We start from the raw sequence: 288358 nt of genomic DNA, 5'->3' as shown, positions 1-288358 counted from the left end.
TTCCTCTTGCTCAGAATAATCACCTGAGAGGGCATAAATTCAAATTGAGAAAAGATAGATGTAGGATAGACATGAGGAAATTGGCCTTTAGCCAGCGGGTGGTTGGTTGGTGGAATAGATTTCCATCCCTTGTCGTGGAAGTTGATAGCCTAAATAAGTTTAAGGCTCAGCTGGATGGGTATTTCGAATGAACAGAGGGGTGAAGTGGAAGTGGTTATTTTTTATTTATTTATTTATTATTATTATTTTTTTTGGCTGATGCTGCATAAGCTTGCTTTCTTGCATCAAATGCCTCTACTAATGCTAATGCTAAGTGTTTATTTCAGAAGTACACTGATGATATTTTTAGACTAAACTGAGGACAGAAAAAAACTTTCTCAGTGAGAAAAAAGCAGATGATTAGGCAAAACTTAAATTTAAAAATTATAAAATCTAAATGACAAACACAGTCCAATTTTAACATTAATTTCCAAAATTTCAGCTCAAATTTGACAAAAAAAAAAAAAAAAAAAAAAAATTCCAAACAACAAACAGGCCAAACCTAAAAATTAGGAAAATAAATCCTGGTGCCTTTTGTGCACATATATATACAAAGGGTACTAGGAAAGTTTTGCAATATGACGCAACAATGAATCACAGGAAGCTACTTGTTGCTGCATGTTGAGACATGTTCATACGTGCATAGTAGCCGCCGCGCCAAGTCGATGGGCTCAGTTATTCATTAGTAGTGAGAGTGTAAAGTGCTTGCGATGGCATCGTGGTCACGAAATGAGATAAGGACAGTTTTGTGGTATAATTTCGTGCGTGGTTTAACCACAGACCAATGCTTAGAAGAAATGACTCTTGCACTAGATGATGATTGTCCACATCGTACAACGATATTCAGGTGGTATAGAGAATTCCAAAGGGGAAATTTCACTCTGGAGGATTCTGAGAGGCCGGGAAGGCCACGAACGTCAGTTACGGAGGAAAACGTTACTGCTGTGAGAAAAATGCTTGACGAAAATAGGCGAGTGACCTACCAACAGATAGAGGATACTTTGGGCCTAAATGCACCAGCAATTCGTTCGATTCTGCAAGATCATTTGCACGTGAAGAAACTTTGTTCTCTCTGGGTGCCGCATCAACTGACTGAAGAGCAGATGACACGACGTGTGACTTGGTGCCGGGAGATGTTAAAAAAGTTTGATAAGGGACAATCTCGGTATGTGAACAACATCGTGACAGGTGACGAGACTTGGCTGTACTATTACGATCTGCCGACCAAGGCTCAAAACAAAGTTTGGGTCTTTGATGATGACGACACACCCGTAATTGTCAGAAAATCCCGATCTGTAAAGAAGAAAATGATAGCTGTATTTTTCAAATCGAGTGGAATTGTGGAACGTGTCGTTTTGGACACGCAGAAGACAGTCACAGCTAAGTGGTATACTGAACAATGCCTGCCTAAAGTCATTGGATCTATGAAGAACCTGCGGCCAAAGTCAAGAATGGACACCTGGTACCTCCATCACGATAATGCTGCAGCTCACCGCGCCAAAGCCTGCACCGAATATTTGACCACGACAGGACTGAAACTTCTCGAGCACCCTCCCTACAGTCCAGACCTTGCTCCCTGCGACTTTGCACTGTTCCCGCATGTGAAAATGAAGCTAAAAGGGAGGCGGTTTTCCAGTGATGAGGACCTTCTACGGGCTTGGGACAACGAGTGTGCTTTACTCCCTAGTGAAACTTGGCAGAACTGGTTTAAAGATTGGTTTCGGAGGATGGAGAGGTGTATTGAATGTAGAGGAAATTACTTTGAAAAAATTAAATAAACAAAGCTGTATTGCAAAACTTTCCTAGTACCCTTTGTATATATATATGTGCACAAAGTTTTTGCTAACCTTAAGTTTGTAATTGGCCAATCACAGACAAGAGCATGACAAACCAGGAAGTTTGCAAACAAGCACAGACAGACAGTAAGTGCAAAGTACTCAGACTTCACACAAAAGGAGTTGTTAAATTATTATAGCCAGGTATGAAAAATAATATCTGATAATTTTTTTCTCTTCGGATTAATGCTTGATGTGTAAAATTCATAATGAAGAATTGGACAACCAGACAGCATTCTTTAATTTGATTTAATAGCTTTAGACACAGAAATCCATTGCAGACAGACTTCAGTAGCACACAGAAGACTATCCACAATGTGTTGTGTGGAGTAATGGTAAGCAGCACAATTGATTCATGTTTTCTAGTGCTCAAAGCAACAGTAACAAGAGAAACCCGCAACAGTGAAAGATAGCAATACATGTTCCGAAATTTTCTCATACCACAATTATATGAAATTAATACCAGAGCTGAGGTTTCAATAAGATGAAGCCAACTTTTGGATAGCAAAAGCCACAACAGGCATGTTATGTCAGGTGTTCTCACAGATTTAGTGGTAACAAATTTCTTTCTGTGGAATTACTTGAAAGAGAGAGTACATATTTCTAAGGGAGAGAATAATAATGTTATAATAAATTTAAGACTTCAATACTGAATTTTTATTGATATTTAAAAAAAAATATTGCAAAATAAAATTCCTCTTTTTTGTTGAATCTGAGAGAGAGAGAGAGAGAGAGAGAGAGAGAGAGAGAGAGAGAGAGAGAGAGAGAGAGAGAGAGAGAGAGAGAGAGAGAGATCATAGCACTGTGGTTGCAGATTAATACTTAAGATAACATTTTAACTTTGTTGTATTCAGAAATCTGACATCCATCCCTAATTACACAAGATTAAAATTTGCATTATCTTCAAAATACATACACATCAATGGATCTGCATTTTATACCTTGTAATTTACATTATAACATTCAATTAGATTATATTACCTTTTTAGACCATTCTAGTATAACTTCTTCTTCTAAAATATCAGCATCATAGAAAGCTTTTAAGATGTGTGGTACTCTGGACATCAGCGCATCAGAGTGAATCTTTATGACCAGTTCAAATCCGCCCATAAGATATTTCTGGGCTTTTGGATTTTCATGTGTGAACTGCCAATGCACAAAATAAATAGGGGAGAAATATCTCAGATAACCATTCAGAATTAATTTAATTTCAAGAAATTGCAATAAATATCTAAAGTTACAAACATTTTGTCCGTTTAAATATGTTCTTTACTACTATTCTTCAAAACTGTGCTCTGTATGTGTGTAAAATTGATAAACAAAAGCTGAGGTGGCTGAAAAGTTGAGAAAAATAAAATAATGAAATTATAAAAGATGATAAAAAAATGAGGGAGTCAAGGAATGCTATTTGCCTATCTTGCATGAAACAACAAAGAAAGTGCAAAAGAAAAGATAAGCAACTTTTCTTGATATTTAAAAAATTAAAAAACTTGAAAAGCTACATACATAAATGTTTTAAATATTAATTTTTTCAAATATTCACTTTCTAGCCAAGTATTAGGGTGGGATTATTGTCAAAAATAAAATTAAAACAAAAATTTCATATAAAAAAAATCATTATAAATAAGTATTTGTTATTACTTAACTCCTATCTTTATACACTGCCCTACCATTAATATGCTACCACATACTGCCATACAATTAATATCTGGACATCTCTGCAGTGATAATTCACATCCTACCTAAGCACCACATATAAGATAACTATAAATATGCTAGCAGCCCTTAAAGGAAACAGTAAGACTGTGAATGCAAGATGCCACAACTGATACAGTCAAGACTTCCAGCAAAGAATGATAATAAGGTATCATATAAACATTAGGTCTGTACGTTACAATTCAACAGGCATTTACCAAAAACTGGTGGAAAGTGTTCCATGGAAATTAATGCTACAAGTTTCACGTCACTAGTTTATCTCTAAAATAAAGGTTACTTGTAGATATGCTGGTGTCTGGATATTAATCTCTAGGTCAATGATTGGTGATGTGCAAATGGAAGTAGCCTGGTGCTGAAACAATCAGGATATGACCCAGAAAACCTGCTACAGTGAGAGAATGTGATAGGAGAGCCCTACCAAAAATCATCCACTTAGAACACAGGTTGATATTATTGGAGAACACATGTATCCCAATTGTCTCACTGGGAGCCCATGTCAGCATCGGTACAGTGTGCTGTGCAGGACACAATGATATGGGTTACCACGGTCATGCAGCCATCTACAAGCCACTGATCATCCTAACTAATGCCACATACCATCCAGCTTGTTATAAGGCCTACTAGTCTGACCATCATTCCTGGGTGTGGTGGGTGCCCAGAGAAAGCTACCTACTGGACTTTATCTACACAACAAGGAAGTTTGGCAGCACTGCTTAATGCTCTTGTGCTGTTTTTAGTAGTTTGGCCTGGAATTGTTGTTTGTTTTAGACAAAATCATGAATGCTAAGGTCTCTCTAGCCATTCTGAGCAGTAATGCATTAATTACAGTGTGGCAGCATATGGGGGAAGGCTCATATCTTTATCAACAGAACAATGCTCCATTTCATACTACTCATGTTGTGACTGACTTGTTTCAAGACAAACACTGAAAAGTTGGATGGCTAGCCCTGACCTCAATCGTACAGAGAACCTCTGCATTGAAATGGACTGTTGGGTGCATGTGAGGAGAAACTGTCCAAAAAACAGAGCTTCTTTAAAGGCTTAGTAACAGAATTATTGGGGGTATTTACCAAAAACTGGTGGGAAAAAACCCATGGAAATTAATGCTACAAGTTTCACATCACTAGTTTATCTCTAAAATAAAGGTTACTTGTAGATATGCTGGTGTCTGGATATTAATGGTAATGCACTGAATATGTTGTTATTTGATTCAATTTCAACAACTTCTGTAATGAAAATACAAGGAAGTTTTCAATTCGGCTGGTGTAAGGCCCTACATTGTCTCATAGCTCATATTTCCTATCATAAATATAAACAGCTACTATAACTAGTAAACACACAGTTGAGAGATGACAGCATGCCTCTATACCAGCGGTTCTCAACCTTTCTGAGCCCACACCTCTCCTGAACTGTAAAATTTTCCCAGTGCTTCCCTTGAAGTAAAACATCTATAATTGTGCAATTTCTTAAATTGCACAATTATAGATGTTTTAATATGTTAATACATTAATTATTAATACATAAAATAATAATTGGGATATTATTTTATTCTTAAAAAACATTAACATGTTTGTTGCATAATTCATCAGACACAGGCATCATTTTCAAAATGGTGACATGTATTTCTTTTTCAACATTTAATTTTGATCTGTACTTATATTTAATGACTGCCAATGTCGAAAATCCAACTTCACAAAGGTAAGAACTTGAAAATGGCACTAGTATTTGCAAAGCTTTATTGCTACATTCTGGGTATTTATGTTTTGCTAAACACCAAAATTCATATAAATATAATGACAAAAACTTTGCTTTTGGTGTGAGGTTAATAAATTGTTCTTCTTCAACAGTAGATAAATTTGATGGGGACTTTATATTGAAGGGATCTCTAATCCATATGTATGCTTCAAAATTTTCTGTAAAATATTTCTTGAAGTGTGTATGGAGTTAAATGCTCAACAATTACTGATTTTAAATTCTTCATTAAAATGAACTTTATTTTGTTGTAAAAACTGATGTAGAAGTGGAAAGCAATCATTTTTCCATTCTTCTTTTATTTTTCATTCCAAAGTTCTAGTTTCCTTTTAAAGGCTAAAACTTTGTCTGACAGCTGTAGAATATTGGTGTCATTTCCTTGAAGAGATAAATTAAGTGAATTTAATTTATCAAAATATCGCAAAGATAAGCTAGCTTAGAAACAAAATCATTGTTTACAGTCTTCAGCACTGCAGTGAGAAGATATGAATGGAGCTCCATTCTCAATTCATATATGCATGATAAGACATTGCCACGAGAAAGCCAGCGAGAGTTACCAAAAACATAGTAAAGAAGTATACTCAGCCCCCATGTCAATACACATATTTTTAAAACAATGAGTCTTCTGTGGATGTTTTAATAAAGTTCACTATTTTGATTACTGTTTGTAGAACTTTGTTTAGAGTGGGGCTCAGATATTGAGATGCAAGTACTTTTCTGTGAATAATACGGTGTCCACATTGGATTAGGTGCTTTCTTACGTATAAGTGCTTGGAGTTCACTCTGATAACCTGACATGGAATGCCCACCACCTGTACAAACGCCAACACATTTGGTCCAGTCAATTTTGTTTTCAGCCATGAAAGTATCTAGGATTTCACACAAATCCTGAGCTTTCGTAACGTGATTAATATTTTTGCAGAACAATAGGTCTTCAACAAATTTATCTCCATCTATAAACTGTACCTAATATATTAGATGGGCTTCATTGTGGCTATCAGTTGCTTTATCCAGCTGAATGCTGAATTCATTGCCTTTTAATTTTTCAATTAATTGTTCATTTATATCTTGTATTCGGCGACTGATAATGTCATCTGACAATGGCACATTTAAGGTGTTTAGCTTCAGATTCTCCAAACACTATAGAAACCACATCGATTGCTGCCGGTAAAATAAGCTCTTCTGCAATCGTATGATGCTAGAAGAGCTTTTTTGGAGACGCTAAATTGCTTCAAAAATATTTTTTTTGTGCATTCATTCCTTGCAATATGAGAGGTTTATCTATCAAATTGCTGTGAACACTTTCTAAGTGTCGTCTCAATCTGTTGGGAAGCATGCTTTCTGCAGCCAACACCTTGAAGCAGATAACATGTTGAGGATGTTCTTCATTGTCCACTATTGTGCATTTGAATTCAAAGTTTAAATAACTGTCATATTTTCTGTTTCTGCTTTTGCTTGTCTTTTGACTGTTTCATTTAAATAGCGCTTTTTATTCACATTAAAAAATTTTTCTGCCATGGTCAACTATAAAAAAAATTATATGGGAATGAATTAATATTCTCACCACAATTTTAATTTAATATTGTTTAGAGTTGAATGCAAAATCACCCTGTACTTAATATCTAGTATTTTTACATGCAGAACAGTAAGAGGTAACAATACAGGAGTAGAAGCTGACTGAGATTTTTGTGCAAGGTCTAAGTCTACTCAATCTTTTATCACAGTACAGTTCACAACAACACAAAATTATCCTTCAAAGTTTAAACAGTTCTCCCTGAAAGCTAAGTATACAATAAAAGTTGTTCAAAAGAATTTCTTCTAAAAATAACTCTTATATAACTGATAGTCATAATTACGAATCATTAATTATAATTTGACTATTTACTTAGTTTACTACTTACTCGAAGGAAAAGTAAACGAAAAGTTTTGATTTGCTGAATAATGCTGTCATCAAAGAGAAGTTCACACAACAACAATGGTGCTTTATCTTTAACATCTAAGCGTTCTGCTTCACTAACTATGTCTTTATGAGATGACTCCAAGATTTTGCCTTCTTTGCGTTTCTAATATGACAAAAAATAAATATATATGTAGATTTAAGATATCTAACTGCTAAATGATTTCTTCCTTTTTCCTCTTTAATTAACATCCTGTGACAAAATGATGTTTGTTAATTGCAACCCAGAGACTGATTTTATGTCAGTCTGAAACAAGTCATTAATACTTAATTTATTCATAGTTTCTTTTAAATGCAACCAATAATTCATCGAGTATATAAAAAAATTCCAAAATCAGTTGTGCACGCGCGTGCACACACAAAGAGGGGAGGGGGGAGAGAGAGAGGTATTTATGTGGTATGCATACCACATGAATAGTAATATGAGGGCTTTTGTAAAACTAAAAGCTGTTTTGTTATTTTACAGATTTGATATTTATTTATACATTACACAAAATCCAGCAACGTTATTTGAAACAGCTGCTTTTTTTTAATTATTTTTTTTTATTACAAAAGGTCAACACAATGGGATATAGCTTTATATCACTGTCTCCTGTATTAATCAAAAATGGGTCATTTTTGAGAGCCATCACTTCCTGTTCTGTCCCTGTTCATGAAGTTTCACTAATGATGACTGTTGTTTTTGTTCTTCCACAATTGTTTTTTTTTTCCCTTCTTTTTTTGCTTTTTCTCTATCGGAGAACACATTCCTGTGTGATCAGCACAATCTCAGAGGATGATAATTTCTATGACAAAATATGCAAATAAACATTTGGCACATATGATACCATAGTTATCATAAAATGCAACTGTCATAATAGAGTAACCCAAGAATTACCCTTTTTTGTTTTTTCTTTTACAAAAGCACCAAACACGAATGGTATTAGAACCTATAGTACTTAGTACCGTGCAAGGGTTGAAGGTTAAGAAGTTGATAGAAGATATTTCGTCTATGGAAGTAGCTATAGAAAAGGCAGAAACAGAATGTCTGAGATAGACATTAGAGATGAGTCATTAATTAATGTAACTGCCCTTTTTTGAATGGAATCTAGAAGCTTGAGAGAGGTTTTGGGGGCACTGCTGCAGATATGGGAGGCGCCTCATAGCCAGGTGGGTAGGAGCAGCAGTGCATAGCACACGCTTCTTGATTAGACCGGGGTTCAAGCCCACGACCACCAAATATGGAAAGGTCAGAGAATGACCCCCGCACAAACATTAAAGGAATCTGCATTAATGGTAAATCTAAGGGTCTGTGTTTAGCAGACTGTCTGAAGAGAAGCCATCGCCATTAGGGAAGGGCAACTGCTATGACTATAGTAACAAGAGATCAGGGTGGCAGTGGGGACTTACCACAAGATATCCCTACTTCTAATTGCCCTACTGGTTCTAATATGGTAAGAATTATTTTATTATTCTGTACCATTGTTGCAATGAATTGTGCACATATTTTAGTGAAAACATGAACAATTCAAACATGTTAAGAAGTTATATTTAAAGAGTTGCAATCAGATGTGTGAACCCCCAGGGGCTCACATCTAGTGAGTATGGGCATGGCACACCCAGGGTCCTGAGCTGGATATCATCATTCTTCTCCTTCTTGGTGATTCCCTTCTACTTCTCTCTCTCTCACTCAGGGTAACTTGGGAAATTTTTTTTTTTTTGGCTGGTGCAGCATAAGCCTCAGGCTTCCTTCCACTATATGGCTAGTAGTAATAATAATAATAATCCCCGGAGCAATATGGCCTTAGTTGCTAATGCTCCTAAAAACCAAATAACAACAAGCAGATATGGGAACAATATTCCACAGTAGGGCGGATTTGAGATTTGTACAGAGTGAACAACTGTTTGGAAGAAAAGTAATGTATGAAATTATGGATAGGATTTCCGGTCGTCAATAGAAGAGAGACATTAATATACAAGAGCAAAATTCAGACAATAGAGAGCCATGTACTTGAAGTGAGCAGTCAGAGAGAAAACTGGATACCCAATGACAAAAAACAGTTGGCAAACCATAAGATGGAAGCTTATTTAAGACACCTTTATGCCAAACATGATCAAAAGCATTTGAAATTTGACTGCTTGACCTGCTGTAATTTATATAATGAACTCTCATTAGAAACTGTATCAGAAAGCTTTACTAAAATCCATAAATAAAACAAAAGCTTTTTCTTAAATCCAAGTGCTTTTTAACATAATCATAGTAATTTACATGAATTTGTCAGGCAAGCTCTCCCCTCTACAAGTGTTCTGAAACCCATTTAGAATACCATTCTCATTGAGATGGTCCTGTATTGTGAATTTAACCAAAGATTCCATAATCTTCCCAACAACAAAAGTCAACCTCACTGGTCTATAACTGCTCACCCCCTTCTCCAGTCCATGATCTCAAATTATCTCACTAATGCTATTAAAAGTTGGACGCAGTCACTTGCTGCCTTTTTTGGTAAAACTGGATATACACCATCCACTCCTGGGGCTTATGCATTCTCGGTCTGGCAGCTTTTCAGATGGGGCACTTCTCTGGTTAGTTACACCTCTGTATAACTTATTATAGAGCCATTCAACTCAGTTTCACTATACCTCACAGTACCAATAGTTTCAATGGTAAAAAACATTTGCAAAATACCTGTTCAACTCTGCAGTAATTTTAGATAAATAGTTAATTATAAAAAAGTGGTGATCAATAAATAAAATAAAATATATAAAGAAAAACATTAAAGGTATATCAGATAGTAAAAATCTACACAATTTAAAATAACAGAAAACAATCAATTTCTTAATTCAGCATAATTTTTATAATGAGATCAATAACTTGGTGTATCGAAGACAAGGAATATGTAATTTTTTAAATGTTTACCTTCACAAAAGAATAAAAGATATCCAGTCGTTCCTGCTGACTTTTTTCAAGGTCATCATTCAACATAAGACTTTTGACTCCAGTAGTGAGTGACTCCATTCTTTTAGCTACAGCATCTGCATCGGTATCAACTGACCAGTCACCATCATCCCCTTCCACTTCATTCACCCCATTTGTCTGCTAAGATACAAAAGCCAAAAATGTTACTGAAATTCAAAGACTAAAACATAATACTTACAGCTTGCTTCCTTTACATATTTTTTATGTATTTATAAGATGAGTTATATACCACTATACAGAAATATGAATAAGTTAACAACAGCCTTTATTTTCATACATTTTATGCACTTTGGAATAAGTTTATCTGGCTTATTAATTTTGGAAATTTAACTGGTTTATTGCTACTTTTAGTTTTTACACATACTGACTTTTAAATATGATTGTACTGAATTATAATGAACCAGCATATACTAAATAAATTTAATTTATTATCAACAAAGTATTTTGTAGCTTGTTTTCTAAATATTATTTTTGAATGCACTGAATTAACAATAATTAGTAATACAAATCAGTAATGCAGAATGTTGTGAAAAAGATTAAAGAATAGGGGGCTTTAATAACCTTTGAAATAAAGGATACATTTTTTTTGACTGATTAGTACTGAATAGCTTCAAATTCGGGACAAAAAAAAAAGGGGGGGGGGGATTTACAACTAACATGATTCAGCTTTCTTTATGATATTGTAAATTAAGTCACATGAAGAGGTATTCTGTTTTCATTAAAAAAACACATCTAATGAGTGGTAGCGTAAGCTTGTAACAAGTTTGGTTGCTATTTTTGCTATTATGTAAAATATGATTCCAATTAATCAATTTGAAAAAGCAATAAAGAAGTTGCTGTAAATGGTATTTCAAATCAACAACGATCCTGCTGATAATTTGTGTTTATGACTCTTACTGTTATCAGAAATGGTCTACCAGTTATAAAAAAAAAAAAAAAAAAAAAAAAAAATTAAAGTTTTTAACCATATATATAGTTTGGGAAGGACGTTATGCAGTTGTTATTCATTACGAATTATTAATATATATCACAAACCATTCTTATACCACGTGGAGTTACTAATATATTTTATTTAAGCATTAGCCTAAATTAATATACACTGGGTAATGTTTCACAAGGTCTGAAAACTCTTGAATCCAGCAGAATCTTCCCTCCCACCAGGAACCAGAACTGTTACGTATGAAGCAAATCGGTCGCACCCATTTGCTTCAGGTCTGTGAACCTGAAAAGAGGATTTGGGTTCATCATCAGACCGTGCTGGTCTGATGATGGGTATCGGCAAGATACCTGAACCGTTACCCAATGTATATTAATTTAGGCTAATGCTTAAATAAAATATATTAGTAACTCCACATGGTATAAGAGTGGTTTATTATATATAGTAATAATTCCTAATGAGTTTTTAACAATGTTTTTTATCACCATCATAATGCAATAATAAGACAGGACATGATTAAACAGATTAACCGATTATTCAAGGTATAAAAAAAAAAAACAAAAAAAAAAAAAAAAAAACACTATTCTAATGTAGTATACAATTGGAGACTGTTGATCAAGCCACTCATTTAACAGAAAGCTTACTGACGATGATTTAGTTGATTCGCATTAGTTTTAAAATTAATATGCAAGAAATAAAATAGATTATGACTGATACAGGAAAAATGGACATTTTTATACCTCCTCAAAATAAGGAATGTGATCAAGCCACCCGAGGCTATGACATCAAATGAATCAAGAATGAAAAACAGATTTGAAAAAAAAATTGCCTTGCTTTTTGAATACTTGGCCTTCTTCATGCAATGCAAACTGCAGCCAATATATAAGACATTTTAATGCACAAGGTAAGGGTGTCCTCAGACACTGCAGAAAACATTGCAAAAAAAATCATAGCAACAAATATTGATTTATCTTTAGTGTAGAAAACATTTTTGACATCAACAGGCATCATTATGAGTGATAAAGGTGGCAGCAGAATGGACTGCAATGCAAAATCAAAAGACCAATATTGAAGTCAAGGCTTCTATACCTTAAAATCTGAAAATTCAAATTCACACCATATGGAGGGGTGGGGGAAGAGTACCAAAACTAAAAACCCAATATACCCATCTTTTTTATAAGCTTAAATGCTGTTTATGATGAAACACTAAGTTGTACTAGTTTGTTTTAATGATATAAGTGGTTTTTCATGAACATGAGGATGTTCACATGACTTTAGAAGTGGGAAGAAACAGCACTGGCACCTGAGGCAAAACCTTGTCATGGCACCTAATTCATATCATATCTTAACACGCATATATATGTAGTAGTGCATCTAGCAACACCCATGGCAAGTGTCTCACTTGTGCATCCTGGAAATGGATGTCCATCAACCTGTTGAAATGAGGACAGAGTTGCAAAAGTTCTGGAAATAGTGGTATGAAATTATCATTTGGTCCTCAGATTGAATTGATGGCTGATGAGCTGGATATGAAATAAGGAAATTAATTGCTGGTTCTTGTTGCACAATTCCCTCTCACCCATTCTGCACTTGACTTTTCTGACCAAACATGGCATTGTATAATCTATACAATGTCATGGCAAACCTTTTTAAGGGTGTGTGCCAAAATTGGTGAAATCTTTTAAAAAAAAACTATCCTTGTGTACCTAGAACACAAAATTAGCTAAATCACATGCCACAATTTTGACTTTAAACAAATCACTGCATGTACTTTGAAATTTTTTTTTGAAATGCGCTGATGATTTCTGCGTGGCCAAAAAATTTGTATTTGTGCCATGGGTTAGCCACACCTGGTATATATCAACCATTCACCCTACTCCCTGATCTAGTACCAGCAAATTTCTTCCTCTTTCCCAAGATAAAGTGCTCTCAAAGGAAAGAGATTTCAATTTGTTGAGGACATAAAGAAAAGCCAACAAACCAAACTGAACATAATCTCTTTTGATGCTTTTGAATAAAAATAAAACCATTTTGAGCTCTATCACTTTGCATCCTTTTAAACTCACTCACTCACTCACTCACGCATGTACACTAGCAAACATCACCAAAATTTTAATAGCTAGTTATTCAACTGATTAGGCACGAAGCTTCACAATTCTTCAAATGCCCATTTCAAAGAAAGAACAGACATCCCCTTTTGGAATCATGGTTCACTACAACAGAATAATTCAAATGTGCAGCTAATAAAGAAATACAGAGCTACCCATTTTCAAAAAACCAGATTAGATATCTGTAGGCAAGAGGAAAATAGATTTTTTGGAAAAAACACAGGCAGTTTTTTAAAGCCTGTACTGCACTGGAAATTAAATTTCACTGACAAAATGCACATTTTATATTAAAATATAGTCATAGGTTTCCACCAGTACAGTATGCTTTTAAAAATCTAACATATTTCTGTCATAGATTTTAGTTTGGATTGTCTGTTAGACATAAGTTGATTATGATTGCTTTCAAGAAAGATACTGTACCAGACTTTGCAATTCTGCAGATGCTCAATCAAAGTTTTGTTTATATCAATAGCACTGCTATTCAGACTTGGCTGTCAAGAGCATTTCCAAGACTGCACCACAAAGAGATCTAAATTCAGTATTTTCTTCATTCAGTTGAATATTATTCTCTGACAAGATTTGGGATAAATTGTTATATTTGTTACTCCTTTGTGCTCTTGTCAGTTCCCAACCAATGACCACTATGAATAAATTTTTGCTTCTTTCATAATAGCATCTTATAGGTTCTCACACTGAAATTGGCAAGAACTCTACAAAATATTATTTCTTTATCCTCAGTTATATTGAGAGGTGCTGGAAACTATTTTTTTCATACAAAATGGTAGAATAAATAAACGGACATCACTTTTCAGCAGTTCACATTAAGAGAAGGGGAAACACTTGTGGTAGTGTTGAAGCACAAATAACAGGATACGTCTTTCCATGGAATCATGCCATCAGGTCAAAGGGTAAGAGGACTAAACAAATCAAATAATTATACTAGTCATGGTAATCAACATATTAATAACATTAACTCTGGAATTCCACTAGCTTGTCTGATGTAAATGTAGGAACTATAATTTAATCACTAAAAGCTTTAAGTATATTCATTGGTTTACATTTAATTTATGATCACACATCCACTATTAATAGTTTTATACAGAATTTAGTACTCCTAGCCAGTGGGATTTTGGCTTTACAATCCTATCATTAATAGTGTAATCTGGTTGTATTTAGTTTGTTCCCCTCCCACCCCATTGGTCTGATAACAGGATTCCACAGATGATCCAAAAATGTTTAGAGGGTTAGTGAGTGTAATGGGTAGATGGGGATATTGTAACCATCTGTAAGTACTAGACTATCTCCTTAAATTTAATTCTTCAAGATTAACTATCCAATCATCAGTATGTGAATATTTAAAAATTTATCCAGCCATAGATACTGTACGGTAAAAGTCAGATGATTCCATGTAATATCCTTTCCTCAATATATTAAAAGCAAGACAACTCAAGATTATACCGAAAACACCATGCATACAGGGAATATCTCACTTTGCAAGAAATGAGATAACTGGAAAACACAAGACATCCTAATGATCTGTCTTGTCAAAGGAATCAGAAATCAATAAAACACAAACAAGACTCATAAGCAATGGGTATGCACTGCTCAAAAGAAATGGAGGACACTACACATATTGGGTACATAAAATTTTAGATTGATAGTTTGCATAAATAAAAAAAACAAAAATACATTGATAGTTTTCAGAACCATCTCATCAATTTGACACAAATTTTATTAGCAATCCAAGGTTTTAAAATACTAAGGGCTCTACCAACTGCACTTTGCTATACAATCTATAATTCTTTAAAGCAATTTCTGCCCTATGAAATTCCATTTACACAGTGGGTAACCAGAAAAGCAGGGTGACACATCAATCTAAAGCTGTTTTCTTAGATGACAAGAAAAATACCACTTGTTTGGAAAAGTTCATTCATTTTAAACTTTCTTTAAATGTGGAAAAAGTTCTAAAGATGATGTAATGATGAGGCTTTATTATTATGAAAACATGAGGTAGCAGGTAGAGCACATTATCACAGCTTAGTGAAAACCAGAAATAGGAAATAACTTTCAAGTGGAAACATAAGAATTTAAAAGTCAGACTTTTTAAAAATATTGTGAGTACTCTGACCTTTGGATTCTTTTTTTTGAGGGTGTTTGGTGTATCAACCACTCTAATCACAGTGTTCCAGTTCATGTGGTTTTTATTGTGAATTATGCCTATATATGCATATTCAGGGATTTATTTACATTTTGCACAAGCTGAAAAATCTGGAATAATGGGGGGGGGGTTAGTCTACCTGCTTGAGATGGCTAATCGCAAACTCATCTGAAAAGACCTTTAAGAATTTTTTCAGACTCCAATGGCATTTCTATCTAGACCTGCCCAAATAAGTAACAAACGTTGAGTCAACTACATTGTCAGGGGAGATACACAGTAAATAGAACACGAAGAGAGAAAGAAAAGAAAGCTCTTAAGAACTAGTCATGATGGCATTACTCTGGGCATAAAAAGTGATAAAATAATCTTTGTACTTTTAGTAATGAGTAGTAATTGTAATGCAGTTTAAATGACTAGATAAAAACTTTTAATTTTTTTTCTCTAAGCAAGATAAACCAGCAAGCTATTTATTGTTTACTGTTCATTTTTCAGTTAATAAAAACAACACAATATTTAACATAGCTGGGGATTGTCATAACACACACATCAAGAATTTGATATACAGATATCACTTGGGAACTTTCCTCCTGAAAGCAGACAGGTAAATATAAAGAAGGGGCAAGGGAACACGTTTTTAAACTTGTTCTGTTCCATGCAGTCAAAACACATCTCTAACATTTGCAGTGTGTGAAAATTATAATTTTGTCAGAGAAGATGGATAATACAAAGTTCAGATAATACATATCAGAACTTTTAGAAATTAAAATAATTCCCATCAGTTAATGATTTTATGGCCATTAAACACCCTATACATTAAAATACACAAAAATCACTATAATAATCAATAAGCAAGTAAAAATAATTAAAATTGTGTGTATTAAAATAACTTATTTAAATTACTCCAATGAAAGATTTACCTTTTCAGGAATTGCACATTCTTGATCTGACTCTTGCTGTGGACTATGTTGTCCATCATCGCCATTCTGCCTTTTCTGGCTTTTATCTTCACGTGATTTTCGCTTACCCTTTTTACGATGTACAGAAGCACCACTGGCAGCAGGATCCTACAAAATAGTTTAATAAGATACTTCAAAGAATGTGATAAGCTTTATTTGAATTTGCTTTCAAATTAACATTCAAGGACCTTCCCCTACTTAAAATGAGGTAGAATTTTCATATTCTTGGGGTAAAATTTTTCTCAGCATGGTCTGTGCTTGTTAACAGGAGACTGTTCTTACAGGGATGGGAAACACTAAAATAGAAAGGCTACAAGAATATTTGTTAATGCCACTGAGGCAGTTTTAAATAGCTTGGAAAACTGCTAGCTTGATGGGATACAGAGATTAAGAATAGCTGGTGAAAGTGATTCACCTCAGTTGGAATAAACAGCAGCCTAGAAAGAAAGGTGCCAGGGATTTCAAGGACTGCTGAAAGCCACCATGAAACAAGTAAATACATGGGATATGTTCGGGTAACTAGGAGTAAGAACAGGTGCATATACTGGGTGATTCAGTAGGAATAGTAAATATTTTGGGAGATTATAGTATTGATTATTCAGAGTAAAAAGTTCATATAAACATGTGTCCAATTCTCTATGGATACAGATACAGCTCCCTGAATCAGATTGCCTTCTGCAAGACGTAGGACATTCTCCTCATTGTCTGGCGTCCTCGTTGTTCGCTCTCGATTCATGGTACCGCTCGTGAAACAACCAGTCTCACGTAACCTTCTGTGCACACATGCGAAAATCGTATGATGAGGGGCATGCCTGTGCGGGAAATGTTCCTGGTACAAGCGCAGAGCGATGTGCCACTACAGTCCGCAGCTCCATACATGAGGTGCATGTCAGCCAGTTCAACGTTTGAATACTTGTCCATCCTACTGCCTCGGGAACGGGTTCACAAATGCTGACTTCCAGCGGCATCACTGTTCACGCGACCACCCGTTCAACGTCCTCTACCGCATGACGAAGGCATTTCGAATCCTGCAATGCTATGTGATTCCGATTTGTCTTTGTGCCCCCTACACCTCCTGCAAGTTTGTCGCACTGGTAGTGAATCACCCTGTATATATAAAGTAAGGGGGGAAAAAAAGAGAGAGGTAGAGAGTGATAGAAGGTAACAAAAAAAAAAAATATATATATATATATATATATTTTTTTTTTATTTTTTTTATATATATATATATATATATATATATATATATATATATATATATATATATATATATATAATAAGAGATAAATAATTACAAAATTGACCAAATGAGAATACTGCCACATACAAAACCGGCCTCTCATTAGGACTCGTACATTAAATTCCACTGCATGCTTCTCTTAAGAATTTATTGTCACCTTGTTCATCCTACATAGTATTTTATTTCTTGGATCTACCAATATTTTTACTGATTTGAATATGTCATCTAATAGTCTCCAGCACATCACTATGAGTCATATACTACCCTTCCCTTTGAATATCAGTTAGCTCTTTCGAACATTTTGATGTTCGAAAGGATTTCATGGTGATAATATGACGACATGTTATCATCTTATTTCTCTACTATTCTTTTCCTCAGTCACCATTGGATTTATTCATTGTTACAACTGGAATTGTCTACAGTTATCATATAGCCATCTATAATTGTCCACTTCCAATTTTGTAAACATTCTATCTTGGATTTTTAAAAAAAAAATTTATATAGTGTAGTAAGGCTTTCCTTATACAGTCTCCAAAGCTTCTGATACATAACCCTACCATTTGAACTTCAGTCAATTAATCTTGGCCTGCATTCAGCCTACATGATCTTATTTAAATACCTTTAATAGCAATTTTATTGCTTTGGGATCTACTAGACTTGTCACTCCTATACTCAATTACTTATATGAAATATGTATCATTATTCCATTTTTGGACTATCCTATTCTATTCTAATTTTCCAAATATTTTCAACTTTTTCGTCTACAGAATCTAGCCATACTGAGTATATCTTTCAGCTATCTATTTGCACTATATGTTACTTTCTCCTTTCCTTCATTTCACTTGTGTATCTTTACACAAATATTATACCAAAAGTGACTATAGAGGTCACTAATTCTATCCTCTTTTTATAGTTTTCTTTTAAGTCCGCATTTCACTACATATTATTGCGAGTTACAAGCATTCTTTCTAATGTTTTTCCACTTTAGCATCAGTTAGTTATTAGGTTTTTAGGAGCATTAGCAACTAAGGCCATACTGCTCCGGGATATGCGGTGGTCATTCCCTGACCTTTCCGCATCCTCCGTATTTGGTGGTGACAGGCTCGAACCCGGTCTAATCAAGAAGCGTGTGCTACGCACTGCTGCTCCTTCCCACATGGCTACAGAGGCGCCCAGTTAGTATTAGTATCAGTAATACTAATACTAGTATTAGTAATCGCCACTTGGTGCGAGGAAGTCTATGGCTTACGCTACACCAGAAAAAATAAAAAAATAATAAGAAGAAGAAATTTAAAAACACAAATAATTAATAAAATAAAAGGAAATAGACAATCTATGCATTTCCCACTTCCACTACATGGGACTAGCCAGCTGACCTTCGAATTTCCCCAAACTGTCAGCCTCTACCACCCATGTAGGTAACTTATTCCAGTAATTTATAACTCACTGGATAAAATAAAACTTCCTGCAACCCAGTCTAAACATCTCCCCACCCCTCTGTAACTTGAATTTATGACCCCTAGTTCTAGAATCATTTATAACCTTGAAAATTTCATCCCCATTCATTTTACTTATGCCTCTCAGAGCCTTAAACACCCCAAGTCTCCTCTAAGGTGCCGAGTATCCAAGCTCTGCAACCCACATATTTGAAGTCTCTTGTATGGATGCCCTTCTGCTGAGATCTAACTAAAGAAAGACATCGAGCTTTCAAGAAGCTCGATGTCTTTCTTTAGGTACGGTCTGCATACTTTAGCATGGGTTTGTTAAGGGAAAGTCTTGTCTGACAAATTTGATAGGATATTATGATGTGGTTACAAAGGAACTCGATGCAAAAAATAATTTTGATATTATATATTTGGATTTCAGGAAAGCTTTTGACACTGTTTCGCATGGAAGACTATTGTACAAATTGGAGAAGAATGGTATTAAGGGTAAGTTGCTACAATGAATAAAAGGATGGTTGGGTGGGAGAAGAAAGAGGGTGGTAATCAATGGGTGCTGCTCTTCGTGGACTAATGTTATTAGTGGAGTCCCACAGGGCTTGGTGTTGGGTCCAGTGTTGTTTTGTATATTTATCAATGATATTGATGAAGGTATATCAGGCTTAGTGTCGAAGTTTGCAGATGATACAAAGGTTGGCACGGTTGTTAATGACAATAATGGCAGTGTGCTATGGGCTAAGTGGCAACTGAAGCTTACCCTTGACAAATGCAAAGTACTGCATACGGGTAGAAGTAACCCCAGAGAAACGTACCAACTGTGGTACTACACTTAAGGTGGTAGAAAATGAAAGACCTGGGAGTAATTGTGCAGTCAGATATGAAGTTTTCTGAGCAATGCAGACAGGCTGCCAGGGCAGGTCATGGGGTTTTGTCAATGATATATAGGAATTTTGCTAGGAGGGAAAAGGAGGTGATTGTCCCTCTGTATAAGGCAGTGGTCAGGCCACGCCTTGAGTACTGCATACATGTCTGGAGGCCTCATTTTAGGAAGGATGTAGATTTGCTTGAGCGTGTACAGAGAAGGGCAACAAGATTGGTGAGGGGAATGAAGGGATCCTCTTACCAAGAGAGATTGTAGTGGCTGGAGACTAGGCACCTGCGCAGTGATCTGATTGAGGTGTATAAGGCCTTGAATGGGTTGAGCATGCTGAATTCTGATGGGATCCTTCCACTTGTTCAGATTACGAACCTAAGGGGGTATAAATTCAAATTAAGAAAAGACAGATGTAGAATAGATGTGCGGAAATTTGCCTTTAGCCAGCAGGTGGTTAATTGCTGGAACAAACTTCCATCTGTCGTTGTGGAAGTTAATAGGTTAAATAAATTTAAGGAGGAACTGGACAGGCATTTGGAGGGAATGGTGTGATTTTTTTTTTTTTTTGGCTGATGCTGCATAAGCTCATACATTTGCTTTCTTGCATCACATGCCACTACTACTACTTGAACACAGTATTCCAAGTGTGGTCTCACAATGGCCTTGTACAATGAGATTATGACATCCTTATCCCTACTATCAAATGTTTGATAAATAATCGATAGTTATACGGACAATCCAACTATAGTTTTATATCCCAACTGGATATTTTCCTGCTGTTTTTACCTGCCTTAACTATTTACTGCACATTACTTGGAAATTCCATGTATCTATTTTGTACACTATTTTCAAGTAACTACTTCGTAATTATTTTTGTTTATATATTTTCAGCTTTTTACAAAATTCTTGCATCAAAAGTATCTGATATTAGCCTCTCTCTCTGTCAGGGCCCTTTCTAAAAGGACTAGACTTTACGATCCCAGCTCGCCCAAGTATCCTATGATATCTTTTCCTCTGCCTTTTTTCTTGTTCGTAAAACTATTAGTGTAATATGAGGGCGATATGAACGTTTCTACTGTCCTTTACCCCTCTCTCTCTCTCTCTCTCTCTCTCTCTCTCTCTCTCTCTGTCTTAGCCCTTTTTATCTACACTTTCAACCCTTCCCTTTCCTCGTTTCATTCCCTTGCCTTATACCATTTGCTTGCATTCTATTTAATATAATGCCGACCGGGCTAGCCGGGTGGGCAAAGTGCCTGCCTGGCAACCGGGTCGCGGGTTCGAATCCCGCCTCGGGCTTGGATCAGAGTAGAAAATGCAAAAACCTTAGGAGGTGCAATATGGCCACAGAAGCCGATGCGCCAACAACAAAAAAAAAAAAAAAAAAATAAGAATGTAAAATAATACTTTTACACTCTTATATTAAACCCATGTTTAGTCTGTAGAGCAAAGTTTCCGGCTTCTCCCCCCTATACTTCTCCTTCAACCCATGCACAGTATTAAGTACAGGTTTTGATACCTTTCGTGTTTGGGGTTTTCATAAAAAAAAAAAAAAAAAAAAAAAAAAAACAAATTCTTCAAATTTTACTAAATTGTGCCATTTGCTAATTCTCACTTTTAACCACCTAGCATTGCATCAAATCCTAAAACTTAAACATAATAAAAATAGTTCTCAGGCTCACCCTGGCTGGAATAAACTGTCTACCAGCTCCCCCTGCTTTAGTAACATAATAACCTAAGCGGACTATTTCCTAGCATATTTTACTGGATAATTATATAATTGTCATCAAAACTATATCGCGTTTACACAATAAGATCCATCCCCCCGCCCCACCAGTTAATAGTCAAAATAAATTCCAATGCACCGTAAGGATAAAAATTACTACTATGGGAGGATGTAAATATGTATATAGTTATCCTGCTGGGCATAAGTTGGCTGTTATGCTGTAGAAAGGTTATATCAGTCCTTGTCCAGTGGATAACAGTACAAATCAGAATTAATATAGTAAAATTTAGTTTAAAGTTGTATTAAAATAATTTATTCCATATGTATTTACCCCTTATCATAATGAACTATTACAAATTTTAATACCCACAAATCAGGAACAATCAGACCTAAATAAATATATTAATTAATTTATTATAATTACCACCAGACATCTAAAATAGACCAGATGGTGCCCCAGCCATCTATAAATCAGCACTTGGACTGTTTCACAGTCTTTCTTATACTGACCACCATCTATAATAATGACTGCAGGTAAATACCTAAGTACTTTATACTGATGCATACCTGTTGGGCTTTGGGTTCCAATCCCAGTTTGCTGATAATACCAACCTAAAATTAAATTAATGTAATTTTCAGTAATATTATAATTAGGATACCTAAAACTAAACATGATAGAGAATCCAGTAAAAGGGACTACAGAAACAGGTATGCATGATACATTCATTTAATATGGCTATCTGTCTGCTCAAAGCCCCTGAGGAAATGGCGGAGGGTTGTCCATGTCAACAACTGTAATTTTTCCCCCTCCTCCTTCACTAATGTTTATTCTTTAATAAGTTCCCATTTCCTCTAACCTTTTATATTCATTTCAAACTCATTTAAAAATACTTTTAATATTTCTTTAACAATTTCATTTAAATTTTTTTAACAAAAATCTATAGGCAAACCAACATCTGCTAGCACACTAAATTGCCAGACAGTACAGTTAGGCCTTAATGCCTCCCACCCAAACATAAATAAATAAATAAATATATATACAGAAAACCCCTGCTATTCGCGGTATCTGTGTTCGCGGTTTCGCGTATTCACAATCGCTGATTTAATATAAAATGAAACCTAAAAAAAAAAAATGTGAATTTTAAAGCGCCGTGAATATTTTCCACCATAAAAAAAAAAAATGGGCGTGGCTAAAATTATCTTTCCCGGTCAAAACAGCGCTCAGTGGGTGAGGGGTGACAAAATCGCGGGCGTGGATGTTTCTCGCTAATCCTTGTTCATTCAGTATGTGTTATGCGCTTGTCATGGGAGGTTTCTTCATTTGCTTTTAATTTATATGCTTACAAATTGAATAAATTTATAAATTGATATGCATACAAAAGTGATAAATCTATCGTTTTGCAGTGTAAAACAGACTTTTTCGAGTGTGTTAACGGAAGAAAGTGACTTTATTGTGGACAAGTTCTTTCTAACCCGTACAAAAATATGGCTATGAATAACAAGGGAAATGTGAAAAGATCAAAGAAGGTGATGACATTAGCGAATAAAATTGAGTTAGACAATTTCTAATGGTGAAAGTGTCTCCTCAGTGGCAATACATTATAAAATCAATGAGTCAACAGTACAGTCAATCAAAAAATCGGAAGAAAAAATCCACCGTAGTGTCCGTGAAAACTCGCTAATTGCTTCAAAAATTTGCTCTGTAACTCTGATATTAAATTAGAAAAAATGGAAAAGCTTTAAATTTGTGGATAGAAGACCGAACTCAAAATAAAATTCCGTTAAGTTCACTCATCATTCGTGAAAAAGCAAAACTCCTTTATCAACACTGGTGATAGCACTGGCGGGATAAGTTTTTTAGGCAAAGGCGCTGGTTTGAAAGATTTGTTTGAAATTTCTAATAAATATTACATTTAATATTAAATTGTTTCTTATTTTCATTTCGATGCCATATGCTTGCATTTCACTATGTACTCTATGTACATAGTCATATTACGAAGGTACATATAATACATACATAGACAAAATTTTAGACTAGTTTTTCTTATATATTTCATACTTTGGAACGGAACCCCTTTATTACTATGGGAGCCATAACTCAGTATTCGCGACATTTCTCAGGAATGTAACCCCTGCGAATAGCGGGGGTTTACTGCCTCCGTAGCCAAGTGGGCAGGAGCGGGAGTGCGGTAGCACACACCCTTTGAGTAGACCGGGGTTCAGGCCCCTGACTGCTGAATACAGTCGATCTGCCAACCCGCACTGGACCAGCGTGGCAGATTATGGTCCATTTCCCTCAACATGAATTGTTGAGGAGGCTTCCATCCTGCAGTGGGTTGATAATGGCTGCACTTTACTTTTTACTGTATATATATATATTTTCCCCTTCTATCACTCTCTATCTCCCTCATTCCCAGCCCCAACTTTATTGTCCTTGCTCTGCATAGGTTCAGTATTTTTTTTTTTTTTTTTGGTAGTTGTTGCCGCATAGGCTTCTGGGGCCATAATGCACCTCCCAAGGTTTTTGCAGTACTTTGATCCAAGCCCGAGGTGGGAATCGAACCCGCAACCTTTGGGTTACCAGGCAGGCACTTTACCCACCTGGCTAGCCCGGTCGGCCATAGGTTCGGCATTTGCTGCCTTTGACTGCACTAGACTACTTCCTCCTTTTCCATTTTTCTGCTTTTGCTTCCACTTCCTTGTTATGCTATTCAACATTTTATATACAGTCACTTCCTGACTTATGGAAATTCGGCTTTACGTAAGTTTTTGCCGGCCGATGAAAACTTAAAAAAAAATCGTAGAAACATATTTTGCATCCCATAGGAATAAATGAAGGTATTGTGAAAATATTGTAATGTTATCGACCCAATAACACATTGTTTTTTTTTGGTTATTCATTCCAAGACCTCGGAAGTTGAAATTTTCACTATATAGCTAAGCTATTTATCTCTATAAAAGGTCATTTTTATAATGGAAATTGCACTACACTTTCATCACTATCATATGTTCCATTATAAGAATCAATTTTGAACACCTTTTGTGATATTTTTCTAAAACATACTACCATAAAACAATAAAATAAACTTGCACTTTCCGGTTTATTGGGCTTTTCTGTTAACGCAATCTATTATAAACGGTAACTCGATCTTATTACATTCACAATAATACCAATAACTGGAATTCTGTGGGATTTTATGTTACGGTATTATGGTGAAATGAGTTGCCCTTCACACTAAAATCTTCAATCATATAAAAAACAAATATATTTTCAGAAACTTCCCTTCATTCCTATTTACTTTATTATTATTAAATTACAGTTGCTCAGAGTGAAAAGGATACAAAAATATAGATTGTGACAAGTTTAATAATAGGAAATATACATATATTAGATTAGATACATACAAATAAAAGCTTTCAGTTGTTTAGTCAAGCTTCTTCAGTTAAACTGACAGTTAGAATGGAGCATGAGGGCGTGTACTGCCAATCTTGTACGTGAAGTGCGTGATTAATTGTTGGATGTTGAAGCCTGTGGCTGTGATGTATGTGGACTTGACAATCACTGTTCCTGTTCACTGAGGTATTGGAGCATTTGATGTTTAATGACTCCAACCAGGCGTGTCGCCGATAATGGCGGGACTTATCCACATTCACGACATCGTGGTGTGGGTCAATGTCATGGTGGGTGGCCCAAATGTGTTTGGCAATAGCTGAGTGCTCCACATCCGCTAAGCAGTGTTCGGAAAGGCGTTTTTACAAGCAGTCTCCCAGTTTCCCCGATGTAGCAGCTAGTGCAGTCACGGCAAGAGATGTGGTAGACCAATCCGCTTTGTAGTAGGGTGGGAGACAGGTGTTTTTACCTTAGAGATGAGGGATCGTAATTTTCTGCCTGGGAGTTGTACGCATTTTATCCCATGTGATTTTAAAATTCTACAAACCTGTTGTGATAGGTTTGGGTAGTATGGGATAAAGGCGCTCATGGCTGAGTCATCACCTTGAATGTTTCTGTTGGTCGCATGTCTGTAAGTCACACCTGTCAAGGGCATTGATGGGATAGCCACACCTTGTAAGATCCGCCTTGACTTTAGCGTTGTCTTCAAGCACATGCCCTCGCGCCGGACAAGAGTGTCTAAGTGTGGTATGGTGTTGTCCGATTCTAGCTCGATCGTGAATTTTATGAAAAGTGACAGAGAATTGAGGTGATCCAAGATTCGGTCACCTGAATTTCTGGGAATAACTACGAACACATCGTCCACATAGCGACACCAAAAGGCAATAGGATCTGGTATGTTTGTAAATGCACGACCCTCTAATTGTTCCATTGCGATGTTTGCTGTGACCGAACTAACTGGGGAACCCATGGCTGTGCCGTGGACTTGTTGGTAAATGGAGTCATTAGACATGATTACACCGCCTGTTAAGCAGTCTGAGGGCGGTGGAGATATCGTCTGGTGTTAGTTTGATTCTGCTGCCAAGGGTTTCGTCATTATCTAAGAGTTGTTTTGCATGGGTTGCACATAAATTATCAAGCGACTCAGAAGCCTATGGCAGATATAAGCTAGTCTGTAATCAGGTCGTAAAGGAGGTTAGGCAGGCGAAGGCAGATTATGAGAAATCCTTGGCAAAAGATGCTAAGAAAAACAGCAAGGATTTCTTTACTTATATAAACTCTAAAAGGAAGGGGATGAATCTGATTGGTCCACATCGATGGTTCGACTGTTGATGATCCTGCTCAGACAGCAAACAAACTGAATGAGTATTTTGCATCTACATTCACACATGAGGAATTATTAAGGTTTTAAAATGGCAGAAGGTTATCAAATTGTAGCAGGATACTTAATGATTTTGTAATAACTGAAAGCAAAGTGGAGGAGAAATTGTTGAAGTTAAACATAAGAAAAGCACCTGGGGTGGATGGGATCTATCCAGTTATATTAAAGGAGGCGGAAAAGCAACTAAGCAAACCCTTAGCCATAATTATGAGAGCATCCTTGGATTCAGGGGAGGTCCCCACGGACTGGAGATGTGCAAATGTATCCCCAATTCACAAAGGGGGATCGAAGGGTGACAAGAGTAATTACAGACCAGTTAGTTTAACTTCTGTTCCAGGTAAAATAATGGAGTCACTGGTTAAAGATGCATTGCAGGATCATCTAGACAAGACTGCAGCAATAATTCAGACACAGCATGGGTTTGTTAAGGGAAAGTCTTGTCTGATAAATTTGATAGGATATTATGTGGTTACAAAGGAACTGGATGCAAAAAATAATTTTGATATCATATATTTGGATTTCAGGAAAGCTTTTGACACTGTTGCGCACGGAAGACTATTGTACAAATTGGAGCAGAATGGTATTAAGGGTCAGTTGCTACAATGGATAAAAGGATGGTTAAGTGGGAGAAGACAGAGCGTGGTAATCAATGGGTGCTGCTCTTCATGGACTAATGTTATTAGTGGAGTCCCACAGGGTTCGGTGTTAGGTCCACTGTTGTTTTGTATATTTATCAATGATATTGATGAAGGTATATCAGGCTTAGTGTCGAAGATTGCAGATGATACAAAGGTTGGCAGAGTTGTTAATGACAATAATGGCAGTGTGCTACTGCAATAGGACCTAGAAAATTTGGACAGATAGGCTAAGAAGTGGCAACTGAAGTTTAACCTTGACAAATGCAAAGTACTGCATATGGGTAGAAGTAACTCCAGAGAAACGTACCAACTGTGTGGTACTACACTTAAGGTGGTAGAAAATGAAAAAGACCTGGGAGTAATTGTGCAGTCAGATATGAAGTTTTCTGAGCAAAGCAGACAGGCTGCCAGGGCAGGTCATGAGGTTTTGTCAATGATATATAGGAATCTTGCTAGCAGGGAGAAGGAGGTGATTGTCCCTCTGTATAAGGCAATGGTCAGGCCATGCCTTGAGTACTGCATACAGGTCTGGAGGCCTCATTTTAGGAAGGATGTAGATTTACTTGAGCGTGTACAGAGAAGGGCAACAAGATTGGTGAGGGGAATGAAGGGATCCTCTTACCAAGAGAGGCTTGAGTTCTGCAAATTGCAGTGGCTGGAGACTAGGCACCTGCGCGGTGATCTGATTGGGGTTGAGCACGCTGAATTCTGAGGGGATCTTTCCACTTGTTCAGATTACGAAACTAAGGGGGCTTAAATTCAAATTAAGAAAAGACAGAGGTAGAATAGATGTGTGGAAATTTGCCTTTAGCCAGCGGGTGGTTAATTGGTGGAACAAACTTCCATCTGTCGTGGAAGTTGACAGGTTAAATAAATTTAAGGAGGAACTGGACAGGCATTTGGAGGGAATGGTGTGATTTTTTTTTTTTTTTTTTTTTTTTGGCTGATGCTGCATAAGCTCATACACTTGTTTTCTTGCATCACATGCCACTACTACTACATGTGATGGCAAGTTCTACTGGGATGGAGGTAAAAAGTGAAACTACATCAAATGATGCCATAACTTGATCTGGTGAGATGGATATGGTACGGATCCTTTTTATGAACTCACTACTGTTGGAGATGGTGTTGGTGGTCTTGCCTACTAGGGGAGAAAGGAGCCTCGAGACAAGCTTAGTTAATTCTTAACTCGTTGAGCCACAACAGGATACAATGGGTCTTAGTGGTGTGCCTTCTTTGTGAACTTTCAGTAGTCCATAGAATTGTGGAATCTGGCAGCCGGAGGCGATTACGTGTTGATTCTGTTATTTTCTTCTGTTTGAGCCAACTGTTGACGAGGATGTTGACTTTCGACTCCCATCGTTCCAAGGCTTTGATAGGAGGAACGGTTAAGGGCTTGTAAACAGAAGTGTCCTGCAAGAGCAGCAAGGCTTTTGTCTCGTAATCTGCGTGGTTCATTACGACTGTTCGACGTCCTTTGTCTGCCGGTAGGATGATGATGGATTTGTCTCGCTTCAGTGTCTGAAGGGCAGAAATTTGTTTGTGGCTGAGACTGGAAGAAGCGGGGCGAGCATGGTGTAACATTGCTGCAGTTGTTAGGCGAATTGTGTTTTCCACATCTTCAGGGAAACGTGTTAAACACTCTTCTAAGCTACTGGCAATATCAGTGATCGGTGGGTTTCTTGGGAGAACAGCAAATTTCATACCCAGAGTCAATAGGTCTACTTGTTCTGTAGATAACTGTTTGTTGCTCGGGTTCAATACAAAATCTGTGCAACTTGTGGAAGGGGTATTATGCTGATGACGAAATTGACTGGATTCACTAATTAAAGCATTGAACTTACGTTTTTGACGTGTACAATAGCATTCAGATTCTCTGATGGCTTGGTAGCACAAGGTATGGATTATATTGGTGTAAACAGGATCGGGAATTAAACTCCTAAGTTCGATCAGCAGGGCTGCTTTATTCGGTGAAGCATATTTTAAGTCTCGACGAAGGCAGCCAATCCATATGCTCAGGGTCTTGTAGCTGAAGTTTTGACAGGCACGTTGCATACATTCATTAGGAAACGGTGGTTTGTAGAGAAATCCTTTCGGGATAACTTTGTTTGATTTGCACCTGTGAGCAAATCTGAGATGTTGCTTGCCACAGGGTATAAAGATGAAATTCTTTTGCAGTTTCACGACTATATCACATGTTGGTTGGCCAAGAACAGTTCGAATATGATTAAAGAGGCCTCTGCGCTCTGGATTCATTATTATATTAAATTACAGTTGCTCAGAGCGAAATGGATACAAAAATATAGATCGTGACAAGTTTAATAATAGGAAATATACATATATTAGATTAGATACATACAAATAAAAGTTTTCGGTTGTTTAGTCAACCTTCTTCAGTTAAACTGACAGTTAGAATGGAGCATGAGGGCGTGATTAATTGTTGGATGTTGAAGCATGTGGCTGTGATGTATGTGGACGTGGCCAGCGTTTGTCAATGGACAGGATTGCTGTTTCGGTGATAGGGTGGACTTGACAACCACTGTTCCTGTTCACTGAGGTATTGGAGCATTTGATGTTTAACGACTCCAACCAGGCGCGTCACCGATAATGGGGGGACTTATCCACAATCACGACACCGCAGTGTGGGTCAATTTCATGGTGGGTTGCCCAAACGTGTTCGGCAATAGCTGAGTCTTCCACATCCGCTAAGCGGATTGCTCTTTTGTGTTCGTAAAGGCGTTTTTCGAGCCGCCTCCCAGTTTCCCCAATGTAGCAGCTAGTGCAGTCACGGCAAGAGATGCGGTAGACCAATTCGCTTTGTAGTTGGGTGGGGACAGGTGTTTTTACCTTAGAGATGAGGGATCGTAATTTTCTGCCTGGGAGTTGTATGCATTTTATCCCATGTCTTATGGGATAAAGGCACTCGTGGCTGAGTCATCACCTTGGATGTTTCTGTTGGTCACACAAGAAGATGGCTATGTGGACGATGTGTTTGTAGTTATCCCAGAAATTCAGGTGACCGAATCTTAGACCACCTCAATTCTCTGTCACCTTTCATAAAATTCACGGTCAAGCTAGAGTCGGACAACCCCATACCATACTTAGACACCCTTGTCTGGCGCGAGGGCATGTGCTTGAAGACAACTGTCCATCGTAAACCTATGTGTGCTGGCTAAACTACCATACTACCCAAACCGATCACGACAGGTTTGTAGAATCTTAAAATCACATGGGATAAAATGCGTACAACTCCCAGGCAGAAAATTACGAACCTTTTCGAACACAAAAGAGCAATCCGCTTAGCAGATGTGGAGCACTCAGCTATTGCCGAACATGTTTGGGCAACCCACCATGACATAGACCCACACTGCGATGTTGTGATTGTGGATAAGTCCCGCCATTATCGGTGACACGGCTGGTTGGAGTCGTTAAACATCAAATGCTCCAATACCTCAGTGAACAGGAACAGTGGTTGTCAAGTCCACCCTATCACCGAAACAGCAATCCTGTCCATTGACAAACGCTGGCCACGTCCACATACATCACAGCCACAGGCTTCAACATCCAACAATTAATCACGCACTTCACGTACAAGATTGGCAGTACACGCCCTCATGCTCCATTCTAACTGTCAGTTTAACTGAAGAAGGTTGACTAAACAACCGAAAACTTTTATTTGTATGTATCTAATCTAATATATGTATATTTCCTATTATTAAACTTGTCACAATCTATATTTTTGTATCCGTTTCTTTCTGAGCAACTGTAATTTAATAATAATAATAATGAATCCAGAGCGCACAGGCCTCTTTAATCATATCCTATTTACTTATTACAACGGTGAAGGGAAAGCGACCAATGGAAAGTGCAAGTGCCGGCAGTGCTAGGAAATCAAACAAAATAAAATTGATTTAGAACTGAAGATGATTAATTAAGAAGTACGAAGCAGAAAAAATTTTTCATCTATTGCACGGAAATAGGTCTCGCTGCTTCAACAGTGAATACTATTTTAAGGGACAGTGCACGTAAAAAAAAAGAACATGTTAAAGGATCAACGTATTTTACACTGGGGCCAGTTTGCCCCAACAGTGATCAACAAAGCAGCATTCAGGTGCTATATCGAAGATGGAAAAGCTATTAATAATATGGATGGAAAATCAGATTCAGAAGCAAGTGCCCCTGAATCTAACGGCCATTCAAGCAAAAAGTATTTATGATATGAAGATATTAAGGATAAGTACGACAAACCCCAAGCCAAGTTCATGGCAAGCAACAGGTGGTTTAATAGGTTCAAGAATCATGCTGGTTTCCAAAACATTAAAGTATGCAGTGAAGTCGCCAGTGGCGATTTTGCAGTTGCATAGAAATTGTATGATGTGTTGGGAAAAACCCCTTCTAAATTTCAATAGCCCTCAACTTCCGCAGTGGTGTGCTTATCAGCTGGAGAGCTAATTCTGGCAATGATGCGCGAAAGGCAAAACTTGCTGACTTTATGCCTGTCTCCTCTTTTTGTAATTTTATAATTTTGAAATTTTTGTAATTTTGTACACTTTTGTAATTTTTGCTGCGCATTTTGTAATTTTTGCTACGACAAACCCCAAGCCAAGTTCATGGCAAGCAACAGGTGGTTTAATAGGTTCAAGAATCATGCTGGTTTCCAAAACATTAAAGTATGCAGTGAAGTCGCCAGTGGCGATTTTGCAGTTGCATAGAAATTGTATGATGTGTTGGGAAAAACCCCTTCTAAATTTCAATAGCCCTCAACTTCCGCAGTGGTGTGCTTATCAGCTGGAGAGCTAATTCTGGCAATGATGCACGAAAGGCAAAACTTGCTGACTTTATGCCTGTCTCCTCTTTTTGTAATTTTTGCTGCGCATGAGATAAAAAAAATTTAATAAATAATTCTATTTACATGTTCATTGACCATTTCTTTTTTGCCTCAATCAAATTCAGCATGCATAGTTGGGAGTGCAGAATTTCCCTAAATGCTTATTTAGGGAAATTCTGACTTATGTAATATTTGATTTAATAGTGTTCCGTGGAACGCAACGCTTATGTTAAATTGGGGAGTGGCTGTATATATGTTTTTTTAACAGATGTAATCTTATTTTATCAAAGATTTTATTTTTCATTTATAGCTTTATTCATTTTACCTAGATAGTTATGAAACATACTACTTAGCATAAACAAAAACAGTAAAGTCTAACACCATGAAATAATTATAATGTGCTGGTCAGTATCTTCTCTGAATCACACTTCTCAGAATGGCACATATGAATATAAATATGGATGCAATTACATATGAGTTTTTGCACTGAAAACATTTAATGCACTACAATTTAATTTTTGCAAACACACACACAATGGAAAATGATAACAGCTATAAATTATCCAAAGTTCAAAGGATCTTAAATATTTCTTAATTATTCTGACAAACAGACAAATATAAAAATAATGTAATACTCACTTAACATAAATAAGAAAAATCACTGAATAAAATACCATAAATTATGAAAATGAAAAATACAACAGAGAAGCATGCCTAAAGAAAAAAATATATCTGAAAGCCTTATTAGAATAATGAAATAAATTTATATGAAAAATCAAACAGCAATTAAAATATACATATACAGAAGAACCCTGATAAGAAGTTTTTCAAAGGACTGGAAGTTTAGAACCTCTTACGTTGGAAAACTTCTTAGAAGGGAAAATAACCTAAGGGTATGAAATATTAACTACACAAATAAAAATGAAAAGATACACATACATAAGTTAAAGATGATTTTTAAGTACTATTTCAGAATTTATAAATATTTTACTCTGCTATGGGAAACATTTTTAAACTAGGAATTTCTAATTGCTTAACATTCTGTTCATTAAACTCATTACCAAGTTAGAGAGAGAGCAACAATCCACTAAGTAATTCAGAACTGTTCACAACCATCAGAACTTAATGCTGTCTGCATATCAAATTATAGATATCAATGAAAACAATTGCAATATGTCACTTCCATTATATCAAAATGTTTCCACTAAAAATGTTTAATCGCTGAAAGCCTCAGACTACAGAAAATTCACTAATCGAACAAGTTAGTGCCAAGCATCAGTTTAATTCGTAGGGTACACCGAAGTAGGTGAAATGGCATTGTTTTTGTTATATCTCATATTGTGGGTGCCTTCACAACGAGTTGCCCTGATACTGAACTACCTTGAATAAGCAATGCTTCGCCAATGGATTTTCGGCGGATACCATCGCCCCACAACCCAGGGGTTGTGGGGCGATGGTATCCACTGAGAATAAGTAAAATGTATCTTCTTCATTGGCGAAGCTTTGCTTATTGTAGGTAGTGCAATTAGCATTAGTAGAGGCATATGATGCAAGAAAGCAAGCTTATGCAGCATTAGCCAAAAAAAAAAAAAAAAAAAACTTCCACTTCACCCCTCCGTTTGTTCGAAATACCTGTCCAGCTGAGCCTTAAATTTATTTAGGCTATCAACTTCCACAACAAGGGATGGAAGTCTGTTCTACCAACCAACCAGCTACCCCCACTGGCTAAAGGCAAATTTCTGCACATCTATCCTACATCTGTCTTTCCTCAATTTGAATTTATGCCCTCTCAGGTGATTATTCTGAGCAAGAGCCAGTATCCCATCAGCATTGAGCATGCTCAAGCCATTCAAGGCTTTGTACACCTCTATCAGATCACCTCGCCGGTGCCTAGTCTCCAGACACTGTAATTTGCAAAACCTTTCTTCGTAAGAGTAACCCTTTATTCCATTCACTAATCTTGTTGCCCTTCTCTGTACTAGTTCCAGCAGCTCTACATCCTTCTTGAAATGAGGCATCCAGACCTGTATACAGTACTCAAGGTGTGGCCTGACCATTGCCTTATACAAAGGAATAATCACCTCCTTATCCCTGCTAGAAAAATTCCTGTATATCATTGATAAGACACCATGAGCTACTCCTGCAGCCTGCCTGGACTGCTCAGAGAACTTCCTATCTGCCTGCACAACCACCCCCAGGTCCCTTTCATTCTCTACCACTGTCAGTGTAGTACCACAGAGTTGATACGTTACTCTGGGGTTGCTGTTTCCCATATGTAGTACTTTACATTTTGTCAATGTTAAACTTCATTTGCCACCTCTCAGCCCATCTGCTCAACCTTTCCAGATCCTGCTGCAGTAGCATAGCGTCAGTAGTGTCCTTAACAACCCTGCCAACCTTTGTATTGTCTGCAAACTTGGACATTAAACTTGATATACCACCATCAATATTATTTATAAATACAGAGAACAACAATGGACCCAACATTGAACTCTGAGGGACTCCACTAATAACATTAGTCCACGATGAGCAGTGTCCATTGATTACCACTCTCTGTCATCTCCCCCTCAACCACCCCTTTATCCATAGCAGCAATTTGTCTCCAATGTCACACTGCTCCAATTTGTGCAGCAGTCTTCCATGTGCAACAGTATCAAGCCTTTCTAAGATCCAAGTATATAATATCAAAGTTATTCCCTGAATCCAGTTCTTTTGTGACTGCATCATAGTATCCAATCAAATTGGTCAAGCAAGACTTCCCCTTAACAAAACCATGCTGTGTCATGGTTTTGTTATATCATCTAGACAAGACTTCAGTTGGTTTTGTCAACAAAACCAATTGAAGTCTTGTCTAGATGATACTGCAGTGCTTCTTTAACCAGTGGCTCCATTAATTTTCCTGGAACAGAAATTAAACTCACAGGTCTATAATTACTTGTGTCAGCCTTTGATCCCCCTTTGTGAATTGGGGGGAAACAATTGCACATCTCTGGTCCCTGGGGACATCCCCGGAGTTCAAGAATGCCCTGAATCATGGCTAAAGGCCTGCGCACTTCCTTTTTCTGCCTCCCTTAATATAACTGGATAGATCCCATCCACCCCAGGTGTCTTTCTTGTGTTTATCTTGAACAATTTCTCCTCCACTTTACTCTCAGTTATTACAAGATTATCTAGCTTACTGCCAGAGTTCAATACACCTCTGGCATTCCCCTCGCTGAATAACTCCTCATGTGTGAATGTCGATGCAAAATATTCATTTAGTTTGTTAGCTACCTCAGCAGGATCATCAACAGTTGAACCATCGATATCAAGTGGACCAATCTGATTCATCCCCTTTCTTGTAGAGTTTACATAAGTAAAGAACTCTTTGCTGTTTTTCTTTGCATCCCTTGCCAAAGATTTCTCATAATCTGCCTTCGCCTGCCTAACCTCCTTTGTAACTTGGTTACAGATCAACTTATATCATAGGCTTCTGTGTCACGTGTTAATTTATATGTATCCCATGCATTTTTCTTCTATACCATATGTCTCATTAGTTCATCTGACATCTATTTAGGCCTAAACCTTGAACAATATTTCTTAGTTAGTATGTAAAGCCTAGTAGCTTCCAAGATAGGTTCTTTGAATGCTTCCCATTTTGAATTTGCTGTTGGTAACATCATTAGTTGGTCCCACTGTATAGAATTTAAATACAGTCTCAGACCATCGTAGTCGCCTTTAATATTTATACTTATAGATGGGCATAGTGGTGAATGATTAAAGCAACTACGTAATCACAGTGCAGTAGTATAGCATTATTACATTAATCATGGTAAGATCAAGTATCAACCAATGCTCCTACAGATTAAGTGCAGACTGCACATAAATAAACAGCATAATGCAAGAAAACAAACATGGAGAATATCTAAATTTAATTGACAGTTTTTTATTCCTACTAAGGAAGCTAAAAGTATTGTGACAGCTGTTTGAACTTTTGACTAATGTATAGTTGTTACCATTTTCCATCACATTTCACCAAAGTGAAGGTGTAGTACATTAACTGTTTTTAACAGATATTACACGGGACTATTCAAATTTATTTAACATCTCATGAAGAGAGTCTGCTGATCTAATTATGTGAATACTAACTGAATTTTGTACCTGGAATTTCCTGAAAGAGTAATACTGTGAAACACTGGTTATTTAAATCAAATGTGTCATGATAATTTAAAGAAAAAAAAAAAAAAAACTAAATAAAGAATTCAAAATATATATACAAAGAAAGTGACTAAATAAAGATTCAAACCTGATCAGGAGGATTTTTCAAGATAAACGTTGTAAGCTTATGGGTGCTGTCCAACTGACCACTATGACCACAAGCTTTACATTTAGATGTTATTACTCCCTTTTTAGGCAATACTCCCTAAGAAATAAAATAAAATAAAAAGAATATGACAGTAATATTGTTTTTCAATATGTATAAAGAAAATTTTATAGCATTTTCACAAATATGAAGTGAAACTTGAGGTGAAAAATGGCAAAAAGCTTCAGCAGTGTTCAATGTTGGGTACCCCTCATTGCTGATCTCAATGACACTGATGAGAGTAGAAAAGAAAAGCTATTAAAGTTTGCTGATAATTTAAAAGAAGATCAGATAGACCAAGCAATGTTACTCTTAGTCAGATCTCATAATTAAATAAATCAATAATAAAATTTTTTTTTATTGATATGCCAGAAACACAATGTAAAATTCTGAATGAAATCCTATTAGTTTCCCAAAATACCCAATTGCAAAAAATTCTATAAACTACTTGTGAAAGATACATGCTTATGCTGTAAAAGTATAGCATAAACAGTTGACTCTGGAACAAAAAAATAATGAATGAATTATTGAAAAAAATGTCACTGCAGTTAAAATTAAATTATTCTCGGTCTTATTTCATACAGGTTCAATCCAAATGTCTAATTTCAGAGATTACTAGATAAGGCAACACTTCTGTTGACACATAAAGGAGTTTCCCCCTTCTCATTTTACAATGCCTCCATTTCAGAATAAATGCGAAACGTGGAACCAGTTCCTAATGAACTGAGTACTGAAGATGAAGCCTCTTCTATATCTGTTCAATAATATACTGACACAATATTACTCTGAAAAGAATATTTAACTTAGTGAATCAATGGTTTTGTGGACAGAATGACTGGATTTCAGACAGCATATAAGAGAAATAGCAGAAGTACTGTATAATAAGCACAAGGTGCAGAAACTTTTACTATTACATGTGGTATGTAATATTATTTTACTATTACATGTAGAAACTTTTACTATTACATGTGGTATGGCACACTGCTGCCATACCACATGTAGTACAGCAGCAGTGTGCCATCAGATACCACTGAACTAATTCACCATGAGTTTCATTACAACATGACATTGTGCTTTTGTGCAATGGGCGTTTAAGCGTGCCTTACAATTTTTGAAGATGGGAAACAAGGAACAGCACTGCTTCAAATTTTATCATAAACTTGGGAAAACAGTTTTGGAGACACAAAATGCTCAATTAAGCATTTGTTGAAATGCTATGGGTAGAACACAAACTTTTCAATGGTATTTGTATTTCCAAAGTGACCAAACTTCAGGCAAGAATTTTAAGCACCCAAGTTGTACATCAAGTTAGACTGATGAAAATGTTGAAGAAGAGCATTAAGCCATTAATGAGGACAGCCGGTGTACAATTAACAATATCTGTAATATTCTAGGCCTACTATATGGCATATACTGACAATTTTAACTGAAAATTTAAACATTATGCAGATTGCCACAAAATTTGTGCCCAGTCTGCTGAGTGACAAACAAAAAACTTGCAAATGAAGGCCAGAACAGAAACTTCCTTTTCAAGGTTGTAACAGGGAATGAAAGCCTGAGTTTATGGTTATGACCCAGAAACAAAGTGGAAGTCCTACCAGTGAAAAAGTCCATCACAGCAGATGGAAAAAACAGGAAAAGCAGGTCAGATAAAATGTCAGGTGAATGCTCACTGTTATCTTCAACAATGAGGGACTTGTTCGTCAAGAGTTCCTTCCACCTGGCCAAGCTGTAAATCACCAATTCTATGTCACGGTCCTAAGGCATTTGAAGGAGAATTTCAGAAGAAAATGCCCAGACAAGTGGCACACTCAGAATTGGCTTCTGCACGATGGCAATGCACAATATACACAGTTTTTTGGGTTCAGCAGCTTTAGCCAAAAACAAAATGGCAAGTCCCACTATCCATTCTATTCTCTTGATTTGGCACTGTGACTTTTTTCTGTTCCCCAAAAATGAAAATCTGATTAAAAGGACCAAGATTCAAAGACATCGCAGATTTAGGCTGAATCACAGAAAGTGGTGATCTGCATCATGAAACAAACAGGACTTTCAGCAAAACTTCAACCAGAGGGGGTAGATGGTGGGATTGATATATAAATTCTGGAAGGGACTACTTTGAAGGGGACAATGCTAACATTGTGGGTCATCCCTGCGGGTCATTGTGGAACACATGAATATATGTGCTGTGTAAGGGTAACTAAGAGTAAGAACAGGTGCATGTATGCACACTAATGCCAGGAGCATTGTAAATAAACTTGATGAATGTGAAGTACTGATTAAGTCATCAAATGCACACATTGTATGGACAGTGGACACATTGTGTCACTCAGACATAAGCAATGCCAAATTTGAATATAAGGAGTACAATGTATACAGTAAGGACTGACAGAACAGGAGGGGTTAGCTTTTAGTTAAGAAGCATATTAAATGTAAGGGCAGTGCATCCAGTCAACATGGATGACCATGTGCAATGTTGAGTCAGTTTAGTGAGATATAAGCACTGAGAAAACAAAATTGGGAGTAGGAATGTGTTATAGGTCTGTAATGGAGATTTTAACTTTTCAGATATTGACAGGAATTTGTGAATTGGTCACACACTCACGACTTTTGTAGATTTCTTGGTTCTTGGATGACTATTTTCTACAGCAGTTAGAGAAGAAGCAATACTCTTGATTTGGTTATCAGCACGATTCTTTTTTTTTTTTTTTTTTTTGTTAGTTGTTGGCGCATTGGCTTCTGGGGCCATATTGCACCTCCCAAGGTTTTTGTATTTTCTACTCTGATCCAAGCCCAAGGCGGGATTCGAACCCGCAACCTTTGGGTTGCCAGGCAGGCACTTCACCCACCCGGCTAGCCCGGTTGGCTCAGCAGGATTCCTACATGCATTAAAAATCTACAGGTAAAATACCCGCTGAGTGGCATTGATCACAGTGTACTACTGTAGGATTTAATTAAAAACATAACTATAGTAGAATCTCATTAATAAAAAGTTCAAGGGACCTAAATTTTCACATTTTGTAGTAACGAGGTCCCACAAGAGTGTCAAAATTATACCATTTTTTTTTTTTTTTTTGGTACATACTGTATATCTAAGAATAATAATAAATAATAAGAATATCAAAAACAAATTAATAAAATAAAATAAAAACAAGTCTTGTATAACAATACAGTAATATGAATAACATTTTTTAAAAATTTTATTTCTAAGATAAACTAAGAAAAAAGAAATATTAACGGAAATGAAAATATTGTACAGTATATATTTTGATATATACAATATTTTAGAACCAAAGTAAAAAGAATTGCAAATCTTAATATAAAAGGAGACATACAAACCATTAACTTTTTAATAAATTAATCTAATTTAAAGAAAGAATCCAATGTTGTTTGCACAGTTTTTGTCCTACGTGCATTTTTAACTACAGAAGGGCCTCGATTAATGCGATTAATTTGTCCCGTGAGCACATCGCACAAAACGGAAACACGTTAATCGAATATAATAACCAATAGGAAAAATTATAATTGGTCCTTGACCTTCTGGAATGTCCATAAAGAATTTTAAAAATACCTTTTAAATAACTTTTTAACTGTACACAATGTAAAAGATAATGAAAATAATTATGGAATTAAATGTTTATTACATAAAACAGCGGTTCCCAAACTGCGCGCCACGAAATATTTTAAATTTTCGAGGGAAACACAGCGATACTCGACATCTGTCGGACACCGCGCAAACTACTAGCTCGAGGTAGTTCACAGTTTCAACGTTTCTTATTAAGTTGTTTGGACCTAATACTAAACAGATCTGTTAGGTATTTCTTTTGGTCTGGGTGTGCCTTGAAAAAATTACTGAGACACTAAAGGCGCCGTGAACCGAGAAAGTTTGGGAATCTCTGACATAAAATACACAATGAAGAAATGACTGTTGCGGAAATAGTTGAACAGTGTTGACTTTCTCTTTTCATCATTCAATTTCTGATAGCAGACAACAATCTTCTCTGGGCCCTGGCGAAATAAATATCACAGAGAACCTCAAACCTTTTGATACGAAAGATTTCATCTAATCATCTAATTCTTTTACTGTTATCTCCTTTGCGGTAACATTTTCATCTAGCTCATTTAAAAATTTTAATTTTTATGGAAGTGTGCATTAACTTTTGTTACTGCTGAGGAAGGAAGCCGATGCTTCCGAAAGCTCCAGAGATTTTATCGTTTTCAATCTGGTTTATTGTAGTGTATTTTATCGCAAGGATTTTAATCACAGTTTTAATGTGTTTTTCACATATACATAATTTAATTTAATATATTAGCAGTTTTTGTAAATATTTATTTTATTTTATTTTAATTTGTAAATATTTTAGTTACAGTAAAATACTTATTCTTATGGTTGGTGTATGTGCTGATTTATTGCCAAAATATTGACATATGGAGTGGCGAATTGCTGGCACCCCATATGACTTGCATTACTTCTTACAGCTACAGGATTTAGTCCATTAAAAACAGTATGAGCACAACTGTGGAATGTTTCCTCGTGGTGTTGATGAGTATTGGGGAAGCAATTTTCCTTATGAAAAGCTTCCCGGCAGAAACAACTAAGCAATGCACACACATATTGCACAACCATGGCACTGTACTCATTTCTGGCCATTTAACAGTTTAGTATCATTGCAGTGTACCATGACAGAGTTGAACTTAAACATTCAGGAGCCAACCTACACAACAGATGTTCACATACACTCTCTGCATTATTTATTCTATTGTTTATTTCCGTATCCAATCCTCAATAAAGACTGTTCCTAGATGCACAAAATATCTCATTCCAATTGTTGGATACTTGGTCTACACTCTAAATTTTAATTGCCAATCCAAACATTCATAGTTATTTGTTTCTTTGTAACTAATATTTATGCCAAATTCCCAAAAATCTGTATTTATTTTATTTAGAATTTCTTGAGGATCTTGCACGTTACTGTTAACAGCACAATATCAAAAGATGCAAGTGTTTTGTATCTACCACACTAAACTTTGTCATTAACTTAATTACTTGCCATTTTAATACCAGATCTTAGATTTTTTTTTTTTTTAAACAAACTTGCAGATTTCACATTTTCATACAAAGATTTTATTCCCCTTAAAAAATTATCCTTGATATTATATTGTTCTACATTTGAAAGATCAAATTTCTAGTTAAATTTGTTGTACGCTTTTTTTTTTTTCAAGGTCAGCAAATCCTAAATACAGGTTCTTAAGTTCCTGTGATTTTTCTATCATTTATCTTCATATAAGTATTTGACTTTGTCATTCCCTGTTTGGCATAAAACTTGCATCATTCACCAATACTCGGCCTCTTCTCTAAGATACTTGTACTGACTTTACAAGGAGCGAGATACTGAAATTTCCACATTTGATTTTATTTCCCTCTTTATATATTGGTATGATTAATGCCTTGCTTCCATCTTTTGGAATTTGTTTTCTTTTGTAAAACCACCTGTGGATAATATGACATGGCCTCTATGTTCCCTCCAGCTTTTGGCATTTCATCTATCCTTGCAGCTTTTCAAAATATGGACTTTGTCCATATTTTCTGCCTCAATAACAAGACAGTATCCAAAATTCTCCATTCAATCTTTTCCTCTTCTTCAGTGACATCTGCAGCTCCTTCATTAAGCATTCAAAGTTTTTACCTGAAACCTCTAAAATATCCTTCTAATCTGTTTTAACTTCACTAACATCATTTTCAGTTACTTTGGTTATGGATGGTCCCCGTTCTGAAGTTTTTAACTGAATAGGAAAATATTTTTCCACTTTCATAATGTTTGTTTTCCATATATTTCCCAAAATCTGTCAATGCTTTTATTTGGCTTCTCACCCTCACGTGTTAGTCCTCTTGCATGTCTCTACATTCCAATAAAGATTTATAAGTTATATTTTTTTTTATAACTTATAATTGCCTTTAACTTATTGGGTCTGCCATGACATTCTAAATTTCCTGTCTTTAGATACCTCACCATACAGTTCTTTGGCAGCTTCTCTTAAATTTTTGCCATGGATGTTACTTTTCTCTCCAAATTGCCCTTAAATATTTCTGTAAAGGTAATTGTCATTTCTTACCCTTCTGTTTAAATCTACCAATATTATATGTAAACATAAGCTCATAATTTTAAAAGGGCAAACTAGGTAAATATATATTAAAATTTCAAAGTTTTGGATGTACTGAACCACTATAGCCTATCATGTAACTGTGTTGGAACTACGCCTGGCATATATCATGACAATGTCATATACAAAAAAAAAAAAAAAAAAAAAAAAAAATGCAAAATTGTAGGTACCTATTGATTTCCTCTCTGGAATGTAATGTTCTTTACTTATGGAAACATGCTATTCGTCCTACTATTAGACAGCCATTCTCAACAAATCTTGAACTGAAGAAATGTCACAATCTGACAAATGGAGAATAACATTGCCCTCTTGACCAGAAATTTCAGTAGTCTCCATAACAGAGGAATCAGCTGATTTCTTCCTAAGAGAACCCATGCTGAATCTTACAGGAGTTGCATGAAAAGCAGGATTTTGGTACAAACGAGAACAATTAATGTGGCCATTCAAAAACCGAGACATTTGGTGGAATGATTTCCTTCAGTTTGAGCTAATACTGATTGAAATCACTGGGAGGCTTCAACGCATATGTTTTTGGCATATGCTTTTCTACTGCCTTGCTTCTGGGTATGAGGTTTTCCATGTCCATGCTCAAAAGTTTTAGAAAAGGTTGGATGGTTGTCTTTGCAGCTGGGAAAACATAAACACCAGTCATTATAGTCAGAATGAGCTCTTTTGGCCTACACTTTCAACATACCGAGTCTTCTTAGCAAACAGTTTGAGGAACATCCAAACTATCTTTCTTCAGCATAATTCTTTTTTGCATATATGATTTTCTGTTCATGTAATTTGTGGACAATGCTCCTCTGAGACAATCATCAGATCCCACTATAAAATGACACCTTTGGAAGTAATGACAGCAGTGTGAGGGGACACCTTGGTTGGAGCTCCACCAAAAAAGGTGAGTTTGAAAAAAATACTCAGTGTTTGTGAAAGGTGGCCTAATTTAAGCTTTCGCACCATTCATTAGGAAACAAACTACACTTTCTGGACATTTCTGTATGTAATATCATGAAAGACCATGGGCTGTTTTATTAATGAAAATGCAACTTCCATGCATTTGCATTTTTAATAAAGTACAAATGAGAGAAACGAGAATTTTTAATAAAATGCAAACACATGGAAGTTAGATTTGCAGTCTAGTCTGGGGAAAGCGTCCATAATCCATGGTTTTGCTTCTTGTAGCTGTGGGATTAGCTTTACCACACAGGTTTCTGGCTCTGCCACATGTGACCAAGCAGCTGAGATTAGCTGGGTTACTACATTAGGGGAAAAAAAAACAGAAATGTAACTTTCATTTGTGGGCATCTTCCTATTTCTTGTAGTGAAAATAAGCTATTCTAAATTATGAAATAAGGGAAACTACTTAAAATTTAAAATCAAAAGGAATCTATTCAGCTGCAACAGCTCTATAAAAACAATGCACTGAGGAGTCTACTGAAATTGCTAGACAGAATGCTTGGCATCAAGAACCAAGCATTCATTTAAAATGTAGGAGGAGTAAGAGGAAACTATAAAACTGTAAGAATTAAGAGTTTAGTACTGCAGATAAGATAACGTTGATAAAGGAAGAATAATATAAATTTCTAGTACAAATAAATATTATGAGAGTACAAACCATAGTAAAATGTTTGGATAAAGTCTGGTGCTATATTTAAATAAAGTTTTTCTTTTAGAGTTTTCAGATATGAAGTGAATGTGTGCATAAGGTAGAGGGAAGAACAGATTAGAAATGTTTGCCCTGTACATTTCTGATCTGTTTAATTCCATAATGGAATGTAAATGCACAAGACAACACTTTCTCATTTAAAGATCCATTATAATGCAGAAATACAAGTAATAAATAGTTTGTGTTAGAAGAGTTTGGGACTTAGGATGACATCACAAAAACAACATGAACATTATCAATTTATATGATGTATAAGCAATAAGTATAAACTAAATTAATATAAAAAATCATTTCTACAAATTAGATTGCTTGATTAATTTTTGAGAGAAACAGAGAGACCATAAAAGTTGGTAGGCATGAACTTAGAAAACTGAAGTTAATTTCCTAGAGATATGCTAGCAATCTTCTTTTACCATTATACAAAGTTATTTCTGGATGTTTGGCATCCAGAAACAACTTTGTACCCACCTACACCAAATCAAATTAGGCACTTAAATTTATCCAGTAAAAAGTCTTTTGGTTTGTTTTAATGTTTATAAACATTTTTTTATTTTTCATTTTTTGGGCCAAGTGTTTCCGCTCCAATTATTTTTATAAAGACTACAGTAAATATATAGCATTCCCTCTGTATAAATTAAGATAACCATTACCACTTACCAAAACAGTTTCAGGATTTTCGCAAGACAAGCATAAAACAAAGCGTTTAATAAAACCATCCAGAAGATCTTGTAATTTGGAAGCTTCATGAGATCCATTAACAATGTAACGTTCATTTTTCAAGTCAAACTGTGTCTGAGCACCTAATTCACATCCAAAATATTTTGTGGGATCTAGATCAAGAAAATTAAATTATTTGTATGAAGTGAAGAGAAAAAATTCAAATGCACACACACAAAAAACAAATTTTTTTACAGTATATACATATAATTTATATCTATATATATATATATATATATATATATATATATATATATATACATATGAAATATGAAAACAAAGATGTGGAAAAACAGGAAAAACAGTACGTGTACCTGAATGCGCAAAGCAGCAAAACAGGATACATGTATATAAATAAGATAAAATAAAAATATATAAAAATAAAATAAAAAAATAAAAAATAAAAATATAGATGGAGAAGTTATTAAACACAAAATGCCGAGCCTAGTTGAAGAAGAAAAAGAATGTTAAGATCCTATTAAAAAAAAAAAATAAATAAAATAAAAAAAAAAAAATAAATAAAAAAAAAAAATAATAATAATAATTATTAAGTAGAATTAAATCCGAATTAATGCCGAATTAACAGGCCAATTATATGTACAAAAGCTGAAAGAAAAAGAGGGGAGGGTGATGGAGATAAAAATTATAAAATAAAAATTAAAATTATAAAATAAAAATTAAAAATTGGTACATAGATCAGGTATTTCATCAGGGGGCAATTTTAAATGTAAAAATATTCAACTTAAACATATTATTTTAGACATCTCTCTCTTTAGACTAGGTCGCATTACTACATACAGTAATGAATACTGTACTATTAAATTTACTCATAGTTGGTTCGATAAAATTCCTTGGCATTATTTACTTAATAATCGTAATAATTTTCTCCCATTTTATAATCATTTCAAGTTCAATATCCATCACTGCTTCAACTATGAATCTCCTATTGGACTTAAAATCTGTAATTATAAAACTCTAGCTACTAATTTAGGCAGATCTTGCAAGATCTAAAGCTTGCAAGAAAACTTGCAAGCTTTAGATCTTCCATGTCACTGTGATGATCCCATATATGCTCCTTACGTTGATCAACATCATAAACATATTATTACTGGTAACCTGGACATTATTAACAACATTCCACTAAAGTCCGCTATGGAAAAAGGTTTTAAATTCAGACCAGTCCATAAGGCCAACCTCAATAATATATATAAAGATATTTATCTGAATATCTTGAATTTTTGCAACAAGTTAGCATATAAATATACAATACCCCACGAAGCTTTCTATAATTGGATAAATGTCACATTTCAAGACATTAAAAAAATTATTTCTAAAACTTACTACCTTTACAATAATTCGCATACCAAGTATTTTAACCTGAAAAAAGCCATCTCAGATTTACAACAAAAATTTATCATCACTCCGGTAGATAAGGCTTCTAATAACTTTGCTATCTTCTGCAAGCAATTTTATTACACCACCCTCAAAAAGGAAGTAGAAAGTAGTTCCACCTTTTTACGCTGTAATCTCGGTATTAATACCATCATCAAAAAAATCATAGCTTTGCATAAAAAATTGCATACCAAAATTCGCAATTCTACTTTGCCTTTCTTGTATATGATAGCCAAATTCCATAAACATCCAGTTGGCTTCAGATTCATCACTAGTGCCAAAAAAAGTGGCTGTTATCATCCAGGTAAACAATTTTTCAAATTGTTAAATACTATACTTATTAATATCCCTACCACTTGGATCATTAACAACAACCACAGTATCATTAAAATTTTTAATTCCAATACATATTCCAGCATATTTAGTATTGAAACATATGACTTCACCAACTTATTTACCTCCTTACCGCATCACCTGATTGTTAATGTACTTCATCAATTGTTCCTCAAATACAAAAACGTTATATCAACAGATGAGGTTACTTGGAATAACTACATCAACCTCTGTATCCTAAACAATTATATCTATGATGGTAGATATGCTTATAAACAATCCATAGGAGTTCCCATGGGTTCACAAATTTCTAGCATAGTATCTAATCTATTTCTCCATTATTACGAACATCTATTTATTGATAACAACCCGAACCTTAATTTTTATGCATTCCGCTATGTTGATGACATTCTTATTCTCAACATTCATTTTGAAAATATTGCTAAATCCATATATCCAACTGAACTCACTCTCAATAAAGAAAACTTTGGCAACCAACATGCAAATTTTTTGGATTTAAGTATTACTTTAAATAGTCCTCCTCTTCGTCATAATTTGGAACTATTTGACAAAAGAAGCGAATTTAATTTTAATATTATCTATTTAACAAATTGGAACTTGAACATTTCGATTAAGGTTCATAAAAATATTATCTGCACACAAATTATCCGTTTAGCTAATATTAGTAGCAATCAATCACTTTTCGCTGGTGCTTTAAATGATCTTTATACCAAACTTCGCAATAATGACATTCCTATTAATTTCTTAAATTTTATTATAAAAATTCTCTCTGATTACATTAAAGAAAAATTCGGTTTCACCATGTTCCACCTTGATTAGGGTTAATTCGATACTTGTATAGTTGTACATTTGAATGGTGGTATTTCCACCACTTGGAAAGTGATCACACATAATGACTTCTATTATAACTTCTATTAGAACGATGTTCGTGTTCTTTCACTTCCTAAGTTTTCTTTTCATTTTCGTAATTTAATATCAATAATTATTTATGTCCAATCTTATTTTCTCTATTTTATTTTGACCACAGAGGGCTCCCATAGTTCTTCTCTTCTGAGCAACTCCACCATCGTTGTCATAGTTTTCCCTCTGTTTGCATTCCATTCTTATTAATCATATTCGCATAATTGTACCTTATTAATCATGATCGCATATTTTATTGTCATTTCTTAATTATATTTCACTCAACTTGTTTCTGCCAATTATCATAGGTATTTAATTTTCCTCCTTTTCATATTTTTATTTTATTTTATTTCGTAAAATATACAATACAAGCTAGCGGTATTAATTTCCACTTCTACTAACACTCTCACAGCCAAGGCCCTCTCTATGAGGTTGGGTACTTACACCCCCAGCTTGCCTAGTATCCTTTAAACTCTTTTCCTTCTCTTTACATCTTTCTACTTTCTACTCTTCGTTTTTCCGTCCGTTGAACTATTAGTGTAATACGAGGGTGATTCGGACATTCTCACTTTCCTCTTTCTCACTATCTTCGCCTCTGTATTTTTAACTTCTTTTCCCTCCCCTACCTTGCATTGCTTCCTTTTTCTATACCGCTACCTTGTTATTTATTTATTTATTACATACTTTCGATTTAAACTGGCGTTCTTACATACTATCGACTCAATTTATTTCCAAATACACTGCGTTACTCAATTTTCTAAATACACTGCGGTTGCGTTATTCAATTTATTTCCAAATACACTACGTTACTTAATTTATTAATCTAAATACACTGCGTTGGGGCTACCTCACTCATGTTTCTGGATATAAAAAAAAAAAAAAAAAAAAAAAAAATTTTTTTAAATTTTTATTTTTTATTTTATTTTTTTCCTTTTCCTTTACATTTCTTCAGCTTCTCCATCAGCATGAGTTTGCATAGAAACACAGTGTTTGGTACATGATCAGGTGTAGCCCCCTGATGAAATACCTGATCTATGTACCAATTTTTAATTTTTAATTTTTATTTTATAATTTTTATCTCCATCACCCTCCCCTCTTTTTCTTTCAGCTTTTGTACATATAATTGGCCTGTTAATTCGGCATTAATTCGGATTTAATTCTACTTAATAATTATTATTATTATTTTTTTTATTTTATTATTTTTTTTTTTAATAGGATCTTAACATTCTTTTTCTTTTTTTTCTTCAACTAGGCTCGGCATTTTGTGTTTAATAACTTCTCCATCTATATTTTTATTTTTTATTTTTTTATTTTATTTTTATATATTTTTATTTTATCTTATATATATATATATATATATATATATACACTACCATTAAATATTGACAAAAGTTAAATTATAATAAAATAGATAAATAAATAATTAAGCATTCATTAGAGGCAGCGACTCGCAATTCCTCCATATGAAGCCGAAATATATTTTAAATTAAATGAAATAAAACATAAGCCAGTAGTATGGCAAAAACTGTAGAGCGAAAATTAACATAAAAATAACCAAATAAACAAACAAACGGAAAAGAAGAATAAAACTTAGACATAAATAATAGCCCAGAAACCCCTATATAATTTCGAAATTTTATATACGTCATTTTAATTGGATTTAAAGTTCGAAATTATACAGGGGTTTCTGGGCTATTATTTATGTCTAACTTTTATTCTTCTTTTCAGTTTGTTCGTTTATTTTTATGTTAATTTTCGTTCTACAGTTTTTGATATACTACTGGCTTATGTTTTATTTTATTTAATTTAAAAAAATATATATATATATATACATATATTTTTTTTTTTTTTTTTTTTTTACATAAATGAAAATACTAAAGGCAAAGGTCCAGAAAATGAAATAAGACTGAAAGAGCTAGATTTCGAAGCAAAGATACTGAAAAGACTGACTATATATTTGAAAACACTGAAGGTTCAGAAGGCTCAATGATAAACACTATACCTGGCTTTGTACAGGAATCTGTAACTCTGGAAATTTATATTGCGAAAAGACAGAAAATTTCCTTTGCCATATCAAGAGACACCTTTGATGAAATAACTTAAAATAATTAAATAAAGGCCTAATAAGACTACATAAATACCAACATAAACACAATTTTAGTAGGCTACAATGATGTCGGGATTGAAACATTGAAGCACACCAAAGCCTAAATGGTGAAATACTACAAATTATCGAATGGTTAAAAAAAAAAAAAAAAAAAGGAAGAGTTCTACCAACATAGCTTGCTTACTTTACAGCATTCATTTCAGGTTTCATAACATTTTATTTCACTTATTTTGAGTGTGATATCCTTCCACCATTTATATATATTTGCACCCTTTTCAAACTAATGTAGTGGAGGGTTCTTAGTTTGGTCTCTGATGATAGTGATTTTTGTGTTTTGCAGTATGAAAACTGTTACCATTCAGATATGTCACTCAGGTTCTTGGCCATCTCATATATGTCATTTGTGGAACTCACAGTTTTCTAAAGAATATAAAGCAACCTCAGTATACTTCCAATGTTTCAGTCCCTGTATCAATGCAGCTAATTAAAATTGTTTATTTTGACATTTATACAGCCTAATAATATTAGGCATTTACTTATTAAATAACTGCAACACACAATGTTCTATCATAACATTGTGTGTTGCAGTTATTTAAGTTTTCTAATTTATTTTATCTACGATATCTCTTGATATGGCAAAAGCAAATTTCTATAGTTAGATTCCCATGCAACATCAAGTACAATGTTCAACTTATGATATTTCACTATTTTCGAATATACAGCCAATCTCTTAAGTAACTTCTAAAATTTATTTATTTAGGTCATTTGTTTTCTTTGGCATTTAAATTTTATGGTTTCACAGTCACTATACTTCTGTTCATTTGCCTCATGTTTCAGTTATAAGATCTGTTTTCTCTTGGTATCTTATATTATGGCTATATTGATCTCTGGTGATTTGTGAGGTTACACAGACATCTTTCTTTTCTGTGAAAAATTGTGAAAACTGTGTTTCTGTGACAACTTCTCCTAGCATTTTATTTCCTTTTTATGTCTAATAATATTATACACGACAGCAGTATATGATCAAGCTGCTTTTGCGCTTTTTTTGCTACTGGTTAACACGACTTGTTCTTGATCTCTGATATTGGTGTCTATCGTAACATTGTGTGAATGGCAGCAGTATATATATATATATATATATATATATATATACACACACACACACACACACACACACACACACACTGCTGCCATTCAAACAAGTGACATAATTGCTTTGCTGTTTGGTTTATGAAATACAGCGTGTTAAATAATTTAGGAAAATTAATTACTTAATTTTTCTAAATTATTTCTCCACAGTCTTTAATTCTATTTGCCATATCAATTTCCATTAGAGCCAGCCAATCCTCTCCAATGGCTTCTCTAAATTTTTTTTTACCTTTGCATTTAAGTATTTCAATTTAAATTTTACAGTTTCATGGTCACGTAGCCGAGTGGTCAGGAGTGGGGGTTCAAGACCGTGACTGATAAATACGATTATTGTTTGTACTGATGATTTTTTGTAAACTCTACTGACCAAGTGGTCGTGCTGGAGTATAAAGTATAAACAAGAACTATATTTCTGTTCATTTGGCTTGTATGTTTCTGTTATCAGATCTATTTTTTAGCTAATATTTAATATACAGTCGGACCTCTCTTTAATGAACTTCCATATAGCGAAATTTTCTATGTAGCAAAATTTTTTGATTTCCTCTTGGTCATTACATTGAAAATAGTTTCCGTATAACCAGATATGCATCGTTCGCACCTCTGGTTTGCACCTTTGGGCAATAAAGCTGATGCTGTAGAAAGCACGAATTAAGAGATAAAAGGATTAAGCATTAATCCATTTAGCTTTTAATACCTAAAGGCTTTAATTCCATGAACTAAGAGCTAAAATATTTTACAATTTAATGTAAAACCCTGCAGGAGGAAACTGGCCAACCACAGCACGGGATAGAAAAAGATGGGAGTTTGGGAGAGGCCTTTGCCTAGCAGTAGGTCAGCAATGGCTAAAAAGAAGTAAAACCTATACAATCGGAGATAATACTCAATACTAAAAAAAAAATACACACACACACACACACACACACAGTCAAGCTTCCTTATAACAAATTCGATAAATCCAGCGAAAAAATTCGTTATAGAGAAATTTCGTTATACAGAGAATCTTTATTAGAAATTGTTATCTAATTAGAAAATGAAAACGAATCTACATTTATTTTTAATGTATTTTATTTCAAAAACATACTTATTTAAATTACGTTTACACAATTTTTGCCAGTAAGTATCACAAATTAAAAAAATCTGTAATTTTCGTTTGCACAGTACAATTAAAAAATTGTCCGATTCTCAAAGAAAACCTCACATTTGTTCAGAGCATTAAAAACATTATCAGGAACACTTAACAAAACTGTAGACCCATACGAACCGTTTTAAAAGCGTTAACCATTTCTTCACGAGTTGGTTTTTCTACGGGTTGTTCTGATGCGTCTTCAGCGTCATCGTTAATTTCTTCGTGATCATGGTCGCGTCTAACACTGTTCAGCAGTATTTCATCTTCATTTGGATGTTCTGTTGTGATCTACGTAAACATAACTGTCCAGTATTATTTCATTTTCGATGTTTCCAGACGATTCTAATAATGTCCAAAAGTTTTTCAGTTGTGAAAGGGGCAGTTCATCTTGTTCGTCCAGTCGTTGTTCAACTTCTGTATTCAATGCAAATCCCACTTTCGAAAAACAATTTTGAATAGTGTATTCAGTGACATCGTTTGTCCAAACTTTTGGCAGTCAGAGATGCAATCTCTAAGGTTAATTGTAACCTCCACGTTTCTATTTTCTGATAACGCATTGACAATCTTCATTATTATTCTCTTTCGATAATAAAATTTAAAATTTTTAATAATGCCTTGGTCCATTGGCTGGAGTTCTGACGTTACGTTTGGTGGTAAAAACAACTTCGCACTTTTAAGTTTGGCAGGATGTGCCGGACAGTTGTCAGTTACCAACACAATTTTCCTTTTTTCTTTTGTTATACGCTTGTCTAGTTTTAATATCCATTCTTCAAAAATATCACTTGTCATCCATGCTTTTCTATTAATTTTATTAACGTAGTCAACTTCCAAAGATTTTGTGCCTCTAAAACATCTTGGGTTTTTTGATATTCTGATGACTAAAAGTCTTAATTTTTCACTTCCTGTCATATTTGCTCCATATAGCACAGTGATTCTTTCTTTGCTTTGTTTTCTGCCAAAACATTTATCATCCTTAAAAGCAAGTGTTCTATTCGGTAAACATTTAAAGAATAAATCCATTTTGTCAGCATTAAGAACATCCTTATGCTCATTTTCTTGCAAAATCTTCTTTAAGGTATTGTTCCTCCAACTGCTGCAATCTTCTTCGCTTGCATTAACACTTTCTCCACAAATAATCTTTTACACAATTCTGTGGCACTTCTTAAATTTATCTAGCCACCCAGTGCTCACATTAAATTCTGTATGTCCAAGGGACTGCAAATTTCAGAGTTTGTTGCTTAATTATTAGGCTCGGTATTGGGATATTATTTTCACGTATCATTTGCACCCATTTTAGAACAGCTTTATCAACATCTTCGTATATACACAACTTAATTCACTTCTTGTCTGCTCCTCCTTCAATTGCATTTAAAATTGATTCTCGATTTTTTTAAAATCGTAGATAAACTGCTTGCAGATATGCCATATTTCTCCGCAACATCTTTTTTCTTAAAACCCTGGTCAATATCATAATCTTTGCTTTCTCATTAATACTTAAACACTTTCTCTTCGACATTGTTTCCGCAATTGTAAAAATTACTCTACTGCAACTCTTGCCGATACACACACCGCAAACTTCGCTGCGCTGGCCATATAGTGAATTGTTAGTACAGGTACTGCCTACTTAATGACGTTCCCTTGCCAATTCAACAGTATTATCACTCACTTTGAAGAAATATATCACTTTGTGAATTCCTTTTATTCTGCTTTCATTCATATATACACGAAAGAAATTTTATGATTAATGTATGCTGTATGTTACTTTTCAGAAAAAAAACAAAAAAAAAAAAACAAGAGCATATAGCCTATGTGACTGATGAGACGAACGAAATAAAAAAAAAAAAAAAATTCATGAAAACCATCTATTGGAAGTCCAGTTAGACGAGAACGGACATATCATATAATGACTGACATGAAGGTCACACGGTACAGTTGAGGTGAGAAACGAATGTCACTCAGTAGGCATTACTAAAAATCGACTATGGTAGCATTCTATGTATTGCTGCCGTAGCATGCTAAAGGTTTATCGCAGCGAATTTCGTTTTCCTGTGAGCCAACATCAATTTACAAATCTACCCTATTTATTTTAAAGTTTACGACCACTTTTAAAAAAAACCCATTTGGTTTAATAACTGTAACAAAAATGAAACAAAGACCCTCCTACGGGTGTCAATGGCCACAAGTGTTCACTAAAAGGATTATTATTTAATTCCAGATGCTAATGCGCAATTTCAGAAGGAAGGAGGCAGTATATTTGAGTGGCTGTTTAGCAGTAAAATGCTTGAAAATCTTCAAACCCTTTCTGTGCTTCAACTTGCAACTGTTATAGGTCTTGTTACTTTTCATTGCTGTTGTAACCTCCCATACAATATTTTTCTGGGGACTCCTTATTCATACATCTTGGCATCCTTCATGTTATATTCCTTTAACCCTGTAGGTGCTGTGCTTGATTATACTCTGGTACTTTATTCATCGGTAACAGTCTGCATTTAATTATACATAAGCCATAAATTCAATGGACTGCACTACATTTGCTGCCAACCGGGCTAGCCAGGTGGGTAAAGTGCTTGCCTGGCAACCCAAAGGTCGTGGGTTCGAATCCCGCCTCGGGCTTGGATCAGAGTAAAAAATGCAAAAACCTTTGGGAGGTGCATTATGGCCACAGAAGCCAATGTGCCAACAACTAACAAAAAAAAAAAAAAAGAAAAAAAAAAAAAAATCTACATTTGCCAGTAATTAATGGTAACTACAGCAATTTCAAAGAAGTCAACTTTTTTATGGAAAATGTTTACAGAAATCACAAAGTTAGTAATAGAAGAGAGAGATACTTATGCTATTAGCATAACTGAAAATGCTACCAAAATTTCAAGTCAGGAAAATGGAAAGAAGCATTTCTTTCAGAAATTAGTTTTATTGCTATACATACACTGGTGTGCAAACCTTAAAGACCAGTCAGGTTTTCACCTGTAGCTTCTCACAGGAGTGGCCTCGATATGGGAAAAGCATACCAAAGGAACCTCGTGAGGTACAAAAACGATGAAGGAAACAACAACACAACAACAGAAACAAAACGGTACAGGGGGACTTGATTCAAAAATGGCAACATAATACTGGCTGCCATGATACAGATGTATCACTGTCAAAGACAGAACAAAGGGAAGAGGTGGTCCTCAGTAGGAGACATGGCCACCCCTAATGTCAATGCAAGTTTTGCACTGCCTGTCCATAATTAGAACAATGTTGTTGATAAGTTCTTGCAGTAACTCTGTCAGCACCATCTTCAGCTGGTAAACATTTTCTGGTAGGTGTGGATGTGCAGCTAGGTGTCTCCCCAGAGTGTCCCATAAGTGTTCGATGAGATTTAGATCGGAGGAACGAGCAGGCAATCCATACGAACAATGTCCTCACTTTCCAAAAGCATATCAACAGCTGCAGTGCAATGGGGTGTGGCGTTATCATCCATAAACACGAACTCGGGGCCAACTGCACCTCGGAACAGACACACATGGGGAAGGATTACCTCAGTACAGTAGCGTGCACGAGTTACAGTACCGCCTTCCAGTATCTAGAGTTGTGTACGTCCATCCAAGATAACGCCTCCTCAGACGAGAACACCTCAATCGCTGCCATATCGATCCCTTTCAGTGAGTTTTGTGAGGTAATACCATGTGCCAACCTCTCGTCAGATCAGCCGACTTCCAGAATTGTTGCTGAGACTGAATCTCATCAGTAAAGAGTACCTTACCCCATTGCACTGCTGTCCAGTCCCTGTGTTCGATGCACCACTGTAAACGGTGTCTCCGATGGGCAGGTGTTAAAGGGACACAGCATAATGGCCGTCGGGCAAACAGTCCACCTTTGTGGAGTCGCCTGGCAACAGTAAACCGCAATACAGGCATACCTCGGTTAACATTACCTCTGATAACGAAGCTTCGATATAACGAAGTCCGCAATTTCAAGCCCCATTTAACAAAAAATATTCCAGTTTAATCACCTGAAATCTAAACAAACTGAAGAAATTACAGAAACCTTTGGGGTTTCTCGTGGTTGGTTCGAGAAATTTAAAAAACGGGCCAGGATTCATAGTGTAAAATTAACAGGAGAAGTTTCCAGAAAAACTAAAAGGAAATAATTGAACGTGAAAAATTTCCACCAAATTTGGTGTTCAATGTTGACGAAAGCGGTTTGTTCTGGAAACGGCTACCAACAAAAAGCTTCATTTCTATTGAAGAAAAATCAGCTGCTGGGTTCAAAGCAGCCAAAGACCGTTTAACGCTACTCTGGATCAAATGCCTCTGGCAATTATAAATTAAAATTGTTATTAGTTTACCATTCAGAAAATCCGAGGGCATTAAAAGGTAACATAAAAATGAATTTACCTGTAATATGGAAAGCAAATAGAAAAGCGTGGGTTACCAAGGAGTTATTTACTGATTGGTTTGTTAACCACTTTTGTCCTGAAGTAAAACGGTATTGTCAAAAAAACAACTTTGAAGAAAAAGCTCTTTTGTTGTTAGACAATGCTCTGGGACATCCTACTGATCTTAACATGTTGGACACATGCATTCCTGTCAAAGTTGTGTTTCTTCAAGCAAACACAACTTCCCTGATTCAACCATTGGATCAGGGAGTAATAGCATCATTTAAAGTTTATTATCTGCATCGAACATTAAGCAGTTTAACTGAACTAGAGGATAAAGAGGAAATGACAGTTAAAACTTTTTGGAAAAACTACACCATTAAAAACGCAATTGAAAACATTGATAGTTCTTGGAAAGACATCACTAAGAAATGCTTACATGGAGTTTGGCACAAAATATGGCCAGAAGTTGTACTAGAAGAAGAAAATAACATCCAAGAAATTAGAAATGAAGTTATCCAGATGGCTCAATCAATAGGTTTCGAAAATGTCGATGAAGAGGATGTTAGAAATTTATTGAATGCAGAAGACGGTTTTTCAGTGGAAGATTTAGAAAACCTTGTTAGCAACGAAGACAAAGATAATGAAGACGAAGTTAAAGAAGTTCCTGCTGAAAAAGTGTTAACAACCAAAGATTTAAAAAGGTGCTTAAATGACATTGAAAACGTTTTAAATTTTTTTAGTGAAAATGATCCTGATTTAGGAAGAAGTTTTATTGTTAAGCGATCAGTGTTAAATGCAATAACTCTGTATAGGCAATTGTTAAATGAAAGAGAAAAAAAGCATAAGCAATCAACTTTAGACTCATATTTTAAAATGTGATTTCACTTTGTATGTAAGTTGACTGTTTATTTAACAAAACTTTTCTTTGTTCGAAAGAAAAGTTTTGTTAAATAAACAGTCAACAAGTAATTTCGTGGAACGCATCCTATTCGTTATTCGAGGTATGCCTGTATTCTGCATCCTGTGCAGCTGGTTTGCAATGGATCCTGCTGTCTGGTGTCGGTCTCTCTCTCTTGGCCTGTAAGAATATTTAGCGGTCATCATTGGGCATTGTTTTTCGTGGACAACCACCACCTGTCATTCTGAAACCTGACCACGCACTTGAGACGAAGCTATGGGCGATACCAAACTCTGCAGACACACTCCTCACACTTCGACCCCAGGTAAAGTCATCCAGATGTTGTCTACTGGCCATTTCATTGTCTGTAGCACTGTATGAAACCAATCGAACGTCTGTAACAATCGTGCCCACCATTCAGTAATTTGCACATAACTGCTGAACTGCTGCTTTTATCTCTTTATGTGAGCCCTTTCATCACGATTCAAAGTTTTGCATGTGCATCAGCTTTCTACTGAATGGCTGAAACCTTGCGAGATTGTGCACTGATCCATGCTTTAGATTGTACTGCACTGTATAAAACTTTTGATTGTAATTTAGTGTTTTGAAGTTACTATTCTGATATTCTTATGCTATACCAGCAGTAAAATATTTCTTAAGTTAATAAAATATGTTTCATTAGGTATCATGCATAAAAATAATTTTTCTGTAGCATTTTTCCCCCAGAAAAGTTCATTTTTTCAAAAATAATTCAGGCCGCTGTTGGGTTGGTAACTTTTAAAGTAACTTAGTATCTAAAGGATTAATGATAAAAAGGAATTCATGATATCTGTGACTGTTGCTTTAAAGTTGTTCATTCCACAATTCCCCTACATTTACCTGGACAAAATAAAATAACAAACTTAATAAGTTATCAATCTCTTCAATATAAACAGTCAGTACATCAGAGACTATTTGTAATTATTATAAATATTAAATAACAAAGAATTATTTATAAACTACATATAAATTATATATATATATATATATATTTTGGCAGTTGTTGTTGACACATCGGCTTTTGTGGCCATAATGCACCTCCCAAGAGGTTTTTTTGCAGTACTTTGATCCAAGCCCAAGGCGGGATTCGAACCCGCGACCTTTGGGTTGCCAGGCAGGCACTATACCCACCCGGCTAGCCCGGTCAGCGAAAAATTATATTTAATTTTCAGCTCGAGTTATATTTAAGTTCACCCTGGGCAGCACGATGCATAGGTGAACTGTGTTGTTTGAAGGTAATAAAAGCATCAAACCTATATTGATATTAATTATTTTCAAATTGGAAATATGCACATGATGGGGTCAAATGTTTCATGGTATTTACTTACCACTTCTTCAGTGACTGCAAAGACAGTAACAGAGGGTTGTCAACAGAGGGTTATGGAAATCGAAGAATTTTGTTTTGAGGTTAATTTTTATATAGTAAATAACAATAATATATAAACTTTTTGAGCAAATTCTTGGGGCAAGATTGAGGAATAAAACAGAAGAGAGAGAGAATGAGTGAAGGACAGTACAGATTTAGAAGAGAAAGGTCAATGATTGACTTGATATTTGAATTTGACACTTTAAATACATATTTAAAAATATGTATTTGAAGTGTGAACGTTGTGTGAGGACAAAATTTGGGGATTCAAATTGGTTTCCAGTGTCCAATGGACTTTGACAGGGTAGTGTATTGCCACCACTATTTTTTATTGTCATGGACAATATCCTTGCAGCGGTGGATGATAAAAAAAGGTGGGACAGTGGTGTTTGAGGATGATGATGATGTCCTTTGGCCAAACAAGGAAGAACTTCAAGAGAAACGAACACATTGGGAAAAAGTAGTTAGTTAGTACGGTTTAAAGATAAGTGGCCAGAAAAGCAAAGAGATGGTGATGGATAGAGAGAGAGAGAAAGAGAGATGGGAGTAAAAGGTGTGAAATTGGGGAAGGAAATGTTGGAAGTGGTGGATAATTTTAAGCACCTAGGGAGTTTTATTAACAAAGGATGGCAGCATAGATATGGAAATAACTAGAAGAATGGCAACCAGTCAGAGCTTCTTCTGTAATGTTAATAGCCTGTTGGTCTAGGTTGTAGTCTACTTCTTAGTTGAGGGGGAGCATTATTTGGTTGGAGGGTCAATACGGTTAAGAAGTTTAAACTTATTTCTAATTTGGGTTAGGACTTTATTCTTAAAGACGACCATGTGGCGGTTTTCAATCTGAATCCCATAGTTTCAGTTAATGTTATCTGCAACTCCTATTAAAAAGGTTTCTTTGTACAGTCTACAGTTATGGTATCTGTCAGTGGCCAGTACTGATGTTTCAGAAAATGCCCAAAAATGGCCATCTGTGGTCCTCTGTCCATGTACGGCAAGCTGGGTCTAAATCTGCTACTCTACCTTTTTCAGTAGTTTCTTCTTGTGTTCTTTTACTCTGAGTTTTCTCTTGCTTGGTTTTATGTCCTTTGTCACAGACATTCTCTCAGATATCCCAGACAAGCTGTACTTGCTACCTGGAGGTCTAAAACACTGATGGAACTGATATTCAGGTAACATTCAATTCAAGTCATCTACCACCAATACTAGGTGGTAGATGACTATCATCAACTGGTGCAATACCATCACTTTGCTTATTGGAGGCCTGAAGTGGTGGAACCCATGTTTAGTCTCCAGAGCTAAGTTCCAGTCAACCGTTCCCCATCTCTTCCATCATGCAGTATGACTGATGGCTTTTAAGGTTATGAACACCACGGCGAGATCCAAACTTCTGTACATTTCGAGGGTACAGCTCTAAAATGGTGTTCGCAGGCCAGCCGCTAGTTAGTACACTGGACCGAACCTATTGGTAACTCTCTACGAGACTTCAGGATCAACTAGTGTATAATCTTGCTACCTCTACTCTGCCAGATAGTGACTGGAGGGAGTCCAGAGTAGTGGAAGATTTAGGAGAAGTCTGGTTGGCCTGCCTCCCTAAAATCCACTCATGCACACCTTCTCGATGGTAAGCTCTGTTACGTCACTTAGGTGGCAACAAACGTGTAGAGTGGTTCTCTTCAAGACACCTGGTCAGCGTGAAGAGGAAAAGACCAAACCCTCCAGCACATGACAGCACAACGAAAGAAATGGCCCTCAGTCCTCAGCAGCTCTCCCTCTTACGGCAGTGAGAGGATCAGAGTGGAAGCAGAGGGTGCTAAGAATCTCTGGGTACGACCAGGCTGCCATGCATGAAACTGAACATGGCCTGTTACAACGTAAGACTGCCCACCAGTGAAGATAGGATATTAGAGCTGGAAAAGGAATTAGAAAATGTGAATTGGAATAGCATTGGTTTGGCTGAAACAAGAAGAAATGAATCACTTATAAGTTTATCAAGTGGAAATCTGCAGTACACCAATGGAAACAGTGACAGGATCGCAGGTGGAGTTGGCTTTCTGGTCCATAAAGATATATAAAAAACATTTTGGAATTCAAAAGTACATCACCAAGGGTGTCAAGACTACTACTTAGGATTTCTAAGAGATACAAGCTAAAGGTTATAATGATTTATGCACCAATGTTGAGTCATGATGATGAAGAGGTTGAAAAAATGTACACCAAAATTGAGTCTTCTAGATGAGCAGAAAACCCATTACACTATCATTATGGGGGACTTTAATGCTAAGGTTGGAAAGAGACAAAACAGAGCAGAAAGGGGAACTATAGGAAATTTTGGAATTGTTGAAAGAAATGAAAGAGGTGAAAGGCTTGTGGAATCTTGAAGAATGTCAGTAATGAACACTTTTTTCAAAAAAAAAGGGCGAACAGAAGGCAGACATGGAAGAGCTCAAATGGATTAAAAACTAATGTTAAGATGCACACTTGATATAGATGTAAGAAAAGAAAGGAAAAAAGTGACTCGAGTAAATAATACGAAGGTCTCAGAGAGCAGAAGAGGAGAAAAAGCAGTATGTACTGGAACTTAAGAACAAGTTTGAGCTTCTGCAGACTGTTCAGGACCAAGATATTGATGAGGAATACTACAACTTTCTGAAAGTGATAAAGCCCAAGAAACCTATAGGTAAAAAGAAATCCAAAGAAGAAAAAATTAGTCAAGAAACACTTGTCATGATGATTTGTGGATTATGAAGACGACAAATGAAGAGCAAGATAAACACTGACAAGGACAAAATTGAGTATATTGAGTTACGCAAAGCCATTAGAAAGAGACTCAGAGAGGACATCAGATTTAACACAAGAAAAGCAGAACAAGCATTAAGGGAAAACAAAGGACTTAAATCAGCAGCTGTGAGCAGTAATACAGAAAGACAAATGATACTGAAAAATAGAGATGGTGTACTTATAAATAGCAGAGAAGGCATAATTCAAATAGCAGAAGACTACTTTTAGAGAATTATACAAGGAGCAAGGAAATGATGCCAGCAGTGGGGAAGATGGATCACAAATTAGTAACACATACAATATACCCGATAATCCTTCCTGATGAGGTAGAACATGTGTTGAACAAAATGAAGAAACAGAAAGCCCCGGGAGAAGATGAAGTTACTGCAGAGTTGTTAAAATTGGGAGGAAGAGACATGTCACAGAAACTGGCAAGACTCTTCACAAAATGCATTAGAAGAGGCGTCACGCCCAAACAGTGGAAAAATGCAATCAATTTGCTGCATAAGAAAGGAGATAAATCAGAAATTGAAAATTATAGACCAATTAGCTTGTTTTCCCACATCTACCAGTTGTTCACAAGGGCCACTACTAACAGATTAGAAATACTTGATGAGAATCAAACGAAAGAGCAAGCTGGCTTTAGGACAGGATTCTCAACTATGGATCACCTTCACGTGATCGTAATATCACAGCTAATGGAGAAAGCAAATGAATATAAAACACCGTTATGCCTGGCATTTGTGGATTGTGAAAAGGCATTTGACTCCATACAGCATAAGGCAATGTTTCGGGCACTGGAAAGATAAGGCATAGATACCACATATATTATGATTTTGAAAAAATCATAATATATGTGGTATCTATCATAATATCATAATCATGTGGTATCTATCATAATATATGTGGTATCTATCGTATCTATCATAATATATGTGGTATCTATATGTGGTATCTATCATAATATATGTGGTATCTATCATATCATAATCATAATATATGTGGTATCTAAAAAGGCTATCTCCTTTATTAGACTAGACAGAGGCAGTAGCAAATTTAAAATTGAGAAAGAAGTTCGACAAGGAGACACAATATCTCCAAAGTTGCTTACTGCTGCCCTTGAGGAAGCTTTCAGAAGATTAGACTGGTCGCAGAGAGGGGTCAATGTGAATGGAGACTACCTAAACCAATTACGATTTGCAGATGACATTGTGATCATAAGCCACAATCCCAAAGAATTAGAGGAAAACCTTAACCAGTTATGGAGAGTTAGCAAGGATTTTGGACTAAAGATGAATATGGCTAAAATAAAAGTAATGATGAACAAGTATGCCACAGAAAGGGAAACAATGATTGAAGATACAGTAATTGAAAAGGTGGAGTCATATACTTATCTGGGACAAGTCATTAGCTGTAATAATGATAAATGGCTGGAAGTCAAGAGAAGTATAAATTTTGGATGGATAGCATTCAAGAAATATAGTCACATACTGAGGAGTAATATCCCGATTTGCCTGAAACATAAAATAATGAACCAATGTGTACTCCCCACCATGACTTATGGAAGTGAAACTTGGGCACTCACCAAAAGAATGGAAGAGAAGCTGAGAACGACACAGCGAAGAATGGTTATTATTATTGTTATTAGTTTTTTTTTTTTTTTTAGGAGCATTAGCAACTAAGGCCATATTGCTCCGGGATATGCGGTGGTCATTCTCTGACCTTTCTGCATCCTCCGTATTTGGTGGTGACGGGCTCGAACCCCGGTCTAATCAAGAAGCATGTGCTATGCACTGTTGCTCCTTCCCACCTGGCTACGGAGGCACCTGCGAAGAATGGAACGAATTATATTGGAAATCAGACTGTTAGATAAGAAGATAAACACGTGGATTAGGCAGCAAACTCAAGTAAAGGACATTCTTATCAAAACTAAAGAATTAAAATGGTCTTGGGCAGGACACATAGCTCTAAGAAAACCTGGAAGACAACAACAACGGAGATGGGCAGATGAAATTCACGAGTTCGTGGGTAGTAAATGGATGTCCATTGCACAAAACAGAATGAACTGGAAAGTTGCTGGAGAGGCCTTCATCCTGCAGTGGATTGAAAATGGCTGATGATGATGATGAATATAAATAGCACAAAAACTAAACAGGTAAATAATTTTAATTCTGGTTTTTATAAAATTAATAATTTTAATAAATAATTTAAAATCTGGTTTTAATGTTTCTCAGTAAAATCTGTTCTAGAGATAATATGTTACTCACACATTTGTGTATTTAAATGAATTTGTATCAGACTGAAGAGGGTCTAATAATGAACAGTAATATTCTTCATCCTTCAGTTTTGCTGCTTTCTTCTATTTCATATCAATTATTTAAGTTTAAATTCAAAATAAAATTTAAAACAAACACTCACATGTAGGTGGCCTGTTGAGAGCTTTGGCAATTTCTACCATGTTGACAACAACAGTTTTAATTCCATTGCCTTTACCTTCAACCTGGGGAGAGGAGAGAAAAATCATGTTGGCCAATTATTACTCTTCACTTATATATTATACAAGACATATTGTTTATTGCTTGTATATTATACAAGCAATAAACAAATAATGATTAAAAAAACATAACTGCATAATATGAGTTGAAATATTTAATTTAGAATCAATTTTAATGTTTAATAAGTTCCAACTGAGGTACTTCTTTGGTATAAAGTACAAATTAAAATAGATCCGATTACCTATTCAATTTTTTATCCAGAAATGAATCAATATCTTTGGAGAACAAATGACAATGGACTGGAGACTGCATGTATACTATCAGATTAGGAAAAATTAGAAAACAGACAAGCATAAAGGAAGACTGATTGAATAATACTCATGCATGCAGCTCTATTTGGCTGATAAGCACACTGACCTCAGCAAGGTGGTATCACTGTGCTTCATAGAGATACTACATTGGTGTGCAAAACTTAAGGACCAACACTATTTCTAAAGGTTACAAACACAAAATCGAACGAAACAGCCTGTGCAAGTTGCATAACTGGGGCCGTTCAGTAGAAAACTGGTGCACATTCAAAAATTTGAATTGTGACGAGAGGGCTCACATAAACAGATAAAAGCAGCAGTTATGTGCAAATTACCAAATGGTGAGCACGATTGTTACAGATGTTCGATTGGTTTCATACAGTGCTACAGACAATGAAATGGCCAGTAGACAACATCTGGATGACTTTACCTGGGGTCGAATAATTGGGAAGCTCAAAGTGCGAGGAGTGTGGGTGCTGAGTTTGGTATCGCCCATGGCATTGTCTCACATGCATGGTCAGCCTTCAGAATGACAGATATAGCTGTTTGAAGAACCAGTGGTGGTCATCCATGAAAAACAATGCCCAATGATGACTGCTATATACTCCTACAGACCAAGAGGGACTGGCACCAGACAGCAGGATCTGTTGCAAACCAGCTGCACAGGACGCAGGATATTGCGGTTTTCTGTGGCCAGGCGATTCCACAAAGGTGGACTGTTTGTCCGACAGCCAGTACACTGGGCAGGTGTCCTTTAACACCTGCCCATCGGAGACACCGTTTACAATGGTGCACCGAACACAAGGACTGAACAGCAGCACAATGGGGTAAGGTACTCTTTACTAATGAGAGTAGCATTTCGGGACCTCTAAGAAAACGTATGCATTTCGGGACTTCTAAGAATTTTGTATGCAGATCACATTACCATTTTAAAGTAACATCAGTTAGAAACGAACCCTTCCTTCGGAAACATGTCTACTAATGAAAGAAATTGTCTCTTGATTTGCAAAAAAAATCAAAATTATTTGCAAGTTGGAACATGGTGCAAAAAATGTTGAAGTGTGTAAAAGTTTTCTTGATCCTCTTCATGTGTATCGACATTATGGAAGAATAAAGATGTTTACATATCGGGACTGGAAAAGAACATAACCGGGGGAAAAAAAAAAAATTTAGAAAGTACGAGGTTACAAATGGTGATGAAGCATTGTTTCTAATGGTTCACCACACAAAGAAGTGCTGGATTTTCAATAGACGGTACAATCTTGAAGGCTCAAGTGGAAAAATTTGCTAAACAATTTGGATGTGACGATTTTGTGTGTAACAACGGCTGTCTGGATCAATTTAAAAACAGACATAACATCGTTTATGCAAAAATTAGTGGAGAATCTTGATCCGCAGATCCAGTAATGGCAAATGAATGGACTGACCATGTTTGGGCAGAAATCAGGAAAGATTTCAATGACATAGACATCTACAAAGCCGAAGAAACAAAACCTTTTTATAATTTGACACCTGACAATATATTTAAATTCAAAAGGGGGAAAATGGTTATATGCGCAAATATGACAGGAACTGATAAAAAAAAAATCCCATTTGTTATCGGAAAATTGTTAAAATCTCAGTGTTTCAAAAACGTAAGGAAACTTCCTATGGATTAGACTGCAAACAAGAATGCTTGGATGAATTCGGATATTTTTCGGAATAAGGAGCTATTCAAAAAAAATAAAAATATTTTATTGTTAGTTAATAACTGTCCTGCACATCCCCAGATTCAAAATTTGTCCACCATTAAGCTGGTGTTTCTGCCTTTCAATGTGGCATCAATTTTACAACCAATGGACATAAGTGTAATCAAGAGTTTAAAAGGATTTTAAAAGATTTCTAGTTCTACATCTGATCAGTCAAAGAGAACAGAAACTTACCGAGTCCATATTGATATTGGATGCTATAAATTTATTGAATGATGCATGGAACAATGTTACTTTGACAACCATATTGGATTTCTTCAAGAAATCGAAATTAAATTCAAACGAAATTTCAATCATAGATGAAGATGATGGAAACAGAGAAAAAACAACCTACCATTATCCAAATGGTTGCTACGTAACAACGTTGTAGGTTTTAATAGAGATAACTGATGAATTTGTACGAGTCAATGACAACTTGTTAAGTAGCGGTCTTCCTACAGAGAGTAACATTGTAGATGCTGTGCTCAACAAAGATGATAATGAAGATGATGATATGATGTCAAGTGAAAGTGAATCAAAATCAGTGCTGACAATCTCACAAGCTCAAAGTGCAATGGACACATTAGTCAATTTTTTTAAGGAATTGAGGCAAGTAATGAGACTTAACATGTTGAGCATTTTAAGGGGAAACTTAAGAAATATCAAAAGTGAAATCTTTAAAACAAAGATCAATTTTAAGATTAATAAATAAATACTAACTGAAATCATGTTTATTATTAAATAATATTGTTTTAATTATAGAAAAATAAATTGTTTAGTATTAAGTGTATTGTAGTTTATACAAGCATATTAATACAAATAATATGCAGGTATATACTTATATTACTTTTTTCTCTCATTTTTTTTTTTTGTTTTTTGAATTTTTTTATAAAGTTATTGAGAATTTAAAAAAATAGGAAGTAGATTTAACTCATCACTGATATAAAGCATTCATTGTCTAACGGCCTCAGGGTTCCCAATCTCTGGTATCACTGATATAGCGGGTAAAAGTTATAACGAGGAAATTTTGTTGCTCCCTTGATGCCCAAGTTCGACTGTATATACCCGGAAAAATTTATAAATGATCAAATAAAAACCAATATACCCTTACAAAAACCTTAAGTCAAGAACTGCACACTTCAAAGTCACAAACAAGCACAAGTTCAACATCACAGAACCCAACATGTGGATTTCACAATAATTTTTTTTGTATAATGACTAGCGAGTCAACAGTAAGGATTCAGAAAAAAAAAAAAAAAAAAAAAAAAAAAAAAATTGGAAAGGTTGAAAAATTACATCCAACATAATAACAGGGGTTTTCTCTGCACAAAAATGCTGTGTTATAAGAGGTTTGCCGCAATTCTCTAACCGTGTTATATAAGCACAGTGTTGCAAGGATTGCTGCAATTTATCAATAGTGTTAGAGCAAAACTGTGTTGTAGAAGTACCATGTTATACGGGGGGGGAGAGGTTGGCCGTATAATAAAATTCCTATATTTTACTACATATGGATTTACTACATAAGGCTTGGGCTTAGGTTCAACTAAGAAACAAATATCCTTATACCCAAATCCACCTAAGCTGCTAATATATTTTTTAAATTATACAATATGACCTTAACAGTGAATCTGCTATATATTTAAAAATCTGAACACTTGTAGGACAGCTCTTTTGAAGCTACCAGCTTCAATCAGTTGGTAGGAGGCATTGAGTAGTGAACACAGGCCAAACTGTGAATAATGTATTTTGCCAAAGTTAAGTTGTGATTGGAAGTAAAGCTTCCAATTAAAGCCCAAGCCTCAGCACTGAGCATCAATCTTCAGTGAGAGGAACGATCCTCGCAATCTAAAATGAAATGCAGTAAAGCGTGTGAATTTTATTTCAACTATTGCACCGAAATATTCCCCGGCATTCTTTAGTGCTGTACTGTGTAGTGCAAACACAGCTTAGTTCTGGGGGTAAAGGCACACATAATGGTTAAATGTAAGTTTTACTTCACACACTGCTTGAATGTTCACTAACAGGTCACCCATTGGCCAATGAGAAGCCAGTAAGAGCAGAACAATCGCCATTAATGCATGTCAGTTGTTAAAAATGGCATAGTACATCCTATAGTATTTCCCATAGTACATCCAGTCATTATACAGAATACACCACAAATTGCATTTTTCAGTAATTAAAAAATATTGTAAGTGATAATTTACCATTAATTATTATTATTAATGTAAAATTTTTCAGATAACATATCATTGTCAGTGTGCCAACAGTCCAGTTTCCTTTAGCTATGTGTAATTTTACACCACAAAATAAGGGACAAAGAATAACTGACTTTCACAAAAGCTGTTCAATAAAAAATGATCACATATACCATATTGCTAGCTATCTCCAGCTGAGCCGCAGATTTAACATAGCAGGGTGTACTACCAAGTCATATAACATAGCAACTGCAGTTAAGTCATACACATGGTGTGACTTTGGCAGTCAGTCAAGTTTATGCCTGTTCACAGTGACCTACGTAACAATGGACATGGTACACAAAGAACAGTATGCTGCTCTCATTTTGTTTCCATCTCAAGAAAACATAAGCATATGACATGTTAAAAAAGGCTTAGGCGAATCTACACTTCCATGCAGCACAGCTCACAGGCGGTTTAGAATGTTTAAAGATGTACGCGATTCAATCACAAAAATTGGCAGCCACAGAGCTCAAACCACTACGGTGACCACAGAAACCATTAACACTGGTTCTGTAATCAGGAGAGACTTTCATATACCACATCAATGTACCTCAGATTATAGTATGCAGTTAACATTTTTGTAATGTATACTTTACTTACTTATTTCCAGGAGGAAGTAAGTTAGCTAGTAATGTACTTACTTCCTCCTGGATTTTAGCATTAGCATAGGCATATGATGCAAGAAAGCAAGCTTATTCAGCATCAGCCAAAAAAAAAAAAAAAAAAAAAAAAAAAACCACACACCACTCCCATTTCACCCCTCCGTTCGCTCGAAATACCTGTCCAGTTGAGCCTTAAATTTGTTTAGGCTATCAACTTCAACAACAAGTGATGGAAGTCGGTTCCACCAACCAACCACCCGCAGGCCAAAGGCAAATTTCCGCACATCTATCCGACATCCGTCCTTCCTCAATTTGAATTTATGCCCTCTGAGCTGATTATTCTGAGCAAGATGTAGAATCCCATTGGCATTGAGCATGCTCAAACCATTCAAAGCCTTATACACCTCTATCAGATCACCTCGCCGGTGCCTAGTCTCCAGATTCTGTAATTTGCAAAACTTAAGCCTTTCTTCGTAAGAGCAACCCTTTGTTCCATTCACTAATCTTGTTGCCCTTCTCTGTACCCATTCCAGCAGCTCTACATCCTTCTTGAAATGAGGCCTCCAGACCTGTATACAGTACTCAAGATGTGGCCTAACCATTGCCTTATACAAGGGAATAATCACCTCCTTATCCCTGCTAGAAAAATTCCTGTATATCATTGACAAGACACCATGAGCTACTCTTGCAGCTCGTCTGCACTGCTCAGAGAACTTCATATCTGCCTGCACAATTACCCCCAGGTCCTTTTCATTCTCCACCACTGTCAGTGTAGTACCGCAGAGTTGATACATTGCTCTGGGGTTACTGTTTCCCATATGTAGTACTTTACATTTGTCAATGTTAAACTTCATTCGCCACCTCTCAGCCCATCTGCTCAACCTTTCCAGATCCTGTTGCAGCAGCATAGCGTCAGTAGTGTCCTTAACAACCCTGCCAACCTTTGTATCATCTGCAAACTTGGACATTAAACTTGATATCCCATCATCAATATCATTCATAAACACCGAAAACAACAACGGACCCAACACTGAACCCTGAGGAACTCCACTAATAACATTAGTCCATATTGAGCAGTGTCCATTGATTACCACTCTCTGTCTTCTGCCACTCAACCATCCCCTTATCCATAGCAGTAATTTGCCTCCAATGCCACACTGCTCCAATTTGTGCAGCAGTCTTCCATGTGCAACAGTATCAAAAGCCTTTCTAAGATCCAAATATATAATATCAAAGTTATTCCCTGCATCTAGTTCTTTTGTGACTACATCATAGTATCCAATCAAATTGGTCAGGCAAGACCTGCCCTTAACAAAACCATGCTGCGTCTGAGCTATAACTGAATTCTTGTCTAGATGATCCTGCAATGCTTCTTTAACCAGTGCCTCCATTAATTTACCTGGAACAGAAGTTAAACTAACAGGTCTATAATTACTTGTGTCAGCCTTTGATCCTCCTTTGTGAATTGGGGTTACATTTGCACATCTCCAGTCTATGGGTACCTCCCCTGAGTCCAAAGAAGCTCTCATAATTATGGCTAGGGGTTTGCTTACTTCCTTTGCTGCCTCCTTTAATATAACTGGATAGATCCCATCCACCCCAGGTGCCTTTTTTATGTTTATCCTCAACAATCTCTCCTCCACGTTCCTCTCAGTTATTACAAAATCATCCAGCTCACTGCCAATGTTTACTTTATACTTACATCATTCTCCTTCCTGAATAACTCCTCATTCGTGAACGTAGATGCAAAATACTCGTTTAGATTGTTAGCCACCTGAGCAGGATCCTCAACTGTTGAACCATCAATATCCAGTGGACCAATCTGATTCATCCCTTTCCTTCTTGAGTTTAAATAGGTAAAGAACTCTTTTCTGTTTTTCTTTGCATCCTTTGCCAAGGTTTTTTCGTAGTCTGCCTTTGCCTGCCTAATTTCCTTTGTGACTTGGTTATAGACCAACTTATATCTATCATAGGCTTCCATGTCACCCATTAATTTGTATGTATCCCATGCATTTTTCTTCTCTGCCGCATGTCTCATTAGTTCATCTGACCACCATTTAGGCCTAAACCTTGAACAATATTTCTTAGTTGGTATGTAAAGTCTGGTAGCCTCCAAGATTAGTTCCTTGAATGCTTCCCATTTTGAATTTGCTGTTGGTAACATCATCAGTTGGTCCCACTGTATAGAATTTAAATACTGTCTCAGACCATCATAGTCGCCTTTACGAAAACAAAAACCCTTCCCTTTACCTCTGATGGTAGTTACCTCCTTGAGTAAATCCCACTTCAACACACTGTGATCACTGCCACCTAGTGGTTCATTTATCTGCAGATTCTTAATGCATGAAGAATCACTACTGATAATCAGATCAAGAGTATTGCTCCCTCTTGTTGCCTCACGAACATGCTGATGTAGAAACAATCATCCAATAAATCCACAAAAACCTTGCTAGTGTGCGAGTGACCAACCCACAAATTCCAGTCAATATCTGGGAAATTAAAATCCCCCATTATAAGACTCTCTGATTTACTGGCCCACTCTATTTCCCTGTACAATATCTTTATTATACTCATCAGAGTCATTAGGCCTATAGCACGCTCCTACTCTCAATTTTGATTTCCCTATGCTTATGTCACACCAAACTGACTCGACACTGCCCTGTCCATCGATGTCGACTGGCTTCACTTCCTTGGACTTTATGTGTTTCTTAACTAATAGCATAACCCCTCCTCCCCTCCTGTCCTGTCTATCTTTTCTATACACATTGTATTCGCCAAATTCCAGTTCCACATTCCTTATATCTGTGTGACACCACGTCTCTGATATCCCAACAATATCTGCCTTTGATGTTTTGAGCAATACCTCAAATTCATCAAATTTATTTACCAAACTCCTAGCATTGGTGTACACGCAGGTATACATGCACCTGTTTCTATTCTTGGCTACCCTAACACAACCCATGTGTTTACTTGTACCGCAATGACTCCCAGCAGTCTCCGAAATACCCTGCATCTTGTTTTTCAGGTTTCTGCTCATTTCAATAGAAGCAGTGCAAGAATCACTTCCACCTCTGCCAGTGGCTACTGTTAATCTATTAGTCCTTGTATCCCCCCCAACTAGCAGTTTTCCGACCCACCTAACTCTGCCTCGACAGCATCAGCAAAAATTCTTGCACCCTTTCTATTTAAGTGTATCCCATCCCTGTAATAATTTTTAAATCATTTTAATAATGATTTAAAAATAATACATAATTCACATTACAGTTATAATACATGAGGATCTCGAAGCACGCAAACACAGAATATACGACACCACTCATGCAACTGACCCCCCCCCAATTCATACTTATGTTTGGACAGTCACAACCTGTCTGTTTCACGATGGCAGAAGGCAATGTGTGAGAGCAGAAGGGAAAGAAAGGAAAGGGAAAGGGAAAGAAAGAAAGGTCAGTCGTTATGGATGTCTAGTATTGGTTTTTTATCCAGACAAGTAAGAATTTTGTAGTTGTATTAGATGTTACCTTATGGATTAATAAGGACAATAATGTGTCTTTAGTTGCTTTCAACACATGGTACTGAAGCAGATGTGGCAATGAAAGGTCCTCCACACCTCTTTAGTTTTATTGCTTACCTGGGGAAATAAAACAGCTGCATTCACTTCTGCTCTACGTGTGTGAACAGAAGTGAATGCAGAAGTGAATGTTCTACGTGTGTGAACAGAGCACCTTTAGCGAAGGAACACCTTCCCTAAAGGTGCTCCTTCTACAAGGAGAGACACATCCTGACTGTACTTTAAGATTTATATACTTTCAATTCACACAAAAAATTTATACAGTAAACCCCCGCTATTCGCGGTTTCGCGATCGCCGATTTAATATAAAATGAAACCTAAAAAAAAATGTGAATTTTAAAGTGCCGTGAATATTTTCCGTCATAAAAAACATGGGCGTGGCTAAAATTATCTTTCCTGGTCAAAACAGCGCTCAGTGGGTGGGGGGAGAGGGGTGACAAAATCGCAAGCGTGGATGTTTCTCGCTAATCCTTGTTCAGTATGTGTTATGCGTTTGTCACGGAAGGTTTCGTCGTTTGCTTTTAATTTATATGTTTATAAATTGAATAAATTTATCAATTTATAAATTGATATGCTGACAAAAGTGATAAATCTACCGTTTTGCAGTGTAAAACAGACTTTTTCGAGTGTGTTAACGGAAGAAAGTGACTTTATTGTGGACAAGTTCTTTCTAATCCCTACAAAAATATGGCTACGAATAAAAAGAGAAATGTGAAAATATCAAAGAAGGTGATGACATTAGCAAATAAAATTGAGTTATTAGATAAAATTTCTAATGGTGAAAGTGCCTCTTCAGTGGCAAAACATTATAAAATCAATGAGTCAACGGAACGATCAATCAAAAAATTGGAAGAAAAAATCCGCAGTGTCTGTAAAAACGCACTAATTGCTTCAAAAATTTGCTCTGTAACTCGTGATGTTAAATTAGAAAAAATGGAAAACGTTTAAATCTGTGGATAGAAGACCGAACCCGAAATAAAATTCCGTTAAGTTCACTCATCATTCGTGAAAAGGCAAAACTCCTTTATCACAACACTTTAGCGAAACTGGTGATAGCACTGGCGGGATGTTTTTTTTTTTGCTAGCAAGCAAAGGCGCTGGTTTGAAAGATTTGTTTGAAATTTCTAATAAATATTACATTTAATATTAAATTGTTTCTTATTTTCATTTCGATGCCATATGCTTGCATTTCACTATGTACTGTCTGTGTACATAGTCACATTATGAAGGTACATATAATACATACATAGACAAAATTTTAGACTAGTTTTTCTTATATATTTCATACTTTGGAACGGAACCCCTTTATTACTATGGGAGCCATAACTCAGTATTCGCGTTTTCGGTATTCGCGACATTTCTCAGGAATGTAACCCCCGCGAATAGCGGGGGTTTACTGTATAAATGTATATATATGTGACTTATAGGCATTTGCCTATTTTTATCTTAGTACAATAGTTTTCTATGGGAGAATTCCAACTTAGATGAATTCTCACTTATGCAGAGGTACAAGGAACCTAACCTTTGTGACTCAATTCATAATTTACACCGCATGATCACTGAATTATGATCACCTACCTAATACTTCATAGATTCTCCTTTTGCCTTCAGTACAACAGCTATCTGACGTGGCATTGATTCAACAAGATGTCAGAAGTGTTCGGGAGTTAGGGCCAACCAAGCTGTGTGTAATGCGGTCAGCAATGTAGGTAATTGGTGTATCCAGACGCCTGATATGCCTTTCCATAGTTTCCCACAACTGCTCTATGGGATTGATATCGGCGGAGTTTGGAGGCCAGTCGATATGCTGGAAGTCAGAACTGTGTTCTTCAAACCATTCCTGCACAACAAGTGCCCAATGACTCGGCACATTGTCATCTTAGAAGACACCATCGGCATTCGAGAAAAAGTGCGACAGTCAGCAAGCAGTTGACGATAGTAGAGACCACTGGTACATTGTTCCACATGCACCAGGGGTCCAATTTCTGCCAGTGAAATGTGCCCCACACCATACAACCATCCCCACCGGCCTGCACTTTTGATACCATGCATGATGGATCAAGAGCCTCATATTGTTGACACTAAATCCGTACATGACCATCCAAGGTGTGGAGTAAATAATGTGACTCATTTGACCAGCACACCTTCTTCCAGTCTTTTAACGTCCAACTTACATGCTCTTTTCACCAGGCAAGTCTTTTACACCGATGAACCTTGGTTAGGAAAGGACGATGTAAGGGTCGTCTGCTGGTATAGCCCATACATGCGAACGTGTGACACATGGTCATGCCAGATATTGTTCCGGGTTGGCCCATGTTGTATTGGGTTGTCAACTCTTCAACAATGCTGTACCTGTTCGCCTGTACGAGTCGTCGGACCCAGCACTCATCTCTAACATCAACCTTTTGCTGACCTTTGCAGTCAGGTTGTTGTTTGACCATTTTGACGCCAGTCCTGGTACACTTTAATTACGGCAGCTCTTAAACAACCCATCAGTTCAGCTGTTTGGGAAATCAAGGCACCAGCTCGTTGAGCACCCACAATCTATCCTTTATAAAAGTCCGATAAATCCTTCCTTTTACCCATCACGCTCGGAATTTTACTACCTACTGAACCACTGACACCTTATCTATGCTATGCAGGTCGACTAACTCCGCACTCTTGTACCTCACGTGGTCAACGGGTCGCATTTAGTTCTCATAGGGGTGGTCATAATTAAACTTAAATGAAACCATCCCATAGACTGCTGTCTATTGAGACAAAGCATGGATTTTTGCCCATTCATCTATGCTCTAAAGGTTGGCAAGGTTTCTATAATTAATTTGCCCACATTGAAAGTGAGTTGTTTAATTGGTTACACAGGAACAAAGAACAGATTTATATCTGTGGCTTCACTTATATTTGAGTCCAAATGTATGAAATGGAGATTACCACACTGAAATAAATGCAAAAAATTTCAAGATGGTTAGAAAGTCAGCTGATGTAGAAGGCTATTTTGTTCCCCATAATTTCAATTTTTCAACAACTCCATAAAGGCAATATGAAGACAGTGTTAAAACATATTACAGCATAAAAATGGGAACCAGTAGTTTTCTATTAGAAAAAGTATTGGATTACAGATGGATAACAGACGAAATGCTAGTTTATCAGATGGAATAGTTTACTATAAACTTAAGAGGTGGCAAGTGAAACATCTGAAGGCACATTACTGGCAGATAACAAATTAAATATCAAGGAAAGGGAATAGGGCCCACAACTGAATTAAAATATTCCTCACACTAGTCAACTTCATCTTAAATCTGTTTATAAAAGTTTAGTCAGAGGCCTGGAGATGGCAGACATGTCTGAGATAGCAAGCCCATGGAACATTGGTTGCAATTTGCTAACCAACAATTTTTTCAACTATTTTTTCTACTTGTCTGTTTTTCATTGGAAAAACTGTCAAACAGCACCCTTTAACTTCCTTTGCTTTGGGGCACTTGTTATAAATGTGCATTCAACATGCATAATGAATTTCTCTGCTGTTACTCTTTAAATTACAGTTCACTGATATTTAAATGAAAGTGTTTCGACTTCCAACTTATTTGTTTAAAGTGTTTGAAACGGAAATAAAAAAAACTGGCAGTATAATGTCCAAAACACACACACACTGTTTGTTATTAACTGGCAAGCCTAGCCCCTGAACCTAATTTTAAAAAGTAAAGTCCAGTTTTCCAATGTGCAGTTTCAATGTAAAGACTACACTATAGGTTCTTAGACCTTACCAAATGAAACAATGTTTAAATTCAAAACATTAGTTGTTTTTAATACCATTTGTTTTCAATACAAGTGGTATTAAAATTTACATGTGTTTAATACAAAAATTACATAAATAAATAATAATAATAAATAAATACACTTTACTTAAATTCAAAGAGATATGTGTCCACAATTTGTTTGCATAAATAAAATAACCATTACAAATTTTTGTCAAGATATGCTACATATGTACACATCCAGTTTACAAACCTTGGCAACCAGTTTAGGCATTTTGTAGCGATAGAACTGATCTGAAAGGTTGCGATTCACATTGACACTTCCCATCCTGGCTCACTGATGGCGTTGACCACTGCTGTAAAATTGCCGAATCTCTGCAAAGTGCTCCTCTGCAGTAGACAGTTGTTCTGATATGTCTCAATGAAAGACAAAACCACACCAAAATAAGGATAGATAGTCACGATCTAAAAGGCTGTAGTTTATGGTAATTGCAGAGGAACCTGTAAGAAGTTAAATTAAACCAACTAATGAATGCAAATTATTACAAAAGATATGAGGTGTGGCAATAACATTCCTGGACTAGTGCAATAAAAAGAACAGGAAGGAGCACAAAAATTGTTTTTATTTTTATTACCAAAGTAATCACCACCTCAAAGAATGCATTTATACTGTTCTAAAAGTTTCTGAAAAAGAGTCAGTGAAAAAGAGAGATGTTAAGTTCGACAGTTATGTTTTTCTTTATGTCCTCAACATCCTTAAATCTCTTACCTTTTGAGGGCAGTTTCACCTTGGGAAAGAGGAAGAAATCCACTGGTGATGGGTCAGGAGAGTAGGGTGGATGGCTAATCTGTACAATGCCATGTTTCATCAGAAATGTCTTCACAACAAGGATCTCTCCCTTTCCCCTTCACGTACAAATTCCTTGTGAACTGCACCCTCTTTGTTGAAAAAGATGATTGTCATTGTCTAGATCCTGGACTTCTGTAAATGAAACTTTTGGGCCTAGTGATGATTTTGAAGTCCACTGCATGCTCTGACACTTCGTCTCTGGGTTGTACTGAAACATCCAACATTCATCTCCAGTGATGAAACAGTTGAGGAAATTAGGATTGTCTTAACAAGTCAGAGTGTCATCAGTTTTCACATGATGACTGATGACACTCTTCACTGATTCTGCTCATCCATGAGGTAGTGTGACACAAATTTTGAACAAACCTCCCTTTTCTCTAAGTCTTCGTGCACAATTTGACAAATCATTTCTTTATTCATACCCAACCCATCATCCTGAGGGTCAAACAATGTCTTGCCACAATTTCCCAAACTTTTGCAACTCTGTCCTCATTAAGAGATTGACAGACACTCACTTCTTGGTCATTGGATGATCATCATGAATATCCTCATGTCTGTCTTTCTTTAAACTGCTTATACCTTTCAAACAAACTGGTACAACTTAACATTTCATCAACACAAACAGCATTCAATTTCATATGTTTTTTTGGCAATTTTCCCAGTTTAAAGCAAAATTTGATATGTGCTTGTTGCTGCACTGCAAATTCATGAAAAGGAATGTTAACGCTACCAATGAAACTACTCGTTATCAGCCTACTGGACAATCTCTTTCTGTACCACCATCTGTTGGTAGTTTGAACTACAATGTACCACTTCTGTTTATTTTCAAACTAATCGAACATAACAGCACCAGTCCGGGAACTTTGCCACAGCTCGTATGTATAATCTTGAATTAATTTTTTTTTTTTTCAAATTTAAAGTCTTACTGCATCAACTTGTTTTGGCATTCGTGACATATTGTCTCTGTACTTACCTCTCACTGGTCTTTTGTAACTGTGATTAAAAAGGAAGATGCCCTTTACTAATTTACTGACAGGTAAGGGCAGTATTTTGGCTCATATTTCTAGATTATTAAAGCGAGTTAGGAGCTGTATATGCATAATTCATTTTCAAAGAAAATAAATATTTAATTACATTATTTTTTATTATAATTTTAGTTCTTTTATTATTTTTACTGCTTTCCAAACAGAGGATATCATCCTCGGCAGCAAAGTAACATTTTTTTTATTGAAAATGAAAACCGGAAGATTTTTTTTTTTTTTTTTTTGATTTTTTAAATTGCTAACTGACCAGTTTCAGCAAACTATTCTCGTGTGATATTCCGTATTCTTTCCCATCCATCTGAGGGGTCTCGTTTCATGATTACTCCAACATTCATTTTCCTCTCAATTACCACAAATTAAAACTGTTAACAGTCATCTCAGTTATCTTTAATGAAATTACAAAAAAAAATTGCAATTTTAATGAATTTCAATTTTTTTTTTTGGAAAAGGGAAACTGTTTACAAACTATGCTACCAACACTAGTACAATGGAGAAGGTGTCAATTCAAGTCAAAAGCACGGATTTTCTATCGTAAATTGAGATCATCAGCAATTATATATAACCAAAAATAAAGCAACATCAGAAACCCAAATTACTAATATTTCTTTCATACCGGGGATTAGTGAACAGATGGCAAGATAGCTAAGGGTGTCAATATATTTTTCAAGTCCCATCAAGTATTTGATCAGACACCAAGTGGAATGCTTCACTTCAACAAATGCACAGTTTGCATGAGAATCATAAAAAGATTAAAGAGCATTCCAAATGATTTCAATTTTATAGTTTGGATAAAATTAGATCTAGTCTTCCACTCTCTTCAATATGAACTTTTTTGGGAATTTCCTAGTGTTTCTGTTAGGCATGTATTGGAAGAAGAAGTCTTTATAAAATACTATAAGGATACTTTAGCAGAGGCGTATGATGCAAGAACCTTTTCATTTCATCCACCCACTCACTACAAAAGTTTGTCTAGTTCAGCCTTAAATTTATTTAAGCTGTCAACTTTCACAACAACAGATGAAAAGTTGTTCCAGCAATCAACCAACCACTGGCTAAAGGCAAATTTATGCCCCCTTGGCTGAGGAATCTGAGCAAGAGAAAGACTCCCATCAGCTTTGAGCTTGCTCAAACCATTCAAGGCCTTATACAACCCTTTCCAATCTCTTGCATCATGCAGTATGATTGATGACTTTTGAGGTTATGATGAACGTCGTGGCGAGATCCAATATTCCTTACATTTCGAGAGTACAGCTCAAAAACGGTGTTCGCAGGCCGGCCGCTAGTTAGTACACTGGACCGAACCCATTGGTAACTCTCTAGGAGGCTTCCAGATCAGCTAGTGTATAATCTTGCTACCTCTACTCTGCCAGATAGTGACTGGAGGAAGTCTGAGTAGTGTGTATGCGGGGAGCATTGTCGAGGCCATGTTATGTCAAGGATCTGAGTATATTCTTACCACGTGTATGCCATATCCAAAAATTTCATTACTCCATACAGCATGTCCTACCCACCTTTTCTTACTATTGAATACACCATGAATTGTGAAACTAATAGAGCAAGCTTATCTGCGAAAAGATCTAAACCTCCCAAGCACTTCCTAATTCATTTCACAAATATACATGGTCTCAATTCTAATCTCAACGATGTCCATTTCCACTTGCAGTCTGACAAACCCAGTGTACTTTTTCTGACAGAATCTCAGTTATCGGTTGATTCAACTACTGCTTATCTCAGGTGCCCAAATTATTCGCCGTATGATTCCTTTCGCCTCAAAGGTGGTACTTGTGCATATGTCTGTTCTGATATTCTCTGTCAGAGACTTGGCAATTTGGAATCTCCTCTCTTTGATCTTCTCTGGCTTAAAATCTCTCTACCTCATTGTGTCAAATTTATCTGTTGTCTCTACTGTTCTCCCAACACCACTAATCACTTGAAGCTCTTTGACTTCCTCTCTTTGCAACTTGACTTTCTCCAGTCCAACTTTCCTAACAGTGAGGTAATTTTCCTTGGTGATTTTAATGTTCACAACTCCAGCTGGCTTCCGTTTTCTAGTCACACCGACCCAGTAGGTCGAGATGCTGAGGCTTTTGCAATTACTAATAACCTAGCACAGAGTTCATTTACCTACAAGAATACCGGACAATCCTAATCATACAGCCAATACGCTTGATCTTTTTCTCACAAACAACCCTTCTAAGTACACGGTCAAAGTGAGAGGTCCTTTAGGCACTTCAGATCACAACTTGGTGATTGTCTCTTCTCCAATGGAACCTTTATCTCATGGCTATTCCCAACCTCATGTTGTTTGGCATTACAAGAATGCAAAATGGGATGACCTGCGAGACTTCTTTTCTTCTTTTCCTTGGTCGGATTACTGTTTCAAAAGTTCTGATGTCAACGTTTGCTCAGATCATGTCAGTGAAATTATTCTTGCAGGAATGGAATCCTTTATCCCACCCTCCACTTTAAAATCTCGTCCTTTATCTAACTAAACCTTGGTTTTCCAATAAATGTGCTAAGGCTGTTCAAGAGAAGAATGTTGCATATCGTAATTGGCATTGTTTCTAATTCTTCAGTTTCATTTTCTGCCTACACCAAAGCTCGCAACAATTGTAAAGCAGTTATTAATCAGTCCAAACTAGAGTTTGAACAGGCTAAGAGTAGAAAACTTGCTTCTTGCCCTAATGGTAGCCGAGCATTCTGGTCTTTTGCCAGCAGCCGAGCATTCTGGTCTATTGGCCGCAACTTTTTGCCTATCTCTGCTCCCACCTCTGTCCAAACCAGATGGTTCTGTTGTCACTTCAGGCAAATAAAGCTGACCTGCTAGCATCCCATTTTTCTTCCAACTCATGTATTAACGATCTTGGTAAAACACCTCCCACCATTCCCAAGACGCTCCATTCAATGCCTCCTGTGGTCGTCCGTCAAAAGGATATCAGAAGGATTTTGATGAATCTTGATGCTAAGAAAGCTCCAGGTCCCGATGGTATTTCTCCACTTGTTCTCAAAACCTGTGCTCCTGAACTTACTACTATTCTTTGGCACCTTTTTTCACTTTCTTATTCCAAAGGTGTTTTTTTCCTTCTGCTTGGAAATTTGCTCATATCCAGCCAGTTCCTAAAAAGGGTGACAAATCCCTCCCATCCAATTATCGTCCCATTGCAATTACTTCTACTCTTTCTAACGTAATGGAGAAATAAATTAACCACCAACTCTTAAACTACCTAGAAACCTTCCGTCTGATCAACGATCGCCAATATGGATTCCATCAATGTCAATCCACTGGTGATATTCTGGCTTATGTTACCCATTTATGGACTAATTCAATGGAAAGGTTCGGTGAAACACAAGTAGTTGCTCTTGACATCTCAAAGGCTTTTGATCGTGTTTGGCATAAAGGTCTTCTAAACAAGCTTCCATCTTATGGTTTGCCAACTGTTTTTAGTAATTGGTTATCCAATTTTCTCTCTGATCGCTCACTGAACGTGATGGTAGATGGCTCTCTGTTTTCTAACTTCTCCGATTTCTAGGCAAAATGATATATCTCTTTTGGGGATTACCCTGACTTCTAATCACTCTCTCTCTCTCTCTCTCTCTCTCTTGGCACAAGCACTTTAGAAATATTGCTTCGTCTGCATCTAAAAAACTTGGTTTTCTCTTTCGCTCTTGGCGTTACTTTTCTTCCAAACAGCTGCTCACTCTGCATAAATCGCAAATCCGCCCTGCCATGGAATATTGTTCCCACATCTGGGGTGGTGTCCCCAAAACCTCTCTCAGACTTCTTGATTGCATGCATTGAAGAGGCATGCAGCAGAAACAGTACATCTATGAGAAAGTGAGTGGAGGGACTCTGTTAGAGATGAATCATTAATTAACCTAACTGCCCTTTTCTGAATGGAATCAAGAATGGAATTGGCTTCTATAATTCCCGCTCTCTCTTTCAAAACAGTCTGAACACGTGCCGACACCTGCCAACATCCATTTACTGTCCAACTTCAAACCCACAGAACCAACTTTTCATCTTCCTAATTTATTTATTCAACTGCTGTTTTCTCAAACAACCATCCTTCATACGTATTTCCTGAAAATTACAATCTACAGAAGTTCAAATCCAATGTCAACAAATATCTTCTTCCATCTTCTCAACCTCCAACCCAAGCACGGTACTAAGTACTATAGGTTCTAATACCTCTCGTGTTTGGGGTTCACATAAAAAAAAAAAAAAAAAAATTATATAGATCCAATGATTTTAACTTTCTATCTATATATATTTATATACACGTGTATCTTCGCCAATTGATTCAGAAGTATTGTGTTATCGAAAATTATCCAAGGTGGTAGATGACTTTCATCAACCGGTGAAATACCAGCACTTTGCTTATTGGAGACTTCAAGTGGAGAAACCCATGTTTAGTCTCTAGAGCAAAGTTTCTGGCATCCCCCTCCCCCCATACTTCTCCTTCAACCCATGCACGGTTTTGATACCTTTCGTGTTTGGGGTTTTCATTAAAAAAAAAAAAAAAAAAAAAAAATTAGATCACCCACAGGTGCCTAAATCTCCACACTGTAATTTGCAGAACTTAAGCCTGCCTATGTTCATAACAGCAACCCTTTGTTCCATTCACTAACCTCGTTGCCCTTCTCCGCACTTGTTCTACTAGCTCAACGTCTTTCCTAAAATGAGGCCTCAAGGTGTGGCCTGACCATTGCCTTATACAGAGGGACAATCACCTCCTTTTCCCTGCTAGCAAAATTCCTATATATCATTGACAAAACCCCATGACCTGCTCTTGCAGCCTGTCTGCATTGCTTAGAAAACTTCATATCTGACTGCACAATTACTCCCAGGTCTTTTTCATTTTCTAAAGCCTTAAGTGTAGTACCACACAGTTGGTACTTTTCTCTCGGGTTACTTCTACCCATATGTAGATTGCCCAGTTGCATTTGTCAAGGTTAAACTTCAGTTGCCACTTCTTAGCCCATCTGCCCAAATTATCTAGATCCTATTGCAGTAGCACACTGCCATTACTGTCATTAACAACCCAGCCAACCTTTGTATCTTCTGCAAACTTCGACATTAAGCCTGATATACCTTCATCAATATCATTGATAAATATACAAAACAACAGTGGACCCAACACCGAACCCTGTGGAACTCCACTAAAACATTAGTCCACGAAGAGCAGCACCCATTGATTACCACCCTCTGTCTTCTCGCACTTAACCATCCTTTTATCCATTGTAGCAACTTACCCTTAATACCATTCTGCTCCAATTTGTACAATAGTCTTCCATGCGCAACAGTGTCAAAAGCTTTCCTGAAATCCAAATATATGATATCAAAATTATTTTTTGCATCCAGTTCCTTTAGAACCACATCAAAATAACCAATCAAATTTGTCAGACAAGACTTTCCCTTAACAAACCTATGCTGTGTCTGAATTATTGCTGCAGTCTTGTCTAGATGATCATGCAATGCATCTTTAACCAGTGACTCCATTATTTTACCCGGAACAGAAGTTAAACTAACTGGTCTGTAATTACTCGTGTCACCCTTCGATCCCCCCCCCCCTTTGTGAATTGGGGATACATTTTCACATCTCCAGTCCGTGGGGACCTCCCCTGAGTCCAAGGATGCACTCATAATTATGGCTAAGGGTTTGCTCAGTTGCTTTTCCGCCTCCTTTAATATAACTGGATAGATCCCATCCACCCCAGTTGCCTTTCTTATGTTTAACTTCAACAATTTCTCCTCCACTTTGCTCTCAGTTTTTACAAAATCATTAAGTATCCTGCTACAATTTGATAACCTTCTGCCATTTTCAAACCTTAATAATTCCTCATGTGTGAATGTAGATGCAAAATACTCATCAGTTTGTTTGCTATCTGAGCAGGATCATCAACAGTCGAACCATCGATGTCAAGTGGACCAATCAGAGTCATCCCCTTCCTTTTAGAGTTTATATAAGTAAAGAAACCTTGCTGTTTTTCTTAGCATCTTTTCCCAAGGATTTCTCATAATCTGCTTTCGCCTGCCTAACCTCCTTTACGACCTGATTACAGACTAGTTTATATCTGTCACAGGCTTCTGAGTCGCTTGATAATTTATACGCATCCCATGCATTTTTCTTCTCTGTTACGAGTCTCATTAGTTCATTTGATAACCATTTAGGCCTAAACCTTGAACAATATTTCTTAATAGGTATGAAACTTTTAGTAACATCCACGATTAATTCCTTGAATGCTTCCCACTTAGAATTTACTGTTGGTAACATCGTCAGTTGATCCTATACAGAATTTAAAAACTGTCTGAGACCACTGTATTCACCTTTATGGAAGCAAAAACCCTTTCCTTTACCCCTGATGGTAATTAAAATCTTTAAGTAAATCCCACATCAGTACACTGTGATCACTGCCACCTAGTGGTTCCTTTATCTGCAAATTCTTAATACACGAATGATCACTGCTGATAACCAGATCAAGAGTATTACTCTGGTTGCCTCTCGAACATGCTGCTGCAGAAAGCAATCATCCAATAAATCCACAAAAGTCTGACTAGTGTGTGAGTTACCAACCCACAAGTTCCAGTCAATATCTGGGAAGTTAAAATCCCTCATTAGAAGACATTCTGATTTACTAGCCCACTCTATTTCTCTGTACAATTGTTCATTGTACTCATTCGAGTCATTAGGCCTATAACACACTCCTACTCTTATTTTTGCTTTTGCAAAAATAAGAGTAGGTTAAATAAATTTAAGAAGGAACTGGACAAACATTTAGAGGGGATTGTTTTGTAATTTTTTTTTTTTTTTTGGATGATGCTGCATTAGCTCATACACTTGCTTTCTTGCATCACATGCCACCACTACTACTACTACTATCATGACAAATTTACTTTACTTTTCCTTATTATTTTACTAATTCTTGCATTTATGAATATTATCATTCTTTTTCATGTACTGTAAATTGTTCCTGACCTGTCACCATGAGAGCAAATAACCATCAACAGTGCAAGCCAAAGTTTCTAGACTGGCCATGTGGAGAGCTAACCACATGTGGCCCAGCAGTTATAGTAGTATGTGCCATTAGATACAGCTGAACTTAATTCACTGTGAGTCAGTGTGATGAGTTTCATGCCAATAGGACATTGTATTTTTGAACAATTTATATTCAAGTATCTTTAGAACATGCCCTGTGATTTTTGTAGCTCAATAAGATGGCAGATGTTAAGGAATAGCAAATTTCCATCAAATTTTGTCATAAACTTGGGGGGAAAAAGCTACATTGACTTATGAAATGCTTAAAGAAGCATTTGGTGATGATGATGTGATAGAACACAGAAGTTTCTGGACTGCCTTAGTCTAAAAACTTTTGGCTTGTAACATTAGCATGTACACACCTTTTCAACAGTATCCGTGTTTCCAAGACAGCCCAATTTTGGTTGAGAATTTTGAATGCCCAGGTCTTCCACCATCAAACTAGACTGACAGCATATGATTAATGATAACATTTTAACTGAAAATTTAAACACTAGATGGATTGTTCCAAAACTTGTAGGCGCCTCTGTAGCCAGGTGGGCAGGAGCAGCAGTGCGTTAGCACACGCTTCTTGATTAGACCGTGGTTCGAGCCCATGACTACCAAATATGGAGGATGCGGAAAGGTCAGGGAATGACTGCATATCCCCGGAGCAATATGGCCTTAGTTGCTAATGTTCCTAAAAACCAAATAACAAACAAACAACAAGCAAAACTTGTGCCCAGTTTGCTGAGGGAAAAACTGGAACAGAACCAGCTTTCTGTATGCAGGGACATGCAAGCACAGGCCGGAATGGACAGAAATTTCCTTTCCAAGGTCATAACTGAGGATGAGAAGGAAGGATGAAAGATGGGTTTGTGGTTATGACCTAGAAACAATGCAGTTCTCCCAGCAGAAAAGTCCATCATCACCAGTCCAAAAAAGGTAAGCAGGTCAGGTCAAACAGCAAGAGTATGGAGACTTTTTTTAAACAGTGAGGAAAATGTTCCTTCCAACAAGCCAAACTGTAAATCATCAGTTCTATATCAGGAATCCAAGATGTTCGAGGAAGGGTGTTAGGAGGAAACACTAATAAATGGTGCACTTGATATTGGCTTCTACGTCATAACAATGTGCCAGTCCATACAGATTTGGTAGTTAAGCAGTTTTTAGCCAAGAACAAAAATGGAAATGGTCCCACACCTCCCTATTTTCCCAATCTCGTCCTCTGACTTTTCTGTTCCACAAAATGAAAATTCAATTAAAAGGACAAAGATTCAAAGGCATCACAAAGATTTAAGCCAAATCACAGAAAGTGCCAGTCAGCATCATTAACCATGGTTCCAGAGATGCTACAAACAGTTGGAGAAGTGGAAGGATTGATGTGTAAAATCTGGAGGGCCTACTTTGAAGAGGACAATATCAACATGTAACTAATATAAGTCTAAATTAATTTTACTGCCTTAGTCCAGAAACTTTTGGTTCATACCCTGTATACTGTACCATTAACATGTAAAACACTAGCAGTAAAAGTGTACTTATTATATTAAACACTGTTAAGATCATTGTGTGTAGCCATGATAGATACTATGTACATACCTTTCATCTTTTACTACTAGGCTATGATACATTCAAAAAAATGATTATTTACTTAAAACAGTATTATGTGCTTTAATTTGTTTTCATATAAATTTCATTCACAATCTAAAGAGAGCCACTATTTTTCATATATTTCTCATAAAAACTTCACCAATCCAAAGGATTTCCTGAGTCCAAAGATGGCCTCATAATTAACTTCAAATGGCAGCCTCCCTCAAAATTACGTGGTATGTGCCATCAACTCCAAGAGCCTTACTTGCCTTTACGTTCAAAAGTTTTTCTAATAAACAGTCACGTGCAATTTCAAAATCACTAATTTCATATGACTCACTCTCACTTGCACAGCCTCTTCTCAGCATGGAGGGTCTTTCTTTGGCAAAGACAGATGCAAAGTAACTGTTCAATCCATCCATAACATCAGCTGGGTTGTCTGAGACTGTCCCATACCCAGTACACATGGGTCCAATCTGATTCACTATTTTCTTCCTTGTATTCATATACATGAAAAAACTTTGTTGAAATTTAAAGTGAAATAATAAGATTACTACTTTTATTACACTAAGCATTATGGCATTGTGGAGAAATGTATTAACATTCAAATTAACAACAAAATACAGTAAAATGCTGTTTTTAGAAGAATAAGAAAAATTTACCTCAATACGATACATAGAACGCTTCTGTATGACACTCTCCAGAAATTAAAACGAATATAACTTTAACACAAAACGATTACAGTAAAAAATAAATTGAACACAATTAAAAAAAGTTTAATGTAAATTTTTAAAAACAATTTTCCTTCTGAAGCGACAGAGCTTTTCGACCGTATGTCGTGATCACAGGAATGAAAATTATGGAGCATGTGTGGGCATGAATCGGAAATTAGATATGGACAGCAAATGCTAATAGAATTCTTATGTAATTTAATTTCAATCTCATTGAAAAAAAAAAAAAAAAAAGTGTTTTTCGTTAACAACATGAAAGGCTAATTCTAACACTGCTGAACGAGAAGCACAAACTGAGAACGCGTGCTGTTTAACCCTAAAATTCAGCAGAAACCACATCGATCCTTGGTAAGACAAGTCGCAATTACCACAAGGAATGTTGTATACAAAATCATTTATTTGCGTCGCAAAAGAGGAAAGGACTGAGCAATTGTTCAGTATAAAGTGCAATTTCCGTATTGATCTGGCCACAATCTTAAATTCAGTATTTTTAAAGAATATGGTAAGCTGTTTGTGCCACTGTTCTACATATGTGACAGAAATAAAGTATTTTTTGATGTTACTATTGTTGGTTGGCGTAGTTTTTTGTATCCATTCCTTAGCTTGTACCCTAATTTGGTTTATTGTAGCAAGGGATAACTCCTGTTTAAGAATCTGCTAGTTAATACCTGTATTTATGAGTCTAAAGCAGATTCCGTCATTGAATATTTATAGGCATTGATAAATTGATTAAAGATAACAGACCTTTTGTAGGTGAACGGATGATAGCTGTTATAATGCAGAAGCATACTAGTGCTTGCTGGTTTATGATAGATGTTAAATTGGACTTTATTCAAGTCCCGATTAAGCGTGAAATTTAGAAAATGTAATGACTCGGTATCTGTATTTTCCTTTCCAATGTAAAATTGAGTCTAGGATGAATATTATTAAACGAAAGTAAAATGTCTTGGATAGTGCTACTATCAGTAATAACAAGAACATTGTCTAAATACCTCCCATTATGTGATAGGGGATAGAAACGCTCAATCATTGAGAGAAAGACCTCCGAAATCAACCAGCAGATTCTTAAACAGGGGTTACCCCCTTGCTACAATAAACTGAATTGGGGTACAGGCTAAGGATAGGATACAAAAAACTACAACAACCAACAATAGTAACATCAAAAAATACTTTATCTCTGTCCCATACGTAGAACAGTGGCACAAACAGCTTAACATATTCTTGAAAGATAGCAAATTTAAGATTGTGGCCAGACCAATATGGAAATTACATGCTTTACTGAACAATCGCAGTCCTTTCCTTTTCACAACACAAATAAATGACCTGGTATACAACATTTCTTGCTGTGATTGCCACTCATCTTACCAACGCAGTTTCTGCTGAATTCTAGGGTTAAACAGTACACGTCCTCATTCAGCAGCATCAAAATTAGCCTTTCATGCCATTAACGAAAAACACTTTTTTATTCAGCAAGGCCAAAATACTTAGTGTCCAAACGTAATTATACAACTATTAATTGCAGAAACCATCGAAATTAAATTACATTAGAATTCTATTAACATTCTCTGTCCATATCTAATCTCTGATTCGTGGTCTTTTGCGTGAATGTGACAAGACAATCTCTATTTAAGATTCAAGCTTACACACATACTCCTGTGATCACGACATACAGTCGAAAAGCTGTCAGCTTCAGGAAAGAAAATAGTTTTTCAAAATTTATGTTAAACTTTTTTAAATTGTTTTTTTTTTAATGGTTTTCAATTTTTTACTCATTTTGCATTAATGTTATATTCATTTTAATTTCTCGAGAGTATCATATAGAAGTGTTCTACATATCACATTGAGGTAAATTTCTCTTATCTTCTACAAATATTGAAATCAACATAGAACGTATTGAGCATCATAGCTCTAGTTTATACTAGTAAAATGCTGTTATAATGAACTTCTTGAAGTAGTATGAATCATTTAGTTATATACCAAATATAGTATTTCTTTTAATGAATATTATTCAAATTTATTTTAAAAGACCCATTATTCTACTGCACTTTACTAAACTGAAGTAGCAATTCTGCTTAATTTCAAGCAAGTATCAAGTTCAAAAGTGATAATAAAAACAATAAAATTTAATAAATTAATAATAATAAAAATAAAATGATTACAAATTGCATACTACAAAAGTAAATCAATTTATACAAAGATTTTAAAAGCATACTTTATTTATAAAAAAAATTTCAGTACAGTACAAAAAGTTAATAAACTGAAAGTCAAGGAGTAGTTATTTTTCATGTAGAAAACATTAATATGTTAATTCTTTTTTTAATGTTTTATGCTATTTTGAACTCATTACTACTAACATTCAACTTCAATACAATTTAAAATCTAATTTTGGATACTTCAAAGTTGAACAAGTTTCCTTTGAAGGCATGAAGCAACGTTATTGTTACCGTTCATCCATGTTCATCATGATTCAATATCTGCTTTTCTTATTTATTTATTTTATTAATTTTTTATTTTTTTTCATACATTCATTTTTGGTTTCACCCTTCAGATATGTGGATATTGATGCAGTTCTATTTTTTCCGCTTCTCCCTTTCTTTTTTACCCAAACACTAGCCCTGCTTTCAGGACTAGTTTTTAAATTCATACGAAAGCCAACTGTTTCTATATTTGTCCAATGGCAAATCTCCAAATAGTACTATATAGCAATACCTTGCTTAGCACTGCTTCAAACGGCACGGGTTTCATTATAACACGGTTTTCAATTAAGTTTAAGTCGAAAATTTACTGTACATATTAAAACTCATTCAATAGCCTAGACACGTACTCTATATATATGCTGTGTTGTCGTAGCCTAGGTACGGTACATATGCTGCGATGCCAACTCTATTGTCTCATATGCGCATGAGACAATAGCTCCCCTCAGGCAGTCAGCTGCAATGTGCAACAGCGTTCAGTATTCTTAATTTCATCTTGTTTTTGAGAAGACGTGACAGCTTTTCAAACTTTTCATTTCACATTTTTTTTACCCCTTTAAATTTCGATCAAAAATATATCTGCATCTTGGCTAGAAATCACTGCCAACAACATGCATTCTTTTAGCAGCATGTTTTCCCCCATTTGGCAAACGATTTCACTGGTTTTGAATTACAAGTTCAGGCAACTGCTGAAGGACATGGTGAAGTTCGGAAGAGACTTGGGATTCGAAACTTTGGACACTGTCAACGTATGTGACTGCATTGACTCACCTGCAAATGACGTAAATGGTGCAACTCTCCTTGAAATTGATGAGCAAACTGCATATGAAGAAGAGGAAAACAATTCTGAAGTGGCACCAAAAGTATTTTCAACAGATGATCGTAGAAAGTTTTTTGGCTGGGGGGGTTGACATGGCCTGCAAGGTGATTATGAATGGAGATCCGAATGTTGAACATAGCATCGAGATATGGCAAATTTTACAAGATGGGATTCGATGCTACAAAGACTTGAATGCCAAGAAAAAGAAGAGATGATTTCACCAGACTTCATTATTGAAATACCTAAATAAACAATGGCCTTTTTTAAAGCTTTTTTTCTCATCTCTCATGATGTTACCTTTTCATTACAAAAATTTTTGCAATATTTTTTTATTTCAAATCCTTTTAATTGGCTATCAAGTCAAATTGTTTATTTGTTTATAATTGGTACCGAATAGTTTCAGTACCAATTATCAGTGCTATGTGGGGTATTGCTGTATCTGACAAGTTTCAGACACTTTTTTGATATAATGCTTTTCTTAATTTGTTTGAAAAATAAAAATTGTTTGAAAAAAAATCATTAATGGTTAGCAGAGAAATGAACAAACACTAACTTCATTATCATTCATGTACTAAGAATTCATAAAGTTTTCAAACAATTTTTACTTCTTTGTAAACAAATATGAACTGAATGTTTCATAAAACTAGTTTTATTCAAATGAAGCTCATCGAGTATTATTAATAAGGGAGGCCAGCTGTGAACTGGAACCACTAAAGTTACAGCGAAATATTTATTAAGACGGCATTCGTTGTAACAGAAATTTACTGTAATAATACATTTCATGATCTGCATACCATATTGCTTCTTCAGTGTCAAATTAATCTTATTTTCTAATATTTACACATTTTGCACACTAACTAGCCATAAAAAGATATCAAAACAATAAAATATAAAGAATTACAGCAGTACTGTACCTGGCGTGTTGACTGTCTCAGAGAAACAACAAATGAACTTTATGTGTCTGGTCTTGTGACAGCACGCCTGAGTCCTGGAGGAACCATAGGACTGGCGTAAGATTTTGAGGGAGCTATGCTAAAAAAGCTGGAAAGGCTAGGGAAGTGGAGGTAGATATGTGCATCTATTAGGCTCTTTTAAATCAATTTTTTTTTTAATTCATTATAATACATGATATACTATAAATTGAAAACTTCTACCATTAAATTCAAATCAAGAATTAAAATATATCTTAAATAGAACTAATATAAATTATTGCTAATATAAAATTTACATCCAAACTATTCCTGGCATCCAATTTTTTAAATAAATGAAGTCATTTATTTAAAAAGTTGGATGCCACATAATCAACAGTTAATACTTGTGCTGATTTATCAGTGCTGAAATTTGCCTGACACTACAGACAAGCATTTCTTGCCATTTTTTGTGGAATTATATATTTAGCTTGTTATAAATTGTTATATTTTACTGTAAATTGCAGTGCAGTTTGATAGTAGCTTGAACAATTACAGAAGTAGTTCAAATGGTAATAATCAGTAGTGAAAATCTTTAGTTCTGACCAGTGTCGGTTCTACAGAAAGCTGTCAGTTCTTGGAAAGCTGCTAGCTTAGAGCGATACACAGACTAATAGATTAATAGGAGCTGTAGAGATGAAAATGATTCTTGCATTGCTTCTATCAGGCAGCCAGAAAGAGGCATTGGAGATTACGATGCCTGCTGTGATCATCATGTGACAAGCAAATATAATTATTGTGTTAAGTTCATTGAAGTAAAAAAAACAGGTACATATTAGCAACTGATTCAAGAAATCAAGCTTATAAAGCATCATCAAAAAAAAAAAAAAAAAGAGCCTACACACTTTCCAAGAATTTGTCTACTTCTTCCTTAAATTTACTCAAACGCACTTCTACAACAGGTGGAAGTTTGTTCCAATAATCAACCACCAGCTGGCTGATAACAAACCTCTACACATCTATCCTGCAACTATTCCTTCCTCAATTTGAATTTGTCCACCTCACGTGTGTAGTCTCAGCAAGAGGAAGAATGCCATAAACATTTAGCTTACTCAATCCACTGAAGGCCTTAAACACCTCAATCAGATCTCCCTGCAATATCTAGTTTCCAGATGCTGCAATTCGCAAAACTGAACACTTTCTTAATGTGAGCACCCTTTTGTGCCCTTCAGTCTGGTTTCACTTCTCTGCACCTGTTCCAGCAGATCTACATCCTTCCTAAAGTGAGGCCTCCAGACCTGTATACAGTACTCAAGATGTGGCCTAATCATAGCCTTGTAAAAGGGGATAATCACCTCCTTATCGCTGTTAGAAAGGCTTCTGTATATCATTGACAAAACAAGCTGTCTGGCAGCCTATCTGCACTGCACAATTACCCACAGGTCTTTTTCATTTTCCACTTTCTCATTGTAGTACCATTGATATGTTAATCTGGGATTACCGCTACCCATATGCAGTACCTTGCATTAGTCAATGTTAAACTTCAACTGCCATTTCCTAGGGCACCTCCATAGCCAGGTGGGAAGGAGCAGCAGTGCATAGCACACGCTTCTTGATTAGACCGGGGTTTGAGCCCATCACCACCAAATACGGAGGATGTGGAAAGGTCAGGGAATGATCACCGCATATCCCGGAGCAATATGGCCTTAGTTGCTAATGCTCCTAAAAACCAAATAATAAACAAACAAACAAACAAACAAACAAACAAATATGCAGTACCTTGCATTAGTCAATGTTAAACTTCAACTGCCATTTCCTAGGGCACCTCCATAGCCAGGTGGGAAGGAGCAGCAGTGCATAGCACACGCTTCTTGATTAGACCGGGGTTTGAGCCCATCACCACCAAATACGGAGGATGTGGAAAGGTCAGGGAATGATCACCGCATATCACGGAGCAATATGGCCTTAGTTGCTAATGCTCCTAAAAACCAAATAATAAACAAACAAACAAACAAACAAACAAACAAACCATTTCCTAGCCTATCTATTTAATTTTCCTAGATCTTGTTGCAATAGCTCACCCTAATTACTGTCATTAACTGCCCTGCAAACCTTTGTATCATCTGCACTCTTAGACATTAAGCCTGATATAACTTCATCAATATCATTAACAAATAATGAAAACAACAATGAGTCCAGCACTGAACCTGGGGGACTTTACTAATAGCTGGATATCATCATTCTTCTCTTTCTTGGTGATGGAAAAGAAATGGATGAAGGGTAATTCAGAAATTTTTTTTTTTGGCTGGTGCAGCATTAGCCCCAGGCTTCTTTGCACCATATGCTAATAATAATAACTTTAATCCACAAACAGCAGTGCTCATTGATAACCACACTCTGTCTTCTCCCACTCAACCATTCCTTTATCCATAGCAGTAACTTGCCCTTAATGCCACGTTGCTGCAGTTTGTAGAGCAGTCTTGTATGTGCAACAGCCTTTGTGAAATCAAAAATTTTTGTTTGTACACTAATGCTATAAGTACAGTAAACAAATGTGATGAATTTAAGGTATTGGATAAGTCATCAAATACAGACAATATAACAATATCTGAAATATGGTGCCACTCAGAAATGGAAGCAGTATTTGAATATGGTCAGAATAGCATGTACAGAAAGGAGAGACAGGACAGGAGTGGGAGAGAAATTATGCCCTTGGGCAAGAAACACAATCTAAGGCAATGTGCAATGCTGAGTTCATTTGGTGAAACGTAACCACTTTGAAAATGAAAATGCATGTAGGCCAAATAACTGATGAGTTTAATGAGCAGCTACATAGACAAACAGAATGGGCCAGTGCATCAGAATATCTCATAATGGGGGATTTGAATTTTCTGGATATTGACTGGAACTTGTGGATTGGTCAGTCACATAGTTGCAGAAATTTTCTGGAATTACTGGATGACTGTTTTCTATATCGGCATGTTAGTAAGGCAAAATGAGAAAGCAATACTCAATTTGATTAACAGCAACGATTCCACATGCATCAAGAATATCCAAATAAAGGAACCACCAGGTGACAGTGATGCGTAGGATATACATAATGATAACTATTGTAAACGGTAAGAGAAAATATTTTTCTTTTGTAAAGGTGATTTGACTACAGTGGTCTTACAGTTTTTAAAATTTTTTTTCAATGGGGCCAACTTTTTTTTTTTTTTTTATGAAAACCCCAAACACGAAAGGTATCAAAACCTATAGTACTTAGTACCGTGCATGGGTTGAAGGAAAAGTATGGGGGGGAGGGGGATGCCGGAAACTTTGCTCTAAAGACTAAACATGGGTTTCACCACTTCAAGCCTCCAATAAGCAAAGTGGTGGTATTTCACCGGTTGATGAAAGTCATCTACCACCTGGTAATTGATGATGTTACACCAAGAAATCCTAAATGGGATGCATAAAAACTATCTGAGTCTTTTATAACCAACTAAGAGTTATAGTTCACAGTTTAAACCTAAATTGATGTCAAATATGTCAAAGGAACCAATGAGACCAGTGGCATGAGAAGAAAAAATGCATCAGATGATTATAAATTAGCAAGGAATATGGAATCCTACTGCAAGTACAAACTAATCCGCAATCAGATCACTAAGGGAGTTAGGCGAACTGAGGCAGATTATGAGAAGTCCTTGGCTAAGAATGCAAAGAAAAGTAGCAAAGAATGCTTTGTTTACATTAGCCCCAGAAGGAAAGGGATGGACAATACTGGCCCATTAGATATGAATGGCACAACCACTGACTGTCCCGTTCAGGTTGCTGACAAACTAAATAAATATTTTCTTTGAAATGCATGCGGGAAGAAGTTTTTGGGGGGTAGGGACACCAGAAGTACACCAAGGTGATAACTGAGAGCTAAATGATTTTGCTTTAATTGAGAAGGAAGTGGAAAATATACTGCTGAACCTAAAAGTAAATAATCCAGTTATATTAAAATAGTAGCAAAAGAGGTAAGCAAACCCTTGTTCATAATTATGAGGACATCCTTTGATTCAGGGGAGGTTCCTACAGATTGGATGTAGGAAAATGTATCACAAAGGGAGATCAAAGGGCAATGTGAGCAATTACAGACTGTAAACATGATTTGTATTCCAGGGAAAATAAGGGAGTCTGTGGTTGCAGAAGTATTGCAGGATCATCTTAACAAGAATGGAATTAAACAGAAATTACAGCAGCATGGGTTTAAGGGTGAATCCTGTCTGACCAATCTGGTAGGCAACTATGATACATTAACAAAGAAACATTTTGACAACACATTGAGATTTCAGTGTAAACTTTTTAGCATTGTTACACATAAAACTGCTGTACAAATTGGAATGGTGCGGCATTAGGGCAAGTTGGTCCTTGAGGTTGTCACAGACATTCTCTCAGATATGCCAGACAAGCTGTTCTTGCTACCTGGGAGTCTAAAACTCTGATGGAACTGATATTCGGGTGACACTCAAGTCAAAGTGGACCCAATTTCGGTGAAGTCCGGACGGTCTATGACAGCCAAATCCTCTGCTTGCACCTTCACGATGGTGGGACTGTTAGTAATCTTGGGTATAACCTTCATGCACAAGTACATGGTGGGTGACCACCCAGGTGTGAACCAACGTAAGCAGGGGTCGAGGTGTGGCGCCCACACCACATGGAGGAATGCCGCCCCTCTATGTTACCAGGCAGTACTAGGTGGTAGATGACTCTCATCAACCGGTGAAATACCACCACTTTGCTTATTGGAGGCTTGAAGTGGTGGAACCCATGTTTAGTCTCTAGAGCTAAGTTCCGGCCAACCCGTCCCTATCCCTTCCATCATACAGTATGATTGATGATTTTTGAGGTTATGATGAATGTCGTGGCGAGATCCAATATTCCTTACATTTCGAGGGTACAGCTCTAAAACGGTGTTCGCAGGCCGGCCGCTAGTTAGTACACCGGACTCAACCTATTGGTAACTCTCTAGGAAGCTTCCGGATCAGCTAGTGTATAATCTTGCTACCTCTACCCTGGCAGATAGTGACTGCAGGGAGTCTGAGTAGTGTGTATGCGGGGAGCATTGTCGAGGCCATGTTATGTCAAGGATCTGGGTGTATTCTTACCACATGTACGCCATATCCAAAAATTTCATTACTTCATACAGCATGTCCCACCCACTTTTCCTTACTATTGAATACACCATGAATTGTCAAAATAATAGAGTAAGCTTCTCTGCGAAAAGATCTAAACCTCCCAAGGACTTCCTAATTCATTTCACAAATATACGTGGTCTCAATTCTAATCTCAACGATGTCCATTTCCACTTGCAGTCTTCCAAACCCCATGTACTTTTTCTGACTGAATCTCAGTTATCAGTTGATTCAACTACTGCTCATCTCAGATGTCCAAATTATTTGCTGTATGATTCCTTTCGCCTCAAAAGGTGGTACTTGTGCATATGTCCGTTCTGATATTCCCTGTCAGAGACTTGGCAATTTGGAATCTCCTCTCTTTGATCTTCTTTGGCTTAAAATATCTCTCTACCTCATTGTGTCAAATTCATCTGTTGTCTCTACCGTTCTCCCAACTCCACTAATCACTTGGAGCTCTTTGACTTCCTCTCTTTGCAACTTGACTTTCTCCAGTCCAACTTTCCTAACAGTGAGGTAATTTTCCTTGGTGATTTTAACGTTCACAACTCCAGCTGGCTTCCGTTTTCTAGTCACACCGACCCAGCAGGTCGAGATGCTGAGGCTTTTGCAATTACTAATGACCTAGCACAGATTGTTCATTTACCTACAAGAATACCGGACAATCCTAATCATACAGCCAATACGCTTTATCTTTTTCTCACAAACAACCCTTCTAAGTACAAGGCTGAAGTGAGAGGTCCTTTAGGCACTTCAGATCACAACTTGGTGATTGTCTCTTCTCCAATGGAACCTTTATCTCATGGCTATTCCCAACCTCATATTGTTTGGCATTACAAGAATGCAAAATGGGATGACCTGCGAGACTTCTTTTCTTCTTTTCCTTGGTCTGATTACTGTTTCAAAACTTCTGATGTCAACGTTTGCTCAGATCGTGTCAGTGAAATTATTCTTGCAGGAATGGAATCCTTTATCCCACACTCCACTTTAAAATCTCGTCCTTTATCTAAACCTTGGTTTTCCAATAAATGTGCTAAGGCTGTCCAAGAGAAGAACGTTGCATATCGTAATTGGCTTGTTTCTAATTCTTCAGTTTCATTTTCTGCCTACACCAAAGCTCGCAACAATTGTAAAGCAGTTATTAATCAGTCCAAACTAGAGTTTGAACAGGCTAAGAGTACAAAACTTGCTTCTTGCCCTAATGGTAGCCGAGCATTCTGGTCTTTTGCCAAAGCTATTGGCCGCAACTTTTGCCCATCTCTGCTCCCACCTCTGTCCAAACCAGATGGTTCTGTTGTCACTTCAGCCAAGGATAAAGCTGACCTGCTAGCATCCTATTTTTCTTCGAGCTCATGTATTAATGATCTTGGTAAAACACCTCCCACCATTCCTAACACGCTCCATTCAATGCCTCCTGTGGTCTTCCGTCAAAAGGATATCAGAAGGATTTTGATGAATCTTGATGCTAAGAAAGCTCCAGGTCCTGATGGTATTTTTCCACTTGTTCTCAAAACCTGTGCTCCTGAACTTACTCCTATTCTTTGCCGCCTTTTTTCACTTTCTTATTCCAAAGGTGTTTTTCTTTCTGCTTGGAAATTTGCTCATATCCAGCCAGTTCCTAAAAAGGGTGACAAATCCCTCCCATCCAATTATCGTCCCATTGCAATTACTTCTACTCTTTCTAAAGTAATGGAGAAATCAATTAACCGCCAACTCTTAAACTACCTAGAAACCTTCCGTCTGATCAACGATCGCCAGTATGGATTCCGTCAGTGTCGATCCACTGGTGATATTCTGGCTTATGTTACCCATTTATGGACTAATTCAATGGAAAGGTTCGGTGAAACACAAGTAGTTGCTCTTGACATCTCAAAGGCTTTTGATCGTGTTTGGCATAAAGGTCTTCTAAACAAGTTTCCATCTTATGGTTTGCCAACTGTTTTTAGTAATTGGTTATCCAGTTTTCTCTCTGATCGCTCACTGAGGGTGATGGTAGATGGCTCTCTGTCTTCTAACTTCTCCACTAATGCCGGAGTCCCCCAAGGTTCAGTTCTTTCCCCCACTCTTTTCCTCTTGTATATCAATGACCTTCCATTGACTGGAAATCCTATCCATAGTTTTGCCGATGATAGCACATTGCATTCAACTTTCCATTTTGAGAAACCTTGTCCAGCTCAATCAGCTTCAAGTTCTCGAAAATCTGCTGCCAATTCCTTAAATGCCGATCTTCAGGTAATTCTCCAGTGGGGCAAAGACAACTTAGTTGATTTCAACCCTTCTAAAACTCAATCTTGTCTTATATCTCTCGCAAAAAGGATTCTTCTGCTCCTATGCTTATCTTTAGTGACACTCCGATTTCTAGGCAAAATGATATATCTCTTTTGGGGATTACCCTGACTTCTAATCTCTCTTGGCACAAGCACATTACAAATATTGCTTCCTCTGCATCTAAAAAACTTGGTTTTCTCTTTCGCTCTCGGCGTTACTTTTCTCCCAAACAGCTGCTCACTCTGTATAAATCGCAAATCCGCCCTGCCATGGAATATTGTTCCCACATCTGGGGTGGTGCCCCCAAAACCTCTCTCAAGCTTCTTGATTCCATTCAGAAGAGGGCAGTTAGGTTAATTAATGATTCATCTCTAACAGAGTCTCTCCACTCGCTTTCTCATAGACGCACTGTTTCTGCTGCATGCCTCTTCTACAGATACTTCCATGGGCACTGTTCTTCTGAATTGGCTTCTATAATTCCCACTCTCTTCAAAACAGTCCGAACACGTGCCGCCACCAGCCAACATCCATTTACTGTCCAACTTCAAACCCACAGAACCAACTTTTCGTATTCCTCATTTATTCATTCGACTGCCGTTTTCTGGAACAATCTTCCTTCATACGTATTTCCTGAAAATTACAATCTACAGAAGTTCAAGTCCAATGTCAACAAATATCTTATTTTGTCTTCTCAACCTCCAACCCAAGCACGGTACTAAGTACTATAGGTTATAATACCTCTCGTGTTTGGGGTTCTCATAAAAAAAAAAAGAAAAGTTACTGCTATGTTAAGGGATGGTTGAGTGACAGAAGATAGAGAATGGTTATCAATGGACACTTCTTAGTTTAATGTTATTAATGTCCCTCACGATCCAATGCTGGGCCACTTACTGTTTACAGTGTATATTAATATTATTAATGAAGGCTTACCAAACTCACTGTCCACTGTTTAATGACAAGAATCAAAGCATATTACTGCAGCAAGAACATGCAGATAAACTAGGCAGTTGGGCTGAGAAATGGCAATTGAAGTTTACATTGGTAAATGCAAGGGACTGCAAGAGATTATGAACAGAAGTAACCTCAGAATCAGAATAATATATTGTGTGTCACATTCAAGTATTGGAGAATGAAGAAGACCTGGGGGTGATTGTGCAATCAGACATGAGGTTCTCTGAGCAGTGTAGACAGGCTGCTAGGACTGCTAATGAGGTTTTGACAATTATATACAAGAACTTTTCCAGCAAGGAAAAAGAAGTGATTAACCCATTGTATAAAGCAATAGTTACATCACAGCTTGAGCATCCGTATAGGTCTGAAAGTCTCATTTAAAGAAATATGTAGATCTCTTAAAACAGATGCAGAGAGGAGTAACCAAATGGGTTACTCAGCTCTGCATCTCTGTAATCAAGAACACAATGGGGTACTCGTATCACAAAAGACTAGTTCTACAAACTGCGGTGCTTGGAAACCAGACACTTTCAAGATCTGATTAAAGTGTTTAAGGAATTAAACTTTAAATGGATTGAGTACACTTAATGACAAAGATAATCTCTTTCTCAGAAAACACATACACAAAAGAACAAACTTAAACTGAAAAAAGGATGGCCACAGGACAGATGTGCAAAATTTACTTTTAGCCAAAGAGTAACAGATTGTTGGAACAAACCACCATCTGGTGTTGTGGAAGTAGGTAGTTTGAAGAAATTTAAGGAAATTTAATTAGACATATTATTTGCATGGATGGACAGATCGGTGGGAGAAAGTTTTTTTTTTTTTTTTTTTTTTGGCTGATGCTGTATAAGCTTGCTTCCTTGCATCATTTGCCAGTACTAGAATAATAATAATAATAAATATGATCTTTATTGTAAGGTACAAAGGATAATAATAATCACCCACAAAGACCCACATGATACCAAAGCAGAGACCCAATAGAAAGCTGTGGAGAGAGAGACAGACCACCTCAACTGGCAAATACCACATTACCTCGACAACAATAGTGCAACACTGGAGGCCATCCACACATACTTTACTGCTAACAGCTACTGGGATTAATGGAAGAGAAGTTCTGTGAATAAGACATAACTGGCAAGCCCAGTTGTCTTATTCACTGGATAGAACTAGAATGGAAGAAAACAAAGGATATATAAGAGATGAGAGAATGGGAGATTAGGGAGGAAGAAGTAGAAGTACAACAGTCGATCAGAAAATCCCACAACTGGTGAACCCCAGGAATAGATAACGTCCATAACTACTGGTACAAGAAGTTCACTTGCATACAAACACACAAGCACCTAGCAGAGCAGTTCACTCAAATAATAAGGCACCCAGAGTTTTACTCAAGGAATCACATATCTGAAGACTAAAGACCAAAATACAAGAAACCCGGTGAAATACAGGCTGATCACCTGTCTCCCAACAATGTACAAGATCCTGACTAGCTACATAACCAAGAAATAATCATACCACTTGGACAGCCAGAACATAATGGCTGAACAGCAGGAAAGATGCAAGCAGATGAGCAAAGGATACAAGGAACAATTAACCAATGATACCGTAGTTATAGAACAAACCTACAAGAAATGCCGCAACCTATACATGGCCTACTACAATTATCACAAGGTCTTCACAACATATGCTTCATAGCTGGCTAATACAGACTCTAAAGATCTACAAAGTCAATCTGACAGTGGCAAACTTCCTAGAAGCAACCATGGAAAAATGGAGTATCACCATCAAGGTCAAGAATATTACAACCAGACCGATCGATCCCCATTAAAGGAATCTTTCAGGGAGATACCCTGAGCCCACTGTGGTTCTGTCTAGCACTCAAACCACTATCCACTATAGTCAACAACAGCAAGTATGGATATAACTCAAAGAAGGAAAGAAAAACCTGTATACACCCTCTCCCATTTGATGTACATGGATGGCATCAAGATCTATATGGCAACCGAAAAGCAACTCCAGTAATTACTCCAGATCATGGAAGAATTCAGCAATGATATCAGGATGGAATTTGGTCTAGACAAATGCAAGACCCACAGATTACATCAGGAGAAATTAGTCAGCCGAAACTACCAGCTGCAGACTGGTAAAGAGATTGAAGCCATGACAGGTGGAGATACCTACAAATACCTCGGGATGATGCAGGCTCAGCAGTTAAAGCTCAAGGAGATCAAAGCCTGCCTAACCAAAAAATACCATCAGAGACTAAGAAGCATAATCAAACAAAGCTGAAGGAGGGAACATAGTTAAATCCATAAACACCTATGCAGTCCCAGTGCTAACACACTCCTTTGGAGTCATAGATTGGACTAACACTGAGCTAGAGGACTAACACTGAGCTAGAGGACATGAGAAAGACATGGACGATGATGACCAAGAGCCGCCAACATCATCCAAAGTCAGTGGTAAAGAGACTGACAAAGCTCAGAGAGAAGGAGGAAGGAGCCTGATAGACCTCATCAAGCAACAGAAGATAGCGATAACTAACCTGAAGGATTAGTTCCAGAAAAACACAGCAGCACTCTACAAGGCCATGAGGAAAACAGACAAGCATCATACCCCACTCAACCTAAGCAAAGAATCTCTCCTTCCCAGAGAGCACAAACAAAACTAGAAAGATGGGCAAAGAGACAATCCATGGTAGACACTGCAATGAGATTACATCAAGATCACATGGATAAAATGACTTCCAAAATGCATGGCTCACGAGTGGGATGCTCTTCCCCGAGACTGAAGGATTCGTGCTCGCCATTCAAAACCAAGTAACCAACACCAGAAAATACATCACGAAGAAACCAAGAGTGTTAGATGACACATGACGATTCCACCTGGCCTCAGGTGGAATCGTCATGTGTCATCTAACACTCTTGGTTTCTTCGTGATGTATTTTCTGGTGTATTTTCAACACATCACCGCAGGATGCAAGGTGATCACCCTAACAGAGTACACTCGTAAACAAGACCATGTAGGCAGGATAATACATCAGAAACTAGTGAGGAAATACCAGTTGATCAAAGAAAGTTTACCATATTACAAGTATGTACCCCAAGCCATACTAGAGACCCCATAAATCCATAAACACCTATGCAGTCCCAGTGCTAACATACTCCTTCGGAGTCATAGATTGGACTAACACTGAGCTAGAGGATATCACGAGAAAGATATACATGAGAGGATATACTGAGGCTGTGCCATAATAACGGACACGACAATCCCGCACAACAGACCGGACATAACAACAAGAAGGAAAGGGCTACTTATCTGATTGACATAACGGGACCAACACTGGCACACTCCAGAAAACCCACGAAGAGAAGATCAGGAAGTACACGGACCTAAGACTGGAGGTCAAAGAGACGTGGCATATGCAACAAGTAACAATCATACCAATCGTTGTCATCCACCGGTATGGTGCCAAAGCCCCTACATAACAGCCTAGCAGCAATAAGTCTCCCAGAGAACACCTATAAGGAACTCCAGAAAGTTGAAATCCTGAACCCCTATAGGATAGTCAGAGAGTTCCTTGACCAACAGTAACGTCAGATTTAACAATCACCCTGTGCACTTGGTAGCAGTACTTGTAACAGGGTGGAACCCCCAATCAGCGAGAACTAATAATACAACAACAATAATATCATATTATCAATGGAATGTCCACCTGCTAGCAGCCTGATTCATGTCATATCAAAACAATTTTTTTATAAACAATACAGAATTCTTGACTTCGTCATAAAATATTAAAAATCTCATGGATGAACGCATGCACACAAAAAACTAATTAGTGTTCTTAAATACTGCTAAGTTCTTTTCTTAGGGATGATATAAAGTTTTAAAAAGATATTAATAATAATTAAAAATATACATATACATGCCTTTTGCCTTTGCAACTAGGGCTCCAGGTTTCATGGAAATGCATAAACCCACTTAATATTGATGAATTGGGAATTTCTAGCAGTTTCCGATAATTTGCTGGATTTCCTCGACCCAAAAGTTCTAAAAAATATAAAATTTTGCTTATATTTTGAACAATGTGAATGAATAAGCATTTTTACAATGCTTAATTATAACAGATTATTTTAAATGAAATGAAAATATGGCATTGAAACCTTTAAACCTTAGCCAACCTTAAACCTCAGCCAATTTAAAATAAAAAAAATTGTCCATTCTAATATGGTTCCTAAATCAATTAAGCAGCAAAATATTTAGTAGTTAAGGATCGTAAGAGAATCAATATTTTAATTACACCAAAGTTTCAGAGATGATTATACATTCCCCAGGGTGACTAATATAACATGCCATAATTATAGAATTTAAATTCAAAACTGACTATGACACATGACCAAATGAGAATCTAAGCTGCAGGCAATTTGAAGATATACTTTTGATAGCAGATGAACAATAAATTCTGTGAAAATATTAAGATCACATTAAAGTATTATGGAATTTCCTTGAATCCAATTAAACTCTAAAAACCTTCTACCAAAACAATTTAATTTGTTTTATTAAGAAGAATTGTATACATTGTAGCTAATGTTGTCACTGGTTAAACACTATGCAATATGTATGTACTAATCAATGCCAATTATGTCCCAGCGTCAGCATAACTTAAATACAAAAATAATTTATGATGATTACATTACAAGTGAGTTATAAACGATGTTAATTCAAAGAAAAAAATGTTAATTTTAAATAAAATACAATAATCCTTTGTAAATATCCTTAATTGAAAATATTTGCTGTATTTCACTAACTCCATTCAACCTTACTTATCACTGTACTGGTAAAAGTGAAACTGTTCTGTAACTGATATTTTGAGTAATAAATGGTAGCAATAGTTTGTTATATTAATAGAACATTAAGAAGTTTGTTTAGAGTTACAAAAGTATATTTTGTAAAATTTGTTTATTTTGGTTTCAAGTGACGCACAAGCCTTTGGCAATAGTTAATTTGTGTATGCACGTATCTTTTGAGAATACATAAATTGAACTTTAGTTACAGAAAGGGAAAACAGGCAGGGTAAAGAAGCTATATTTTTAAATTATAATAAAGCATTCACAAAATCAATACATAATATTGTTCAGAGAAATTTGTTTATTTGGTTTTAAGCAGTGCTTTTTTTTGTGACGGTACGCAATGGTACAGGGTACCGGCACCTTTATTAACAGTGACGTGTGACATTTGGATGCAGTGCACTTTGAAATTTGTAATATTCCGTAAATTTTTTTCACATGTTTATCTACTATTCAAATAAGCTTAAAATGATTTAACTTAATTTACATTTTTCACTGTCTATTGTTAAGATATTTCCTATATAAAACTGTATAACCATTTTTATAATTCTAAATTACTCAGTCGGACTTCTGTTTAATTATTTTGAATTCCCCTTGGAAGTTACATTTAAAACAGTTTCATTGAGCGAGAAATTTTTCATATAGCGAACAGATTAGGAGAGAATTAACTCGATATGCCCTGTTCGCATTTCTGGCCTTCACGCAATTAGTGCTGCTCCATGTATTAAGAGAGCTAAAGGGATTACCATTCTACAACTTAGTGGTACCTGGTAAAAACTATCCAACCACCCGTCCCACATACGGAGAAGTCGCGCTGGTCTGCAGTGAGCAGATCAAGGTGTATTCCCAATGGGCTCTGGCCCGCCTTCTACTGCAGTGGTGTCCAAACATTTCCCGTACAGGGGCCATATTGAAAAAAATTCAAAGTTAGATTTCTTTAGTGTGTTACATTTTCCATATCTTGTTGCATGTAAAAGTAAAATTGAAAATATTCAAAAATTTTATTAAGTACAATACACAATTACATTTACTGAACAAAACATTTAATGAGATTTTTTTTTGACAATTAACAAAATTTAAAATGCTGTTTTAGTTCACTTTCTGGGTGGGCCATAGGTTGGACACCTTCATGAATCAACAACCATCAGCGCCCCGTTCGAGAATTAGAAAAGTGATTTTCTTATACCCCGACAAATAATCATCTGTTGTTTCGCAGAAGTGTGTTATCCACATTTTTCCGTAAATTTTCCCTATCTCTGTTTACATGGTCACAGTACCTGAATATCCGAATGACACTGACATTTTGGACAGTTTCAAAAAAAAAAAAAAAAAAAAAAAGAAAAGAAAAGAAACAATTCAAACTTAAGAACTAGTGACAATACCGATGACGAGAGAAGGAAAATGAGGACAATGAAGATATTAAACCTTCTAAGCATGAATTGTTGGCATTTGGTGAAAATGAAGTTAGAAAATTGTCAATTAGGTTACAGTTAAATGCAATTCGTGGATTTCGGGGGTACCTAATTGAAAAGATGGTTTCGGAAGAATTTGATGGACGCTCTGAGTATGATACCAATTTCATCGAGTGAATGTGAACGAGGATTTTCACAAATGAATCTGATTGTCAGCCCAGCCAGAGCTTCGTTGATGACAAAAACAGTTTCTTCACTACTGTTTCTTAAAATTGTATGCCCACCGCTGACCCACTTCGATCCAGCAAAATATGTCGATTCGTGGCTGCTTCAGAAACGTCATTCAACAACCGACACAAAGAGGAAAAAAGAAGAAGTCGGTATACGGTGTCGTATGAAAACTTAATAAAAATTTGGAATATTCTACAAAAACTTTATTATAAAATTATTTTTACTTATTATTTTTAGGGGCCACAGTCTAACGAAGGACCCTTAAAATGTCGCTCGGTTGTCTGTCTGTCTGTCCGTCCATCTGTCACAGCATTGTATCTCTGGAACTACTTGACCTATTGACTAGAAATTTTGCATGGGTTTGCACATCAAGTGGGCCAACATAATGCCATATTGATCATTGTTGATAAAAATTTGTCTGAGAATTGGAGTGAGGTTAAAATGTGGGGGGATAAAAATGTTGTCAACAACCTATAGCTACACCATTGAAAAGAGCTCAACGAGTACGTTTAAAATATAATTTTAAAATTAAAAATGGCGGCGCCAGACAGGAAAATGCAAATAATTTTCGTGTCCCCCTCTCTATTTCCGTTGCCAACGGAGCAAAAAATTTAAAAATCACATTAGCTATGCGTTATTCGATGCTTATCAAGGGAAACTATTCCGGTTGAAATCTATTTTATAATTAAATGATAAATTATAAATGTGTTAAAATTAAAAAAACCGATTTTTTATTGCACTTTGATAGCGCGCTTCTTTGTACTAAGTAACTCTCCTTTTGGTGACAAAAAGGTTGCTAAATAGTTAGTTAATAATTCTATAAAGGTCATTTATAAATTTTGCGACCAGAAGTATTTTTAACAATTTTCAAAGCTGGTGTTGTCCCGGAAAGGAGATACTCAGAGAGCCAGTGTTGAGGCATTGGTGGTAGAGAGGCGCCTACGTGGAGTCACGCACAGCCCTCACCTGCCAGTCGCTTCTCCAGGAAGAAGTCGGAGTCGTTTCTCCCATCCTTGGCATTAACAAATGGAAAAACTCAAATAGACAGGTTTTAGTTATTTCCTCAGTTTTAGGACAAGCCGGAGTACTAGAAACTTTTTTTCAGTTACCATAAAGCTCTCTATTTGAGATACTACACTAACGACCATTGGCGTCATCCTGACACCCAGTAGTTGACCGATTTATTTACTTATTTTATTCACATTTTACTTATTTTTCTATATATACTTCAATAATTAATTTATACTTAATAAACTACGTTAATATACTAAATTTGTTGTTCTTATTCCAAAAATATTACTACGAAAGTAACAATATCAGGAAAAAAAAAAAAAAAAAATTTTTTTTTGAGTACTTTTCATATCCTTTTAATTTTCAATTTTTCCTGATAGCAAAGAATGAGTACCGGCACCTATTTTTTACAAAAAAAGCACTGGTTTTTAGTAGGGTATCAAGCCTTTAGTAGTAGCTAACCTATGAAAGAAAACAGACAAGGAAAAGATTGTTTAATTATAATAAAGCATTCAGAAAACATAAATATACATCACAGAGGTAAAATAAGCTAGATAATAAGGTCTGCTAAACTGTATGGCAAGGTGAAACTATTCTTGTTTTGTTTGCTTTATTTACAACAGGAATTCACAAGAATTCAGAACTCCAGATATAATTTTAAAAATTCAAGGCATCGCTCCACAGTCATTAAGAATTAGGTATGTCAATTCGAAAATTGTAGATCTCTTAAAGTACCATTTATAACTGACACAATATAATAGCGTAGCTTAATTTAATTTATTATGATGCTCACCTTTTTATAATCTGCATTGATGTTGGAATAAATTGGATGATAATTTTCAATTTAAGTTAGCATGAATAAGTTAGGATTTAAAAACAGAATTAAAATGTGCCCAAAGAAGTAGAAGTGCAAGTCTTCGTCCTTGGTTGTCAATGTTGAAATCTGAAACGATTTTAGTTATATAGTTGGAAACAGAAGGCCAATAGCCATAACAAGTGGCTTTCGTTTTACACGTCTTCAGTTGGCAATGGTAGAATGGGAGTAAACGCGTGCATTTAAGAAGACTAGGTTCCCGTGATGCTCCTGGATACACGTGGGAATCTCAGGTGCATGAGATTCCAGACCGGTGCTATGTTATAGGGTAGTTTGGAATTTAATACTTGAAGAGTGGAATGGCGGCGAAACCATTCTATAACTAGGGCTTCATATTGGAAAATTTTAAAACTGGATTTTAATTTGATAATAGGAATGGCCGAATCTACTAAGGGGGTGTGGTTGTGGGATTGAACATGTGTTGCTAATTCGGTATTGGACTGTCCCATCCTAAAGCTATTGTAGTGGTAGTAAGCACGTGTGTTTGATGTTTTGGTAGAACCGTATTTTGTGGTGGTGCTACCAATGTAGCAAGCGTTACAGTTATCTTGACATTTTATCAAGTAGATGATATTATTCATGTCACTAATGTGGTAATTTTGTGTATCTTTATATGAGTTGAATAATGAACCTAGTTTATTGTAAGATGAGAATGTAAGGGTGATGAGAAGGTAATTTTCAAAATTTAAAGTAAACAATACCTCCCAAACCTTTGAAAAAATAAAATTCTATCACAATAACCAATGATGACATCCTAGCATCTTTTGATGTAGTCTCATTGTACACTAATGTACATTTGCTGTCCACATTACAAAACTTACGTAATTTCTTAACAGACGACAAAACCTTATCGAATCGCACTTCCTTTTCAATTAATAGCATACTAGAGCTTACAACCTTTCTATTAGAAATTTGCCTGCACATTTCCTAAAAATACATGTAAAAAATATCCATATATTATCCATCAAACCTGTATTAAAATTGTACAAAAAGAATTACAGAAGAGATACAATAAAAAATAACCTACTATCACCGATTAAGATTCAGCCTAAAAAGAAATATGACACTGCAATCTTGGGTGGACCTTATGACATATAATGAAATACGTATAGCAGCTGCCATTAATGACATCCAACTCAGACACAACAGAAAATGGGGGATCTTTACACAGAAACCTCACACCGCCACAAAATCTTCCACTATAAACATTCTTCGTACCCTTTTTCTTCCACTGAACTCGCTAGCCTCGATTACGGTTTTAACTTTGCTATTAAAGATAATAAATATCCCTACAAAGAATGTATAATAGAACTACAAACCAAATTAGATAACCATGCAGATATACACCAAAGTAATTCAATTCTTAACTCCAGATTCAAACCCCAACCCAATATAAACAAACAACAGTTAATGGACTTACAAAAAATACGTAACAATCCAAATATTATCGTCCAGAAAGCTGACAAAGGTGATTCCATAGTAATAATAAACAAAAAGCACATATATAGAAAAAAATGGAATCTATACTCTCTGATTCAGATACATACAAACTGGATAACACATATACTATTTCCAAACATGAAAATAAGCTTGACATCATTTTAAGGAAATTAAGATTCAACAATGAAATTAATTTATACACCCTTCAACAGATTGGTATCCGTAACAATATTCTACCGCATATGTTTGGTATTACCAAACTCCATAAACCCAATCACCCACCAAGACCCATAATATCCTTCAGCAAATCAGCTTTCATTAATTTATCTTCCTTCCTGGTCAAAATATCTCCCCCCTCACCAGATTTTCGAAATTTAAAGTAAACAATACCTCCCAAACCTTTGAAAAAATAAATTCTATCACAATAACCAATGATGACATCCTAGCATCTTTTGATGTAGTCTCATTGTACACTAATGTACATTTGCCGTCCACATTACAAAACTTACGTAATTTCTTAACAGACGACAAAACCTTATCGAATCGCACTTCCCTTTCAATTAATAGCATACTAGAGCTTACAACCTTTCTATTAGATGCCAGATACTTCCGATTTCTTAATCAGATTTACCAGCAAACCTACGGCCTACCTATGGGATTAGGAATCTCAGCCCCCCCTATCTGAAATTTACCTAGCCTCCATAGAAAATCATATTACAACCATACCCCCCCCCCGATATTAAATTATTTATACAATACACTGACGATATCCTCTTAATAGGGCACAAATCCACAATAAATGATCTTTTCATTAAATTTAATTCCATGCATAATAGATTAAAATATACCCTGGAATTGGAAGAAAAGGAACAAATTAATTTCCTAAACCTCACTATATACAGAACGATACAAAACTAGGAACAAGAATTTTCAGAAAAAATACTCACACGGGCAAATACTTACACTTTAAATCACATCACCCCCTCAACACAAAAAAAGCAGTCCTTTATAATCAAATTTACAATGCTATAAAATACAGTTCCACACATTATGACCTTAATAATGAACTACATCTTACAAGTAAATTCATATCTAGGAAATATCCTATTCAATTAATCAAACAAACTATTATCACAGTCCAAAATAATATCAACAACCCACCCAAACGCATGTCCAATAATAATCCACGTATTATCCTCCCTTACCACAGTAATTTTGCCAACCAATTCCGCCGTTTATTCAAAAGTACTGATATCACCCTTACATTCTCATCTTACAATAAACTAGGTTCATTATTCAACTCATATAAAGATACACAAAATTACCACATTAGTGACATGAATAATATCATGTACTTAATAAAATATCAAGATAACTGTAACGCTTGCTACATTGGTTGCACCACCACAAAATACGGTTCTATCAAAACATCAAACACACGTGCTTACTACCACTACAATAGCTTTAGGACAGGACAGTCCAATACCGAATTAGCAACACATGTTCAATCCCACAACCACACCCCCTTAGTAGATTCAGCCATTCCTATTATCAAATTAAAATCCAGTTTTAAAAACTTTCCAATACGAAGCCGTAGTTATAGAATGGTTTCGCCACCATTCCACTCTTCAAGTATTAAATTCCAAACTACCCTATAACATAGCACCGGTCTGGAATCTCATGCACCTGAGATTCCCACGTGTATCCAGGAGCATCACGGGAACCTAGTCTTCTTAAATGCACGCATTTACTCCCATTCTACCATTGCCAACTGAAGACGTGTAAAACGAAAGCCACTTGTTATGGCTATTGGCCTTCTGTTTCCAACTATATAACTAAAATCGTTTCAGATTTCAACATTGACAACCAAGGACGAAGACTTGCACTTCTACTTCTTTGGGCACATTTTAATTCTGTTTTTAAATCCTAACTTAAATTTAAAATTATCATCCAATTTATTCCAACATCAATGCAGATTATAAAAAGGTGAGTATCATAATAAATCAAATTAAGCTACACTATTATATTGAATTAGGTATGTTTATGGCTTTCTTTATTTTGAACTAGAACATTGTTTCTCTACCAATATTTGCCAAGTATCTCTTTAAATATATATATATCCCCAGTACATACTATTAAGACAATTTTTTTCTTTTTACTATTGAACCAAGTTTGTTAAACTTTAAACAACTTAATTATAGTTGGATGGACGGGAAAAATTGCCTATAGGCAATAAACTTGCCATTGTACTTATGATTGTGCACACAGAATAAACAAAAAAGAATTATATGAACATAAAATAACTCAAATTCCCCCCCCCATACACATACAGAGGCATAAATTTTACAGACATCAATGAACACTGATCAATAAAATCAGTAGCCTGGAGGCGAGTTTCATAAAGTATGCCTCATAAGTATTGGCTGTATTAAGGTTAGTTAATAACCTTAATAATATTAATATTTTAATAAAATTAATGTTTACAAAACTTGAAGCTTATAGCTGGAAAAAATTTACATATTCGATTTAAAATTTTGAATTTAAAAATGGAAAAATGATTTAAAATATTAATTAGATCTTAATTTTGACATAATAGAGTAACATTCATTGAAAATGAAAATCAATTAAAGTAATGTTTAAAAAATTTATAAAAAAAAATTTAACCCGTAAGTGACTGGGTGAGAAAAACGGCCATTATATAGGTTGGGTCTGTCTCACCTGGCGCCTCCGTAGCCAGGTGGGAAGGAGCAGCAGTGCGTAGCACACGCTTCTTGATTAGACCGGGGTTCGAGCCCGTCACCACCAAATACGGAGGATGCGGAAAGGTCAAGGGAATGACCACCGCATATCACGGAGCAATATGGCCTTAGTTGCTAATGCTCCTGAAAACCAAATAACAACAACTGTCTCACCTACATAAAAAAAAAAAAAAAAAAAAAAAAAATGTGTATGGTAGAAGCAAAATAATTTATAACGAACATTTATTAACATTCATGGTAATGTAATTAAAAAGCATTAACTAAAAAAAAATAATATTAATAAATAATTTTCATAAATACTGTTCAAATTCATATTATTCAAAACACAAAATTACTACCAATAAAATTACTACAGTACAAACAAAAATTACTACCCTGTTGGCGCCTCCGCAGCCAGGTGGGCAGGAGCAGCAGTGCGTGGCACATGCTTCTTGATTAGATCGGGGTTCGAGCCCATGACCACCAAATATGGAGGATACGGAAAGGTCAAGGAATGCCCACCGCATTCCCTGACCTTAATATAAATTCCGTGACTGCATTCCCTGAGCTTAATATAAAAATTAATAAATTTTCTAATGAAGTTTATATATGCATGTAAAGCAAGAATTTGGCAAAATGCTAATGAAGAAGCTTCTCATTAGTTGTGAATGGTTTATACCTTCAGATGCAAATTTCCTGACAGAAAGGAAAGCAAATAAAAGTGAAAATCACTTCTTTCTTTAAGGAAAATGAGGCTGCAGTATCCGAGTCCTTGTAGAAATAAATTGGTGACTTCTGTTTATTTATATCTTATAATAAATTAAGTTTATATTAAGGAGAAAAACAGTTGGTGGCTTGAGGATATGAATTATGTAGGAGAGAAAACAAGACACATAAGTGAGGAGGGGATTGAGCCACTAACTGTTTTTCTATTTAGCAATATTTTTACTTTATTAAAAGTGATAATCTTAAAATATATTTGTGCTTTTTATACACACAAATAATATAATTTTTTTTTGCCTTTGGGGTATACCTTTCACACAATACAGGTCGCATGCAAGTCAGTACCAAGAGAAATTGATTGTCGTTTTTGTAGATCATTGAGGTTTTAGGAATACAACTACAACAAACAATAAGGTCTTCCTGTATCCATGCCATAAAGATACAAGAAGCAATTTATGTGCTAGATTTTTAAATGACATGATTCTTTGAAGACTATCTCTTTATATATCTTTCTTAACAATAGAAATATAAAAATTGCAACAGATAACACTTTTCTTTTACACAATATTACTATCTGGGTTGGGTCTGACAGACAGAAAAAAAGAAAGCACCAGTAAATTTCTTACCAAGGTCCACTTACAACTAAATGATACAGTGGCAAGAAAGAAGGACGATACCAGGTTTTTCCAACAAAATCCTGCATAAAACGAGTAATGGGTACACATTATATGTGCATGATCTGTCACTGCAGGGCTAATTAAAAATTAAGTAATACAAAACCTATTGTGACTTTTTTTGATGCAATAATGTTGTTATGTTGTTATTTGGTTTTTAGGAGCATTAGCTTGTTTGTTTGTTTGTTTGTTTCGGAATTTATTGGGTGCATCGGCAACTATGGCCATAGTGCGCCAAAGCATTAGCAACTAAGGCCATATTGCTCCGGGATATGCGGTGGTCATTCCCTGACCTTTCTGCATCCTCCGTATTTGGTGGTGACGGGCTCGAACCCCGGTCTAATCAAGAAGCATGTGCTATGCAATGCTGCTCCTTCCCACCTGGCTACGGAGGCACCATGAAATAATGTGTCCTCTATTTATTTATGTATCACTTGATTCAATTTTCTGAATTTCAGAGAAAATTTTTTTTCAGTTTCAGTTTTTAAGTCCAAATTGAAGAACCAAAGTCAACAGGTATAATTTTTTCTTGGACTTTCAGAGTTATTTTCATGCTGCTATCTTTTATAAACACTGTACACAATTATTTAGAAATACATAAGACATGCAGTACATAATAGAAAAATTAAAACAATTTCATTTCACATTGATAGACAGCCTGTCTGAAGTGCTTTTCAGAACATAGATCGTTTTCCATACTCCCCAAAGAGAGATCTATATAAATTTTGGAAGGGTTAAAGGGTAAGGACTAAACTTTTATCAGCATATCTCTGATTTTTATACTGTGCGATCATCATCATCATCTTGTGATGATGGGGAGTGATGCTACCTTAAACAGAAGGTAGCAACCTTCTGTTTAAGGTAGCGACCCTCCACAAAAGTTTAAGGTAGCGACCCTCCCCATCATCACCTTGTGGTGTTTGGGAGGGTTGCTACCTTAAACAGAAGTCAAGGGGATGTTGCTGCTATCAGGTTTCCTGTTGCTCCTGATTGAGAAATTTCTGTTGGACAGAAGACCAGGAAAGATTAGAGATTAAAATACGATCCCTGGTTTACATTGAAGGAAGTGTCTGTGGCATGAGGATATTGCAGAGGAAATGAGAAAGGAAGAAAGGTAAAAAATAAACCAAAATGCTACAGGTGCAGAGAGGAAGGTAAACTTGAATATATTTGTGGTTAACATTAAAGTTGTTAATGTGGTTAAAGTTGTAGTTAACATTAGACTGCATTAAAAATGCTTCATTTTCATATACTGAAGTGTTATTCATCATACAACCCCAGGGGCTCACAACTGGTGATTATGGGCTTGACACACCCAGGGTTCTGAGCTGGATATCATCATTCTTCTCTTTCTTGGTGATTCTCTTCTACTTCTGACACTCTCTCTTTCTCTAGATAACTCAGGATTTTTTTTTTTTTTTGGCTGATGCAGCAAAAGCCCCAGGCTTCCTTGCACCACATAGCTAATAATAACAATAATAATAATAAAAGATGCAAGCGGCTGAGCAGAGGATGCAAGGAGCAATTAACCATAGATGCTGCGGTTATAGAGCAAGCCTACAAGAAGCACTGTAATATGTACACAGCCTACATCGATTACCGCAAGGCCTTTGACTCCATGCCTCATAGCTGGCACCGAAGATCTACAAAGTCAATCTCCAATAGGGACCAAACTTCCTAAGAGAAATGATAGCGAAATGGAGTACCACCATTAAGGTTGAGAACGTTGTAACCAGGCCAATTCCCATCAGGAGAGGAATCTTTCAGGGAGATGGCCTGAGCCCTCTGTGGTTCTGTCTAGCACTTAACCTGTTATCCACCATGCTCAACAGCAGCAAGCATAGATATAATCTCAAAGAAGGAAGGAAGAACCTGTACGCCCATACCCAACTGATGTACGGGGAGGAGAAATTGTTGAAGATAAACACAAGAAAGGCACCTGGGGTGGATGGGATCTATCCAGTTATATTAAAGGAGGCAGCAAAGGAGGTAAGCAAACCCTTAGCCATAATTATGAGAGCTTCCTTGGACTCAGGGGAGGTACCCATTGACTGGAGATGTGCAAATGTGACCCCAATTCACAAAGGGGGATCAAAGGCTGACACAAGTAATTATAGACCTGTGAGTTTAACTTCTGTTCCCGGAAAATTAATGGAGGCACTGGTGAAAGAAGCACTGCAGGATCATCTAGACAAGACTTCAGTTATAGCTAGGACACAGCATGGTTTTGTTAAGGGGAAGTCTTGCCTGACAAATTTGATTGGATACTATGATGCAGTCACAAAAGAACTGGATGCAGGGAATAACTTTGATATTATATACTTGGATCTTAGAAAGGCTTTTGATACTGTTGCACATGGAAGACTGCTGCACAAATTGGAGCAGTGTGGCATTGGAGGCAAGTTGCTGCTATGGATAAAGGGGTGGTTGAGGGGGAGAAGACAGAGAGTGGTAATCAATGGACACTGCTCATCGTGGACTAATGTTATTAGTGGAGTCCCTCAGGGTTCAGTATTGGGGCCTTTATTGTTTTCTGTATTTATAAATGATATTGATGATGGTATATCAGGCTTAATGTCCAAGTTTGCAGACGATACGAAGGTTGGCAGGGTTGTCAAGGACACTACTGACACTATGCTGCTGCAACAGGATTTGGAAAGGTTGAGCAGATGGGCTTCGAGGTGGCAAATGAAGTTTAACATTGACAAATGTAAAGTACTACATATGGGAAACAGCAACCCCAGAGCAACGTATCAACTCTGTGGTACTACACTGACAGTGGTAGAGAATGAAAGGGACCTGGGGGTGGTGGTGCAGGCAGATATGAAGTTCTCTGAGCAGTGCAGACGAGCTGCAAGAGTAGCTCATGGTGTATTGTCAATGATATATAGGAATTTTTCTAGCAGGGATAAGGAGGTGATTATTTCCTTGTATAAGGCAATGGTCAGGCCACACCTAGAGTACTGTATACAGGCCTGGAGGCCTCATTTCAGGAAGGATGTAGAGCTGCTGGAACGAGTACAGAGAAGGGCAACTAGATTGGTGAATGGGACAAAGGGGTTCTCTTACGAAGAAAGGCTTAAGTTTTGCAAATTACAGTGTCTGGAAACTAGGCACCAGCGGGGTGATCTGATAGAGGTGTACAAAGCCTTGAATGGTTTGAGCATGCTCAATGCTGATGGGATTCTTCCTCTAGCTCAGAAAAATCACCTGAGAGGGCATAAATTCAAATTGAGGAAAGACAGATGTAGGATAGATGTGCGGAAATTTGCCTTTAGCCAGCGGGTGGTTGGTGGGTGGAACAGACTTCCATCCCTTGTCGTGGAAGTTGATAGCCTAAATAAGTTTAAGGCTCAGCTGGACAGGTATTTCGAACGAACAGAGGGGTGAAGTGGAAGTGGTTATTTTTATTTATTTATGTTACTTTTTTTTTTTTTTTTTTTTTTTTGGCTGATGCTGCATAAGCTTGCTTTCTTGCATCAAATGCCTCTACTAATGCTAATGCTAATGACATCAAGCTCTAAGTGGGAACTGAGAAGCAACTTCAGCAACTACTCTGGATCACCAAAGAATTCAGCAATGATATTAAAATGGAATTTGGTGTAGACAAATGCAAGAACCACACACTGCACCAGGGGAAATTAGTCAACTGAAACTACCAATTGCAGACTGGTAAAGAGATAAGCCATGGCAGAGGGAGAGGCCTACAAATAGTTGGGGATGATGAAAGCTCAGCAGTTACAGCACAAGGAAATTAAGGCCTGCCTGACCGAAAAATACCACTCAGAAGCCTGCTGAAAGCAAAGCTGAATGGAGGAAACACAGTTAAAGCCATGAACACCTATGCAGTCCCAGTGCTAACGTACTCCTTCAGGGTTATAGATTGGACTAACACTGAGCTGGAGAATATCATGAGAAAGACAAGGACAATGATGACCATGAGCCACTAACACCACCCGAAGTCAGCCATGGAGAGACTGACAATTGCTCGGAAAGAAGGAGGAAGGGTCCCGAGAGACCTCATAGAGCAACAGAAAACATCGATTACTAACCTGAAGGATTACTTCCAGAAACAAACAGCAGCACTCCACCAGGCCATAAGGAAGATAGACAGCAATATACTCCACTCAACCTAAGCGAGGAGTCCCCTCCCAACCAGGAGCCACAAATGAAACTAGAAAGATGGGCAGAGAAGACACTCCATGGTAGACACTACAATGATCTCCATCAAGATCACATAGATAAAACTGCTTCCAATGCTTGGCTCATGAGTGGGACACTCTTCCCCAAAACTGAAGGATTCATGCTCGTCATCCAAGACCATGTAATCAAAACCAGAAACTATAGGAAATACATCGCCAAGGAGCCTGGAGTGTCCAATGACACATGTCGATGATGCCACCTGGCCTCAGAAACGATCCAACACATCATTGCGGGATGCAAGGTGATCACCCAGACTGAGTACACTCATAGACACGACCAGGTAGCCAGGATAATACATCAGAAGCTAGTAAGGAAATACCAGTTGATCGAAGAAAGTGTATCGTACTACAAGTACGAACCCCCCCCAGACAGTACTAGAGACCCCAACCCACAAGCTGTACAGGAACAGCGCCATAATAATGGATAATACAATCCCGCACAACAGACTGGACATAACCCTTGTAGACAAGAAGGAAAAGGCTACCTATCTGATTGACATAGTGGTACTCAACACTGGCAACCAGCAGAAAACCCATGGGGAAAAAAATCAGGAAGAACTCAAACCTAAGAGAGAACATCAAAGAGATGTGGCATATGCAACAAGTTACGATCATCCTGATCATCGTGTCAACCACCAGTATGGTTCCAGAGACTACATAACAGCCTAGCAGCAATAGGTCTCCCAGCGAACACCTACAAGGAACTCCAGAATGTCCCAATCCTGGACCCTGTAGGATAGCCAGAGTTCCTCGACCATCAGTAACACCAGACAACAACCACCCTGTGTATTTGGTAGCAATACCCCATCACAAGGTGGAACCCCCAAATCAGGGAGAAATAATATGAGCAATAATAATATTATTATTATTGCTACAAAAAATATACTTTTCAACAATCATATAAACATAGGTTTACCAGCAGTTTAAGAGTAAAACATCAGAAACAATGAAGGAAAAAAGACATGAGAGCAGATGTAGTAAAATAAGTTCTGTTTAAAAAATTTAAATTATATTAAGTTCTTTTACATTAAATACTATTTTCAATCATATTTAATAAGAAAAAAATAATTCAAAGATAAATTCACTGATTGTTGTATTGTTGTTGTTGTTGTTTGGTTTTTAGGAGCATTAGCAACTAAGGCCATATTGCTCGGGAATATGCGGTGGTCATTCCTTGACCTTTCCGCATCCTCCATATTTGGTGGTGACGGGCTCGAACCCCGGTCTAATCAAGAAGCGTGTGGTACGCACTGCTGCTCCTTCCCACCTGGCTACGGAGACGCCATTGTTGTATTGTCTTGATGAAGTTATTTTCATTATTGAATGAATAGAATTTGAGACCCTGAAAAAACAGGGTGAATGCCCTCAGAGGAATTAAGTTTGGTACCATCAAGCACTCAACTGCACACCTCAACACAGCAGCAACCCTCAAGGTAGAATGCATTGGTCCCATAGCAGGTAGCTATCGTTGGTGATGACTCTATTGTCAGGGAAACAAAATATATTGTACAAAAAGAATAAGTGGAAAAGAACAAGGGTATGTCTGCCTGGGGGGGCAATAGTTGATGACATTGCAGAGCAGATATCATCTTTTAAGGGCACAAAAGGTGATACTGTACATTGGCACTAATAACATTAAGAGTAGGAAATCTGAGAATTTATTTAACAAGTACAGGACAATGTTAAGAAAATTTTCTAATTTAGAGTAAATTTAAAAAAGTCTGCAATTCAGCCCAGACACAATAGGAGGGATTACATGATGAGAGCCTTGTCAATCAATTCAGCCTGGAGAGTGTGTGCAAGGCTCATGGGATAGAATTTTTCTCAGCATGGTCTGTGCTTGCTTACAGAAGAGATTTCTTCTACAGGGATGGGATACACTTAAATAGAATGGGTGCAGGAATATTTGCCGGTGCTATAGAGGCAGCAGTGTTAGGTGGGTCAGAAAACGGCTAGCTTCAGAGGATACACAGATAAATAGATTAACAATAGCTGCAGGCAAAGGTAACATGATTCTTGCACTGCTTCTACTATAGCATGCATCAGTCATAGAAACAAGGTACCAGAATTTCAAGGATCCTGTAGGCCAGATACAACAAGGAAATACACGAGCTGTGTTAAGGAAACTAGGATCAATTTTAAGTGCAATGTTAAGAAAGTCTGATGACACATGCACTGGGAAAACAAAAATGAGAGTAGGAGTGTTATAGGCCAAATGACTGCAATGCATACAATGAACAACTGTAATTGTGCAAGAGAAATAGAGGGGACCAGTAAATTAATGTCTTATAATAGAGAATTTTAACTTTATTATCTGGAACTTGTGGGTTAGACACTCAGACTAGTAAGTTTTATGGATTTATTAAACGATTGTTTCTACAGCAGCATGTTAGAGAGGCAACATGAAAGAGAAATATTCTTGATCTGATTATTAGCATTAGCATTAGTAGAGGCATTTGATGGAAGAAAGCAAGCTTATGCAGCATCAGCCAAAAAAAAAAAAAAAACCCACTTCACCCCTCTGTTCGTTCAAAATACCTGTCCAGCTGATCCTTAAACTTATTTAGGCTATCAACCTCCACTACAAGGGATGGAAGTCTGTTCCACCAACCAATCACCCGCTGGATAAAGGCAAATTTCCGCACGTCTATCCTACATCTCTTTCCTCAATTTGAATTTATGCCCTCTCAGGTGATCATTCTGAGCTAGAGGAAGAATTATGATTATCTGCAGATTCTTAACACAGATTGCAGTTACGACAGGGTATTGATGTGGGATTTACTTAAAGGTGTAACTACCACCAAAGGTAAAGGGAAGCAATTTTGCTTTTGTAAAGGAGACTACACTGGTTTTAGGCAGTTTTCAAATTCTATACAGTGGGACCAACAAAAATTCTAAATGGAAGCATTCAGGGAAATAATCATTGAAGCTACTAGACTTTTCGTACCAACTAAGATCTAAAACTTAGATCTAAATAGATATCAGATGAACTATTGAGAAATGTGTATAAAAGAAAAATGCATGGGATGCATATAAAGTATCAGGAGATACAGAAGCCTATGGTAGATATAAACTAATCTGAAATCAAGTTACAAAAAGGTTAGACAGTCAAGGCGTACAAAGCCTTGAATGGTTTGAGCATGCTCAATGCTGATGGGATTCTTCCTCTTGCTCAGAATAATCACCTGAGAGGGCATAAATTCAAATTGAGGAAAGACAGATGTAGGATAGATGTGCGGAAATTTGCCTTTAGCCAGCGGGTGGTTGGTAGGTGGAACAGACTTCCATCCCTTGTCATGGAAGTTGATAGCCTAAATAAGTTTAAGGCTCAGCTGGACAGGTATTGCGAACGAACAGAGGGGTGAAGTGGAAGTGGTTATTTTTTATTTATTTATTTTACTTTATTTTTTTTTTGGCTGATGCTGCCTTTCAAGCTTGCTTTCTTGCATCAAATGCCTCTACTAATGCTAATGCTAAAGACAGATTACAGGAAGTCTTTGGCAAAGAATGCCAAGAAGAGCAGCAAAGACTTCTATGTTTATATTAACAGTAGAAGGAAGGGATTGAATTACTTTGGGCAATTTGATGTCAATGACCCTGCACAGGCGGCTGACAAATTGAATAGGTATTTTGTATCACACATGAAGAATTCTTTAGGGAGTGGGGGAATGCCAGAAGTTTCTCAAAATCTGGCGGGGAGCTAAACAATTTTGTGATAATTGAGGAAAGTGGAAGAGAAATTGTTGGTTAAACACAAAAAAAGACACCTGGGGTGGAAAGGATCTAGCCAATTATATTAAGCAGCAAACTCAAAGCCATAATTATGAAAGCATCTCTGAATTAAGGAGAGGTTCCTGGAGACTGGAGATGATGCAAATGTAATCCCAATTTGCCAAGGGTCAAAGGGTGACATGAGTAATTACAGACCTGTTAGCTTAACTTCTGGTCCAAAGAAAATAATGAAGCAATGCAGGACCATCTAGACAGGAGTGCAGTTATACTTCAGTCATAGTACGGGCTTATTAAGCGGAGAGCTTACCTGAACAATTTGATTGGATATTATGATGCACTGACAATATAACTGGATGCAAAAAATAATTTTGTGTCATGAACTTGGATTTCAGGAAAGCTTTTGATACTGCTGCACACAAATTGGAACAGTATGGCTTTAAGGGAAAGTGCTATGGATAAATGGATCAATGAGTGGGAGAACACAGTGGGTATCAATGGACACCAGTCTTCATGGACTAATGTTATTAGTGGAATCCTACAGGGTTCAGTGCTTAGCTCATTTTTGTTTTTCTGTATTTATTAATGATACTGATGAAGGTATATCAGGATTAATGTCTAAGTTTGCAGATGGTACAAAGGTTGGCAGGTTGGTTAATGACAGAAATGATGGCATGCTGTGCAACAAGATCTAAAAAAATTAAGCAGATGGGCTGAAAAATGGCAATTGAAGTTTAACATTGACAAATGTAAAGTGCTGCATATGGATAGCGGTAACCACAGAGTAACATACTATCTGTGTGGCACTACACTCTGGGTAGTGGAAAATGAGAGAAAGACTTGGGAGTAATTGTGCAGTCAGATATGAAGTTCCTTGAGCAATGCAGACACAGGCTGCCAGAGCAGCTTATGGGGTTTTGTCAATGATATACATGAATTTTTTTAGCAGGAATAAAGAGGTGATTAAGCCATTGTATATGGCATTGGTCAGGCCACAAGCTTGAGTACTGCATACAGGTCTGGAGGCCTCACTTTAGGATGGATGTGCAGCTGCTGGAACAAGTACAGAATAGGATGAGATTTGTGAGAGGAACAAAGGGGTGCTCTTACCAAAAAAGGCATCAGTTCTGCAAATTGCAGCATCTAGAAACTAGGCACCCGCAAGGTGATTTGATTGAGGTATTTAAGGCTTTAAATGGATTAAGCAAGTTCAATGCTGATGTGATTCTTCCTCAGCCCACACACACACACACACACACAAGGGGACACAGATTCAAGTTGAGGAAGGACATGGGTTTATTCAATGATAAGAATTTTGCCAGTCGGGATAAGGAGGTAATTGTCCCATTGTATAACACAACTGTAAGACAAGACCACATCTTGAATCCTACATACAGGTCTGGAAGACTAATTTTAGGATGTAAATCTGTGAAAACAGTTGGAGCAAGGGAAACAAAAGGTTTTTTTCTGGAACTGAAGTCTTTCTTGGTGCTCCCTGCCAAGAAAGGTTTAAATTCTGAAAATTGCAATGTCTGAATACACACCCGTGAAGAGATTTGATTAGTGTAAAACTTTGAATGGATCAAGTAAGCTCACTGCTGATGGCATCCTTCCTCGTACTCAGACTATACATGAGAACAGAAATTCAAATTGAGAAAGGCCAGTCGCAGAACAGATATGCAGAAGTTTGCACTCAGCCAGCAGGCAGTTAGAACAGGCTTTCATCTACTATTGTGGAAGTGGGTGGACAAAATAAATTCAAAGAACTAGACATTCTATGATAGGGGATGGACAGGTGAAGTGGGAAGTTTTTTTTTTTATTGCCAATGCTGCCAATAAACCTGCTTTCTTGCATTATATGCCACTACTAATACTGAAGGCTTAACTGCCTCTTTTGCAACTTCTTTTAATATAACTGGATAGATTCAATCAGCCCCAGGTGTTTTAGATGCAGCAGTTTCTCTTCATTTTTCCATTCCATATTAGTCAACATTCATGTGGGGACATAAGTGCAAAACACTTATTCAATTTTTCAGAAATCTTTACAGAACACCAAAAGCAAAGCCATTTATATCTGGTGGTCCAATGTGATTCATCGCTTTCCTTCTGGTGATAACATCTACTCTCATACTTTTTTTTTTTTTGGCATTTATGTCCCATCAGATTGAATCAACATTACATTGACTTGTGACTTCTAGTTGCACTCTTTTATAATCCATATGGTGGTTAACCAAAATTGTAACTCTTCCCCCTTCTGCCACGTCTATTCTATCTGCACACATTTTAATCAATATTCAAATTTGCACCCCCATATATCATGGAGAAACATGGTACCTTCATTAGCATGGAGGTACCATGTTTCTGTTATACCTACAATATCAGCATTTGATGACTTAACCCATCATTTCTCAAACTGTGGGGCACAATCCCACAGGGAAGTTGCAGCTAGATATGACTGAACATATAATGTATAAAAAAATCATCTTTGATCATGTGAGGGTTAAATTTCAGATATGTTATTAACACTCGCTTCATTAGCATTAGCAAGGACACATGATGCAAGAAAGCAAGCTTATATAGCATCATCCAAAAAAAAAATACCCCCTTCTCATTTCACCCATTCACTCGCTCCAAATGTTTGTCCAGTTCTACATTGAATCTGTTTAAGCTATCAACTTCTACGACAGACGGAAGTTTGTTCCAGCAAACAACCACCCGCTGGCTAAAGGCAAACTTCCACACATCTATCCTACAACTGTCTTTCCTCAATTTGAATTTATGCCCTCTCAGACGATTATTCTGAGCAAGAGAAAGAATCCCATCAGCACTGAGCATGCTCAAGCCATTCAAGGCTTTATACACCTCAATCAGATCACAAAACACTAACCAAATCACAAGATACAAGCCCGTTTCATACTCCTATTCTATTTATGCTATTATGCTTTGTTTCTATTTTTATCATAGCATTGGTATCATAGCATATTAAAAAAAATTTAAGATTAATGAAGTTTGATATCTGTTTATTACTTAACTGTATTTGCATTTATAGGATTCCAAATTTGATATTTTTCATTTATTTCCAATAAAATATTAGCTATCAAAGTTATTGGGATATTTATTTATTGTCCAATTTTAACTTCAATGTAATCATTAGTTTTATTCATTACGGACGGAATAGGGGTTGCACAAATTCATTTAGTATTTTAGGAGAATGGGGGTTGTGGTATTCAATAAGCTTGAGAATCCCAGACTTAACCAATAATTCAAAATTTAAGGACCAACGCTATTTCTAAAGGTTACAACCACAAAATCAAATGAAACAGCCTGTGGCCATTTGCATAACTATGGCCATTCATTAGAAAGCTAGTGCACATGCAAAAATTTGAATCGTGATGAGAGGGCTCACATAAAGAGATAAAAGCAGCAGTTCAGCAGTTATATGCAAATTACCGAATGGTGAGCATGATTGTTACAGACGTTCGATTGGTTTCATACAGTGCTACATACAATGAAATGGCCAGTGACATCTGGATGACTTTATCCGGGGTCAAATAATTGGGAAGCTCGAGGAAGGTCAAAGTGCGAGGAGTGTGGCTGCAGAGTTCGGTATCGCCCAAAGCATTGTTTCACGTGTGGTTGGCCTTCAGAACGACAGGTACAGCTATTCGAAGGACCAGTTGTGGTCATCCACGAAAAAAACGCCCAATGATGGCCACTATATACTCCTACAAGCCAAGAGGGACCGACATCAGACAGCGGAATCCACTGCAAACCAGCTGCAGAAGATATCGCAGTTTACTGTGGCCAGGCGACTCCACAAAGGTGGACTGTTTGCCCAACAGCCAGTATGCTGTATCCTTTTAACACCTGCCCATCAAAGACATTGTTTACAGTGGTGCATTGAACACAAGGACTGGACAGCAGTGCAATGGGGTAAGGTACTCTTTACTGATGAGAGTAGATTTAGTCTCAGCAGCGATTCTGGACGTCAGCTGATCTGGCAAGAGGTTGGCACACGGTATTACCCAGCAAACATCACTGAAAGGGATCGATATAACGGTCGAGGTGTTGTCTGGGGAGGCGTTATCTCGGATGGGCATACACAACTCCAGATAGGCTCCTCCGTAGCCAGGTGGGCAGGAGCAGCAGTGCGTAGCACACGCTTCTTGATTAGACTGGGGTTCAAGCCCGTGACCGCCAAATACGGAAAGGTCAGGGAACGACCACCGCATATCCCCAGAGCAATACGGCCTTAGTTGCTAATGCTCCTAAAAACCAAATAACAACAACTCCAGATCCTGGAAGGTGGTACTGTAACCAGTGCATGCTACTATACTGAGGTAATCCTTCCCCATGTGCATCTTTTCCGAGGTGCTATTGGCCGTGAGTTTGTATTTATGGATGATAATGCCACACCCCATCGCACTGCAGCTGTTGATATGCTTTTGGAAAGTGAGGACATTGTTCGTATGGATTGGCCTGCCTGTTCAACCAATCTAAATCCCATCGAACACCTATGGGATGCTCTGGGTAGACACCTAGCGGCACGTCCACACCTACCAGAAAAAGTTCATCAGTTGAAGATGGTGCTGACAGAGGAATGGACGATGTTACCGCAAGAACTTAACAACATTGTTCTAATTATGGACAGGCAGTGCAAAAGTCTGCATCGACATTAGGGGTTGCCATGTCTCCTACTGAGGACCACCTCTTCCCTTTGTTCCACCTTTGACAGTAATGCATCTGTATCATAGCAGTGAGTGCTATGTTGCCATTTTTGAATAAAGTCCCTATATACCGTTTTGTTTCCGTTATTGTGTCAGTGTTGTTTCCTTCATCATTTCTGTACGTCACGAGGTTCCTTTGGTATGCTTTTCCCATATCCAGGCCACTCCTATGAGAATCTATAGGTTAAAACCTGACTGGTCCTTAAGTTTTGCACACCGGTATAGTAACTCTAACAGAACCCATATACCTACTTTTTCCACGAGGAAATAGCAGGCTTCTTTGTAATTCCCCCCCCCACCTCAGCTACTGAGTATCCCAATAGAAACAATTCAAGAATCAAATTCACCTCTGCTTACAGCTATCATTAAATGATTATTCTGTGTACCCTCTCCCAAAGTGAGAGTTTTCCAACCAACTTAATACTGCTTCAATAGCATAAGAAATATCCTTCCACTCTTTTACTCATGTATATACCATATTTATTTTATTCCAATAAAATATTAGCTTCAAGTATATTTACTTTATCCAAGATTATCCAAGTATTTTCACTTTATTAAAGTGTATCCCATCTTAAAGATGGGATACACTCGAATAAAAATCAGGCTAAGAAAAATTTACTGTCCAAGTCAGGGCCAACCCGATCAAAAAAGTCCTCATCATAAACATTAAAATTGCTCCTGGCAGACACACCACGGTCCTATTCCACTTTTCCTAATTGTATAAAATATTCATAATTTCCCTGAAAACAGTCTAACAATCACCACCTCCTGTGGGACCAACACAATCTGCTTGTGGTGACCCAACCAGATAAATAAGAGCAGACTCTAATGTTAAGGTGAGCAGCTGAGTACAAATAAACTGATTTAATTCCTTTGCGGGAAACAACTCTTTTATCCAATCACAAGTTCACCCAACAAGATGCTAAATTTTCATTTAATTTCCTCACTTTCTCTCTACAGGTAGTACAAACAAAGCCTCTCCCTGCTGCAGTTGTTGTTATTTGGTTTTTAGGAGCATTAGCGACCAAGGCCATGTTGCTCCAGGGATATGCGGTGGTCATTCCCTGACCTTTCCGCATCCTCCGTATTTGGTGGTGACGGGCTCGAACCCCGGTGTAATCAAGAAGCATGTGCTATGCACTGCTGCTCCTGCCCACCTGGCTACGGAGGTGCCTCCTGTTGCAGTATGCCCAGCTAGTCTGGTTCAGCATGTGTGTGTCTGGTTCTTAGCATGTGTGTTAATTTTTTAAACCTAGAAATAAATCAAAACTTCCTGCATACCTTTCTCCACCAATATTCTCTGAATCATGATACAGTATTTTCTTTTTGCACTTCAATTACAAGAAATCAATTTTTCCTTTACTATTTATTATTAGCCATAGAGTGCAAGGAAGTCTGAGACTTATGCTGCTTTATCAGACACCAGGTGAGCAATATCAATTTTTGGTAAAGATTTAGTTTAGGGTGCACCCTTCAAAATGGTGGCAAGGAGAAGAGGGGAAAAGCAGTGATTAACAGATTGTGACTCTGCCCACTCACTGCATTCTTCCTCTTCTCCTCGACTGCATGTGGCAGATGTCACGTAACATCGGAGCTGAAAATGAAGAAAAAAAGCAATTTTTTAAAAATCAGTCAAGAAACAAGAATGCATGTTATTCGGGGGTGGCGAAATATCACGTGACATCACAATAAGTCGGAGCTCAATTGAAGAAAAAAGAAACAGCAAAATGGGAATTTTATTTTTTTAAAAACAAGAAATATAAATTTTTACAAACTGCGATTCTTCTCGCCCGTACATTACTAGATGATTGCACGTGCATTAACAATTAAATTGCTGTTTGTTAGTGCACAAAATGTCTGCAAAAATGCTTATTTTTATAAAATTTTTTGGTGGGGACTGCTGCCCCCTAAACCTCCGCTTTTGGGATTGAACATAACTGGCCAAATTCCACGTGCATTAACAAAATTGCTCTTTGTTAATGTACAAAAGTCAAAATGTTATTTTTTAAAAGTCAATAACTGGGAAAACACTGAAATTGTCAAAAAACTACAAGAATACAAAGAAAACTCAACTCATCGGTCATAGCCTAGCACGATAATAACTGAACACTTTAATACACAAAATGAAGGAGATTATGCAAAATCCTAATTAGCCAATCGTTAACCTAAGAGTAGAAACAACACTTTTGTACAAAAAAAAAAAAAAAAATAAATAATAAAAAATAACACCTTGTGGTATTTCTATTTCTAATAAACAAATTCATTCAATATTGATTGATAATATATTCAATATTAATTAATAAATTCATAATAGCCTAAATTCATTCAACTGAATGAATTAAGGCAGCTGCAACTTTTTTAACTGTCTAAAATAAAAATAACACCTTGTGGTATTTCTATTTCTAATATACAAATTCATTCAATTAATATTGAATGAATATCCATCAATCAATACCTGTTCTCCACCCATCAATCACTGCCGTATTGGTGAGTCTAGAGAGGGTGCACCCTAAACTAAATCTTAGCCCAATTTTTTTTGTAGTTCACCTTACTACTCACATGGCATCTGTAAGACTCCAATAAATAGTCTGAAGAGCTGTACAGTCAAATCTTGTTTATACAAAGTTCAAGGGAACTAAATTTTCACGTTTTGTAATAACGAGGTTTGTAGTAACAAGGTCCCAGAAAAGTGTCAAAAAATTTTACAGGTTTTTTTTTTTTTTTTTTGGCACATACAAAATAACATAATAAAAATAAAAACAAAGGCTGTCTAACAATACAGTAAAAGGAATAACACACTTTTTAAAAATTTTATTTGTAAGATAAACTAAGAGAAAAGCAATTAACAGATATGAAAATATTGTACAGTATATATATTTTGATATACAGACACTCCCCGACTTATGTAAGGGTTGCGTTCTGCAGAACTCTACGTAACTCAGATTTTATGCAAGTGTGCTTGCATAAAACCTTCCCTTCCTACCGAGTCAGCAAGTTCTACTATTGCACCAATTCCGTGTTCTGCCGGTTTGACCATATTTCCTGAATCAACTGATTCTGGCCATACATTTTTCCAAAACACATTTAATGTTGACGGTTTTACTTCTTTGAGCGATAAAACTGATTCCGATACAGTCCTCAATTGAAAAATGTTTCCATGCCTCCATCACTTCAATTCAGAATCAATTTTTGCCAAAATCGATTGCAACGATTTTCTGATGTAATGAGTTTCAAAGGTAGACATAATGCCTTGGTCTAATCAAAGATGTTATAATAGGTGGTGGAAACATTACTTCAATGTTTGAATGACTTAAATCTTTTGGATGGCCTGGCACGTTATCCATTAGTAATAAAACTTTGAAATCTAGATTGTTCCACAAATTCAACAAGCATAAGTTCAATAGCAGAGAACCTAACACGTGGATTTCCCCCCCCCCCCTTTTTTTTTTTTTGCATAACGATTAGCAAGCCAAAAGTGGGGATTCATAAAAAAAGAATGGAAATGTTGAAAAATTACATCCACAAAAGCTCAAAAATGCCGTGTTATGCGAGGTTTGCCACAATTCTCTAATCGTGTTAGAGCGAAACCGTATCATATAAGTGCCGTGTTGTGCAAGAATTGCCACATTTTATCAATCGTATTAGAGCGAAAATGAGTTGTGAAGTACTGTGTTATATGGGAGTTGCCTGTATATATATTTAATCAGGGGAGAAAAATAAATAAATATTAAAAGCCTGTTCATTTCGTTATAACTTTATTCTTCAAAACACTATATTGTTGTTTATCTTATGGAAAGAGAGCTTTGTTAACATGCACAATTGTTTTAAGTTGAGTGTTGAACTCCAAAGGTGATATGGTAATTTATAATCTCTTGAGGTTTTTCAATTTGTGTTTATTCAATACGGTAATGATAATTAATTTTTCATTAATTTGACATACATATAAAATTAAGTACACAACAAAATTTAAAAGAAATTAATTTTCACAGCACTTAATTATCAATGAACAGTCCAATATCATAATGTAAGTTTCATATCAGCTGCTTTAGGAAGTTGGCATTATATGAATTTAACACTAACAAGCAAGGTAAATAGATATTTTTTATATAAATAAATAGAATAAATTTATATAAATAAATTTTATATAAATAGAAGGAGAATCACGATTTAAGAGAAGAGTTTGAAAAGAAGATTAAAGAGAGAGAGTACCAAGTAGAATGACAGAAGGTGCTAACAAGGAATAGAAAGATTTAAGAAGGTAATGGTTAACACAGATCTAGAAGAGTGTTGGAGAACTGCAGTTATCAAAAATGTAAACACACTGGTGGAATGAGAGTTAAAAGGGCAGTAAAACTGAAGAATAATGCATTCAGGAAATTTATGAAAACAAAATTGGAACAGGGCAAAGAGATATATAATGAGAAGAAAAAAGAGGCAAAGAGAATTGCAAAAGAAAAGGACAAAGGTTAGACGGAGTTCACACATAAATTAGGATATTAATGGAAATAGAAACATGATATATGGATTGTTGAGGAATAAGAAAATGAACAATGAAGAACCTAGTTTCCTAGTCATACAGGTAGAAAATTAGTCAAGGATGAGAAGGAAATAAGGAAACAGTAGCAGGAATATTTTGCAACACTACTTAATGATAAGGCTAATGGGAAGAAAGATGGTGTAAGAAGAGCAGAATTCACATAGGGAGAATCCATAGTGTGAAAAGAGAGCCCAAAAGTTGCTCTTGAAGTAAAAGACGCAAAGAAAAAGACGAAGAATGGAAAATCACCTGGAACGGATGAGTTACCAGTGGAAGTTATTAGGGCTGCAGGGAATACTGAACTACATTGGCTTTATGATATTATCAGTCTAGTTTATTATCAGAACTTATTATACCAATTTTTAAGAAATGGTCAAGAAAAGAGAATGCAATAACCATAGGGGAATCACCCTATTATGCCACAGTGCTAAAATCTTTGAGCGAATTCACGAGACAAGATTGAGGAATAAAACAGAAGACAGAATAAGGGAACGGTATGGATTTAACGGTATGGATTTAGAAGAGGAAGATCAATGATTCACTTGATATTTGTCTTAAGAGAATTGCTAGAAAGCCACTGGTAGTTTGCCATAGCCTTATTCTGGTATTCTTAGACCTTGAAAAGGCATATGATAGTGTGCAAGGAGAAAAAAGTGTGGAAAGTTTGGAGAAAATGGTAATAGATAGGGAGGAAGTAGTGATGATTAAAAGTATGTATTTAAAGTGTGAAAGTTGTGCAGAGGGCAAAATTTGGGGATTCAGATTGGCTTTCACTGTCCAATGGACTTCGACTGGGTATTGTATTGCCTCCACTATTTGTTATTATTGTCTTGGACAATATCCTTGCACCAGTGGATGATAAAAAAGGTGGAACAGCAGTGTTTGCAGATGATGTCTTCCCTTAGAATCTTATATCATGGTACAATGGTTGGACTGCTGGAATATGTGCATTGGATTCGAAAAAAGTACTTTCAAAATAATAAATAGGTTTACAATTGAGTCTAAAGTTATGTCGTTCTCTTCCCCCCTCCATCCCCCCCACACGCGTATCTTTTGTTGATATTGTTGTTTGTTTACGCTCTTGGGGATTATGCCATAAAAAATCAATAAACTATACATTATTAATTAACTTACCGATCCACCGAAATAAAGACGTCATATAAAACAGTTGCTCAACGCAATGGAAAACGGAAAAAAAAAACGTGCCAGAAAGAATCTGGTCGCTGGCGTATGCTCACGACAGTACCTGCAAAAAGATTAAGGATGTATTGACTTATGCACAAAATTATATAAATTCAAGCAAGAAGCAATTCATTATTCGAAGCATTCTGCACTCAAATATAAAATAAAAATTATGCACAAAAAAAAAAAATACGCACACTCAACAAACCTCGACTCGAATAATGGCCGAATAACGTAGATACAGCACTCAACCTGCACTACCGAGAAAAACCCGGATGATAATCGATATCATCCATGTACACAGAACATTATACAGTAGGGGGCAATATTAAATTTCACAGAACGAACAGCACAGCCCTAACGATATGCTTTTCTAAATGTCATTATGTTGAATAAAGAACTCCAGCTTTAAAATGACGGAAATGTTAAACCGATGAATTGTAAAATAATAATAATAATAATTTTAAACAAGAGGATTCCGACCACTGCTTGCTTTGCTCGCCAACCCCTAGCGCACGCTTTTCTACGTAATACGTAGAGGTATGACGGAGTAAGTCAAATGTTTTCTACTTAAAAGACACACGTCGAAACGCACTGATCAGTATCTAATCTAATATATAAAAGAAAATAGGAAGTGTAAGAAAAAACTATAAAAAGTAAAATTGTGTGAATGTTGAGTGAATGAAAGTAATTATTAACTGCGTGTTCTATCTTAGCCTCTTCACCGCACAGACTGATGGCTATGCAGGTCCTCAGGGACCTCATGGTTATCCAAGCTGACACCATGCTGTAGCTTTTCCTAGCTGGCATGGTGTGGGAGGCTGACACTGGCCATTTGGCAACCCCAGGTCAGTGGGGGACCAAGCTGCAAAAAGCAGGCTCCACCAGAGGGATCTCTTTCCCTATGTTCTTTTATTCCTACCGCCTGAGGTGGTTGAGTCTCCCTCTGATAAAAACCCTTCCCCCCATCCTGGGTGTCCCCTACCCCCTTTTGCCAGGTGGCTCACCCTGCCACCCACTTTCAACTCCAACCCTCTGGACCATGCTGGGCATCTTGTACCTGGGGGTTCTCTTACCGTCTCCCCTTTCAAATCAGGCGGGTGCCTCAACTACTGTCCCCTATGGTCCTACCCCTTTTATCCCACCCCTTCCTATCTCCTCATTATCTCCTTTCCAATAAAAAATTTGGTAAAATCCAGATTAGGGTACCCTGTCCAACATAGCGGCTAGCAAAACAGTGGGGAAGCAGTGATTAACAAGTTGTGACTGCGCCCACTGTCCTCCTAAGTTGATATGCCTAGGATGTTTCCCCCCCCCACACTTTCCACTGTTTTTAGATCGCAAACTAATTTTCCGAATCAAAAACAGTGAAATGGGGGCAAACATCTTTCCTAAGCTAAGCATCACCCCCTCCTCAATGACACAAAACAATCAAAAGGAAAACGCCTCCACAATAATCACCCAATCACAGAACTCGACAGTGCCCACTGTCCTCCTAAGTTGATATGCCTAGGATGTTTTTCCCCCACACTTTCCACTGTTTTTTAGATCGCAAACTAATTTTCCAATTCAAAAACAGTGGAATGGGGGCAAACATCTTTCCTAAGCTAAGCATCCCCCCTCCTCAATGACACGAAACAATCAAAAGGAAAACGACTCCACAATAATCACCCAATCACAGAACTCGACCGTGCAATCACAGCACTGAGTCAAAGGTCGCGGGTTCGATTCCCGCCTCGGGCTTGGATCAAAGTACTGCAAAAACCTTGGGAGGTGCAATATGGCCACAGAAGCCGATGCGCCAACAACTACCAAATCAATCACAGCACTGAGTGGGAGGTGCCTTCACCTGTCAATCACCACCGTCTTTCCTTGCTTTCATTGGTGTACCCTATACTGGAATACGGCCAAATTTTTTTGTTTTTTTGGTGCTGTCCTTGGATAATTAGGTTACCCCAGGGTTTTCCCTGCCAGAACTTTCTTCTCTCCTAATGTGCCCTGTCCCGCCTCCCCGGGGCAGTGATGGAAACTGGGAGTATTATTGGTTCTCCACAGACCCCCCCCCCCCAGGTTGGTGAGTGGCCACAGTAACAATAAAACCCACACTAACAGACCCTGGCCTTATGCAGCCTTTGTATTCTACACAGAGTAAAAATGCGGAGTTGGGGAAGACCCCTGGTGACACCTGACAAAAAACACTATGTCACTATGATCGATATCTAATGAGGAAATTACCTATGTAATTATTTATTCTGTGCATTTGTAGTGCGCGGCATTTTCAAGATCAAATAAATATCACTATGTAATTATTTACCTTATTATTTATACCATATACCTTATTTACCTAGTTATTATTACCTGCATTGACATAGATCACTTAGGAAAAGGCCTTTTGCTTCGAGTTCCATAATGCATGAGGAATATTGTTGCATCCGAAAGAGCAGGACTAAAATATTAACTGAAATATTTACAAACTATACAAATATTTAAAATATTTATAAAATACTATTTACAAATATACAAAATTCATTAATATACAAAAAAACGTTACAATGGAACATTTGATGCCACGGCATCGTTTGATGCCAATTAGATAGTGAAGCATGTGCACGAGGTGGTGAATATTATGGAGGCAGTCGTCAATAATTAATTGCATTTGTAGTGACATAACTGCCTTGCTCTCTTCTCCCATTGCCTCGAATAAATATCATTATGAGGAAAACATTTTTAATGTATAGAGAGATATGATAAAAACGACTTTAGAGCAGAGGCGAAACTACAAATTTTGCCCCCCCCCCAAGAGAGGTAATTGAACTAACTTCCACCTCTCCTGCTCCTTCACAACCACACCGAAGCAACGATCGGGTTCCAAATCTTCACCAAGCTCCAGCACAGTGGTAGACGTAGCTGTATGGTAGTTTCGCCATTGCTTTGGAGAGTCATCACTACCCTCGCGTGTAGTACAACGGATGATATCGCCAGTGGAGAAACTACAAATTTTTGTTAAAACCCAACTCAACCATTTTAGTTGGGTCGAGTTTCTACCCAGACTTCACCAGTATGGATTCGTTAAGGGCAAGTCTTGTGAAGATGCACTTCTTGCGTTAAAAAATTGCATTCAGAATTCCACATCAAAATATGAAATGGTCATCTTCATAGACTTTGAAGGTGCTTTTGACTTCCTCTGGTGGGAGAGTGCTCTCGCAAGCCTTCGGAACATCTCATGCTCCTTTCAGTTGTATCAAGCTATCCAAGCCTACTTTGATCACAAATCTATACAGGTTATTACTTCCTCTATTGACACGAGGTGTCAATAGAGGATGTCCTCAGGGCTCTGTTCTGGGGCCACTCTTCTCGAACATTACACTAAATACGTGGTTAACCAGACATTTTGATTTTGCTACTCCATTCGCATATGCTGATAACCTTGTCATTGTCTTATCAGGCAACTCCAGGCAACAAATTCAAAAAAAACTTCTACGGTCTTAAATGATCTCATTAAATGGGCAACTCACAACAAACTTAAAATATCTCCATCCAAAACCCGGCTCATGATCTTTAAAGGTCAACTAAATATCCATCGCCCTCCTATCTTGAAAATAGCTAACAAGCAAATACCATATGTCAAGCACTTAAAACATCTTGGTGTGATCATTGATGATAGACTCAATTTTACTCTCCTTGTAAACCACCTAATATATAAAATCAAGAAATTTACTATGGCTATTGTTCGGATTACAAGAACTGACTGGGGGCTTGGACGCAGAGTTCTTCTCTGATATTACAGAGGAGTATTCATGCCTATTGCAACCTATGCTGCTCCGGTTTGGTATGAGAGAATTAATAACGTCAAACTGCAATCAAAATTACTCTCCTTGCAAAGATCCGTGATTCTTACAATGCTCCGTGCCTGCACTGTTTCAACTGATGCCCTGCAGGTCATAGCTGGACTTGCACATTTTTACATCGTGCCTTCTGCTACTTTCAAAAACATCAGACCTCCATTCTATGGAACACAGAATGACGTCTTTGTAGACACCAAAGCTGAAAAAACCCGGATTTGGTCTGCTTTAACAAAAATTTGGCAAGATCATTGAAATACAACCCCTAAAGGCAGAACTACATATAAATTTATACCAGACGTCTCCTTTACTGCCAACAAGAAAAATTCCCTATGGTTCTCTTCAAACCTCTACACATCATTTATCATAACTGGACAAGGCTCTTTCAACTCCAAACTCTTTCAGTTCTGGATAAGCAATACCGATTCATGCCTTTGTCTCCAACTGGAAGACTGGAAGCATCTGCTCTATCACTGCCCTCTTTATGTTGACCTCCAGGTGTTAGCATGCTTGGTGGTTCCCGCAGAATTGCATTCAGTATGTTAGTTGTTGAGTACTCCCAGGTTGTTTTTATAATACCTTGTGGCGTCTTAGTTGCCGTTTGAACCTCTTCCCTGGGGAATTTGTCACTTTTGATAGAGGAAACCTCCAGGTCCAAAGAGAGGGCGCCTGCCAGCAGTTAAAGGGCATAGGTGCTGACAGTACAGCAGGCCCTGGTAATGGTAAGGAGGATAAATCTTTGAATAGTTTCGAGCTTCTTTCTGTTTACTGCTATTTTTGCTCTCGGATACCATGTCCCTGTAGCTTATGTAATCGCCTGTAGAAATACTGCTCTGTAAAACAACGAGAGAAAGGGGCGGTTTAGGCCCCAATCCTGCCGCGTAACTCTGGCGACCAAGGCAGTATAGTTCCTTAACTTTGTCTGCAAGTGTTTCAAATGTGTGAGGAATGTAAGTCCTGAGTCCAGGATTATTCCTAGATATTTCAATTTTATAATACCTAGATATTTCAATCTCTCAGGTGTGGGCAGCCTGGGAGCGGGATTGCTGGCACCCACCGGTATAGCACTACTTCTGGTGGGTGCGGGATTTTTGTGCATGAGGCACTTAAAATAGAAGACCAGGCCCAGCACCAAGTGAATATGGGCGGCCATTAGGGTCTATTCGCCAACGGGGAGCAGCTGTGCAGGTGACAGCTTCTCCCTGATGGCGAAGAGACCTTCCATACAGGTCTATTTTGCAGAGGTCCTGCACAAAGTCAACTTTATCAGGTGGAGATAGACGGAAGTCTAGGTGCCACCTTAGACATAATAATAATAATAATAATAATAATAATAATAATAATAATAATAATAATAGATATTTCGATTCAGTAGTGAAACGTGTTGTGGTCTCGTTTATATTAATTTGTGGACATCTTCTGAGGGAGCCTTTCAGTAAAATGGAATTAGTCTTCATTGGAGAGGTTTGAAGATTATGATCCCTTTCCCAGTTTTGTAATATCAAGAGAGCCTGATTTGCAGAATTTTCTAGTTGCGGCCAGGATTAGATCATCTGCATAGGCCTGGGATATAACTTTATTCAGGTTAGTGGTGAGAAAGCCATCAAGTACAACCAAAGGAGTGGCCCCTGTACCGGGCCTTGGGGAGGCCCCTGTAAACTTAACGTTTGACTCTGCTGTATGTTGTATTGACATTTATATTTCTGGCTGTGAGGTAGCTTCTTATGGTGTTATAGAGGTTTTTGGTGAATTTCCTGGAAGACAGGCACTTCTTAGTCGGCTGAGGACGCTCGGCCACCAGAGTGAGTCGAACGCCCCAGCAAAGTCGATGGCAATAATCAAGAAATATTTTCTACTGGTGTTTATGGCAGTTTAGCATTAGCATTAGTAGAGGCATTTGATGCAAGAAAGCAAGCTTATGCAGCATCAGCCAAAAAAATTTAAAGTAAAATAAATAAATAAAAAATAACCACTTCCACTTCACCCGTCTGTTCGTTCGAAATACCTGTCCAGCCGAGCCTTAAACTTCTTTAGGCTATCAACTTCCACAACAAGGGATGGAAGTCTGTTCCACCTACCAACCACCCGCTGGCTAAAGGCAAATTTCCGCACATCTATCCTACATCTTCCTTTCCTCAATTTGAATTTATGCCCTCTCACGTGATTATTCTGAGCAAGAGGAAGAATCCCATCAGCATTGAGCATGCTCAAACCATTCAAGGCTTTGTACACCTCTATCAGATCACCTCGCTGCTGCCTAGTCTCCAGACACTGTAATTGGCAAAACTTAAGCCTTTCTTCGTAAGAGCACCCCTTTGTTCCATTCACTAATCTTGTTGCCCTTCTCTGTACTCGTTCCAGCAGCTCTACATCCTTCTTGAAATGAGGTCTCCAGGCCTGCATACAGTACTCTAGGTGTGGCCTGACCATTGCCTTATACAAAGGAATAATCACCTCCTTATCCCTGCTAGAAAAATTCCTATATATCATTGACAATACACCATGAGCTACTCTTGCAGCCCTTCTGCACTGCTCAGAAAACTTCATATCTGCCTGCGCAACCACCCCCAAGTCCCTTTCATTCTCTACCACTGTCAGTGTAGTACCACAGAGTTGATACGTTGCTCTGGGGTTGCTGTTTCCCATATGTAGTACTTTACATTTGTCAATGTTAAACTTCATTTGCCACCTCTCAGCCCATCTGCTCAACCTTTCCAGATCTTGTTGCAGCAGCATAGTGTCAGTAGTGTCCTTGACAACCCTGCCAACCTTCGTATCGTCTGCAAATTTGGACATTAAGCTTGATATACCATCATCAATATCATTTATAAATACAGAAAACAATAAAAGACCCAATACTGAACCCTGAGGGACTCCACTAATAACATTAGTCCACGATGAGCAGTGTCCATTGATTACCACACTCTCTGTCTTCTCCCCCTCAACCACCCCTTTATCCATAGCAGCAATTTGCCTCCAATGCCACACTGCTCCAATTTGTGCAGCAGTCTTCCATGTGCAACAGTATCAAAAGCCTTTCTAAGATCCAAGTATATAATATCAAAGTTATTCCCTGCATCCAGTTCTTTTGTGACTGCATCATAGTATCCAATCAAATTGGTCAGGCAAGACTTCCCCTTAACAAAACCATGCTGTGTCTGAGCCATGACTGAAGTCTTGTCTAGATGATCCTGCAGTGCTTCTTTAACCAGTGCCTCCATTAATTTTCCGGGAACAGAAGTTAAACTCACAGGTCTATAATTACTTGTGTCAGCCTTTGATCCTCCTTTGTGAATTGGGGTCACATTTGCACACCTCCAGTCCATGGGTACCTCCCCTGAGTCCAAGGAAGCTTTCATAAGTTGTAAGGATATTCTGGAGTGCGTAAACTGTTGTGCATCCTTGTTTGTAACCATATTGGCTTGTAGAGGATAAATTTGCTGCTTTCCAATGTACTGTAATTCTACCGTGTAGGAGGTATTCGAAAAGCTTGCTTAGCACAGATAACAGGGCAATCGGTCTATATGAAGATGGGATTTGTGGAGGCTTGGATGGGTTTTTCAGAATCAGGTGTATGTTAGCTGTCTTCCAATCAGAGGAGAAGACTCCTGTCTGCAGGCAGTGATTGAACAGGTCGAGGATGAGGTATGGGGTATGTCCCGCACTCTTCCTAATAATCTCTGGTTCAAGTAGCTCTGGTCCTGGACATTTATTTTTGCGGAGTCTATTAGTTCGCGATGTGCAGCTCCTCAGTAGTGACGGGCAGTTCTTGAGGTTCTGGACTGTATATACTGTTGTTCTGGCAAAGTTGCTGTTGTTGACTTGTACTAGGATTCATTGCTGGTTGGATAATTGTATCCAATATATTATTGATGGATCTATCCCATGAGGTTGTTATGTTACCTTGAGGGGTTATGGTTGCTGTCATTACCTCCCCTCTTGGGAGTTTGTTGGTTGTGATTGTAAAGTATTTAGGGTCTAACGGCACCAGAGGTTCCCCCCCCCCTCTCCGCGTTGTATGCATTGTTCGTGAAACACAGTACTCTGTGGAGACCAGAAATTTAAAAAATATATGAGTATTGTTCTGTTGTGTAATGTCGTGGCGCGTTGTATCTTCTGACCATTTAGCCGTTGGGCCCCTAATAGACCCACCGTTGCCCACACTTGCCACGAGGAGGCAGGTCAGGTACCCAGTAGGTTATATTTCGTAGCACAGTGGTATCGTCACTGTCGTCCCTACACCGGGTGGAAAAGGTTCAAATCCCGTGAATGACGCAAGGAACTTCTGTGGGCTTTTTTACTTCCCGTCTCAGTTAGTCGGTTTTGGGTGTAGATATCAATATTTTTCCTATGGAAAAAGTGTAGTTTTTCATCCAGCAATGCAGGCAAATCGAACAGAGAACACACATACAATTTACAGACTCAATTCACATGGGTAGGTGAAAGTAACTTTCCAAGTGACCAATATACTGGGTCATCGAAAAAGGTGTTCGTGATTTCCCTTTTAATTATCTTCGGAAATATTTGATCGATAGCTGTGATCGTAGCAGCAAACAGTGTGGTAACTCTTTAAGTTTTATTTGACACCTCAACAATGACCTTGGCTGTGCCGTGATTGTGTGCAGAATGACTCCTATGCGCACCGCCTCAGTCAGTGCCAGTAAGATGGTCGTGCAACAGAAAGCGCAGTGTGTATTGTGGTATGCTGAACTTCAATACCGACGTGCATCGTCAGTGTTAATATCTGTCATAACAGTGCAACATTGCACTGTTATGACAAATTTAAATTCAGCGTACCAGAACACATACTGAGCTTTCTGTTGCACGGCCATGTTACTGATACTGTCCGAGGTGGAGCGCATAGGAGTCATTTTGGGCACACTCGCGGCACAGCCAAGTTCATTGTTGAGGTGTCAAATAAAACTTAGTCAGTTACCACAATGTTTGCTGCTACGATCACAGCAATCGATCAAATATTTCCTAAGATGATTAAAAGGTAAATCACGGAGACCTTTTTTGATGGCCATGTATAATAGTTTAGTCATTTTTAGATATGGAAGAGGTTTCAGGAGAGAGGAAACATTACAAGATGACATAGTCGAAGTCTCTCGAGAGCTATGTCAACCAGAACATATCCTTACTTGGCCCTAACAGCACGACGGAACCCTACGATGCCCTGTTACAATTGTCTATTGAAGTTTCTACTGTGTTAAGAAGGTTCAATTCAAGTGCACTTTACGCAAGGAAGCCAGTGGTTTGTAACCCATCAACCCCAAACCACCGCAGAGTACGTCAAATCTAGTGCCATGAACAAATGACTTGAAGCCCTGACAAATGGGGTCCACGTGTTCTATGATCAGTTCGGTTTTAGCCTACATTTTAGCCGAACTGATTCTAGACGTTATTGCCTCTGGAGATGAGAAATGTGGTACAGTTCCTCCAACATCAGCGAAAGGGACATTTACACTGGAGGCGGTGTTTTCGTGTGGGGGGAATAATGATCAACGGCTGCGTCTCTCTTTATGTTTTTGATAGAGGTGCCGTAACTTTGCAGAGGTAACGAGAACAGATCCATGAAACCTATTTGAAACTTTTCAGGGATGCAGACCGCCCAGATTTTCTTTTCTTGCACAAAAAAGCCACTGCACGTAGATCTCAAGTGGTGGATTTGTATTGTACTGTATATACACTTAGTTTAGGTGGCACCTCGTCTATTGAATATCTCCCCCAATATAATCTACATTGAATTTTGGTAGAAATTCTATAATCAAGCTACCTTGCCACCAGGGAGCCGAGGTCACTAGGGCATCCGGACCCCTCCCCTGCGTGCGGAACCGAGCCCGGGTCCATCACTCCTTCTGTGCAATATGTACTTGAATTGCGCTCCCACCAGAGGTAGTGCAATAATGGTGGGAGCCAACAATCGTGCTCTCAGGCTGCTCACACCAGCCGGCTTAAAAAAAACTAATCAAAACTCAAGTGGTGGACATAGTGCATAGTGTTATTTGACAAGTGGCACCGGTGCTTTCGCACAATAGGCATTTGTGTCTCTTGTGAAATAAGACAATATTGTCAAGACCAGAAAGCATACATAGTGACATAGTGTTTTTTGACAAGTGCCACCGGTGCTTTCGCACAACTTCGCATTTGGATCTCTTGTGAAGTAAGACAGTATTGTCAAGGCCAGATAGCATATGTTAGTGTATGTTCATGTTTGCTTAGTGCAGGTTATGTTGTTCCTCTGGCCTCTTAGCCTAGAGTCTGTGGAGCACCACAGACCGCTAGTTACCGTCACTGGCACTGAGAGCCGGACCAGGTAAGTTGGAAGAGAACTCTGGCTGGCCAACCACAGGGTTAGCCTGAGCTTGCCAGGGAGCCACCCCAATTTTTTTTTTAAATAGACCGAGGAGAAGAAAGAAGGTAAGCAGAAGAAAGAGGGCGAGGTAGGGTGGGGATCCCTTTTGGCGGGGAGCCCACCCTAACTCAGGAAAAGGAGAAAAGATTGTGAGGTCAAGTGACCTACAAAGTCAGATTGCCTAAAGGCATGACCTGCATTTGACAAGTAAAATGCCATTCCCACTCCCGGAGGAGTATTTATGTGAGTTCCTACTCAAGTAGTAAAATCAGATATTGTCCTACACCTCGAAAAGAAGAAATGCCATGAAGTGAATGGATTCCACACTGGGCAAGTGCCCGGGGTTAGCAATTAAATCTTCTATGGCCAAGGGTAACTTGTCCCACGCTTGGGAGTGTATTTGGATCATCTTCTCAAATTAAAGGATGAGAGAAGGCACAGGGATTCATGAAGATGAAGGATTGCTTGGAGATCTTGTGTCTAATCTAATTGTAGAAAAGGCATTTTGGTCTGATGGGTGTGTAAGAGAATTTTCATTGTGAACGTCGAGAGATTCCTGTTATGTCAGGATAAAGATCAATATCCTGTTGGTGTTGTCTTTGATTCCATTCAGGAGATGTTCTGTGAATTGAATTTTGAGTCCATTATAAGATGGGAGTGCGCTGAACTGTTTGCTTTAGGTAGATTTGACCCACTTCAAATACAGTCTGGGCAAAAGTAGTGAAGGTTTTGTAGTTGGTTTCGTCAATTATGTAGAGATTTTCCTGCCCATGGGGTATATTTACAGTTCTGGTAATTAGAAGACTTCTGGGTAAATCATAAAGAGGGCAATTATACATGAGGTGAATCTCTCTTCGTTGTCACCGCAAGGGCAGAGAGGAGAATCGGTGATACCCAGGGCATGCAGCTTCGCCCGAAATGATCCATGACCTGTGAGGAAGAACGAGACATGAAGGGCTGGTGAGTACCACGGAGGAGGTTTTGATACAGTAATCATAACTTGTGGAAGAAATCTCTTAGTTGTTTCACGTTTGGCTGTTTGCTCCCAAGATCGATGCCAATGTTGGAAGAGCTTAGAGGAAATCTGTTTCATTTCGTTTTTTGGATCATTAGCTAGATAGAGTGCATTCCTCTCTTTATGCAGTATGCAAAGCCGCGACGAATAACCCCCCAGGTCCAGAGGAAGAGTATCTGTTAAGACCTGCAGGGCAGGATTACTGCTGTGCGGCAAGCTCTGTTCACAGTGAGTAGGATATTGCGTTGAATTGTATGTAGCTTTGCTTTATCACGTGCAATGATGGCACGAGGGAACCATATGCTACTGCACCATAGCACACAGCTGGGAAGAAGAGGTTTTGTAAAGTAGCATGAGAGTCCTTCTCTTCAAACCCCAGTCTGCCCTGCTAATTCTTACGATCATGGAGGAATAACGACGTGTTTTGTTGGAGAGGTAATTAAGATGAGGTAAGAATGTTAACCGGGAGTCAAAGGTTACTCCTAGATATTTGAGATCTGTTTTGAGTTGCAATGTCTGCCCAGAGATTTTAATTTGGGGCGGTCTTCTTATGTCCAAGGATCCTTTGAGGAGGAGAGTCTTCGTTTTTTCCCCAGAGATGACTAACTTATGGTTGTTTGCCCAATTTGAGAGGATCGTTAAGGCAGGGGAGGCAATTTGCTAAAATTGCCTCCCCTGATTACTAGAATCAGCTTTGATAAGGAGGATGAGGTCATGTGCACAGGCCATGCAGTCCACAGGACCTAGATCCATAAGAAGAAATTCATCTAGTATTAAGTTCCAAAAGTAGGAGCCAAGAACTGAGCCTTGTGGACAACCTCTAAAAACTGGTCGGGAAGTTTACTGAAAATTTGTTTCAACAGTTTCTGAGCTATTTATGAGGTATTTCTGGAGACAGCGGAGAAGTTGAGTGGAATATTGAGTTGACATAATCTCCAGTGGTGGAGGAATCTTGAAACTGATGATGAAGATGGGTAGACATGTATAGTATAATTGCCCTCTTTATGATTTACCCAGAAGTCTCCTAATTACCAGAACTGGAAATATACCCAGTGGGCAGGAACATCTCTACATAATTGATGAAACCAACTACAAAGCCTTCACTACTTTTGCCCAGACTGTATTTGAAATGCGTCAAATTCACGATGGGGGTGCGCTGAACAGCAAACTGTTCAGCGCACCCCCATCTTATAATGAACCCAAAACTCAATTCACAGAACATATCCTGAATGGAATCAAAGAAAACACCAACAGGATATTGATCTTTATCCTGACCTAACAGGAATCTCTCGACGTTCACAAAGGAAGCTATCTGACAAACCCACCAACCCAAAAAAGGACTTTTCTACAATAGACACAAGAACTCCAAGCAATCCTTGAGCTTCATGAATCCATGTTCCTCCTCTCATCCCCTAAGAGAAGATTATCCAAGTCCTCTACCCAGTGTAGGACACCACACTGGGTAGAGGACTGGCATTTGACTTTTCAAATGCAGGGTTATGCTATTAGGCAACCTGACCTTGTGGGTCACTTGACCTCACAATCTTTTCTCTTCCTCCTGAGGTAGGGTGGGCTCCCCAAAGGTGGGCTCCCCCTTTGGGGAGCCCACCCAAGGTAAGCAGAAGAAATAGGGCGAGGTAGGGTGGGCTCCCCAAAGGGGGAGCCCACCCTACCTCGCCCTATTTCTTCTGCTTACCTTCTTTCTTCTCCTCAATCTCTCACCCCTTCTGCTATTTCAAAAAAAAAACAAAAAAAAATTATTTATTATTTTTTATTATTATTATTATTTTATTATTATTATTATTTTATTTATTATGTTTTTTTTAAATATTTTTATTTATTTATTTTTTATTTTTTTAAAAAAAAAAATATATATATATATTTTTTTTTTTGTCCCTCCCTGGGAAGCTCAGTCTAACCCCAGGGTCGGCCAGCCAGAGTTCTCTTCCCACTTACCTGGTCCGGCTCCCTGTGCCAGTGACGGTAACTAGCAGTGTGTGGTGTTCCACAGACCCTAGGCTAAGCGGCCAGATGAACAAGCAAACATACACTAACATATGCTATCTGGCCTTGACAGTACTGTCTTACTTCACAAGAGATTCAAATGCGGAGTTGTGCAAAAGCACCGGTGCCGCCTGTCAAAAAACACTATGTCACTATGTATAGTTTCTTCTTTACAGCGGCTCCAGGAACATTAGTTCAACTCCATCCTTTCTTTTTTTAGAAAGGACGAGATTTCAAATTTGAGTGTGGATTAAGGATCCCATTCCTACAAGAATAGTGACATAGTGACATAGTGTTTTTTTTTGACAAGCGGCACCGGTGCTTTCGCACAACTCCGCATTTGAATCTCTTGTGAAGTAAGACAGTACTGTCAAGGCCAGATATCATATGTTAGTGTATGTTCATGTTTGCTTAGTGCGGGTTATGTTGTTCATCTGGCCGCTTAGCTTAGGGTCTGTGGAACACCACAGACTGCTAGTTACCGTCACTGGCACTGGGAGCCGGACCAGGTATGTGGAAAGAGAACTCTGGCTGGCCGACCCTGGGGTTAGCCTGAGCTTCCCAGGGAGGGCCGAAAAAAAAAAAAAAAATAATAAATAATATAAAATAAATAAAAAAATAATAATAATAATAAAAAAATAAAAAATTAAAAAAAAAATTAATAATAAAAAAAATAAATAAAATAAAATAAAATAAAATAAAATTAATAAATAAATAAAAAAAATAATTTTTTTTTTTTTTTTTTTGAAATAGGAGAAGGGGTGAGAGATTGAGGAGAAGAAAGAAGGTAAGCAGAAGAGAGTGGGTGAGGTAGGGTGGGCTCCCCCCAGGGGGGAAGCCCACCCTACCTCAGGAAAAAGAGAAAAGGTTGTGAGGTCAAGTGACCCACAAAGTCAGATTGCCTAATAGGCATGATCCTGCATTTGATAAGTCAAATACCAGTCCCACTCCCAGAGGAGTATTTATATGAGTTCCTGCACAAGTAGGAAAATCAGATATTCTCATACACCTTGAAGAGAAGAGGTGCCAGCAAGTGAGTGGGTCCCACAATGGGCAAGGGGCCCAGTGTCAAGCAATTTAATCTTCTTCATCCAAGGGTGACTTGTAGGCAATGAGCAGTGTCCCACACTGGGACTTGGATAATCTTCCCACACTGGATAATCTTCTCTTAGTGGATGAGAGGAGGCACATGGATTCATGAAGCTCAAGGATTGCTTGGAGTTCTTGTGGCTATTGTAGAAAAGTCCTTTTTGGGTTCGTGGATTTGTCAGATAGCTACCTTTGTGAATGTCGAGAGATTCCTGTTAGGTCATGACAAAGATCAATATTCTGTTTGTGTTTTCTTTGATTCCATTCAGGATATGTTCTGTGAATTGAGTTTTGGGTTCATTATAAGATGGGGGTGCGTTGAACAGTTTGCTGTAGGTGAATTTGACGCATTTCAAATACAGTCTGGGCAAAAGTAGTGAAGGCTTTGTAGTTGGTTTCGTCAATTATGTAGAGGTGTTCCTGCCCACTGGGTATATTTCCAGTTTTGGTGATTAGGAGACTTCTGGGTAAATCATAAAGAGGGCAATTATACATGAGGTGAATCCAGTCTTCATTGTCACCGCATGTGCAGAGAGGAGAATCGGTGAGACCCAGGGCATGCAGCTTGGCCCGAAACGATCCATGAGCAGTGAGGAAGAAGGAGACGTGAAGGCCTGGTGAGTACCACGGAGGAGGTTTTGGTGCAGTTATCATAACTTGTGGAAGAAATCTTTTAGTTGTTTCACCTTTGGTTGTTTGCTCCCAAGATATTTGCCAATGCTGGAAGAGCTTAGAGTAAATCTGTTTCATTTCGTTTTTTGGATCGTTAGCTAGATCGAGTGTTATATCCAGAATGGTGGTGGGAATTCCTCTCTTTATGCGGTATGCAAGGCCGCGACGAATAACCTCCAGGTCCAGAGGAAGAGTGCCTGCTAAGACCTGCAGGGCAGGATTACTGACTGTGCGGCATGCTCTAGTCACAGTGAGTAGGATATTGCGTTGAATTGTATGTAGCTTTGCTTTATTACGTGCAATGATGGCACGAGGGAACCATATGGCTGCACCATAGCACACAGCTGGTAAGAAGATGGTTTTATAAAGTAGCATGACAGTCCTCCTCTTCAAACCCAGTCTGCTCTGCTAATTCTTACGATCATGGTAGTATAACGACGTATTTTATTGGAGAGGTAATTAAGATGAGGTAAGAATGTTAATCGGGAGTCGAAGGTTACTCCTAGATATTTTAGTTCTGTTTTGAGTTGCAATGTCTGCCCAGAGATTTTAATTTGGGGTGGTCTTCTTATGTCCAAGGATCCTTTGAGGAGGATAGTCTTCGTTTTTTCCCCAGAGATGACTAATTTGTGGTTGTTTGCCCAATTTTGGAGGATCGTTAAGGCAGGGGAGGCAATTTGCTCAAGCTGAGTTCTAGAATCAGCTTTGATAAGGAGGATGAGGTCATCTGCATAGGCCATGCAGTCCACAGGACCCAAATCCATAAGAAGAAATTAATCTAGTATCAAGTTCCAGAAGCAGGGCCCAAGAACCGAGCCCTGTGGACACCCTCTAAAAACTGGTCGGGAGGTTTCCTGAAAATTTGTTTGAACAGTGACTGAGCGGTTGAAGAGGTAGTTCTGGAGACAGCGGTAGAGGTTGAGTGGAATATTGATTTGACGTAATCTCCTGACAATGCTGGGCCACCAGATGGAATCGAAGGCACCAGCAAGGTCAATGGAAATAGCCAGTAGATATTTTTCTGTGGTTGAGTTTGCTGTGTTGAGCAGATTGTTCATAGCATCTTCAGTGGAGCATCCTGGCTTAAAGCCATACTGCTTTGGAGAGTCTAAGTTGGTTGTCTGGTAGTAGGTGGATAATCTGGATTGAAGCAGCCGCTCCATTACCTTTCCCAAGACTGGGAGAAGAGCAATGGGGCGGTAAGATTTGGGTAGAGTAGGATCTTTATCTGGACCTTTTAGGATGAGTCGAAGCACTGCCTGTTTCCAAGAATCAGGGAATATTCCTTTCGCAAGGCATTTGTTGAATAGTGCTAATAGGTGGTTTGGGAGATGTGTTGCTGCTTTCGTGATGACCTCAACCTCAATATTATCATGACCAGGGCATTTATTCGTTTTTGTTCTGTCAAGTGCTTTGTTCATTTCCTCAGAGGTGAAAGGAGGTTCTATTTTATTGTTGGAGAAGGCCTGGTTGTCTTGTTTAATTTGCTTTTGTTCATCATTGAGGGGACTCTCATCAGTCTGAAGTAGGGCATTCAGAATATTATTCATGGATTCAGCCCATGTGTGTGTTGGATTGCCATCAGGAGTGAGGGTTGCATTTAACATCTCTCCCCTGGGCAGCTTGTTCATAACAATGCGATAAACGATCCCCCAAGGATCTGCGTTACCAGTGGTTGTCACAAGGTTCTGCCAAGACACTTTATTTTTCTGCCGAATGAGGCTTGTGTAGTCGTTGCGATATCTTCTATATGCTTCCCGTAGAGCCTGGACCTCAGCAGGAGGCCAGGAGTGCCTCGCTCTCTGGAAGGCTTTTCGGGCAGTGTGGACTTGCCGCCTTAGGTTTTCTAGTTCCCTGCACCACCAAGGGACAGCTTTTAGGTGCTTCTGACGTTTTTTCATAGTTCTCTCACATGCTTGTTGGAGTGTGCTTGTTAGGAGGGAGAGGTGCTCCTGTGGATCAAGATGGTTTAGTTGGGATGTATCCATTTGTAGCTTTGATTTTATATTGTCCTTGAAGGCATTCCAGTCAGCTGTTTTGGTGGAGTATCTGATGATATCGTGGTAGGTGGGAGGAGTACTATCAAGTTGTCTAGATAGATGGAAGGAGATGGCCCTGTGGTCTGAGGTGGTCCAGGCCTCATGAACCATCCATGATGAGAACTTTTGTGCTATGGACCGTGTGGCGAGCGTAACGTCAATGTTGCTTTCCCACAGGGTATTGCTGAAGGTAGAAAGGTGATGTGGTTTGTTAAGGACTTCAAATGGGGAAGATGAAAGGAAATCTTCTAATTGCTGTCCATTCTGGGAAACTATGTGGCCATCCACACGGCTATGCCACAAGCGAGATCTACAATTGGCATCCATCGTTACTAGGATTTTGCTGGAAGGTAAGAGGGTTATGACTGACTGGAGATATTCAATATATGGTGCGATATCAGTTCGTGGTCGGCAGTACAACGAAACTACGTGCAGAGAGCCTTGTTGGTAGATAATGTGTGCACAAACACCAAAGGGGGTGCATAAGGAGTCGATCTTTGTGACTGTAATTGTAGTATTCCTAATAATGATGGCTGCCCATGGAGTATCTGTGGTTGTCTCAATGATCCTATAAGCGCGAGGGTAGCCCTGTACCCGTCCCTTGTGGGTGTAGGGCTCTTGAACGCAAAGGATATCAATTTCTTCTTCATCCATTTTCATTCTAATTTGTTCGACCACATTGTTGGCTCTTTGGGCATTCAGTTGGAGAATTTTGATTTCACTTGCACGATCTGAGGAAGCCTTGACATCAGAAGTTTTGAAGCAATAATCCTACGAAGGAAAAGAAGAAAAGAAATCTCGCAGGTCATCCCATTTTGCATTCTTGTAATGCCAAACAATACGATGTTGGGAACAGCCATGAGATAAAGGCTCCATTGGAGAAGAGATAATCACCAAGTTGTGATCTGAGGTGCCTAAAGGACCATTAACTTCGACCGTGTACTTAGAACGATTGTTTGTGAGAAAAAGATCAAGCGTGTTGGCTGCATGGTTAGGCGTGTTCGGTTTTCTTGTAAGTAAATGAACAATCTGTGCAAGGTCATTAGTATTTGCAATAGCCTCAGTATCTCGACCAGCTGGTTCGGTATGATTAGAGAACGGAAGCCAGCTGTAGTTGTGAACATTAAAATCACCAAGGAAAATTATCTCACTGTTTGAAAAGTTGGACTGGAAAAAGTCAAGTTGCAAAGAGAGGAAGTCAAAGAGACCGGTAGACCGGAGAACGGTAGAGACAAAAGATGAATTTGACACAATGAGGTAAAGAGATTTTAAGCCAGAGAAGATCGAAACGAGGAGATTCCAAATTACTAAGTCTCTGACAGGGAATATCGGAACCGACATATGCACAAGAACCGCTTTGAGGCGAAAGGAATCATACAACGAATAATTTGGTCAACTGAGATGAGCAGTGGTCGAATCAACCGATGACTGAGATTCTGTCAAAAAAGTACATGGGGTTTGGCAGAATGCAATTGAAAATGGACATCGTTGAGATTAGAATTGTGACCACGTATATTTGTGAAATGAATTAGGAAGTGTTTGGGAGGTTTAGATATTTTCGCAGATAAGCTTACCCTATTAATTTGGCAATTTATGATGTATTTGATAGTGAGAAAAAGTGGGGGAGACATGCTGAATGAAGTAATGAAATTTTTGGATATGGCGTACACATGGTAAAGTGTAAAGTGTGTTTAGGGTCAAGTGGCACCAGGGGTTTCCCCCATCTCCTCGTAGTTTACATTGTGGGTGAACCAGTTGACTGGAAAAGCCAGAGATTCAAAAGTGTATGGACTTTGTATATGTGTGATGCCTTGTACCGTTGTTCATCTGGTCATTTAGCCGCCAGACCCCCTACTGAGGCCCGACGTTGTCCCACTTTCGCCCCGTGGAGGCAGACCAGGTACTCACCAGTATATAGTTCACTCTGGCAGGTCCTGCCACCTAATCCTGAGATTTCAGTGGCTAGGACCTAAAAAAAAAAATATCGAGTACCCGTCGCGGGGAGCGCTAGAAGTCCAAAATATTGGGCAAAATTAATTTAGATTGGTGATTTTAGATTGTTTGGGGCATGTTCACGTTGCTGTCAGATAGAGTGGCGTGAAGGCTGAAGACTGGGGGGCAGATAGACAGAAATATGGAGCCGAAAGGAAGGCAACTCCAGTTTACACATGGTAGGAATATACCCAGATTTTGACATAACGTGGCCTCGACAATGCTCCTAGCATACATAGTACTCGGACTCCCTTCAGTTACTATCTGGCAGAGTAGAGGTAGCGAGATTATACACTAGCTGATTCGGAAGCCTCCTAAAGAGTTACCAATATGTTCCGTCCGGTGTACTAACGAGCGGCCGGTCTGTGAATATCGTTTTAGAGCTGTACCCTCGAAATGTAAGGAAGATTGGATCTCGCCATGATGTTCGTCATAAACTCAAAAGCCTTCAGTTATACTGCATGATGGAAAATATGGGGGAGGGTTGATCCGAACTTAGCTCTGGAGACTAAACATGGGTTCCACCACTCCAAGCCTCCAATAAGCAAAGTGGTGGTATTTCGCCGGTTGATGAGAGTCATCTGCCACCTAGTAAAGCTAATGCTAAAAACCGGAGAGGCTCTATCTTGAATTTTTTGCCTGGAGTTGCGTATGAAGAAAATGAGAAGGCCATCGTCGTATGTAAACTGAGTAGCAAAATGAAAGTATATTGTTAGCCGTGTATTCAGTATAATGTTGCAGATTAGCGGTGCCGGAGCAGGACGCTGAGGTCATCCTCTTTTGACATCTCATTTTATGCTGAAGGTTTTTAAACTAACCTGTATAGATAGATGAAAGTTGGCTCTGATAGCTTGGTAGAAATGAGAGGAGAATTCAGATATTCCGAAGACCTGCGAGGGTACTCTTCCACCTGAGGCAGTCAAAGAAACCTTCGAAGTTTAAGAAAACTGTCATTTAATATTTTGATGCGGAATGCTGGATGTAATATTTTAACGCAAGAAATGCATCTACAGTGGACTTGCCCTTAACGAATCCATACTGGTGAGGTGAAAAGATGTATTGAGTTTGTTATTGGGGCGAAATTATTCGTAGAAATTTTCGTAATTCAGTAGGAGAGAAATGGGGCGGAAGGCTCTGGGGTCTGATGGGGGCTTGTTGGGTTTTCTTAGTAGTTTGACTAATGCATTCTACTAGAGATGTGGAAAAGTACCAAAGAGAAGACATTTGTTGAATAGATTTATCAGGATGTTAGGATAAGTTTCTTTGAACTTCTTAATGACAGCATTCTCCAGCATATCAGGTCCAGGGCATTTTTGGACATTGATTTTATTTAAAGCTGTTTAAAGCTCTATTTGAGTAAACAGATCAGTATCCATAGCGGATAAGTATTGAAGATTGAGTGTTCTTGTTATGGATTGAGTGTGAGAGAGTCTGTCGGCTGAGCATCTTGAGGAAAAAATTTATCAAGGATCATTGTGATAGTATCATGCCATGCCGTGGTTTCAGAGTCATTAGTTAATATGGAGTTATAGAGTTATCATACCATCACGGTCATTTGACTTAAATCCGATCAAACTTGTTTGGGTCTCCCTTGAGCGTCGCATGCACGCTGACAGCCAACTCCTCGGTCACTTGGTGAGCTGAGTTTTGCACTAGTGGAAAAATGAGATTTAATCTTATAGACGTCCTGACAGCCAGCTCCTCTCTCACTTCGTGATCTGAGTTCTGCACTAGTGGAAAAATGGGATTTAATCTTATAGACACCCAGATAGCCTATTGAGCCATTGGAGGGATCATACGCTGTACTGCTGTCATATGACCATATTTTCGAGTATGTTGTATCGATTTCTGTAATGTGATCTTTTTGGTAATCCTTATTCAACCCCTATAAATGTTTCTTATACTTGTCCGAAGTTTCCTGCTGTCTCCTAATTTTATTGCTATTCAATGGCTGTTACACCACCATATGAAACTTTGTCACACTTCTACGTGTTCTGTTAATTTTGTCCAGTAGTGTAGGAGAAACCATAAGAATAAACTGTCACAGATAAAATCATAGACGTGTAGATAAAAATAGCAGATTTTTCTATGAATTTGACCGAGCGTTTGGCTTTTTGGTGTACGTGTATCATGTTTGTGCTAAATTTGTATAATATTTGGATATTATTAATCATAATAAGTTGCATGTAAATAATAATAACAACGATAAAATATAATAAGGGATTGATTAGCCCAGTGAGTACGACACTGATCCACCAATTTAACAAAACCGATTTCGAATCCCAAACGAAAAAAAGTGCGAAAGTTGCTTCATCGGACCTACCTCCCCAAGTTCGAAATGATGGTTGAGAGAAAGAGTTGCGCGACTTGCTGTAGCTCCAAATAACTACCACCCACCACTGGATGCAAAAAAGACACAAAGCTAAACAGGTCTATTTCCATAGCTGGATAAAGATGACTAGTAGAAATATTGAACAATCAACTGGAAGTGCTTTGTGCTCATCTGCGCTAGTGACCGCCCAGGAAGGAAAGAAAAAGCCAACACACGAAGAGGAGCGACGAAATGAACGCGTTCATAATGCGCACATAGTACGAAGTAACCAAGCTAGAGACCGATATCACAATGTATGGGATGATTCCACACGGTGTGGAGAGGACGGTGACGATACCACTGTGCTACCGCGCAGAAGGCATATCGAACAAAAAATTATTTTAGTAGGTTCTCCCGTAGATGATTACATCTACCCGTTTATGTATTGTCTGTAAATTGTGTGTGTTCTTTGGTCGATTTTCGTGTTTTGCTGGACGAAAACCTTGCTATCTATGCCACCTATTTTGCTGGGAAAACCTTGCTATTTACTCCACCGACTAACTTAGCCACGGAGTGAAAAACCCATTAAAGTTCCTCGCATCATCGACGGGATTTGATCCCGGGCCTTTTCCAGCTGATGTGGGGAGGGCGGTGACGATCCCACTGTGCTAACTGCGCATATCGAACAAGTAGTCACTGTCTCAATCCCCTTGTCAACCGCTCTTAGTCATGGTGCCAAAGAGCCTCCATAAGAACCTCGTAACATTAGGCCTCGCAGAGGCTCTCATGGATATAGCACAGTTGGTAGAATCGCCGTCCTCCCCACCTCAGGTGGAAAACACCCGAGGTTGGGAGGACCTCATTCTCCCTAGCAGGGAGAAGGAGGTGATTGTCCCTCTGTATAAGACAATGATCAGGCCTTGCCTTGAGTACTGCGTACAGGTCTGGAGGCCTCATTTTAGGAAGGTGTAGATTTACTTGAGTGTACAGAGAAGGGCAACAAGATTGGTGAGGGGAATGAAGGGAGCTTCTTACCAAGAGAGGCTTAAGTTCTGCAAATTGCAGTGGCTCGAGACTAGGCACCTGCGCGGTGATCTGATTGAGGTGTATAAGACTTTGAATGGGTTGAGCACGCAGAATTCTGATGGAATCCTTCCACTTGTTCAGATTACGAACCTAAGGGGGCTAAATTCAAATTAAGAAAAGACAAATGTAGAATAGATGTGCGGAAATTTGCCTTTAGCCAGCGGGTGGTTAATTGCTGGAACAAACTTCCATCTGTCGTTATGGAAGTTGATAGGTTGAATAAATTTAAGGAGGAACTGGACAGGCATTTGGAGGGAATGTTGTGATTTTTTTTTTTTTTTTTTTTTGGCTGGTGCTGCATAAGCTCATACACTCGCTTTCTTGCATCACATGCCACTACTACTACTACACCTGAGTTCGAGTTCCGCTGATGACGTGAGGAATTTTTGTAGTAGTAGTAGTAGTAGTGACATGTGATGCAAGAAAGCGAGTGTATGAGCTTATGCAGCATCAGCCAAAAAAAAAAAAAAAAAAAAAAAAATCACACCATTCCCTCCAAATGCCTGTCCAGTTCCTCCTTAAATTTATTCAACCTATCAACTTCCATAACGACAGATGGAAGTTTGTTCCAGCAATTAACCACCCGCTGGCTAAAGGCAAATTTCCGCACATCTATTCTACATCTGTCTTTTCTTGTGGGCCTTTTTCACAACGTAGCTGAGTTAGTTGGTCTCAGGCAAGGGTAGCATGGTTTTTTCTCCACGAAACTTGAGTTTGTCGTCCAGCAAACAGAAAATCGACCACATAACACATGCAATTTACAGACAGTTTACATGGAGCAATACGGCCTTAGTCGCTAATGCTCCTAAAACCATACAACAACAACAACAACAACAACAACAACAGCCTCGCATAGAATACTTACATGGAAATCCAGAAATCCGCTCTCTGGAACATCTGTAGTATGTTCCAGTAATAAATTATATTACTGGAACATACAGTAATGTAATTTATACTACATCAATACTATACTATTAATATTGGCACGATTATGATAACTATGCTGTTATTAGTTTACGATTACAATAAATATGCTGTTATTAGTTTACTCGGTAGTGTAATATGATAAATGCATAATTATGATATAACTATGCAGCAAATACGTCTGTGAAATCTGAAACAGCAAGATGCAGTTCTCCTTCACGTTTTACATTTTTTTATTTTTTATTATTTTTTAAAACTATTTGTACGGATCGAGTAGATGGACGTAGATGCATTCCAGTAGATAGCGGTGTGCTTAAGGTGTTGATTGTGATGATGTGTTTGTGTTGATTTGCGGGTTATTTACAACAGTAAACTTTTAGTTTATTGTTCAACGGTACCAATGGAGTTGATATTGTGAAATTATCAGTACCACTCTTTTAAGTTAAGTGAACCGATATAATGGATTGGGTTTTAAAAGATAAATTAAGTATGATTGCTGCTTTGGGAGCTGGTGTTGTAGTTGGTATGAGTGGGATTTATTTGTACTACAAGTTAAATAGAAATGTCACTAGAGAACTTTCTCACTTAGCTGGAACTATTGAGAGTTTAAGGAAGGAGATAGAAGAGTTGAAAGCATCTTCTACCACACAGATTCCTCTAGTAAGCAGACATACTTCACCTGATAAACGGCCGTTTGTTGCTAGTTCTGGGTCAGCAAGTCACATCGTCTCTGGTAGCAGCGTGGAAGATGCTGAAGAGGAGTATTATGATTTTACGGACACGTAAGCATATAACATATGGATCTTGTGCAGATTACGTTATCAATAAGTTCATGCAATTTACTGTGTGAAAGAAGTTTTTAATTGACATTCTGCCTTTGATTAAGTGTTTAACGTATTGAGTAGCCAAGCTTCCCCAGTTTTCAAAAAAAAAAAAAAAAAAATATATATATATATATATATATACACACACACACACAGTGGCGTAGCTACCATGTAGGCAGGCAAGGCAATTACCTCCGGGCCCCGCGTCTTTGGCTGTCTCCTGTTTTTGCAATTTTCATTAATTAAGTACAGGCCCGAACCTGTTCTTTGCCTCCGGGCCCGGAAAAAGGGTAGCTACGCTACTGTGTGTGTGTGTGTGTGTGTATATATATATATATATATATACACACACACACACCAACCACTCCAATCCATTATGGCCTTGAAAGACCAGAGTTCTTAGCTTCATGATAGTTACTTTATTATTGGCAGATATAGCAGCACAACATTTTTTTTTTTCCTGTGGGAACCTACGGCTCGTTCCAGTAGTGTGGAAACTGGTATCCTCGTATGATCTCTGGATTACAACAGCCAGCCTAACTGGTTTTAGAGAGTGAATATAAATCCATATATTTATATGCGTGTAGAAATAAATTCCAAATGTAATAAAATCATTTATATATGTATAAATGATTTATATTATTATACATTAAAAAATTGAAAAAAAAAATATATATATAAAAAATTAGGATTGTACATTTCCAAACAAAAAAAATTTCATTAGTTGGCATGAAGTCTAGTTTATTTGCTATAGTACATTTGGATAGGCAGTTATGTGTAGGTAAAACCTATGGAAATATACTCTAGTATATTTCCATATATTTCCAGGTTTTACAGTGGTTTCCAAAACATCTCTTGGCAGCTTGTTGGCCACTATTCAGTAGACAACTCCCAAAGGACTATTGTTTCCAGTAATTTCCACCAAGTGCTTCCTGCATTCCCTTTTCGTGTCTCTTATGAGGGCTGTATACTGAGACCTGAGAGTTCTGTAAGAATCTCTTAGTGCATCCACCTTATTTTATGGCCAAGATGTTCTAGCTCTCTAAAAAAATTTCTATTCACCTGGTGCACCCTTCTCCTGAGTATAGTCAGTTCAGGGCACCACCAGGGGCTGCCTGCTTCCTCGGCTTTTTCTGTAGGATAGACAGGTATGCTGTTTTTGTTAAAATGTTTGTCATAGTCAGTGCTTGCTTGTCCGGGCTACAGTTGCTTGATCTAGACCACTAATTTTCCTGTTTTTGCAGCTCAGCTGCTGTATGCTCTGTGAAAATCTGCCAGTTTGTCTTTTTAAGGTTATACCTTTTGATATCCAACAAGGAGTGTTGGGTTGTTTGTAATTGCCTGTTTAGTTTGAAGGGTTGGCTCTATGAGCTGATGTGGTCTAGGCTCGCTGGACATACCAGTCTATAATTTTATAGACTATTGGTGGCAAGAGTGGCATCAATGTCACTCTCCCACATGGTACTGCTAAAAGTTGGTAAGTTATTAGAGATTGATGGTGGTGCATAGCATCCTCCGTAGAGTTACCATGCTTAAAACCATGCTGATTATTAGGTTGATTTATCACTTGAAAGGGTGAGGTGGCTATAAAATCTGATAATGTCTGGCCATTGTGTGTGCCTGCTCTGTCTTCTGTACAGCTGCTCTGTATTCTGTACAGCTGACCAGCAGTTGACATCAGCACACATTATGATATTTATGATGTAGCTACAATGGAAAAAAATTTGAAGTGCCTGGGGAATGGGAGTGGATTGCCTATAAAATTGTATAAATAATAATAATAGGTTGTAATGATAAAACCTTGAAAACATAGTTAAAATCTTAGGAACTGCAGCATTAAGTACCATTTATATATTTTCATATCATTTTATTTATACAGTTTTATAGGTGATCTGCTTTTATTTTTTGGGCACTTTTTTAATTTTTTCTATTGTAGCTACACCTGTCAGGTCAGCACTCTTACTCACACACTTATTTATTCTATTTACCTATATATATATATATATATATATATATGGTGTCTTGTCAATGATATACAGGAATATTTCTAGCAGGAATAAGGTGATTATCTTCTTGTATAAGCAATGGTCATGCCACACCTTGAGTACTGTATACAGGTCTGAAGGCCTCATTTTAAGAAGGATGTAGAGCTGTTGGAATGAGTAGGGCAACAAGATTGGTGAATGGAACAAAGGGTTGCTCTTATGAAGAAAGGCTTAAGTTTTACAAATTACAGTGTATGGAGACTAGGCACCTGCAAGGTGATCTGATTGAGATGTGTAAAGTCTTGAATGGTTTGCGCATGCTCAGTGCTGATTTGATTCTTTCTCTTGCTCGGAATAATCACCTGAGAGGGCATAAATTCAAATTTAGGAAAGACAGTTGTAGGATAGATGTGCAAAAGTTTGCCTTTAGCCAGTGGGTGGTTGATTGCTGGAACAAACTTTCATCTGTCGTTGTAGAAGTTGATAGCTTAAATAGATTCAAGGCAGAACTAGACAAACATTTGGAGCGAGTGGATGGTGAAATGAGAAGGGTGTGTTTTTTTTTTTTTTTTTTTTAAGCTGATGCTATATAAGCTTGCTTTCTTGCATCATGTGCTAATGCTATATTTTGACAAAAAAAAAAAAAAAAAAAAAATCACAACATAGCTACGTTTTCCAGTGGTCTTTGATAAATACAACCACTTCAAATCTCTCTTCATGAACTCTGGATGAGTACTGTCTCTTTACTTGTTAGCCAAATTTAGTTATCTGTTATTAGTTCAAGGTACTTTGAGAACTGTTTTTAATATTTCCATTTACAGAAGTAATATTTTGAGAAATATAGAAAGAATGGCCTGGCAGATTACTCTTGTGGGGATAGGTACCATATTCAACAATGTTTTATTATCAATTAATGTGACCAGTACACACACAGCTATAATGTGTGTTTATTTATCAACCATATTTAGCAATAAGATGAAAAAAAAAAATGCTTGCCTTAAAATGTGTTCAATAGAGTATATATGGATTTAGTGTATACCCTGTTGAACTGCAAGAAAATAAGATATGGAAATTTACTTACAGAATAAAATAACTTCTTTTATGGAGAAAACTGTATAGCTGTCTTCTTTCATATAGGTTAAAAATGCTTATATGAATTGCAGATATGTCTTGGTTAGAGCCAGACTAAAGTCTGAATAAACCAGATTAAACCTGATATACTTTTTAGATCAAATCAGTAAGATCTTTGATACAGCATTTTAAGTAATACAGTTGAGTGAATTCTTTGCTATTAGTGAGATTGTCAGTATTTTAGTTCCAGTATGGAGTATAAACATCTTTATCCTGTTTTCCTCCATACATTGTTTTGCAAGGATTTTTGCCAGTATCATTAAGGATACGTTAAGGATTCAGGAAAACTGCTGGTTAGGGGGAGAAGAATAACTCATATCTGCATTTATCTGATGATATGGATCAAAGTAACGCTTGCACTCACCTTGAGAATTCTTGTTTGCCACAACAGCCAATGTTGATACTGGCAAAAATCCTTGCAAAACAATGTATGGAGGAAAACAGCATAAAGATGGGGTGGGGGAGATAAAACTTGGGATACAAACCTAAATAACTTCAATGGGTATGTCAGGGTAATAAACTATAGAAGATTAACTGGGTCTACAGTAATGTCTGGTATGTTGTCAATAAAATTTCTGAATATGAACTCCTGATTAAGATAACTAATACTGATATAATAGGGCTAGCAGAAACATGGTACCACCCGGAAATTCATCTTATTGCTAAATATGGTTGATAAATAAACACACATTACAGCTGTGTGTGTACTGGTCACATTCATAGATGATAAAACATTGTCGAATATGGTACATTACAGTATGTATAATGTATTTAGGAAAGATAGGAGTCTGGCTTCTTATCCGAAGCAGCTGGAGTGCGAAAAGGGTTTTTACCTAGTCTGAAGTTATGTCTAGCAGCATAGAGTCTATGTGGTGCAAATTAATTGGAAGCAAAGGTGTAATGAGAGTGGAAGTAAGCTATTGACCAGAAGATTGTGAAGAGTATGACAAGAGTCTTTACATGCAGATGGAATTGGCAGGCAAGCAAGCAAGAATATGTTATTATGGGGGACTTTAATCTGACCTAGATTGATTGGAATAAGTGGGAAAGAAACTCACTATGGAGAAAAAATTAAAAAAAAAAAAATAACTGGATGATTATTATTTGTACCAGCAAGTTACAGAAAGTACTAGGGATGAGAATATCCTTGACCTCATCATTACTAATGAATCAGATGACATCACAGTACTTAAAATACAAGAATCATTGTTAGGAAGTGGTCATGCAATCATCAGTTGGAAGATGAAGAAAGATGTTCCAGTAGTTAAAGGTAGCAGCATGGAGTTTAACTTCAGAAGAGTGGATTTTGACAATTTATGGGGCTGTATGGCATATATTGGGTGGATTGCCAGGGGAGAATGAATACATTTGAATTATGCAATACTTTTAAAGAAAAAATCACAGAAGCCATGAATTCATGGAGGATCCTTAAATGAATGAAGTGAAGCTGACGGGTCAAATAGAGCAGCAAAAGATAGTATGGAATCGTTACAGACTGATAAAAACCACTGAAGCCTACAATGGTACAAGTTTATCTGTAATATTACCACAAATAAGGTTCGGGAGGCCAAGGCTGTATATGAGAAAGCATTGGCTAAGAGAGCAAAGAATGAGGAAAACAAATTTTCATACCCTTATGCACTTAGTGTGGGAAGTTCTTAGATAACCCAGCTGATGTGGATGAATTGAATAGGTACTTTGCATTGCTCTTTACTGATGAAAGACCCTTGATGTTGAGAAGAGGATGTGCAAGTGAGGCCAACCCATATGAAATTAGTGCATTTGTAATTATAGATGATTGCTTATTTGAAAAACTTTTGAGCATAAAGGCAAGTAACACTTCCGGAGTTGATGGCATATACCATCAACTTCGGTAGTTTTGTAGGAGACCACCAGGGAGTGTATTGAACCATTGAAGTTAATTATCAGGGCATCTTTTTGACTCTGGGGAGATTCCTTTGGATTGGAGAAGTGCCAGTGTATCGCCAATATATAAAGGCTGGTGACTACAGACCAGTTAGTCTGACTTCATTGGTAGGAATAATCTTAGAGGCAATGATTAAGAGTGCAGTCCAGAGACATTAAGATAGATATGGCATTCTGAAGGATAAGCAATATGGTTTTGTTTAGAGAAGTCATGTGTAACTAATGTGTCAATAATGTCGGTTTCCTATTAGTGATATTATTGTCTAAATGTATGTTTCTTTATATTGTACTTTAACTCCCTATATCTGTCTCAGTAGTTGTCCCAGGGCAAGCTCAGCATTGTCAGTATATTTCTACAATATAAATAACTTAGGCTATTATGGCACAGTTACTCATGACCTCGATGTATGGAACAATTTTAACATAGTTTATTTGGATTTTAGCAAAGCATTTGACTCAGTCCCTCATGAAAGGTTACTGTATAAGCATGAATGGGTTGGAATTACTGTTATAATTCAAAGATTGCTCGGTGGTTGCATAAGGCAGAGGATTGTCATTAATAAATATTCTTCAGATTCATATAATGTCACAATTGGGATGATTCTTTGACCAATGTTGTTTATCATTTTCTTAAATGACATTGATGAAGGGATAGAAGGCGTGTTGTCAATATTTGCAGACTACATAAAGATTGGTAGAGTCGTTAATGAATAGTGGCAAGCAGTGCTCCTCCAGGATGACTTGAACAGAATTCAGGACTGGTCAAGAAAAGTGGCAGCTAAGTTTTAATGCAGCAAAATGCAGGGTCTTGCATGTGGAGAAGAGCAAATCCAAAATAAATTATGTAGTTGGTTGAGTTGAATTAAAAGCGGTGGAGGAAGAAAGGGATTTGGAAGTTATGATATGGGCAGACAAAGTTTTCTGAACAGTGTAAACAGGCAGCCAGGAAAGTCTGGGGTCCTATCAGTGATTTATCGAACGCTATCCTGTAGAGATAGGGAGGTCATAATCCCACTATATAAGGCAATTGTAAAACCAAATTTGGAATACTGTGTTCAAGTATGGAGACATAATATGAAAACACACATTAAGCTTCTTGAATGGGTAAAAAGACAGCAACTCGAATGGTGAGATTGGCAGGACGACACTTGAGTGTATGAGGAAAGACTGATTATGTGGGATACAGAGCTTGGTAATCAGGCACCTCAGAGGTGACCTGATTGAAGTTTATAAGACACTGAAAGTGATTAGTAAAGTGAGTGAAGGGGGAATTAGCATTAACAAAGGCACTGATGCAAGAAAGCAAGCTTATATAGCATTAGCCAAAAAAAAAAAAAAAAATCCCATTTCACATATCCATTTGCTCTAAAACTTTGTCCAGGTCTTCCTTGAATTTATTTAAGCTATCAACTTCCATGACAGATGGAAGTTTGTTTCAGTAATCAACTGCCCTCTGGCTAAAGGCAAATTTCCACACATCTATTCTACAACTCTCCTTCCTCAATTTCAATTTATGACCCCTCAGGTTTGTAATCTGAGCAAGAGGCAAATTCCCATCAGCATTGAGCCTGCTCAACCCATTCACGGGCCTTATACACCTCAATCAGATCACCTCACTGTGCCTAGTCTCCAGATGCTGCAATTTGCAGAACTCAAGCCTTTCTCGGTAAGAGGACCCCTTTGTTCCCTCACCATCCTTGTTGCCCTTCTGTGTACTGTTCTAGCAACTCTACATCCTTCCAAAAATGAGGCCTCCAGACCTGTACACATTACTCAAGGTGTGACTGGACCATTGCCTTGTACAAAGGGATAATTACCTCCTTATCCCTACTAGAAAAATTCCTATATGTCATTGACAAGACCCCACAATCTGCTTTGGTAGACTGTTTGCACTGCTTAGAAAAATTCATATCTGACTGCACAATAACTCCCCCCACAGGTCTTTTTCATTATCCACTACCCTGAATGTAGTACCACACAGTTATGTATTTCTGGGGTTACTTCTACCCATATGCAGTACTTTGCATTTGTCAATGTTAAACTTCAGTTGCCACTTCTTAGTCCATCTACCCAGCTTTTCTAGATCCTGTTGCAGGAGCCTATTGTCATTAACAACCTTGCCAACCTTTGTATCATGTGCAAACTTGGACATTAAGCCTGATATATACCTTCAACAAAGGCCTCCATAGCCGAGTGGTCAGGAGCTGGAGTGCAATAGCACACGCTCTTTGAGTAGACCGGGGTTCAAGCCCCTGACTGCTAAATATGGTCGATCTGCCAACCCGCATACTACCAGCATGGTAGATTATGGTCCATGTCCCTCAGCATGAATTGTTGAGGAGGCTTCCATCCTGCAGTGGGTTGATAATGGCTGCAGTTTACCTTTTTTACCTTCATCAATATCATTGATAAATATACAAAACAACAATGGGCCCAACACTGAACCCTGGGGTACTCCACTAATAACATTAATCCATGAAGAGTAGTGTCCATTGATTACCACTCTTTGCCATCTCCCACTCAACCATTCCTCTATCCATTGGAGCAACTTGCACTTAATACCATACTGCTCCAATTTGAAAAGCAGTCTTCCAGGTGCAAGAGTATCAAAAGCTTTTCAAAGTATATGATATCAATTATTCTTTGAATCCGGTTCCTATGTGACCATATTGTAGTATCCAATCAAATTGGTCAGACAAGACTACCCCTTAAAAAACCCATTCTGTGTCTGAACTATTACTGTAGTCTTGTCTAATTAAAGAAGTGATCCTGCATCACTTCTGTAATTAGTGATTCCATTATTTACCCCGGAACAGAAGTTAAACTAACACGTTTATAATTATTTGTGTCACCCTTTGAACTCCTCCTCTATGAATTGGGGATACATTTGTACATCTCCAGTCCATGGGGACCTCACCTGAATCTAAGGATCCTCTCATAATTATGTCTAAGGGTTTGCTTTATTCCTTTGCTGCTGCCTCCAATATAACTGGATAGTTCCGATCCACCCCAAGTAAGTTTCTTATGTTTAACTTCAACGATTTCTCCTGCACTTTGCTCTCTGTAATTACAAAATCATTAAACTCCCTGTTAGAGTTTAATAAGCTTCTGTTCTCTACTTCCCTACAGAATTCCTCTTGTGAATGTAGATGAAAAATACTCATTCAGTTTGTCAGCTATCTGAGCAGGATCATCAGCAGTGGAACCATCGATATCAAGTGGACCAACTTGATTCATCCCCGTCCTTCTAGAGTTTATATAAGTAAAGAATTCCTTGCTGTTTTTCTTTGCATTCCTTGCCAAAGATTTCTCATAATCTGCCTTCATAATTCTTTATAACAGTGAATTCTCGCTGTTATAAAGAATTGCAAAATTAGTAGCCATAAATTCAAATTGCAGGGGTTGATGTTTAGATTACATTGTAGAAAGTTTTCTTTTAGCCTTTGAGTCATTGATTGTTGGAATAAATTGCCCTTGCAGGTAGTTGAGGCTGACAGTTTGAATAAATTCAGAGGTCAACTGGATAGTTACCTGTGTGACGAGGGAAGCATATAATTTGTATTTTCTTGTCTACTTGGGTTTTTTTTTTTTCTTTTTTTTGCTAGTGCAATAAAAGGCTGTGGTTTCCTTGCACTATATGGCTAATACTGTTGCCGTTACTATTTAGAATGGTATATAGCTGCATAAAAATAATTAATATTAAAATACAAAAAGTTCAAGTGACAAAATTATGCACGTTAGGTATCTTATACAGCTCTGTATTCCCCAGTTTTAAAAGAAATTTGTCTTAAATTTTAAATTCCTTTCAAAATTGAATAATGCAGAGTTGTGTAAAAGAACCAGTTGAAATACTTAAAAATGTTAAAAAAAAAAAAAAAAAGTGCAGAAGCATCATTCTTAAATAGCTGTAATGGAAAATCCATGTTTATGTGAATTGGTTATTTCCAGAACAGAAATTGTACAGTAATTTGAAACATGTTAAAGAAAGCAGAAAGCTGTTTTATTTTTATTGTAATTTTTTTTTCTGTGGTCAGTGCTGTACAAGCTTGCTTTTTTCATATATGCCACTACGGATATTAATACTAAAGATACGTGAAGCTAATGTCCCTATTGATGAAAATGCTCAAAGGGTTAAAGATATGTTTTTATTAGTAGTGGCAAATGATTCAAGAAAGTAAGCTTATACAGCGTCGGCCAAAAAAACCTTCCTATTTCAACTACCCATTCCCTCCAATAGTTTCTCTAGTTTCTCCTTGAATTTATTTAAACTGCCCACTTCCACAAGAACAGATGGAAGTTTGTTCCAGCAATCAACCACCCACTGGCTAAAGGCAAACTTCTGTACATCTGTTTTGCATAAATACTTCTTCACTTTGAATTTGTTTTCCCCCTCATGTGCATAGTCTGCACAAGAGGAAGAATACCATTAGCAATGAGCTTGCTTAACCCCTTGAAGCCTTAAACACCTCACTGAGATAACCTTCTCACAGCTGCCTAGTCTACACATGTTGCAATTTGCAGAACCGAAGGCTTTCTTGTAACAGCACTCTTTGTTCCCCTCACCAATCTCGTTGCCTTTCTCCGAACCCATTCCAGCAGCTCTACATCCTTCCTAAAACGAGGCTTCCAAACCTGTATGCATTACTCAAGATGTGCCTGACTATTGTCTTATGTAATAGAATAATCATTTCCTTATCCCTGCTAACAAAATTCCACTATATGCAGTAGAGCATCGATAATCCGAACTAATTGGGACTGGGGATAGTTTGACTTCAGATTTGTTTGGATTTTCGAACTTATCAAAAATAATTCTGGAGATTGAAAAAAAAAAAAAAAAAAAGGTTTAGTAAGTTTAAGTAGGTGGTAGATGACTTTCATCAACCGGTGAAATACCACCACTTTGCTTATTGGAGGCTTGAAGTGGTGAAACCCATGTTTAGTCTCTAGAGTAAAGTTTCCGGCATCCCCCTCCCCCCATACTTCTCCTTCAACCCATGCACGGTACTAAGTACTATAGGTTTTGATACCTTTCGTGTTTGGGGTTTTCATAAAAAAAAAAAAGAAAGAAATAAAAACACTAAGTTGTACTTAGATAGTTTATTCATAGGTAACAAAACAAGTAGAACTTCCAGCCACAATAACACACACATGTATAGGCCTTTAACAAAAATTATTACAGTACTTTTTTGCTGCTCCATTTTCAAACTTCATTTCTTTGCAGCCAGATTTCTCACTCTTTTCAGAAAGAGTAGTGGAGTTGGATAGCATTGTTTGTTGATCGTTTGTCAATTCAGCATTCAGTTTGTTTGTCAATTTACATGTATCATTTAATTTTGTTAATTGGTAAGGTAATAAAAGTAACTTTGTGCTTTATATCTTCATTTTTTTAGCCTGTGGATAATATTACTCCAATTTTCGCTTATTAGAATCATTTAATAGAATCAAAATTCAATTCGAATATGTGATCAAGTTAACCAGCACTTACTGTAATTATTTTATGGCACCAGCATAAAAAAAAATAAATGCTAGCTCATTTGGATTTTTTATGTTCTACTGTATCATTCACAAAACCCTGGCAGCCTGTCTGCACTTCTCAGAAAATTTCATATCCGACTGCACAGTTACCCCCAGGTCTTTTTCATTTTCCTCTCACTGAGTATAGTACCATACTCTTGGTATGTTACTCAGGGGCTACTGCTGACCGCCGACCGGGCTAGCCGGGTGGGTAAAGCGCCTGCCTGGCAACCCAAAGGTCGCGGGTTCGAATCCCGCCTCGGGCTTGGATCAAAGTACTGCAAAAAACCTTGGGAGGTGCACTATGGCCACAGAAGCCGATGCGCCGATAACTACTAAAAAAAAAAAAAAAAAAAAAAAAAAAAAAAATACTGTTGACCATATGCAGTGCATTGCATTCGTCAAAATTAAACTTCAGTTGCCACTTCTCAGCCCACTATGCCCAAATTTTCTAGATCCTGTTGCAGCAGCAAAATATCGTCATTTCTATCATTAACCAACCTGCCATCCTTTGTAACATCTGCATACTTAGACATTAAGCTTGATATGCCTTCATCAGTATCATTGATAAATATTGAAAACGTCATGGACTAATGTTATATTAGTCCATGATGAGCAGTGTCTGTTGACACTGCTCTGTCTTCCAATTTCTGTTTTCTGCCACTCAATCAACCCTTTATCCATAGCAGTAACTTTGTCATAATACCACACTGCTGCAATTTGTACAGCAGTCTTTTATGTGTAACAGTATCAAAGACTGAAATTCGAGTATAATATATCAAAATTATTTTTTACATCATAGTATCCATTCAAATTGGTCAGCCCAAGTTTCTCCTTCACAAACCCATGTTGTATCTGAAGTGTAACTGCACTCCTGTCTAGATGATCCTGCTTTGCTTCTTTAACCAGTGACTCTATTATTTTGTCTGGAACAGATATTAAGCCAACAGGTCTGTAATCGTTTGTGTCATCCTTTGATTCCCGTTAGTGAATTGGGGATACATTTGCACACCTCCAATTTGTAGGAACTTCCCTTGAGTACAATATTGTTCTCATAATTACGGCTTAAGGATTCCTTAGCTTCCTCCATCCCAGGTGCCTTTTTTTTTTTTTTGTTTAACTTCAACAGTTTTAATTTCACTTTCCTCCCAGTTATTGCGAAATCATAGCTCCTTATTAGGATTTGATAAACTTCTGGCATTCCTAAAGGATTCTTCCTGTGCAAATGTAGATGCAAAATACCTGAGCAGGGTTTTCAACAGTTAACAAATTGACATGAAGTAGGCCGGTGTGATTTATCCCCTTCCTTTTAGTGTTTACACAAGTAAAGAAGACTTTACTGTTTTTCTTTGCATCCTTTTTCCAAATATTTCTCATAATCTGCCTTAGCTTACCTAACCTCCTTTGTGACTTAATTATGGACTATTTTATATCTACATTAGGCTTCTATGTCACCTGATAATTTCTTTGAATCCCATGCATTTTTATTTTCTACCACTAGTCTCATTAGCTCATCAGATATCCATTTAGATCCAAAGCCTTGTACAGTATTTCTTAGTAGATATGAAAAATCTAGTAGCTTCTATGATTATGAGAATGGGCCATTTACTAGCCAATTCTGTTTATCTGTGTGGTTATTATACTCAGAATTATTAGGCCGATAACCCATTCCTACTCTCATTTTTGCTTTCTCGTTGCTTATGTCACACCAACTGGTTCAACATTAAATTAGAGAGTCTTATAATGGGGGATTTTAAATTCCCAGATATTGACTGGAATTTGGGGGCTGGTCACTCACACACTAGTAAGGCTTTTGTGGATTTATTGGATGATTGTTTTCTACATCAGCATGTTCGGAAGGCAACTAGTGGAAGTAGTACTCTTGATTTGATTATCAGTAGTGATTCTTCATGCATTAAGAATCTGCAGGTAAATGAACCACTAGGTGACAGTGATCACAGTGTACCATTAGGGGTAAAGGGAAAGGTTATTGCTTTCGTAAAGGAGACTAAGATGGACTGAGACAGTATTTAAATTCTATACAGTGGGACCAACTGATAATGTTATCAACAGCAAATTCAAAATGGGAAGCATTCAAAGACCTTATCTTGGAAGCTACTAGGCTTTACATACCAACTAAGAAATATTGTTCAAGATTTAGGCCTAAGTGGATGTCAGATGAACTAATGAGACATATGGCAGAGAAGAAAAATGCATGGGATACATACAATTTAACACGTGACACAGAAGCCTATGATAGATACAAGTTGATCTGTAACCAAGTTACAAAGGAAGTTAGGCAGACGAAGGCAGATTACGAGAAATCTTTGGCGAGGGATGCAAAGAAAAACAGCAAACAGTTCTTTACTTATGTAAACTCTAGAAGGAAGGGGATGAATCAGATTGGTCCACTTGATATCGATGGGTCAACTGTTGATGATCCTGCTCAGGTAGCTAACAAACTAAATGAATATTTTGCATCGACATTCACACATGAGGAGTTATTCAGCGAGGGGAATGCCAGAGGTGTATTCAACTCTGGCAGTAAGCTAGAGAATCTTGTAATAACTGAGAGTAAAGTGGAGGAGAAATTGTTGAAGATAAACACAAGAAAGGCACCTGGGGTGGATGGGATCGTTCCAGTTATATTAAAGGAGGCAGCAAAGGAAGTAAGCAAACCCTAGCCATAATTATGAGAGCTTCCTTGGACTCAGGGGAAGTACCCATGGACTGGAGATGTGCAAATGTGACCCCAATTCACAAAGGAGGATCAAAGGGCGACACAAGTAATTATAGACCTGTTAGTTTAACTTCTGTTCCCGGAAAATTAATGGAGCCACTGGTTAAAGAAGCACTGCAGGATCATCTAGACAAGACTTCAGTTATAGCTCGGACACAGCATGGTTTTGTTAAGGGGAAGTCTTGCCTGACCAATTTGATTGGATACTATGATGCAGTCACAAAAGAACTGGATGCAGGGAATAACTTTGATATTATATACTTGGATCTTAGAAAGGCTTTTGATACTGTTGCACATGGAAGACTTCTGCACAAATTGGAGCAGTGTGGCATTGGAGCCAAATTGCTGCTATGGATAAAGGGGTGGTTGAGGGGGAGAAGACAGAGAGTGGTAATCAATGGACACTGCTCATCGTGGACTAATGTTATTAGTGGAGTCCCTCAGGGTTCAGTATTGGGTCCATTATTATTTTCTGTATTTATAAATGATATTGATGATGGTATATCAAGCGTAATGTCCAAGTTTGCAGACGATACGAAGGTTTGCAGGGTTGTCAAGGACACTACTGACACTATTCTACTGCAACAGAATCTGGAAAGGTTGAGCAGATGGGCTGAGAGGTGGAAAATGAAGTTTAAGATTGACAAATGTAAAGTACTACATATGGGAAACAGCAACCCCAGAGCAATGTATCAACTCTGTGGTACTACACTGACAGTGGTAGAGAATGAAAGGGACTTGGGGGTGGTTGTGCAGGCAGATATGAAGTTCTCTGAGCAGTGCAGACGGGCTGCAAGAGTAGCTCATGGTGTATTGTCAATGATATATAGAAATTCTTCTAGCAGGGATAAGGAGGTGATTATTCCCTTGTATAAGGCAATGGTCAGGCCACACCTAGAGTACTGTATACAGGTCTGGATGCCTCATTTCAAGAAGGATGTAGAGCTGCTGGAACGAGTACAGAGAAGGGCAACAAGATTAGTGTATGGAACAAAGGGGTGCTCTTACGAAGAAAGGCTTAAGTTTTGCAAATTACAGTGTCTGGAGACTAGGCACCAGCGAGGTGATCTGATAGAGGTGTATAAAGCCTTGAATGGTTTGAGCATGCTCAATGGTGATAGGATTCTTCCTCTTGCTCAGAATAATCACGTGAGAGGGCATAAATTCAAATTGAGGAAAGACAGATATAGGATAGACGTGCGGAAATTTGCCTTTAGCCAACGGGTGGTTGGTTGGTAGAACAGACTTCCATCCCTTGTCGTGGAAGTTGATAGCCTAAATAAGTTTAAGGCTCAGCTGGACAGGTATTTCGAACGAACAGAGGGGTGAAGTGGAAGTGGTTATTTTTTATTTATTTATTTATTTTTTTTTTTGGCTGATGCTGCATAAGCTTGCTTTCTTGCATCAAATGCCTCTGCTAATGCTAATTACACTACTCATCCATTTCAACTTGATGCACTGCCTTGAATTTGGTTTCTGAACTGAGAGCATAATTGCCCCCCCACTAACCTATCCTATCTATCATTACACATTGTACTCCCCATATTCACATTCTGTATCTCTTATATCTGAGTGACACCACATCTCTGATATCCCAACAATGACTGCATTTGATGACTTGTCCACCTCTTCAAATTAATCAAATTTATTTACTCTGCTCCTAGCAGTGGTGTACACGCAAGTATACATGCACTTGTTCTTTTTGTTAGTTACCCCAAATACAAGTCATGTTATTTTTAAAGAAAATCCCAAACACAAGAGGTACTAGTATCTACAGTACTTAGTACCATGCATGGGTTGAAGGTTGAGAAGATGAAAGAAAATACTTGTTGACATTAGATTTGAACTTCTGTGGATTGTAATTTTCAGGAATTACTTGTGAAGGTTGTTCCTGAAAATGGAATCTGAATGAATAAATGAAGAAGAAAAGTTAATTCTGTAAGTTTGAAATTGGACTGTAAAAGGATGTTGACTGGTTGCAGTGCATGTTTGAACTGGTTTAGAAGAGAATGCTAGAATTAGAGATGCCAGTTCGTAAGAACAGTGTCCATTGAAGTATATATAGAAAAGGCATGCATCAGAAACAGAATGTCTATGAGACAGAGAATGGAGAGACTCTGTTATAGATGAGTTGTTAATTAACCTAATTGGCCTCTTTTGAATGGAATATATAAGCGTGAGAGAGGTTTTAGGCAAATATGGAGGATGTGGAAAACTCAGGGAATGACCACCGCATATCCCCGGAGCAATATGGCCTTAGTTGCTAATGCTCCTAAAAAAAAAAAGTTTTTGGGGTGCCACCCCAGATGTGGGAACAATATTCCATGGTAGGCCTGATTTGTGATTTGTACAGAGTGAACAGCTGTTTGGAAGAAAAGTAACGCTGAGAGCAAAAGACAAAACTCAGTTTTTTAGACACAGGTGATGAAATATTTGGAATGTGCTTGTGCCAAGAGAGATTAGAAGTTAGGGTAATCCCCAGTAGAGATATATGATCTTGCCTAGAAATTGAAGATAGACATAGGAGCAGAAGAATACTTTTTGTGAGATATAAGATAGAACTGAGTTTTTTAGGAGGATTGAAATCAACTAAGTTATCTTTGCCCCACTGGAGAATTACCCGAAGATCAGCATTTAAGGAATTAATAGTAGATATTCAAGAAGTTGAAACTGATTATACAGGGCACGGTTTCTCAAACAGAAAGGTGGAATGCCGTGTGCTATCATCAACAAAACTATGGACAGGATTTTCGGTCAGTGGAAGAAGATCATTAGCATTAGTAGAGGCATTTGATGCAAGAAAGCAAGCTTATGCAGCATCAGCCAAAAAAAAAATAAAAAATAAAAATAAATAAATAAAAAATAACCACTTCCACTTCGCCCATCTGTTCTTTCGAAATACCTGTCCAGCTGAGCCTTAAACTTATTTAGGCTATCAACTTCCACTGCTCAGAAAACAAAACTTCATATCTTCCTGCTCAACCACCCCCAGGTCCCTTTCATTCTCTACCACTGTCAGCGTAGTACCACAAAGTTGATATGTTGCTCTTCGGTTGCTGTTTCCCATATGTAGTACTTTACATTTGTCAATGTTAAACTTCATTTGCCACCTCTCAGCCCATCTGCTCAACCTTTCCAGATTCTGTTGCAGTAGAATAGTGTCAGTAGTGTCCTTGACAACCCTGCAAACCTTCGTATCGTCTGCAAACTTGGACATTAAGCTTGATATACCATCATCAATATCATTTATAAATACAGAAAATAATAATGGACCCAATACTGAACCCTGTGGGACTCCACTAATAACATTAGTCCACGATGAGCAGTGTCCATTGATTACCACTCTCTGTCTTCTCCCCCTCAACCACCCCTTTATCCATAGTAGCAATTTGCCTCCAGTGCCACACTGCTCCAATTTGTGCAGCAGTCTTCCATGTGCAACAGTATCAAAAGCCTTTCTAAGATCCAAGTATATAATATCAAAGTTATTCCCTGCATCCAGCTCTTTTGTGACTGCATCATAGTATCCAATCAAATTGGTCAGGCAAGACTTTCCCTTAACAAAACCATGCTGTGTCTGAGCTATAACTGAAGTCTTTTCTAGATGATCCTGCAGTGCTTCTTTAACCAGTGGCTCCATTAATTTTCCGGGAACAGAAGTTAAACTAACAGGTCTATAATTACTTGTGTCACCCTTTGATCCTCCTTTGTGACTTGGGGTCACATTTGCACATCTCCAGTCCATGGGTACTTTCCCTGAGTCCAAGGAAGCTCTCATAATTATGGCTAGGGTTTGCTTACTTCCTTTGCTGCCTCCTTTAATATAACTGGAACGATCCCATCCACCCCAGGTGCCTTTCTTGTGTTTATCTTCAACAATTTCTCCTCTACTTTACTCTCAGTTATTACAAGATTCTCTAGCTTACTGCCAGAGTTGAATACACCTCTGGCATTCCCCTCGCTGAATAACTCCTCATGTGTGAATGTCGATGCAAAATATTCATTTAGTTTGTTAGCTACCTGAGCAGGATCATCAACAGTTGACCCATCGATATCAAGTGGACCAATCTGATTCATCCACTTCCTTCTAAAGTTTACATAAGTAAAGAACTGTTTGCTGTTTTTCTTTGCATCCCTTGCCAAAGATTTCTCATAATCTGCCTTCGCCTGCCTAACCTGCTTTGTAACTTGGTTACAGATCAACTTGTATCTATCATAGGCTTCTGTGTTACGTGTTAATTTGTATGTATCCCATGCATTTTTCTTCTCTTTCCATGTGTCTCATTAGTTCATCTGACATCCACTTAGGCCTAAACCTTGAATAATATTTCTTAGTTGGTATGTAAAGCCTAGTAGCTTCCACGATAAGTTCTTTGAATGCTTCTCATTTTGAATTTGCTGTTGGTAACATCATCAGTTGGTCCCACTGTATAGAATTTAAATATTGTCTCAGTCCATCGTAGTCGCCTTTACCAAAGCAATAACCCTTCCCTTTACCCCTAATGGTAGTTACCTCTTTGAGTAAATCCCACTTCAGCACACTGTGATCACTGCCACCTAGTGGTTCATTTACCTGCAGATTCTTAATGCATGAAGAATCACTACTGATAATCAAATTAAGAGTATTACTCCCTCTAGTTGCCTCCCGAACATGCTGATGTAGAAAACAATCATCCAATAAATCCACAAAAGCCTTGCTAGTGTGTGAGTGACCAGCCCCCAAATTTCAGTCAATATCTGGGAAATTAAAATCCCCCATTATAAGACTCTCTGATTTACTGGTCCACTCTATTTCCCTGTACAGTTTCTTATTATACTCATCAGAGTCATTAGACCTATAGCACACTCCTACTGTCAATTTTGATCTCGCTATGCTTATGTCACACCAAACTTACTCGACACTGCACTGTCCAGCGATGTCGACTGGCTTCACTTAGGACATAGACATAGGAGCAGAAGAATACTTTTTTGTGAGATATAAGATAGGACTGAGTTTTTTAGGAGGATTGAAATCAACTAAGTTATCTTTGCTCCACTGGAGAATTACCCGAAGATCAGCATTTAAGGAATTAATAGTAGATATCCAAGAAGTTGAAACTGATTATACAGGGCACAGTTTCTCAAACAGAAAGGTGGAATGCTGTGTGCTATCATCAACAAAACTGGACAGGATTTTCGTTCAGTGGAAGAAGATCATTAATATACAAGAGAAAAAGAGTGGGAGAAAGAACGGAACCTTGAGGAACATCTGCATTAGTGGAGAAATTAGAAGATAGAGAACCATCTACCATCAGCTGCAGTGAGCAGTCAGAGAGAAAACTGGATAACCAATTACAAAAAACAGTTGGCAAACCATAAGATGGAAGCTTATTTAGAAGACCTTTATGCCAAACACCATCAAAAGCCTTGAAATGTCAAGAGCAACAGGTTGCTTCAGTTTCACTAAATTTTCCCATAGATGGGTAACGTAAGCCAGAAAAGTTTCTAGATAGTTTTAAGAGTTGGCAGTTAATCGATTTCTCCATTACTTTGCAAAGAGTAGAAGTAAGTGCAATGGAACGATAACTGGATAGAAGGATCTGTCACCCTTTTGGCAAAGTAGGGGCAGCAAGATTATACACTAGCTGATCTGGAAGTTTCCTAGAGAGTTACCAGTAGGTTTGGTCCAGTGGAATATCTAGTGGCCAGCCTGTGAACACCATTTTAGAGCTGTACCCTCAAAATGTACAGAAGATTGGATCTAGTGAGGACATCCATTAAAATCTCAAAGCCATCAATTAAAATGCATGATGGAAGGGTTGGATAGTTGAGGGCAAAGCTATGGCAAACCCTTCAACTATCCAACCCTTCCATCATGCAATTTTATTGAATGGCTTTGAGATTTTAATGGATGTCATCACTAGATCCAATCTTCTGTACATTCTTCGAGGGTACAGCTCTTACAATGGTGTTCACAGGTGTGCCACCTAGATATTCACTGGGACCAAACCTACTGGTAACTCTCTCGGAAACTTCCAGATCCAGCTAGTGTATAATCTTGCTGCACCGTACTTTGCCAAAATTAAGTGCACTTGACTTGTGTCACCCAAAAATAAGTTCCATCAATGTTTTTAGACTCCCAGGTAGGTAGAAAGCACAACTTGGCATGTCTGAGAGAGTGTCTGCAACAGCCTCAAGGACCATGTGTTTACTTGTTCCATGATGACTCACAGCAGGCCTTGAAAATACCCAGCACCTTGCTTTCCAGGCTGCTGCACTTTCCAATAGAAGCAGTGAAAGAATCATTTTCATCTTTGCTTGCAGTTATTGTTAATCTAATAGTCTGTGTATCTCCACAGGCTACCAGTTTTCTGACCCCCCCCAACACTGCTCCAATAGCATGAGGAAATATTCTTGCACCCCTTTCTATTTAAGTGTATCCCATCCTGATAGAAGCAGTTTCTCCTGTTAACAAGCACAAACCACACGGAGATCAAATAGATGGCATCTAAAACATCAAATATTTAATATGATAGAAGCTACAGTATATGGCCATAGAAATAAATTTGGAAAAATGAGGACTGCGTTGAATTTTTATGTTTGTGGTCAGTAAACTGACACAGAAGAACAACTTTGTCTCCACTGTAAGATACACGTTTAATCAAATAACATAACTAAAAGACTAATCTGTTATTTGTGTAAACATATAAAATACTGTAATGTGACAACTTTTTTTTTTATGGTGGGTTAGATTTCTTAACTAATAGTGGTTTGTCTCAGTGGCCACATATCTGGTGACTTGTGAATAATGAAGCAGTTTTATGTAAGTTACCATAGAGTATAAAGCATTTACTTATTGTAGTCAAAAGTCTGTTTGTCTTGTCAACTGTTTATAATAGTTTTGGTTATACAGTATAAAGAAATAGAGGATATCCCTCTTCTTATAATTACCTACCGGCTACAGGCCTTTGAATTTCATCAAAGCCATCTACACCTTTTAACGATTAACAATTCTCTGGATACTTATGTACTTATTTATTCTTTACTTATGTAAACTCTAGAAGGAAGGGGATGAATCAGATTGGTCCACTTGATATCAATGGTTCAACTGTTGATAATCCTACTCAGGTAGCTAAAAAACTAAATGAGTATTTTGCATCTGCATTCACACATGAGGAGTTATTCAGGGAGGGGAATGCCAGAGGTGAATTACACTCTGGCAGTGAGTGAGATGATTCTGTAATAACAGAGTAAAGTGGAGGAGAAATTGTTAAAGATAAACATAAGAAAGGCACCTGGGGTGGATGGGATCTATCCAGTTATATTAAAGGAGGGCAGCAAAGGAAGTAAGCAAACCCTTACCTATAATTATGAGAGCTTCATTGGACCCAGGGGAGGTACCCATAGACTGGAGATGTGCAAATGTGAACCCAGTTCATAGAGGATCAAAGGGCAACACAAGTAATTACAGACCTGTTAGTTTAACTTCTGTTCCAGGGAAATTAATGGAGGCACTGGTTAAAGAAGCACTGTAGGATCATCTAGACAAACGTCAGTTATAGCTCGGACACAGCATGGGCTTGTTATGGGGAAGTCTTGTCTGACCAATTTGATTGGATTCTATGATGTGGTCACAAAGGAACTGAATGCAAAGGATAATTTGGATATCATATACAGTAAAAGTCCAAAAATCCAGACTGCTCAGGGCGGATTTGCGATTTATACAGAGTGAGCAGCTGTTTGGAAGAAAAGTAACGCCGAGAGCGAAAGAGAAAACCAAGTTTTTTAGATGCAGAGGAAGCAATATTTGTAATGTACTTGTGCCAAGAGAGATTAGAAGTCAGGGTAATCCCCAAAAGAGATATATCATTTTGCCTAGAAATCGGAGTGTCACTAAAGATAAGCATAGGAGCAGAAGAATCCTTTTTGCGAGATATAAGACAAGACTGAGTTTTAGAAGGGTTGAAATCAACTAAGTTGTCTTTGCCCCACTGGAGAATTACCTGAAGATTGGCATTTAAGGAATTGGTAGCAGATTTTCGAGAAGTTGAAGCTGATTGAGCAGGACAAGGTTTCTCAAAATGGAAAGTGGAATGCAATGTGCTATCACTGCAAAACTATGGATAGGATTTCCAGTCAAAGGAAGAAGGTCATTAATGTACAAAAGGAAAAGAGTGGGTGTAAGAACTGAACCTTGGGGGACACCGGCATTAGTGGAGAAGTTAGAAGACAGAGAGCCATCTACCATTACCCTCAGTGAGCGATCAGAGAGAAAACTGGACAACCAAACCATAAGATGGAAGCTTGTTTAGAAGACCTTGATGCCAAACATGATCGAAAGCACTTGAGATGTCAAGAGCAACTACCTGTGTTTCACCGAACCTTTCCGTTGAATTAGTCCATAAATGGGTAACATAAGCCAGAATATCACCAGTGGATCGACACTGACGGAATCCATACTGGCGATCGTTGATCAGACGGAAGGTTTCTAGGTAGTTTAAGAGTTGGTGGTTAATTGATTTCTCCATTACTTTAGAAAGAGTAGAAGTAATGCAATAGTAGTAGTAGTAGCATGTGATGCAAGAAAGCAAATGTATAAGCTTATGCAGCATCAGCCAAAAAAAAAAAAAAATTAAATCACACCATTCCATCCAAATAGGATGATAATTGGATGGGAGGGATTTGTCACCCTTTTTAGGAACTGGCTGGATATGAGCAAATTTCCAAGCAGAAGGTAAAATACCTTTGGAATAAGAAAGTGAAAAAATGCGGCAAAGAATAGGAGTAAGTTCAGGAGCACAGGTTTTGAGAACAAGTGGAGAAATACCATCTGGACCTGGAGCTTTCTTAGCATCAAGATTCGTCAAAATCCTTCTGACATTCTTTTGATGGAAGACCACAGGAGGCATTGAATGGAGCGTGTTGGGAATGGTGGGAGGTGTTTTACCAAGATCATTAATACATGAGTTGGAAGAAAAATGGGATGCCAGCAGGTCAGCTTTATCCTTGGCTGAAGTGACAACAGAACCATCTGGTTTGGACAGAGGTGGGATTAGAGATGGACAAAAGTTGCGGCCAATAGCTTTGGCAAGAGATCAGAATGCTCTGCTACCATCAGGGCAAGAAGCAAGTATTCTACTTAGCCTGTTCAAACTCTAGTTTGGACTGATTAATGACTGCTTTACAATTGTTGCGAGCTTTAGTGTAGGCAGAAAATGAAACTGAAGAATTAGAAACAAGCCAGTTATGATATACAACATTCTTCTCTTGAACAGCTTTAGCACATTTATTGGAAAACCAAGGTTTAGATAAAGGACGAGATTTTAAAGTGGAGTGTGGGATAAAGGATTCCATTCCTGCAAGAATAATTTCACTAACACGATCTGAGCAAACATTGACATCAGAAGTTTTGAAACAGTAATCCGACCAAGGAAAAGAAGTCTCGCAGGTCATCCCATTTTGCATTCTTGTAATGTCAAACAACACGAGGTTGGGAATAGCCATGAGATAAAGGTTCCGTTGCAGAAGAGACAATCACCAAGTTGTGATCTGAAGTGCCTAGAAGCACTTCAGATCACAATTTGCAGGATCATCTAGACAAGACTTCAGTTATAGTTCAGACACAGCATGAGTTTGTTCAGGGGAAGTCTTAGCTGACCATTTTGATCAGATACTATGATGTGGTTACAAAGGTACGGGATGCAAAAAATAATTTTGATATCATATACTTGGATTTTAGGAAAGCTTTTTATACTGTTGCACATGAAAGACTACTGTACAATTTGGAGCAGTATGACATTATGGATATTATTATTATTGTTAGCTACATAGTACAAGAAAGCTTGAGGCTTAAGCTACATCAGCCAAAAAAAAAAAAAAAAAAAAATCCTGAGTTACCCTGAGAGAGAGAGAGAAGTAGAAGGGAATCACCATGAAAGAGAAGAATGATGATATCCAGCTCAGGTCCTTGGGTGTGCCAAACCCATACTCACCAGATGTGAGCCCCTGGGGTTGATATGGATAAAGTGACGGTAGTGGGAGAAGACAGAGAGTGGTAATCAATGTCCAGTGCTCTTCGTGGATTAATGTTGTTAGTGGAGTCCATGTTGGGCCTATTGTTGTTTTCTGTGTTTATCAGTGACATTGATGAAGGTATATCATGTGTAATGTCCAAGTTTGCAGTTGATACGGAGGTTGGTTGGGTTGTTAATGACCATGATGATGGTACGCTACTGCAAAAGGATCTAGAAAGGTTGAGCTGAGAGGTAGCCACTGAAATTTAACATTGACTAATGGAAATTGCTGCATGTGGGCAGCAGTAATCGCAGAATAACATACCAACTGTGTGGTACTATATTCAGGGTAGTGGAGAATGAAAAAACCTGGTGGGGTAATTGTGCAGTCAGATATGAATTTTCTAAGCAGTGCAGACATGCTACCAGAGCTGGTCGTGGGCTCTCGTGAATGATATATAGGAATTTTTCTAGTAGGGATAAGGAGGTGATTATCCCTTTGTACAAGGCAGTGGTCAGGTTACACCTTGAGTAATGTGTATATGTCTGGAGGCCTCATTTTAGGAAAGATGTAAAAAACAAATGGATACAGAGAAGGGCAAAAAGATTAGTGAGTGGAACAAAGGATTGCTGTTACCAAGAGAGGCTTAAGTTCTGCAAATTGCAGTGTCTGAAGACCAGGCACCTGTGAAGTGATCTGAATGAGGTTATGTATAAGCCTTTGAATGGTTTGAGCAAGCTCAATGCTGATGGGTGCCTCCGCAGCTAGGTGGGCAAGAGTGGCAGTGCGTAGCACACGCTTCTTGATTAGACCGGGGTTCGAGCCCGTGACCATCAAATACGGAGGATGCGAAAAGGTCAAGGAATGACCACCGCATAACCTCGGAGCAATATGGCCTTAGTTGCTAATGCTCCTAAAAATCAAATAACAACAACAATGCTGATGGGATTCTTCCTCTTGCTCAGATTCTGCACATGAGGGGGCATAAATTCAAATTGTGGAAAGACAGTTGTAGAATAGAAGTGTGAATTTTTGTCATTGTGGAAGTTTACAGCTTCAATAAATTCAGGCCTGTACTAGACAAACATTTTGAAGTGAATGGAGGGATGAAACAAGAAGTTTTTTTTTTTTTTTTGATACTGAATAAGCTTGCTTTCTTGAATAATATGCCTCTACTAATGCTAACATGATATTTTTTTATAAAGGTAAATACCACAGAGTAACAGTGAATTAAATTGTAATTATCTTTTAACTGAAAAATCTTCATAAGATATACAGGGTGATTCACTACCAGTGCGACAAACTTGCAGGAGGTGTAGGGGGCACAAAGACGAATCGGAATCACATAGCATTGCAGGGTCCGAAATGCCTTCGTCATGTGGTAGAGGACGTTGAACGGGAGGTCGCGTGAACAGCAATCCCGCTGGAAGTCAGCATTTGCGAACAAGTTCCCGAGGCAGTGGGATGGATGAGTATTCAAACGTTGAACTGGCTGACATGCACCTCGTGTATGGAGCTGCGGACTGTAATGGGCGCACCGCTCTGTGCTTGTACCAGGAACGTTTCCCACACAGGCGTGTTCCTCATCATACGATTTTCGCATGTGTGCACAGAAGGTTACGTGAGACTGGTTGTTTCACGAGAGGTACCATGAATCGAGAGCGAACGACGAGGACGCCAGACAATGAGGAGAATGTCCTACGTCTTGCAGAAGGCAATCCGAGTACGAGTACTCGAGCGATAGGCCAATCATTGGGTATTTCCCAATCCACTGTATGGAGGATACTGTCAGCAAACCAAATGAGTTCATACCATCTGCAATGCGTCCAGTCATTGGAGCCTGCGGATTACCCACTCCGGAGGACTTTTGCTACTTTGTTTCTTTAACAGAAATGGTTCGCAAATGCTGACTTCCAGCGGGATCGCTGTTCACGTGACCTCCCGTTCAACGTCCTCTGCTGCATGACGAAGGCATTTCGGACCGTGCAATGCTATGTGATTCCGATTCGTCTTTGTGGCCCCTACACCTCCTGCAAGTTTCTCGTACTGGTAGTGAATCACCATGTATACAGTATAACGCTGTCATGAATGAACAGTCTTCGAACATTTATGCATGTATATAAAATATTTATTGCCATAAAATAATATTACGTGTATAAGCCGGTATTATTTTCAGTACCATAGCAGGGTGGATATACAAAATGTAGAAGGTTGTTCTCTTTACAAAAAAAAAATTCTAAGATAATTTTTAACATAAATTAATATGTATCAGTTTCTAACAAACTACTACAGTAGTTAATTTGATATTATGCAGTTGCATAATGGTAGTTTCTTATTAGTATAGTTTTTTGTGGTTAACAACACTGTATGTATTGTAAAAACGAAATATAAATTTTTATTATATAACTTAAAAATTAACCTAGTTCTTAAGTTATTACATTTTTGCTTTTTTTTTTTTTTTTAACTTTTTCTAAAAATCTGTATTAACTGCTGAATCTGGAAACAGGTGATGAAAATGTGGATGTAAATAACAATACATTGGGGCTTTGACTTACGATGACATCGATGTCCGATATTCTCTGGAATCGATATACCTTCCATATGATCCCTTATTTTAAGCACGGATGATATTTTCAGGTACCGATGACTTTTCGATATAGCTGGAATGATACATGCATAGAAATTTTCAGATGCATAGCGCATGGAACATCACTCATATGATTGTTCTCAACAAATTAGCATCTTTGTTATCACTCACCACGTGGCATAGGCACCTCTGTAGCAGGTGGGCAGGAGCAGCAGTGCGTAGCAGATGCTTCTTGATTAGACTGGGGTTCGAGCCCGTGACCACTAAATACGGAGGATGCGGAAAGGTCAGGGAATGACCACCGCATATCCCCGGAGCAATATGGCCTTAGTTGCTAATGCTCCTAAAAACCAAACAAACCACGTGGCATGCAGAAAATCACTCGTATGATAGTTTCAGATTTATAATGATTTGAAACTTAAAGCTCCATCAACCAATGGCAATGCTGTACTCTTTGAAGACTTTAAAGCCAGCAGAGGCTGGTTTGAGCACTTCAATAAAGGGGCAGATATCAAAAGTGTTGAGAGGCATTCAGTGCTGATAAAAAAGCAACTGAAATATTTAAAATTGAATTCCAAGAGTTTGTTGATCAGGAGGGTTATCTTCTCCAGCAGGTTTTTAACACTGAAGAAACAATCCCCTTCTGGAAGCGAATGCCCAGAACATACATCACTAAGGATAAGGCTAGTTTACCTGGGCATAAGCCTATGAAACATAGGCTCACTCTCCTGTTGGATGCCAATGCCTCTTGAGATTTTAAGCTGAAGCCTCCGCTTGTGTGTCACTCTAATGCCCCCAGACTATTTAAACAACAAAAGGTCGACAAAGGCATGCTAGGAGTGTTTTGGCGTAGTAACAAGAAAGCCTGGGTTACAGGATACTGTATGTCTTCAGTGAATGGGAGTTTGGAGTTTTCTGTCCTTCAGTGAGGAGTTATCTTGAGAAAAATAACCTTCCTATGTAGGCACTGCTCCTGCTGTATAATGCACCAGGCCATGATCCAAAACGTGTTCAATCTCTTGAGGCGTAATTTGACTTTGTTCAAGTCAAATTTTTGACACCCAATACCACTCCTCTTCTTCAACCAATGGACCGGCAAGTTATTGCAAACTTCAAGAAAATCTACCTCACGAAAATGTAAGCAAGTTGCTTTGCAGCGACCTCTGGTGAAAATGCTGTCACCCTCAAAGGTTTTTGGAGGTCGAAGTTCAACATGCTGGACAGTGTGAGGCTGATTGTAAGTTCTTGGAATGATGCTTACATCAGGTGCTTAAATTCAGCCTGGAAAAATATCTGGCCTCTAATTATCCATAATGTTGATGATTTGAAGATGGTACATTTGATGGTACTTTGACAAATGATATTGTCGCTCTTGGTAAATCAATGGAGGTTGGTGAAGAGGATGCGGAATAAAGTCTGGGAGTTGGCGAAGAGGATGACCTTATTGAGGATGCGCATGAGGTAACAACAGAGGAGCTACAAGAGTTGGAGAAAATTACAGAGAGTGACACTGGAGAGGAAGAGGAAGAAAAAGACACCCAAAAAGTATCAGCTGAAGAGTTGAAGACTGTCATTTCTTGTTGGGAGCATTTAAAAGAAGGGGTAAAAAAAAAAAATACCCCGACATTGAAAACACTGAACTCGTGATGGGCAAAATGGAATACAAAGTCATTTCTTACTTCAGGAAACTACAAAAAAAGTTATCAAAAACAGTCCGCTTTAAACAGTTTCTTTGCCAGTAGCAACAAAAGATTGAAAAGACACCTGACACTTGATATAGTCCCACCACCACTATGCCACCATTGATTTCATCAGCTCTGCACTTCAAGTCTAAGGTAAATGCTATTGTTTATTTATTGTTTGTTTTTTTATTTTAAGATGTTTTAACTATGAGTATTTATTAAATAATCTTTGTAAAATACTCATTTTTAATGTAAAAATGAAGTATAACATGTAAGAAATACCTATTTTATGTGTTGTTGAGGAATGAATTACAGGAAATCAATGTATTATTGGTTTCAACTTACGATATTTTCAACATACAATGGGTTTTGTGGAACGCATTGCCATCGGATGTGGAGCCCCACTGTACTTCAAATATTTATAAAAAAATTGTAGAAATCTTAGTTTTAACAGAAAATAGAAAATTCAGTGTTGATTAAATTAAATAAAAGAAAATATTTTGATATTATTACCATCTCTTTTTTTTTTTTTTTTTGAGAGGAAAGGGATAAATGCTAGGAACCCTGAGATGGAGTTATCAATCATTATCAAGAAGTTAGAAGTGTATTTGTGTTTTTTATGTACAGTAGATTCTCAGTTATCCAGTGGCAGGTTGTGTTTAGTATTAATATTTGCCATATGGCATGGGAAATCTGAGGTTTTGCTGCACCAGCCAAAATAAAATTATTATTATTAGCCATATGGTGCAAGGAAGCCTGAGGCTTATGCTGCACCAGCCAAAAAAAAAATTTTTCTAAATTACCCAAAGAGAGAGAGAACCACCAAGAAAAAGAAGAATGATGATATCCAGCTCAGGACCTTTGGTGTGCCAAGCCCATACTCACCAGATGTGAGCCCCTAGGGTAAAATTAATTAATTAATAAAATAATAAAATAAGCTACCTATGTGACTTTCTCTTCACATAGGCTTATCCAATTGACCTTTTAATTTTCCATAACCTTTCAGCCTTAACTACCCACAAAGGCATCTTATTCTAGTAATTAACAACTCGTTCGACCAGTTGGTAAACTATGCTATGAGGAATCTGTAGGGACAAAATCCCTTCATAACAGACTGCCATAACAGATCATTAAATGACATGGACATAACCGTTAAACGAGGCATTCAGCATTTACTGATTGAGGCCTAACAATATTACAATGGTAATAAATTAATATTAACAGCTTAAAAAATCTATTAAAATGTAGATAAAACTTTCTGCAATCCACTCTAAACCCTTCCCCCCACACACAATTTGAATTTATGGCTTCTGGTGCTGAAATCATAACGATAAAAATTTCACCCTCATTCATTTTACTTTCTCTTCTCAGAGCCTTAATACCTCAATTAGATCTGCTCTAAGGTGCATGGTTACCAAGTCTTTATCCCACATATTCAATCTTTCCTCATATGGGTGCCCTTTGCTGAACTCACTAGATGCATTACCCATCTTTGGAACCCTTTGAAGAAGCTCCCTCTTTTATTAGGTGTGTTTTCTATATCCGAACACAGTATTTCAAGTATGCTCTTATAATTGCCTTATACAATGAGATAATGACTTTCCTATCCCTAGCAAGCAAATGTTCAATAACTCGTTAATAGGACACTAATAGGCCTTCCTTGCCACCTGCCTAGACTGCTTGGAAAATTTCATGTCCATCCATATCATAACTCTCAAATCCCTTTCTTTTACTGTTTTTAATTCAAATCTGCCAAGTGTATATATTGCTGCATAAAAACATAGGTGTCACTTTTCTTATCATTCCTGTAGTCTTCCTACTTAATAGTTCACTTGAATCATATTTCAGTAATACTTAGTTTTCCTGCTGTATGTTAATTTTAACATTCTTCTCTTAGTTTGTTTATTTATTTATATATTTATTAATTTTTAAATTTGTGTTCATGTTAAAACAGAAAAGGGTTCATTCTATTGGGCAAAAACTTCAACTTACTAATAAATATAAAAAAGTTGCTGACGTGTTAACTTTATCGAGTGTCAGTGTTGACGGCATGGTAAATCAAGTAGATGTTTCTGTCGTTGATGTTTTGAAATTTAAAAAAAAATTGAATTTTTTTAAAATTTGTAGGAAGGCCAATCAAGTGAATAAGTGAACTTCATTGTTTTCCTTTTTCAAAAAATAATGTGCACATATTAAATTGTCAAATCTTCTCGTGCTTTTTTATTTATTTATTTATGAACACCTTATACACGAATGGTATTAGAACCTGTAGTACTTAGTACTATATGGGTTATAGGTTGAAAAGACAGAAGATAGTTGTTGACATTAGACTTGAATTTCTGTAGATTGTAATTTTCAGAAAATACACAGTATAGCAATTGGAAAATGAGACTGATGCTAGAAAAAAATAATGATCTCATGAATGAGTACACTAACCTTGGTTTATTCAAAGTAACTTCCTTCTGCATCCACACACTACATGCAACATTCATGAATCTAATGGAAAGACTGGTGGAAGGCCATGACTGGAACACTGTTCAGTGTTCTCATCACAGCTCTTTGAATGGTATCGGCATCATGAAAATAACAGCTTTTCAGTAGTGCCTTGAGCTTTAGGAACAGAAAGAAGTTTCATGGGGCTAAGTCTGTTGAATACAAGAGGTGTGACAGTACAATGATTTTTTGCTAGCCAAAAAAACTCCCAAACAGTCAGAACTTTATAGCTTAGTTCATTGTTGTGCAAGAGAAACCAACAGTCATCTCCATACTGAAGCTGTAAACGATGGATTCTCTGCAACAAACATTTCAGAACATCCAGATAGCAGTTAACAGTAATACTTTGGCCATTGGGCATAAACTATTTGCTATCATAGAAAGTGATGATCATGGTTTTGATTTTTGACCTTTCTTGAACTTTTTTTGGTTTGGCTGTGGGAGAGTTTGCTGACTTTCATTCCACACGTCATCACTTGGTTGCGGGGTCGTGCTGAAAATGTCACATCTCATCACCCGTAGCAATCGAATTCAGGAAGTTGGGTTTGCTTTCAGCAGCCTCAGCGAGTTCTCTGCATTGTTCAACTTGTGCTTATTGTTGACTGGTTTGTTAATGAATGTGGAAGAAACCACGCAGAGACCTTCGTTTTCTTCAAATCATAGGTTATTATTTTTTTAATGGTTTTCTTATTATTGCACAGTTCTTTAAAATAATTTGGAGCCATTGCGCATTGGTCATTAGTAATGATTTCCTGCACCTTTTCAATCAACTCTTGCACTCAAACCATTTTTGCTGGGCCTGGATGTCTGTTCTTCTTCCATGGACTTAATATTTATGTCACTCAAACACACATGCATGATTCAGACAATTCTCTCCATACACTTACTTCATCATTTGAAACATTTTCATGGCACTTTTGCCCAGTTGAACACAAAAGTTGATGTTTACTCTTTGTTCCATTGTCCCCTCCCCCCACAACACAGACACAGGAGAGATGTGCAGTTTGGTCCACACTATGTTCTGAATTTCTGCTGACCTTAACTGCAGTACTTGAGAAACAGTTACTTATTTCTTGTTTACTTCTAGTAAAGGCAGCATGAGCACTCTCTCTTAATATTAGTCTTGGTTTCCAGTTGCTGCACTGTGTACATGTGAAGGAAGGTTTCAGAAAACAGAAGGGTTAAATTAAGAAGGGGAAAAGCTGGTACTGCAAGTTTGAAGCTAGACAGTGAATGGATGCTGACTGGTTGTAGTGCATGTTCAGTCTGGTTTGGAAGAGAGTGTAGGAATTACTGATGCCAATTCATAAGAACAGTGTCTATTGAAGTATCTGTAGAAAAGGCATGTAACAGGAACTGAATGTGTATGAGACAGAGAGTGGAAAGACTTTGTTAGAGATGGATCATTAATTAACTTGATTGTCCTTTTTTTTAATGAAGTCTAAACATTTGAGAAAGTTTTGGGACATTGTCCAAAGATTGGGAGCAGTATTCCAGGTAGGTTGGAATTGAGATTTTTATGGAGTGAGTAGTTTAGAAGAAAGGTAATGCTGAGAGAGAAAATGAAAACCCAGTTTTTTGAATGCAGAGGAGGTAATAATTGTGATGTGCTTATGCCAAAGAAATTAGAAGTTAGGGTAATTCCTATTAGAGCTATTCATCTTGTCAAGAAATTTGACTATTTGAAAAGGTGGAAAGTAACAGACTTTTTTTTTTATTTGCAAGAAATAAGACAGGACTGAGATTTCAAGGGGTTAAAGTTAACTAACTTTTCTTTCCCCCAATGAAGAATTACCTGGAAATTGGCATTTAAGGACTTGGTAGAGAATATTCAAGAAATTGAAGCTGTTTTGTTCAAGACAAGGTTTCTCAAATTGGAAGTGGAATGTAATGTGCTATCATCAGCAGAACTATGGGTAGGATTTCCAGTCAGTGTAAGAAGGTCATTAATATATATAATATAAAAAGAGTGGGATAAAGAACTGAACCTTGAGGAAACAGCAGTATTACTGGAGAAGTTATAAGGCAGTGCACTGTCTACCACTCTTGTGGTGAGCTTCAGAAAGAAAGCTGAATAGCCAATTGCGAAAAACAGTTGGCAGGCAATAAGATAGGAGTTGTTTAGAAGACGTTTATTTCAGTCATGATCAGAAACCTTGCTAATGTTAAGAGCAACAGTTTGAGTTTTACCTCTAATTTTTCTGTCAGATTTATCCAAAGATGAGTAACATAAGCCAGTATATAACCAATTGATCAACACTGACAGAATCCATATTGGCAGTTATTAATCAGATGTAAGATTTTGAGATAGTTTAAGAGTTGGTAGTTGATGAATTCTCCGTTACTTCTAATTTTTCTGTCAGATTTATGCAAAGATGAGTAACATACCACCAGTTGATCAACATTGGCAGAATCCATATTGTCAATTATTGATCAGATGTAAAATTACGAGAGTTGGTAGTTGATGAATAAAGAGTTGGTAGTTGATGAATTCTCCATTACTTTAGAAAGAGTAGAGGTAAATGTAATAGGATGATAATTGAATGGGAGAGATTTGTCACCCTTTTTAGAGACTGGCTGGATATGAGCAAATTTGCAAGCAGAAGGAAAAACACCAATGGAATAAGAAAGTTTAAAAAGGCAACACAGAACAACAGCAAGGTCAGAAACAGGTTTTGAGAACAAGTGGAGAAATGTCATCAGAGCCCTTTCTTTGCATCAAGATTGTTCAGAATTCTTCTAATATCCTTTTGTTGGAAGACTATAGGAGACATTGAATGTAATGTAATGGGTATGGCATGAAGGTTTACCGAAATCATTAAGACAAGAGTTAGAAAAAAAAAGTAGGATGTTAGTAAGTTGGCTTTATCTTTAGCCAAGGATGCAAGAGAGCCCTCAGAGGCAGGACTTACAGAAATTATCCAACCTCTGTCCATCTATACAGTGGACAGAAGTTACACTAATAGTTTTGTTAAGAGACCAGAATGATTGACTACCATTTGAACAAGAAGCAAGTTTTTACTCTTAGCCTGTTCCAAAGCAAGTTTGTTTGGATATAACATATTGAATGCAGTATGTTAAAAACAAAATCACACTTTTTTCATGTTTGTGATTTTTTCCCCCCTTTTTTTTTTTTTTTTTTTTTTTTTTTACAGATTGTCAGGGAAATTTTATTTTGCAACAGTCCCAGATATGGGAATCTCTTGCACTTATGAGTAGACAAATATATGAATAAACTCAGTGAATTGAATTTAATTACCTAAGAAAGTTTTAAGTGAGCACTATAGGTTTGATGTAATCTTTAGAGCTTGATTTGGTAAATTATTTTAATTATTGCCCATTTTTTGTTATATGCAATAGCTCCTGATAAACTGAGATATTTTTTCTCATGTCTGTAGTGAAGAATCTATTCTTTATATAATAAAAATATTCTTTTTTGACAGTGAGGAGGTATCTGGATCATGGGCAACTGTAAATGGACCTGTTAATAGTAAGCATGCTCTGCAAAGCTCTCTCACAAGTTGGCTTGATGAAATTGACCAGATGCTTGACAGTGGTGACAAAGAAACTGCTTATAAAGACCTGTCTGCTAGATGCAAAGAGGTAACATAGGGTGTATTGCACTATGTCACAATACAGGGATTTTAAAGAGTAATTGAAAACAAAATTTTTACAGCAGAAATAAAAGTTTTTTATAATTTATGCCATTTTGCTTGATTTTGCCTTTTTAAAAAAAATGTAATATGAATACAGTGTACTTTTTAGTAAGCAAATTTTACAAAATATTTTATGAAGTAGTGGTTTATAAAGAATTTATTTTACTAGTTTCCATTTTTTTTTTTTTTTTTTTTATACACTTGACTCTCAGTTGTATTATTTTTATATTGCAGTCACAGCTTGGATTTGTAAAGGGGCAGTCTTGTCTAACCAATCTGAGAGGTTATTAGATGAGTCACCAAGGAACTGGATGCAAAAAATAATTGTTAGCATTTATTTGGATTTTAGGAAAGCTTTTGATACTGTTGCATAAGACTGCTATATAAAGTGGAACAATGTGGCATTAAGGGCAAGTTACTGCTATGGATAAAAGGATGGTTAAGTGGAAGAAGACAGAGAGTAGTTATCAATGGGCACTGCTCTTCATGGACTAATGTTGTCAGTGGAGTTCCCTAGGGTTCGGTGCTGGGCCCATTGTTGTTTTAAATATTCATTAATGATATTGATGAAGATATATCAGGCTTAATGTCTAAGTTTGCAGATGACAGAATGGTTGGCAGGGTGATTATTGACAGATAATCAGAGTGAGCTACTGCAACAAGATCTAGGAAAATTAGGTTGATGGGCTGAGAAATGGCAGTTGAAGTTGAGCATTGACAAATGCAAGGTACTGCATATGGGTAGCACTAATCCCAGAGTAACTTACCAACTGTGTAGTACTAAGGGTAGTGAAAATCAAAAAGGCCTGGGGATAATTGTGCAGTCAGATATGAAACCCTCTGAACAGTGCAGACATGCTGCCAGGACAGCTCATGCCGACCGGGGTAGCCAGGTGGGTAAAGTGCCTGCCTGGCAACCCAAAGGTAGTGGGTTTGAATCCCTCCTCGGGCTTGGATTAGAGTAAAAATGCAAAAACTTTGGGAGGTGCAATATGGCCACAGAAGCTGATGCGCCAACAACTAACAAAAAAAATTTTAAAAAAAGACAGCTCATGGGGTTTTTTCAGTGATATACAGAAACTTTGCCAAGAGATAAGGAGATGATTATCCCTTTGTACCATGCCATTGTTAGGCCACATCTTGAGTATTGTGTACAGGTCTGGAGACCTCACTTTAGGAATGATGTAGATCTGCTGGAACAGGTAAAGGGAACAAAAGAGTGCTCTTACCTAGAGCAGTGTCAGGTCTGCAAAATGCAGCTTCTGGAGACTAGGCACCTGCGGGCTGACCTTGATTGAGGTGTTTAAGGTCTTGAATAGATTGAGTAAGCTGAATGTAAATGGCATTCTTCCTCTTGCTGAGACTATACACGAGGGGCCATAAATTCAAGTTGAGGGATGGTTTCAAGTTAGATGTGTGGACCTTTGGCCTGCAGTTGGTTGATTGCTGGAACAGGCTTCCCTCTGTTATTGTGGAAGTGGATGGTTTGAATAAATTCAAGGAATTTATTCAAATTTCTTGAATTTTAATTTTCAATTTCAATTGAATTTTTATTCAAATTCCTTGAATTTATTTAAAGAACTATACAAATTCTTGGATGGTATGGATGGGTGAAGTGTGTAGTGTTTTTTTTTTTTTTTTTAATTTTTTTGGCCAATGCTATATAAACTTGCTTTCTTGCATCATTTGCCACTACTTTCAAATAAAGGCAAAAGCAAACTAAAATTAATAAAAATTTTAATAACCATTGAAATTTTACTAAAACTGAGGGACTGTCTTTTTCTTCTATATGTTTGGTAGCCAGTAGAATTTCAGTTGCCATAATGCAAATTCTATGTCTTAACCCTCAGTGCTGGTGGCCTTGGTCCCAAATAATTTGTGATGAGCGATATCTGTGCCTCAATTTGATTTTGTAAAGAGATTATACTATTTGTTTTACTTTCCAGCATGCATTAAATTTCATTTGAGAGTAGCTCCTCTTTCAAAAAACACTTGAAGAAAGTAAGAAAGGAATGTTACCTTCCTTTTTTTTTTTTTATTATTTTTTTTTTTATTGGTCTAGTCCAGAGATTCCCAAACTTTTATGCCTTGAGCCCCTTAAAATTTTTCATAAATTTCCCATTGCCCTCCCCCAAGTGTAAATAAACAGATTTGATCTAAAATTTAGCTATGAACATACATACTTTTATAAATTATTATTATTATTATTTTTTAGTTTCTAATTATTTCTAGATTTTACAAAATTTTTATCACTAGGTGTTACTGTCGTATAATTTCATATTTGTATCTCATTGGTGCACACTTTTCAGTTCTGGTTTTGTTTTGGCCTGCATACAGTTGTATTGCCACCTCAATGTTGATAATGTAAATTATGTTTTTCCAGGGCTAATTACTTTTTACTATGTTTTCAAATCTCTTTACCTTTACTACATGGATTAGACTAATAAGTTATATATTTGTAGAAATTTCTGTTGTTGATTCCAATTTTTAATTTCTCATCTTCATAGTGTCAACTGTAAAGTTCACAAGTCATTTTCAAAATACTCCCCTTTTTAATCCTTGTAAAGAATTTTTTATTTTGCTCACAAAAATTATTTTCATTTTCATTTTCATTTATTTTGGTAACAATAAAATTTAATTCTCATTTTTATTTACATTTATGCTTTTTACCCTTTGCCCTATAGTTTACATCAAAAATGAAGACATGTTGCTATTTTGCTTGCAGTCCTGGCCATTGACAGTGGGCTGGTTTTGCAAGTTGTGTAGCAGAATCCTTGCTTTGTCAATTTTGTAACTATTTTATCATTTTTGTAATTATTTATCTCTTATTGTACATATTTTTTTTATCTTCTATCCCCTTCTATCACTGTGTAAGATCCCTCACTCTTTTTTTTTTTTTTTTCACTTTATTTTCCATGCTCTGCATAGGTTTAACATTTATTGCCTTTGCCTGCACTAGACTACCTCCTCTTTTTTTCTGTTTTTCTGCTTCTTGTTATTCTATTCAACTTTTATAGATTAATGTTTACTTTGATACATTAAATCTCAAAGAAATAAAATGCAAATAAAATATGAATAATAGAAATAAATAAAAATGCTTGTTACCTGGATTAGTGGGATGGTTTATCCATAATTTGTTAAAGTGCTTCATGAAAACAAGTGCACCCCCCCCCCCAAACTAAGGGTTCTCCTCGGGGGTCACGCTTTAGGAGGCTCTGGTCTAGTCACTAACCCCCTACTGCTTCAGCTTCTCCATGATGGGACCATTAACCTGTGCAAAAGAGCTAGCCCCCAGGGCTAAATGGATGTCTAAATTTTTCCACCAGTGGGGCCCATAGGTTGAACACATCATGATGTTGAAACCAATAATTTTGCATCAAATCCGAAAAGACTAAGAGACGTGTGCAAACAAGATCGTGCACTGTTTCTCATCATTCCTTGACAAATCAAACTGTGAGTAAACTTTCTCCGTTTCTTATTCAGAAATGTTTAAAAAATGCTACAGATTCACCACAATAGACTTCCTCATAGAAACGGTGACACAAAAGCATACTGAAGTTCTGCTTAAACTTTTATCCTTTCTGGAATTCCCATCAAAGCCACCCCTCATGCCACTTTAAACACTTTGTTTGGGTGATGGGTCATAGCATGATGGAACTTGATAAATGTGTTGGAAGAAAAAATAGTACAAGGATTACAAGAATGAAAAGTTATACATATAAAAAAAAAAAAAAAAAAAAAAGTGTCTGAAAAAAATTAGTGAACTAACCCATAACATTATACTTACATTCAATGCATTGATCTTATTAACAGCAGTAAATCAGGTTACCTTTTATGTTTTATTCTTCCATATATACAAGCCCAATAATGTGCCAAAAATGTGGCCATTCTTAAGCATGTCAGGGAGATACAGTTTGCTTTAACCGTGGGTGTGTCCCAACTATATATGGGCTGTAATGCTGAATCAGCCATTTTTATTTCAAACTGCAAAGATTCTCATCCAGCATATATCAAAGCCTGTGGGCTGTGGAAATTAAGCAAGAAAATTCACAAGTACAAGATTGAACATAAAGTTATGTACAGGAAGCAAGAAGATGCCTACTCCTTGACACTCCAAAATGTAGCTGTGCAGCAGTTACTCCAAAAACATAAAACAGTAGCAATACAGACAACTAGTCCTCCAAAAATATCACAGACCTCTCTCTATACAAGTGGCAGATGGCAATGTATTGTGCTGACTAGGTTGCTACTGAATGGTTAGTTATTTGGATAACTGTATTTAAAACATGTTTGTCTTGATTACTCACATTGTAGCATCTGTAGTTCCATAGTTCATTTGCTGTTAGCAGGCCATGACAGAAATGTGTGTTGCAAATTTCCACATGGCTGATACCTCTTGGAAGGCATGGGCACTTTGTTCCACCCCCCTTTTTATTTTTTGGCTGGTGCTATCCTTGCATCATTTTGCTAATACTAATCTCCATCGACTTCTGTTTTCCAATCTTATTATATCAAGTCAATAGTCTATTTCTTTTTGTTTCTAAAATTTTTAATAATATTTGTTACAATTGCTAAACAAGTTTGTAGCACTATATTTTAACAGCCAAAAAATAAATAAATAAACAGCCCCATTGGACAAAGATTTTGGTTAATAACTCACAAAATTATGTAAATATGAGAGGGCATTGCCCCTGCTTGCTTTATTCTCCAATCCCTGGCTTTACAAATCAGTCATTGTAACAAATGTATTTTTGACTCTTGATGGATAAATTCCAGCAAATTTTGATCTTGGTCAAATTTTTACATTTTAACAGCACTGGAACTGTTTCTTCTATCTGCATGATATACAGTGGACCCCTGCTTTACAATTGGTTCACTGTATGATCAAATCACTTTACGATGGACTCTCCATAATAAAATACCATTCACTATATGGTATGTAGTAAGTGCCGGTCATTGTGATCACGTTAGTGAATTGAATTTTAATTCTATTAAATGGCAATTCTAATAAGCAAAAATAGGAGGAATATTATCCACACTATAAAAGTAAAGATATAAAGCACAAATTTACACTTAATTACCTTACCAATTAACAAAATTAAATGATATGTGAAAATTGACTAATTGATATTTCTGTTCACTGACCTTTTTTTTTTTTTTTTTCCCCCCCAAGTGAAACTTCTTTAAGTGCACCCCAGGCAGTTTTGTCATGGATTGACAAAAATCACCATGAAAATGTGACATGAAATGATTCATCGTCCCCACCATTGTACCACTCTGTACCAGGCCCGTGCGATGCAGCGCTGTATGTAGCAGCGACACATGATGCAATCAGTACCCCTACAGCGCGGCCTTGGTGTAACTCGCATGTGTGTAGTTTTTATGTTTTAAATCACTATATCTCAGCTTCTAGCAGTCCAATTTTAAAAATTTAAAAACCAAAATATTTCTTTCATCGCTGTCTACCGTATTTCATAAAAAATTTCAACGGAAAAAAATTTATAATTCAACATGCTTAAAACTAATAGTGAGCATTGTAAGACGTATAGAGCACGTATATTGCAGTGCAACCACTGAAACCACCTCCACTGAGTACAAAGGAGAGATCTGTAAAAACTTTGTAATAAACTTGTAAAACATTTGTAAAAAATTAAACCACTGTAACATTGAAATAAACATTTCAAAAGATTCTAAAGAAGTTTCATTTAACTTCCACTATGCATGCTCAGCACACACACACACACACACAATTTTATTATTATTTTTTTGGGCTTGTAAAATTTAAAACAGTAAAAAAGATAAGCAATCAATAACAAAGAACATGGCATGCGCAAATTGCAACTAACACTATACATGCAAGTGAGATACTGAGTAACAAGTTTACGAAGCTTAAAAAATAGGAATGAAGAAGAAGATTCTGAAAATTTATTTATGTTTTTTATATGATTGAAGATTTCGTGGAAGGGGAAAATGCATTTCACCATAATAACAGAATTCCAGCTATTGGTATTATCACAAATGCAATAAGATTGAGTTTACTATCCATTTATAATAGATTGCACTAACAACGAAGCCCAGTAAACCCGAAACATAAAATTGTTTTTGTTTTATGGTAGTGACCTCCAGAAATGTGCTTTAGAAAAATATCACAAAGGCATTCAAAATTGATTCTTAGAACCGAAAATATGATTACAATGAAAGTGTAGTGCATTTTAATTAATGATTTGAATTGGTTTTTTTGAAATTTGATCCTATAAAGCAGCTAATTCTACTAACTAGTGATCATGTTAACTGGCACCTACTTATTTCACTTTATGATTGTCTCTGATCTGTAATTATCAATTATCATTTTAAACAACATTTTGGAGTGGGGAGTGGAATTAAGTAAAAATGTGGCACCATCAGCATTATTTATCTTTTTTTCTTTTTTAAATTTGTATCTTGTTTTAACATTTATTCTGGTGTATAAGACGTACCACAATTTTACTGCGACCTTTTATCAGATAAAAGGTGAGTGTATACACAGGAAAATATGGTATTTAGTATTCTATATAAAACTAATATGATTTCCATTATAAAAATCACCTTTTAGAGAGATAAATAGCTTTATCTGGCAAAAATTGTTATATGGCAAAAATTTCAACTTCCAAGGCCTTGGAATGAATTACCAAAAAACAATCTATTATTGGGTTCACATTGCATATTTTCATGATACGATGGTGTGTCTGGAATGGATTAATATTGTAAAGTGGGGGCCCACTGTATTTGTAGTAGTATGTGTTCATGGTTTGATTTGCACATTGTTTGGACTGAAACACCCAGAATAACTTTTTGGAGGAAAAACTCTTCTCCCTCTCTGTCAGATTGGCTAGCTACAGCCTCAATTGAAGAGGACTCCAAAAATTCTTCTGATTGCTGATAGGAATCAACCCAGACCTCTCTAAACAAGTGACAGATATTAGTGTATATCCTACCAACTAAGCTTTTTTTTTTTTTTTATGTTTTGTAAAATTTAAAACAGTAAAAAAGATAAGCAATCAATAACAAAGAACATGGCATGCGCAATATAGTACTTAGTACCGTGCTTGGGTTGGAGGTTCAGAAGATGAAAGAAGATATTTGTTGACATTAGACTTCTTCTGTAGAGTGTAATTTTCAGGAAATACGTGTGATGGAAGGTTGTTCCGAAAACGGCAGTTGAATGAATAAACGAGGAAGATGAAAAGTTGGTTCTGTGAGTTTGAAGTTGGACAGTAAATGGATGTTGGCTGGTGGTGGTGGCACGTGTTCGGACTGTTTTGAAAGAGAGAGAGAGAGAGAGAGAGAGAGAGAGAGAGAGAGTGGGAATTATAGAAGCTAATTCAGAAGAACAGTGTCCATGGAAGTATCTGTAGAAAAGTGAGTGGTACCTAAAGGTCCACTCACTTCGACTATGTACTTAGAAGGGTTGTTTGTGAGAAAAAGATCAAGCATGTTGGCTGTATGGTTGGGATTGTCTGGTATTCTTGTAGGTAAATGAACAATCTGTGCAAGGTCATTAGAAATTGCAAAAGCCTCAGCATCTCGACCAGCTGGTTCGGTGTGACTAGAAAACGGAAGCCAGCTGGAGTTGTGAACATTAAAATCACCAAGGAAAATTACCTCACTGTTAGGAAAGTTGGACTGGGATAAGTCAAGTTGCAAAGAGAGAAAGTCAAAGAGCTCCAAGTGATTAGTGGAGTTGGGAGAATGGTAGAGACAACAGATGAATTTTACACAATGAGGTACAGAGATTTTAAGCCAGAGAAGATCAAAAAGAGGAGATTCCAAATTACCAAGTCTCTGACAGGGAATATCGGAATGGACATATGCACAAGTACTACTTTTGAGGCAAAAGGAATCATACAGCGAATAATTTGGGCAACTGAGATGAGCAGTAGTTGAATCAACTGATAACTGAGATTCAGTCAGAAAAAGTACATGGGGTTTGGCAGATTGCAAGTGGAAATGGACATTGTTGAGATTATAATTGAGACCACATATATTTGTGAAATGAACTAGGAAGTGTTTGGGAGGTTTAGATCTTTTCGCAGATAAGCTTACTCTATTAGTTTGACAATTCATGGTGTATTCAGTAGTAAGGAAAAGTGGGAGGAGACATGCTGTATGAAGTAATAAAATTTTTGGATATGGTGTACATGTGGTAAGAATATACCCAGATCCTTGACATAACGTGGCCTCGACAATGTCCCCTGCATACACACTACTTGGACTCGCTCCAGTCACTATCTGGCAGAGTAGAGGTAGCACGATTATACACTAGCTGATCCGGAAGCCTCCTAAAGAGATACCAATAGGTTCGGTCCAGTGTACTAACTAGCGGCCGGCCTGCGAACACCATTTTAGAGCTGTACCCTCGAAATGTAAGGAAGATTGGATCTCGCTGTGATGTTCATCATAACCTCAAAAGTCATACTGCTTACAAGCTGCCATGGAGGACTGCTATTAGAGGTCAGTTGAAAAATAATAATAATTAAAAGATAAATTAAAAAAAGTAAAAAATGTATATTAACCTATTTCTTACTGAATTATGCAGGTTAGGGAAATAACCTCAGAAGTGCAAATTAGGGCAATTTCTCTGAGTGGCATCATGTTTCAGGTATCGTTACAATGTCTTCATTTGATCACTTAACTAGTACTTCAAATTCACCATTGTTTGCTTTAACCCTAACTTTAATGTAAAAGAAAGCGCACACACACACACACACACACACACACACACACACACACACACACCTGTTTTTGCTTTTCATAAACCTATCACAGCCTATTTGCTTGTCCCATGAAGATATAGAAGAGTTTATTTCAGAGCTTAGATGTGATTAAGAATTAGCTATATCCATGTATAAACTTCAGTTTGGAAAGTCGGGTAGTTATGTCTTTAAATGGAATGAATCCCATGGAAATCCCATGAATATCACCCACAGGGCTCTTAATATTCACCTTGCTTTCCGGGCTGCTGTATGCCCCAGTAGAAGCAGTACCAGAATTACTTTCACCTATGTTGTAGTTGCTGTTAATCTGTTAGTCTGTGGATCCCTCTAGGCTAGTAATTTTCTGACCCACCTAATGCTGTCACAATAGAAAAAGCAAATATTCTTTGAACCCCCTTCTATTAAGTGTATCCTTTCCCTGTAAAAATCTGTTTATTTTGCTGATTGATTTTTATGTCTGAGCAGATTCCAAACTGCATACCAGAATCAACTGGTGCAATTGTGGCCACCAAAACTGCATTGCTGTATTCTGCAAAGAATTTTTTACTGTGGGTTCTGTTGATTTAGAAAATTTATTACACTGAATCATAAGGATGTTATATAATTGCTCATTATGTTTTCAGCAGATGTCAACACCTCAGTAGCACCTTGGTATGTAACAGTTCAAAGAATGTAGTTGATATAAATTTAAAAATTTTTTTTAATATAAATGTTATTGGTTATATATTGCTGCATAACTATAGAACAGTGTAATATAACAATTTGTTTTTAGAATGAGGGAAGTGCTGATTTCCTCTGGAGGCTTGCAAAAGCAACACATCTCTGTGGTATCATTGCACAAAAGAGGGGTGAACTAGAAAAGAAGAAAGAACTGGCATATGAAGGTAAAGTATTTCTGTAGTAATATTATTATCAAAAGTTTCTTCCATTCTGTAGCCCTGATCATTATGTGAATAAATTAAATTTTATTAAAATTTTATATGAAATTAATATAATGTATATAGCATGTTTCTTATTAGGAACATACTATATACATTATACTAATTTTTTTAAAATTTGTTTATTTCATTATAAAATGGTTTGCGGTATCTATTGTACTGTATCATTTAACTTTGTAGTGATCTATAATTGATGTTTATTATATAAAAAATAAAACCTCTTTATAAAGAATAAAATTATTATATAAATATATATAATTTGTATTATAAATTGTAATTTTGTATATAATCATATTATTATAATAACTATTATATAACATATTTTTTTAATGTTGTATATATACACAGATAAAATTGGATTATTAAAAGGTCGAGAAACACTGTGTTAGGTATTTCTTTTGGCCCGGGGTGCCGTGAAAATTACTGGGGCACTAAGGGCACTGTGAACCAAGAAAGTTTGGGAACCTCTAGGGTAGTCAGTAAATACACTTAAAGAACTTAACAAGGTAATACTATGTATTTTGATTCCCCTGCCCATTTCCAGATTTATTTGTTTGTAGTGGAGATGAGAAAGAAAAAAGAATTTTACTCTTCCAAGAACATGTTACCTCTGCACAGCATTGTCAATTTTATTTACCTTGAAAACTTTTCTCTGTAACTAAAATGTCCTAGTGAAAAATACTCACCATGTTTGTGCAGCACAGTTCCCATGATTTCAGAGGCAAAATCCAGATGCAAATCTAAGAGAAGCATTTTTAGTGGCATATTGCATTTGAAATGTTTATAGCTTGCTAAAATTCTGTTCATCGCTTCTTTGTAGGGCGCCTCTGTGGGCAGGAGCAGCAATGCGTAGCACACACTTCTTGATTAGTCCGGGGGTTCGAGCCCGAGAACACCAAATACAGAGGATGTGGAAAGGTCAGGGAATGATCACCGCATATCCCCGGAGCAATATGGCCTCAGTTGCTAATCCTCCTAAAAAAAAAAAAAAAAAAAAACCAACCAAGCTTCTTTGTAGTTTTTGTGCTCTGTTTCCAAGAAAATTGCACATAACACATTTAAAGGCATTTCATGAGCTCTCTTATTGAGGTCCAAATATATCCTTTTTTTAAATTTTGGTACTAAAATGGGTAAGAAGGGATAAAATTGATGGTGATACATGGAAATTTTGATTTAATGTATTGAAAATTAAGTCTATTACTGGCCACTTGTTTCATGGAATTGTTCATGTGCCTACTTTTCATGGAATTGTTCATGTGCCTACTTTTCATGGAATTGTTCATGTGCCTACTTTTATATGTAATGGTGGTAACACTTTTCTTAGGTTTACAAGGTTTTTTCATCCTTTTTTAGATGTAGTCATTATATGCATAGCATATTAGGGCTTGGGCCATATAGTGCTGCTTATGTTTGTACGAATGTTTGTTCATGGGCCAATTTGCATGTGCAAATAACAAAAAATTGGTAGTAATTCTCAGAGGAAAACCTATTTCCTCCATCTGAAATTGGATCACTGCAAATCTAGCTAAGAATTTTGTGCAGTCTTTGTTAGGATTTGAATCCTGACCCTTTAAAATGATTGACAAATGGCAAAACCATTTTACTGGTGTGGAGGACCACTCCTTAAGAGGACATTTTGCTATAACAAAGGTACATGGAATAGCATTCACTAAAGAAAGAATAGGTGCATTATAGCCAAAGTAGCAAACCCCCATATCAACAACAACAAAATAAAGAAAGAATGCATTTGAACAAAAGTGATGCAGTTGTCTTTGCCAAAATCATTGAGAGGAACTGAAGGGTTCAGGAAATTGTTAGTAGGGGGAGCCAGGGATAATGCATACAAGGTGTGACAATAAAGTTCCTGGACTGGTGCAATAAAAAGAACACAAAACGAATGAGCCCAAAAATGGTTTTATTTTCAAAGTAATCACCACTTGATTGAATGCACTTATTATACTGGTCTAAACATTTCTGAAAAGAGTCAGCAAAGGCATCTAAAGAGATGATGTTAAGTTTAGCAGATATGTTTTTTCTTTGTCTTCAACATCCTGAAATCTCTGAAATCCTTTGAGGATAGTTCTCACCTTCGGAAAGAGGAAGAAGTCTGCTGGTACAAGGTTGGGAGAGCGGGGTGGATGGTTGATCTGTACAAGGCCATATTTTGTCAGAAATGTCTTTACAACAAGTGTGGAATGGGTGGGGACATTGTCATGCAACAAGAACCAAGGAAATGTGGTTCCAGCCTCACCCAGGGAACGTGCTTCTATGATCTTTGAAGCACCTGTACGTAGAATGCAGCCGTGACTCTCTCCACTTCAGGTATGAATTCCTTGTGAATCACACCCTGTTTGTTAAAAAATATTATTAGCATCATCTTGACCCTGGACTTCTGTAAACAAAACTTTTTGGGCCTAACCAATAAAGACCTAGGGCTAACACATGGGGCACTAACCTGTCCTTTATTCTCCACTTGTGAACCTTATTCATTCTTCCATATTCCCAGAGATGTGTGGTCCCTATAATGTTTCTTGGGCTAAGGTAGAGAAAGCCTGCACGAGAAGCATGCAAAAGTTCGATGAAATTTACCGGTAAAAGTATTTTGCCGTAACGGCATTTGTATTGTTGCTCACTCGGTAAACAGACGGTGGGTGCTATCGGTCTGGAGTATAAGTTGAATCCCACGGGAGCTTGAAACCCTCCTGAAGTGGAGGGTGGGTAACCTGACCTTTTTTCCTTTAGAATCTAATTGAATTAACTAATTAAATCACGAACAGTGTCATATTGGAAGTTCTGGCATCGTAAAAAATGTTTGTATCGTAGTTTCATTGGTAAACTTTTTCGAAGTGTGCCATGCTTCTCGTGTAGGCTTCCATTGCCTTTTATTTTTCTTAATAAACAATTTATCCGCTAGTCCACTGGTGATTCTAAAGAAAAAAGGTCAGGTTACCCCCTCCACTCCGGGAGGGTTTCAATCTCCCATGGGATTCAATTTTTACTCCTGGCCGATAACACCCATCATCTGTTTACCGAGTGAGCAACAATACAAATGCTGTTATGGCAAAGTACTTTTACCGGTAAATTTCATCGAACTTTTGCATGCTTCTCGTGCAGGCTTTTCTTTACCTTTGCCGTTTCTTGTATTGGTGTTCTGGTCACTCACCACAATACCTTTTAAGAATAGTCTGGTATTCAGTTTCTGTATTAAAAATTTGACAATATGGTTCCACAGTGAGATATGAGATTCTAACATGCTAAAATGAAATAAGAGCTTATTATCTAGTTTTACCTTTATTTTATTAGTTGAATTAGCATATGTGTAATTAGCATGTATTGTCTTCACCATATCCGTCCTATCTGCCCACTTGTTATGACTCAATTCCCAATGGATAGATGTTCATGAAATTTTATATTTAACTCAGAAAAATTTGCTAAACCATCCCAATTTCATTAAAATTGGACCAATAGAAATCTGACAATTATTTCTTTGTCCATCCAACTGCATATAATAACTTGACTCTGAGTGGATGGCTTTTGTAAAATTTTTTATTTGGCTCTTTTAAAACAATTTACTATTAGTATTAAAACCATATGGTGTAAAGAAGCCTGAGTATTTTGCTTTGATTTGTTGAGCCTTTCCAAATTTTTTTAAAATTGGACTAATAGAAATTTGGTAGTTATTTATTTATTTATTTTTGTTTTGTTCTTTTCATACACATCACATAGGTTATCTCTATACTGTATATTGTAGCTGAAGCACTGGATATTATGTTTGTTGCCCTATGCTGATTGAAGAGACAAATGGGTAATGTGGCAGATGCACTGAAACAAAATTTTCTCACTTTGTGCATTGGGGAACATTTTTTGCTCGGTTAAAATTTTTCAAGAATCTATTCCTTTTGATATTTGAGAAATGTCTGTACCTTATATAGTCCAAAACAAAATTTTGTTTATTATGAATAATTACTATTTGCTAACATGCCTGAAATGTAAAGCATTATTTACACAGTTAACTTGTTTATGTATAGCTCAGTATATTATAGTATCCATATTTCACCACATATTTTTTAATGTAACTTATTTTTACTGAACAAAAGTGATAATTGATTTTGTATTTTTATTGCAGAAAATTCTTATCTTTATTTATGACTTTTTTCTAAAATTCTCCATTTGAACACTCACAAAATGAATAAAAAAAACAGCATCTGGACCATTATGTAGAGGTAGTATACATGAAACTTGTACTAGTTACATCATTGGAAAATGGATTTGTGTTCAGTATTTTTTGTTGTGGATAATCCTTTCCTAGTTTTAGATTGTGTTGTTTATGTGATGTAGTTCATATGATCATGAAGATATATAAAATTTGTCATTTTTAGCTCATCAGTATGCAACACAAGCTTTAGATCTGGAAGATACAAACCCAGAGGTTCATAAATGGTATGCAATTACTATTGGATCTTTAGCAGAATTTGTTGGTCCTCAAGAGAAAATAGAAAATGGTCATACTTTTAAAGTGAGTATTATGTTTTTTAAGATGATCTGGTAATATAAGTGCCAATAATTTTTTCACCAAACTTTTCTTTTTATCTGAATTCTAAATACTGAGTGCTTATAGGGTTCTGAAAAAGATCCTTAATATGCTCATGTACAGATCCATTGGTTTAATGAAGTTTTGTTTTACGAAAAGTGATGAACTTATAAATTTGAGGGAACGTTCACTAAACAAATAGTGACATCCAGAGTTAAAGTTTTGGATACGTAGATTAACACATACCATCCTAAACTATAAATTAAAAATAGTTGTATACCTATAAGCCTAATTTTACTATTCAATTAAAAAACATATTTCAGGATATAAATTATAAAAGTCGAATAATGGATGGTCTCAGTTTTTAGCATACGAATCTTGTGCAATCTGAGCATATTTGTGTGCTTGTTATGTTTCTGTACTTTCATGCTTGGCAGAATGTGATTTGTTTTGAGGCAGATATAAATGCATCTTTTTTTTTTTTTTGTCCAAGCATTTTTTTTTATTGTTTTGGCATGCAATTTTTACGGCCGGATGCCCTTCCTGATGCCAACCCTCACCCTTTATCCAGGCTGGGGATATGCGGTGGTCATTCCCTGACCTTCCGCATCCTCCATATTTGGTGGTAACGGGCTCAAACCCCGGTCTAATCAAGAAGCGTGTGCTATGCACTACTGCTCCTGCCCACCTGGCTACAGAGGCGCATATAAATGCATCATCTAGATAAAATTATTTAATATGCTGGTTCATCATTATTAATCTTTGAGGGGTGGTGTTTTTCAACCTGCAAATTGCCTTCCATATCAGTTCCTTATATTATTCTATGGATCAAATGCCCTGTAATGGAAATCCCTAGGTAAATGGGCTTTTCTCAGTTAAAATTTTCCAAGAACCTTTTTCCTTTTGTTATTTGAGAAATGTTTATCTTATATAGTCCACTCCAAAAATTTTTCTCCAAATGTTAAGGATTCCATTTGATGATGCTTGTTTAAGTAAAGCTCAATTTTATCAGTGGATGAAATGTTTCCAAAATCAGCTGTGAATCTCTTGAAGATGCTCAACCAATATTCAGGTCAGCATTCACCTTCAAGTAATAATAAAATATTTGTAAAAGTGCAAGAAGAAATTCATTGTGATCAGCTTAACCAAGAAATTGCTGAGAAATTGGAAATTTCCTTTGGACATGCTGAGTGATTTTAGCAAATAACCATAGCATACATTGCATCACCAAAATTTGTTTCAAGATTGTTGAGTGATTACCAAAAGGCCCAATTTCAAGAACTGCAAAAAGAATGATAGAAATCCTGCTTTCATCAATTGCATTGTTACTGGTGATGAAACATGGGTATATGGCTCTAACACTGATTTGAAATTACAGTCATGCTAGGAAGTGACTGAACTTTCTCCATCAAAATTAAGCTCAACAGGTTCAGTCAAATATGAAAATAATGTTGCTTATTCTTTTTCAATATTCAAGTATCATTCATTGTAATTTTTTTTCAGAATGGTCAGATGGTAAACCAAGCCTATTATAAAGAGGTTCTGATTCAATTGAGAGAAAATTTAGGAGAAAATGCAGCCGGCTATTTGAAAATGGTGGATGGACAGTCATTATTCAAGAAGTTTTGGCCCAAGAAAGCATGCCAGAATATAATGAAACTGAAATAGAGTAAAACTTGTGTAATATTGCTTTCAAAGGGACTGACCCCCAAAGAGCATTCTAAACAGAAAAGCATTATAAGTGGAGCTTCCCCAATTTGGAGGGTATTTTTCATCAATATTTTGGTAGATAACATTGATTTTTTTTTTTAAATTATTTTTTTAGTTTTTGCAGTGTTTACAAAGCAGTGGTTAAAAACCTGCATACTTTATGTACTGTATGCTTGGTTTATAGCCTTCAATTATTTTTGCTTAGAAAAAATTAAAATATTTAAAAGATTTTATAAAACCAAACATATCTCGAATATTAATATATAAACATAATAACAATGCTGTCATTAATGAAATTTATCAATGCCATATTGAACACTCACATACCCACACAAAAGACTAATTACTGTGCCAGCAAGGAAACTGAATGAATAATGTTATTCATGATTGTCAAAACAAACTTTCATCTGTTGTTGTGGAAGTGGGTAGGTTGAATAAATTCAAGGATGGATAGTGATTTGGAAAGGGTTTTTTTTTTTTTTTTTTGCTGATGCTGTATTATAAGCTTACTTTCTTCCATTATTTGCCACTAGTATTACTAATACTATAAAAAAGTTGAGAAGAGCATCTGTGTGTAACAATGAATAGCTAGACACTGAGGTGTAAGATAAACCCAGTGGTGCTGCCCAAAGTGTAAAAAAACATGGTGGTGCTGCTGCACCTGACAGGTGCAGAGATTTTTTTTTTTTTTTTTTACTCCTAGAAAAGTTTTGAGTTCTTTTGTTCCTTTCTGATAAATTGCAATAGTTATTATAACTTTTTAAAAATTAAAAAATTGCTTTTTTTTACACCTTTTATTTTCAAAAAAAAAAAAAAGTTAATTCTGATGAAAATTAAGAACATTTTACATAAAATATAAACATGCTCCTGAGTTTTATTCATTTTCCATTTGAAAAGATTGCTTAGGGCACAAAATTTCAATCATGCATATGTATATATATTTCTGCTTATTATGTGTATAAACACTTTAAAAAATATTAAAAAAAATATATAGATAGATATAAAATTATGATATATAAAAAAATAAATGTAAAAAAAATTAGATACTATTATTCACTTCCATTTTCAAATTTAAAAAAAAAAAAAATTCATATTTGATATGCTTCCTAGCATGGAAAATTTGAAATGTATGTCACTTCCTGCAGATTAGTAGACATCTTTAACAAACATCACATTTCATGCTCTTGTGTTTATTTATGCAGAAACAATAACAAACCTCTCAAACAACTCAGGTTAGTCTGCAGATATTTATATAGCTTGTGAGAGGAAAAGGAAGTAAACTTGAACTATAAACATACATATAATTCAAAACTTCATAATAGTATCAAGGCCTGTACCATTTTAAAGAGAGGGCGCTGACTCCCTTTAAAAATTACAGCCGTCAGTTGCAGGCTCCGAAAAAAACGATAAGTGTTTGCCTTTTTATTTACATAATTGTTATTTTATATTGTACTTAATACGTAGTCTTATAGTTATGCTGGTTATTTTTATTTTAATTTAGATAAACATTTTTTGTAGATATACGTAATACCTAATAACCGTTATTTCTTTCGAATCTTGCAGCCATTGTTTTGTATATAGTGGTAGGGAATTCAAATTTTTAATTGAGGTAGTTAGGTAGCTCTAACGTATAATTTATAGAGTATTACGCTTCACTGTTTCTATTAGATAGCGTAGTATTGACATTTAATTAATTTAATTTATTGATTTTATTAATTTAAAGTATCATGCCCCAAACTAGAGCAGCAAAGCAACAGGCTCAAAGTGGCAGGAGTGCTGTGACTCTGGGGAGAACTGAGGGGGGCGATTCTCCAATGCATCACAGCCTAAAAAAATCTGCAACATTGTGAAATGTTTGCCGAACTCTCTGGAACGGAACATGACATTGCCATGGGGGATGTCTTTGTGTGTGCGCGATGTAAGGAAATCAGGCGACAACTCAGCGTTGTTTTGGGCCTATATGAGAGTTTGAAGGACAGGGTGGATGCCCTCGAAAGATCTAAATTGAAGGGCCAATCAGGCTCTCAGCTGCCCACATCAACGCCAGAGCTTGCACTTGGTCATCACGCAACACAGCGGCAACCCCCCAAGGCAGAATGCGCTGGTCCCTCAGGAACTAGTAGTTGTTGGAGACTCTATTGTCAGGGAAACGGGAAACATGCTTTGTAAAAAGGATAGGTGGAACAGGACCAAAAGGTTGATGATGTTGTAGAGTGGATATCATCTTTTAAGGGCACAAAAGGTGATATAGTTGTACACGTTGGCACTTAAGATATTAGGAGTAAGAGACCGGCAGAATTACTTAACAAGTACAGGTCACTGTTGAACAAAAGCCGAGAATTAGGGTTGAATTTGAAAGTGTCTGCAATTCTGCCCAGACACGATAGAAGGGAGTATATGATGAGAGTCTTGTCGATCAATTCGGCCCTGGAAAAAATGTGCAAGGCTCAAGGGATAGAATTTTTTTCAGCCTGGACTGTACTTGTTAACAGGAGAGACTGCTTCTATAGGGATGGGATATACTTAAATAGAAAGGGTGCAAGAATATTTGCTGATGCTATCGAGGCAGTGTTAGGTGGGTCGGAAAACTGCTAGTTTGGGGGGATACAAGGACTAATAGTTTAACAGTAGCCGTAGGCAGAAGTGAAGGTGATTCTTGCACAGCTTCTATTAGAATAAGTAGTGACCTGGAGTGTGGGGTGTTGGGGGTTTCAGGGACAGATGGCAGTCATCCTGAAATAGGTGGGTATATGGGATATGTTAGGGTAACTAAGAATAGGAGTAGGAGCATGTATGCTTGCATGTATACCAATGCTAGAAGTATAGTAAATAAATTAGATGAATTTGAAGTGTTGGTCAAGACATCAAAGGCGGATATTGTTGGGATATCAGAGACGTGGTGTCACACAGATATAAGGAATGCTGAACTGGAATTTGGGGAGTACAATGTGTACTGAAAGGATAGACAGGATAGTAAGGGAGGAGGTGTTATGCTGTTAATTAAGAAAAACATAAAATCAAAAGAAGTGCATCCAGTTGATGTAGATGAACAGTGCCCCATGGAGTCAGTTTGGTGTGACATAAGCACTGCAAAAGGAAAAATAAGAGTAGGAGTGTGTTATAGGCCTAATGAGTACAATGAACAATTGTACAGAGAAATAAAGTGGGCTAGTAAATCGGAATGTCTTATAATGGGGGATCTTAACTTCCCAGATATTGACTGGAACTTGTGGGTTGGTCACTCACACACTAGTCAGACTTTTGTGGATTTATTGGATGATTGTTTTCTGCAGCAGCATGTTCGAGAGGCAACCAGAGAAAGTAATACTCTTGATCTGGTTATCAGCAGTGATCATTTGTGTATTAAGAATTTGCAGATAAAGGAACCACTAGGTGGCAGTGATCACAGTGTACTGATGTGGGATTTACTTAAAGATTTAATTACCATCAGGGGTAAAGGACAGGGTTTTTGCTTCCGTAAAGGTGAGTAGAGTGGTCTCCGACAGTTTTTAAATTCTGTACAGTGGGATCAATTGACGATGTTACCAACAGTAAATTCTAAGTGGGAAGCATTCAAGGAATTAATCGTGGAAGCTACTAAAAGTTTCATACCTATTAAGAAATATTGTTCAAGGTTTAGGCCTAAATGGTTATCTAATAAACTAATGAGACTCGTAATAGAGAAGAAAAATGCATGGGATGCATATAAATTATCAAGCGACTCAGAAGCCTATGGCTGATATAAGCTAGTCTGTAATCAGGTGACAAAGGAGGTTAGGCAGGCGAAGGCAGATTATGAGAAATCCTTGGCAAAAGATGCTAAGAAAAACAGCAAGAATTTCTTTACTTTTATAAACTCTAAAAGGAAAGGGATGAATCTGATTGGTCCACTTGACATCGATGGTTCGACTGTTGATGATCCTGCTTAGATAGCAAACAAACTGAATGAGTATTTTGCATCTACATTCACGCATGAGGAATTATTAAGGTTTGAAAATGGCAGTCAAATTGTAGCAGGATACTTAATGATTTTATAATAACTGAAAACAAAGTGGAGGAGAAATTGTTAAAGTTAAACATAAGAAAAGCACCTGGGGTGGATGGGATCTATCCAGTTATATTAAAGGAGGCGGCAAAGCAACTAAGCAAACCCTCAGCCATAATTATGAGAGCATCCTTGGACTCAGGGGAGGTTCCCACGGACTGGAGATGTGCAAATGTATCCCCAATTCACGAAGGGTGTCACGAGTAATTACAGACCAGTTAGTTTAACTTCTGTTCCAGGTAAAATAATGGAGTCACTGGTTAAAGATGCATTGCAGGATCATCTAGACAAGACTGCAGCAATAATTCAGACACAGCATGGGTTTGTCAAGGGAAAGTCTTGTCTGACAAATTTGATAGGATATTATGATGTGATTACAAAGGAACTGGATGCAAAAAATAATTTTGATATCATATATTTGGATTTCAGGAAAGCTTTTGACACTGTTGCGCATGGAAGACTATTGTACAAATTGGAGCAGAATGATGGTATTATGATGGTATGGTATATTGCTACAATGGATAAAAGGATGGTTAAGTGGGAGAAGACAGAGGGTGGTAATCAATGGGTGCTGCTCTTCTTGGACTAATGTTATTAGTGGAGTCCCACAGGGTTCGGTGTTAGGTCCACTGTTGTTTTGTATATTTATCAATGATGAAGTAATGTCGAAGTTTGCAGATGATACAAAGGTTGGCAGGGTTGTTAATGACAGTAATGGCAGTGTGCGACTGCAACAGGATCTAGATAATTTGGGCAGATGGGCTAAGAAGTGGCAACTGAAGTTTAACCGTGACAAATGCAAAGTACTGCATATGAGCAGAAGTAACCCCAGAGAAACGTACCAACTCTGTGGTACTACACTTAAGGTGGTAGAAAATGAAAAAGACCTGGGAGTAATTGTGCAGTCAGATATGAAGTTTTCTGAGCAATGCAGACAGGCTGCCAGGGCAGGTCGTGAGGTTTTGTCAATGATATATAGGAATTTTGCTAGCAGGGAAAAGGAGGTGATTATCCCTCTGTATGAGGCAATGGTCAGGCCATGTCTTGAGTACTGCGTACAGGTCTGGAGGCCTCATTTTAGGAAGGATGTAGATTTGCTTGAGCGTGTACAGAGAAGGGCAACAAGATTGGTGAGGGGAATGAAGGGATCCTCTTACCAAAAGAGGCTTAAGTTCTGCAAATTGCAGTGGCTGGAGACTAGGCACCTGTGCAGTGATCTGATTGAGGAGTATAAGGCCTTGAATGGGTTGAGCACGCTGAATTCTGATGGGATCCTTCCACTTGTTCAGATTACGAACCTAAGGGGGCATAAATTCAAATTAAGAAAAGACAGATGTAGATTAGATGTGCGGAAATTTGCCTTTAGCCAGTGGGTGGTTAATTGCTGGAACAAACTTCCATCTGTCGTTGTGGAAGTTGATAGGTCGTATAAATTTAAGTAGGAACTGGACAGGCATTTGGAGGGAATGGTGTGATTTTTTTTTTTTTTTTTTTTTTTTTTTTGGCTGATGCTGCATAAGCTCATACACTTGCTTTCTTGCATCAAATGCCACTGCTGCTGCTGCTGCTACTACTACTACTACTACTACTACTATTCTTAGTTTAATAGTTAGAAAGATGGTGGCACTGCATGTGCGCGCGCGCGCGCTGCGCGCGCGCGCGCACACACACACACACACACACACACACACACACACACACACACCAATGATTATCAGCAGTGATTCTACATGCATTAAGAATCTGCAGGTAAAAGACCCACTGGGTGGCAGCGATCACAGTGTACTAATGTGGAATTTAATTAATGATATAATTACTGTCAAGGGTAAAGGAAAAGCCTTTTGTAATGGTGACTGTAGTGGTCTCAGACAGTTTTTAAATACTATGCAGTGAGACAACTAATGATGTTACCAACAGCAAATTCTAAATGGGAAGCATTTTTTTTTTTTTTATGAAAACCCCAAACACGAGAGGTATTAGAACCTATAGTACTTAGTAATGTGCTTGGGTTGGAGGTTGAGAAGACAAAAGAAGGTATTTGTTGACATTAGACTTGAACTTCTGTAGACTAATTTTCAGGAAATACGTATGAAGGAAGGTTGTTCCAGAAAACGGCAGTTGAATGAATAAATGAGGGAGATGAAAAGTTGGTTCTGTGAGTTTGAAGTTGGACAGTAAATGGATGGTGGCGGCACGTGTTCAGACTGTTTTTAAAGAGAGAGCGGGAATTATAGAAGCCAATTCAGAAGAACAGTGCGCATCGAAGTATCTGTAGAAAAGGCATGCAGCAGAAACAGTGCATCTATGAGACAGCGAGTGGAGAGACTCCGTTAGAGAGGAGTCATTAATTAACTTAACTGTCCTCTTCTGAATGCAATCAAGAAGCCCGAGAGAGAGGTTTTGGGGGCACCGCCCCAGATGTGGGAACAATATTCCATGATAGGGCGGATTTGCGATATTTACAGAGGGAACAGCTGTTTGGAAGAAAAGTAATGCCGAGAGCGAAAGAGAAAACCAAGTTTTTTAGATGCAGAGGAAGCAGTATTTGTAAAGTGCTTGTGCCAAGAGAAATTAGAAGTCAGGCTAATCTCCAAAAGAGATATATCATTTTGCCTAGAAATCGGAGTGTCACCAAAGATAAGCATAGGAGCAGAAGAATCCTTTTTGCGAGATATAAGACAAGACTGAGTTTAAAAGGATTGAAATCAACTAAATTGTCTTTGCCCCACTAGAGAATTACCTGGAGATCGGCATTTAAGGAATTGGTAGTAGATATTCGAGAAGTTGAAGCTGATTGAGCAGGGCAAGGTTTCTCAAAATGGAAAGTGGAATGCAATGTGCTATCATCAGCAAAACTATGGATAGGATTTCCAGTCAATGGAAGAAGGTCATTAATATACAAGAGGAAAAGAGTGGGGGAAAGAACTGAACCTTGGGGGACACCAGCATTAGTGGAGAAGACTTCACCATACCCAGTCATAATTTCTTTGTAAATTTATATTGGTGTCTTGCCTTTTTCTTATAAGGACTGTATGATTCCTCTTACTTCTTTTGTGTGTGTTATCTGATTGGCTATTTCTAACATTTGCATACAACACTGCATAGCCACATCTGAAAGGAAGTCAGCAAGAATGGTTTCATCTAATTTGTTACATAGCATACTATAAATGTTTAAAGTTATATTTCTATGTTACGTAGGTTTCAAATGACAGCATTGGAGATAATGCTTTGTAATTTCATATTTATGTGCAGGTTTTCAGATTTCCTTTTGATTCTTATTGCCATCTCTCCCACACTGGCCATTCAAATAAAGAATCACTGGGGTGCAGACTGCACAAATGATTTTGTGCAGTCTGCACCCAGATGATTTCACTACTTTACTTCCAAATGATTTTATCAAGCTTTCATTAGTAAATATGTAATTGAGCCATCTGGATATACAGATAAAATTTATTTTTAAGAGAAGGAATAGAAGATTGTTTGAGTAGTATTGGGTTTCTAATTATCATGTTGGATAAACTGTTTATAAAGTCATATATATAATTGAAACATTTGTTACATGTTACACCTTAATGAAATGTTCCAAATATGTATTCATCATTTAGCATAAAATTAATTCAGCTTTATAATATTAGTTTGAACGTGTTGAATACAACTCAAATTATAAATTTAACTTCAAAATATAAAAATATAATTATATAAAAATATTTTTATAATAAAAAAATATAAAATTTAAATTATTTCTTTGCTTAATGAATTATTAAATTTTACAGAAGCATGTAGATGAAGCCCTCAAATTAAAACCTCACGATCCAACACTTTACCACATGTTAGGAAGGTGGTGCTATGAGGTAAGTAGGATAAATGTTTATGAATGATTAAATGTTAATGAAGATTGATATTTCAGTTATTAATTGTCTTTCTGTTGTGTAAAATGTAATTACTGTTCTTTCTGTTCATTATAAATTTACATTTACATAAGTAAAGTAAAATGGTTCAGTTTCTGTATCCAGACTTTAAGGCAATTGTTTAAGTTTGAAAACAGTGAAATTCTGGAGCAATTGGTATCCAGTATTTTGGATAAAAGAATCACAATCTTCTAAAAAAAAAAAAAAAAAAAAAAAAGAAAAAAGAAAAAGTGTAAATAAATAAACTATAATAAGATAAGAGAGACACAGTTTCTCTTATGCAGTTTGATATGAAATATGTGCTTTACAATGTCTTATGATATTGCTAGCAGAAAACAAAAGAAACCAAATGTGCTGATTTAAATATATTAAAAAAAGAGCTTACTATAATATAATAAGCTCTTTTTTTATTATATTTAAATCAGCACATTTGGCTTCTTGTTTTTTCTGCTAGCAATAGATAAACACCTTAAATTAACATCAATAAAAAAAAAAAAAAAATCGAGCAGTTATTTTTCTGTCACTTCCCAATTTATAATTTAGCTCCAAGATTTCAGGTAAATTTTGATCCCTGTGCATCCAAAAACCATTTTCAGTCATTGATTAAAGTTTACAATAACTGCAGCCAGCATTACTTCAGAGATGCCCTCTACACAGTTTTTTTTTTCACAATTTTCTCATTCAGAAATGCCAATAATTCAAAGCTCTATATTGACATACGGTAATATGAAAATATTTTCGGAATACTTATTTGTTCATTGAAATTTGTAGTTGGAGTGAACAGTATGGTTTTATCTTTTAGGATTTTATTTTTAAATAGATGCAGTGCTGACATACAACTGATCTGAATGAAATCCGTTTTGAGATTGACAAAAATACCCATCTAGTTTAATACATCATGTTACATGCTGCATTTCTGACACACCTGAAAATGTGCATGTCACATGTTTTTTTTTTTTTTTTTTTGACACATCCACTTGAGAGTGTTCTAGCAATGTTTGGAATTTTGGAGAAACAAATCTCACTTGACCTCTTTGAACTGTCTTGTTTTGCAGTTAATCATTCTTAGCTGGTTATCTCTGTAAAGGTACATCCACATGATGCTTCACTTAAAGCATTTTTCTATGTACAGCTGGTGTGTCAAGGTTATGTACTATTTTGTTGAAAATACTGGCAGATGACTCAACTTAATGTGGAAATCTTGTGCATCATGTCAACAATTTTGAACACAGTAGAATGTGTTCATCCTCAGAGAATTAAGATAATTACTTAGTTTGATGATCTGATACAGTAGTTTAGATGAAGAAACTTTTATTCACTATGTTACAATTTATTGTAAATTGTATTCACATTTTATTCAACGTATCATCCCACATTTTAATACATGAGCTTTGGAAAATCAAGACTTATTTAAGAGCAGCAGCTTAATTGCCCTTTTCACTTAATATGGACTTTACCTTCATTGTGGTTGTGCACATAGTGCTTCACCATAATGAAGGTATATCAAATTGATTTTGTAGTTTCAGGGGTTTATACTCTTATTAATCTGAATCCCTCATAGGGTAGGATTTATGGTTGAACTGACTTTCTGCCCATTTGCAACATCACCATCATTTGAGACAGTGCACTATGTTACTGTTTTAAAAAAAAACTTTTTTTTTTTTAATACAGTTCTTTATAATAAGGAAATAACTTTAAATTTCATAAAGGATTGTTGACTGTTTGAAGTGCTGAAGAAAGCAAACTTCAAAGGGTGTTGTAACAAATAATTTTGGATGAATGCACTGCAAAAATTGAGTTCAAAATAAAGATTTGATACCAGAAAAATAAAAAAGAAGTAGATCTTATTTCTACAAAGAATGTCAGAAGACATTAAGGAAAAAATCATTTGATGACATACTAGTGAAATTCCTTATTGAGGAAATTCACTAGAAAGTAGGTTCTCAATCTCTGGTGCATGTACCACGGAGATACACCTAATTATGCCTGATTCAGACTCGTAAAAAACAAATTGAAAATTAATTAAAAATACATGAAAATACTGACATCTGTATCCTGATAACTTGGTGGATATCCAGAGGGAAAATTATAACTCAACTTTATGAGCTTCATTTATTTCTCCTCTACATAAATTCTGGTCTGTCCAATTGCTTCCTTGATGAATTGTGATTGACAAGGTTTTCTTATTTGATTTATATATTTACATGACTCAAATTAAATTCAGGTTTATAGGGTTCACATGTAACTGCATTTATTACCATTTGTAAAGCAAATTTGATTGTAAAGAAACTTGAATTTATGGGAACGGTATGAAAGTAATGGCTCCTAATTTTTTGCTTTCAAATTTGGCACCATAGATCATTTTGCATGTCACTAACAGTCTCTAGTTTCACTATACTAAGTGGTGCTGTTATTTGTCTCATGAGTGCAGCACATGGATAACTCACAATGGTGGATGTTACAGATATATGTATCAAGCAAAGAGTGGTGGTTGAATTTCTTACCAAGGAAGAAGTGACACCTATCGAAATCCATATGCATCTCAAAAATGTTTATGGTGACAGTGTTATAGATGTGAGTACAATTAGACATTGGGTAACCCCAAAGTGGCCAACCAGTAATATCAGTGACAACAGACAACAACAGCTGGATTGATGCATTGATCAAACAAGACAGCCGCATCACAACATTCAAATTGTGAGATGCAGTAGGTATAGGAAAACCTGTTGTGATCATAAAGGAACTAGGCTACAACAAGGTTTGCACCCAGTGGGTCCCAAAAATTCTGACACAAAAAGAAGTCCAGCAAGTCATCTGTATGGAACTTCTTCAGTGCTACGAGAATAAAGGAAAGGTTTTTCTTTCATGCAGTAACAGGTGATGAAACCTGGGTCCACTATTATGACCCTGAAACGAAGATACAGTCAATGGAGTGGCACCATCAAAATTCACGGCACAAGAAGTTCAAAAGACTGCCTTCTGTTGGTTAAGTCACGGCGACAGTGTTTTGGGACAAGGATGGGGTCTTGCTCGTGGACTTCTTGGAATGTGGCACCATAATCAACTCGAATCAATATGTGGAAATGTTGAAAAAGTTGAAAGCCTGCATCTGTAGAGTTGAACCGGACAAAAACTTTAATGAGGTTCTTCTTCTCCATGACAATGCACAACCCCACACCAGTCTGCAAGCAGTGGAGGCCATTGCAAACTGGGGGTGCATTGTTCTTCCTCAATTCTCTCATAGCCTGAATCTTGCAACTTCCGACTATCACCTCTTTAGCCTGCTGAAGAATGCACTCCATGGAATCCATTTTGTGGACAATGACCAGCTGAAGTACAATGTTCACGAAGCCCTCCAGAACAAGAGTAAGGACTTTTACAGGATTGGAATGCAGCATCTGACTCAGAGATGGCAGAAGTGCATAGAAAATTATGGTGAATCTGTGGTAAAATAAAAGTGTGTTTATTAATAATTGAGGATTAATTGATGCAAAAGGCATAGTTGTAGGAAATAAATTTTTTCAGGAAAAAAAATAGGTATTACTTTTGTGTCGCTCCTCGTATGAATGAAAATTTGGAAAAATATAAGGTTAATGCTTTTCCAGGACTGAAATTGAAGCAAGTGGTAAAAATGGATATGAAACAAAAGTACTCAGAATTGATCATTAACTTTTGTTCATACTTTCCTAAAAATATTAAATTTGATGATAAGATATTCATTTTCTGACACGAAAAGATTCCCCGTTATTCTTAATTCAGAGCAAAAGAGGTCAGTTGATTTAACTTTCTTGTGAGTGTGAATAGTGCAGTGAATTTCTAACGGAATATTTGTGCAGTTTTTAGTTAAAAAGAAGAGCTGAATAAAAACTTCTTTCAGACAGGGCTTTAAAATTTTTCTTATCGGTTAGGAAATTTTTGGTCTTTGAGGGTTATCAGAGACTCTCTCCCAGATATGACAAACTAGGAGCCTACCTTGTCATATCTGGGAGTCTAAAACACTGATGGAGCTGATTTCAGGTAGCACATGTGATTCAAGTGGACCAAATTTCGGTGAATTCTGTGGCAACCAAATCCCATGCTTTCTCTCCATCATGATGGTGGGCTGTTGTTAGGTCATTAGCATTAGTAGAGGCATATCATTCAAGAAAGCAAGCTTATGCAGCATCAGCCAAAAAAAAAACCAAAAAAAATCCGCTCTTATTTCACCCCTCTGTTCGTTCCAAATACCTGTCCAGATGAGCCTTAAATTTATTTAGGCTATCAACTTCCACAACAAGGGATGGAAGTCTGTTCCACCAACCAACTACCCACTGGCTAAAGGCAAACTTCTGCACATCTGTCCTACATCTGTCTTTCCTCAATTTCAATTTATGCCCTCTCAGATGATTATTCTGAGCAAGAGGAAGAATCCCATCAGCATTGAGTATGCTCAAACCATTCAAGGCTTTATACACCTCAGTCAGATCACCTCGCAGGTGCCTAGTCTCCAGACACTGTAATTTACAAAATTTAAGCCTTTCTTCAGTTGTAAAATCTAAGTTATAATATTATTAATTAATCAGTAAAATTTATTAATCTTGTTGAACTTCATTGTCAATTAAATTGTATTTAGTTAAAAGTACAATTTAATTGACAGTGAAGTTCAACAAGATTAATAAATTTTACTGATTAATTGATAATATATACTATACTAAGCTAATTCTATCTAGTTCGGGATATAATGTATTGTATAACAATGGTGGCAAGTTACAAACGGTAAATCTACGGACACTTAAGTATTAATTAACTTCCAAAATCTTGCTGTCTCAATTCAGAATAAACCAAGGATCTTGACTAGGTCTATAAGCTACTTATAGAAAATAATTTAATGTAACAGTTAGTCAATAAAGTGGCTAAATATAGCTAAAAAACTTCCTGTTCGCCGGCTCTGCAAAATTTGTAAAACACGTGGATTGGATACCCTTACCGATACTAAGTAATAACCTACAAAATCTCTATCTAAGTTAAAATTTAAACTAAGTATCGTAACTAGGAATATAAAGCTACTCTAGAAAATAAGTTAATATGCCAATTTAAGTTAATAAAACAGAAAGAAACCTCTCTATTTTCCTGAGCTGTAAAAACTTCGACTGAACAAGGCTACTCTCATTCCCATGATGTAATGGAATGATTGCTAGGAAAAACAAAAATACCACTTCCAATATCACCAACCAAACTCCTGTGTGAACTCTTATATCACCTGTTATAACTCCTGTGCTTAAATCCTAAAATGCTGCATCTAATATATGGGATGGTAACCACCCAGGTGTAAACCAATGTAAGCAGGGGTCAAGGTGTGGTGTCCATGCCACACAGAAATGCCATCCCTCTGTGTGACGTGACCAAGATACTATGACTCCCATCAACTAGTGTAATATGTTGATGACTTCCATCAACTAATGCAATACCACCACTTTGCTTATTGGAGGCTCAAAGTGGTAAAACCTATGTTTAGTCTTCAGAACAAAGCTCCATCAAGCCCATCTCTTACATTATGCCTTATGATTGATGTCTTTTGAGGTTATGATGAGATTCGCGGTAAGATCCAATCTTTCTTATATTTCAAGGGTACGGCTCTAAAATGCTGTTCACTGGTTGGTGGCTAGATAGTCCACCCAAATCAAACCTTTGTTTTCCGTAATCAGTGTTGATCAATATTTTCCATAATTATAACAGAAATGGGCCTTCCTGAACCTTTGTCATGTTTGAAATCAAAATTTCCTCTTTAAAAATGGACACAGCAGAATTTTATGGTTGAATAAAAAGAACAGTGTTCTCAATTTACACTACAATTCATATATGAAAGTACAGCAAAGCTTTCCACAATGGTCTTTTCTTCTCTATGGATAGTGCTTATGGATGATGCTGAAATTGCAAAATAAAATGAAAAGTACAAAGGAAAAAAATTAAAGTACAAAATGAAATACAGGGTTATTATAACTGATTCACTTCAGCTTGCTTTACGTGGAAAACCTTTACCAACAGAAAAATGAAATTTGAAATCGATCCCACTTCTTCGATCATTCAGTATAATTGATATCTCTTGAGGTTGTGATGGACAACGTGATATGATTCAATCTTCCTTATATTTCGAGGGTACAGCTCTAAAACAAGGTTTGCAGACCAGCAACTAAATGGTCCACCAGACCGAACCTATTGGCAACCCCGAATGTCTCGGGGTTGCCAATACACCTTAGACAGGATAGGAAGGGAGGAGGTGTTATGCTGTTAATTAAGAAAAACATAAAATCAAAAGAAGTGCATCCAGTTGATATAGATGAACAGTGCACTGTTGAGTCAGTTTAGTGTGACATAAGCACTTCGAAAGCAAAAATAAGAGTAGGAGTGTGTTATAGGCCTAATGACTCAAATGAGTACAATGAACAATTGTACAGAGAAATAGTGGGCTAGTAAATCAGAATGTCTTGTAATGGGGGATTTTAACTTCCCAGATATTGACTGGAACTTGTGGGTTGGTCACTCACGCACTAGTAAGACTTTTGTGCATTTATTGGATGATTGTTTTCTGCAGCAGCATGTTCGAGAGGCAACCAGAGAAGATAATACTCTTGATCTGGTTATCAACAGTATCATTTGTGTATTAAAAATTTGCAGATAAAGGAACCACTAGGTGGCAGTGATCACAGTGTACTGATGCGGGATTTACTTAAAGATATAATTACCATCAGGGGTAAAGGAAAGGGTTTTTGCTTTCGTAAAGGTGAGTACAGTGGTCTCACAGTTTTTAAATTCTGTACAGTGGGATCAACTGACGGATGTTACCAACAGTAAATTGTAAGTGGGAAGCATTCAAGGAATTAATCGTGGAAGCTACTAAAAGTTTCATACCTATTAAGAAATGATGTTCAAGGTTTAGGCCTAAATGGTTATCAAATGAACTAATGAGACTCGTGACAGAGAAGAAAAATGCATAGTATGCATATAAATTATCAAGCGACTCAGAAGCCTATGGCAGATATAAGCTCCTCTGTAATCAGGTCACAAAGAAGGTTAGGCAGGTGACGTCAGATTACGAGAAATCTTTGCAAAGGATGTTAAGAAAAACAGCAAGGATTTCTTTACTTTTATATAAACTCTAAAAGGAAGGGGACGAATCTGATTGGTCCACTTAATATCGATGGTTCGACTGTTGATGATCCTGCTCAGATAGCAAACAAACTGAATGAGTATTTTGCATCTACATTCACATATGAGGAATTATTAAGGTTTGAAAATGGCAAAAGGTTATCAAATTGTAGCAGGGTGCTTAATGATTTTGTAATAACTGAGAGCAAAATAGAGGAGAAATTGTTGAAGTTAAACATAAGAAAAGCACCTGTGATCTATCCAGTTTATTAAAGGAGGCGGCAAAGCAACTAAGCAAACCCTTAGCAATAATTATGAGAGCATCCTTGGACTCGGGGGGGGGGGTCCCCATGGACTAGAGATGTGCAATGTGCAAATGTATACCAAATTCATAAAAGGGGATTGAAGGGTGACACGAGTAATTACAGATCAGTTAGTTTAACTTCTGTTCCAGGTAAAATAATGGAGTCACTTGTTAAAGATGCATTGCAGGATCATCTAGACAAGACTGCAGCAATAATTCAGACACAGCATGGGTTTGTTAAGGGAAAGTCTTGTCTGACAAATTTGATAGGATATTATGATGTGGTTACAAAGGAACTGGATGCAAAAAATAATTTTGATATCTTATGTTTGGATTTCAGGAAAGCTTTTGACATTGTTGCACATGGAAGACTATTGTACAAATTGGAGCAGAATTGTATTAAGGGTAAGTTGCTACAATGGATAAAAGGATGGTTGAGTGGGAGAAGACAGAGGGTGGTAATCAATAGGTGCTGCTCTTCGTGGTCTAATGTTTTAGTGGTGTCCCACAGGGTTCGGTGTTGGATCCACTGTTGTTTTGTATATTTATCAATGATATTGATGAAGGTATATCAGGCTTAGTGTCGAAGTTTGCAGATGATACAAAGGTTGGCAGGGTTGTTAATGACAATAATGGCAGTGTGCTACTGCAACAGGATCTAGAAAATTTGGGCAAATGGGCTAAGAAGTGGCAACTGAAGTTTAACCTTGACAAATGCAAAGTACTGCATATGGGTAGAAGTAACCCCAGAGAAACGTACCAACTGTGCGGTACTACACTTAAGGTGGTAGAAAATGAAAAAGACCTGGGAGTAATTGTGCAGTCAGATATGAAGTTTTCTGAGCAATGCAGACAGACTGCCAGGGCAGGGCAGGGCAGGTCATGGGGTTCTGTCAATGATATATACGAATTTTACTAGCAGGGAAAAGGTGATTGTCCCTCTGTATAATGGTCAGGCCATGCCTTGACTACTGTGTACAGGTCTGGAGGCCTCATTTTAGGAAGGATGTAGATTTGCTTGAGCGTGTACAGAGAAGGGCAACAAGATTGGTGAGGGGAATGAAGGGGTCCTCTTACCAAGAAAGGCTTAAGTTCTGCAAATTGCAGTGATCTGATTGAGGTGTATGGTGATCTGATTGAGGTGCGTGGTGATCTGATTGAGGTGTATAAGGCCTTGAATGGGTTGAGCAAGCTGAATTCTGATGCGATCCTTCCATTTGTTCAGATTACGAACCTAAGGGGGCATAAATTCAAATTAAGAAAAGACAGATGAAGAATAGATATGTGGAAATTTGCCTTTAGCCAGTGGGTGGTTAATCGCTGGAACAAACTTCCATCTGTCGTTGTGGAAGTTGATAGGTTAAATAAATTTGAGGAGGACCTCCTGGACAGGCATTTGGAGGGAATGGTGTGATTTTTTTTTTTTTTTAGCTGATGCTGCATAAGCTCATACACTTGCTTTCTTGCATCATATGCCCTTCTAGTACTACTACTACTTAGTGTATAATCTCGCTGCCTCTACTCTGCCAGGCAGTGATTGGTGGGCGTCTGACTAGTGTGTATAGTGGGCGATCATTGCAAGGCTGGGTGTATTCTTGTTGTGTTAACCTACCATGGAGCAACAACAACAACATAGTTTTGGACCTAAACAACACCAACAGCAGATTTCTTGAGCTGCCAACCCACTTGGAAGAACCGCCCATAATTACATGCCAACAGTGTAGGAGCATCCCAAACAGTTCAACAAATGGTTCATATCAAGCTTACACACGAGTGTTTTACTAACTGGACATGGAAGCCTCAACGCAAAACTTCATGCATTGAGCCAGGTAGAAAACCCTGCTTGCACCTGTGGAATGACAGAGACGGCCCACCACTTTACCTTCATTTCTCCGATTTACAAAGACCTGCGAATGCCTATATGCACTGGAACAGGCACCTCTACTTATACAAAAAAAAAGGAAAACTTTGTAGTATTTGATGAATTCCCAGAACGTGTATTCAAACGGTGAAGACGTCTGATGGCTCAATTGAACTAGGATCCTGCCTGGACATGACCAGCGTGCAGGTTCCACCATATCGTAGAATAATTCCCGACAAGAGGAACCCACTGATAGCGACCACCAAACTTGGAAGACATTTCAGACCACTACAGCTAGAACTGTAGTGGTCTGAATCTGACTCAGTCATGCTGAGTGGAAAACAGGCTTTGACCTAGTTTTTTTTTTTTTTTTTTTTCTTGTTAGTTGTTGGCGCATAAGCTTCTAGGGCCATAATGCACCTCCCAAAGTTGTTGCATTTTACTGTGATCCAAGCCCGAGGCAGGATTCAAACCTGCGACCTTTGGGTTGCCAGGCAGGCACTTTACCCACCTGGCTAGCCCGGTCAGCGCCCTCGACCTAGTAGACTCCCTACCAGAGAACCTCTCGCTAACCCTTAGAGGGTAGGATATCAACCCCTCCTGGGACCCACCACTAGGTGGACTTGCTGACCCCTTTCCAGGGTGGGATTTACTCACTGTCTATCACTACAATCTCTATTCTTTTACTACTCTCATCTTATCCCCCCCCAATCCAAACATCCCATACTTTTCCCACTATCACCAACTTCTTTCACTTACTACTTGGGCCCCCAGCTACCCTGGGATCCCAGTAAAGAGTCATTGATAGTTGAACCTGGCATGCCTCCATGTGACTAGAGATTGGGTAGGGGCACTAGACCCTGCCCAATCCCTAGCCACATGTCTGGTGCACCCTGGCTGCTATATGCCTGTTGGGTCTTGCCAACGGCAAAACATGTTCTGTTGTTGGCCAGAACTAATGGCTTGGGCTATGCTCAGTACTGAGGACTCAGCAGAGAATCGGGAAAATCCTGGAGTCCACAACAATGATACTAAACATTTGAATCTGTGTGTACTTAATACCCAAAATTTTATTACTTCATACAACAAATCCCCCCCCTCTCTACTTTTACTTTACCACTACATCATGAACAGACTTAATAGAACAAAGTGAACTTAATAAACAAAATGAAACTAATAGAACAAACTTAACTTCAAAAAGATCTAATCTCCCAAAAACTTGCTCGTTCATTTCACAAATATATGTGGTCTCAGTTCCAATCTCAATAATGTTCATTTCCTTCAGCAGTCTGCCAAGCACCACTTTTTAGACGTTTAAAATGTCTTTACAGGCATTATTTGGAAAAAAAAGCGTTACGTTACCTAGATATTGTTATTTGAAATCATTACGAAACCCGATGTGCACGTGTTGTACTTGACATTAAAAGGTGCAAAGTTATTGGAAGAGCCACTGGATTGTATAACTATAGTTCTCACTGGTAATTTAAATCTAGAATTAAATTTTGAGGCTGGAAAGAAGTTTTGTAAATTTAAGAAAGATGTCTTCAATTTAGATATTAAGTCAAATACTTTAGTAAATACTATCTATAATGGAATGGCAATCGATGGAGTATTCACTTGGGAATTAAAATAATTTGAGTGTCAGAATTATATATATTTCAGTTACTGTAGGCCAGTAATTTTAGTGTTGTGATAATATATTTTATACAAATTATTTCATTGTACTGAAATTTTTTTTTCAATAAAAATAATATAGCAATACCTTTTTTATTTATTTTACTTTCATAATGTTTTATTTTACTGTACCAGTTTCATAATGAGTTCCTGCAGTAAAGACGTTTTTAAATGGCTACTGCTGTGACATTATCAATGATACTATCAGTCTCAGAGTAGAGCGGCAGCAACTCATTATGTACCTGGTACATAATTTTGATCTTTTTTTTTTTTTGTTTTTTAACAGAATCCCAATTATCAGTTGCTCAGCCACTGCTCATCTCAGTTGTCTTAATTATTTGCTGTACAATTTCATCAAATGGGATACTTGTGCATATGTCCATTCTGATATTCCCCATCAGAGACTTAGTAATTTATAATCTCTTATTTTCTGTCTTCCCTGGTATAAAATATCTCCTCCTCATTCTATTAAATACATCTGTTGCCTCTATTCTTCTCTCAACTTCACAAATCACTTTGAACTCTGACTTCCTTTCTTTGAAATTTAACTTTCTGCACTCCAACTTTCCTCACACTGAGGTAATTTTCCTTGGCAATTTTAATTTTCACAACTCCATCTAGCTTCTGTTTATTAGTCAAAAGGACCCAGCTGGTCGAGATGCTGAGGTTTTTGCAATTACTAATGACCCCACACAGATTGTTCATTTATTTACCAGAATGGTGGATAATCCTAACACACCCAACACTCTTGATCTTTTTCTAACAAACAACTCTTCAAAGTATTTTGTGCTTTGAAGGGTGAGGTTTTTGGTACACAGTTGAGGTTAATGTTCCTCTAGGCGCCTCAGATCAAAACTTGGTTGTGGTCTCTTCTCCGATGGAGCCTTTCTCTAATAGCCATTCTCAACCTCATGTTGCTTGGCATTACAAATTCAAAATGAGATGATCTGTGAGCTTTATACTCTTCTTTTCTCTGGTTCAGAGAGTTACTGTTTTAATTCTTCTGATGTAAATGTTTGCTCAGATCATGTCAGTGAAATCATTCTTGTAGCGATGAAATCCTTTATTCCACACTCCACCTTAATATCTCATCCTTTATATAAAACTTGGTTTTCTAATAAATGTGCCAAGGTTGTCCAAGATAAGATGTTGTACATTGCAATTGGCTCATAACCAAATCTCCAGGTTCATTTTCCAGCTACACTAAAGTTTGCACAAATTGTAAAGCAGTTATTAATCAGTCTAAATGGTAGTTAGCATTAGTAGAGACATTTGATGCAAGAAAGCAAGCTTATGCAGCACCAGCCAAAAAAAGAAAAAAGCACCCACTTCCACTTCACCCCTCTGTTCGTTCAAAATACCTGTCCAGCTGAGCCTTAAACTTATTTATTCTATCAACTTCCACAACAAGGGATGGAAGTCTGTTCCACCAACCAACTACCCACTGGCTAAAGGCAAATTTCCGCACATCTATACTACATCTGTCTTTCCTCAATTTGAATTTATGCCTTCTCAGGTGATTATTCTGAGCAAGAGGAAGAATCCCATTGGCATTGAGCATGCTCAAACCATTCAAGGCTTTATACACCTCTATCAGATCACCACGCTGGTGCCTAGTCTCCAGACATTGTAATTTGGAAAACTTAAGCCTTTCTTCATAAGAGCACCCCGTTGTTCCATTCACTAATCTTGTTGCCCTTTTCTGTACTCGTTCCAGCAGCTCTACATTCTTCTTGAAATGAGGTTTCCAGACCTGTATACAGTACTCTAGGTGTGGCCTGACCATTCCCTTATACAAGGGAATAATCACCTCCTTATTCCTGCTAGAAAAATTCCTATATATCATTGACAATACACCATGAGCTACTCTTGCAGCCTGTCTGCACTGCTCAGAGAACTTCATATCTGCCTGCACAACCACCCCCAAGTCCCTTTCATTCTCTACCACTCAGTGTAGTACCACAGAGTTGATACGTTGCTCTGGGGTTGCTGTTTCCCATATGTAGTATTTTACATTTGTCAATGTTAAACTTCATTTGCCACCTCTTAGCCCATCTGCTCAACCTTTCCAGATCCTGTTGCAGCAGCATAGTGTCAGTAGTGTCCTTGACAACCCTGCCAACCTTCGTATCGTCTGCAAACTTGGACATTAAGCTTGAGATACCATCATCAATATCATTTATAAATACAGAAAACAATAATGGACCCAACACTGAACCCTGAGGGACTCCACTAATAACATTAGTCCACGATGAGCAGTGTCCATTGATTACCACTTTCTGTCTTCTCCCCCTCAACCATCCCTTTATCCATTGCAATAATTTGCAACCAATGCCACACTGCTCCAATTTGTGCAGCAGTCTTCCATGTGCAACAGTATCAAAAGCCTTTCTAAGATCCAAATATATAATATCAAAGTTATTCCCTGTATCCAATTCTTTTGTGATTGCATCATAGTATCCAATCAACTTGGTCAGGCAAGACTTCCCCTTCACAAAACCTTGCTGTGTCCGAGCTATAACTGAAGTCTTGCCTAAATGATCCTGCAGTGCTTCTTTAACCAGTGCCTCCATTAATTTTCCTGGAACAGAAGTTAAACTCACAGGTCTATAATTACTTGTGTCAGCCTTTGATCCTCCTTTGTGAATTGGGGTTACATTTGCACATCTCCAGTCTGTGGGGACTGGAGATGTGCAAATGTGAGAGCTTCCTTGAACCTCCTCAGGGGAGGTCCAAGGAAGCTCTCATAATTATGGCTAAGGGTTTGCTTACTTCCTTTGCTGCCTCCTTTAATATAACTGGATAGATCCCATCCACCCCAGGTGCCTTTCTTGTGTTTATCTTCAACAATTTCTCCTCCACTTTACTCTCAGTTATTACAAGATTCTCTAGCTTCGTATTGTCTGCAAGAATTGAATACACCTCTGGCATTCCCCTCGCTGAATATCTCCTCATGTGTGAATGTCGATGCAAAATATTCATTTAGTTTGTTAACTACCTGAGCAGGATCATCAACAGTTGACCCATCGATATCAAGTGGACCAATCTGATTCATCCCCTTCCTTCTAGAGTTTACATAAGTAAAGAACTCTTTGCTGTTTTTCTTTGCATTCCTTGCCAAAGATTTCTTGTAATCTGCCTTCGCCTGCCTAATCTCCTTTGTAACTTGGTTACAGATCAACTTGTATCTATCATAGGCTTCTGTGTCATGTGTTAATTTGTATGTATCCCATGCATTTTTCTTCTCTGCCATATGTCTCATTAGTTCATCGGACATCCATTTAGGCCTAAACCTTGAACAATATTTCTTAGTTGATATGTAAAGCCTAGTAGCTTCCAAGATAAGTTCTTTGAATGCTTCCCATTTTGAATTTGCTGTTGGTAACATCATCAGTTGGTCCTACTGTATAGAATTTAAATACTGTCTCAGTCCATCGTAGTCGCCTTTACAAAAGCAATAACCCTTCCCTTTACTCCTAATGGTAGTTACCTCTTTGAGTAAATCCCACCTCAGCACCCTGTGATCACTGCCACCTAGTGGTTCATTTATCTGCAGATTCTTAATGCATGAAGGATCACTACTGATAATCAAATCAAGAGTATTACTCCCTCTAGTTGCCTCCCGAACATGCTGATGTAGAAAACAGTCATCCAATACATCCATAAAAGCCTTGCTAGTGTGTGAGTGACCAGCCCCCAAATTTCAGTCAATATCTGGGAAATTAAAATCCCCCATTATAAGACTCTGCCTCCATTGATTTACTGATTTACTGGCCCACTCTATTTCCCTGTACAGTTTCTTATTATACTCATCAGAGTCATTAGGCCTATAGCACTCTCCTACTCTCAATTTTGATCTCCCAATGCTTATGTAACACCAAACTGACTGGACACTGCACTGTCCAGCGATGTCAACTGGCTTCACTTCATTGGATTTTGTGTTTCTTAACTAATAGCATAACCCCTCCTCCCTTCCTATCGTGTCTATCCTTTCTGTAGATGTTGTATTCCCCAAATTCCAGTTCTGCATTCCTTATATCTGTGTGAAACCACGTCTCTGAAATCCCAACAATATCTGCCTTTGATGTTTTGAGCAATACCTCAAATTCATCAAATTTATTTACTAAACTCTTAGCATTGGTGTACATGCAAGTATACATGCACCTGTTTCTATTCTTAGCTACCCTAACACGACCCATGTGTTTACTTGTACCACTATGACTCCCAGCAGTCTCTGAAATATCCTGCATCTTGTTTTTCGGGCTTCTGCTCATTCCAATAGAAGGAGTGCAATAATCACTTTCTCCTCTGCCAGTGGCTACTGTTAATCTATTAGTCCTTGTATCCCCCGCAATCTAGCAGTTTACCGACCCACCTAACACTGCCTCAATAGCATCAGCAAACATTCTTGCACCCTTTCTATTTAAGTGTATCCCATCCCTGTAGAAGCAGTCTCTCCTGTTAACAAGTACAGACCAGGCTGAAAAAAATTCTACCCCTTGATCCTTGCATAATCTTTCCAGGGCCAAATTGATTGACAAGGCTCTCATCATATACTCCCTATCGTGTCTGGGTAGAATTGCAGACACTTTCAAATTCAACCCTAGTTAAACTTTCTGGTGTCTTTTCAAAGCTATTGACTGCAGCTTTTGCCCATATATACTCCCTCTGTTAAAACCACATGGTTCTATTGCCTCCTCAGCTAAAGATAAAGCTGACTTACTAGCATCCGAGTTTTCTTCTAATGGTTATATTGACTATCTTAGAAAGCTACCTCCTACTGTGCCCAGTACGTTCTACTCAGTGCCTCCACTGGCCTTCCATCAAAAGATTGTCGGAAGAATCCTGAACAATCTTGATGCCAATAAAACTCCAGGTCCTGGTGGTATTTCCACTTTTTCTTTAAACGTGTGCCCGTCAGCATACTCCTGTTCTGTGTTCCCACTTTCTTATTTTGCTGGTGTTTATCCTTCTGTTTGTAGATTTGCTCATATTCAGCCAGTTCCAAAAAAGGGATGAATCTCTCATTCAATTGGCATCCCATTACACTTACTTCTAATTTTTCAAATTAATGTTAAAGTCCATTAATTGCCAACTCCTAAACCGTATTGAAACCTTCCATCTCATTAAAGATTGCTAGTATGGATTCCATCAGTTTCAATTCACTGGTGATATTTTGGCTTCTGTTACCCATCTATGGGCAAATTTATTGGAAAATTTTGTGAAGCTCAAGCAGTTGCTGTTGGCATTTCTGGGCTTTTTTTTCTCGTTTATCTTACAGACTGTTTTTTGCAATTAGATATCCAGTTTTCTCTCTAACCACTCTGCGAGTGATGGTATTTGGCTGTCTGTCTTCTAACTTCTCGACTAATGCTAGTGTTACCTAAGGTTCAGTTCTTTGTCCCACTTTTTTCTTCTTGTATATTAATGACCTTCTACTGACTCATAATCATGTATATAGTTTGCTTATTCTACCCATAAACCCAATGTTTTACCAATCATGTTTTTTGCACCGTCAGTTGTGACTCCTACCAGGTTTTTAATATTTAATCCTAACTTTTCAAGATTGGCAAAAATTTTCAAAAAGATATTCACCTGTAGTTCTGTGTATACTCTGTAGATCAGATAAATCTTCAACTGGTACAAAATTATCATTAATTCCATGTATGAAGATAAGGAGTTGGACTGTGTTATTTACATCTAGTGCCACACCAAAATATTTCATTTGTTTTATGTTTTCCAAATGTTTGAACAAATTCTTTCCAGTATCTACTACTCTTTGCATAATTGTGTGTCAAGACAAACTAATGTCTTGTATCATTGTTCGTTCCTCCGGACAAATTTCTTCCACAACTTTTAACAAATTCACCATCACTGAACGGTTTACTTTTAAAAGCAATCAAATGTATAACTTGATAACTGGCTCTTGCAGCAGATAAATTTCTTGACTGATACGTTTTCAGTGTTTTGTCGTTTTCTTAATTCATTTTGTAAATTGAACACTTTTCTTTTCACAACACTCCTTTATATTGATCGTAATATTTACGTAATATTACTTGAACTCATAGTGTCATTTTTAATTGCATTCTTTAAGAACTGACACAGTATCCTTACACACCAAACACACTGCTTTTTCATCGTACTCAATGAAGAAATAGTCTCCAGTCCACCTTTGATTAAAAACACAACACTCCAAATCGACTTTCCTCTTTTGGAACATTTTTAAGGATGATTTTTTAATTCAATCCAAATTAATAATAATTCAATACAATGAACAAGTTTTATGAAAATAGTAGAATTTCACAATATGAAAAGATTAATATGTACATAAATGTATTTAGTGTACATATGACTGCACTGGACTATATGTACACATTTGATAATGTCGAACTCGACTCTTGGATGCCTGTGCATGCAGTGGCACAACTCTAAAATACTGTTTTTGTTCACTTTCCGAGCTGGCCATATAAAAATTATTTGTACACTGCAGGTTATACACCACTGCCTTAAATGATGATCTTCAGGTAATTCTCCAATGGGGCAAAAATAACTTAGTTAATTTCAATTCTTCCAAAACTCAGTTCTGTCTTATATCCTGAAAAAAAGGATTTTCTGCACCTGTGCTTATCTTCAGTGATACTCTGATCTCTAGGTATGATCACACATCTCTATTAGAGATCACCCTGACTTCTACACTATCTCTCTCTTTCTGCATCAGTAAATTACAAAAATTTCTTCCTCTACATCTAAAAAACTGGGTTTTCTTTTTTGCTATCAGCATTACTTTTCTTCTGAACATCAAATCTCAAAATTGCCCTACCATGAAATATTGTTCCCACATCTCGGGTGGCACCCCTAAAGCCTCTCTCTCCCCCAGGCTTTTAGACTCCATTCAAAAGAGGAAAACAAGTTAATTTATGACTTGTCTCTTCTGCTGCATGACTTCTATAGATAATTCCATGAGCTCTGTTCTTCTGAAGTTGCTTCTATAATTCCCCCTCTCTCTCTTCCAAACCAGTCTAAACACATGCTGCAACCAGTCAGCATTCTTTTACTGTCCAACTTCAAACTCACAGAACCAACTTCTCTTCCTCATTGTTTCAACTTTCTCGAACAACCTTGCTCACATGTATTTCTTGAAAATTACCATCTACAGAAAGTCAAGTCTAATGTTAACAAGTATTTTCTTTCTTCCCAACCTTCAATGCAGGCACAGTAGTAAGTACTATAGGTTTTAATACCTTTTTGTGTTTGGGATTTTCATAAAAAAAAAAAAAATTAAATATTTAAAAAAAATAATAAAAATATATTTTTTTTTTTTTTTTTAAATATGGATGAAAAATAAATACTGAAATAAATTTTACCTTGAGCTTAGCTTTTGTTTGCTCCCTGTACAGCAAATATATGTTCAATGAAGTAAGTGTATGCAGCCCTCACATTAATAAGAAATAGTACTGTTTAAATTTTTTTTCTTGTTTATTTTGAATGTCACTTATCTATGTAGGTACTGATAGATAGGTGACATTCAAAGCAAGTGACTTGCGTCATTTGCTGCTAAGTAGCAGCAAATGACTCAAGGAAGCAAACTTATATAGAATCAGTCAAAAAAAAAATCCCATTTCAAGTTCTTCCTTGAATTTATTCAGGCTATCCATTTCCACAACAACAATAACATCAGATGGAAGTTTGTTCCAGCAATCAACCACCCACTAACTAAAGGAAAACTTCTGAAAGGTACTCTGCATAGCTAGTAGTTTCTAATTAGTATGCATGCAGTAGCATTTCTGTATGGTTTTTCATTTGCGAGTTACTCCATTTTAAATGGAAGCATCTTTGAACATTCAGTTCATTGTGCACTTATTGAGTTTCTAACTGCCAATACTGTTAGACCTGTCAAACCCTGAATGAATTCTGGATTACCTAATTATGATTCAGAAAATACCATCCTCTTCAAGATAAAGGCCTAAATGGATGTTAGATGAACAGATGAAACTCTTGGAAGAAAAGTGCATGAGCTGCATATAAATTATCGGGCAACACAGAAGCTTGTGGTAAATATAAACTAGTTTGTAATCAAGTCACAAAGAAGGTCAGGTAAGTGAAGACAGATTACAATAAATCTTTTGTGAAGAATGAAAAGAAAAACAGCAAAGACTTCTTTACTTACATAAACACTAGAAGGAATGGGGATGAATCAAATTGGTCCATTCAGTATTGATGGTTTAATTACTGATGATCCTGCTCAGGTGTTGACAGATTGAATGAGTATTTTACATCTACATTCACACATGAGGAATTCTTTAGGGAAAGGGATGCTGGAAGTTTATCAAACTCTAACAGAGAGCTAAATGATTTTGTACTAACTGAGAGGGAAGGGAAGAGAAAATTTTTTGATTTTAAACATAAGAAAGGGACCTGGGATGAATGGGGTGTATCCAATTATATGAAGGGAGGCAGCAAAGAAAGTAAGCAAACCCTTAGCCATAATTATGAGAGCATCTCTGGATTCAAGGAAGGTCCCTGTGGACTGGAGATGTGCAAATGTATCCCCAATTCACAAAGGGGAGATCAAAGGGTGATACGAGTAATTACAGACCTACCTGTTAGTTTAACTTCTGGTCCAGGGAAAATAATGGAAAATAATCAATGTTTAAAGAAGTAATGTAGGATCATCTAGACAAAGCCACAATTATACTTCAGACACAGCATGGTGTGTTAAGAGGAAATCTTGATTAAGAGGAAAATAATTTGATTAGTTACTATGAAGTAGTCACAAAGGAACTAGATGCAAAGCATAATTTTAATATCATATACTTGGATTTCAGGATAGCTTTTGATACTGTTGCACATAAAAGACTGCTGTACAAATTGGAGCAGTGTGCCATTAAAGGCAAGTTACTGCTATTGATAAAGGGATAGTTGAGTGGGAGAAGACAGAGAGTGGTAATCAGTGGATATTGCTCTTCATGGACTAATGTTATTAGTGTAGTTACTGGGGTTCAGTGTTCGACCCATTGTTGTTTTCTAGATTTATCAATGATATTGATGAAGGCATATCATTTTAATTTCCAAGTTTGCAGATGGTACAAAGATTGGCAGGGTGGTTAATGACTGCTACTTCAACAGAATCTAGAAAAGTTTGGCAAGTGCGCTAAGAAATGGCAGTTGAAATTTCTTCTTCAGGTTCCATGTTTGATTTGAACGTTGGAGACCAACATTTTCCAGCCAACTCTGTCTTTGCGAAATAATTTTTGTGTTGTAAAACCTCCTGTCTATTCTTTGATGTTATCTAGCCATTTTTTTCTTTTTTCTTTGTTTTCCTTTTGCTCCTTTGCCTTTAATCTTCTCTTGCAGGATTAGAGTCTGCAGGTCATATTGTGGGCCTCTTATAATATGCACAAGGTAGGCATATTGAAGTTTAACATTGATAAATGCAAAGTATTACATATGGGTAGCAGTAACCTCAGAGTGATGTACCAACTGTGTTAGTACATTCAGGGTAGTGGAAAATGAAAAAGACTTGGGGGGGGGGGGGGTAATTGTGCATTCAAATATGAAGTTCTGTGAGCAGTGCAAAGAGGCTGCCAGGACAGCTTATGGGGTTTTGTCAACGATATATAGAAATTTTGCTAGCAGAGGTAAGGAGGTGATTATGCCATTGTATAAGGAAATAGTCAGGAGTACTGACTATTTCTTTACATCCACATCTTGAGTACTGCATACAGATCTAGAGGCTTCATTTTTGGAAGGATATGGAACTCCTGAAACAGTTACAGAGAATGGCAACGTGATTGGTGAAATCACGTTGCCATTCTCTTACCAAAAAAAAGCTTTTTTGAAAATTGCTGCATCTGAAGACTAAGCACCTGCGAGTTGATCTCATTAAAGTGTTTAAGGCTTTGAATAGATTGAGCAAGCTGTGTGCTGATGTGATTCTTCCTTTGCTCTGACCACACACGTGAGGGTACCCAAATTCAAATTGAAGAAGTATGATTGCAGAATAGATGTGTGGAAGCTTGCCTTTAGCCAGCAGGTTGTTGATTGTTGAAACAAACTTTCATCTGTTGTTGTGGTGAAATGGGAGGTGTCATGTTTTTTTTTTTTTTTGCTGATGCTGTATAAGCTTGCTTTCTTTCATCATTTTCCACTGCTAATGCTAATTTTTTTATTGAATAGATCCCATTCACCCCAGGTGCCTTTTTTATCTTTAACTTCAACAATTTCCCTTCTACTTTCCTCTCAGTTATCACAAAATCATTTGGCTCCCTGTTGGTTTGTTAAACTCCTGGCATTTCCCACACCTAAAGAATTCCTCATGTCTTAATGTGGATGCAAAATACCTATTCAACCTATTAGCAACTTGAGTAGGATCATCGAGAGTGAAACCATCGGCTTTAAGTAGACCAATATGATTGAACTCCTTCCTTCTACTGTTAATATAAGTAACTTTTTGCTGCTTTTCATAGCATTCTTTGTCATGTAATATGCCTTGGCTTTGCCCCAGGTGCCACGCTATTATTAGTATAACTAGGCAATTCAAAGCGACTTCTGTAGTGTGTGTGCAAAGCAAATAGATTCCTTTTGGTTTTATATACAGTTTCCTTATTTAGTTATATAGCATAACTCTTTTGCAGTACAAGAAGTAGGCAGAGTTCCAGAAGGGAAATTCACCTTTTTGTTCTTTGTTAATAGTATTAACATAACTTACTTATCCTCTTGACTACCACTGTGGCACTGCTCCTGCCACCCCATGGCAGTGCCAGAAACCTGGAAAGAAGAGTTGTCTTTCCGGGGCCAGTAGGTGCAAAATGGTCTCCCCAGAGGATCTGAGGATCCTAACATGACTACTCATAAGATAGAAGTCTGACTCATGCTGTGCTAAGCACCAAAAAATTGATACTGTTAAAAGAAGAGCTCCGATGCATCTAGAGAGCATTCAAGAACAGAGAGCGAAATCTAGAGTGATGCATTCAAGAACAGTCTCTAGATAGTCTCTCGTCTTTAAAAATTCAGAAATATCTAGAAAATTTCATAGGGTATCCAAAACTCTCCAAACATAAATAAATAAATCTTTATTTGTCCTACCAAATATAAATATAGTGATACATTGGTACATGACAAATTCCCTTCACAGCAGAAAATGCCAAGGGATTGACATAAATGAAATATAAAAGTATAGCTGAAATATACAAGAAAAGCTAAAATAGAAAATGAATTGCTCATCACTACATTTCTGTCTAGAGCCTGTCAGTTTTAGTACAAAAAATTTAGCTTAACATCATATCCACTGACAACTTGTCCAAATACACTTGTTCAAATAATTACACACAGAAATGCACACAACTGCTAGTCAACAGTAGCCCTGGCGAACCACACCACAGTTTTCCTTCTGTAGTTCGGATCTTCTGCAAGCTTTTCAAGATCAATTCCCATATATGTTAAGCTGTGAATTGACCACAACACTGGTTGTCATTTGTCAAACTCCTTTCCGACTCAGCCTCCTAGGCTTTCGCTCATATGCTGATTTGTCACAATGTTGCAACTCAAACAAATCCTTTCTAGGTCAATTATTAAATTACACAACACTAGTCGGCTTTGACTAATAATAAAAACAATATTGAACAGCACGGCCTTTAGCCTCGCAGTGGGGACGGCATCTCCATCTTCACCACAAGGAAGTAGGTTGCCCTATCTAGGAAACTGTTGTCTAGACACCCACCAGACAAAATAATATCAATTCATTGAGCAAATTTTGATTATTCATTGTTATTATGAGCTTTACTCCTTGCATAATTTTCCACTGCTAATAATATATGTGATTTTACTTTGTTGGATTTTCTGCAGGTTGCAATGTTGTCATGGTTAGAAAGAAAATTAGCTTCAACGCTGTTTGCTACTCCTCCAGAATCAACTTTAGAAGAAGCAAGAGAATATCTAGTTAAGGTAAGTAAGTGCAAGGCACAGTATCTTAGCTTTTAATTTGATATACAATATAAAAAACTTCTGTCAGTGTATTAGCCAAGAATAAAATACTAGTGACATACCTGCCAACTCTTCCAATATAGTCCAAAATTTCTTGATAATGTGTCTTCCACTTTTCTGATCAGTGTTTCTTCTGGTTTTCAGTCAGATTTGTGTTGTTTTTTAACTACATAGATTTCCCCCCCCCCACACACACACACAGTTATTTACCTATTAACCAATAAATTTATTGAATTTAAGCTATGTGCTTAAAAGCTGACATTAAGGACTCTGATCACATGCCAGTTTCAGACTTGACATTGTAAAATAAATTTTTATTCAAATAAAAATTTGAATTAAAAATTATTCCTTATAGCTGTCTGTTCATTATACATCTATTTATTATTCAAGTTAATTGCTATTCATTAGTGAAAGAATAATTTTTTTATTCCAAGTTCCTATTCAAACTTCAAATAAATTATTACTCAGTTTCTCTTTAAATAAATTACACTGGTTGGCAAAAATTTTTTTTTTTCATTCCCTGTTAAAATTCAGGGTGATTCTTGTAGATTTCACATTGCTGAATTCAAATATGGCAACCATATTGCTGTAACAACCTCCAGTTTTAAGTAATTAAAGTCAAGAACTAAGTTTCTAGTAAAAAAAGATTTCATATATTTTAAGAAAATATTACAAACAATAATAGATATTGAACAGTGGATCTGTTAACCTTATTCTATTTACAAACATGTTTATCTGATAACAAAACACTTATTTTGTCGTTTTTTGCCTTTTATAATCGTCCGTCGGTGTAGTTGTAATAGTGGTGGCATGTGATGCAAGAAAGCAAGCTTATGCAGCATCAGCCAAAAAAAAAAAAAAAAAATTTACGCAATTCCCTCTAATTGTTTGTCCAGTTCCTCCTTAAATTTATTTAACCTATCAACTTCCACAGATGGAAGTTTGTTCCAGCAATTAACCACCTGCTGGCTAAAGGCAAATTTCTGCACATCTATTCTACATTTGTCTTTCCTCAATTTGAATTTATGCCCCTTTAGGTTCGTAATCTGAACAAGTGGAAGAATCCCATCAGAATTCAGCATGCTCAACCCATTCAAGACCTTATACGCCTCAATCAGATCACCTTGCAGGTGCCTAGTCTCCACCTGCTGCAATTTGCAGAACTTAAGCCACTCTTGGTAAGAGGATTCCTTCATTCCTCTTACCAATCTTGTTGCCCTTCTCTGTACACGCTCAAGCAAATCTATATCCTTCATAAAATGAGGTCTCCAGACCTGTACGCAGTACTCAAGGCGTGGCCTGACCATTGCCTTATACAAAGGGACAATCACCTCCTTTTCCCTGCTATTAAAATTCCAGTATATTATTGACAAAACCCCATGACCTGCCCTGACAGCCTGTCTGCTTTGCTCAGAAAACTTCATATCTGACTGCACAATTACTCCTAGGTCTTTCACCAATTCACCAATCTTGTTGCACTTTTCTGTACTCGTTCTAGCAACTAATCCTTCCTAAAATGAGGCCTCCAGACTATACAGTACTCAAGGTGTGGCCTGACTATTGCCTTATACAACAAATTAATCACCTCCGTGTCTCTGCTAGCAAAATTTCTATATATCATTGACAAGACTCCATGATCTGCTCTGGCTGCATGTCTGCTCATATCTAATTGCACAATTACCCCCAGGTCTTTTACATTCTCCACCTCCCTGAGTAGTTGGTATGTTTCTCTTGGGTTACTGCTACCCATATGGAGTACTTTCCATTTGTCAATGTTAAACTTCAGTTGCCACTTCTCACCCATCTGCCTAACTTCTAGATCCTCCTGCTGCAGCAGCATACTGTCTTTACTGTCATTAACAACTCTTCCGACCTTTGTATCATCTGCAACTTGGACATTAAGCCTGATATACCTTCATCGATATCATTGATAAATACGCAAAGCAATGGGCCCAGCAACGAACCCTGGGGGACTCCTCTAATAACATTAGTCCACTTAGAGCAGTGTCCATTTATTACCATTCTCTGCCATCTCCCACTCAACCATCCCTTTATCCATTGCAGTAACTTGCCCTTAATGCCATACCACTCCAATTTGTACAGCATTCTTCCATGTGTACCAAAAGCTTTCCTGAAATCCAAGTATATGATATCAAAATTATTTTTTGCATTGAGTTCCTTTTTGATCGCATCGTAGTATCCAATAAAATTGGTCAGACAAAACTTCCCCTTAACAAACCGATGCTGTGTCTGAGCTATTACTGACACAGCATAGGTGATCTTGTCTAGGGGCACCTCCGTAGCCAGGTGGGCAGGAGCAGCAGTGCGTAGCACACGCTTCTTGATTAGACTGGGGTTCGAGCCCGTAACCACCAAATATGGAGGATGTGGAAAGGTCAGAGAATGACCACAGCAATATGGCCTTAGTTGCTAATGCTCCTAAAAACCAACCAACCAACAACATCTTGTCTAGGATCCTGTATCACCTCTTTAACCAGTGACTCCATTATTTTCCCTGGAACAGAAATTAAACTAACAGGTCTATAATTATTTGTCACCCTTTGAGCCACCTTTGAAATTGGGGATACATTTGCACATCTCCAGTCCATGGGAAGTTCCCCTGACTCTAAAAATGCTCTCATAATTATGTGAGAGCATTCTTAGAGTCAGGGGAAGCATGTGCAAATGCCTGTGCCTACTTCCCTTGCTGCCCCCTTCATTATAACTGGATAGATTCCATCTGCCCCAAGTGCCTTTTTTGTTTAACTTTATCAATTTTTTTCTCCAATTTGCTCTCAGTTATTACAAAATCACTTAGCTCCCTGTTAGAGTTTGATAAACTTCTGGCATTCCCTCCTTGAATAACTCCTCATGTGTGAATGTAGATGCAAAATACACATTCAGTTTATCAGCTATTTGAGCAGGATCATTAGTAGTCGAACCGTCTATGTTAAGTAGACCAATCTGTTGTATGAAAAGCCTTGTAGCCTCCAAGATTAAATCCCTGAAGGCTTTCCATTTAGAATTCACTGCTGGTAACATCATCAATTGATCCCACTGAATAGAATTTAAAAACTGTCTGAGACCACTGTAGTCACCTTTATGAAAACAAAAACCTTTCCCTTTACCTTGATGGTAGTTACATCTTTAAGTAAATCCCACATCAGTACACTGTGATCACTGTCACCTAGTGGTTCATTTATCTGCAAATTCTTAATGCACTTCCAAACCAGTCCAAACTCTTGCAACAACCACATAGCATCATCTTACTGTCTGACTTCAAACTCATAGAACCAGTTCATACCTTCACTTTTATTCCTTCAACTTCCAATTTCTGGAACAATCTCCTTTCACATGTATTTCCTGAAAATTACAATCTACAGAAATTCAATTTTAACGTCGACGAATATCTTCTCAACCTTCAAACCATGCGTGTTACTAAGTACCGTAGGTTCTAATATCTTTTGCTTTTGTGGTTGTCGTAAAAAATAAAAAAAAACCATTAACCAACACATGTGGAAATGGTAAGTGCAAAAAATAGCTTCATAAACTGCCGCCAGCAAGAAATTGCCACTCTGTGCACCAGAATGTAAATGTAACTTATTACTTTAGCATTGCTTTACTAAAAATGGGAATGGTGAATGCAGTCTACAGATTTTGAAATGATAATCCAAAAAGAAGGTCATGCTTTGTTCATAAAACTGTTACCAAAGTTACAGAAATGCTATGGCCGTACTCTAATGGACATTTAAAAGGTATAAGAAGAGGATCACATTCCTAAAAAGGCATATGTGAAATGATGAGAAAATTTGAATAAACAGGTTAGTGATTAATCTGCAACTCATGTTGGAGGATGTTTACCAGTCATGGTAGCTGCTATAGAGATTATTATTATTGCTGTTGCTGAAAAATCATTTGCCATTACCACTAAGGTGGTATTACAACAGTTTAGCATTCCTTTCTGAACTGTCTGTAAAGTTCTTTTATCCATCACTTATTTAGTATCCATAGAGGATCCATTTGATGATGCTGTTGCATCATCACATGGATTGTACATCTTTGTTCTGTGGCTTCAGGCAAGAGTGGAAGTTGACCCTGACCATATGGCTAGTGAACATCTTGTGGAGCAACCTGTACTGTCAATTTGGAATTTATAAGGTTTTTTTTTTTTTTTCAAATGAGAAGGAAAGAATCCAACATTTGCTGTTTTTATTTATATTGGAATTTAGTTCAGTAATATCTGTTTTGATTTTCATATAATATACACACCTTTTATTTCTTCCAGACAGATCTTTTAAAGCCGAAATGGAAAGAAAATAAGCTCTTTGTAGCAAAAGTGAGTTTATTTTTTGCAAAAAAATATGTATTCATGTTTTATATTTTTGAAGTATTTATATATGAAAAGATAGAAATAGTAAATGTGACTACTTTGTGAATTTTTTAAAGAAGATGAATACTAAAGGCACCAATTAACCCTCCAGTGGGTGCATAAATATTTTTCATTAAGCATTCATGCACTCAATAGCGACTCAGTTTTATAATCTTAAAAACTGGCAGGAAATAATTCAAAATTGTTAGATTTTTGATGTTGCCTTTATTTTCAGTTGAAGTCTGTTATGAACACAGCTGCAAAAAATTAATTTTTTAAAAATATACTTGTAATTAATTTTTTAAAATAATCAACCCTCCTTCTCCCTGCCCGCACATTTTAGACATATGCTCTGCTCGAGTTTTCTACAACCACCGGTATTATCTTCACTGTTGCAATGAGGAGAAAAACACATCGCTCACCATGCATATAAACCATAAAAATGAAAAGCCCATGTGCTCAACAACTAAATTCCAGCCCGACACTGCAGTAAGTCATGAAGCCAGCATGCATAAAAATTTGCATGCCGGCTTTATATTGCTATAAAACATGAATCTACTATGCTTCATTAATTGGGCACTACTAATTTTAAATTCTCATGTTACAGTAATTATCAAGAATAGGCATATGTTGATAAATATATATATTCTTGAATAATTATCAAGAAAGCATGTTATTTAATTTTTTTATGGCCAAACTTCTTTAATAACAAAAGAATTAATGATGCAGATCAAAAATCAAATCAATAATAAAGGAAAACTAAATTTCATATTGATATTGCTTTAATAGATATTTTAATGTCTGAAACCTGGATTTTTAAATTCAAGTTGTTTTGGTAGACATTTATCACCAATGTGCCCAATATGTCATTAAAAAAGTTACATTCAGTAAACAAACTTATAATTTTTGATTAAGGTTTTTTGATCCAGCCATGAACTTAATTACATAATTATATTCTTCCTACATACTGCACGGTTATTGTTATTCATTTTATTTTATTGTTACTTAAAATTAAGGAGTGAGTTGATGCATAGAAAAAGTTTCTGTGATGCTATAGTTAATTTTTCCATTTATAGAGTTTTCCATTTATTATTTATGAAAATTAACCTGGTTCAATTTTGTGATTTCCATGTAATGATTATAGTGCTTCTCATTAGCATAGTTATATTGTCACACAAATTATGGCAAATTAATTGTAAAGAGAAATTATTTACAATTGCATCAAGGCAATCCTGTATAAAAGGAGTTAAAAATTCTGTAGTCATTATTTTATGTAATCATCTATTGCATAAGCATAACTTTACATTTCCTACTGCAAACTGTTAAACAAAAATATGCAGTAATTATTTAGGTCATTGTAATTCCATAAAAAAAAAAAACTGTGACAAAACTGTTTGAAGATATTTATTGTTTCTAATTACACTGTACAACCTCTTTGTTAACCCATTTTGCATATAACTTTTATGTCTCCTGTCAAAACACAAATAAAGGAATATTTTTTCATTCTACCCTGTAAAGTTGGCATCCATATGATTCTAATTTTGACTCGTAATTTCCTCCTGTCATATATACCAGCATCTAAGCAAACTGATTCCCTTTTTTTTTGTCATCTTTCATACATTGCATAGGATTGTTTATGTTGTGACATCTTATTACACTGCACCGTATGCTCTAAAGATATAAATAAATGAATTCCTTCTGACAAATTCTATAAACTAGTTCTCGTATGAAGACGAACAAATTTTTTATTTTAAAAGGTGAACAACTATATATATATTCATTTCAAATATATATATATATATATATGTAATAAATTATATTAATATTTGCTGTACGGTGCAAATAACACCATTACTTCTAAAAGGAGAGGTGGCATTATAGTTTACCTAACCATAAGATTGAGCTGTAAAGTACTAAACAGTAGATAAGAGATTTAAGGTTCCATGTCAACCTGGCACCCAGACTTTTCCAATCCTCATTTAACTACTTCTGGTTTATTTTGTAATGGCAAAGTTTTTGTTGATATTTTAGTGACACAGGTAATTACAGACCTGTTAGTTAAATTTCTGTTCCAGGAAAAAGAATGGATTCACAGGTTAAAGAAGCATTTCAGGATCATCTAGACAAGACTGCAGTAATAATTCAGATACAGCATGGGTTTGTTAAGAGAAAGTCTTGTCTGACAAATTCAATTGGATACTATGATGTGGTTACAAAGGAACTGGATGCAAAAAATTAATTTTGATATCATATACTTGGATTTCAGGAAAGCTATTGATGCTGTTGCACATGGAAGACTACTATACAAATTGGAGCAGTATGGTATTAAGGGCAAGTTGCTAAAATGGATGAAAGAGTGGTTGAGTGGGAGAAGACAGAGAGTGGTAATCAATGGATTCTGCTCTTCGTGGACTAATGTTATTAGTGGAGTCCCCCAGGGTTCGGTGTTGGGCTGCTGCTGCTGTTTTGTATATTTATCAATGATATTGGTGAAGGCAATCAGGCTTAATGTCCAAGTATGCAGATTATACAAAGGTTGGCAGGCTTGTTAATTACAATAATGGCAGTGTGCTACTGCAACAGGATCTAGAAAAGTTGGGTAGATGGGCTGAGAAGTGGCAACTGAAGTTTAACATTGACAAATGCAAAGTACTTCATATGGGTAGAAGTAACCTCAGAGAAATGTACCAGCTGTGTGGTACTATACTTAGGGTGGTAGAAAATGAAAAAGACCTTGGAGTAATTGTGCAGTCAGATATGAAGTTTTCTGAGCAATGCAGACAGGCTGCCAGGGCAGGTCATGGGGATATTGTCAATGATATACAGAAATTTTGCTAGTAGGGAAAAGGAGGTGATTACTCCTTTGTATAAGGTATGGTGATTATCCCTTTGTATAAGGTATGGTGATTATCCCTTTGTATAAGGTAATGGTCAGGCCACGCCTTGAGTACTGCATACAAGTAATTTTGGGAAGGATGTAGAGTTGCTTGAGCATATACAGAGAAGGGCAACAAGATTAGTGAGGGGAACGAAGGGGTCCGCTTACCAAGAAACTGATAAGTTCTGCAAATTGCAGCGGCTGGAGACCAGGCACCTGCAAGGTGAACTGATTGTTATTGTTATAAGTCTTATAAGGCCTTGAATGGGTTGAGCACACTGAATGTGATGAGATTCTTCTGCTTGCTCAGATTATGAACCTGAGGAGAGCATAAATTTAAATTGAGAAAAGACATCTGTAGAATAGATGTGTGGAAATTTTCCTTTAGCCAGTGGGTAGCTGATTGCTGGAACAAACTTTCATCTGTCGCTGTGGAAGTTGATAGCTTAAATAAATTCAAGGAGGAACTCGACAAATTTTTAGAGGGAATGAAATTGGTTTTTTTTTTTGTTTTTTTGACTGATGCTAATGTTATATAAGCTGATATGCTTGCTTTCTTGCATCACATGCCTCTACTACTACTACTATGTTTTCTTAACAAGAGCAGTGATAATTTTTGTATTATTCTATCAAAGTATTCTTTAGCATTAAATGCTGCATTATATCACTTCTATGTAATTTTTCTATATAGAAAGAGCTGCAAATCAATAGGACTGCTAATTTATTTGTCAAAAAAAAAGTTTTGTGAAATCTATATACTATATAGTTATGGTATATAGATTTCATATACAGGTAAACTTATATATATGTCTAACTCTGAAGTGCAAAAATATCATCTAAAATTTTAAGGTCAACTTATATGCTGAATATAAAATCCTAACCTTGAATTAATGGTACATAATTAGGGTTAGAAAGAAATGAATTAGTACTAATATATGTATAGTTTATTATATATAATAAATGTAAATAGATAAATAATGGAAAAAGAGTGGAGTGAAAAGAAAAAGAAATAATTTGGTATTATGGAGCAGGGACACTGCTTAGGCAAACGAATCCTACGACCATAATGTATAAATAGTGATATATCAAAGTGTATAGGAGATGGTTGTTACTATCAACTCTATAGTATACACAAGAAGTTAATAAGATAAAAAATAAACAATTAAAAGAAATGAGATAACAAAACAAATATAAAGAAATGAATAAGAAATTAGGTAAAATAGAATAAAGTGAAAGCAACTAAAATAAAATAAGTACCACATTGCTGTATAACGCATAATTTCAGTGTCTTCATCAGAGGTTATCCATTGAAATGATGTGAAAGAAGGCAATATGTAGGCCTCTGTTTCCAATATGGTCTGTATGCTCAGCAACACATGCTATGAAATGAGTTTGACTTTAACAGCAAAAATAGGCCGAATAAGGTATACCAATAATCATATGTAGATCATGGATAACCTTACAGAAGCAAGAAAGGAACAGAAAAATTGAAGTAAGGATGAGAAAAAATGGGGTAAGGTTAAATATAAAGTAGGAATGAACAAGTAAGGAACTTACTGTTTAGGACTGAAAATGATTAGATGGCATCGTACATGTGTATATTTATATGTATGATGCACTAGTGGTTTCCTAATGTTAAAGATCAGTGGTAGTAGATGAAAAAAAAAAATACTGAGAATATTGTATCCCGAGCATTTTTCTTCTCTGCCACATATCTAATTAGTTCGTCTATCATCCATTTAGGCCTAAATCTTGAACAGTATATCTTAATTGGTATGAAAAGCCTAGTAGCTTCCAAGATTATTTCTTTGAATGCCTCCCATTTTGAATATGCTGTTGGTAACATCAGTTGGTCCCACCGTATAGAATTTAAATACTGTCTCAGACCTCCGTAGTCGTCTCTACGAAAGCAAAAACCTTCTCTTTACCCCTTATGGTAGTTAACACTTTGAGCAAATCCGACTTCAGCACACTGTGATCACTACCATCTAGTGTTCCTTTATCTGCAGATTCTTAATGCATGAAAAATCAGTACTGATAATCAGATCAAGACTATTATTACTGCCTTTAGTTGCCTCCTGAACATGCTGCTGTAGAAAACAGTCATCCAATGAATCCACAAAAGCCGTGCTAGTGTGTGGCCAATCCACAAATTCCAGTCAATATGGGAAATTAAAATCCCCCATTGTAAGACTCTCTGATTTACTGGCCCACTCTATTTCCCTGTACAGTTGTTTATTATATTCATCAGAGTCATTAGGCCTATAACACACTCCTCTCAATTTTGATTTTCCTGTGCTTATGTCACACCAAACTGACTCGACACTGCACTGCCAAGTAGACTGGCTGTACCTCCTTGGGTTTTATGTGTTTTTTAACTAATAGCATAACCCCTCCTTCCTCCCTTCCTATCCTGTCTATCCTTCCTGTACACAGTCTACTCCCCAAATTCCAGTTCTCCATTCCTTATATCTGGGTGACACTAGGTCTCTGATAACCCAACAATATCTACCTTTGATGTTTTGACCAACACCTCAAATTCATCCAATTTATTTACCAAACTCCTTGCATTGGCGTACTCACAAGTATACGTACACCTGTTCCTATTCTTAGCTAACCTAACACAGCCCATGTGTTTACTTGTACCGCAATGACTCCCAGCAGTCTCTGAAATCCCCTGCATCTTGTTTTCCACGCCGCTGCTGCTCATTCCAATAGATATATGCCCAAAAGGTGATTCAAATCTTCAAAATACTTATTTATTACAGTTTTAACCTTACTATTCTTCTGAGCTACTAGTTACGCTACAGTATTCCCACCAAAACACCGGCACAATAGCGGCATGAGTAGAGAGTTGTAACTTACAAAATCACTAACTAAATTTTAAAAAAATTTTGACGAACGCTACTAAGCCTATTTAATCTCAAATTTCAAATTGGATTGATTTGCAAATAATTACATAGCTATTTGATGCTTTATCCACAGGTGTAATAATAAAATGTTCTTGCAGCTCTAGCAATTTATGTTTCAATTTGCCTAGATTATTGTAGCTGACATTGTTCTGGGAAACTTATTCGAACTCAGTGCCATATATTTATTGATTAATAATGTGAATATAGTGCTAATCTACATTTGATATGCTTCTGTAGGCATATTATATTTACCTACAAGAATACCGGACAATCCTAACCATACAGCCAACACTCTTGATCTTTTTCTCACAAACAACCCTTCTAAGTACACTGTTGAATTGAGTGGTCCTTTAGGAACCTCAGATCACAACTTGTTGATTGTCTCCTCTCCAATGGAGCCTTTATCTCATGGCTATTCCCAACCTCGTATTGTTTGGCATTACAAGAATGCAAAATTGGATGACCTGCGAGACTTCTTTTCCTTGGTCGGATTACTGTTTCAAAACTTCTGATGTCAATGTTTGCTCAGATCGTGTTAGTGAAATTATTCTTGGAGGAATGGAATCCTTTATCCCACACTCCACTTTAAAATCTCGTCCTTTATTTAAACCTTGGTTTTCCAATAAATGTGCTAAGGCTGTTCAAGAGAAGAATGTTGCATATCGTAATTGGCTTGTTTCTAATTCTTCAGTTTCATTTTCTGCCTACACCAAAGCTCGCAACAATTGTAAAGCAGTTATTAATCAGTCCAAAATACAGTTTGAACAGGCTAAGAGTAGAAAACTTGCTTTTTGCCCTAATGGTAGCCGAGCATTCTGGTCTTTTTCCAAAGCTATTGGCCGCAACTTTTTGCCTATCTCTGCTCCCACCTCTGTCCAAACCAGATGGTTCTGTTGTCACTTCAGGCAAATAAAGCTGACCTGCTAGCATCCCATTTTTCTTCCAACTCATGTATTAATGATCTTGGTAAAACACCTCCCACCATTCCCAACATGCTCCATTCAATGCCTCCTGTGGTCTTCCGTCAAAAGGATATCAGAAAGATTTTGATGAATCTTGATGCTAAGAAAGCTCCAGGTCCCGATGGTATTTCTCCACTTGTTCTCAAAACCTGTGCTCCTGAACTTACTCCTGTTCTTTACTGCCTTTTTTCACTTTCTTATTCCAAAGGTGTTTTTCCTTCTGCTTGGAAATTTGCTCACATCCAGCCAGTTCCTAAAAAGGGTGACAAATCCCTCCCATCCAATTATCGTCCCATTGCAATTACTTCTACTCTTTCTAAAGTAATAGAGAAATCAGTTAACCGCCAACTACCTCGTAACTGCCTAGAAACCTTCCAATTGATCAACGATCGCCAGTATGGGTTCCGTCAGCGTCGATCCACTGGCGATATTCTGGCTTGTTACCCATTTATGGACTGATTCAGTGGAAAGGTTCGGTGAAATACAAGCAGTTGCTCTTGACATCTCAAAGGCTTTCGATCGTGTTTGGCATAAAGGTCTTCTAAACAAGCTTCCATCTTATGGTTTTTTTGTAATTGGTTATCCAGTTTTCTCTGTGATCGCTCACTGAGTGTAATGGTAGATGGCTCTCTGTCTTCTATCTTCTCCACTAATGCCACTGTCCCCCAAGGTTCAGTTCTTTTCCCCCACTCTTTTCCTCTTGTATATTAATGAACTTCTTCCATTGACTGGAAATCCTATCCATAATTTTGCTGATGATAGCACATTGCATTCCACTTTCCAGTTTGAGAAACCTTGCCCCGCTCGATCAGTTTGAACTTTTCGAATATCCACTACCTATTCCTAAAATGCCAATCCCCGTATAATTCTCCAGTGGGGCAAAGACAACTTAGTTGATTTCAACCCTTCTAAAACTCAGTCTTGTCTTATATCTCGCAAAAAGGATTCTTCTGCTCCTATGCTTATCTTTGGTGACACTCCAATTTCTAGGCAAAATGATATATCTCTTTTGGGGATTACCATGACTTCTAATCTCTCTTGGCACAAGCACATTACAAATATTGCTTCCTCTGCATCTAAAAAACGTGGTTTTCTCTTTTGCTCTTGGCATTACCTTTCTTCCAAACAGCTGTTCACTCTGTACAAATCGCAAATTCTCTCTATCATGGAATATTGTTCCCACATCTGGGGCGGTGCCCCAAAACACTTCTCAGGCTTCTAGATTCCATTCAGAAGAGGACAGTTAGGTTAATTAATGATTCATTCTAACAGAGTCTCTCCACTCACTATCTCATAGACGTATTGTTTCTGCTGCATGCCTTTTCTGCAGCTACTTCCATGGGTACTGCTCTTCTGAATTGGCTTCTATAATTCCCTCTCTCTCTTTCAAAACTGTCCAAACACATGTTGCCACCAGCCAGCATCCATTTACTGTCCAACTTCAAACTCACAGAACCAACTTTTCATCTTCCTTGTTTATTCATTCAACTGCCGTTTTCTGGAACAACCATCCTTCATACGTATTTCCTGAAAATTTCAGTCTTCAGAAGTTAAAATATTTTATGTTTACAAATTTTTGAATATTAAATATCTTGACTAACATTTGTGTGTATTTTCACTACCGTTTATTGATTAGGAAATATCCTATGACTGCAACTCAAATATATATGTTACCGTATATGAATACGGTGCTCATTTTCGCACTGATTCACTTAGCGCTGTTTTTTTTTTCTGGAACGAATTATCAGCATTAAGCAGGGGTCGCCTGTATTGGCATCCCGTATTTGCCACTTTTTTCCTGCTAAATTCAAACTCATTTCACAGCACTTGTTCTTGAGCATACAGACCATATTGGAAAAAAGAGGCCTACATATTGCTCTCTGGTGACACAACACAGTGGCAACCCCCAAGGCAGAATGCGCTAGTCCCAAAGGAACTAGTAGTTGTTGGTGACTCTATTGTCAGGGAAACGGGGAACATGCTTTGTAAAAAGGATAGGTGGACCAGGACCAGGGTATGTCTGCCAGGGGCAAAGGTTGATGATGTTGTAGAGCAGATATCATCTTTTAAGGGCACAAAAAGGTGATATAGTTGTACACGTTGGAACTAATGATATCAAGAGTAAGAGACCGGCAGAATTGCTTAAAAGTACAGGTCACTGTTGAAAAAAAGCCGTGAAATAGGGTTGAATTTGAAAGTGTCTGCAATTCTACCAAGACACAATAGGAGGGAGTATATGATGAGAGCCTTGTCGATCAATTTGGCCCTGGAAAGATTGTGCAATGCTCAAGGGGTAGAATTTTTTTCAGCCTAGACTGTACTTGTTAACAGGAGAGACTGCTTCTACAGGGATGGGATACACTTAAATAGAAAGGGTGCAAGAATATTTGCTGATGCTATCGAGGCAGTGTTAGGTGGGTCGGAAAACTGCTAGCTTGGGGGGACACAAAGATGAATAGATTAACAGTAGCCACTGGCAGAGGTGAAAGAGATTCTTGCACTGCTTCTATTGGAATGAGCAGAAGCCTGAAAAACAAGATGCAGGATATTTCAGAGACTGCTGGGAGTCATTGCGGTACAAGTAAACACATGGGTTGTGTTAGGGTAGCTAAGAATAGAAATATACTTGCGTGTACACCAATGCTAGGAGTTTAGTAAATAAATTTGATGAATTTGAGGTATTGCTCAAAACATCAAAGGCAGATATTGTTGTGATATCAGAGACGTGGTGTCACACAGATATAAGGAATGCAGAACTGGAATTTAGGGAGTACAACGTCTACAGAAAGGATAGACTGGATAGGAAGGGAGGAGGGGTTATGCTATTAGTTAAGAAATACATAAAATCCCAGGAAGTGAAGCCAGAGGACATCGCTGGACAGTGCAGTGTTGAGTCAGTTTGGTGTGACATAAGCATTGGGAGATCAAAATTGAGAGTAGGGGTGTGCTATAGGCCTAATGGCTCTGATGAGTAAAATAAGAAACTGTACAGGGAAATAGAGTGGGCCAGTAAATCAGAGAGTCTTGTAATGGGAGATTTTAATTTCCCAGATATTGACTGGAATTTGGGAGCTGGTCACTCACACACTAGCAGGGCTTTTGTGGATTTATTGGATGATTGTTTTCTACATCAGCATGTTTGGGAGGCAACTAGAGGGAGGAATACTCTTGATTTGATTATCAGCATTGATTCTTCATGCATTAAGAATCTGCAGATAAATGAACCACTAGGTGGCAGTGATCACAGTGTGCTGAAGTGGGATTTACTCAAAGAGGTAACTACCATTAGGGGTAAAGGGAAGGGTTATTGCTTCCGTAAAGGCAACTACGATGGACTGAGACAGTATTTAAATTCTATACAGTGGGACCAACTGATGATGTTACCAACAGCAAATGCAAAATGGGAAGCATTCAAAGAACTTATCTTGGAAGCTACTAGGCTTTACATACCAACTAAGAAATATTGTTCAAGGTTTAGGCCTAAATGGATGTCAGATGAACTGATGAGGCATATGGCAGAGAAGAAAAGTGCATGGGATACATACAAATTAACACATGACACAGAAGCCTATGATAGATACAAGTTGATCTGTAACTAAGTTACAAAGGAGGTTAGGCAGGCGAAGGCAGATTACAAGAAATCTTTGGTAAGGGATGCAAAGGAAAAACAGCAAAGAGTTTTTTACTTATGTAAACTCTAGAAGGAAGGGGATGAATCAGATTGGTCCACTTGATATCGATGGGTCAACTGTTGATGATCCTGCTCAGGTAGCTAACAAACTAAATGAATATTTTGCATCGACATTCACACATGAGGAGTTATTTAGCGAGGGGAAAGCCAGAGGTGTCTTGTAATAAGCTAGAGAAGCTTGTAATAACTGAGAATAAAGTGGAGGAGAAATTGTTGAAGATGAATACAAGAAAGGCACCCGGGGTGGATGGGATCTATCCAGTTATATTAAAGGAGGCAGCAAAGGAAGTAAGCAAACCCTTCGCCATAATTATGAGAGCTTTCTTGGACTCAGGGGAAGTACCCATGGACTGGAGATGTGCAAATGTGACCCCAATTCACAAAGGAGGATCAAAGGCTGACACAAGTAATTATAGACCTGTGAGTTTAACTTCTGTTCCAGGAAAATTAATGGAGGCACTAGTTAAAGAAGCATTGCAGGATCATTTACACAAGACTTCAGTTATAGCTCGGACACAACATGGTTTTGTTAAGGGGAAGTCTTGCCTGACCAATTTGATTGGATACTATGATGCAGTAACAAAGGAACTGGATGCAGGGAATAACTTTGATATTATATACTTGGATCTTAGAAAGGCTTTTGATACTGTTGCACATGGAAGGCTGCTGCACAAATTGGAGCAGTGTGACATTGGAGGCAAATTGCTGCTGCTGTGGATAAAGGGGTGGCTGAGGGGGAGAAGACAGAGAGTGTGGTAATCAATGGACACTGCTCGTCGTGGACTAATATTAGTGGAGTCCCTCAGGGGTCAGTGTTGGGTCCATTATTGTTTTCTGTAATCATAAATGATATTGATGATGGTATATCAAGCTTCATGTCGAAGTTTGCAGACGATACAAAGGTTGGCAGGGTTGTCAAGGACACTACTGACACTATGCTGCTGCAACAGGATCTGGAAAGGTTGAGCAGATGGGCTGAGAGGTGGCAAATGAAGTTTAACATTGACAAATGTAAAGTACTACACATGGGAAACAGCAACCCCAGAGCAACGTATCAACTTTGTGGTCTGACAGTGGTAGAGAATGAAAGGGACCTGGGGGTGGTTGTGCAGGCAGATATGAAGTTCTCTGAGCAGTGCAGATGGGCTGCAAGAGTAGCTTATGGTGTATTGTCAATGATATATAGGAATTTTTCTAGCAGGGATAAGGAGGTGATTATTCCCTTGTATAAGGCAATGGTCACGCCACACCTAGAGTACTGTATACAGGTCTGGAGGCCTCATTTCAAGAAAGATGTAGAGCTGCTGGAACGAGTACAGAGAAGGGCAACAAGAATTGTGAATGGAACAAGGGGGTGCTCTTAAGAAGAAAGGCTTAAGTTTTGCGAATTACAGTGTCTGGAGACTAGGCACCAGCGAGGTGATCTGATAGAGGTGTATAAAGCCTTGAATGGTTTGAGCATGCTCAATGCTGATGGGATTCTTCCTCTTGCTCAGAATAATCACCTGAGAGGGCATAAATTCAAATTGAGGAAAGACAGATGTAGGATAGATGTGCGGAAATTTGCCTTTAGCCAGCGGGTGGTTGGTTGGTGGAACAGACTTCCATCCCTTGTCGTGGAAGTTGATAGCCTAAATAAGTTTAAGGCTCAGCTGGACAGGTATTTTGAATGAACAGAGGGGTGAAGTGGAAGTGGGTTTTTTTTTTTTTTTTTGGCTGATGCTGCATAAGCTTGCTTTCTTGCATCAAATGCCTCTACTAATGCTAATGCTCTTTCACATAATTTCAATGGATGATCTCTGATGACGACATTGAAATTATGAGTTATATGGCAATGTGCTACTTATTTTATTTTATATTATTTTAGTTGCTTTTGCTTTATTCTATTTTATTTCATTTTATGTTATTTTATTTTACCTAATTTCTTATTCATTTCTCTTAGTTCTTTATATTTGTTTTGTTACTTCATTTCTTTTAATTCTTGATTTTTATCTTACTAACTTCTCATGTATACCAGATATTTGATAGTAACCACCTTCTCTTATACATTTTCAATATATCACTATTATTATATATATATATATATATACCTAATTCTGTTTTTGCACGAACTTTTTTTACATGAATTTGATTTAACACGAATTCAAAATATATATTTCATTCTCTTTTTACGCGAGTCATTTTGATTTAACACGATTTCTATGAATTTTTTTTTGCCTAAATTCTAAAAAAAATTTTTTTATTTGTGGCATATTAGTATCATTTCTTTTTTTTTACACGCACCAATAGATTGGATAACAGCTAGTGTGTGCGTTTTGAAACCCGTGCTTTTGTTTACCAATGTGTATGTCTAGGTGTGTATGAATCATCAACGTTTTTATTGAATTTGGTGCACATCTACAGTATTCGTGCATTGTATCTTCGGAAGACATTTAGTAGTAAGCTCTATTTCAAAGTGAAAGAATCTTTAGTGAAATTTGTGCACATATAAATTTATTAATTTTGCTGATAGTCAATAAATCGTAAGTTTACAAATTTTTCATACCTTTTTTTATTAATTATAACTGAGATATTTTTCAGTAGCCCTTATATAATGTGGAATAATTCGCCTATTACCAAAATGAAAAGGAAAGCGATTTCTTTGGAACTTAAAATTCAAATTTTAGATCATCTTGCAACTGGACAAGGGGCTACGTCTGTAGGAAAGCATTTTGGTGTACATGAAGCTACCGTAAGAACTATTAAGAAAAATGAAGCTGCAATTAGGAAGTCAGTATGTTCTGGAACAAAAGTAAGTGTTAATTCATCATCATATACAAGAGATATTGTCAAGGAAAAAATGGAAAAGGCTCTGGTAATATGGATAGAAGATCAGTCACAAAAAAGAGTACCAGTAGATGGAAATGCCATCAAGCAAACAGCACTAAGCATTTACAGACAGATTAAAGGAAAGGAGCCAAGCACTTCATCTCAGTTAAACAGAAAGTATGAATTTTCTGCAAGTACAGATTAGATGATAGGGTTTCTTAAAAGGAATGCTCTTCATAATGTAAAAATTAAAAGTGAAACTGCATCTGCAGATGAATCGGCTGCTAAAGTATTCCCGCAGGAACTTGCAAAAGTTATTGAAGATGGAGGATACACTCCTGATCAAGTGTGGAATGCAGATGAAACTGGTTTCTTCTGGAAAGGAATGCCGAACAGAACGTATGTAGCCAAATCGCAGAAAACTGCTGGTGGTTTTAAGGTAGCTGAGGATCGTGTGACCTTATTATTTTCCTCCAATGCTTCAGGAGATCGTATGTTGAAACCACTGCTGGTAAATTGAGCCCTAAACCCACGTTCAGTGAAAAGTGTAGATATCAATTAACTGCCTGTTCAGAGGATGGCAAACAAGAAGGCCTGGGTGACCACTGCTATCTTTACAGAATGGTTCAACAAATGTTTCATCCCAGAAGTCAGACGTTATATGAATTTGAAAGGTCTCGAATTTAAAGTTCTTCTGACTCTTGACAATGCACCCGGCCATCCTGTCTTGGAACACCAAAACGTACAAATTTTATTTCTGCCACCTAATACTACATCTTTGATACAACCGCTAGACCAAGGTATAATTGCGACAATTAAAACATACTACGTAAAACGAACATTCCAACATGTTTTGGACAAACTGAATGATGAAACACCAACAGTCATTGATGTGCAGAATAAATTCTCAATTATGGATTGTATCAATCAAGTTGGATTAGTGTTAACTGAATTAAAACCAGCAACTTTAAATGTGTGTTGGAAAGCGGTTTGGCCACAATGTGTAAAAAGCAAAGATCCCATCATCCCTAATACAACCGAATTTCCCAACATCATTACAATGGCACACAAAATTGGTGGAGAAGGATTCGATGATCTATCGTTTGAAGATATTGATGAATTGTTAACCGACAAAGCCCTAAGCGAAGATGAAATGTTAGAGCTTGTCCTTGGGACTCCTTATCCCACAGAACGTAGTGATAATGAAGAAAATGATCCTGTTCTAAATGCAGATTTAATAAAAGGTCTGGAACTGGCCAGAAAATTAGGTAATCATTTTGTCAAACATGACCCTAATGAGGAACGCGCTGGGAAGTTTCACCGTGAACTGAAGTTGTTGATAGCCTCTTACAGAGAATTATATAACGGCCTAACCAAAACACGAGCACGATTAATAACTGAATTTGTTCGTAAAACCGGTGAAACATCAGAACCAGAGGAGACTCGTGCTGATTTTGCTGAAGAGATCACAGAAAGAATTTCATTAATATAGGAAGAAGACGATGTCCACAACATTTCTAGTGATGGCAGTGATATTCCAGTCGTACGCAAACGTATGCGCTGTTTATTATCAGAAAGTGAAAATGAATAAAATCTTGTTATGTGTAAAACAGATTTTTTTTTGTTCATGAAGAATTTTTTTCATTTCATATGCATACAAATTTACTTTAATACATTTTCGTTACATATTATTACATAGGTATTTTGTTGAAATAAAATAATAAGCTTAAAACGAATGTTTTTATGTGTTTTTTTTTTTTTTAACTATTTTTACTGATTTTTTTGGATTCGGAACCAATCTTCTTTTCTTCCATAAATACAATGTCTTTTTTTACACGAATTTTTCAGGAACGTATCTATTGTGTAAAAAACAGAATTAGGTGTATACACTGTGTTGCCACTTTATTATGTAAACCCGTGCTGTGCACACAAATGGTTTATCCCACAATGTTGCAAGTCACATGACCACAGTTGTGGATATAAATGCAGCAGAACAGCCTTTCTAGTATCAGTTAAGCATACAGACTGTAGCAAGAATTTGTGGACTTCGAATGTGGCATGGTAGTAGGTGCAAGATGTGCTGGACAAAGCATCTTTGAAATGGCAATTCTCTTGAATTTCTCGTGCAGCACACAGGGTGTATCGAGAACGGTGCACCGAACAGAAAACATCCTCTCGGTGGCACTCCTGTGGAAGAAAATCGCTTGTTGATGAAAGAGGTCAGGGGAGAATGGCTAGAATTGTGCAAGCAAGCAGACAGGCCACAATTTCGCATATCACGTCAGAATACAACCTTGGTGCGCAGAACAAAATATCGCAATTGACCACTAGTCACACTTTGTCGCAAATGGACTACAACAGCTGACAGCCACATCGCGTACCTTTGTTATCAATGAAGAACAAGAGAGCACGTCTCCTGTGAGCACAACAACACCAGCAGTGGACTATCAAGGATTGGAAAAACAGTTGCTTGGTCTGATGAGTCAAAGTTCCTGATGCATCATGTTGATGGAAGGCTCAGAATTTGGCAAAAACAACACGAATCTATGGACCCTTCATGTCTGATGACTACTGTGCAAGGTAGTGGGGCAGTGTTATGGTGTGACGAATGTTTTCTTGGCACACGTTGGATTCATTGATACCCATAGATTCACGTTTGAATGCCACATCGTTGCTGACCAAGTGCATCCGTTCATGTTTACAGAGTATCCTCAGTCAGATGGTTACTTCCAGCAGGATAACGCGCCGGTGCCAAAACCCCTGAATCACTATGGAATGGTTCCAGGAACATGGCCCCTGGAATCTCAATCCTATTGAACATCTTTGGGATGAGCTGGAAAGAGCTGTTTGGTGCAGGCCTACATCTCCGTCAAATCTCAAGGAACTGCATAACACCCTCATGTCTGCATGGTACTCCATTCCTGCACAATGTTTTCAGCATCTTGTTCAATCCATGCCTAGATGAATTCTGGCTGTTTTAAAGGCTAAAGGAGGGTCAACACGCTACTAGGTAGGTGTACCTAATAAAGTGGCAGCACAGTGTATATGCAATACTCTCTCGATTTTCTGGAATAGATGGTAAAAAACAAATCCCGGATAATCGATTTCCCGGTTAATCCAAAAATACAGAAGTCTCCTACATACGTAAGAGATACATTCCAGGACTTCTTACTTCGTCGAGTTTTACGTAACTCGGGAATGACTAATAACATATTGCCACTATATTATTATTGACAAATCTGAATTCAGCGTGATACTTGTTAATATTTGACCATTTTCGTACATCCTTATTATTTGAATTTTCTGATCCAACTCGATCGCATTCCTTTTCTTGATAGCTTTACTAGTACCGCTGTCACTTATTCTCCTAGTCAGCACCGTGATAATGGTTGAAATGAAATTTTCTGTAAAGAACTTCACAGGGTTTAGGCGAAAATCACTATTATCACCCTGCGCAAGCTCACATTTTGCTAGAGCACATTTCTGTAGGTCACTACCATAAAACAATAAAAACAATTTGCACTTTCCTTGTTATTGGGCTTTTCTGCTCGTGCATCTAATTATAAACAGGTAGCAAACTCGATGTTATTGCTTTTGCAAAAAAATATCGATAGCCGGAATTCTGTGGGGTTTTACGTTATTATGGTGAAATGTGTCCCCTTCACTTAAATCTTCAGTCATATAAAAAAAAAAAACCCATTAATGAATTGTAAGAATCTTTTCTTTCCTGTTTTTTTGCTTGTTACTCTGTATCGCACTTGTGCAATTTGTGCGTGCCATGATCAATCGTGCATGCCATGATCAATAAGCAATCATTATTGATTGCTTATTTTATTTATTAATTTTTTTTGTTTTAAATTTTACAATCCTAAAAAAAAAAAAAAAAAAAATTTGAGTGAAAAAATTATGTAAATCCATAGTTGCATAAGTCGGGTACTTACTATATCGAAAAATGTTCGGCAACCTACAAAAAAAAAATGGCGATAGATAAAAAACGAAAAAACTTACCATGCACTACTTGCGTGTCAAATACGATGCTTACCTTTTTTTTTTGCTATGTCGATTTTAAGTCTATAGCTTTCCTATATCTTTTATGATGTTGCGTATGGTTTGGTCACCAACATTATAATGGTTCATTAGAGATTTAACGGATGCACCATTTTCAAACTTTTGAATAGTATCAAGTTTGTTTAAACTAAAAGCACAATTTTTTTGTGTTTACCCATCATTTTTGCGATTTCTAAACAAAAATAAAATTGACTTTTGTGACATAAATAATGAAACAAAACAAAATTTGTCTTTTTGCGGTGCGACGGAACATAACAAACATAACAAACAATTGACGCAATGCACTAAAACAACTAAACATTTGGTTTTTTTTTTTTTTTTTTTTTTTGTCACCGGATGTGAAAACAGCGGGGGTTGTAAGATAATAGGTGCACTAATCTCCCAATGATGACTTATAATGCCACTTGTTGCTTATTTATGACTTGCAAAACATCTGTTTATACCTATTCTAGTTATTACTTGAATTTTATGATTTCTGGTTGATTTTTTTTTAATTTGGAATCTTGGAAGTGTCCCGGTTAATCTGATCCTGGTAAATCGACAGTATGCTATATATATATATTTTTTTTAAATTAAATAAAATAAAACATATAGGCTTATGTTTTATTTTATTTTATTTAATTTAAAATATATTTCGGCTTCATATGGAGGAATTGCAAGTTGCTGCCTCTAATGAATGCTCAATTATTTATTTTATTATAATGTAACTTTTGTCAATATTTAATGGTAGTATATATTTCGGCTTCATATGGAGGAATTGCATGTGCTGCCTCTAATGAATGCTCAATTATTTATTTAATTTATTATAATTTAACTTTTGTCAATATTTAATATAATTCAATGGTAGTATGGGTTGAAATGCTAATTTAGCAGCACCTGTGCCGCCATCTATTTTCCTTTCTTCTATATAAGCTGATTCAGCTTACAGTATGTCAGTGGTGTGGCTCTGCTTTAGAGTGCTGTCTGTTCTATAATTTATTTTTCGCTGCATAAGGACCACTGCCGTGCAAATCCTCTGCATTGGAGGATCGATCGGGGGAGGAAGGGTGATTTAGTACTTCGATCTTTTCACCATTGCGACGATTTGTATAGCGATTGAAATGCAGCGATTCCATGACCATTATTGGCCTCGTGGTCCTCTGTCAATATGGGCATAATGGTCAGTCTATTTTATTTTAATTTATTCTGATTTTGTTATCTTTCAGTAATTCCTTTAACCCCCTTTTTTTGATGATGGTACCTTTTGGAACTGGTACCTCTCGGGGGGGGGGGGGGTACCGCTAAATTAACATGTAATTGGCATTATTCTAAATTTTATATACGTCATGTTAATTGGATTTAAAGTTCGAAATTATATAGGGGTTTCTGGGCTATTATTTATGTTTAACTTTTATTCTTCTTTTTCGTTTGTTTGTTTATTTGGTTATTTTTATATTAATTTTCCCTCTACAGTTTTTGCCATACTACTGGCTTATGTTTTATTTTATTTAATTTAAAATATATTTCGGCTTCATATGGAGGAATTGCAAGTCGCTGCCTCTAATGAATGCTCATTTATTTTTTTTATTATAATGTAACTTTTGTCAATATTTAATGGTAGTATATATATATACTACCATTATATGCTATATAATTTTTTTCATCATCTGGTCATTTTTTTCCGGTATTCAAATCCCGGTATCGATACAAAAATACTGATTTTTTTTTTTTTTTTTTTGGTACTAATTTAAAAAAATAATTATCCATGATTTATTCACATAAAGGTTATAAAATCATGAACAATAAATCATTAATACTGCTGAATTTGCAAATGAGGGATTGTTATACAAATGCAATGGAAACCTGGAAACGTCATGAAACTGTAAGATATAAAATCTTACAGATATATTTCTCTTAGTAAGTATAGTGTGTGTAAGTGGATTTCACTTAAGGAATAACGAAAATATCATTACGGAAATATTTCGATTAATGGCAGTAGGCCTGGTAGTGCAATTAAGGAATATGGTGAACAATGATGTGGTGCGTGCGGAAAGGTTAAAATTAAAAGCTTCTGAACAATAGTTTAATCCTTCTATTACACCACTACTTGAGGATGCGACACTTAGCATTAGTAGAGGGGCATATGATGCAAAACGCAGGCTTATGCAGCATCAGTCAAAAACAAACAAAACCACTCCCATTTCACCCCTCCGTTTGTTCCAAATACCTCTATAGATCAGCCTTAAATTTATTTAGGCTATCAACTTCCACAACAAAAGATGGAAGTCTCCCACCAATCAACTACCCTAAGGCAAATTTCCGCACATCTATTCCACAACTGGCTTTCCTCAATTTGAATCTGTGCCCCTTCAGGTTCTTAATCTGAGCAAGAGGAAGAATCCCATCAGTATTCAGCTTGCTTAACCCATTCAAGGCCTTATACACCTCAGTCAGATCACCTTGCAGGTGCCTACTCTCCAGGCACCGCAATTTGTAGAATTTAAGCCTTTCTTGGCAAGAGCACCCCTTTGTTCCCCTCATCATATTCGTTACCTTCTTTGTACTTGTTTTAGCAACTCTACATACTTCCTGTAATGAGGCCTCTAGACCTGTACACAGTACTCTAGGCGTGGCCTGACCATTGTCTTTATAATGGGATAATCACCTCCCTGTCCTTGCTAGCAAAATTGCTATATATCATTGACAAGGCTCCATGACCTGCCCTGGCAGCCCATCTGCACTTCTCAGCGAACTTCATATTTGACTGCACAATTATCCCCAGGTCTTTTTCACTTCCACTTCCCTGAGTGTAGTACCACACAGTTGGTACGTTTCTCTTTGGTTATTGCTACCCATATGGAGTACTTTGCATTTATCTATGTTAAACTTCAGGGCGAAGGTAAAGAAAGCCAACACGAGAACAACGAGAAACGTCGGATAACTTACGTGGAAAATTAGATTCCCGATACAGCACTATGTTAAACTTCAGGGCGAAGGTAAAGAAAGCCAACACGAGAACAACGAGAAACGTCGGATAACTTACGTGGAAAATTAGTTTCCCGATACAGCACTCTAGCGCTGCTTGCTCGGTAAACAGATGGTAGGTGTTATCGGTCTTGAGCAAAGTCGAGAATGATATATTGATTGACAGGTAGGCATGGCAAACGATGCTGCTTGGTGCACAAACACAACACACGATAACATTGGTTTAGTATCACTTTAGTAGCACTCAGAAGCACTAATGTTAACTTGCCCTAATTGCACATGCCCTAATGAATGCTTTCCATAATGGTGAAAAAGGGTCAGGTTACCTCCACTTGAATCCCATGGGAGCTTGAACCCCTCCCAATTTGGAGGGGGTAACCTAACCTTTTTTCTTTAGAATCACACTCATATTTAGAAATATCACTGTGATTCTAAAATTCGAAACTTTTATTAATTTAGCCTGATTTTTCATCAAAAATCAACCGTTTTATTTTCCTTACAAATTTCTTTCATCCTTAAAAGATTCATCGCTGCTATTACCTGTTTACCGTTCATCACAAAACTATTATGCATTGTTCTTTACTAATAAAAACACATTATAATGTCAACCAGTGACTACACAGTAGCTTGTCGTCTGTCGCGCCCACCACCAATCATTTCATTGGTTGCCACGCCTACCTGTCAATCAATATATCCTTCTCGATTTCGGCTCCGACCGATCACACCTACCGTCTGTTTACCGAGCGAGTAGTGCTAGAGTCCGATGCTTACACGGAAAACTAATTTTCTGTGTAAGTTTATCCGACGTTTCTCGTGTTGCCTTTCTTTACCTTAGTCAACTTCAGTTGCCACTTCTCAGCCATTTTCCCAACTTATCTAGGAACAGGTGACGAGAAAGTTGGAGTAGCATCCCTTTATCCATTGTAGCAACTTACCCTTAATACCATTAAGGGTAAGTTGCTGCAATTTGTACAGCAGTCTTCCATGTGCAACAGTATCAAAAGCTTTCCTGAAATTCAAGTATATGATATCACTTAGTGCATTTTGGGAAAAGGTTTCAGGTATGGAGCAGTTCAAAGGTATTGTGAACAGGTGATCTAGAGGTAAAAGATGAAAGCATTTCGTTGTGTGGGGAAAATATTCTGTTTTTCCCACCAAAGGAAGAAGAGTGAGTTTAATGAATAACACCGTAATTGGGTCAGGTTTAAATTAGATTGGGGGAGATATGTAAGTCCCAAACCCCTCGGGTTTGCACATAAGCCTGCATATAAAAAAGTTGTACAAGGGGCAATTGTAACTACCAATCAATTATCAATTCAATAAATAAATAAATGAGAAATAAATAAGGTGCTCGCACCAAAAGAGGGGTTTGTGGTTGTTGTTTGGAGAGGTTGCAGACTTCCAGTGGTAGTTCTGGGTTCAGTTCGGGAGAGTTATGGGAGTGTCCAGCTATATAGTGAAGGGTTCCGCTGGGCATGTTCCTGTGCTAAAAGTTAATCTGGAAGTTGAATAACAAGCCAGTCATGCCTTGGTTTTTACTACTGCTGTGGTATTTTCCTTCATTATTAACACAGAACTGTTCTCGAAATCCGGAAATAAGACAGTACTGGAAGAGCTATATAGTAGAGTTGGAGAGAGAGAGAGAGAGAGAGAGAGAGAGAGAGAGAGAGAGAAAAGCAAGCGACATCACCACAATCCATGGAAGGATAACCCGCACAAAGGAATCCCACTGTGAAAGAGAAGGAAGGTAAGTCCTCTGAACTGCATTGTATTGGAAATGGTACTTAGATAAAGTGGGAGATTATTTTCGAGTAAGGTTGAAGTTGAAGAAACACGAGAAATAAGGAAATGTTCTGTATTGAGTTGGTTTATTGGTTGAAGTTGTAAAGAAAATTGATATTGCTAAATTAAGAGAGGTTACATGGAATTGTTAGCATTAAGGTAGCGACTTATAGATTGCTGTTGTGAAGAGAATTGATATTGGTGATTAAGAGAAATATGAGGAAGTGATTAAGATTGAATTAATTTAGTGTTTGCAGCTGTAGAGAGAGTTGAGATTGTTAATTGAGAGAAATTTTATGGAAATGATAGCATGTATTAACAGATTAAATTAGAAAAATGAATAGATTAGATGTAAATGTACCCCAGTTGTGTATTGTAAGTAGATTTGTATGATAAAAGACTTTTGTTTTATATTTGTGTCATTGCTTTTGAGAAATTGATAGCTCACATATAATATATAAACAATATATATACTCATGTGTGGGGGAGTGAGGAATACCCTCAGCTTTTGGAAATTCTCATTTTTTAATGCAGTCAGGTAGCTTGTGGGGCTTAGGGCTTGAGGGGAGCTTCTGTACAAATATCATAACAATGGCCACTGACGGCAATACTAAGGTGCAGAGAAATAAAAATTAATAAATAAATAACTCCCCCACAGCTTAGATCTGGTTTCCTCACCAAGCTTTAACCATCATTCCCTATCTTTCGTTAATATGGATACAGTGTCATAAAGTCAAAAAGGAAATATTTTTTATTTTTGATAAAAAGGAAATAAGATTTTTTGAAGATGAGGGAATAAGGGGGGGGGGAGGTAAACTGCAACTCGTCTACGACTATCTCAGTATAAAGCACCAACCAACACAGAATCCAAAAGGATGTTTTCTGCCGCTAATTAAATATGTACCAAAATTAGGTCTAGTTTAAACGATAACACTTAAGTTTCTTTAGAGCTCACTTTATTCGGACAGGTAGTGTGGATGCTTATTTTTTTGTTTTTAGAATAACCGTATGTGTAATTTTTGCTAGAATATTTATTATTGTAATAAAAGTTTGATTTAAAACGTGAATTCAAGTAATTACTTGTTTTTTTCCGTACTTTATTGCACCTAATTGTCATCAAAATTTATTGCGAAAATTGCTTTTTTTTTTTTTTTTTTTTTGGAATACCGGTATCCCGGTTTCATAAATTAAAAATACCGAAATACTGGTATTAATATTTTGACCGGTATTGTGAGCACTAATTGACACATATGCATACTGATCACCTTTTAAAACCCAGAATTTGTTCATCTTTTTTGAGATGAAGGCAGTTCATGCAATTTTTTAGGAGTTATATTTTTGAGAACATAATTAGGATTCCATTCTGCTTTTGAAGTTCTACAATCTTTGGTGGTATTACTTGTCAACCCACAAAATGTCATCTTCATGCCAGTTTAGTAATTTGGTATTTCACATTGTTTGAAAGAGTGTCACAGTCTCCTTGTTAATTGTATCCCATGCTTTAATAATCCATTCACAAAGAACATTTAGTGAATCAGGATGCATATTTCCTCCTTTTAGTTACGCTTTCATTCCTTAAATTCCACTTATTCCATTAGTTATGAAGTGATTGTTAAATGGTCTGTAGATATCTAATAGCTGAATTAATAATATCAAACCTCCTGGTATTACTGCAGTATCAGCATTATTAATTCTTAGTCATTTCTTAATATTGTCTGTTAAGTAAGATCTGAACTTATCCCCAATAAACTATACCCTTTGCACAGATCCTCTTGTTGTTTATTCCACATATTCTTAACCCACAATTTAATTCATTCATCCATCCATCCATCCATCCTTCCTTTCTTGTGAACATCAACAAAATCCCCTGCTGGAAACTATTTTCAGCATCTTTTTTCTTCTTAAAATTAATATTAGTTTTAATTTTTTTTTCATCACCTTTGGAGGCAAGTATTACTGTGAATCTTGTTTTTTCATGACCTGTTTTAATGAGAACTGTTTTTGCTTCTTTCATTGAATGGTGGGGTTAGTATTAGTATTGGCAAAAGATGAAAGAAAGCGAGCTTATATAGTATCAGAAAAAAAAAAAACAAAAACATTTTCCACATCCCCCTGTCCATCCCATCCAATAGTTTGTCTAGTTCTTCTTTAAATTTATTCAAACTACTCACTCCCACAGCACTAGATGGAAGTTTGTTCCAACAATCAACTACTCACTGTAGAAAGTAAATTTATGCCCCTTCAGGTGTGGTCTGAGAAGGAGGAAGGATGCTAGTAACATTTAGTTTATTCAATTACAAAGCCTTAAACATCTCAATCACATATTCTCACAGAGGGTTACCAGATATATCAAAATTGATGGGCATTACATTCAATAGCAATCACAGATAATGGATACTATACATTTTCCGAATTTTTTATGAAAAATTTCCAAAATAACAAGTTTATTATCAAGATCTTTTGGTAGTTTTTGAGTGATCTTGGTCTTCTATCTCAACTAGAATTCTAGTTTGAAGACTTAAAGCAACTTCACCAACTAGTTGTTGCCTTGGAATCTTTACTCTTTTCATGATTTAATTTGGCCCATGCTAATTTTCAGTCACTCATTCCGATAGCTATTTCTCAAGATTGGAACAATAACTTATGCCTATCCTTGTGGCAATTTTTGGCCTAAGGCATCTCCATAATGCAGAATCCTTTTTTTTTTTTTTCTAGTATCACCAAGATTGATGAAAATCCTTCTGACATCAGATCACAGGAGACACTGAATGGAGTGTACTGGGAATGGTGGGAGTTGGTTTGCCAAGATCATCAATACATGAGTTGGAAAAAAAATAGGATGCTAGGAGGTCAGCTTTATCTTTGACTGAAGTGGCAATAGAACCATCTGGTTTTGACAGAGGTTGGAACAGAGATGTACAAAAATTTCAGCCAATAGCTTGGCAAGAGAGCAGAATGCTCAGCTGTTTGGACAAGAAGCAAGTTTTCTACTCTTAGCCTGTTTGAAATCTAGTTTAGGCTAATTAATAACTGTTTTACAACTGTTGCGAGCTTTGGTATAGGCACAAAATGAAACAGGAGATTTGGGAACAAGCCAGTTACGATATGCAACATTCTTCTATTGAACAGCCTTAGCACAATTATTGGAAACCTAAGATAAAGGACAAGATTTTAAGGTGGAGTGTGGAATAAAGGATTCTATCCCTACAAGAATAATTTTGCTGATACAATCCGAGTAGAAGATTTGAAACAGTAATCCGACCATAGAAAAGAAATCTCACAAATCATCCCATTTTGCATTCTTGTAATGCCAAACAAAATGAGGTTGAGAATGACCATGAGAGAAAGGCTCCATTGTAGAAGAGGCCATCACCAAGTTGTGATCTGAGGTGCTTAGAGGACCACCCCCTTGACTGTGTACTTAGAATGGTTGTTTGTCAGAAAAAGATCAAGCGAGTTGGCTATATGGTTAGCTATGTGGCTAAATGACTATGTAGCTATGTGGCTAAATGAACAATCAGTGCAAGGTCATTAGTAGTTCAAAAGCCATGTGACTAGAAACCAGAAGCCAGCTGGAGTTGTGAACATAAAAATCACCAAGGAAAATTACCCCACTCTTAGAAAAGATGGACTGGATCAAGTTTGAAAGAGAGGAAGTCATGTTATTACAGTTATTACATAAAAATTTCAAGTGATTAGTGGAGTTGGGAGAACGATAGGGGCAACAGATGAAATTGACAGAATGTAATAGAGAGATTTTAAGCCAGAGAAGATCGAAAAGAGGAGATTCCAGATTACTAAGTCTGACAGGGAATATCAGAACGGACATATACACAAGTACCACCTTTGAAGCGAAAGGAATCATACAACAAATAATTTGGACAACTGAGATGAGCAATGGTTGAATTAACTGATAACCGAGATTCTCTCAGAAAAAGTACATGGGGTTTAGCAGGCTGTAAATTGATATGGATATCATTGATATGAGATTGTAAATTGAGATGAGATTAGACCTGAGACGACATATATTTGTGAAATGAACAAGGAAGTGTTTGGGAGGTTTAAATCTTTTTTGTTCCAATAAGTTTGTTCTGTTAGTTTCACAGCTCATGGTGGTGTATTCAGTAGTAAGGAAAAGGTGGGGAGGAGGGAAACATGCTGTATGAAGCAATGAAATATGAAATTTTTGGATATGATGTACACATGGCAAGTATATACCCAGCTCCTTGACATTACGTGGTTTCAATAATGCCCCTGCATACACACTACTTGGACTCCCTCCAGTCACTATCTGGCTGAGTAGAGGCAGAAAGATTATACACTAGCTGATCTAGTGGACTATTTTGCAGCCAGCCTGTGAACATCATTTTAGAGCCATACCTTCAAAATGTAAGGAAGATTGGATCTTGCCATGATGTCCACCATAACCTAAAAAACATCAATCATACTGCACGATGAAAGAGATGGGGGGGGGGTTTCGAGAGGTGTTTTTTTTTTTTTTTTTTGAGACTAAACGTGGGTTCCACTACTTGAAGCCTCCAATAATCAAAGTGGCGGTATTGCACTGGTTGATGAAAGTCATCTACACCTATTATTGCCTGTTAACACAGAGGGGTGGTATTCCTCCATGTGTTGTGGGCACCATACCTCGACCCCTGCTTACATTGGTTTGAATCTAGGTGATTATCTATAGTGCTAGGTGCCATATTTCAAGATGTACGTGGGGGTTATATATCACCAAATTTTCTAGCAGCGATACGGTATACAGTTTTTTTTTTTTTTTTGATGAATGCCACAACTTTACACTTGAAACCAGCTTCATATTTCATCCTTTTCATAGTAGGACCCATGATGTAAATATTAAGAAATAACAGACCACTAATATTACAACAAAATATGCTTTTGAATGTGCTTGTTTAATCCTAGAATACAACTACCCTATACTAAGTACTGAACTGACTAACATAATATCACTTCAAGGCAATATTAAAACAACACTCTTTACTAAAAGTAAACTTTTGAGATGCCAGTTTCTTATAGCAGTGCATTTCTTTGTAATGATTTGATTTGATTTGATTTGGTAGTTGTTGGCGCATCGGCTTCTGTGGCCATATTGCACCTCGCAAGGTTTTTGCAGTACTTTGATCCAAGCCCGAGGCGGGAATCGAACCCGCGACCTTTGGGTTGCCGGGCAGGTACTTTACCCACTCGGCTAGCCCGGTCGGCTCTTTGTAATGAGGCATTGCTTGTAGAAAAAGGATTTAGTACAGTGCTAAACAGGAAAAGCATTATGTAATCAAAGCTACCCATGTAGCATCAAAAGAGGTGATGTCATGTTGTCACCTTTGCCAGTAGCTTTTGGTTTTGTGACCTTCCACATATGAGAGTAGTGTACAAGCTTAGGTTTAAGTTTATTTGGTGTTATAAAATGCCATAAAGAAAACTTTTATAGGAAAAGAGCAGAAATAATTTAATTAAAAAATATACAAGTGGTTCTAATGCAGGTTTTACTGTAATACATCACTGCACAAGATGCAAAAGATTATTGTAAAAATGGGAGTAGTAGTAGTTGAGGCTTTGTGATGCAAGAAAGCAAGCTTATGAAGCATCAGCCAAAAAAAAAAAAAAACCCATTTCACACATCCAATCCCTCAAAACATTTGTCCACTTCCTCCTTGAATCTATTTAAGCTATCAACGTCCACAACAACAGATGGAAGTTTCTTTCAGCAATCAACTACCTGATGGCTAAAATCAAATATCTGCACATCTAGTCTACAACTGTCTTTCCTCAATTTGAATTTATGCCCCCCCTCAGGTTTGTAATCTGTGAAAGAGGAAGCATCCCATTGGAATTGAGCCTGTTCAACCCATTCAAGGCCTTATACACTTCAGTCAGATCAACTCGCAGGTGCCTAGTCTCTAGATGATGCAATTTGCAGAACTTAAGCCTTTCTTGGCAAGACCACCCTTTCGTTGCCTCTCCAGTCTTGTTGTTCTTCTCTCTGTTTGCTCAAGCAACTGTACATCCTTTATAAAATGAGGTCTCCAGACCTTTGTACAGTACTCAAAGCGTGGCCAGACCATTGCCTTACACAAAGGGATAATCAATCCTTTTCTCTACTAGCAAAATTCCTGTATATCATTAACAATACCCCATGACCTGCTCTGGCAGCCTGTCTGCACTGCTCACAAAATTTCATATCTGACTGCACAATTACTCCCAGGTCTTTTTCATTTTCTACCATCCTAAGTGTAGTACCACACAGTTGGTACATTTGTCTGGGGTTACTTCTACCCATATGCAGTACTTTGCATTTGTCAATGTTAAACTTCAGTTGCCACTTCTCAGCCCATCTACCCAACTTTTCTAGATTCTGTTGCAGCAGCACACTGTCATTAATAACCCTGCCAACCTTTGTATCATCTGCATACTTGGACATTAAATTTCATATACCTTCATCAATATCATTAATAAATACAGAAAACAATAATGGACCCAACACTGAACTCTGGGGGACTCCACTAATAACATTAGTCCACAAAGAGCAGCATCCATTGATTACCACCCTCTGTCTTTTCCTACTTAACCACCCTTTTATCCATGTTAGTAACTTGCCCTTAATACCATACTTCTCCAATTTGTACAGTAGTCTTCCATGTGCAACAGTGTCAAAAGCTTTCCTGTAATCTAAGTATATGATATCAAAATTATTTTTTCCATCCAGTTCCTTTGTAACCACATTATAGTATCCAATCAAATATGTCAGACAAGACTTTCCATTAACAATCCCATACTGTGTCTGAATTATTACTACCGTCTTGTATAGATGATACTGCAGTGCATCTTTAACTCGTGACTCCATTATTTTCCCCAGAACAGAAGTTAAACTAACTGGTCTGTAATTACTCATGCCACCCTTAGATCCCCCCCTTTGTGAATTGGGGATACATTTTCACATCTCCAGTACATGGGGACTTCCCCTGAGACCAAGGATGCTCTCATAATTATGGCTAAGGGTTTGCTTACTTCCTTTGCTGCCTCCTTTAATATAACTAGATAGATCCCATCCACCCTAGGTACCTTTCTTATGTTTAACTACAGCAATTTCTGCTCCACTTTGCTCTCAATTATTACAAAATCATTAAGCCCCCTGTTACAATTTGATTTGATAAACTTCTGGCATTTTCTTCCCTTAATAACTCCTCGTGTGAATGTAGATTCAAAATACTCATTCAGACTATCTGAGCAGGATCGTCAACAGTCGAACCATCTATATGAAATGGACCAATTTGATTCATCCCCTTTCTTCTAGAGTTTATATAAGTAAAGAAGTCCTTGCTGTTTTTCTTAGAATCCTTTTCCGAAGATTTCTCGTCATCTGCCTTCACTTGCCTAACTTCATTTGTGACTTGGTTACAAACTGGCTCATATCTCTCATAGCTTCTGTGTCCCCTGATATTTTATATGCATCCCATGTATTTTTCTTCTCTGCTACGGGTCTAATTGATTTGTGTGGCATCCATTTAGGCCTAAACCTTAAACAGTATTTCTTAATCAGTATGAAAAGCCTAGTAGCTTCCACGATTATTTCCTTGAATGCTTCCCATTTAGAATTTGCTGCTGGTAACATCATCAGTTGGTCTCACTGTATACAATTTAAAAACTGTCTGAGACCACTGTAGTCACTTTTATGGAAGCAAAAACCCTTCCCTTTACCCCTCATGGTAGTAATATCTTTAAGTAAATCTCACATCAGTGGTAATAAAGGAACCCAGTGGTTCCTTTATTTGCAAATTTTTAAAGCATGAATAATTACTGCTGACAACCAAATCAAGAGCATTACTCTCTCTGGTTGCCTCTCTAATGTGTTTCTGTAGAAAACAATTGCCCAATAAATCCAGAAAATTCTTGCTAGTGTGCGAGTGACCAACCCACAATATCTGGAAAGTTAAAATCCTCCATTATTAAACAATCTGATTGACTAGGTTGACTTATACAATAAATATATAATGAATTTTTGTGACAAAAAATAGAAGGAAACTTATACAGTGACATGCAGTAATTTTTATACATTCTGAGGTGTTAATTCTTGAAATTGCTAAATTTATAAAAAAATTTTAATGAAGAATCTTTATGATAAGATTTAGTGTTTTTTTAAATTATTTTTCTATTTCTCTCTTTATAGACTTATATAGCAGAAGGCGATTATCCTACTGCAACGTTGTGGATTGATCAAGCTCTAGAAATTCCTTGTGAAACAGAAGATGTAAGTTGCTTTCAGTTTGGAAATGCAATGCTTAAGATTTGGTTGATTTTCTAAATGCCGTATGTTTAACTGTGATCATAACTTTGAAGAAATGAAAATAATTGTGATACTTTAGCACTCAGAACTTAAGAGATTTGAAAGTATCGTCTAGTCTCATAGGAACAGCCATTACTTGTGTCACACAAAAAATCACTTTTAACTGTAGGATATGGAAACGTTATCCTAACAGTACTAGGAAAGGTTGGCCTAGACAAAAGAGATATAAAACTAATTTGGGAACTTTACATGGGACGGGCAGCTGTGATTCGAATTGATGGAGATGATTCAGAAGAAGTAGACATTGGTAGGGATGTAAGGCAAGGATGTTCCATGTCCATTTAATAAATTAAATGGACATGGAACATCATTTAATAAATTATATGAAGAAGCATTGATGAAAGAGTACAAAAAAGAGCAGAAAGGAGGTGAAAAAGTAGAAAGAGATGATAAAGACAATAAGATTTACAGACAACCAGGTTTTGATTGCTAATAATGAGGAGGAATTATAGAGCTCCTTGGATATTAGTATTAGCAATGGCCACAAGGTGCAAGGAAGCCTATGACTTATGCTGCACCAGCCAAAAAAATAATAATAAAATAATAATAAGAAGAAGAAAATGTTAAACAAAAATAATAATTAATAAGAGAAAAGGAAATAGACAACCTATGCGTTTCCTTCCTCCCTTATGTATTATCCAGCTGACTTTTGAATTTCTCCAAACTGTCAGCTTCTACTACCCATTTGGTGGTAGAGGCTGACAGAACTTATTCCAATAATTTATAACTCACTGGCTAAAATAAAACTTCCAGCAATCTAGTCAAAACATCTCCACTTAACTTGAATTTATGGCCCCTAGTCCTAGAATCATTTAAAACAGTGAAAATTTCATGCTTATTCAATTTGCTTATGCCTCTCAGAGCCTTAAACACCTCAATCAAGTCTCTTCTATGGTGCCTACTTTCCTAGCTGTGCAACCCACCTATTTGAAGTCTCCTCATACAGACGGCCTTTTGCCTTTCTGACCAGATGAGTTAGCATTAGCATTAGTAGAGGCATATGATGCAAGAAAGCAAGCTTATTCAGCATCAGCCAAAAAAAAAAAAAAAAACACACACACCACTCCCATTTCACCCCTCCGTTCGTTTGAAATACCTGTCCAGTTGAGCTTTAAATTTGTTTAGGCTATCAACTTCAACAACAAGTGATGGAAGTCGGTTCCATCAACCAACCACCCGCTGGCCAAAGGCAAATTTCCGCACATCTATCCGACATCCGTCCTTCCTCAATTTGAATTTATGCCCTCTGAGGTGATTATTCTGAGCAAGATGAAGAATCCCATTGGCATTGAGCATGCTAAAACCATTCAAAGCCTTATACACCTCTATCAGATCACCTCGCCGGTGCCTAGTCTCCAGACTCTGTAATTTGCAAAACTTAAGCCTTTCTTCGTAAGAGCAACCCTTTGTTCCATTCACTAATCTTGTTGCCCTTTTCTGTACCCGTTCCAGCAGCTCTACATCCTTCTTGAAATGAGGCCTCCAGACCTGTATACAGTACTCAAGATGTGGCCTAACCATTGCCTTGTACAAGGGAATAATCACCTCCTTATCCCTGCTAGAAAAATTCCTGTATATCATTGACAAGACACCATGAGCTACTCTTGCAGCTCGTCTGCACTGCTCAGAGAACTTCATATCTGCCTGCACAATTACCTCCAATTTGTACAGTAGTCTTCCATGTGCAACAGTGTCAAAAGCTTTCCTGTAATCTAAGTAGATGATATCAAAATTATTTTTTCCATCCTTTTCATTCTCCACCACTGTCAGTGTAGTACCGCAGAGTCGATACGTTGCTCTGGGGTTACTGTTTCCCATATGTAGTACTTTACATTTGTCAATGTTAAACTTCATTTGCCACCTCTCAGCCCATCTGTTCAACCTTTCCAGATCCTGTTTCAGCAGCATAGCGTCAGTAGTGTCCTTAACAACCCTGCCAACCTTTGTATCATCTGCAAACTTGGACATTAAACTTGATATCCCATCATCAATATCATTCATAAACACCGAAAACAACAACGGACCCAACACTGAACCCTGAGGAACTCCACTAATAACATTAGTCCACGTTGAGCAGTGTCCATTGATTACCACTCTGTCTTCTGCCACTCAACCATCCCCTTATCCATAGCAGCAATTTGCCTCCAATACCACACTGCTCCAATTTGTGCAGCAGTCTTCCATGTGCAACAGTATCAAAAGCCTTTCTAAGATCCAAATATATAATATCAAAGTTATTCCCTGCATCCAGTTCTTTTGTGACTACATCAAAGTATCCAATCAAATTGGTCAGGCAAGATCTGCCCTTAACAAAACCATGCTGCGTCTGAGCTATAACTGAATTCTTGTCTAGATGATCCTGCAGTGCTTCTTTAACCAGTGCCTCCATTAATTTACCTGGAACAGAAGTTAAACTAACAGGTCTATAATTACTTGTGTCAGCCTTTGATCCTTCTTTGTGAATTGGGGTTACATTTGCACATCTCCAGTCTATGGGTACCTCCCCTGAGCCCAAAGAAGCTCTCATAATTATGGCTAGGGGTTTGCTTACTTCCTTTGCTGCCTCCTTTAATATAACTGGATAGATTCCATCCACCCCAGGTGCCTTTTTTATGTTTATCCTCAACAATCTCTCTCTCCTCCACTTTCCTCTCAGTTATTACAAAATCATCCAGCTCACTGCCAATGTTTACTTTACCTACATCATTCTCCTTCCTGAATAACTCCTCATGCGTGAATGTAGATGCAAAATACTCGTTTAGATTGTTAGCCACCTGAGCAGGATCCTCAACTGTTGAACCATCAATATCCAGTGGACCAATCTGATTCATCCCTTTCCTTCTTGAGTTTAAATATGTAAAGAACTCTTTTCTGTTTTTCTTTGCATCCTTTGCCAAGGATTTTTCGTAGTCTGCCTTTGCCTGCCTAATCTCCTTTGTGACTTGGTTACAGACCAACTTATATCTATCATAGGCTTCCATGTCACCCATTAATTTTTATGTATCCCATGCATTTTTCTTCTCTGCCACATGTCTCATTAGTTCATCTGACAACCATTAAGGCCTAAACCTTGAACAATATTTCTTAGTTGGTATGTAAAGCCTGGTAGCCTCCAAGATTAGTTCCTTGAATGCTTCCCATTTTGAGTTTGCTGTTGGTAACATCATCAGTTGGTCCCACTGCATAGAATTTAAATACTGTCTCAGACCATCATAGTTGCCTTTATGAAAACAAAAACCCTTCCCTTTACCTCTGATGGTAGTTACCTCCTTGAGTTACCCATCTTTGGACCCTTTCAAGAAGCACAATGTCTTTCTTTAGGTGCAGTCTCCATACTTGAACACAGTATTCCAAGTGTGGTCTAACAATAGCCTTATACAATGGGATTATGATGTCCTTATCTCTACTAGCAATTGTTCAATAAATCATCAATAGGACACCATGGGCCTTCCTTACAACCAGTCTACAATGTTCGGAGAACTTCATGTCTGACCGTATCTTAATGCCCAAGTCCCATATCCTGAACAGCAAATTAAAGCAGTACAATATGAAAATTAACAGCAAGAAAACCAGGATAATGTTAATTTCAAAGTGGCCAGGAAGAAAAATCAATGTCACATTAGTTGGAACAAGTGGAAAAATACAGATACTTGGGAAGCATAATGATAGAAAATGGGAAAAGCCTGGAAGAAATAAAAACAAGAATTGCAATGGGCAAAGAGGAATTTAGTAATAGAAAAGAACTATTGAGAAGTTTCAAGAAGGAATTAAGAAAGCAAATAGCAAAAACATTAATATGGACTGTTGTACTTTATGGCTCAGAGACATGGACACTGGGAAGAAAGGAGATCAGTTGACTGGAAGCTTTCGAGATGTAGGTGTGGAGGTGAATGGAAAGGGTGAAATGGGTGGAAGTGAGTAATGGTGCAAGTAGGAGAAGAGACAACGTTGGTAAAAGAACTAAGAAGACAAAAGAATTTTATAGAATATATTTTGAGAAGAGAAAGCATGCTGGGGAAAGTGATAGAGGGGAAGATGTGTGTGAGGAGAGCTGTTGTGAGAAGGAGAATTGGAATGACGGATTGGATGGGAAGAGGAAATTAGGCAGGAATTAAAAGGAAAGCACAAGATAGAGAAAAGTGTCATTAATGGAGCACAAGATAGAGAAAAGTGTCATTAATGGAACCCTGAACTTGCCTGTGGGCAGAGAACTTGAAGAAGATGATCATACGAGAGAACACCATATATTGAACACCATAAACTTTGTTTGTTCACCTTTAAGAGTCAAATTAATTACATCATTAGCATTAGTAGAGGTTGGTGTCTCTGTGGGCAGGAGAAGTAGTGTGTTGCACACGCTTCTTGATATAGACTGGCATTCGAGCCCGTGACCACCAAATACGGAGGATGCGGAAGGTCAGGGAATGACCATTGCATATCCCCAGCCCAGATAAGGGTGAGGGTTGGCATCAGGAAGGGCATCTGGCTGTAAAAATTGCATGCCAAAACAATAAAAAATGCTGACCCCATATATAATGGGAAAAAGCGAGGGGGGAAAAAAAAAATTAGCATTAGTAGAAGCATATGATGCAAGAAAGCAAGCTTATACAGCATCAGCCAAAAAAAAAAAAAAAAAACCCTTCCCATTTCACCCATCCATTCACTACAAATGTTTTGTCTAGTTCTGTAGTTCTGCCTTGAATTTATTTAAGCTGGGCTAAAGGCAAATTTCCACACATCTGTTCTACAACTGTATTTCCTTAATTTGAATTTATGTCCCGTCAGGCATTTAATCTGGGCAAGAGGAAGAATCCCATCAGCGTTGAGCTTGATCAAGACCTTATACACCTCAATCAGACCTTATACACCTCACTGACAAGACACCATGAGCTACTCTTGCAGACTGTCTACACTGCACAGAAAACTTCATATCTGCCTGTTCAATTACTCTCAGATCCTTTTTATTCTCTACTACCCTGAGTGTAGTACCACACGGTTCATACGTTACTCTGGGGTTATTGCTACCCATGTGCAGTACTTTACATTTGTCAATGTTAAACTTAAGTTGCCACCTCTCAGCCTGAGTCCAATGAAGCTCTCATAATTATAGCGAAGGGTTTGCTTACTTCTTTTACTGCCTCCTTTAATATGACTGGATAGATCCCATCCACCTCAGGTGCTTTTCTTATGTTTATCTTCAACAATTTCTCCTCCACTTTGCTCTCAGTTATTATAAATCATCTAGCTCACTGCCAGAGTTTAATTCACCTCTGGTATTCCCCTCCCTGAATAACTCTTCATGTGTGAATGTAGATGCAAAATACTCATTTAGTTTGTTAACTACCTGAGCAGGTTCATCAACAGTTGAACCTCAATATCAAGTGGACCATCCCCTTCCTTCTTGAGTTTACAAAAGTAAAGAACTCTTTGCTGCTTTTCTTTGCATCCTTTGCCAAAGATTTTTCGTAATCTGCCTAATGACTTTGTGACTTTATTACAGACCAGCTTATATCTACCATAGGCTTCTGTGTTACCTATTAATTTATATGTATCTCATGCATTTTTCTTCTCTGCCACAAGTCTCATCATTTCATCTCATCACTTCATTTAGGCCTAAACCTTGTATAATATTTCTTAATTGTTATGAAAAGCGTAGATTAATTCTTTGAATGTTTCCATTTTGAATTTGCTTTTGGTAACATCATCAGTTGGTCCCACTGTATTGAATTTAAAAACTATCTCAGACCACCACTGTCTCATACCACTTCCCTTTATCCTTGATGGTAGTTATCTCTTTGAGTAAATCCCACATCAGCACACACTGTGATCACTATCAAATGTTTATCTACAGGTTCTTAATACATGAAGAATCAGTACTGATAATCAGATCAATAGTATTACTTCCTCTAGATGTCTCCCGAACGTGCTGCTGTAGAAAACACTCATCCAATAAATCCATAAAAGCCTTGCTAGTGTGTGAGTCACAAGTTCCAGTCAGTATCTGGGAAATTAAAATTGCCCATTATAAGACAATCTGATTTACTAGCCCACTCTAAATAGAGAAATATTTCTCTGCACAGTTGTTCATTATACTCATCCGAACTATCATTAGGCCTATAACACACTCCTACTCTTGGTTTTGCTTTGCCAGTGTTTGTCACACCAAACTGACTCAACATTGCAATATCCACCCATATCAACTGGCTGCACTACCTTAAATTTTGTGTTTCTTAACTAATAGCATAACCCCTCCTCCCTTCCTATCCTGTCTGTCCTTTCTGTACGCATTGTACTCTGCAAATTCCAATTCTGCATTCCTTATATCTGTGTGACACCACATCTCTGATATCCCAGCAATGGCTTTGATGTTTTGATAAACACCTGAAATTCATCAAATGTTTTTACCAACTCTTGGCATTGGTATACACACAAGTATCCATGCACCTGTTCTTATTCTTAGCTTCCCTAACACAGTCCATGTATTTAGTTGTTCTGCAGTGACTCCCAGCAGTCCCACCTAACACTGCCTCGATAGCATCAGAAAATATTCTTGCACCGTTTCTATTTAAGTGTATCCCATCCCTGTAACTAAAACACGACTCTAATTATGCTAAAAGGCTTAAGATATACTACAGAGCCAACCATTCTGGTGATACATGCACTATCTGCTTAATCAGTGGGCAAGTTGTCACCCTTCTTGAACCAGAAATACCTGAAATCCATTGCGGTATCACCAAAATTGGTAAAACATCTCCAATCTGGAGATCTCTTGATTGAAATAGCTGTCTCAAAACATTCTGAGCAGCTGTTAAAGATAATGACTTTTTGTGGGCTACTGGTATCCATTATTCCCCACAATAACTTAAATATATCTTAAGGTGTCATCACAGAGTGGGACCTACTTACAGTTTTTTTTGTTTTGTGTCAGAACATATAAGGCAGCAAATATGGAAACATTCAATTATTAGGTAACATACATAGACATGGCTAAAACAAAAAAAAAAAAAAAAAATCCAATGAACAGATATATATGGCAACACACAAAATAAAATGTCTGGATATAGTGCTTTACACTATTTCTGCGAAGAAAAGGGCCACTTCAGTAGTGTTCTCTGTTGCCTCCAAGAGGTCAAGCATGTTGCGAGTTGTAGGAGCAGGGGGGCAGCTGGTGAGATGTTTTGTTGTTTGTTCAGCATTCACACAGAGTTGAATACCCCATTTCTTCAAATTGTCCTTGGATCTACCCATGACAGTTCTAAGACAGTTGAGTAACCACCAAACTTTCCATCCGTACAGATGTCTTGGGGGAGTTCACATTTATTGTGGGGTCTTCCAGTCTTGAGTTTTTTCATGTCTAGCTCTCCATTTGGCAGTGCGGGTCAAGGATGGTGTGGTAAGCAGTTCATTTATTGTCACGAGAAATTCTCTTCTTGATTTGAGTCTTCGAACAGAAGGTTGTTGTTGGAACATTGGGTGTAATGGATTATCCGTCACTTTTTGTAGTTCGGTGCTTGCATGTATCTCCCGTCTCACATCTGGCTATACCAGCAAGGGTGTATGGCTTCTTGACTGGAGTAGCCTTTAACTGGTCAGTTATCAGTCATTCAGTGGTACATTTACCTTCTTTGCATGTGTGGAGTGGCACCAGACTGGGCTGGCATTCAGTTATTAGGTAACATACATAGACATGGCTAAAACAAAAAAAAAAAAAAAAAATCCAATAAACAAATAGCTAAAATAACAAATATATATGACAACACACAAAATAAAAGCAGCTGAGTAGCATAATGCCAAGGCATTATGCTACTCAGGTGTAAAGCACAGAACTGGGTCTTTGTGGAGTTGGGTGTCAGGTGATTATTTGATAGTAGTTTTGAGAGTTGTTGAATGCTGCAGCAAGTTTACTGCCAATCTCTTCAAACATGTTTCCTTGTGCAGCCAGAGCTTGGTCATCTACATAAATGAAAGATCTAGTTTGTGCAAATAGTGGCTGGTCATTTGTATATATATTGAAAATGATCGGTGACAGGATGTTGCCTTGAGGTGGACCATTAGGTTGGGTTCTCCATCTCCCCTGTTTGCCCTGGAACTCCACAAAAAATGGCAATTTTGTAACAGGATAGCAATTATTTTAGTGATGTTATTGTCCTTAGTCATTCGTGGACATGTGTTGTGTCTTATGTAAGGTGGCCCCTAAAAAGTTAGTTCAACTCTGCCGTGGTTTTCTGTGATGATATATAAAACTCTGTACAATGGCCAGAAATTAGTGTAGTGCTATGTTTGTACAGTGTGTTGTCATTTAGTTGTTTCTGGTCACTTAGCTACCAGGAAGGCTTTTTCCCAGTACCCATCCTTAGTCATTTGTTGAATCTCCGTCAGTAGTAATTTGTGGGTGGACTATGTCATGCACAGCAGTAAGGCCTACAAAAACAACACCCATAATTTTCCACTGTTGGAAGCTATCCTTGATATGGTGGATTAGATTAAGGAGTTAGCTGGAGCAAGACTTTCCTGGTCTAAATCCTGGATAAGTTTCGGATCCACAAAGGATGTAAGCGGTTAAAAGAATATGTTCAAAGAGTGTATAGATATATATATATATATATATATATATATATATATATATATATATATATATATATATATATATATATGGGTCTATAGTTTTTTGGATTGCTTTCTTCCTTCCCTGGTTTTAGTATACATATGATTTTAGATTTTTGCCATTTCTTGGGAATCTGACAACCTTTGAGACAGTTGTCAAATAGGTCAACAACCAACTTCCTGGTTCAGACTCCAAAGTATTTAATTTATTCATTTTGGATGTCATCTAATCCTGCAGCTTTCTCAGTTTTTAACTCATGAATGCCAGATTCGAGTTCCAATAGAGTAAAGGGTTTGCTAAGTTTGTTAGTTTCAGGAGAAAGGTTCCTATCATTCCCGGTTCTCCAAATTTTCTTCTCTTCTTTCCATTCATAAAAAGTTCATTTTTAAATATCGGTGTAAATACAGCATAGTGAACTCATAATGAAAAACTACATAAGTAGAGTAAAGGCATCAATTTAATTGTATCTCATATTCTGACTACCTTCACAATGAGTTACCATGTATTGCACTATCTCGAATAAGTAATGCTTTACTAATAGAGAAGACTATTGTTACTTATTCTCAATGGGCACCACCACCCAGATGGTACCGTTTCAAGGCTTGCTGGCCTATCTTCATTGGGTGGGCATGTACCCCAGTGTTGCAATCATGCAACCCAGTTGTGAAGTTATTTCCACAATATGAGAGATGCCAAAAGGTGTACCAAATAATACTTAAATAAAATATGAATGATCAAGGCATAATATATTATGAGTTTAAAATACACCATAGTGAACTCATAATGAAAAACTAATAAGTAACAATAGTCTTCTCTATTAGTGAAGCGTTACTTATTCAAAGTAGTGCAATATATGGTAACTCATTATGAAGGTAGTCACAATATGAAATACAATTAAATCGATGCCTTTACACTGATATTTTATAGTGTATTTTAAACTCATAATATACTATGCCTTGAGCATTTATATACATTTTATTTAAATAAAAAGTTCATGTGCAATTTGGTTAGCCGTTATGTTCAGGTGTTGCTTCGGGGTCGTAGGGTCATTGTTGAGTTTTGTTAAGTTTTGCCATAAGTTTTCATGCGCCGTAATTATCTTTTGACATGTCCAGCTTCTCAAAGAGATGAATCCATTGATTACTTTTCTCGCTTGCCATGGCTATCACTAGTTGATCTCCAGCCTCAATGGTCTGTATGTCAAATGGGTTGGCCCATGAGCACCTGCAGAATATTTGGTGAATAAAAAATTTATTTTGGAATAAATTTTTTATTCACCAAATTTTTGAATACATGCAATATTTTAATTAATTCAAGTTTGGCTGATTTATGTGTACAGGCGAGCCAACGTTTTGTGATCGGTGGGAGGAAGTACTTGTATTTTGAAAGAAACAATTTGTATTGTTTTAATGTTTCAATAAATTAATGAAAATATTAAAAATTGTGTATTACTTCGAAATCCAAAAGTGGTGCACTTGTACCACCTTGCATCATGCTGCCGGTGCCCATGGGTTGGCTTCAAATAGTTGTGTATATTTCCGGAGAAACTCAGTGGTTTCACTAGAGAATCCAGAAAAATATGCTGTCCTACATCTTCTTGGTATTCTTTCTCTGGAAATTCTTTTGAGGGCTTCAAGAAAGGAATTGTAGTTATCTGGAGTTGGGTCGATTTTAGTAACTGCATTATTCACCAGGTTGGCAAATTTTTCTCAATTTTCTTTTTTAAAGTTGAAGTGGTGTTTAAAGGGGACCAAGTACTGATGATTAAACTGGTCAAACCTTGATTTACAACCCTCTAGATGCCGATATACAAGCCTCCAGATGCCAGTTTATAAGCCTCCAGACAGAAATATAAGTAAACCATTTCCTATTATTTCCTAACCTAACCTTTAAAGTTAGGTAAGGAAACCTTTTTCTTCATAAGGAAACAGGAAAAAAAGAAAGATTCTTTATATATATATCATCATAACTTCAATCAATCATTAAATGCTATGATGTTATCATCTTTAATGTTCATGCACCATTGAATACATCATCTGTTGTGCCTACGTGTTAATCAGTATATCGTTCTCGTCTTCTGCACCAGACTGATAGCACGCATCACCCATTTACTGATGCAGCACAATGCTGCAGTAGCAGCAAAGTAGTTTGTTCAGTAAGTTCCCCATAGTTTGCTGTGGTTCTCAGCTTGGCTTTATTTACCTTATCCTACTTTGATTTTAAACTTTCACTTAAAATGCACATTCAGAATTCCAAACTTAAATCTCTGAAATATGGAATTTAAGGTGAAATTTAATTCACATCACTGACTCTTCCACCTTAGTAAAATATATTAAAACTTATTTGCATCCTGTTATGCTATATGATTCTGTATTTGGGTCTACCTATGCTAAAATGGATCTCAGTCTTCTCTCTGTGCAATTCATTGTCCATAAATGGATTAATGTTAAAGTTGGAGTCCCTTTCACTTGTTTGATGTCTGAGATTAGTATTAGTAGTGGCAAATGATGCAAGAAAGCAAGCTTATAAAGGATCAGCCAAAAAAATAAAAAACCTACACACTTCATTCATCTGCACCTTCCAAGAATGTATTAGTTTGTCCTTGAATTTATTCAAACCACCCACTTCCACAACAACAGATGGAAATTTGTTCCAACAATCAACCACCTGCTGGCTGGGCAAACTTCCACATTGCAAGTAATTCTGCAACTAACCTTCCTCAACTTGAATTTATGCCTCCTCACGTATGCAGTCTCAGCAAAAGGAAGAACATCATCAACATATGGAATGAGCAAACTTATAATAAACTCTATCAAATTAAACCAGATTTAAAGAAGTGGAAGTCCAGCGAAAGAGATATACGAAAAGAAGTAATCCTTGCCAGGTTAAAGATAGGACATACTTATCTTACTCATTCCTATCTACTTAGAGCTGAAGAACTGCCTGAAGAAGCCACAGTGCCATGTGCAACAAACAGTTAAACATTTGTTACTAGACTGTCCAGCCTTTACAAACAAAAGAAAAACAGCCTTTAAATCCGTAACTACAATTCAAGATGCTCCTACTCTGAAAAACATTTTAAGTGAAGAAAATAATAAACAATATGTTTTCCACTATCTAAAATTAATAGGCTTTTATAATCAGATTTAAAAAGCAAAAAGTCACTATAAATCAGTGTATACAATCAAACTCTCTCTCTCCATTAAATACTTTGTGAATAATTTCTAATCGGGCATTTATTTGAACCGCAATTTCAAGAGATCAGAATATAAAATGAAAAACTTTGGGAGGTGCATTATGGCCATAGAAGCCAATGCACCAACAACTAACAAACAACAACATTTAGCTTACTCAATCCATTCAAGGCTTTAAACACCTCAGGTGCCTAGTCTATTAGATGCTGCGATTTGCAGAAATGAAGCCTTTTGTGGTGAGAACACCCTTTTGTTCCCTTCACCAATCTGGTTGTCCTTTTCTACACCCATTCCAGCAAATCTGCATCCTTCCTAAAGTGAGGCCTCCAGACCTGTACACAGTACTCAGGACAGCCTAACCATGGCCTTGTACAAAGGGATAATTACCTCCTTATCCCTGCTGGCACAGTTTCTGTATATCATTGACAAAATCCCCATGAGCAGTCCTGGCAGCCTGTCTGCAGTGTTCAGAGAACTCGATATCTGATTGCACAATTACCCCCAGGTTCTTTTCATTCTCCCACTACCCTGGGTGTAGTATCACAAAGTTGATAAATTACTCATATACAGTAACTTGCATTTGTCAATGTTCAACTTCAATTGCCATTTCTCAGACCATCAACCTAATTTTCCTAGATCTTGTTGCAGTAGCTCACCCTGATTACTGTCTTAACCACCCTGCCAACCTTTCTGTCATCTGCAAACTTAGACATTAAGCCTGATATATCTTCATCAATATCATTTATGAATATTGAAAATAACAATGGGGCAGGCACTGAACCCTTGAGGATTCCACTAATAACATTAGTCCACAAAGAGCAGTGTCCTTGATAACCACTCTCTGTCTTCTCCCACTTGACCATTCCTTTATCCATGGCAGTAACTTTCCCTTAATGCAACATTGCTTCAGTTTCTACAGCAATCTCTTTTTATGTGCAGTAATGTCAAAAGCCTTCCTGAAATCTAAGTACATGATATCAAAATTACTTTTTCATCCAGTTCCTTAGTCACTGACATAGTATTCAAAATGATTGGTCAGACAAGATCAAACAAATCCATGTTGTGACTACAATATAATTGCAATCTAGTCTAGATGGTCCTTTACTTCTTAAACCAGTGCCTGTTTTTTTAGAAACGGACATTAGGCTAACAGGTCTGCAATTGCTCATGTCACCTTTTGTGATCCCCCCCTTTGTGAATCGAATACATTCACACATCTCCAGTCCACAGAGAACCCCCTCTGAATCTAAGGAAACTCTAATTATTGCTAAGGGTTTGCTCACCTCTTTTGCTACCTCTCTTAATATAATTGGATAGATTCCATCCACCCCAGGCACCTTTTTTATTTTTAGCTTCAACAATTTCTCTACCATTTTCCTTTGTTATCAAAAAAATCATTCAGCTCCCTGTTAGAGTTTGATAAACTTCTCGCATCCTCTTCCCTAAAGAATTCCTAATGTGTGAATGTAGATGCAGAATACCTATTCAGCCTATTAGCAACCTGAGTAGGATCATCAACAGTGAAACCATCAACTTAGTGCACCAATGTGATTCAACCCCTTCCTTCTACTGCTAATATATAAGCATGCCTTTGCTGCTATTCTTTGTCAGTGACTTCTTCTTAATCTGCCTTAGCTTGCCTAGCCTCCTTTGTGATTTCATTACAGACTAATTTATATATACCACACACTTCTGTATTACCAAATAATTTATATATATCCCCAAAGGTTTTTCTTCTCTGCTACCCATTTAGGTCTAAGCCTTGAAGTGTATTTCTTAGTTATGATGAAAAGCTAAGTAGCATCTATGATTATTTCTCTGAATGTTTCCCATTTAAAATTTGCCATTGGTAATGTCATCAGTTTGTTTCATTGCGTAGAATTAAAAAAACTGTCTTAGACCACTATAGTCAACTAAGAAAGCAAAAGCTTTTTCCTTTAACAGTGACAGTCATAATATCTTTAATTAAATTCTATATTAGTGCACTGTGACCACTACCACTGAGTGGATCTTTTACTTGTAGATTCTTAATGCATGAAGAATCACTGTTGGTAACCAGATCAAGAATATTGCATCCTCTTGTTGCCTCTTTAACATGCTGCTTTACAAAATAGTAAATCTACCAAAGCCTTCCTAGTGTGTGAGTGAGCAATCCACAAATTCCATTCAACATCTGGAAAGTTAAAATCTCCAGTTATACAACATTCTGGACTGGCCCACACTATTTCTCTGTATAGTTGTTTGGTATACTCATCAAACTCTCATTTTTGTATTCTCAGTGCTTATGTCACATCAATGCATCCAGTCGGCGCCTCCGTAGCCAGGTGGGAAGGAGCAGCAGTGCGTAGCACATGCCTTTTGATTAGACCGGGGTTCGAGCCCGTCACCACCAAATACGGAGGATGCAGACAGGTCAGGGAATGACCACTGCATATCCCGGAGCAATATGGCCTTAGTTGCTAATGCTCCTAAAAAAAAAAAATAAATAAATGCATCCAATCAACATGGGTGACCAGTACTTAACATTGTACTGGTCACCCATGTTGATTGGATGCATTGCCTTCGATTTAATATGCTTCTTATTACTAAGAGCATATCCCCCGCCCCTCCTGTCTTATCTGTTCTTCCTGTATACATTGTACTCCTCATATTCAAATTCTGCATCCTTTATGTCTGAGTGACACTGCATCTCTGGTATCCCCCACGCTGTATGTATTGATGACTTAATCAGTACTTCAAATTCAAATTAGCATTAGTGTACATTCAAGTATACTTACTCTTGGTTACCCTAACACAATCCATGTGCTTACTTGTTCCATGATGACCCACACTAGGGCTCAAAATCCCTGACACTGCTTTCCTGGCTGCTACATGTATACATTGTATACATGTAGCAGCCAACTTGTCAATAGAAGCAGTGCAATCATTTTCATCTCTGCCTGCAAGCTCCAGTTAATCTATTAACAGTTTTCTGACTCACCTATCACTGCCTTGATGGCATTAGAAAATATTTTTGCAACCCTTCTATTTAAGTGTATCTGATCCCTGTAAAAAACTCTCTCCTGTTAACAAGCACAGGCAATGCTGAGAAAAATTCTACCCCATGAGCCTTGCACAAAGTCTCAGGAATTGGAGCTGAACCAATTGATATGGCCCTGTACCTGTTAAGCAAGTCCTCATATCTCCTACCCTTAATGTCAGTAGTGCCAACATGTGCAACACAATCACCTTTCTTGCCCTTAGCAGATGATATCTGCTCTTCAATATGGAAGGATGTGGTGCTCCACATTCTTCTAAATAATGAGAAACACTGTTTTGTTGTATTTACATCTATATTGAGCTGCTTAACTAATAAACAGATTTTTTTTTTTTATTTATTAGTTTAATATAATCTGCCTTAAGCAAATTTTATGATGGACTATATTCAAGATTTGAAGGTTGAAATTGGTTCAAGCAGTGACTTTTGATAATCACGTAGTTTTCAACACACTTCGTTTTATATTTCTCCACTTAGTATTGCTTGCTTGCTCTTCAGTTCCTGATTTTAGTTGACATAGCATCTGGCCCTAGTTTTCTTCACAATTGTACTTAAGCTTGTAAACCCCATCTCCCACTAATTAGATGTGGGGAGGGGAGTTTTTAGTTACTTCAGGTTATTTCAGTCTGATATTATCTCTTAGAAATTGTGGTGATGTTAACCAGTATACTTATCTGGAACATTAGGTCAATCTAGGGAAACTTTGGTAGGAAGGGATTATTAAAGTTGTGAGCAGTAGTTTTTTTATGAACTTGTCAACGATCATAAAAAAAATAAAATAAAAAATATTCACAAAAATATCAAAAAAGTCCTTGTTCAAAATCATTACCCATATAGGATAATGGTTCTAAATAAAGATCTTCTTTTTTGATGTTATCGAGTTCTTGTGTAACATTAACTTTATATCTATGTTTTAAATATTGGTTATCTTTAGAAAATTTTTATTAATAACAAAAATAGCAATATTCATAATAAGAAGTTATAACATTGAAGTCTCTGGTACATGCATGCATATACCAATTAAAATTTATAGTTACCAGCTTTATAAAAAAATAGATTTCAGAAATATTAAATATCAAAAAATAAACATCCTTTACTTATCTGTGCTATGGATATGGTTATTATTATTCTTATTTTATTTACTTTTCAGGATGATATTGCTCATTCTGAACTCCAAGATTTGCAGGATAAATATCAAACAAAAAGAGTCCAAGAATAAGTCAGTGTTAAGTCAATTAGGTTGTATTACCAAAGTTTATATTTGTATACTGTCAAAAGTTTTTGCCTATCAGTCCTTAGCAGGACTTATATATAATTATCTTAATATGTCAGTTATTCTTCATATGGTATGAGGGTACGTATGTTTGTACTCTTTTCTTTTTTTTTTTTTTTTTTTTTTTTTAGGTATCAAAATGCATAAAGTTCTTGTCTTTTATTGCAATTATTCAACCCAGTGATAAGTTAGTTGCCTGAAATTACGCAATTAATCTACGTATTTCTTAACAAATTTATGATATACACAAGCATTTTCATATCTTATGATTAATGGTTATGAATTTAAATTATATAATCTTTACTGGAGCAAGAATAGTTGGAATTCCTGTTAATGTATACTGTTTATATCCTTCAATAAAGAACAGTTTTCTTCATAATATAAATGTATTCAAAATGAACATATTAAGGGGAAAAATAGCAAATATGTTATTGAAACTTTTATACCGAAACTTTTAATATTTATATTACTGTTACAAAAATTCACCTCTTCTCTGTGTATTCCAGAAATTTATTAGATCATGTAAAAGAAAAATTAACTGTTATTTTAGAAAAAGGAAGTATGAGTAAAGGAAACTTTATAGCTGTACTTTAAATAATAATCTCTAGGAAAATTTTATTTGAACATAAATCAG

The 288358-nt window shown here is 37.2% G+C and overlaps 2 protein-coding genes across 3 annotated transcripts in view; one reads left to right on the top strand and one right to left on the bottom strand.

The window, feature by feature from the left end:
• LOC150084901 (eukaryotic translation initiation factor 5-like) overlaps positions 1-132424 on the bottom strand; it is a 148523-nt gene extending 16099 nt beyond the window's left edge. Inside the window, exons 1-12 of one of the 2 annotated variants that reach the window (XM_090375626.1) lie at positions 132334-132424; positions 132078-132189; positions 103728-103848; positions 91424-91559; positions 76239-76486; positions 63709-63790; positions 44759-44931; positions 36217-36333; positions 16376-16522; positions 10196-10375; positions 7244-7405; positions 2856-3020 (exon numbers count right to left, since the gene is read on the bottom strand). In XM_090375626.1, coding sequence (XP_090231752.1) covers positions 2856-3020; positions 7244-7405; positions 10196-10375; positions 16376-16522; positions 36217-36333; positions 44759-44931; positions 63709-63790; positions 76239-76313 — 1101 coding nt within the window. In that variant the 5' untranslated portion in view covers positions 76314-76486; positions 91424-91559; positions 103728-103848; positions 132078-132189; positions 132334-132424. Of the gene's footprint in view, positions 1-2855; positions 3021-7243; positions 7406-10195; positions 10376-16375; positions 16523-36216; positions 36334-44758; positions 44932-63708; positions 63791-76238; positions 76487-91423; positions 91560-103727; positions 103849-132077; positions 132190-132322 lie in introns of both variants that reach the window. The other variant, XM_090375625.1, reaches the window with a different exon arrangement.
• A 23445-nt stretch (positions 132425-155869) lies between these two features.
• On the top strand, positions 155870-287670 carry LOC150084900 (regulator of microtubule dynamics protein 1-like). Its single transcript, XM_090376386.1, has 8 exons — positions 155870-156236; positions 189773-189932; positions 199511-199622; positions 204056-204192; positions 213736-213813; positions 236679-236777; positions 271439-271519; positions 287602-287670. Exons 1-8 carry the CDS (start codon positions 155914-155916, stop codon positions 287668-287670), a joined length of 1059 nt encoding a protein of 352 aa, XP_090232512.1. The 5' UTR covers positions 155870-155913.
• Positions 287671-288358: the final 688 nt, after the last annotated feature.

Source organism: Mastigoproctus giganteus, chromosome 6 (assembly GCF_048544385.1).
Source record: "Mastigoproctus giganteus isolate SK-2022 chromosome 6, ASM4854438v1, whole genome shotgun sequence".
Classification (NCBI taxonomy): Eukaryota; Metazoa; Arthropoda; class Arachnida; order Uropygi; family Thelyphonidae; genus Mastigoproctus; species Mastigoproctus giganteus.
The sequence above is the reverse complement of the archived record's forward strand: the minus strand, read 5'-3'. Positions and strand labels throughout refer to the sequence as shown.

Coding starts and splice junctions, on each gene's coding strand:
- LOC150084900 (XM_090376386.1), top strand. CDS start 155,914: ATGGATTGGGTTTTAAAAGATAAATTAAGTATGATTGCTGCTTTGGGA. Junction 189,933..199,510: donor TGTCTGCTAGATGCAAAGAG/GTAACATAGGGT, acceptor ATTTGTTTTTAG/AATGAGGGAAGTGCTGATTT. Junction 271,520..287,601: donor TTCCTTGTGAAACAGAAGAT/GTAAGTTGCTTT, acceptor TTTACTTTTCAG/GATGATATTGCTCATTCTGA.